Below are 223,511 nucleotides of genomic sequence, written 5' to 3' on the forward strand. Positions count from 1 at the left end.
ATGATGAGCTCCACATAATACTACAGTATATGTTGGTCCCCATGGATGAAGCTCCACTGTCTTATGGGCCCAAATAATGCTCCAAACATAATGGGCCCCATTTCTAATGCTCTAGTGTATAGCGGGCCCTGTAAATGCTGCTCCAGTGTCTGATGTCCACCTTTGGAATGTTCCAGTGTATGGTGGGCCCCATCTATCATTCTCCAGAGTATAGTGCTCCCCAAAAATTGCTGTCCCAACATTGAAAACAATCAAATAAGTCTCCTCGCTAGGGAATCCCTGTACTTGTCTGGACAGGTGCTGTAGCTTGCTTAACAGCTCGCCAGCCGTTCTCACGCCCAGTATGGATTGCACGTGATTGCACAAAGGTTAGAAAGGGTACCGTATCCCTGGATAACATGTATGGATAGCGTACACATTCAAAATATATGTTTATACAGCATGAGGCAGGCTCAGACGGTGTTAGGCCCAGTATGGATTGCACGTCATTGCACAAAGGTTAGAAGGGGTACCGTATCCCCGGATAACATGTATGGATAGCGTACACATTCAAAATATACAGTATGTCTATACAGCATGAGGCAGGCTCAGACGGTGTTAGGCCCAGTATGGATTGCACGTCATTGCACAAAGGTTAGAAGGGGTACCGTATCCCCGGATAACATGTATGGATTGCGTACACATTCAAAATATATGTCTATATAGCATGAGGCAGGCTCAGACGGTGTTAGGCCCAGTATGGATTGCACGTCATTGCACAAAGGTTAGAAGGGGTACCGTATCCCCGGATAACATGTATGGATAGCGTACACATTCAAAATATATGTCTATACAGCATGAGGCAGGCTCAGACGGTGTTAGGCCCAGTATGGATTGCACGTCATTGCACAAAGGTTAGAAAGGGTACCGTATCCCCGGATAACATGTATGGATAGCGTACACATTCAAAATATATGTCTATACAGCATGAGGCAGGCTCAGACGGTGTTAGGCCCAGTATGGATTGCACGTCATTGCACAAAGGTTAGAAAGGGTACCGTATCCCCGGATAACATGTATGGATAGCGTACACATTCAAAATATATGTCTATACAGCATGAGGCAGGCTCAGACGGTGTTAGGCCCAGTATGGATTGCACGTCATTGCACAAAGGTTAGAAGGGGTACCGTATCCCCGGATAACATGTATGGATAGCGTACACATTCAAAATATATGTCTATACAGCATGAGGCAGGCTCAGACGGTGTTAGGCCCAGTATGGATTGCACGTCATTGCACAAAGGTTAGAAGGGGTACCGTATCCCCGGATAACATGTATGGATAGCGTACACATTCAAAATATATGTCTATACAGCATGAGGCAGGCTCAGACGGTGTTAGGCCCAGTATGGATTGCACGTCATTGCACAAAGGTTAGAAAGGGTACCGTATCCCCGGATAACATGTATGGATAGCGTACACATTCAAAATATATGTCTATACAGCATGAGGCAGGCTCAGACGGTGTTAGGCCCAGTATGGATTGCACGTCATTGCACAAAGGTTAGAAGGGGTACCGTATCCCCGGATAACATGTATGGATAGCGTACACATTCAAAATATACAGTATGTCTATACAGCATGAGGCAGGCTCAGACGGTGTTAGGCCCAGTATGGATTGCACGTCATTGCACAAAGGTTAGAAGGGGTACCGTATCCCCGGATAACATGTATGGATAGCGTACACATTCAAAATATATGTCTATACAGCATGAGGCAGGCTCAGACGGTGTTAGGCCCAGTATGGATTGCACGTCATTGCACAAAGGTTAGAAAGGGTACCGTATCCCCGGATAACATGTATGGATAGCGTACACATACAAAATATATGTCTATACAGCATGAGGCAGGCTCAGACGGTGTTAGGCCCAGTATGGATTGCACGTCATTGCATAAAGGTTAGAAGGGGTACCGTATCCCCGGATAACATGTATGGATAGCGTACACATTCAAAATATACAGTATGTCTATACAGCATGAGGCAGGCTCAGACGGTGTTAGGCCCAGTATGGATTGCACGTCATTGCACAAAGGTTAGAAGGGGTACCGTATCCCCGGATAACATGTATGGATAGCGTACACATTCAAAATATACAGTATGTCTATACAGCATGAGGCAGGCTCAGACGTGTTAGGCCCAGTATGGATTGCACGTCATTGCACAAAGGTTAGAAGGGGTACCGTATCCCCGGATAACATGTATGGATAGCGTACACATTCAAAATATATGTCTATACAGCATGAGGCAGGCTCAGACGGTGTTAGGCCCAGTATGGATTGCACGTCATTGCACAAAGGTTAGAAGGGGTACTGTATCCCCGGATAACATGTATGGATAGCGTACACATTCAAAATATACAGTATGTCTATACAGCATGAGGCAGGCTCAGACGGTGTTAGGCCCAGTATGGATTGCACGTCATTGCACAAAGGTTAGAAGGGGTACCGTATCCCCGGATAACATGTATGGATAGCGTACACATTCAAAATATATGTCTATACAGCATGAGGCAGGCTCAGACGGTGTTAGGCCCAGTATGGATTGCACGTCATTGCACAAAGGTTAGAAGGGGTACCGTATCCCCGGATAACATGTATGGATAGCGTACACATTCAAAATATACAGTATGTCTATACAGCATGAGGCAGGCTCAGACGGTGTTAGGCCCAGTATGGATTGCACGTCATTGCACAAAGGTTAGAAGGGGTACCGTATCCCCGGATAACATGTATGGATAGCGTACACATTCAAAATATATGTCTATACAGCATGAGGCAGGCTCAGACGGTGTTAGGCCCAGTATGGATTGCACGTCATTGCACAAAGGTTAGAAGGGGTACCGTATCCCCGGATAACATGTATGGATAGCGTACACATTCAAAAAATACAGTATGTCTATACAGCATGAGGCAGGCTCAGACGGTGTTAGGCCCAGTATGGATTGCACGTCATTGCACAAAGGTTAGAAGGGGTACCGTATCCCCGGATAACATGTATGGATAGCGTACACATTCAAAATATATGTCTATACAGCATGAGGCAGGCTCAGACGGTGTTAGGCCCAGTATGGATTGCACGTCATTGCACAAAGGTTAGAAGGGGTACCGTATCCCCGGATAACATGTATGGATAGCGTACACATTCAAAATATACAGTATGTCTATACAGCATGAGGCAGGCTCAGACGGTGTTAGGCCCAGTATGGATTGCACGTCATTGCACAAAGGTTAGAAGGGGTACCGTATCCCCGGATAACATGTATGGATAGCGTACACATTCAAAATATACAGTATGTCTATACAGCATGAGGCAGGCTCAGACGGTGTTAGGCCCAGTATGGATTGCACGTCATTGCACAAAGGTTAGAAGGGGTACCGTATCCCCGGATAACATGTATGGATAGCGTACACATTCAAAATATATGTCTATACAGCATGAGGCAGGCTCAGACGGTGTTAGGCCCAGTATGGATTGCACGTCATTGCACAAAGGTTAGAAGGGGTACCGTATCCCCGGATAACATGTATGGATAGCGTACACATTCAAAATATACAGTATGTCTATACAGCATGAGGCAGGCTCAGACGGTGTTAGGCCCAGTATGGATTTGACGGCCCAGATTACACAGCGGAGGAGCAGGGAGAGGTAAAGATTGCAAATGCTGGGGCCCTGGCCAAGCAAGGGGGGCCCACTCGTGGGCGTCGGTACTGGCACTGGGCCCGTCATAGTACAGCGGTGTGTCTGACGGCGGGTGTGCACCACCGCCGTCAGAGACACTTGATTGCACTATGAGGGACCCTGTGCCAGTGCCCGCGCCCAAGAGTCGGCCTACCCACCTGTCCAGGGCAACGGCACTCGCACGGTGTCGTGCGGTAGGTGGTGACCCCGGCCATGGGGGGGGAGGCAGCACAGTTAGGGAGTTTTAGAAAGTGGCATATGTTGATGTTGGACATTCAGCTGATGCAAAAGGCGAAATAGGTGAAGTACCAGGAAGAGGTGGACCAAAGCAAGCCATTATTCTGTCACCCTATGTGTCATCAGGGGAAGGTGGGACAAAATCCTTGGAAACCCATGCGTGGTTCATTTTAATGAAGGTTAGATCATCCACATTTTGGGTTGACAGACGGGTCCTTTTTTCTGTCAGGATTGATCCAGCTGCACTGAAGACTCTTTCCGATAGCACACTTGCAGCTGGGCAAGCGAGCTCCTGTAAGGCATATTGTGCCAATTCAGGCCAGGTGTCCAGTTTAGCGGCCCAATAGTCAAAGCGGAATGACCTGTGTGGGAGAACATCGATATGGGAGGAAAAGTAGTTTGTAACCATAGTTGACAACTGCTGTCTCCTGTCACTTTCCATCGATGCAGTATTACCAGTTGTGTGAGCGGTATTTGAAAAATCAGTCCACAACATTGTCATGAAACCCCTGTCTCCAACGCCACTTCTGCTGTGTGCACCACGAACACCTCTGCCAAGCTGCCCCCGGCCCGTACGGCTCGTGTGAGAACCATCACCGCTGCTGTGTGCTGGGAATGCCTCAAGCAACCGATTTACCAGAGTTGCTTGTTTATTAGCCAATATTAGGTCAAGGTTCTCCTGTGGCATGATGTTTTGTAATTTGCCTTTATAGCGTGGATCCAGGATGCTGGCCAACCAGTAGTCGTCATCGTTCATCATTTTGGCAATGCGGGGGTCCCTTTTTAGGATCCGCAAGGCATAATCTGACATGTGGGCCAATGTTCCCGGTGTCAATGATGCACTGCGAGTGCTGGGTGGAGGAGCACTTTCTGGCAAATCCACATCCCTCCAGTCACGCACAAACCCTGTACCAGACCTTGGCACGCCAACATTTTCACTTGCCCCACGAGATGCATCCTCCTCCCCTAAGTAATCATCCCCATCATCCTCCTCCTCCTCCTCCTCTTCTTCCTCCACCTCGTCCAGGAGAGGTCCCTGAGCAGACAATAGCTGAATGTCATCAAGGATTCCCTCCTCCTCTTCCTCCTCATCAACATTGGCTGCAGACGCCTGCTCCTTAAGGTGCGTCAAAGTTTGCATGAGCAGACGCATAAGTGGGATGCTCATGCTTAGGATGGCGTCGTCTGCGCTTACCAGCCGTGTGCATTCCTCAAAACACTGAAGGACTTTACAAAGGTCTTTCAGCTTCGACCACTGCACGCCTGTCAACTCCATGTCTGCTCTCAAAGTGCCTGGCCGTGTATCCTCCCACAAATGCATTATGGCCTGCCTCTGCTCGCACAGCCGCTCCACCATGTGCAGGGTGGAGTTCCACATTGTTGCAATGTCGATAATGAGGCGGTGGTTGGGAAGGTGGAGCAATCGCTGCAGCTTCTGCATACGAACGGAGTGTACAGGCGACTGGCGGATGTGCGCGCACAGTCTTCGCACCTTCTGGAGCAGGGCTGTTAACTCCGGATAATTTTTGAGGAAGCACTGCACCACCAGGTTCAAGGTGTGAGCCAAGCAAGGTATGTGGCTGAGTTTTGAAAGGGCTATGGCTGCCACAAAATTACGGCCGTTATCACTAACTACCTTGCCTGCCTCAAGATGTACACTGCCCAGCCATGACTCAGTTTGTCGCTTCAAGTACTCGGCCAGCACCTCGGCGGTGTGTCTGTCGCCCAAACACATCATCTGCAACACAGCCTGCTGACGCTTTCCACTAGCTGCTCGATAGGGGGACACATCGTGTGCAACTGTGGCAGCTGCAGATGGAGTGCTCGTACGACTGCGCTCTGTGGACGAGCTTTCGCTTCTGGAGGAGGAGGAGGGTCGAACGCCTACAGCCAACTGTTTCCTATACCGTGGGCTAGGCAGCACTGTCCCACCACCGCTGTCCCCTGTGGACCCTGCATCCACCACATTAACCCAGTGCGCAGTGATGGACACGTAACGGCCCTGGCCATGCCGACTGGACCATGCATCAGTTGTGAGGTGCACCTTTCCGCTCACTGACTGCTTGAGTGCATGGACAATGCGGTCTTTCACATGATGGTGGAGGGCTGGGATGGCTTTGCGAGAGAAGAAGTGGCGACTGGGTAGGTCATAGCGTGGTACTGCATAGGCCATGAGTTTGCGGAAAGCTGTGCTTTCCACCAACCGAAAGGGCATCATCTCAAACGAGATTAGTTTGGCAATGTGGGCGTTCAAACCCAGTGTACGCGGATGAGAGACTGAGTACTTTCTTGACCTACTCATAGTGTCTGGGAGGGTGAGCTGGACTTGAGAGCTGCATATGGTGGAAGTAGCGGTGGACAGGGCGGACTGAGAGAGGGTTGATGATGGTGATGGAGTTGGTGTTCTTTCTGATGGCCTAGAATCAGTCTTTCGTTGATATAACAGTGGGATTGCCTGACTGCTGTGGCCTTGCAACGACACCTCAACATTTGCTGCTGTGCTAACCGGTGGGCTTACAGTGGGGGAAACAATGTAGCGTTGCTGACTACCTTTGTTGTGATCAGTTGCACATGTGGCACTTGAGGTTTGGTGTTGTGTCCACGCTTGCAAGTGCATGCTGGTTAAATGTCTAAGCATGCAACTGGTATTCAAATTTTTCAGATTTTTCCCTCGGCTAAAGGTCTTTGCGCACTTCTTACAGATAACCTTGGCCTGATCATGAGGATTTTGTTCAAAAAAGTGCCACACTGCACTCTTCCTACTTTGGCAGACATTTTGCGGCCTAGCACGCTGTGATCTTTTGACCCTCTGGACAAGCTGTCCAGCAACTCTTTTGATGTTTGGAACCTGTCTTTGGAGTGCTCCGGGCCTGCCAGATAACAGCTGTTGCGATGTCGATGTCTGCTGTGGATGCTCCTCATCTGAGCTATTGGAAGCAGCACCCTCTTCCCCCAATGGATGCCAATCTGGGTCAACAACTGGGTCATCCATCACCTCCTCTTCTATGTCATGTGCACCTTTCTCTGTGTCACCGTGTATGGTGGTATAGTGTGCGGGAAGGGGCACCTGAGTCTCATCAGGGTCAAAATCTGGCTCTGTACACTGCGAGGACAATGTAGTGCTCTGAGTGAATGTACCAGCAGAATCATCCATCAGCGGCTGTGCATCAGTGCACTCCATGTCAGATTCATCTTGGCCTGGGTAATTCACCATTTGACTTGATAATCCAGGCATGGTATGTGAAAACAGCTCCATGGAGTAATCAGTAGTATGGCCTGCGTCATCCTTCAATCTTGGTTGGGGTGAAGGACACAAGGAAAGGTGTGGTTCATGAACATGAGCCTCCAATGACGACTCAGTGCTTTTACTTTTTACAACTGAAGAAGAGGAGGCGATAGAGCTGGAGGCTGAGTCAGCAATGTAAGACAAAACTTTTTCCTGATGCTCTGCCTTTAAAAGCGGTTTGCCAACTCCTAGAAAACTAAGCGTTCGAGGCCTTATGTAGCCAGACGATGACGCAGGGTCAGCACCTCCTGCATTCGGTCCTATTTTGTTCTTGCCACTACCATCAGATCCACCACCAACACCATCATTACCAGCTGCCAACCCCCGCCCAATTCCACGGCCTCTTCCACCAGCCTTCCTCATTTTTGGTAGAAATGTAGACAAAATCCAACAAACTATATAGTAATGTAAAACAAGGTACAAGGTGTCTATAGGACAGGGGAGTTTTAGAATTTCTGCACACACTTGTGGACAGTGGACACTTGTGGATTGTGTGAGGCCCACTGATATCTGAGCGCTATGTGACACACTCGATGGCACAGCTGCCTGTGACCAAAGTGACGAGAGGATAATGGAGATTTTGAATCTCTGCGTACACTTGTGGACACTGGACACTTGTGGATTGTGTGCGGCCTACTGATATCTGAGCGCTATGTGACACGCTCGATGGCACAGCTGCCTGTGACCAAAGTGACGAGAGGATAATGGAGATTTTGAATCTCTGCGTACACTTGTGGACAGTGGACACTTGTGGATTGTGTGTGGCCCACTGATATCTGAGCGCTATGTGACACGCTCGATGGCACAGCTGCCTGTGACCAACGTGACGAGAGGATAATGGAGATTTTGAATCTCTGCGTACACTTGTGGACAGTGGACACTTGTGGATTGTGTGCGGCCCACTGATATCTGAGCGCTATGTGACACGCTCGATGGCACAGCTGCCTGTGACCAAAGTGACGAGAGGATAATGGAGATTTTGAATCTCTGCGTACACTTTTGGACAGTGGACACTTGTGGATTGTGTGCGGCCCACTGATATCTGAGCGCTATGTGACACGCTCGATGGCACAGCTGCCTGTGACCAAAGTGACGAGAGGATAATGGAGATTTTGAATCTCTGCGTACACTTTTGGACACTGGACACTTGTGGATTGTGTGCGGCCCACTGATATCTGAGCGCTATGTGACACGCTCGATGGCACAGCTGCCTGTGACCAAAGTGACGAGAGGATAATGGAGATTTTGAATCTCTGCGTACACTTGTGGACAGTGGACACTTGTGGATTGTGTGCGGCCCACTGATATCTGAGCGCTATGTGACACGCTCGATGGCACAGCTGCCTGTGACCAAAGTGACGAGAGGATAATGGAGATTTTGAATCTCTGCGTACACTTTTGGACACTGGACACTTGTGGATTGTGTGCGGCCCACTGATATCTGAGCGCTATGTGACACGCTCGATGGCACAGCTGCCTGTGACCAAAGTGACGAGAGGATAATGGAGATTTTGAATCTCTGCGTACACTTGTGGACAGTGGACACTTGTGGATTGTGTGCGGCCCACTGATATCTGAGCGCTATGAGACACGCTCGATGGCACAGCTGCCTGTGACCAAAGTGACGAGAGGATAATGGAGATTTTGAATCTCTGCGTACACTTGTGGACAGTGGACACTTGTGGATTGTGTGCGGTCCACTGATATCTGAGCGCTATGTGACACGCTCGATGGCACAGGTGGCTGTGACCAAAGTGACGAGAGGATAATGGAGATTTTGAATCTCTGCGTACACTTTTGGACAGTGGACACTTGTGGATTGTGTGCAGCCCACTGATATCTGAGCACTATGTGACACGCTCGATGGCACAGCTGCCTGTGACCAAAGTGACGAGAGGATAATGGAGATTTTGAATCTCTGCGTACACTTTTGGACACTGGACACTTGTGGATTGTGTGCGGCCCACTGATATCTGAGCGCTATGTGACACGCTCGATGGCACAGCTGCCTGTGACCAAAGTGACGAGAGGATAATGGAGATTTTGAATCTCTGCGTACACTTGTGGACAGTGGACACTTGTGGATTGTGTGCGGTCCACTGATATCTGAGCGCTATGTGACACGCTCGATGGCACAGGTGCCTGTGACCAAAGTGACGAGAGGATAATGGAGATTTTGAATCTCTGCGTACACTTTTGGACAGTGGACACTTGTGGATTGTGTGCAGCCCACTGATATCTGAGCGCTATGTGACACGCTCGATGGCACAGCTGCCTGTGACCAAAGTGACGAGAGGATAATGGAGATTTTGAATCTCTGCGTACACTTTTGGACACTGGACACTTGTGGATTGTGTGCGGCCCACTGATATCTGAGCGCTATGTGACACGCTCGATGGCACAGCTGCCTGTGACCAAAGTGACGAGAGGATAATGGAGATTTTGAATCTCTGCGTACACTTGTGGACAGTGGACACTTGTGGATTGTGTGCGGCCCACTGATATCTGAGCGCTATGTGACGCGCTCGATGGCACAGCTGCCTGTGACCAAAGTGACGAGAGGATAATGGAGATTTTGAATCTCTGCGTACACTTGTGGACAGTGGACACTTGTGGATTGTGTGCGGCCCACTGATATCTGAGCGCTATGAGACACGCTCGATGGCACAGCCGCTCGATGGCACAGCTGCCTGTGACCAAAGTGACGAGAGGATAATGGAGATTTTGAATCTCTGCGTACACTTGTGGATAGTGGACACTTGTGGATTGTGTGCGGCCCACTGATATCTGAGCGCTATGTGACACGCTCGATGGCACAGCTGCCTGTGACCAAAGTGACGAGAGGATAATGGAGATTTTGAATCTCTGCGTACACTTGTGGACAGTGGACACTTGTGGATTGTGTGCGGCCCACTGATATCTGAGCGCTATGTGACACGCTCGATGGCACAGCTGCCTGTGACCAAAGTGACGAGAGGATAATGGAGATTTTGAATCTCTGCGTACACTTGTGGACAGTGGACACTTGTGGATTGTGTGCGGCCCACTGATATCTGAGCGCTATGTGACACGCTGGATGGCACAGCTGCCTGTGACCAAAGTGACGAGAGGATAATGGAGATTTTGAATCTCTGCGTACACTTTTGGACAGTGGACACTTGTGGATTGTGTGCGGCCCACTGATATCTGAGCGCTATGTGACACGCTCGATGGCACAGCTGCCTGTAACCAAAGTGACGAGAGGATATTGGAGATTTTGAATCTCTGCGTACACTTTTGGACACTGGACACTTGTGGATTGTGTGCGGCCCACTGATATCTGAGCGCTATGTGACACGCTCGATGGCACAGCTGCCTGTGACCAAAGTGACGAGAGGATAATGGAGATTTTGAATCTCTGCGTACACTTGTGGACAGTGGACACTTGTGGATTGTGTGCGGCCCACTGATATCTGAGCGCTATGTGACACGCTCGATGGCACAGCTGCCTGTGACCAAAGTGACGAGAGGATAATGGAGATTTTGAATCTCTGCGTACACTTTTGGACAGTGGACACTTGTGGATTGTGTGCGGCCCACTGATATCTGAGCGCTATGTGACACGCTCGATGGCACAGCTGCCTGTGACCAAAGTGACGAGAGGATAATGGAGATTTTGAATCTCTGCATACACTTTTGGACACTGGACACTTGTGGATTGTGTGCGGCCCACTGATATCTGAGCGCTATGTGACACGCTCGATGGCACAGCTGCCTGTGACCAAAGTGATGAGAGGATAAGGGAGATTGGATTGCTTTTAAAAAACAGCAATGCCAGCGTGTCAGGAAGCCTTAGAAGGCAGCCCAACAACCAACACCACTGATACACCACAATATAGCCTCCCCTTGCACTGCACACACAGTGACTTGTGTGTTGTGCAGGCCAAATCGCTAGCAGCAGAAGCAGTTTTTTTGTCTTCTTCCCTGCCTAACGCTCTCCCTACAGAATCAGCAGCAACCTCTCCCTATACTAAGATCGGCAGAAGTAAGATGGCGGTCGGCGTGCACTCCCTTTTATACCCCCTGTGACGCCCACCAAAGCAAGCCAATCACTTGCATGCCCTTCTGAAAGATGGTGGTGACCCGTGCCTAGGTCATCACGTTGCCCACAGTGTCCGTGGATCCTGATTGGCTGAAAAAGAGCGCAAAACAAACTTTTGAAACGCGACTTTGGCGCGTAAGTCGCCGACCTCGTGGCCGACCTCATCCTACGGTCGGGTTTCGTTTCATGAAACCCGACTTTGCCAAAAGTCGGAGACTTTTGAATTTTTTCGACCCGTTTCGCTCAACTCTAGTAACTAGCAATAGGTCTTTGGGGAGCCCGGCGGTGCACTAAGATCATTTGCGGTCGTATGTATGTGGGTGGAGACTCTGCCACTCTGTCGGCGTGTGTGAACGTCTAGCTTTCCTTAGAGAGGTAGGTTTTTCCTTGGCTTCTCTTAGCGCCTGTCTTGGCCATGTGTGCTGTTAGCACGTGCTTTAATCCTTTTGTTTTGGGCATAGCACACACCTCTTTTGGTACCGCTTGGAGGTTAGCCGTGCTTGGTACTCTTATTTTTGCGCCACTCAGTGGAGCTGCATTAGTTAGTTTTACTTTTGTTGCCACTCTGTGTCTAGCTGAGCTGGAATTCCGCAGCCAGTGCCTACCCCTCTGAGAAGTTATCAGAGTAGGGTAATCTGTACTCAGTCCACACAAGATGACGTTTAACCCTGTGTTTTCTTGGTGATCGCTCCTGTAGACTGTGAGCCCTCGCGGGCATGTTCCCCTCTCCTTATGTACTTGTGTGTCCCTTGTCTTACACATGTTTATTATACTTGCCTATATTTACCCATTTCACATGTAAAGCACCATGGAATAATGGCGCTATATAAATGCATAATAATAATAATCGCTCGCCGCACTGCTATGCCATTGCTGACTAGCAGCAGGTTAACATCTCTGCACGGTGGACTTTGGGTTGCGATCTCACTAAATAAAGTAACTTATAAAGGGCAATCCGCAGTGGCTCTGTCTCTCTATCCTATCGGCACCTCCGTGACAAAATCACGGGGATCAGATGGTTGTCATGGCAAACATTGTCAAAGACCTCCTGGTGTGCCTGGTATGGTGGCCTGTTAGGCTTTGTGCACGTTGCGGATTTTGTTGCGTTTCCGCAACAAATTCTTGTTGCGCGCTTTTGAACGCGTGGAATTGCATCAAATCTGCAGTGTAGTGCACCACCAATGTTATTCTATGGGGAATTGAGATTTGTTGTGCACATGCTATGGAAAAATACGCGCAGATTTGCAGTTTTTTATTTTCCCCAGCATGTCAATTCGTTTGGCAGATCTGCAGTGATTCTGCACCCATTGACTTCCATTGAGTCAGGCAAATTCACAGCAAAACCGCAGGTTTAAAAAGATCTGTGATTTTGCTGCGGAGTTGCGTGTCTGTAGGGGTCGGCGGGGCTGTGTGTGTGTGGTCTGTATATAGGCAGGAATCGTCCGATGGGACTACTAGTCCCATCCAGCTATGCCTGCTACAGTGACAGCTAGCCAATGATGGAACAGTAGTAGTCCCATCACCTGGCTAGTGTGTTGAAGTGTAAAAAAAGAAAGACATACACACATATAGTACATACTTACCATATAGCTAATCCCCAATGCCCTCGATCATCTGTATAAAAAATAAAATAATAAAGCAGCGGTATTCACCCTGTTCCGACATAATCCATGTAATAACGATTATCCCACGACGATCTCCTGTGGAGAGCCTTTGTCTCCTGTCAGTGTGTCACTGGAGGCCCTGTAGAGAAGTCACATCTCCTGACGTCGGAACAGGGAGTATACTGTTGGTTTATTATTATTATTTTTTTACAGGTTATCGAGGGTGTCACAGGAATTAGGCGTACAATAAAGATGGGAAACTATGTCTTTTTTAACCCTTTACCAACTCTAGGATTAGTAATGGATAAGTATCTTATTGACACTTCTCCATTACTAAGCTGGGCTTGATGTCACCTTACAATACAAAGGTGACATCATCCCCACATATATTACCCCATATGCCACCGCTACACGGCAGTGGGAAGAGTGAGGCTAAGTCCAAGAACTGGTGCATCTTAGAGATGTGCCATTTCTGGGGCGGCTGTGAGCTGGTGTTTGTAGCCGGGGGGTCAAAATCCATGGCTCCTTCCTAGGTTATTAATACCAGCCCGCAGCTGTCTGCATAGCCTTTTCTGGATATTAATTATAGGGGGGACCCCAGGTTGTTTTTTTGGGGGGTCCCCCTATTTTAGTAGCCAGTAAAGACTAAATATACAGCTGCGGGCTGATCAGGCCCAGCGTGAGGGGCAGGCAGCCCAGGCAGCTGTCTAGGGCCCCCGCTCCCCCAGGGGCCCCCAGCTAGCGGCATATCATGCAGCCACTATGGGGGCCGTGAGGCAGGGGGGCCTGCCTGCCCCAGTGCCAACTCCCCCGTCACTGCATTGAACTATACTGACATCATAGATGCCGGTACAGTTCAAAGCAATGATGGAGGAGAGAGCGTCAGCTGATGCTCCCTCTCCCATCAATCCCCACTCTGCCTCTGACACTGCAGGTGTGCGATGATGTCATCGCGTACGCACTGTGCACCAGGCAGAGCAGCCGCTGAGACAGGAGCTGGGAGCAGTGTGGGCACGAGGAGAGGCGAGAACTTTGTTTTTTTATGTAACAATGAGTACTGGACTGTGGGGCCATTCTCAGGGGGGCTGTGCTATATACCATGTGGGGCTATGCTGTATACCATGTGGGGATGTGCTATATACCATGCGGAGCTGTGCTGTATTCCATGTAAGGCTGTGCTATATACCATGGTGCTGTGCTGTATACCATATGGAGCTGTGCTATATACCATGTGGGGTGTTGTGAGTTCATTTTTCCCTTCACCAGTGAGGTCTGATGAACTCCCTCTTCTGGCGAAGGAATGTAGTGAGGCTGATTACCAAACAGCTGAGCAGGTAGATGATGACTGGGTCACAGGAACTGATGGCTGGATATAAGACAGCCGACGCCCTGCTGCCTTGCCAGTGATTTTCCTGCTGGATTCTTGGCGACCAGTCTGATTTCTGCTTCTCAAAGCTAAGTTTTGCTCTGCCTTTTGTACACTTTAGTTCTGGTTTTGTTTGCCTTGTTTTTTGGAGTTCAGCCATCCCCGGCCGGGGGTGAGCTGAATTCCATTTTTGTCTCTGATCTGTTGATCTCTGGCTCTGTCTTCAGAATATACCTGAGTGCTGATAGAGTCTTTTTGAAGCCTAGTGACTTCAGGTCCTGTTTTTCCTATCAGTCTGTTGGTTTTGGATAGGGTTTTTGCGGATTGCAGACAGCAGCTTTTCTATCCTGTCCTATTTAGTTAGCTTGGGTCCCATCATTTGCTCAACCTATCTTTCTATCTGTGTTAGTGTTTTTCATCTTGCTTCACAGTCATTATATGTTGGGGGCTGCCTATTGGTTTGGGGTCTGCTCTGGGGCAGTTTAGATTTCCCCTTTCTGTCTTTAAGCTAATTTAGTTCTCCGGCTGTGATCGAGGGGTCTAGGGCACAGTAGGAACCCCCCACAGCTACTGCTAGTTGTTGTGGATAGGTTCAGGGGTCTGCAATCCGATAGCTTCCAACTTCTCTGGTTTTCTGGACTTAGCTATTATTTTTGCTTTTTCCTCCTTCGGTGACTCATCCTTAACAGTGGGGCTGTGCTATGTACTATGGTGCTGTGCTATATACCATGTGGTGCTGTGCTGTATACCATGTGGTGATGTGCTGTACATCATGTGGTGATGTGCTGTATACCTTGTTAGGCTGTGCTATATACCATGTGGGGCTGTGCTGTATACCATGTGGGCTATGCTATATACCATGGTGCTGTGCTGTATACCATGTAAGGCTGTGCTGTATACCATGTGGTGCTGTGCTGTATACCATGTGGTGCTGTGCTATATACCATGTGGGGCTGTGCTGTATACCATGTGGGGCTGTGCTGTATACCATGTGGTGCTGTGCTATACTGTATACCATGTGGTGCTGTGCTATATACCATGTGAGGCTGTGCTATATACCATGTGGTGCTGTGCTATATACCATGGTGCTGTGCTATATACCATGGTGCTGTGCTATATACCATGTGGTGCTGTGCTATATACCATGTGGTGCTGTGCTATATACCATGTGGGCTGTGCTATATACCATGTGAGGCTGTGTTATATACCATGTGGGCTGTGCTATATTCTTTGTGAGCTGTGTTATATACTATGCGGCTGTGTTACATACTATGTGGCTGTTACATACCATGGGGGTCCATTATATTCTATGGGGGAGACTGTGTTATATAATATGGGAGGCTACACTATATTCTATGGGGAGGTGAGCTGTATTATATTCTATTTGGGGCTACGTTATATTCTGTGGGGGGCTGTATTATATTTATTATATTCTATGAGGGGTGATTACATCATACTCTATGAGTGGGCTACATTATACTATATGAGGAGGCTACATTGTTCTATGGGTGGGCAGCATTATATTCTATGGGGAGCTAGATTATATTGTATGGGTGGCTTAATTATACTTTATGAGGGGGCTACATTATATTCTATTGGGGCTGCATTATACTATATGAGGAAGGCTACATTGTATTCTATGGAGCGGCTACATTACACTATATAAGGGGCTGCATTATATTCTGTGGGGGCTGCATTAAACTCTATGAGGGGACTGCCATATAGTCTATGGAGGGGCTTTATTATATTCTATGGGGTGGTTACATTATATTCTATAGGGTGGCTGCATTATACTATAAGGTATAAGGAGTGGCTGCACTATAATATATGAGGGGGGCTGCATTATATTCTATGGAGGGTTACATTATATTGTATGGGATGGCTGCATTATGCTCTATGGGGTGGCTGCATTATACAGTATCGAGGACTATGGGGAATACGTTATACTATGTAAAGAAGTATGGGGTGCATTATACTATGGGAAGTGAATTGTACTACATGGATGACTGGCGGTGTATTATACTATGTGGAGCACTTTTAGGAGTGTATTATACTATATGGAGGACTGACCATAAAACTAAAGAATAAAGCCGATCCACAGTCCATATAATTCATAATAATTTAAATTTTTATTGGTATCACAGATTAAAAATAATGTAAAATAAACATCAGATATTATAAAAACAGATATCGGTATGCTTATACAAGAGCACAAATATCCAGTTTACATGTAATAAAATGACGAAGGCAGCGTGCTGAAATGTGCATTGGGGAGGGCGCCCGTCCAGGAGACCTGGAGCATTTTACTCTGTAAGTTACCTTTTAATAACTTGTGGCGATGTATATTTATTATTTTCTCTAGATACATTTACTCCTGGTTGTATAGTGTATCATGTGGACACACTGACACCTGGTGGTGTATTTTGCAAATACATAGCTGCTTTACATGCACTTTAGATACATTAGTTGTTTACATACTCTGTGCACCGGTGGCAGCAGTCGCTCTAATGGCAGGCTGGGTGGGAAAACACACTGAAGGAAGGAGACAGGAGTCTCTGAAACATGTAGGATAGCTTTTTGGTCCTCATTGCAATCTCTAGGCTGCAGCCCAGTGCATCACGTGTCTCTGACTTCACACAGGTCCTGTGCTGACAAACATAGTGTGAAGTTCAGGCACCTAGTTCAGTGTGTTTTCCCACCCAGCCTGCCATTAGAGCGACTGCTGCCACCGGCCGGGGTAGCATCGCTAACAGGATTACTGCAGTTCTTAAGCAAGAAGCATTTAATCAGCAACCCACCGGAGGAGTGTTATTACTTACAGAAGGACTTTTGGGATCTCCAAATACAGAATCAGTGTTCACTTGTGAGACTGAGCCCGCCCTCCCCCTCTGTGGCTGTTAACCCCTACTGCTTTACAAGGTAATCTTGGTTTCTTGCTCTACAATTGGCATTAAGCATCCAAAGGGATATATATGACTTTTTTAGTGTTACTTATTGTTGTTCTCTGGCCAAACCTGGTTCTTTTATTGTGCTCTAGACTTTGTTTTTTTTTTCTCTTCAAATCCATTTGAGTAAGACAATAGATACCAGTGACACTAAGCGCAGTAGTAATTCATTTATCTATACAGAGTATCAATCATTGCTACATCTGGTTCTGTTGCTAACCTGTCTGCGCTGCGTAGCAGTCTCTGTGCATTTTCTTATGCTGTCTGTCTCCACAGAAATATCTGAATCCTGATAACCTTGGTTATACCTGCAATCCTCTGGGCGAAAGCCATCCCGTTCCGCCAACAGCCATCCGAGTCCGAGAACTGAGTCAAGGTTATCAGAGCCAGCTACACACCATCTACCTGGATCCAGGACCCGTCTCATTACGAATTCTGCTGTCATTTCTCTTATCCCTTTTGGTCTCGCTGGGACAGCTGCCACGTGTTCGGGGTCTAACTGGAGGTAGCACCTGTTTCCTCCTTCCATTCTGGTCCGGTCTGAGGGGCTTTCCTATGGGTACCCAGAGCTCACTAGTTACGCCCCCTTCAGAGCCCCCCGGACTGTGGTCCCGAGGTTCCACTTCAAAAATAAAAAACGAATGTGAACTTCGCCATCTCTGCCTCCACTTCCATTCATTACATCTACCAGATCATTAATAAATATATTGAAGTGTCAGGAACACCGCACTGAACTTGCTCACTGAGCCTGTGCGCGTGTCCTGAGTAAACTGTGCTCAAAGATACCTGTGGAGCGGGCAGCAGCCGAGTAGATGCGTACTTCAGAACAGCAGGACCTGAAGCACTCCAGAGAGCTAGGAGCTGCAAGATAACTCCTAGCAGGGTAACTGCGAGACAAAGTTACCAAGGGGCATAGACAGGGAGGATAGTCAGGATGTAGCCAATGAGTCATACACAGAGATAGCTGAAAGGTACAAAAGGGGCGAGCAGAGAGTAGTCAGATCACAGGCAATGAGTCATACACAGAGAGGGTAGCGCAGTACAGAATCAACAGGCAAACTCACAACGGGAAAAAGAACCGGGTCAGAACCATATAAACAAGCTATAACAACGAACAGGCACAGGCACACAGAGGTCAGCACACTCGGCCAAAGCAAAAGTATAACTGGCAGGGATTTGAGCTTCCCAGGGGTTTAAGAAGCTCTCCCAGAACCAAAAAGAGGCCACAATCATTAACCCCAGGTGTGCAGGTCAAAACCTGCACTGAGCTCCAGACATTAACCCCTGACATGCAGCTCAAAAATCTGCACTGGGATCATGACAGTACCCCCCTCTCAACGGGGGGCCTCTGGACCCCCAGGCTTCCCCGTGTACTTGGCATGGAAAGCCCAAACCAGGCGATCTGCATATACAGAGCGAGCAGGGACCCATGAGCACTCCTCTGATCGATATCCCTTCCAGTGGACCAGGTACTGCAAAGAGCGGCGCACCCGCCGAGAGTCCACAATATGTCCGACCTCATACTCCAATTGACCTTCCACCAGCACTGGAGCAACAACAGGCTCGGAGTCCTCTTTGACAGACCCTACTGATTTCAACAGAGATTTATGGAACACATTGGATATTTTTAAGGAGGCGGGGAGACGCAACCTATATGCCACTGGGTTGACTATCTCCATAATCTCGTACGGACCAATGAACTTTGGTCCCAACTTAGCTGATGGTACCTTTAAGTTGATGTTACGTGTGGAAAACATGTCTCCCGAGGCTCTCTTTTTGTCAGCAAAATATTTGTACCTCCCCTGGGCCCGAGAGATATTACGCTGGACTTCAGCCCAGAGGTTTTTTAACCGTTGAACGGACCTCTCTACCCCTGGACAACCGGAATCCACCTGTAAAAACTCCCCAAAATGCGGATTAAACCCATAGTTAATCAGGAATGGGGACATGTTGGTGGACTGACTCATCCGGTTGTTAAAAGCGAATTCCGCCAACGGTAACGCATCACACCAATCCTCCTGTCTGGCGGAGGTCAGACACCTGAGAATTTGTTCCATGGATTGATTGGTGCGTTCTATCTGACCATTACTCTCCGGGTGATATGCCGACGAGAAGGAGAGTGAGATGCCCAATTTCATACAGAGCCCCCTCCAAAATTTGGCCACAAACTGCACACCTCTGTCAGACACAACATTCAGGGGTACCCCATGCAATCGGACCACATGCTGCACATACAACCTTGACAATGTTTCTGCTGAGGGTAATGCTGCCAAGGGAATTAAATGGGCCTGTTTAGAAAACCTATCCACCAACACCCAGATCACGGTATTGCCTCTGGAAGGTGGAAGGCCGGTAATAAAATCCATGGAAAGAAGAGTCCATGGCCTATCAGGAACCGGTAAAGGTATGAGTTCCCCAGCCGGCCGGTTATGCGAGCTTTTGGAGCGGGCACACATGCCACAAGCAGAAACAAATTTCTTGACATCGGAACTTAGTGAAGGTCACCAAAAACCCCTGGCTACTGCCTCTCTAGTGGCTGTGATACCTGGATGAGCACTCAGCCTAGACTCATGAAACTCCTGCAAAAGTCAAGGCCGCAATGAATCTGGAACAAACAGCTTATCCCCTGGCCTGGTTGCTGGAGCTAGGGCCTGAGCCCTTAGAATTTCTTGTTCCAACTCAGTTGAGACCCCTGCCACTTCCACCCCTGAGGGAAGAATGGAGGACAGCGGCTCAGGGGGAGACACTGGGTCAAAACTTCTGGACAGGGCATCCGCTTTAACATTTTTGGACCCAGGTCGAAAAGTAATGGAGAACTGAAATCGTGAAAAAAAAAAAGTGACCAATGGACTTGTCTAGGAGTAAGCCTCTTAGCAAATTCTAGGTATGCCAAATTTTTGTGATCCATGACAACCGTGATAGGGTGAGCCGCCCCTTCCAAAAAGTGCCTCCATTCCTCAAACGCCAGCTTGACCGCAAGAAGTTCTCTATTGCCTACATCATAGTTTTTCTCGGCTGAAGAGAACTTCTTGGAGAAGAAGGCACAGGGTTTGAGATTGGTAAGGGTGGCCGGACCCTGGGACTGCACAGCCCCCACCCCCACTTCAGAAGCATCCACCTCCACAATGAACAGTCTGGATGGGTCTGGTTGTACCAACACCGGGGCAGACATGAAACATTTCTTAATAGCTGAGAAGGACTCCTTAGCGAGTACAGACCAATTTTTTACATCAGCACCCTTCTGGGTAAGATCCGTGAGTGGCTTAACCACTTGTGAGAAACCTTTAATGAATCTTTGATAATAGTTTGCAAATCCTAAGAAGCGCTGGAGCCCCTTGAGATCTCGAGGCTTAACCTAGTCAGCGATCGCCTGCACCTTCTTAGGATCCATACGAAACCCCTCACAGGACACAATCAACCCCAAAAGGACAGTTCCTGTACAAAAAACGAACATTTTTCCAATTTAGCGAACAATTGGTTCTCCCTGAGTCTCTGGAGAACTGTCTGTAGATGCTGCAAGTGAGATTGGCTGTCCGGGGAATACACCAAAATGTCATCCAAATAAATAATAACAAAACGGCCTATCAAGTCAGAAAACACAACATTGATGAAATTCTGGAAAATAGCGGGTGCATTAGTTAACCCAAACGGCATTACCAGGTTTTCAAAGAGTCCTTCTGATGTGAGGAACGCAGTTTTCCACTCGTCCCCTTCCCGAACCCTTATCAGATTGTAGGCCCCCCGGAGATCTAACATGGAGAACCATTGGGCCCCAGCTAACTGGTTACATAAGTCTGGGATGAGGGGAAGCGGGTAAGTGTTCCTAACCGTTATCTTGTTCAGTTCCCGAAAGTCAAGGCACAACCGCAAACCACCATCTTTCTTCTTCACAAAGAAGAATCCTGCTGCCACAGGTGACACAGAAGGCCTGATATACCCTTTGCGGAGACTCTCAGCTATGTACTCCTTCATGGCTTGGCGCTCAGGCCCAGACAAATTGAACAATCGAGCCTTAGGTAACTTGGCTCCGGGTACTAAATCAATGGCACAATCATAGGGTCTATGTGGTGGCAGTGTCTCAGCCTCACTTTCGAAAAAAAAGTCTTCGAAATCCTTCAGGTACTCTGGAATACCTTCCAGACCGACAGATGACACAGATACGGATTTAACAGCGTTAACAAGATGTCCCAGGTTACCACATTTATCTTTGCATCCCCATTGAGTGATCTCCCCTGTTATCCAATCAATGGTAGGATTATGGCATTGAAGCCAAGGCATCCCATGTACCAGTCCTGCAGGCAAGTTATCTAGCACATGACAACTTAGTTTTTCCACATGAGTGGAACCCACTTTTAGAGAAAAAAGTTCAGACCTGCAACAGATACCGTCCTGGGTAAGAGGGGACGAGTCCATTGCCACAAGTATAACAGGATCCTGAAGCCTGACTGTCCCTATCTTATTAAGAGTCATAATTTTGGTATCAATCAGGTTCACAGCAGAACCACAGTCAACAAAAGCAGTAGTCTGAACTGGACCATTACGAAGTTCCAGTTCCACCTGCAGCACCATTTTTGCACGTGAGGAAAATTGTACCTGAAGGTCTGGGTAGCCTCCTCGACTGCTACCCAGACCTAGTCATTTCCTGCCACCTTGGAGGATAACGGACAGGAGGGGCAGTCCTTCTTCCAGTGTCCAGATTCCCCACAATAGAAGTACAACTGCTTCTCCCGGCGGCGTCTTCTTTCCTTTTCCTCACAGGTGACAGCGCTCACCTCCATAGCCACAGGAACAGTCCGGGTCTCATCTCCACTGAAGAATAATGGTGTTTCCAGTTGCATAACGCCTCTAGCGCGCAGTCTGCGATCCATGCAAACCGCTTGGGTCATGGCATCCTCCAGGGAGTCAGGCGGAGGATGGAGTGCCAAGGCATCCTTCAGACGTTCACACAGGCCTCTACGGAACAGCCCCCGAAGGGCGGCATCACTCCAAGAAATCTCGGCTGCACAACGTCTGAATTCAGTACAGAGCCCCCTGACAGACACTCATCACCTTGTCCTCAGCCAAACGCACTCTATCAGGCTCATCATAAATAAGCCCTAAGGCTTCAAAAAACACATCCACAGACATTCTCTCAGGGGCAGAAGAGGAAAGCGAAAATGCCCAGGCTTGTGGGGACCCCCGAAGCAGGGACATAACCACCCCCACCCTCTGTTTCGCATCCCCAGAGGAGCGGGGTCTCAAAGAGAAAAAGAGCTTACAGCCCTCCTTAAATGCTCTGAATTCATCTTTGTTACCAGAAAACGTATCTGGCAATTTACTGGGGATTCGGGTGGGACTAAAATTACATCTCTATTCCCCACCTGCTGGAAGCCTGCGGAAAGTACACCCTGAACTGAGTCCTCAACCCGCCACTGGGACTGGGCCAGAGCTTGGTGTTCCAAACTAAGCTTCTGCAGTGACTGAGTCAAGCATTTCACCTGCTCAGATAAAGCACACATTGGATCCATGCTGCAGAAGTGAGGAGAGAAAAAAAATTCAAGGCCAGTTATAATGTTAGGAACACCGCACTGAACTTGCTCACTGAGCCAATGCGCGTGTCCTGAGTAAAGCGAACTGTGCTCAAAGACACCTGTGGAGCGGGCAGCAGCCGAGTAGATGCATACTTCAGAACAGCAGGACCTGAAGCACGTGACTGCTAGGGGTGTGGCCTAAACTCCAGAGAGCTAGGAGCTGCAAGATAACTCCTAGCAGGGTAACTGCGAGACAAAGTTACCAAGGGGCATAGACATGGAGGATAGTCAGGACGTAGCCAATGAGTCATACACAGAGATAGCTGAAAGGTACAAAAGGGGCGAGCAGAGAGTAGTCAGATCACAGGCAATGAGTCATACACAGAGAGGGTAGCGCAGTACAGAATCAACAGGCAAACTCAACGGAAAACAGAACCGGGTCAGAACCATATAAACAAGCTATAACAACGAACAGGCACAGGCACACAGAGGTCAACACACTCGGCCAAAGGCAAAAGTATAACTGGCAGGGATTGGAGCTTCCCAGGGGTTTAAGAAGCTCTCCCAGAACCAAAAAGAGGCCACAATTATTAACCCCAGGTGTGCAAGTCAAAACTTGCACTGAGCTCCAGACATTAATCCCTGACATGCAGCTCAAAAACCTGCACTGGGATAATGACATGAAGAAAACAGGTCACAACACCAACCCCTGCAGTACCCCAACTGGTCACAGCGACCCAGTTAGAGACTATACCATTTATAACCAGCCTCAGTTTTCTATCACTAATCCAGTTACTTACCCATTTAAACACATTTTCCCCCTGACCCAGCATTCTCATTTTGTGTACCAACCTCTTGTGTGGCACGGTATCAAACGCTTTGGAAAAATCATGACTTACCAAGTTCAATGACTCACCTTGGTCCAGTCTATTGTTTACCTCTTCATAAAAACTAGTTTGACAGGAGCGATTCCGGATAAACTCATGCTGATATGGAGTTAAACAGTTATTCCCATTGAGATAATCCAGAATAACATCCCTCAGAAACCCTTCAAATATTTAACCAACAATAGAGGTTAGACTTACTGGCCTATAATTTCCAGGTTCACTTTTAGAGTCCTTTTTGAATATTGGTGCCACATTTGCTATGTGTTAGTCCTGTGGAACAGACCCAATCGCTATAGAGTCCCTAAATATAAGAGATAATGGCTTATCTATTACATTACTTAGTTCTCTTAATACTCATAGGTGTCTGCCATCGGGACCCGGAGATTTATCTATTTTAATCCTATTTAGTCGGTTTCGCAACTTTTCTTGGGTTAGATTGGTAACTAGAGTTGAGCGACTTTTGGTTTTTTAGGGTCGCGTTTCGTTTCGTGAAACCCGACTTTTCCAAAAGTCGGGTCGAGCAAGATCGTCCGATTGTAGGGAAAAGTCGGGGTCGTCCCGAAACACGAAACCCAATGTAAGTCAATGGGGAATAAAAGTCGGCAGTGAGAGGAGGACAGGAAACACACCTACAGTGCCCATTTGAATGCCAAAAGCATCAATTCTTCTTACTTAAGCTTGTCAACCTTAATTAACTTCATAATACAAGTTACGCACTGAAAAATGGGGGTTATTTGGCTAAAGTTGTGGGGGGGGAGGGCTGGCTGCAGGTTTTCATGTGCCCTGGACGAAAGAGCGCCCCTTTAACACATACCACAACTCATCATGCTCCGATACGGCAGAGAAATAGCGGTATAGTACAATGAAAAATACTTCACTTTTTACATCTCATGACGAGGCCCATCTATTTCTCCATACAGAATCATTGGTCCCATATAATGTTTGAAACAGTATATGATGAGCTCCACATAATGCTACAGTATATGTTGGTCCCCATGGATGAAGCTCCACTGTCTTATGGGCCCAAATAATGCCCCAAACATAATGGGCCCCATTTCTAATGCTCTAGTGTATAATGGGCCCTGTAAATGCTTCTCCAGTGTCTGATGTCCACCTTTGGAATGTTCCAGTGTATGGTGGGCCCCATCTATCATTCTCCAGAGTATAGTGCTCCCCAAAAATTGCTGTCCCAACATTGAAAACAATCAAATAAGTCTCCTCGCTAGGGAATCCCTGTACTTGTCTGGATTCCTCGTCGTCCCCATCTTCCATCTCACTGCACAGTATTTCAACTTTGCAAGTGCTGTGATCCTGAGCAAGCAGGGGGGGGCCCACTCGTTGGCGACGGCACTGGCACAGGGCCCCTGATAGTACGGTGGTGTGTCTGATGGCGGGTGGGCCGAACCTGCACTTTCATCTGCAGCTTCCTCTTTGTCACCGTGTAAGATGGAACTGTATATGGGAAGGGTAACCTGAGTTTCATCAGGGTCAGATTCAGGTCGTGTAGCGTGCGAGGGGAATGTAGTGGTCTGGGTCAATGTACCAGCAGATTCATCGAGCAGTGGCTGGGCATCAGTGCACTTGTGTCGCCCCCAGGAGTACGGTCGCCACAGTGGCATTACCTTCTTCCTAGGGAGTGTGATGTTATGCTAGGGAGCAACGAAGGATCTCTCTAGCAGGTTAACTGATTGGACGGCGTTATTCCCACGAGTCATGACCCTCCAAACAGCGTTCATGAAGGCAAAGTGTTTGTTTTACGTGGGCAGTATGGTTGCAAAGCTGAACCTTAAAGGAATGTCCAGAAGGGCACCACCAGGAGTGGAGCCTACGGTTAAATTCGACTCCACCTGGGAAACCTCAACCATGCCAGCTACAGAACAGATGCACACATTGCAAGCTTAATTCCGTTAACGAACGAGACTCTGTCATGCCCCACGGTCCGAGTCCGGCTTACTAGAGGGACACGTGAGGCTCTGGCACATGAGATTGGCCAATAACTGGTGTGTCATGCCCTTACATGTCCGTGGCTGCATGTGCGCTACACTGAAAAGGCCAGCGTTTGTCGCTTACAGGTGCAGATAACCCGCTGAACAACGTTAGTGATGGGGATCACTGATTACAATTATTACCCGCGAACAATGATTTCCCAGTAAGTGCAGGTCAACCGCAGTTCCGGAATTAGGCCTAACCGTCATTCCTGAAAAAATGAAAAACTTACGTGTGCAAACCACAGGTGCTGTAGCTTGCTTAACAGCTCGCCAGCCATTCTCACGCCCAGTATGGATTACACGTGATTGCACAAAGGTGAGAAAGGGTACCGTATCCCCAGATAACATGTATGGATAGCGTACACATTCAAAATATATGTCTCAGGAGGCAGGCTCAGACGGTGTTAGGCCCAGTATGGATTGCACGTGATTGCACAAAGGTTAGAAAGGGTACCGTTTCCCCGGATAACATGTATGGATAGCGTACACATTCAAAATATATGTCTCAGGAGGCAGGCTCAGACGGTGTTAGGCCCAGTATGGATTGCACGTGATTGCACAAAGGTTAGAAAGGGTACCGTATCCCTGGATAACATGTATGGATAGCGTACACATTCAAAATATATGTCTCAGGAGGCAGGCTCAGACGGTGTTAGGCCCAGTATGGATTGCACGTGATTGCACAAAGGTTAGAAAGGGTACCGTTTCCCCGGATAACATGTATGGATAGCGTACACATTCAAAATATATGTCTCAGGAGGCAGGCTCAGACGGTGTTAGGCCCAGTATGGATTGCACGTGATTGCACAAAGTTTAGAAAGGGTACCGTATCCCCGGATAACATGTATGGATAGCGTACACATTCAAAATATATGTCTCAGGAGGCAGGCTCAGACGGTGTTAGGCCCAGTATGGATTGCACGTGATTGCACAAAGGTTAGAAAGGGTACCGTATCCCCGGATAACATGTATGGATAGCGTACACATTCAAAATATATGTCTCAGGAGGCAGGCTCAGACGGTGTTAGGCCCAGTATGGATTGCACGTGATTGCACAAAGGTTAGAAAGGGTACCGTTTCCCCGGATAACATGTATGGATAGCGTACACATTCAAAATATATGTCTCAGGAGGCAGGCTCAGACGGTGTCAGGCACAGTATGGATTTGACGGCCCAGACTACACAGCGGAGGAGCAGGGAGAGGTAAAGATTGCAAATGCTGGGGCCCTGCCCAAGCAAGGGGGGCCCACTCGTGGGCGTCGGTACTGGCACTGGGCCCCTCATAGTACGGCGGTGTGTCTGACGGCGGGTGTGCACCACCACCGTCAGAGACACTTGATTGCACTATGAAGGACCCTGTACCAGTGCCCGCGCCCAAGAGTCGGCCTACCCACCTGTCCAGGGCAATGGCACTCGCACGGTGTCGTGCGCTAGGTGGTGACCCCGGCCATGGGGGGGGGAGGCAGCACAATTAGGGAGTTTTAGAAAGTGGCATATGTTGATGTTGGACATTCAGCTGATGCAAAAGGTGAAATAGGTCAAGTCCCAGGAAGAGGTGGACCAAAGCAAGCCATTTTTCTGTCACCCTATGTGTCATCAAAGGAAGGTGGGACAAAATCCTTGGAAACCCATGCGTGGTTCATTTTAATGAAGGTTAGATCATCCACATTTTGGGTTGACAGATGGGTCCTTTTTTCTGTCAGGATTGATCCAGCTGCACTGAAGACTCTTTCCGATAGCACACTTGCAGCTGGGCAAGCGAGCTCCTGTAAGGCATATTGTGCCAATTCAGGCCAGGTGTCCAGTTTAGCGGCCCAATAGTCAAAGGGGAATGACCTGTGTGGGAGAACATCGATATGGGAGGAAAAGTAGTTTGTAACCATAGTTGACAACTGCTGTCTCCTGTCACTTTCCATCGATGCAGTATTACCAGTTGTGTGAGCGGTACTTGAAAAATCAGTCCACAACATTGTCATGAAACCCCTGTCTCCAACGCCACTTCTGCTGTGTGCACCACGAACACCTCTGCCAAGCTGCCCCCGGCCCGTATGGCTCGTGTGAGAACCATCACCGCTGCTGTGTGCTGGGAATGCCTCAAGCAACCGATTTACCAGAGTTGCTTGTTTATTAGCCAATATTAGGTCAAGGTTCTCCTGTGGCATGATGTTTTGTAATTTGCCTTTATAGCGTGGATCCAGGATGCTGGCCAACCAGTAGTCATCATCGTTCATCATTTTGGCAATGCGTGGGTCCCTTTTTAGGATCTGCAAGGCATAATCTGACATGTGGGCCAATGTTCCCGGTGTCAATGATGCACTGCGAGTGCTGGGTGGAGGAGCACTTTCTGGCAAATCCACATCCCTCCAGTCACGCACAAACCCTGTACCAGACCTTGCCACGCCAACATTTTCACTTGCCCCACGAGATACATCCTCCTCCCCTAAGTAATCATCCCCATCATCCTCCTCCTCCTCCTCTTCTTCCTCCGCCTCGTCCAGGAGAGGTCACTGAGCAGACAATGGCTGAATGTCATCAAGGATTCCCTCCTCCTCTTCCTCCTCATCAACATTGGCTGCAGACGCCTGCTCCTTAAGGTGCGTCAAAGTTTGCATGAGCAGACGCATAAGTGGGATGCTCATGCTTAGGATGGCGTCGTCTGCGCTTACCAGCCGTGTGCATTCCTCAAAACACTGAAGGACTTTACAGAGGTCTTTCAGCTTCGACCACTGCACACCTGTCAACTCCATGTCTGCTCTCAAAGTGCCTGGCCGTGTATCCTCCCACAAATGCATTATGGCCTGCCTCTGCTCGCACAGCCACTCCACCATGTGCAGGGTGGAGTTCCACCTTGTTGCAATGTCGATAATGAGGCGGTGGTTGGGAAGGTGGAGCAATCGCTGCAGCTTCTGCATACGAACAGAGTGTACAGGCGACCGGCGGATGTGCGCGCACAGTCTTCGCACCTTCTGGAGCAGGGCTGTTAACTCCGGATAATTTTTGAGGAAGCACTGCACCACCAGGTTCAAGGTGTGAGCCAAGCAAGGTATATGGCTGAGTTTTGAAAGGGCTATGGCTGCCACAAAATTACAGCCGTTATCACTAACTACCTTGCCTGCCTCAAGATGTACACTGCCCAGCCATGACTCAGTTTGTCGCTTCAAGTACTCGGCCAGCACCTCGGCGGTGTGTCTGTTGCCCAAACACATCATCTGCAACACAGCCTGCTGACGCTTTCCACTAGCTGCTCGATAGGGGGACACATCGTGTGCAACAGTGGCAGCTGCAGATGGAGTGCTCCTACGACTGCGCTCTGTGGACGAGCTTTCGCTTCTGGAGGAGGAGGAGGAGGGTCGAACGCCTACAGCCAACTGTTTCCTATACCGTGGGCTAGGCAGCACTGTCCCACCACCGCTGTCCCCTGTGGACCCTGCATCCACCACATTAACCCAGTATGCAGTGATGGACACGTAACGGCCCTGGCCATGCCGACTGGACCAGGCATCAGTTGTGAGGTGCACCTTTCCGCTCACTGACTGCTTGAGTGCATGGACAATGCGGTCTTTCACATGATGGTGGAGGGCTGGGATGGCTTTGCGAGAGAAGAAGTGGCGACTGGGTAGGTCATAGCGTGGTACTGCATAGGCCATGAGTTCGCGGAAAGCTGTGCTTTCCACCAACCGAAAGGGCATCATCTCAAACGAGATTAGTTTGGCAATGTGGGCGTTCAAACCCAGTGTACGCGGATGAGAGACTGAGTACTTTCTTGACCTACTCATAGTGTCTGGGAGGGTGAGCTGGACTTGAGAGCTGCATATGGTGGAAGTAGCGGTGGACAGGGCGGACTGAGAGAGGGTTGATGATGGTGATGGAGTTGGTGTTCTTTCTGATGGCCTAGAATCAGTCTTTTGTTGATATAACAGTGGGATTCCCTGACTGCTGTGGCCTTGCAACGACACCTCAACATTTGCTGCTGTGCTAACCGGTGGGCTTACAGTGGGGGAAACAATGTAGAGTTGCTGACTACCTTCGTTGTGATCAGTTGCACATGTGGCACTTGAGGTTTGGTGTTGTGTCCACGCTTGCAAGAGCATGCTGGTTAAATGTCTAAGCATGCAACTGGTATTCAAATTTTTCAGATTTTTCCCTTGGCTTAAGGTCTTTGCGCACTTCTTACAGATAACCTTGGCCTGATCATGAGGATTTTGTTCAAAAAAGTGCTACACTGCACTCTTCTTACTTTGGCAGACATTTTGCGGCCTAGCACGCTGTGATCTTTTGACCCTCTGGACAAGCTGTCCAGCAACTTTTTTGATGTTTGGAACCTGTCTTTGGAGTGCTCCGGGCCTGCCAGATAACAGCTGTTGCGATGTCGATGTCTGCTGTGGATGCTCCTCATCTGAGCTATTGGAAGCAGCACCCTCTTCCCCCAATGGATGCCAATCTGGGTCAACAACTGGGTCATCCATCACCTCCTCTTCTATGTCATGTGCACCTTCCTCTGTGTCACCGTGTATGGTGGTATAGTGTGCGGGAAGGGGCACCTGAGTCTCATCAGGGTCAGAATCTGGCTCTGTACACTGCGAGGACAATGTAGTGCTCTGAGTGAATGTACCAGCAGAATCATCCATCAGCGGCTGTGCATCAGTGCACTCCATGTCAGATTCATCTTGGCCTGGGTAATTCACCATTTCACTTGATAATCCAGGCATGGTATGTGAAAACAGCTCCATGGAGTAATCAGTAGTATGGCCTGCGTCATCCTTCAATCTTGGTTGGGGTGAAGGACACAAGGAAAGGTGTGGTTCATGAACATGAGCCTCCAATGACGACTCAGTGCTTTTACTTTTTACAACTGAAGAAGAGGAGGCGATAGAGCTGGAGGCTGAGTCAGCAATGTAAGACAAAACTTTTTCCTGATGCTCTGGCTTTAAAAGCAGTTTGCCAACTCCTAGAAAACTAAGCGTTCGAGGCCTTATGTAGCCAGACGATGACGCAGGCTCAACACCTCCTGCATTCGGTCCTATTTTGCTCTTGCCACTACCATCAGATCCACCACCAACACCATCATTACCAGCTGCCAACCCCCGCCCAATTCCACGGCCTCTTCCACCAGCCTTCCTCATTTTTGGTAGAAATGTAGACAAAATCCAACAAACTATATAGTAATGTAAAACAAGGTACAAGGTGTCTATAGGACAGGGGAGATTTTGAATTTCTGCACACACTTGTGGACACTGGACACTTTTGGATTGTGTGAGGCCCAATGAATATCTGAGCGCTATGTGACAGGCTCGATGGCACAGCTGTGACAAAAGTGACTAGAGGATAAGGGAGATTTTGAATCTCTGCACACACTTTTGGACACTGGACACTTTTGGATTGTGTGAGGCCCAATGAATATCTGAGCGCTATGTGACAGGCTCGATGGCACAGCTGTGACAAAAGTGACTAGAGGATAAGGGAGATTTTGAATCTCTGCACACACTTTTGGACACTGGACACTTTTGGATTGTGTGAGGCCCAATGAATATCTGAGCGCTATGTGACAAGCTCGATGGCACAGCTATGACAAAAGTGACTAGAGGATAAGGGAGATTTTGAATCTCTGCACACACTTTTGGACACTGGACACTTTTGGATTGTGTGAGGCCCAATGAATATCTGAGCGCTATGTGACAGGCTCGATGGCACAGCTGTGACAAAAGTGACTAGAGGATAAGGGAGATTTTGAATCTCTGCACACACTTTTGGACACTGGACACTTTTGGATTGTGTGAGGCCCAATGAATATCTGAGCGCTATGTGACAGGCTCGATGGCACAGCTGTGACAAAAGTGACTAGAGGATAAGGGAGATTTTGAATCTCTGCACACACTTTTGGACACTGGACACTTTTGGATTGTGTGAGGCCCAATGAATATCTGAGCGCTATGTGACAGGCTCGATGGCACAGCTGTGACAAAAGTGACTAGAGGATAAGGGAGATTTTGAATCTCTGCACACACTTTTGGACACTGGACACTTTTGGATTGTGTGAGGCCCAATGAATATCTGAGCGCTATGTGACAGGCTCGATGGCACAGCTGTGACAAAAGTGACTAGAGGATAAGGGAGATTTTGAATCTCTGCACACACTTTCGGACACTGGACACTTTTGGATTGTGTGAGGCCCAATGAATATCTGAGCGCTATGTGACAGGCTCGATGGCACAGCTGTGACAAAAGTGACTAGAGGATAAGGGAGATTTTGAATCTCTGCACATACTTTTGGACACTGGACACTTTTGGATTGTGTGAGGCCCAATGAATATCTGAGCGCTATGTGACAGGCTCGATGGCACAGCTGTGACAAAAGTGACTAGAGGATAAGGGAGATTTTGAATCTCTGCACACACTTTTGGACACTGGACACTTTTGGATTGTGTGAGGCCCAATGAATATCTGAGCGCTATGTGACAGGCTCGATGGCACAGCTGTGACAAAAGTGACTAGAGGATAAGGGAGATTTTGAATCTCTGCACACACTTTTGGACACTGGACACTTTTGGATTGTGTGAGGCCCAATGAATATCTGAGCGCTATGTGACAGGCTCGATGGCACAGCTGTGACAAAAGTGACTAGAGGATAAGGGAGATTTTGAATCTCTGCACACACTTTTGGACACTGGACACTTTTGGATTGTGTGAGGCCCAATGAATATCTGAGCGCTATGTGACAGGCTCGATGGCACAGCTGTGACAAAAGTGACTAGAGGATAAGGGAGATTTTGAATCTCTGCACACACTTTTGGACACTGGACACTTTTGGATTGTGTGAGGCCCAATGAATATCTGAGCGCTATGTGACAGGCTCGATGGCACAGCTGTGACAAAAGTGACTAGAGGATAAGGGAGATTTTGAATCTCTGCACACACTTTCGGACACTGGACACTTTTGGATTGTGTGAGGCCCAATGAATATCTGAGCGCTATGTGACAGGCTCGATGGCACAGCTGTGACAAAAGTGACTAGAGGATAAGGGAGATTTTGAATCTCTGCACATACTTTTGGACACTGGACACTTTTGGATTGTGTGAGGCCCAATGAATATCTGAGCGCTATGTGACAGGCTCGATGGCACAGCTGTGACAAAAGTGACTAGAGGATAAGGGAGATTTTGAATCTCTGCACACACTTTTGGACACTGGACACTTTTGGATTGTGTGAGGCCCAATGAATATCTGAGCGCTATGTGACAGGCTCGATGGCACAGCTGTGACAAAAGTGACTAGAGGATAAGGGAGATTTTGAATCTCTGCACACACTTTTGGACACTGGACACTTTTGGATTGTGTGAGGCCCAATGAATATCTGAGCGCTATGTGACAGGATCGATGGCACAGCTGTGACAAAAGTGACTAGAGGATAAGGGAGATTGGATTGCTTTTAAAAAAGCAGTTTGCAGAGCAGTGGGTAAACAGCAATGCCAGCCTGTCAGGAAGCCTTAAAAGGCAGCCCAACAACCAACACCACTGATACACCACAATATAGCCTCCCCTTGCACTGCACACACAGTGACTGGTGTGTTGTGCAGGCCAAATTGCTAGCAGCAGAAGCAGTTTTTTTTTCTTCTCAGCAGGACAAAAAAAAAAAAATTGGGATTGCTTTTAAAAAAGCAGTTTGCGGAGCAGTGGGTAAACAGCAATGCAGGAATGTCAGGAAGCCTTAGAAGGCAGCCCAACAACCAACACCACTGATACACCACTATATAGCCTCCCCTTGCACTGCACACACAGTGACTGGTGTGTTGTGCAGGCCAAATCGCTAGCAGCAGAAGCAGTTTTTATGTCTTCTTCCCTGCCTAACGCTCTCCCTACAGAATCAGCAGCAACCTCTCCCTATACTGAGATCGGCAGAAGTAAGATGGCGGTCGGCGTGCAGGCCTTTTATACCCCCTGTGACGCCCACCAAAGCAAGCCAATCACTTGCATGCCCTTCTGAAAGATGGTGGTGACCCCTGCCTATGTCATCACGTTGCCCACAGTGTCCCTGGATCCTGATTGGCTGAAAAAGAGCGCAAAACAAACTTTTGAAACGCGACTTTTTCGCGTAAGTCGCCGACCTCGTGGCCGACCTCATCCTAGGGTCGGGTTTCGTTTCATGAAACCCGACTTTGCCAAAAGTCGGCGACTTTTGAAATTTTTCGACCCGTTTCGCTCAACTCTATTGGTAACCCTTAATTTATGGTTTTCCTGGTCTCTCGGCATTTCACCTAGCATTTCATTTTCCACCGTGAATACCATGGAGAAGAATGTGTTTAATATATTAGCTTTTTCCTCGTCATCTACAACCATTCTTTCCTCACAATTTTTTAAGAGGCCTTCACTTTCACATGATTCTTTCACTATTGATATAGTTGAAGAACAGTTTGGGATTAGTTTTATCTCCTTTGCAATGTGCTTCTCTGTTTCCTTTTTTGCAGCTTTAATTAGATTTTTAGATAAAGAGTTTTTCTCCTTATAGTTTTTCAGAGCTTCAACTGTGCCATCCTGCTTTAGTAGTTTAAATGCTGTCTTTTTACTGTTAATTGCCTCTCTTATTTCTTTGTTTAGCCACATTGGGTTTTTCCTATTTCTTGTCCTTTTATTCCTACAAGGTATAAACCGCTTACAGTGCCTATTTAGGATGTTCTTAAACATTTCCCATTTATTAACTCATAATATTAGTGTGCGCTTGGAACACTCAAAGAAGAGGGAAATCTAAATTGGATGGTTAAAGGAAGGAAAAAAAAAAAAAAAAAAGTCAAACTCAAATTGCAGCCTGTGGACGGCTGTGCAGAGTAGCCGCAATAGTAAAAGCACAATCCCTGAGGAAGAAGACAGTTAGTCTTTGAAACATGTTGGAAAGTCCATTGGTCCCCGCCGCAACCACCAGCAAGTGAAACCGACGTGGTCATGTGCTGACTCACATCACGAAGGTCCTGTATACCTGGAGCAGCTCACAGACGCCGGGAGCATGAGAGGCCGCTCACGTCTGCTCCACAGCTGGAGGTACACTGACAGGAGGCTGCCACCGGCCGGGGCAGCCCCTGCAACTTGTCTATACACCTGTGTAAAACCCCCCCTCTTTTTCCAAGCGCTGGAGCAAAAAGCGCTATTTTAACCTGCACCGCTTACTGGAGTGAGGACTTCGCATCGCATTATCTTTACAGGTACTGCTCTCTGATTTGTGCTTTTACTATTGCGGCTACTCTGCACAGCCGTCCACAGGCTGCAATTTGAGTTTGACTTTTTTTTTTTTTTTCCTTTAACCACCCAATTTAGATTTCCCTCTTCTTTGAGTGTTCCAAGCGCACACTAATATTGTGAGTTATTTTACCTTATTTCTTTGACACCCTTGTGACAGGTGTCTTAGCGTTTGCTGCTGGAATTACACTCATACACAAGCGCCACTGAATCTCCACTTGTATTATTTCCCATTTATTATCTGTATTTTTATTTCTGAGGACATTGTCCCAGTCAACCAGATTAAGGGCAAGTGAAACTGTACAATATTGTGGTCGCTATTTCCTAGATGCTCGACGACCTGCAGATTTGTTATTCTGTCATGTCTATTAGATAGTATTAGGTCTAGAAATTCTTCTCCTCTGTTTGGATTCTGCACCAATTGTGAAAGATAATTATTCTTGGCTATTAGCAGAAACATGTTGCCTTTATGGGTTTTGCAGGTCTCTATTTCCCAGTTAATATACGGGTAGTTAAAGTCCCCCATAACAAGGACCTTATTATGGGTTGCAGCTTTGCCTTAGTAGTAGACTTTCCATGATTTCTGTTATATTTGGGGGTTTGTAAGAGACCCAAATGAGAATTTTGTTACTATTTTTCCCTCCATGTATTTTGGCCCATATGAACATCCTCATTCCCTTCCCTAATATCCTCCCTTAAAGTGGACTTTAGACAAGACTTTATATGAAGACAAACTAAAGACAAACCCCTCCTTCTCTCTGATTTTTCCAATCCTTTCTAAACAGACTGTAGCCCTGTAAGTTAACAGCCCAGTCATTGCTTTCATCTAACCATGTCTCAGTTATTTCCACTATGTCATAGTTACCTGTAGATATTTCTGCTTCTAGTTCTTCCATCTTGTTCGTCAGACTTCTGGCATTTGCAAGCATGCAGTTTAGAGGTTTATGTTTTGTTCCAATCTCCTCCCTGTGGATTGTTTTAGAAATTTTCTTACCTCCCTTCTGAGTATGTTGTTTTGGGTCTTCTTGGCCGCACCTCATATCCTTCACTTCAGACCGAAGTCTTTAGGCTATGTACCCACGCATGCAGAAAATTCCTGACTAAAAACCGGACTCCTTCCCAGGAAACGCACATTTTTTTCTGCGAGTTTTCCATGCTATTTTTACGCATTTTTTATGCGTTTTTTTCCAGAACATCCCCAATCTCATAGAATATAGATAGAAATGCGGATTTTTCCGCGAAATTAATGACCATGCTGCGTTTTTTACCATGATGCGTTTTTTTTGCAAAAAAAAAGGCATCAATATGCACAGTGTGGAATTAATTAAAACGAATGGGATGCTTCTTGTAAGCATTTTTTAAGCATTTTTTGCTGGTAAAAATGCTTAAAAAAGTGAATAAAAATGCTTACATGGGTGCACAGCCTTAGTCGTTGCATAATAAACAAGCATGTTAGTTGGCATATTATCTCACATCCTGCTAGAACACATGATCAGAATCCTCCAATCTGAAAAAAGATAAAACCAAATGTAGCACAACAAACATAAAAACTGATAAGCAATGTTGGAGATAGCACTTCACTTGTAATGATAAATAATTTCATGTCTTATGTTCACACCAAGTGGTGACCGTGTGTTTAAATTATAGATCCAGTATGATTCACGGTTAAGCAGAGTTTTCTGATGATCTCCTACTGTATGAGGTTTATTCATTTGTTCAATACCTGTAATATTGCAGGAAGAAGTATCCCCCTCATGTTCCATGGAAAAATGTTTGGAAGCTGCAGAGCATTGCAATATCAATTTGTTTGCTGCATCAGACAAATGTCTAGCTTTTTAGGACCTTTTGGTCTACTGCACTTTGTCAGGCAGGTCCTATTTAAGTGATTTCTTGATTGAGAACAAGTGTGGCAGTAATCAGGTTTGCATGTGGCTAGGGATTTTGAAATCAGCTCCTGAAGGTGTGACAAACCCCATTTCATTTATATTTTATGGAGGGGGAGCAATCACTTTTTCACACAGGGCCCTGCAGTTTTGGATTTCTTTTTCTCTTAATAATAAAGACCTTATATTAAAAACTGCATTTTGTGTTTATTTGTGTTATCTTTGTCTAATATTTAAATTTGTTTGTTGATCTGAAACATTTAAGTTTGACAAACATTTAAAAGAACAGGAAATCAGGAAGGGAGCAAACACTTTTTTCACACAACTGTAGATGCTTACAATGGCAACTAGCACCTTGTAAATGCTAATAGCAATAATCAATGCAAAGTGCTAGATATCATAATAAAAAATATCAAGCCTAAATGAAAGAAATTGTATTATGCTATTTATGATAAATAATAATTTACCCTAGAGGAAATAGAAATATCTAAATAAATAATGTTGTCACTAGTCCTACAAGAACATAGACATGGAATAGTACCTATAATAAATGCCAAAAAAAGACATGTGCAGTTGGTATAAGCCATTGGTAAAGAATTGTTAGAGCCACTTGTCCTGCAAAAACACAATCCTAAAAGGTGCCTGTAACAAATACCAAAAAGACATATATACAAATAATGGTATGCCCAGTATGGAGTCCCGACGCAACATGTTGCTACCAGATGTAGCTTCATCAGAGATGATCAGTAGCATGCCAGTCAAGTAAAATTTTTATAAGTGCACTTACAGATAATTAGGTAAACGCCATAACATGTGTGCAGCGTCAGCTGCACACCGTCGCCGGGAAAAAAATTGCTCATGTGCGAGACATATGAAATGGAAGATGTCATATGTGCCATGGATAGGCATGCACTCCAGTGTAGAACGGACAGAAAATTGAGGTGCGTTCCAACTGCCAGAAATGTCAGGTTTCACAGATAGAAAAAAACAAATAGAAAAGCTGTAAAAGTGAATCACCTATGAAAGCTGAGAAAAGAGCAAGTAAAAAAACATACTATTGTAAGGGTGTGACAGAGGCTGTAATGTGCCTCTCCCTCTCTAAACAGTGTTGATATTAAATGTGTGTTACTGCTGAATTAACACTGTTAGGGTACCGTCACACTTAGCGCTGCACCAGCGATCCCGACAACGATATGACCCGGTCAGGATCGCTGGTGCATCGCTAAGTGGTCGCTAGTGAGCTGCCAAACAGGCAGATCTCACCAGCAACATAGCAGCGGTCGGGGGTCGCTACTTACCTGTCAGATGCGGTGATGAAAACGTCCTCCCGCCCGCGTCCACGCGGCGCTCGTCGGCGCCAGCAGGAAGTCGCCGACGAGAAACGGCCCAGGACGTTCTCGCGCGATCAGCGATAACCAGCGGGGGAGCCGGTCAGAGGTAAGTATCACACATAGCGATATCGCTAGCAATATCGCTGCTGCGTCACAAAATCGGTGACGTTATAGCAATATTGCTAGCATTATCGCTTAGTGTGACAGACCCTTTATATGTGTTGCTTCATAGAATTTTATGAAAATTACTGTATTCACTTAATGTTATTATATAGTGATTAAATTTAATTTATGCATAGTGATTAGGGAAAGATGTAAAGGATAAGATAAGAGGGTATCTATAAATTACAATTTGATTTTGTTTAGTATAGTGGGGCACAACAGAGTCAGGAAACTAGAGCGCCAGTATAAAGGCCTCGTTACATATAACGATGTCCCAGCAATCCCACCAACGATCCGACATGATCACATAGACAGCCCCAGCGATCAGGACCAGCGACACTGGACGCTGGTTTCTAATGTAAACGTCGGGTATCTAGGAGCCCCGCTGCTCCTGGATACCCGCTGTTTACCTTGGAAATGAGCGTACACGCTGGTTTCCAAGGTAAACATCGGGTATCTAGGAGCCGAGCCACTCCTGGATACCCACTGTTTACCCTGGAAACCAGCGTGCACACTCGTTTCCAAGGTAAACAGCGGGTATCCAAGAGCCGCGGGGTTCCTAGATACCCGACGTTTACATTAGAAACCAGCGTCGCTGATCGCTAGTGTCTCGCTGCCACATGCAGCGATGCACGCTGGGTAGCGGGAGACCAGCGATCAAAAAACGGCCGAACGATGTTCGAGGACAATCAGCAACAACCAGCAGGGGGGCCGGTCGCTGATCCCCGTCACACACCGATCTCGCTGGAGAGATCGTTGATGTGTCACAAAATCAGTGATCTCGCTAGCGAGATCGCTGTGTGTGACGGGGCCTTAAGAATAGTTAAAATAGGAGTTAGGAGGGGCAGGAGTGAGTGAGCGAGTTTTTCTAGAGAAGACTTCCTGATTCTCAGTCAGTCAATGGGAGCAGTGTACGGTAGTGTACAGATTTCTTATTTTTTCTTATTTCTTAGTTTTTATTTTATTTTTTATTTTTATTTTTCCACCCACATCTTGACCCTTATCAGGTCTTTTTAAGCGCTATTTATTCCTAAATTGGTCCCAATGTATCTTATTATTGGTACTTCACATTTATATATATAATAAAGTTCTTTTGAATATATCTCCTTGGTGTGTCATTCTGTTTTAATAACATTGTTTTAAATTGTGGATTATTATACCATTGCAGCAGTTAGTTCCATTGATTGTGTACCCTCTGAGACCTTTGGCATTATGGCAATCTCCTCTGGGCTTCTAGGAAATGGCCACCATCGGTGCGCATGCGCACCGGGACATCCCTGGCTCTTTGCTTTCTTGGTGAACGTCAGAACACCACAGTGCGCATGTCTGTTGATGTCACGGGGCTTTTTACGCCAGAATGCACGCTGTGGTGTGACGGCAGTAGAGGAAGTGACAATGTATGAGGCCAGAGTCCGGGCCGCATGCGCCGCAATCATTGGCATCATTCTATTGTACATATATATAGTCATGGAGACAGGACGTAATATCTACGAATCAAGACAGAGGAACCTTTTTCATCTCCCAGTGAAGGGGAACCGGAGTAGGAACCAGTACAGGAAAGTGGGTGCAGGAATATGAGGACCACAGAGCCAGGATGATCATCTCAGAGGCGAGAGGAACCAGCATTGAGAGGGAAAGGTCAGGCTGAGTATGGGACCGCAGAGTCAGGAAGAGCATCTCAGAGGCTAGAGGAGCCAGCATTGAGAAGGAAAAGCTCAGGCTGAGTATGGGACGCAGAGCCAGGAAGAGCATCTCTGAGGCTAGAGGAGCCAGTGTAAAGGGAGGCCACGACTGTAGTCATGGCCAGAGACACTGCAGCATCTGTGTCCCGACCTTCCCTCACAAAAAACCGTATTCCACTTCTCAGCATACCTGCGTCTCCAGTTTCAGGTCTCCTTGGGTACTTCCTAGGCAGCGACGGCCCCTCTTCCAGGTGACCTCCAGTAATGGAGACACAGTCCAGGATAACTTGAACATTCTCTTTACTCAGAACTTCACACGTTACATCCACATCATGAAGTTCACTTGTTTCCTCATCTTTCCCTACTTCGCTGACGCTTCTGTGTTTCACGCATCCGGACCAGACCATCTTAGACTGCTTTCCAGATCCTTCCTGACCTAACCTCGCCATGATGACAATTCCTTCTGCCTGTTTCACCCCAGACTCGAAATCATCAGCCACCCGGTTTGGTTGCCTCTGGAAAAGCATCCCACCCGTCTGTACTGTTCCCTTCGAAGCTCCAACTTCCTTCAGTTCCTCACTCCAACCGACTCCCGCCCTAAAGGAGTCTGCCCAGGCTATGAGTCGCCACATCTTTCTTCTCCTGTACTGGCCCACTGCGATGATGCCCAGTGGCCGTGGTTAACGTGGGCTGCAGCTACCTAACGTTGTGTGGCTGCCGAGCCGTCGGGCCTATAGCCCATGTGGACACTTCGGGCACCCTGGTTCTGTCTGACTTAACTTCCTAAAACTCCTGTCTTACCACCTGGCAGCCGCTCCTATGTGCTTAACCATTTACTTACTTCCTACACTATACCTATGTAACAACCCTGCTGGCATCACTGCATGGCCTCCCATCCCCCGCACACCAACTTACTTTCTGCTTCAAGCCATGCTGTGAATTCTGTCTGTTGCCAGCTCTGTGCCTCTGCTCTCCATGTTTCCAGACTGTGTGTATAGGGGGGCGGCGCCTGAACTCTCTGGCTCTTATACAGTCAGGGTGCACCTGTGTAATATGTCCCTTACCAATCACCTAGAGCCCTTGACTATTTAGTTTCGCCACTCCCACTGAAACATGGCCTGTGCAATGTCTAAACTCAGTTAGCTCCTTGCTGCTGAGCTAGCCAGGCCCTGTCCTGTCTTGCCTTCTCTGAAAGCTCTTACTGCGTATTCCTGTGTCTTGGTGCCTTGCCTAGTACTTCTCTGTCCGCCTGCCAGGAGGCAGAATATCCTGGCCCTTGAGTCTTGTTCCCAGTGTCTTGTCTGTTCTCTGTCCGCCTGCCAGGAGGCAGAATATCCTGGTCCTTGTGTCTTTGTCCCTGTGTCTCTGTCTGAACTCAGTCTTACCTCTGTCTGTCAGTCTCCTTGTCCGTGGCTTCCTTCCCTGCTGTGTCTTTCCTTGTGTCCTCTCTGTCTGTGCATCTGCACCCTCGCAGCTCTGCCTGTTCGGCTCCTTAGCCGCTCTGCCTGTTCGGCTCCTTAGCCGCTCTGCCTGTTCAGCTCCTTCGCTGCTCTGCCTGTTCGGCTCCTTCGCTGCTCTGCCTGTTCGGCTCCTTAGCCGCTCTGCATGTTCGACACCCTAGCCGCTCTGCCTGTTCGGCTCCCTAGCCGCTCTGCCTGCTTGGCTCCCTAGCCGCTTTGCCTGTTCGGCTCCCTAGCCGCTCTGCCTGCACGGCCCCCTTGCAGCCCAGCATGCTCTGCGGCTCTGCCTACTCCACACTCCAGCCTATATCGGTACCTGCACCTCCTGTGTGAACAGGTCCAAATACTGTTCCAACATACACCACTCCTTCCTGCCTACACCTGCTGTGTGAACAGGTCCTTACCTGTCCCTTCTCATACCACGCCCGCCAGTCCTGTGTCTCAAGCTGTCACCTACCTGCTCTGTGTCTCCAAGCCATGCCCACTTGCCCTGTGTCTCCAAGCCGTGCCCGCTTGCCCGGTGTCTCCAAGCCGTGCCCGCTTGCCCAGTGTCTCCAAGCCGTGCCCGCTTGCCCAGTGTCTCCAAGCCGTGCCCGCTTGCCCAGTGTCTCCAAGCCGTGCCCGCTTGCCCAGTGTCTCCAAGGCATGCCTGCCTGCCAGTGTACCAAGCCATGCCCGCTTGCCCAGTGTCTCAGCCTGCCTGTTAGTCACACCTGTCCAAGTGACTTGTCCCCGAGTGGGATCAGCAGCCACAGCCAGACACCACCCTGGAGTGGCACCCGACAGCTACCTGCCGCACAAGCCTGACCTCACCATCAGAGGCTCCAGTGAAGACTGAGGTAGCTGTCGTAGTCACGCCCCTTTCAGGGTAGTCTGGTTTGTGGCACAGTGGGGCCACAACCCTCCAGTTCGCGCCATTCAGCCAAGGTGCGAGCGTGACAGTTTGCACAGGCCATGGTCCCCGCTGAGTCCCATGTCCTTCCGCTCGCAGAGCATGATGAACTCTCTTCCTGCCATTATGAGCCACCGGAAGAAATTGTTCCGCCTTGCATGGTTCCAATTGTTGTGACGTCTGAACCACTCATTGTCTCCAGGGCCATCTATGAGCAGCTCCTGGCCTATGAAGAGCACGACCCAGCAGACCCGCCTAGGTTCTATGGGGACCCCAAAGAGTGCCAAGGGTTCCTGAAAAAGTGCCTGCACTACATCCTGCAGAATGCAGCTTGTTTCTCCTCTGACCGGGTCAAGGTGGGATACATCATGTCCTACCTAGCTGGTGATGCCTTGATGTGGATCTGTCCCCTTTGGGAAGCAGGGGACGCTGTCGTCTTGAGCCTGGGGGCCTTCCTGGTGGCCTTCCGTAAAGTCTTTGATGTGCCTCGACCAGTTGCTCCTGAAAAGTCTTCCCCTCCAAGCTTCCAGAGACAGACTAGACAAGAGGAACCTGTGGGTGAAACATCTCAACCACCTATGACCGTCCAGCCATCACCTGTTCCACAGTCTGCCGATGCGGCCTCCCGTGCAAGATCCAAGAGGTCTAAAAAGAAGAAGCGGGCCAAGTTGCAGTCGGAATCTGGCCTCTGCCCGTGAAGCCTGTACTCCAGAACCCTGGGCCAGTAGGAGAGGCTGCCCCTGGCGAGAGTACTCCCTCTCCATTAAACTCTTTAACTGTTTCTCTGCCTTCAGGGAGCTTTGGTGTGTTTAAGTCGCCAGTCTTCCAGAGTCAGTGTGTGGTCTCTGTCATACAGCTCCCAAAGCCGGCGTGGGCGTTGTCTCGAGGTGGCCGAGCCCTATTGGAGAACAGTCTAGTCCTGCAAGGACAACTACAGCTCCAGGTCGGAGCTTTATACATGAAGAAGTTCATCTTCCACTTGCTGACTGGTATGCCCATGGGTCATTCCGATCCAGAGATTCTAGCACCCATTTATGTCTGGAAACCTAGCAGGGCACCGCGCTTGAAACAATCAAGTGACAAGAGGTGTCTGGTTCCCTTGCGTCAGAGTCGGTCAGCAAGGTCACCTTCTTCATCTGGTCTGCTAGTCATTGAGTCAAGGGGTGATGACGTCTCCGAAGAAGGGGAGGCGGTGTCAGTCTCCTCACACGTCTCCAGCGACTATACCAGTGGTCTGCTCCCAGGAGCATCCCTGTCTCTTGATTGTCCTCCCCTGGATTACGGGCTGAAGATGGGTCCTAAGTATTTGCCTTCAATCCCCGTGTGGCCAGCGAGTGAAGATACTGAGACAGAGATTTTCTCATGCTCTAACCTGGAAGAGGAGGACCAGTTTTTTCAGGGTAACAGGCTGAAGTGGCTCCCTGTATGTATGCCTCCAGCTTCCATTTGGCTAGTTGGTGAAGATACCTGGGCAGAGATGCTTCCTCCTGATCCTAAGGAGGAGGTCCAATTTTCTTGGGATATCGGGCTGAAGTTGGACTCAGTGAAGGTCTCTTCTGTTTCCAGCTGGCCGGCTGATGTAGGGGTCAAGTCTGAGGCTTCCAGGTCCCTGCTTTCTGCCACCCAGGAGAAAGAAATGCAAGTCCTTATACCCTCTGTGTTGGAAGCTGACTCCATCGGGCACCAAGAAGCTTGGCACTCCGGGATTCCTGATGGCACACATATTCCACCCTACCTGAAGGATGTCGTGTCAACCTGGACTGTGTGTGGTCCCATACTCCTTCCTCAGGTCTATCTGGCAGGCTTGAGGAAGAGGGGCCGTAAAGGGGGGGTACTGTAACAACCCTGCTGGCATCACTGCATGGCCTCCCATCCCCTGCACACCAACTTACAGTACTTTCTGCTTCAAGCCATGCTGTGAATTCTGTCTGTTGCCAGCTCTGTGCCTCTGCTCTCCATGTTTCCAGACTGTGTGTATAGGGGGGCAGCGCCTGAACTCTCTGGTTCTTATGCAGTCAGGGTGCACCTGTGTAATATGTCCCTTACCAATCACCTGGAGCCCTTGATTATTTAGTTTCACCACTCCCACTGAAACATGGCCTGTGCAATGTCTAAACTCAGTTAGCTCCTTGCTGCTGAGCTAGCCAGGCCCTGTCCTATGTCTTTCCTTCTCTGAAGGCTCTTACTGCGTATTCCTGTGTCTTGGTACCTTGCCTAGTACTTCTCTGTCCGCCTGCCAGGAGGCAGAATATCCTGGCCCTTGAGTCTTGTTCCCAGTGCCTTGTCTGTTCTCTGTCCGCCTGCCAGGAGGCAGAATATCCTGGTCCTTGTGTCTTTGTCCCTGTGTCTCTGTCTGAACTCAGTCTTACCTCTGTCTGTCAGTCTCCTTGTCCGTGGCTTCCTTCCCTGCTGTGTCTTTCCTTGTGTCCTCTCTGTCTGTGCATCTGCACCCTCGCAGCTCTGCCTGTTCGGCTCCTTAGCCGCTCTGCCTGTTCAGCTCCTTAGCCGCTCTGCCTGTTCGGCTCCTTCGCTGCTCTGCCTGTTCGGCTCCTTAGCCGCTCTGCCTGTCCGGCACCCTAGCCGCTCTGCCTGTTCGGCTCCCTAGCCGCTCTGCCTGCTTGGCTCCCTAGCCGCTCTGCCTGTTCGGCTCCTTAGCCGCTCTGCCTGTTTGGCTCCCTAGCTGCTCTGCCTGTCCGGCTCCCTAGCCGCTCTGCCTGTTCGGCTCCCTAGCCGCTCTGTCTGCTCGGCTCCCTAGCCGCTCTGCCTGCACGGCTCCCTAGCCGCTCTGCCTGCATGGCTCCCTAGCCGCTCTGCCTGCACGGCTCCCTAGCCGCTCTGCCTGCACGGCTCCCTAGCCGCTCTGCCTGCACGGCCCCCTTGCAGCCCAGCATGCTCTGTGGCTCTGTCTACTCCACACTCCAGCCTATATCGGTACCTGCACCTCCTGTGTGAACAGGTCCAAATCCTGTTCCAACATACACCACTCCTTCCTGCCTACACCTGCTGCGTGAACAGGTCCTTACCTGTCCCTTCTCATACCACACCCGCCTGTCCTGTGTCTCAAGCCGTCACCTACTTGCCCAGTGTCACCAAGCCGTGCCCACTTGCCCAGTGTCTCCAAGCCGCGCCCGCTTGCCTGGTGTCTCTAAGCCGTGCCCGCTTGCCCAGTGTCTCCAAGCCGTGCCCGCTTGCCCAGTGTCTTCAAGCCGTGCCCACTTGCCCAGTGTCTCCAAGCCGTGCCCACTTGAGCAGTGTCTCCAAGCCGTGCCCGCTTGCCCAGTGTCTCCAAGCCGTGCCTGCCTGCCAGTGTGCCAAGCCGTGCCTGCTTGCCCAGTGTCTCAGCCTGCCTGTTAGTCACACCTGTCCAAGTGACTTGTCCCCGAGTGGGATCAGCAGCCACAGCCAGACACCACCCTGGAGTGGCACCCGACAGCTACCTGCCGCACAAACCTGACCTCACCATCAGAGGCTCCAGTGAAGACCGAGGTAGCTGTCGTAGTCACGCCCCTTCCAGGGTAGTCTGGTTTGTGGCACAGTGGGGACACAACCCCCCGGTTCGCGCCATTCAGCCAAGGCGCGAGCGTGACAACCTATCTACTGAAACCATCTAATGTGTGCTAGGATGCCCCCATCTTGTGGCCATTTCCCCCATTACACTTACCCTATACTTATATTGTGCACAGCAATGAGCATATAAAATTAATGGTAATACATTTAAGATGTACAGTACCAATTGCGTGTCACAGTGATAAATACACTAGAAGTGTAGCAGTACCACAAAATAACATATTTACATACAACGAGCAACAACATTTCTCTGTCCCCTTACACCAGCATTGAAAAGGAAAGCTCAGGCTGAGTATGGGACCGCAGAACCAGGAAGAGCATCTCAGAGGCCAGAGGAGCCAGCATTGAGAGGGAAAGCTCAGGCTGAGTATGGGACCGCATAATAGGATGAGCATCTTAGAGGCTAGAGGAGCCAGCATTCAAAGGGAAAACTCAGGATGAGCATGGGACCATAGAGCCAGGACATGCATCTCAGAGGCTAGAGGAACCAGCATTAGAAGTAAAGCTCAGGCTGAGTATGGAACCGCAGAGCCAGGAGGAGCATCTCAGAGGCTAGAGGAGCCAGCATTGAGAAGGAAAGCTCAGGCTGAGTATGGGACCACAAAGCCAGGAAGAGCATCTCAGAGGCTAGAGTAGCCAGCATTGAGAGGGAAAGCTCAGGCTGCGTATGGAACCGCAGAATAGGACAAGCATCTTAGAGGCTAGAGGAGCCAGCATTGAGATGCAAAGCTCAGGCTGAGTATGGGACCACAGGACGAGCATCTCAAAGGCTAGAGGAGCCAGCATTGAGACAGAAAGCTCAGGCTGAGTATGGGACCACAGAATAGGACGAGCATCTTAGAGGCTAGAGGAGCCAGCAATTGAGAGGGAATCAGCAGAATCTGCAAACACAAATGTGAGTTTTGTGCAATACTCCCACACCACATATCAGACTGGACATTATATTTTCTTTGCGGGGTGCCAGGGTGTGGGATCACAACAGCCCCTTGCCATGTCTACTGGAGCCCCCGCCAGGGCTGTGGGGTACTCGGTACCTGGCCACTTTTTAAAGGGGCAGTGTCACAGTGGCGGTGACCCGGTCCGTGGCCCTGGATGTCCAATAAAAGAGGAAATATTTACAAGGGGAACATAAAGAGTTTTTGTAAAGTGTTCATGACGCCACCTGTGGTTTCTGGTCAGAGGCGACCAGCGCTGCAGTGCAGATCCTCTGCGACTGATGGAGTTATGCAGCAGAGTTGGAATAGCTCTCCACAGGCAGAGCTGTTGTCCCAGTGCAATAGTTGTAATTAAAGATGTGATGTTTATTGATGGTAGATGCAGCAGTGCTGAGTGAGTGTTGAGGAAGGAATTCAGAGGACACAGCTGGGTGCAGTTCCAAAGTTTTACTCACAGTTCTGTGTTATGATTGAGTCACCGTAGGAGGCAGACACAAAAATAGAAGCTACGTCCAGAAAACCAGAGAAGTTGGCAACTATCAGATTGCAGACCCCTGAACCTATCAACACAACTAGCAGTAGCCGTGGGGGGTTCCTACGGTGCCCTAGACCCCTCGATCACAGCCGGAGAACTGTATAGCCTAAAGACAGAAAAGGAAATCTAAACTGCCCCAGAGCAGACCCCAAAGCAAAAGGCAGCCCCCAACATATAATGACGGTGAAGCAAGATGAAAAAACAATACACAGGCAGAAAGATAGGCTGAGCAAACGATGGGGCCCAAAACTAACTAACTAACTAAATAGGAAAGGAAAGGACGGTTGCTGTCTGCAATCTGAAAAAACCCTCACAACAAAATAAGCCAACAAGATGATATGGAAAAAAGACCCTGAAGCAGCTATGCTTCAAAAGCTATATCAGCACTCAGGTACTTTCTGAAGAGAGAGCTAAAGGAATTCAGCTCACCCCAGCAGGGAATGGCAGAAATCCAGAAAAACAGAGCAAAACAAAGGCAAAGCAAAAATGCAACAGGCAGAGCAGAAAACTTAGCTTTAGATGAGCAGGAATTCAGACTGGTCTCCAAGGATCCCACAGAGAAATCACCCGCAGGGCAAAAAGGGCGTGGGCGGCCTTATATCCAGTCAGCCACTCCACTCAGCCAGTCATCATCATTAGTCTCAGATGTTTGATAATCAGGCTCACTACCTTTCTTCACCAGAAGAGGGAGTTCACCGGCCCTCAGTAGTGAACTCACAACAGTACCTCCCCCTTGAGGAGGGGTCACCGAACCCTCAACCACGCTACCAGGGCGATCAGGGTGAGCCCGATGAAAGGCACGCACCAATCTTTTGGCATGAATATCAGAGGCAGAGACCCAGGAATTATCCTCCTGACCATAACCCTTCCACTTAACCAAATACTGGAGTCTCCATCTAGCCAGACGGGAATCCAGTATTTTCTCTACCTCATATTCTATGTTGCCTTCGACCAATACAGGGTCTGGAGGTGCCACCCCCGGAACAACAGGTTCAACAAACCTTTTCAACAAAGACTTGTGGAACACATTATAGATTTTAAATGTGACAGGAAGAGCCAAACGAAAAGAGACCGGATTAATAATCTCCAAAATCTTGTAAGGTCCAATAAATCTAGGCTTAAACTTAGGAGAAGCCACCTTCATAGCAATATTTTTTGATGATAAGCACACCATATCACCCACCTTAAACTGGGGACCGATGGTCCTATGTTGGTTGGAAAACTGCTGGGCCTTTTCCTGGGAGAGAGAGAACTTATCCACCACTTGGTCCCAGATCTGGTGCATTCTCTCCACCACAGTGTCAACACCTGGGCAGGCAGAGGGCTCCACCTGCCCTGAAGAGAATCGAGGATGAAACCCAAAGTTACAAAAAAAAGGAGACATCAAAGTGGCAGAACTAGCCCTATTGTTTAACGCAAATTCGGCCAAGGGCAAAAATGAAACCCAATCATCCTGATCAGCGGAAATAAAACATCTCAAATATGACTCCAAGGTCTGGTTTGTTCTCTCTGTCTGCCCATTGGTCTGAGGGTGAAAAGCAGAGGAGAAGGACAACTGAATTCCCAGCTTGGAACAGAAAGTTCTCCAAAATCTAGATACAAACTGAACTCCTCTGTCAGATACAATGTTCTCAGGAATCCCGTGCAAGCGAACCACATGTTGCAAAAACAGGGGCATCAACTCAGAGGAAGACGGCAACTTAGGGAGTGGTACAAGATGAACCATCTTAGAGAACCTATCACAAATCACCCAAATAGCAGTCATCCTTTGAGAGACAGGCATATCAGAGATGAAATCCATTGAAATATGGGTCCATGGCCTCTTGGGGACAGGCAAAGGCATCAACAACCCACTAGAGCGAGAACACGATTTAGATCGGGAGCAAGTCCCACAGGACTGCACAAAATTCCTGACATCACGAGACAAGGAGGGCCACCAAAAAGACCGACTCACCAGATCTCTAGTACCAAAAATACCTGGATGACCAGCCAAAGCAGAGCAATGAACTTCAGACATCACTCTCTTCTTCCACTGGTCAGGAACATACAACTTTCCACTGGGACAACGCTCAGGTTTGTCCTCCTGGAACTCCTCCAGAGCACGTCTCAAATCAGGCGAGATGGCAGACAGAACTACCCCTTCGCCTAAGATGGTAGCAGGCTTGGTCATCACAGGAGAATCAGCAAAGAAGCTCCTAGAGAGGGCGTCTGCCTTGACATACTTAGTTCCAGGAAGAAAGGAAACCACAAAATCAAAACGTGTAAAAAACAAGGCCCACCTAGCCTGTCTAGGGTTCAAGCGCTTAGCCGACTCTAGGTAAATCAGATTCTTGTGATCAGTGAGGACCACGACTTGATGTTTAGCTCCCTCCAACCAATGTCTCCACTCCTCAAATGCCCATTTCATGGCCAACAGTTCACGATTCCCTACATCATAGTTACGTTCAGATGGAGAGAACTTTCGGGAAAAGAAGGCACAAGGATTCATCTTAGATGTTACAGGATCCTTTTGGCACAAAACAGCTCCTGCACCAATCTCAGAAGCATCCACCTCTACCAGGAACGGGAGTGAGACATCAGGTTGCTGCAAAACCGGGGCGGAGGTGAATCTTCGCTTCAGCTCCTGAAAGGAAGAAACAGCCTCCGGAGACCAATTTAACACATCAGCACCCTTCTTAGTCAAATCAGTCAATGGCTTGGCAATACTAGAAAATTTTGCTATAAATTTCCGATAAAAATTAGCAAAACCCAAAAACTTCTGGAGGGCCTTCAAAGAAGTGGGCTGAACCCAATCATAAATGGCCTGTACCTTGGCCAGGTCCATTTCAATAGTAGACGGAGACAAAATAAATCCCAAAAAAGAAATCCTCTGTACTCCAAAAAGACATTTAGATCCTTTGACATACAGGGAATTCTCCCTCAAGATCCGGAACACAGTCCGAACATGTTCCACATGAGAATCCCAATCCTTGGAGAAAATCAAAATATCATCCAGATAGATAATCAAAAATTTATCGACAAAATCTCGGAAAATATCGTTCATGAAGCACTGGAAGACAGAACGGGCATTAGTGAGCCCAAAAGGCATCACCAGGTACTCAAAATGTCCCTCCGGAGTATTAAACGCCGTCTTCCATTCATCCCCATGCTTAATGCGAACAAGATTATACGCCCCCCTGAGGTCAAGCTTGGTAAACCAGCAAGCACCTTTAACTCTAGAAAATAGATCCGAAATCAGGGGTAACGGATACTGATATTTAACAGTAATTTTGTTGAGGGCACGATAATCAATACGAGGTCTTAATGATCCATCCTTTTTGGCTACAAAAAAAAACCGGCACCTAAGGGTGACGAGGATGGTCTAATGTGACCCTTCTCCAATGCCTCCTTAATATAGGATCGCATAGCTTCGTGCTCGGGTACAGACAAATTGAAGAGCCGACCTTTGGGAAATTTACACCCCGGGCTCAGTTCAATTGCACAGTCATAACTCCTATGAGGAGGCAGAGACGCAGACTCACTCTCACTGAATACATCATAAAAGTCCGCCAAATAATCAGGAACATCATGCGACTGAGGAGAGTTGGAAAACACCGGAGCCTCACTAAAGGCACACCGACACCCCCAACTCACCACAGACACATATTTCCAATCCAAAACTGGATTATGAATTTGTAACCATGGAAACCCCAGAACAATGGTATCATGCAGATTATGCAACACCAAAAATCTGCAATTTTCTTGATGGTCTGGGGCGACCCGCATTACCACCTGGGTCCAGAACTGAGGTTTATTTTTTGCCAAAGGAGTAGCATCAATCCCTCTCAAAGGGATAGGCGTCTGCAGAGGTGTCATCGGAAATCCACAACGTTTAGCAAAATCCAAGTCCATTAGGTTTAGAGCTGCTCCCGAATCCACAAAAGCCTTGGCGGAAAATGTGGACAGGGAGCAGATCAGAGTAATAGCCAGAAGAAACTTAGGTTGAACACCACCAATAGAAAACGTGTGTGCAAAGCGTTTCTCTCGTTTAGGACAGGCAGAAACAATATGCGAGGCATCTCCACAGAAAAAACACAACTTATTACGCCTTCTGAACTCCTGACGCTGCTCTCTGGACAAAACTCTATCACATTGCATAGGTTAAGACATTTGTTCAACAGGTGGCAACACCTCTCGTGCAGTTTTGCGTTTGCACAAACGCCGATCAACCTGAATGGCTAATGACATAGAATCGTCAAGACCAGAGGGAACAGGAAATCCCACCATAGTATCTTTTACGGCTTCTGACAAACCCTTCCGAAAGAGAGCAGCCAAGGCACTATCATTCCAGGTAGTAAGGACCGCCCACTTTCGGAATTTTTGACAGTACAATTCTGCAGCATCTTGACCCTGGTTCAATGCCAGCAGGGTCTTTTCAGCCTGATCAATGGCATTAGGTTCGTCATACAATAACCCTAAGGCTTGAAAAAATGCATTCACATTAGTCAGAATAGGATCATCTGATTTCAAAGAAAGCGCCCAGTCCTGGGGATCGCCACGCAGCAAGGAGATGACAATTTTAACCTGCTGCGCGGAGCTCCCTGACGAGTTAGGCTTCAAGGCAAAAAATAATTTACAATTATTTTTGAAATTCAAAAATTTAGACCAATCCCCAAAAAATACATCAGGTGTAGGGATCTTTGGTTCAGCAGCATGTGAATGAGCAAGGTAGGCGGAAATTCCCCGCACTTCCGCAGCGAGCTGCTCCACACGATCAGACAATTGCTTTATCTCCATTGAGAGAAAAAAAAAAATTCCCCCTACGGCCTCAGAGATATAGAGGAAAAAATATCCACTTTTTTTTTTTTTAACAATTCTTTCCTGCTATTGAGTACCCTAGGATCTGCGGTATGGCGGGTGATTCTGTTTTGATTGAGTCACCGTAGGAGGCAGACACAAAATTAGAAGCTACGTCCAGAAAACCAGAGAAGTTGGCAACTATCAGATTGCAGACCCCTGAACCTATCAACACAACTAGCAGTAGCCGTGGGGGGTTCCTACGGTGCCCTAGACCCCTCGATCACAGCCGGAGAACTGTATAGCCTAAAGACAGAAAAGGAAATCTAAACTGCCCCAGAGCAGACCCCAAAGCAAAAGGCAGCCCCCAACATATAATGACGGTGAAGCAAGATGAAAAAACAATACACAGGCAGAAAGATAGGCTGAGCAAACGATGTGGCCCAAAACTAACTAAATAGGAAAGGAAAGGACGGTTGCTGTCTGCAATCTGAAAAAACCCTCACAACAAAATAAGCCAACAGGCTGATATGGAAAAAAGACCCTGAAGCAGCTACGCTTCAAAAGCTATATCAGCACTCAGGTACTTTCTGAAGAGAGAGCTAAAGGAATTCAGCTCACCCCAGCAGGGAATGGCAGTAATCCAGAAAAACAGAGCAAAACAAAGGCAAAGCAAAAATGCAACAGGCAGAGCAGAAAACTTAGCTTTAGATGAGCAGGAATTCAGACTGGTCTCCAAGGATCCCACAGAGAAATCACCCGCAGGGCAAAAAGGGCGTGGGCGGCCTTATATCCAGTCAGCCACTCCACTCAGCCAGTCATCATCATTAGTCTCAGATGTTTGATAATCAGGCTCACTACCTTTCTTCACCAGAAGAGGGAGTTCACCGGCCCTCAGTAGTGAACTCACAACAGTTCTGGTATACACAGATATCCGCTTGGTGCTGTGTCCTCCAGGTGAGGGGCTCATTCAACTCCCAGGCAGATGGAGAACACCTTTCCAGTACTCCCTTCAGTATATGTCTTTCCTGGCCATCTCAATGTGTTGCCTTCTCGCCTCTTCCTACGCAACACCTCACAGTCAGTGTCCCAGGCCAGCAGCCACGGATCCTGTCGTATAACATACTCTCTGCGTTTCCTGCTCCCGTTTGGCTACCTTTCTGACGAAGATAACTGTGGTTAGTGGCTGAGGTACCTAAAGGTGCCACAGCTGTCGGTTTGCTAGCTGAGTCCATTATCCACTCCACTAGGCTAAGGGGCTGATACCCTTCTGCGACCTGATCCCTCCACCTGATGTCCATCGGCGTGGAACGAGCCCCATGGGCAGTATAGCCACTGCTCCATGCCTCTAGGATCCTTTCCTTCTAGAGGGAGCTTCTATTTGTGTCTCTATTCTTTTGAGCAGCTCCTCCAGACCAGGAGCTGCTCCACATACATCCTTCCACCTTTTTCCCCTAAGGGAAGACTCTCCTAACTTCCTTTCTGTTCTCCCGCTCTAACCCTCAAGCTCCACCCACCTCCCAACACCCTTTATAACCAAAGCAGGGGTTATCCAAGGTGCCCTGCTACTCTAGGGTGCGTGTTGGGTGCAGGTGTTAGAGTGCGGTCAGGTGCCTCCACTTTACCTGGGAAGTGGGATACCACACCTCTGGCTGAGGTGCAGTACCTATGTGGTGACTGAACCCTCAGGGGCGCCACACTACCACCCTAGCCACCTCACAAAATTGACATAGTCGGTACGATTCAGATTCCTCTGGTTTGAAAAGTGGAGGGACCTCTGGCATGACAAAGATAGCGGCCGTTAGAGACACTAAAATGGCAGGTGATGGCATGGAGACAGGTGAAAGCTCCGCTCATCGTAGGTATCCCACAAGTAAAACAGCGCAAAAATCTGTCTGGCAGAGGCAATGGCCTGAGCCAAGGTCACATCCCCTTGTGAGAGGTGCCTGCCCTTTACAGCGGATCCCTGAGATATGGGAGAAGCTCAAGGCTGAACAGGCAGAACAACCAGAAGCGGGTCCACCCACAAATGGGCAGAGTCTGGAAGGAGTTCACGTGGCAGAGAGAGCGGCGCCACTGCAGAGCACACGGTCTACATAGATGCAGCGGAGCAGATGGCCACCCCTTTTGGATGCATCACAGGCGGTGAGTTCAGCATTCACTTCAGCCCCTGACCCCTCCCCACAGCCCATCAGCTACCCAGGAGGGCATCAGGTCCCAAAGCCTGAGGAAACCCTGAGGAAGGTGGACAACAGGGATTGTTGAGGAGAAAAAAACGTCTGGAGCTCCGAATTAGACAACAGCTGCAGTGCCCTGGGGGAGGAGCCATGGCTGGCCAGATATCACACGGCCTGATAAAATACTTCAACTCCCCTAAAGGGTACAGGTTCATTCAAGAGGCTGGGGACCGATGAGAAGGTTTATGTGAATGCCAGGTCGATTTGGAATGAGGGTCCCCTGCAGGAGTGGGACCGGGTGGCCTTCATAAAGAAGGAGGGGCCCAGGAGACCATACGCCGGTGTGATCACCATGACCTCCAGTATGGAAGAGCGGCGGGTGAGAGAGGCTCAACATATTGTGGTCACCTGTTATGGCTGCAACTCAAGTGACTACCCCAATACCTGAGGGCCTTACAACCCCAAGAGTGGCGATGCCTCCAAATGAAACGGTTGAAGCTGCCGGGCCACAAGAGCAGGTGACTCCCAGGTTGCCTGGCCAACTGTCACCATGGCTCCTCCCCCTGGCCAACTGTCTGCTAGAATGAAGAGTAGGAAAAGCAGTGTGGAGTCCTGCTTCAGCGGGTCTTTGAGTCATACTTTTATCTTTGTACACTACTTTGGTCCACTACTCAAGAATGCGGCAGATTGAAGGTGGCCTCTTTAAATTTGTTTGCTGCTGTTGTGCTAGTTGAACCTAAAAAATATATATATGCAAGAGACTGATCCATGTCTCTTAAAGGGGAAGGAACCACAGATGCGCCGGAAGGATACCAATGCAGGCCAATGTGAAATCTTGTGAAAAAGGAGTTACATTGTTTTCCCCAACAAGTTCTTTTGCGCATGGCTGCGCATTGCCCTGCTGGATTACGGGACTAAGACCCTAATGGGGTCGACTCTCCTTTTGAAAAAAAGAGACTGTGTGTGGCTACTCTCTAAATTGTGCTCTTTTATTGTGCACTTTCTTCCCAAGAGCTTAGAGCAGCACAGTTGTTTTAAAGGAGCCATACTGTCAGGAACACCGCACTGCACTTGCTCACTGAGCCAGTGCGCGAGTCCTGAGTAAAACAAACTATGCTCAAAGATACCTGTGGAGCGGGGCAGCAGCGGTGAAGATGCGTGCTTCAGAAAAACAGGACCTGAAGCACCTGACTGCTGGGGGCGTGGCCTAAGCTCCGGAGAGCTAGGAACTGTAGGAAAACTCCTAGAAGGGTAACTAAGGGACAAAGTTACCAAGGGGCATAGACAGGGACATAAACCAGATCAGGCCAGGGTTAAAGCACGAGATAGCATGACAGTACCAAAGGGTTAGACAGAATGGATAGTCAGGACGTAGCAATAGATCAGTAAACCAGAACGGGCAATAGACGGTACTATAGGGACAAACTGTAACGGAATAACAATAGCCAAGCCAGGAGGTCAGAACCGAAGAAGATGATAGAACCAAAACGTGAGACAGAGAACAGAGTGAGCAGACAAGCCAGGTCATACACAAGAGGCAATCAAGCAATGTGGTATACAAGCACACCAGTGGGTCAGACACACAGCCAGAACAACAGTATAGCTGACAGGGAATCCTAGTCTGGAGTGAGTATAAATACCCCTCCCAGATTCAAGGGGAGGCCAGCAAAAGTTAACCCTGAGAGAGCAGGACATTAACCATGTCCTATATCATGACACATACTCTGCAAAAAGGAGGGAGGGGAAAACATGAATAGGTTGACCCGAGTAGCGAGCTGGGTCAGGATTACATGGAATTTGAGTGCTCCTGGACTGTCGGAGCTGTGGTAAATTGACCACTGGGCCATTGTGCTTGTTTACATTGACTTCCTGTGTTTGAACACCCAGAACAGGAAAGGACTGTCCAACGTGCCTGGAATTTTTTAAGTGAGCATGATGAGTGTCTGGGTGCCAGGAGAAAGAGGACTGTCGTCAGTCTGACTGTAATGCCTAGGAGAGGCGTGTCTCTAAGAGTGGACTCAGAGTCGTGGTACCGAACCTCCCCTGGGTGAGCTTAACCAGGTGGGATCAACTCCAAAACAGGGATCATTTGGGGCAGGCCCAGGGGATTCAAGTACATGCACGGGACTGGAAGTTCCACCACCGACTGCGAGGCCGACAGCGCAGGAGACACATGCCATGATCCCCGTCCAGCAGGAGCACGGAGGTGAGTAGCAGGGGACCGGGCAGCTACGGACCTAACAGTACCCCCTACCTTACACTCCCCTTTTCCTGAGATTAGACAGAAATCTCCTTAGAATGCGAGGTGCATCGATGTTCTCTCGTTGCTCCCAGGATCTCTCCTCAGGACCAAAACCCATCCAATCAATGAGGAAGAATGTTCTCCCCCTGACCTTCTTCATGGCCAATATATCCCTTACTTCAAAGATATTGTCGGTGCTAACTGATTGAGGAGTAGAACCGGGTGCAGAATGGAAATGATTAATTACTACGGGTTTAAGGAGAGAGATATGGAAGGCGTTAGGAATATGGAGCGAGGCAAGCAAACTTAATTTGTAGGCCACGTTGTTGATGCATCCGAGGACCTCAAAAGGACCTATGTATTGAGGGCCCTGTTTGTTGGAAGGAATCTTCAGTCTGATTTATTTGGAAGAGAGCCAAACCTTATTACCAGAAAGGTAAGGTGGGGAATCCAAGCGCCACTTATCAGCATGTCTTTTCATCCGATCACCAACTTTTTTGAGTACCCCCTTGGTCTCATTCCAAATCTTAGAAAACTCCATGGGTAAAGAGTCAGCTGCAGCCACACCCGAGGTTGCGGATACTGGAAGGGGTATGCCAGGATGTTGCCCAAAGAGAACAAAAAACAGAGACTTGGTTGAAGACTCGTTGGGTGATTATTATAAGAAAATTCTGCCCAGGGAAAAAGGCAGACCTAATCGTCTTGATGAGCGTTAGAAGAATGACGTAGGTAAGACGTTTGCTCTACTTGACCGTTGGTCTGAGGATGGTAAGCAGAGGAGAAATCCAAAGACACGTCAATGAGTTTGCAAAGGACTCTTAAGAACCGGGAAGTGAACTGAACTCCTTCGTCAGACACGATGTGTCGAGGGAATCCATGTAGTCTGAAGATATGATGTATAAAAAATTTTGCCAACTAGGAGCTGAAGGCATCCCTGGTAGAGGAACAAAATGAGCCATTTTTGAGAAACGGTCCACGACCACTAGAATAACTGTACAACCAGAGGAATGAGGAAGGTCAGTGATAAAATCCATAGCTATATGTTGCCCGGGGACCGATGGAGCTGGCAGAGGAAGCAGAAGACCAGAAGGTAAACCTTAGTCTTGGCACAAGAGGGACAGGAGGCAGTGAAGTCTTCAATGTCCTGATGAAGAGAGGGCCACCAGTAGTGGCGAGAGATGAGAGCGAGAGTCTTCTTAATAACGGCATGACCAGCGATTTTAAAGGAATGCCCCTAGCGTAACAGCCTCCGACACGAAAGTCTTTCCCAGCGGAGCCACAGTGATGATCTTGGTATGATCAATAATGTGCAATGACTCTTCTACCGCATCGGACAACAGAAGAGACCTGGACAATGCATCAGCCTGGATGTTCTTGTTGCCTGGCTGGAAATGGAGCTTGAAGTCAAAGCGGGCAAAAACAGAGACCATCTGGCTTGCAGGGATTGAGGCTCTGAGCAGACTGGATATAGGCCGAATTTTTATGGTCAGTGAAAATTACAAAGGGATGAACAGCCCCCTTGAAAAGGTAGCGCCACTCCTCCAGAGCCAATTTTATGGACAACAGCTCATGGTCTCCGATAGAGTAATTGCATTCAGATGAAGAAAATGCTTTGGAGAAAAAGCCAAAAGTGACTAACTGACCAGAAGAAGACCTTTGAGAAAGTACCGCTCTGGCTCCCGTGGAGGAAGCATCCACCTCAAGGATGAACGGCCTGCTAGCCTCTGGACAATGGAGCACAGGTGCAGCTGCAAAGGACTGCTTCAGGGTCCAAAAGGCGTCTTCGGCCTCCGAGGTTCAGACATTAGGATTAGCCCCTTTTCGGATGAGAGAAGAGAAGGGCTTGGACACTGAGGAAAAATGAAACTGTTGGATGGACCTAACTCTAACAGGATGTGGCCATTTGAGAATAGTGGACAGTTTCTCAGGATCCAATCTTCAATCCTGAGTCGGAGATAATATACCCCAGGAAAGGCAGGGATGCCTGTTCAAAAATGCTCTTCTCGATCTTGGCATAAAGGCGATTCTCCCGCAGTTGCTGCAGTACTAGGCAAACACTTCTTTTATGGGAAGAAAGGTCTGAAGAAAAAAACGAGGATGTCCTCCAGGTACACCACGACACATGAATATAGCAGATCCCGGAAAATATCGTTAACAAACTCCTGAAACACAGCAAGAGCATTGCGGTGACCGAAGGGCATGACCAAATATTCATCATGTCCATCCCGTGTATTAAAGGCAGTCTTAGACTCATCTCCGGCTCAAATATTGATCAGATTGTGGGCATCACGAAGATCCAATTTAGAGATGATCCAGGCCCCTCTTAGAAGGTCAAAGAGCTCAGGAATGAGTGGTAGAGGATACTTGTTCCTGACTGTGATGTCATTCAGACCTCTGTAATCTATACAAGGCTGAAGAGAGCCATCCTTCTTCTTGACAAAGAAAAATCCGGCTCCCACTGGAGAGGAAGACTTCCGTATAAACCCCTTGGCAAGATTCTCCCAAATATAATCGGACATGGCCATGGTTTCAGTGGGATACAGCTGGTAGATTCTACTTCTCGGAAGGGTGGCACCAGGAATTAGCTCAATTGGGCAATCATATGGCCGATACGGAGGAAGACTCTCCGCTTCCTTTTTGTCAAAAACATCAGCGAATGACCAGTAAGCAGAAGGCAGCCCTGAGGGAACAGAAGAAAGCCATAGAGAACTTGCTGGATGAACAGACAGCAGGCACTGTTTGTGACATGAGTGCCCCAATGAAGAACCTCTCCCGAGTGCCAGTCGAGGATGAGATCATGCGACCTAAGCCAAGGAAGACCAAGAAGCAGCAAGTGAGACAGTTTGGGCAGCACATAGAAAGCAATCTTCTCTTGATGCAAGGCTCCTACTTGCAGCACCGCCTCTTCTGTAACCATAGCGACGGGCTCTTGCAGAGGTTTGCCATCCACTGATGCAATCATACATGAATTCTTCAGGGTTATAACAGGAATCTTATATTTATTCACCTCTTCGAGCCTGATTAAGTTCCCTGCCGCACCTAAATCCACTTTAACCACCTCAGAACCGCATCTCTGACCTAGGACAACTAGAACAGATATAGTAAGGGGTAGAGAGGAGTCACACACACCTAGGGAGGCCTCTCTTACCTGGCCTAGGTGGAAGAGGTTCCCGGCCTCTCTAGGCAAGAAAGGAGTAACTGAGAAGCCCCTCTGCAATAGAAACACAAGCCCTGCGCACATCTCTCCCTCTGACGCAGCTCCGCCATCTTGAGCCGATCCACCTGCATCGATTCTAGTGTGGAAACACGGGAATCCACGGTTGAACGCGGGCTGGGTGGCCTGTGAATGGAAGGAGACGGTCTGAAAGCTCTACTCTCTCTAGCCGACTCACGAGAGCGCTACTGGAGATGCAGATCTATGCACGTGGCTAAAGAAATAAGATCCTCCAGAGAAGTTGGGGTATCCCGACCTGTGAGCTCATCCTTAATTTTGCTTGAAAGTCCCCGCCAAAAAGCCCCAACCAGCACCTCATTATTCCACCCCAACTTAGAAGACAGCAATTGAAAGCGAATAGTGTACTGCCCAACAGTGAGAGCACCCTGGATAAGATTAAAGACAGACTCAGGGTCATGCTCTATTCTGAATCGGTGCTCCAGGGGATAAATCTTGTAACCTCTCTCTGGTGGGGGAAGGGTTTTATAGGGCTGCTATGGGCCTTCGCTTCTTGTCAGTTATACTCCTGCCCTCAGCTGAGTTAGTTGACCCCGTGTGCATGTGCCATGTGCCTGATTTTTTGTGTGATCTCCTGTGTTCTGACCCAGTCTGTCCCCCGTTGTGCATTTGCCTTCTGTTTTGGTATTCTATGCTCGTTCACCCGGTTTTCTGACTTCTGCTACATTGCTGACCACTCTCCTGTCTGTGCCCCTGGTATTTCTATTGTCCTCACGGTTCTGACCCTTTGCTATACTTGACTACTCTCTTGATTTACGCTTGTCGGCTCGCCTGTCTTCCCTGCTTTCTGACCGGTTCCCACCGCACTCTGTGACTCAGCTGGCCCCACCCTGGTACCTCCTCCGGTCACGTGCCACAGGTCCTGTAAGCCGGCGGTCACACCGTCCCATCAGCTTTCTCCGGCACTGCGAGCTCCGTCCAGCCTGACGCTAGTCAGGACCCGTGCGCTGACTGAGGTATCAGTCACGGCATCCTGACATTATAACTGACCATATTTTTTTTTCCCTTCCCTTGGCGGTTGGGGATACTATGAATTCCATGCACACCCTCTCTGAGCAGGTCCAGCACCTGACTCAGATACTGCAAAAGTTGAATCTGGAGCAGCAGGCTCTTGCCCAGTCTCAGCGACAGTTAACTGACATGGTGCAGGAGGCTCTGTCCACAAGGCTTCAGGGGGCAGCTGCCAGTGATGTGGCTTTAGTGTCTCCTGAACCTTTGGTTAAATTGCTGGACAATTTCTCTGGGGACAAAGAGAAATTAAAATTTTTTAAGGAAGGTTGTAAGCTTTTCTTTTCTTTGAGCCCTCACTCCTCTGGGGATGAAAGTCAGAGGGTGGGGGTCGTTATGTCTCTGTTAAGGGGAGCTCTGCATGCTTGGGCTTTTTCTCTCTCTTCCACGGCCCCTGAGAGAATGTCGTTGAATGCATTTTTTGAGGCCATTGGGCATATCTATGATGAACCTGTCCGTGTGCGTCCGGCTGGGGACATGGTGATGAGTGTTTGTCAGGGGAAGCACTTGGCCGAGTGGTTTTGCACTGACTTCAGATGCTGGGCCACTGAGGTTTCGTGGGATGATGCTGCCCTTCGGGGCTTGTTCCGTAGAGGCCTGTCTGAGCACCTGAAATATGCCTTGGCCCTTCATCCTCCACCTGACTCTCTAGAGGATTCCATGACTCAGGTTGTCTGCATGGACGGGAGGTTGTCGGCAAGAGGGGTAATGCAGTTGGAGATCCCATTGTTCCCCAGTGGAGGTGAAGCCGTCCTCACTGCTGAGGCCATGGAGGTTGGCGCTGTCACCCTTGAGAAAGAGAGGAGACGCAGTCTCAAGAAGCAGTTGTTCTTTTACTGATGGGAACCTGGATACTGGAAGAAGGACTGGCCCGCTTCGGCCAAAGTGTCTGGAAACGACTAGGCCTTGGTAGTTGTCGGGAAGACCACCCAGACCCTCAGGTACACTTTTCCTCATTTTCTAAAATTTTGCTGCAAGTGGAACTGTTGGTGGATGGATGCCCTTCTTTTTCTACAGCTTTTTTGGATTGCAATTCCTCCATCAACTGGTTGATTCTCAGTTAATATCACAATGCAAGATAGGGACAGTTAGGCTCAAGACTCTGATTAAAGTGAGGCCATTGACTTTTCGCCCCTCACCAAAGAAGGGATTCTCTATGTGTCAGAGGTCTTTTCACTCAAAGTGGATGCGGGGCATGTGGGAAAAATAAGCTGTTTTGTTCTTGATAAGCTACCTGCTGGGTTGGTGTTGGGGATGCCCTGGTTGTGACGCCACAACCCAGTTATCAACTGGGAGATGGGAGAAATTGTTCAATGGGTTCCTAACTGTCTCTATCAATGTTGTAAATTTGTGTTATTGTCTGAAACTGTGAAATCTGTCTCTGTGCCGTCTGTCAGTCTGGAGGGTATTCCAGAGTACCTGAAAGACTTTGAAGACGTGTTCTCTGAAAGAGAGGCTGAGGTCTTACCGCCACACAGACCCTTTGATTGTGCCAGAACTTCATTAATGTTGTGTTTGCGGACCTTATAGGCCATTTTGTTGTTGTCTATCTGGATGACATTTTGGTGTATTCCCCTGACAGTCACACTCATTTGCATTTATGAACTGTTCTCCAAAGACTCAGGGAACATCTATTGTTCGCCAAGTTGGAGAAATGTTAGTTTTTTTGTGCAGGAGCTGTCTTTTCTGGGCCTGATCTTGTCCTGTGAAGGGTTCCGTATGGACCTCAAGAAGGTGCAATCTATTGCCGACTGGGTCCAACCCCGGGATCTCAAGGGACTTCAGTGCTTCTTGGGGTCGCCAATTATTATCATAAATTTATTTATTAGGGGTTTTCACAGGTGGTTAAGCCACTTACTGATCTTACATGCAAGGGGGCGGATGTAAAAAATTGGTCTGTGGCCAAGGATGCCTTTTTGAGATTGAAAAAATGTTTCATGTCTGCTTTGATTCTGGTAAAGCTAGATCCGTCCAAGCCATTCATTGTGGAGGTGGATGTTTCTGAGGTGGGGGTGAGAGCAGTGTTGTTTCAAGGACCTGCCACCTTGACCAATCTTAAGCCACGTGCCTTCTTTTCAGGAAACTATGATGTGGGCAATAGGGAACATCTTGCGGTCAAATTGGCATTTGAAGAATGAAGTCATTTTTTGGAGGGGCGGCTCATCCAATCACTGTGATTACGGATCATAAAAATTTGGCCTATATTGAGTCTGCTAAAAGACTGACTCCCAGACAGGCCCAATGGTCGCTTTTTTTTCTCGGTTTTCCATTACTTTTTGTCCTGAGTCCAAAAATGTTAAAGCGGATGCTTTGTCCAGTAGTTTTGATCCTGTGCCGCCCCCTGAGCCACCGTCTTCCATTCTTCATCCCAGGGTGGTGGTGGCGGAGGACTCATCGGAGTTGAAGTGAGAGATTGTGGGGGCTCAGTCTCTTTCTCCTGCCTCTAAGCAGGCATTTTCCTACGCTCAAGAGTTCACTGCGGGTCAAGCCAGCAGGGAGGGCAGACTCAGTGACATCAGCGCTTTTCTCTGAAGCAAGCGCTGGCATCAGCGCATTCATTCTTCAGTGGTTTACAGCTGGGGCGGTCGCATTGGCACCGTTCCCAGTTCTAAACTGTATATGGCCCCAGATATGGATTACAGTGTGGGACTTTACCCCGGAAAGGTATGGTATGGTCTCTCTCTAAGCTATGAATAGCCCGGGGGTCTGTGCGGCCTGCCGGGGGTCTGTGCGGGCCTGCCGGGGGTCTGTACAGGCCTGCCGGGGGTCTGTACAGGCCTGCCGGGGGTCTGTGCGGGCCTGCCGAGGGTCTGTACGAGCCTGCCGGGGGTCTGTACGAGCCTGCCGGGGGTCTGTGCGGGCTGCCGGGGGTCTGTGTGGGCATGCCGGGGGTCGTGTGTGTGTGCAGGCATCGTCCGATGGGACTACAAGTCCGATCGGGCTATGCCTGCTACAATGACAGTGATTGAAACATTAGCCAATGATGGGATAGTAGTAGTCCCATCATCCGGCTAATGTGCTGAATGTAAAAAAAAAAAAAAAAAAAAATACATACTACATACATACTACATATATACTCAGTGGCGTAGCGTGGGGGGGGCGGGGGGGGGGCGGTCCGCCCCAGGCGGCACGTGTGTGGGGGCGGCGCGGCAGCAGAAGCAATTCCTCTCCTCTGTGGGAGAAGCGCGGAGCCTGGACTCACTGACTGTACATTTCGGCCTGCGGGGCTGTGCAGTGAGGGGGTAATGTAATGCAGCCTCTTCCCACCCTTCCTCCATCCTTCTCCTCCGCCTATCGGGAGTCTCTGTACCCCTGCTACCTAGCAGCTTCTCCCTCCTCTCCGCCTGGACCCTCAGTGAGCAGCGCTGCGCTGGGCAGAGGCAGTGCTGACTTCAGCCCCGCTGCACTGGAGGACTGTCATGGTGGGATGGTCGCGACTGCCAGGAATGTGATGCACACAAGGAGCCATGTTAGGAAGAGCCGAGCAGTGAGCTGGTGAGTGCGGGGCTGGGGTAAGGTGGTCTGCGGCTGCCCCCGGCGGCCCTGTGTGCAGGCAGCTGTCATCCTCATCACAGGCTGCGCTGGGTGTGTGTCTGCCTCCATTGTGTGCAGTTATGTGCCACCAACACCGCTGCCTGTGTCTCACCATGTGCAGCAGCGAAAGGATCTGTGCATGCAGCCACACTGTGTGTGTGTGTATGTACACTTATGTGTGTGTGTGTGTATGTACACCTGTGTGTGTGTGTGTGTATGTACACCTGTGTGTGTGTGTGTGTACACCTGTGTGTGTGTGTGTATGTACACCTGTGTGTGTGTATGTCTGTGTGTGTATGTATACACCTGTGTGTGTGTGTACACCTGTGTGTGTATCCACCTATGTGTGTGTACACCTGTGTGTGTGTGTCTGTGTGTGTGTGTGTGTGTGTGTACACCTGTGTGTGTGTATCCACCTATGTGTGTGTACACCTGTATTTGTGTATGCCTGTGTGTCTGTGTGTGTGTGTGTGTACGCCTGTGTGTGTGTCTGTGTATATACACCTATGTGTGTGTGTATGCCTGTGTTTGTGTATGCCTGTGTGTGTGTATACACCTGTGTGTGTGTGTGTGTACGCCCGTGTGTGTGTATCCACCTATGTGTGTGTATGTACACCTATGTGTGTGTGTACACCTGTTTGTGTGTATCCACCTATGTGTGTGTATGTACACCTATGTGTGTGTACACCTGTTTGTGTGTATCCACCTATGTGTGTGTATGTACACCTATGTGTGTGTGTGTACACCTGTGTGTGTGTATCCACCTATGTGTGTGTATGTATACACCTGTGTGTGTATACGCCTGTGTGTGTATCCACCTATGTGTGTGTACACCTGTGTTTGTGTATGCCTGTGTGTGTGTCTGTGTGTGTGTATACACCTGTGTGTGTGTCTGTGTGTGTGTATATACACCTATGTGTGTGTGTGTGTACGCCTGTGTGTGTGTCTGTGTGTGTGTGTGTGTGTATACACCTGTGTGTGTGTGTACGCCTGTGTGTGTGTGTCTGTGTATATACACCTATGTGTGTGTATGCCTGTGTGTGTGTGTCTGTGTGTGTGTGTATACACCTGTGTGTGTGTACGCCTGTGTGTGTGTGTCTGTGTATATACACATATGTGTGTGTGTGTATGCCTGTGTTTGTGTATGCCTGTGTGTGTGTGTCTGTGTGTGTGTGTATACACGTGTGTGTGTGTATATACCTGTGTGTGTGTGTGTATATACACCTATGTGTGTGTGTATGCCTGTGTGTGTGTGTCTGTGTGTGTGTATACACCTGTGTGTGTACACTCTGCGCATGTGACAGCACAGCAGCAGCTCTGCTTTCCTAGGTTTTCTGTCCCGTCCTGGCACCGTAGCAGCTGCAGAGGCTCCGCCCTATTGATGCTCCCGGGAGGAGGAAAGAATATGGCGGTGCTGCTGCCCCGGCTGGGAGCGAGAGGAAAAGGGTAGGACAGTACTGCACGGGGTGAGGTGGGATACTGGGGAGCATGGTATGGGGGCGATTTGTGGGAGAGGCTGCTGGGTGCACCGCGGCCATTACCGGAGAATGCACCACCAACATCTGTACGGGAGAAGCCACAGACAGCTGTCACATGCCACATAGACATCACACCACAGGTGTCCTAATACAATAATCATCCCCCATATAAGTGTTCTCGTACATCCCCCCATATATACGTGTCCTCGTACATCCCCCTATACGTGTCCTCGTACATCCCCCCCATATATACGTGTCCTCGTACATCCCCCATATCCATATATACGTGTCCTCGTACATCTCCCCCTATACGTGTCCTCGTACATCCCCCCATATACGTGTCCTCGTACATCTCCTCCCCATATATTTTCTGTTTTTTTCTGTCACATTATTAAAAATTATTATTAAAAAAAGCCATTAGGTCTTCATCCAGCATCATCAAGCTAATACATACATATATATATAGAGAGAGAACTGCAAGAAGATGAAAGTCTAGAAATGTAGAAATAATAACAGCAGAGTTAGTAGCAGACTAAAAATTAGATCTTTGAGTGTAGTGTGGGCTCTCCTGATGCTTCCGGATTATCATCGACCAAAGGGGCGGCAAATTTTTCGACCGCCCCGGGCGCCACAAACAGTTGCTACGCCACTGTATATACTACATTCATACAACATACATAAATACATACTACATGCATACTACAAATATACTACATTCATACAACATACATACATACTACATATATACTACATTCATACAACATACATGCATACTACAAACATACTACATATACAACATACATACATACTACATACATACTTCATATATACTACATTCATACAACATACATACTGCATAATACTTACATACTACATATATACTACATTTATACAACATACATACATACTACATACATACTACATATATACAACATACATACATACTACATACATACTTCATATATACTACATTGATAAAACATACATACAAACTACATACATACTACATTCATACAACATACATACATACTACATACTACATACATACTACATACAGTATATACTACATTCATGCAACATACATACATACTACATATATACTACATTCATACAACATACATACATACATACTACATACATACTACATATATACTACATTCATACAACATACATACTACATACTACATATACACTACATTCATACAACATACATACATACTACATACATACAACATACATACATAGTACATACTACATACATACTACAGACATACAACATACATAAAACATGCTACAGACATACTACATACACAGACCACCAGCAGGCCCGCACAGACCCCCCGGCAGCCCGCACAGGCCCCCGGCAGGCCCGCACAGACCGCGCATCATGATGACATCATTTCAGCAGCCAATCACAGCTATGCCATTAGTTAACATGGCTAACACAACTTGCTGATAGCATTATGGGAACTTCCGATTCTGGTATTCGATATTGTAAAAATATCGGTACTTGGTATCGGAATTCCGATACCGCGGATATCGGCCGATACCCGATATTTGCGGTATCGGAATGCTCAACACTAGTGGTGATATCAACTTCCTGTTTGTGGCACTTTAGTATATGGGAGGGGGAAAACCTTTCAAGATAGGTGGTGACCATGGTGGCCATTTTGAAGTCGGCCATTTTGGATCCAACTTTATAAATGGCCCACACAGGTCTATCCATATAAATGGCCCACCCTGTATATGTGTGTTTTGAAGAATATTTTATTTTAAAACAATGTGTAAATGACAGAGAAGTTCTCTATGTAAAAGCTCATGTTAAAATCGCATTGCAGTCTGATAGCAATCGCACTGCATTCGGATGTAAATCGGATGCTAGGTGTGAAAATTCCGATTGTAATCGCATAAAAAACACATGACACCTGCATGACAATTGCATTACACTAGTCCAACTCTCCTGCATCAAAATCGGACCGATTTTTTATTCGCTAGTGTGTCTTTGCCCTTATTCTGTATTTAGTTAGAAAAAAAATGGAACAGCACATGCAATCAAGTGGGTGCACAGGTCTCCCGGCAACTTACCCATATACCTGCCAAATATACATCAATAAAAAATGGGAAGCAGCACTCCAGGTTTAGCAAAAAATATAAGAGTGGACTTTATTAGGCCCACATGGCGTGGTTCAACATTTCGGCTTCAAAAGCCTTTTTCCATCAGTTCGGTTCTCCTGTCCGGTATACAGGGTGTAATTATCAGTATCTGTATTATTCTGTATTTATACACTGCACAGTACCAATTCTTCTGCCCTGTATACTGTGTGTAATTCTCAGTATCTGTATTATTCTATATATACCCTGCACAGTACCATTTCTTCTGCCCTGTATACTGTGTTTAATTTTCAGTATTGTATTATTATGTATATATACACTGCACAGTACCATTTCTCCTGTCTTGTATACTATGTGTAATTCTCAGTATCTGTATTATTCTGTATATATAAACTGCACAGTACCACTTCTCCTGTCCTGTATACTGTGTGTAATTCTCAGTATCTGTATTATTCTGTATATATACACTGCACAGTACCACTTCTCCTGTCCTGTATACTATGTGTAATTCTCTGCATTATTCGGTATATACAGTGGGGAAAAAAAGTACTTAGTCAGCCACCAATTGTGCAAGTTCTCCCACTTAAAAAGATGAGAGAGGCCCTATTTGACATCATAAGTAGACCACAACTATGAGAGTCAAAATGAGACAATACATGCAGAAAATAACTTTGTCTGATTTGGCAAGTTTTATTTTGCAAATTATGGTGGAAAACAAGTATTTGGTCACCTAAAAACATGCAAGATTTCTGGATCTCACAGACTTGTAACTTCTTCTTTAAGAGGCTCCTCTGTCCTCCACTCATTACCTGTCGTAATGGCACCTGTTTGAACTTGTTATCAGTATAAAAGACACCTGTCCACAACCTCAAACAGTCACACTCCAAACTCCACTATGGTGAAGAACAAAGAGCTGTCGGACACCAGAAACAAAATTGCAGCCCTGCAACAGGCTGGGAAGACTGAATTTGCAATAGGCAATCAGCTTGGTGTGATGAAATCAACTGTGGGAGCAATAATAAGGAAATGGAAGACATACAAGACCACTGATAATCTCCCTCGATCTGGGGCTCCACGCAAGATCTCACCCTGTGGGGTCAAAATGAACACAAGAACAGTGAGCAAAAATTCCAGAACCACACTGGCAGACCTAGTGAATGAACTGATAGAGCTGGGACCACCGTAACAAAGGCTACCATCAGTAATACACTATGCTGCCAGGGACTCATATCTTGCAGTGCCAGATGTGTCCCACTACTTAAGCCAGTACATGTCCGGGCCCATCTAGAGAGTTGAGTTGCATCCAAAGAACACCATACCTGCTGTGAAGCATGGGGTGGCAACATCATGCTTTGGGGCTCTTTTTCTGCAAAGGGATCAGGACGTCTGATCCATGTACATGAAAGAATGAATGGGGCCATGTGTCGTGAGATTTTGAGTGCAAACCTGCTTCCATCAGCAAGGGCATTGAAGATAAAATGTGGATGAGTCTTTCAGCATGATCCCAAGCACACCACCATGGCATTGAAGGAGTAGCTTCGTAAGAAGCATATGAAAGTCCCCTGGAGTGGCCTAACCAGTCTCCAGATCTCAACCCCATAGAAAACCTTTGGAGGTATATGAAAGTCCATGTGGTCCAGCGACTGGCCCAAACCATCACTGCTCTAGAGGAGATCTGCATGGAGGAATGCGCCAACACACCACCAACAGTGTGTGCCAACCTTGTGAAGGCTTACAGAAAACGTTTGACCTCTGTCATTGCCAAAGGATATATAACAAAATATTGAGATTAACTTTTGTTAATGACCAAATACTTATTTTCCACCATAATTTGCAAAATATTCTGGATTTGTTTTCTCATTTTGACTCTCATAGTTGTGGTCTACCTATGATGTCAATTACTGGCCTCTCTCATCTTTTTAAGTGGGAGAACTTGCACAATTGGTGGCTGATTAAATACTTTTTTTCCCCACTGTATACACTGCACAGTACCATCCTGTCCTGTATACTGTGTCTAAGTCTCAGTATCTGTATTATTCTGCATATATGCACAGCACAGTACCACTTCTCCTGTCCTGTATATATACACAGCACAGTACTACTTCTCCTGTCCGGTATACTGAATGTAATTCTCAGTATCTGTATTATTCTGCATATACACACTGCACAGTACCACTTCTCCTGTCCTATATACTGGGTGTAATTTTCAGTAGCTGTATAATTCTCTATATACATCCGTATTGATTTATTATTTTCTATATTCCTATGGGCAAATAAAACAAAATCTTGAAAACCTGTTTAAAATGGTTATCACAAGTTTGAAGGTTGTCCCCTATCCTCTGGATAGTGGATAACTTTCCAACTGCTGGGGATCTGACCTCTGGGACCCCAAAATCCCGAGAACCAGAGCTTTGTAGAACACCATATAAATGGATCTGTAGTCGATCATACCACTGTTGTACCATTTACCTATGGCTCTTCAAGTAATTCCTCTAAGAGAATGTTGAGGAACATGACTAAGCAAAGCAAAATTCATTGACCAGGGAAGGGAGTGTTATAGTTTGTGTGCTGGTGGATTAGTGTGGCAGGGCTACTTTTTTGTCCCAGTCAGGTCCTTCCACTTTGTATCTTCACTCTGTATTCCCATGTGATCTTGGAATAAAAAAGTATAAAATAGAGTACCAGTAGTGAGTGGCACTTATTTTTCTTCTCATCATTTTTGAAGATTGTACTGCTGCACAGTTGAGCACTACCACTTCTGGCGTTCTGTTTTAACCAGCATTGCATACTCCAGTAGAATATACTTGCAGCAGGGCCGGTCTGCTGATTTTTGAAAGTAATGTTTTTTACATTACGTTCTTTGGATGGAAGAAATTCTCGGCTTTTACCAAATGTTACTAAATTCCTAAAGTGGTAATAAAGACCATAAAAATAACATTTTGTATTTATTGATTTATTTTGTAATAGCATTGTGCTTCTCAAGTTCTATACCTGGTAATGCAGCTCACTTCCATTCTGTAAATTGTTATATATTCCATAAGCTAATGATACAAATGAGTAATACTTGGAATGTTATCTTTCTTCCCTATAATCAAGTTGCTTCCCGCACTCATGAAAACTTCACTAATCTCCTAATCTCTTAGGTTCTTACAACTTATGTTATTATTGTTTTTCTTGAGAACATGTTCGGGGTATAAAACATATCTCAAAGCTGGGAGGAATATGTCCTAGCCCACATCCCACTGGAGCAACTGAGATTTTTTCGGGGGGCACTGGTGACTTGATTGTGAAGTTCTGCAGAAGTGTGGTGATAAAAATGAAAAGCTCCATTAATGACAAGCTCTTGCCTGGGCAAATTCTTTTACCTGGAAAGAAAAATCGGTGAATTTAAAAAACATCTAGAATAGGTGACATATTCAGCTTTATATTACATACACATTCATTTTAAAGGGTTTATCCAGGGCTTTTTATTTTTTTACTATGGGCCTATGAACTAACAGGAAGGTTGTTGCTAACTACCTGCTTGTTGTGACTGGCGCAGATCTCTATCAGCACAGAGTAGTCACAGACTGCTCCTGCTGCAGATTCAGCAGCTGCCACTGACGTCTTGTCGATAGAGCAGTGGATTCTATTTTGCTCTGCTCTGTTGACGGGGCATGACTGCCAAAACTGGCCAGAAGAGGAAAAGCTGCTCTGTTGACTTGGAGCAGCAGAATGTTACATGGCTGGTAACACCCAGCTGTCATTTAATTTATATATTTCTAAGTGAATATCTCCAGAATTTGATGCCCTGTTTGGCCCAAAATCCATGTTTTCACTAAAATAGACGTGCCAGAAACTAGTATCATGTCACCCTCACCTACAGAAAATGGCATCAAGGACTCGTTCTTTATTAGTTTCCCATTTTCATCCAAAAAGTGTTTTGGGTCAAAATTCTCCGGGTTCTTGAACTGTGTCTTGTCATTGTGCACACCTGTAAGAACTGGAGTGAAAACTGTTCCCTGTGATTTGGAAAATAATTAGAAAAGTGATGAGTAACATATTTTAATGCTTTTTTTTTTCATTTTTAATATTTTTTTTAGTTCAAATTGGTACTTACCTTCTTGAATTTATAATTGCGAATCTCAGTATCCATGGTCAATTCATGGGGAAGAGCCAACGGAACCACATCGCCAAATCTCTGGACTTCATGTATTAAAGCATCTGTGTACGGCATTTTGAATCTGTCCTCAAATTTTGGTGAACATTGGCCAATTACGTTGTCTATCTCATTGTAGACTTTCTCTGAGGAAAGCAAAAAACTTTTATAATTTTTATATATTGTTTAAAGGGGAGCTATTATCAAAAATTACCTAATGTTTAAATCAGGTTCTTGTGTTAAATGTATTTGTAATATAATTTTGGGAATGTTTTTAGTTTCATATTACTATCATTATTTCTTTTTCTAAAAGTTGAAATTTTACAATTTCACGGCACTTGGGGTTTTTTACACTCGAACCCCCTGTCCTTTCAGGAAGAGTTTATGAGAAGATTGCAGATCATCACAGGCAGTATTATAATGACAAGTAACACCGCTATAAGCAGCTGATGTCATATTATTACCATGATTAATGACAGTTTTATGCCTGAAACGCGTCGTTTTACTGCCTTGATGCAATATTTTTTAATATACCTGCAATTATATAAACTGTACTAATAAATTACTAAAGTTTCATATTAAAACAGCTGGATGCCTTTGTTTGCTTTGTCTGCCTTCAAGCTAAGCAAAGGCTTTCACTTTTTGTGCCAAAGATCTTCACAGCCAATCTACAGGAGCTGGGGAACTTTGTATTTTGTGCTCATCTGATGTCATGTCTGACCCTGCTTCTCCTCACTTCACAATAACTTTTGCCCATGCTCATTAGACGCTTCAAAACAAAAAGATAGGGCTTGGATATGCATATTGTGGCTATGTACATGTGTTGTTTCTTGAAACAGCAAGAAGTTAAAGTTTAAAAAAAGCGCAGTGGCCGGTGTAAAAATTGCAAAGATTTATGGAGTAAAGGATATTGATCAAATTTTTTTTTAAATACTGATTTAAACAATAGGTCAATTTCTAATTATAGCTTTCCTTTAAGTTCTCACTAGACTTTTAAAGATATGTCTGAAACTAGTTATGTACCTGCTATGCTGGGGTATTTCATAAGAAGCAATAATGTAAATCTCACAGTGGCGCTTACTGTTTCTGTCCCAGCAAAGAACATGAGTAAAGTGTTCATCACCAAAGTATCGGTATTGAAGATATCTGCTTTATTATTCCCTTCCTGTGTGCAGTTAAGAGAAAATAGTTTATAAAATGCTAGAAAGTACTTATTAATATATATATAGAACAACTGATGGACATTTTTGTTTGGGAGGGAGCTACCTTCTCCATTTTGATCAAGAAACAGTCAATAAAATCCCTTGGGTTATTACTGTCCAAAGTTTTCATGTTGATCTCCATTTTCTTCCTGATATAGTCTGCCATGAAAGAAAAGTTTTCCATAATTTTATGATGAGGTCCAGGTATGTACTTCAGGACATTTGGGTAAATGTTGTATAGCTGAAATAAAAGAAAAATTAACAAATTAGATTAAATAAAAAACAGACACGTCTACCTCCATATAAGGCTCCCATAGGAATTTCTGTACGCTCAATAGTTAACATATTCGGCCCCCCTTCTATAGTTAGGAGAAAACTTATAAATTTAACCAGGAGACTGTAATTGCTAAAAGAAAGAGAACATCATTCCAATAATATTGAAAGAAGCACTCCTCCTCCTCCCATCAAAGTTTTTATCCTCTTAGTATATTGCAGTCATCATATGACCCAGCTGCTCCTTTCTCTCCTACTTCCAGGGACTTTTGCAGTGACTCTTGACTTGTGCAGAGAAAATTGACCTCCTGTTCCTACATAGAGCTTAGAAGGATTCAGCTACTCAGTTATTAATCATGTGATGTCATAGACATAATGGAAAAGAGAAGAATTTGCTGGATAGAAAGGCAAAATGTGCTATTGTAAGAACACAGTGCAATATATTAACAGGATAAAAACTTTGATAGGGGGAGGAGTGCTTCTTTAAAAGCACAGTAACAACAATCTCAAACTCTGCTTAGGGTTAATGCATTTTTCTTCCTGGCATCGGAGGTTAGCTTACAGATGTTTTTCCATTTTGGCATGTTAGGATAGGTGATAACTTGTTGATCATTGGGGGTATGAGAGTTGTTTTCCTGATAATCCTGAGAACACAAACAGGTAGCGGGCACCTGTTCAAAAGTGTTCATTTCATTGTTTATGGAATGGCTGCTGCAGCAATCGGATATCTCCCATAGATAATAAAGGAAGCAGTGGTGAGCATGCAGAAACCCATTCTCAAGTTAGAGACAGCTTCTTTAATACTGAAAAAAAGCTATTTTTTCTCATACCACGGTGAGCTAAAGCAAAATAGTCATCAGAATGTTTTGTCTAGAATGGTGATATGAATAATGGAGTTAAAAGTAATAACACAGGAGGACTAGGCTTGTGACAAGGGTAAAGCCAGCATCCATGGTCATCTAAAAGATATGAGCTCTGTAGAGGGGTAAATTCCAGCATTGCTGGTAGCCTAATGTATAAAAGGATTTAGGGTTGCAATGCAGTTAATAACATGTTTTGCCAAAAATAAGGCTTGCCCTGAAAATAAGCCCTTGCATGATTTACAGGATTTTTAGAGCATGGTTGAAATATAAGCCCTACTCCAAAAATAAGCCCTAGTTACAGTCAAGGCCAACATTAGGAAGGAAAGGGCAAACTGGGGATCCCACTCTCTTGATGTCACCAAAGGTCCTTTCACTTTTGGAGTCTAGAGGAATTGAAGTAAAGACAGTCTGGTATGTAGGGTCGGCGTTAGAGGGCAGAAAGAAGCAAACTGGGCAATTTCTCAGTGGCCCCACTCTCTTAGGGGACCCCAGCAATTCTATTCTGAGGTTAAGACTGCTTAAGGACCTTTACTGATATCACGGTTATGTGACCATAATGTCCACCAAAGGTCCTTTAACTGTCGGAGTCTAAATGAACGTTAGAGGAGACAGGCTGGTATGTGTAGTCTGTGTGTATATTCATTTGTATTGGCTGTGTGTGTGAGTGTGTGTATGTGTGTATGCAATGTGTCTCTGTGACGATCATATTTAAGTAAATGTCGACTTTTTTATTCAAGTATAAATGTGGATTGTTGTTCATGGAAAAGAAAATAAGACATCCCCTGAAAATAAACCCTAACCCATTTTTTGGAGCAAAAAATAAAAGACAGTGTCTTATTTTCAGGGAGCACGACACCAGCATTTTAGTAAAGTGGTTAATGTTAGAATCCCTGGTGGTCTAGAGTAGTGATAGTACATGCTGCTTCTTCTTCCGGTCCGACCCCAATCCTGGACAACTGAGCAAGACAGGAGATATAGAAGATTGTTGTGATAACCAGTTGTTGAATATTTTCCTTCAAGTGGTCTGAAGTGTTCTAATAAAGCATAAAACACATTTTTCAGGCCACCAAATGGGTGTCAGACTTATTCATCAGATTTTCCCAATTACGGCTGCTAATATTTCCTGTTAGTTTATTTATATCAATAGCACTACAGCTATCATCACTAAACCTGTAAATCGGTTTAGCACCTGCTATTAGTTATTTAGGTATCCTACACAAGCAATAGAGGCTGGGTGATAACCACTAATAGAAGCCATTATAGTGACAAATTCAGCCACAGAATATTATATAAGATTTCATCCAAAATAGCTACCACGTTTCCCCAAAAATAAAACTTACTCCTAAAATAAATCCTAGCATGATTTTACAGGATTTTTGGCGTTTTCTTGAAATACAAACCCTACGCCAAAAATAAGCCCTAGTTACAGTCATGGCCAGCATTAGGGGGAGTAACACTGGTCAATAGCCCAAGGCCCCCACTCTCTTAGGGGCCCCCATTGTTTCTATTCTGAGGTTAGGAGTGCTTACGGACCTTTGGTGACTTCACAGTCATGTGATCATGATTAGAGATGAGCGAATTTGTTCGGATTCTGTTCCGAATATGATTGGCATCAAATATTGCTTTTGCAATATTTGTCGAACACAGCCAAAAGTCATTAGAGTGAATGGGAGTAGAAATTACCAAATATGTTCAGAACCGATCATCAAACATACATTCAGCATGAATAGAGTTCGAATATGGCACGAATCTGTCAAAATCAGATTCGGAGACAAACCGAACAAATTTGCTCTTCTCTAATCATGGTGTCATTAAAGGTCTATTAAGTTCAGTGCTTGTAAATACATATGGATAGATCAGAAAGGTAGTCCGATCTATCCATGATCACTATGGCGCCTCCTTTATCAGCCGGTTTTATGACCAATGATTTATCAACATCTGGCCAAAACTTAGGTTTAGCTTACTACATAGTAATGAGAGGATGAGCTTCTTGGACACGTTGGTCTGTAAGAATAAGAGAGAATTATCAATAGACTTATATGTCCAACCTACTGACAGAAACAGTATCTTACACTTCAATAGTTTTCATTCTCCAGCCATTAAGAGATCTATCCCTAGATCCCAATACTGCAGGGTCAACAGAATTGTCACTGATGTTGAGACAAGAGAATGGAGGTTAGAAGAAATGACCAAAAAAAATCACTGAAAGGGGTTATCCCAGTGGACTTCTACTAGAATCTAGATCCACTAGAAATACCAGGGCCTCTAACCAAGGTAAACGGATGCCATTTGTAAATACATTCCACCCCTATTCCAGGAAGATTCAGGCCACCAATAATAAGCACTGGAACATTCTGACAAATAGCTACCCGAGATACCGGAGTTTCAACAATCTATTCTTCCATGTTACCGGAGACCAAAAAATTTGAGGGACAGATTAGTAAAGGCAGATGCAGGTTCTAATACCATGGTATCGAGACAAACTTTTCTCCGGACACAGAAACGGGGAACTTTTCCTTGTCTAGCGTGTTTGCAATGTAACCATATACAGAAGGGGCACCAAATTTTTCATCCACTAACTGGACGGGCTATTCTGGTCAAAGGATTCTATACATGTGAATCCACCTATGTTGTATATTTGATCAAATGTCCATGTGGCCTTGCCTATGTAGGCGAAACGACCCAAATGATAAAGGACAGAATATCCCAACATAAATCCAATATAAGATGTAAGAGGACCCATCTCCCCCTACCATTCCATTTTCTCAACAAAGGACACAGCATTTCTCAACTAAAGTTCCAGGTTCTGGAACAAATTGAACCCAACAGGAGGGGTCAAGATAGAACCCGGATTCTTAAGAGAAGAGAGGCTTACTGGATTTTCACCCTCGATACTTTGGAACCTAAAGGACTCAATAGAGACTATGATATACAAGGATTTCTATGAGATAAACTATCCCCTATTTATTATGCACATATTCCATAGGGCATGATATTATCATACTATTGTAGGATTAGCATACAAGCCTATTTTTTGTCTATTGTTTTTTTACTTATAATGCTCTTTTCTCTCTTTCTTTATAATAGAATCGTTAGATCTTCTCTTCGTCATCCCACTGGGTACTTCTGTCTACTTGGTAATATAGTGAAAAATGAGGATGAATGAACTCATGGAGATCAACATCCAACACTGCGCAGACACCATCACATGTTTCTCAGCGCAGTGATTTTAGAGCAATAGGAAATATGTAAAAACATGCAAAACACAAGCCACGGAGACACCATCACATGTTTCTCAATGCAAGCAATGACTAGGCAGGTCTTTCCTCGGGAAGGAACAACCATGGGAAGGGCAGTCTCCAATGAAGGAAACCACCTATGCCAAAACATGGTATCCATCCACAGACAGCTGTTTCGGGGTATTGCCCCTCATCAGTGTGGAGTAGGAAACTGGCCAGTAGGAGCAATGCCTAGTAGAAGACTGTGAAAAATGAGGATGAATGAACTCATGGAGATCAACATCCAACACTGCGGAGACACCATCACATGTTTCTCAACACAGTGATTCCAGAGCAAAGCCCCCATCCCTTATGGGAAATATGTAAAAATATGCAAAACACAAGCCGCGGAGACACCATCACATGCTTCTCAACGCAAGCAATGACTAGCCAGGTCTTTCCCCGGGAAGGAACAACCATGGGAAGGGCAGTCTCCAATGAAGGAAACCACCTATGCCAAAACATGGTATCCATCCACAGACAGCTGTTTCGGGGTATTGCCCCTCATCAGTGTGGAGTAGGAAACTGGCCAGTAGGACCAACTCCTAGTAGAAGACTGTGAAAAATGAGGATGAATGAACTCATGGAGATCAACATCCAACACTGCGGAGACACCAAAACATGTTTCTCACCGCAGTGATTCTAGAGCAATGCCCCCATCCCTAATGGGAAAAATGTAAAAACATGCAAAACACAAGCCGCGGAGACACCATCACAAGTTTCTCAATGCAAGCAATGACTAGCCAGGTCTTTCCCCGGGAAGGAACAACCACGGGAAGGGCAGTCTCCAATGTAGGAAACCACCTATGCCAAAACATGGTATCCATCCACATGATATACAAGGTTTTCTATGAGATAAACTATCCCCTATTTATTATGCACATATTCCATAGGGCATGATATTATCATACTATTGTAGGATTAGCATGTAAGCCTATTTTTTGTCTATTGTTTTTTTACTTATAATTCTCTTTTCTCTCTTTCTTTATAATAGAATCGTTAGATCTTCTCTTCATCATCCCACTGGGCACTTCTGTCTACTTGGTAATATATGCACCTCACAGTATATAGTTTAATGTACTGTACAGAGAGTGTGATCTCTCGGGTTTATAACATACCTTTTTCAGTTTACATAATCTTTAGGCCCACATAATATGCATATTTATAATGGTTTTCTATTTCAACAGCAGCCATATCTAAGTGATTATCCCCATTTGTTTTAGGTAGACACTATTCAATTGTTCACACGATACAGGCGCAGCTACCCCGGTCACATGACCACTATGATGTGCACGGGCATCCACAACCCTTAGTGACATGTGCAATATCTGGAACACTATCGCTCCCACAATACAAACGCAATCAGTGGCAACATGTGACCGTGGTGACGCGGCTCAATGGGCGGTCCCACCGGGTCTCACACCCGGAAGTGCATACTGGCACTGGGCGTCCTCTGCTTACAGCGAGACATATCGTACGCCGGACGAGGCCGCTCCACAGGTACGTCAGGGACATATATCCACTACTGCTGACATATAGCCATCCTGTTTTGTATCCTGGACATAATCAACATGGTGGTCCCCTTCTTTTTCCTTTCTTTAGCGCCATTCAACAGCGATAAATCGCCATACTATAGCGCTACTTACTTGCAACATTCAGGTAATCAGTAATATCTCTTTTGATTCAAAAATAGGGAACCATATTGCTGCATATTTTTTCCTGATCCACAGGGATTTTCTTTGCTGCATATTATTGTGGACTATACATATACATATAATATAGCACTGTATAAGCGAGTTGGTCTAACTTCACTTTTCCTTTTTTCCTCCAAGGAGGAACAGCCTATTTAGACCACGTATAGCACAAGCAGTATCGCTTCCGATATTGAAATGGGCACAAATTGCACCGAGCACTGTAGAGCACTTATATCCTTTACTACCAGTGAGGAGTTTCACTTGTGATTTCACCCATGTCCTAACATGTACAATGAGTAGTATTCTTCTCCTTAACACCGAGTACTATATAAAATCACACTTATTGACTATAAGATGCGTATCTTTTTGGACCTGTGTCTGTTCTCCGAGATTGAAAGTATATACAGTTGACATGTGATGTTATAATTCAACGTCTTTCTTTCTTTATTAATATGCATCTTATTTAATTTTGTTTCTGTTTCTGTTATGAACTGCAGATCTCTATACAATCTCTGATGAAGGTCCTATGTTGCGACCGAAAACGTTTAGAGTAATGCTATCTGGATGCCAATAAAAATAGATCAACTTTTTTCACGATTTTGAGTGCCAAGTTGTTTATCATTTACCTGTGGTATTCTGGTCAGAGGTGACCAGCGCTGCGGTGTTGTTCCCCTGAGACTGCTGGTGTGTCGCAGCTGAGGTGAAAATAGTCTCCACAGGTAGAGCAATAGTCCCAGGGCAAAGATGTTAAATTAATAGTCAAAATGGCTGTAAACGTTGGGGTGCAGAGAAATGAGAGAAGGACACAGAGAGGTGCAGTTTCTTTACCTTTTACTGGCAATTGGTTGCAGTCCAGAGTACCACATACAGGTAATGGAATGAGTCCGGCTCGCCTGGAGGCATTCAGGGGATCCACCTTGCCAGGTGGGGATTTAGGACCTTCCTTCTGCGCTTTGTGTGTGGGTCCCCGCTGTTTATAACTATGCTGCGACCCTTAATTGCGTGATGATTTCACTAACCTGTACGGCTGCCAGCATGAGCCTATTCCACGGGTACCATCCTTTTCACCGTCAGCCCCAGGCTCCTTATCTGCTGCCGTGTCCTCAGGTGTGCAATGTCGCACAGGAATCTACAATTCCCTGTACTTTCAGATTCGGCGATCAGGACTTACAGCTCCTGACCACCCAGGACTCTGACGTCCCTTTTCTCTCTATTAACGCTTCACTCAGGGGTCTGCTATATGCAGTATTTTAGCTTTCCCAGAGCCTCTTATCTCTGCTCGTGTCCTTTTCCTTCTTGTCAGATCAGCTGCCTCTCTTGAACTGACATGATCTTCCAGAAAGATCTCTTTTACCTCACGTCCTCACGTTTAACTGTCATTTCTCCTCACAGCTGCTCTCGTTTCCATGACAACTCCCTCAGCTGACTTCTAGCTGACTCAACAACCCCATCTGCTGGCCAGAATTTATAAGGCAGCTCCCTTTTAGGACCTGCAGCAGGAATTGTGATTTTTAATCTATGCTGCCTGGCATGGGGGTCCCTTTTCTGCCTCCAAGCATGACTTCACCTCTTAGAGGGAGGCAATGTCACTGTGACAACCGGACTCTGAGGTGTCACATAAACAGCTTTCAACCTGGACGGTGTAAGAAGATGAACCCCAGTAATGCGGATAACAGTGTTTCTGAGCCGGAACTATTGGGGCTGTCAGTGGTGTTGCAGGAGGACAGAGTTCGTGATGGGACAGACCTTTGACCTCTGGTACAAAGGGCGGGATGAAGATAAAAGGGGCTATGCGCGCCAACAGAGGACTTTGGGCGGGAAGACAGACTGATCTGCAGGAGAAAGTTAGCTCCCTACCTGCCGAGGCACACTTGGAGACCGAATCGTGCTTTACTGAACCCTACCCTACTTTCCGACACTGTGTATTCCCAGGGGACGGCCCCCTGTCACCTCTCCAGGCCATAAACCCCGACTGCTTCAGCCACTGCTTGCCTGCCGGCAGCTTTAACAAAGTGGCCCCTGTCAAAGACGCTGAAGTAATAACCGTGGCTGCGGCTCCGTCACAGAAGTCCTCCGCTTCGTCAGTCACATCTCCTATTTCAAGTGACCGGACACCAAGTGAACCACACCAACCCCCGGATACCAGGACACTAACAAAGGACAGTACCTCCGGAACCTCCAGCACTGCTTTCTAGACTGGACGCGTCGCCTGCGGCATCAATGTGGGACCTTCTGACCTCTCCTTCTCCGGACGCCAGAGACTGATCAGTGACTTGCCGTTTGTTAACCTTTTCACACCGTGTTTGCAGCTGCCATCATACCGATACCGCGTTATTGCTGCACACTGTTTTAATTGCATACGTTGTGCCACTGTATCTCTCTATCTCCTGTGTGGAGAAATTGCTGTTACTTCTCTCTCTCTATATATATATATATAAAAATAAAATACCCGTTAACACTTGCTCTGCCTCCTGCTTGTCACTGCATCCTGTGTACCTGCTATACTCTCACAACTGTGTCTAGATGCAACTGTCCATGCTGAGAACCACTGGTGACTCTGCCGCTGTGAGTGCGGCCTCAGTGACCGGTGGTGATGTCATCGTAGTAACATCCGGTCATTGAGGCACCGTTCCCAGCCGGGCTGAACTGTGGTGACCTTGGTGAGATCCCCGATAGCAGCGTGAGTTTTTCTCTCATAATTAAAAAAACAGCATGGGGACCCCTGTATTCTTGATAATTAGCCTTGCTGAAGCTGACAGCTGAGGGTTGCAGCCTCCAGTTGTGAGTTTTCCCTGGTTGGTTAGCAAAAATACACGGGAACCCGCGCCGTTTTATTTTAATTACTTATTTACAGTGCAGAATGGGCTAATGAATATTCCCAGACGCTGCTCTTGCTCTCACTGTAAATTACAGCTGTAGATGTCAGATGATGGTATCAGTAGTCCCATCAGCTGACACTAGAGTTGAGCGAAACGGGTCATCATATTCAAAAGTCGGCGACTTTCGCTGAAGTCGGGTTTCATGAAACGAAACCCGACCATAGCGTGAGGTCGGCCACGAGGTCGGCGACCAGAGTGCCAAAGTCGCGTTTCAACAGATGCTTCCAGCGCCCTTTTTCAGCCAATGATGGAGGACGCACACTGTGGGCAACGCGATAACATAGGCATCGGTCACCACCATCTTTGAGAAGGGCATGCAAGTGAATGGCTGGCTTTGTGTGGCGTCACAGGGGCTTTAAAAGGGCGTGAACGCCGAACGCTATCTTAATTCTGCCGATATTAGCATTAGGGAGAGGTTGCTGCTGTTGATTCAGAATAAGGGAGAGCGTTAGGCAGGGAAGAAGAACCAAAAAACTGCTTCTGCTGTTAGATATTTCCACTCACAACACAACATTTTGTGTGCAGTGACAGGGAAGGCTCTATTTTTGTGCATCAGCTCTGTTGGTTATTAGGCTGCCTTATAAGGCTTCCTGATAGCTGCATTGCTGCTGTGCAAACTGCTTTTTTAAAAGCAAAAATACTTTTCTTCCTCTTTTCTACACAGTTACCAAGCGTTCATTTTTCCACCCTTTTGTGTGTGCAGCAGTCCTGCCTATTAGGCTGCCTGCGTCCATACTTGGACTGAGAGCATCATTGTCAGCGTCCTCAAATCTCTAGTGAGATCCAAATTCTCACCAATCTTATAGACACCCTCCACCTTGCCATACACCATCCAATTTCAGCCTGTTACATTGAGGTGTAATCTCTCCTGGGCCTGAGACAATAGTTCTGCGTCCTCAAATCTATAGTGAGATTCAAATTCTGACCAATCCTATAGAAACCCTCCATCTTGTCATACACCATCCAATTTCAGCCTGTTACATTGAGGTGTAATCTCTATTGGGCCTGAGACAATAGTTCAGCGTCCTCAAATCTATAGTGAGATTCAAATTCTCACCAATCCTATAGACACCCTCCACCTTGTCATACACCATCCAATTTCAGCCTGTTACATTGAGGTGTAATCTCTCCTGGGCCTGAGAAAATAGTTCTGCGTCATCAAATCTATAGTGAGATTCAAATTCTCACCAATAGTAGATACACGTTCTACCTTTTTTTACAGTACCATATAGCTGGTGGTATTTTGGGTACATTTTCACAAAAATGAGGAAGTATGTTGGAAGATGCCATGGAAGTGGGTGGGGGTTGCCAGCTGGTCCCGATGGTGGTGGTGGTGGTGTTGCATCTGTTGGTAGTGGCAAAAGCACAATAGCACCTAAGGCAGGAGGTGTTGAGCCTGCATCATCGTCTGGCTCCACAAGGCCTCGAAGGCTCTCTTTTCTGGGAGTAGGTAAACTTTTAAAGCCGGAGCTTCAGGAACAAGTTTTGGCTTACATTGCTGACACAGCCTCCAGCTTTCTCGCCTCCTCTTCTGAAGTTTTAAAAAATAGAAGCACTGAGTCGTCAGTGGAGGCTCCTGGTCAGGAACAACACCTTTCCTTGTGTCCTTCACCCCTACCAAAAGTGAAGGATGTGGCAGGCCACACTACCGATTACTCCATGGAGCTCTTTTCACATACCATGACTGGGTTAGCAAGTCAAATCGTGAATTCCTCAGTCCAAGATGAATCTGACATGGAGTGCACTGATGCACAGCCACTGCTAGATTTTTCTGCTGGTACATTCACTCAGAGCACTACATTGTCCTTGCAGTGTACTGAGGCAGAATCAGACTCTGATGAAACTCAGGTGCCCCTTCCCGCATACTATACCACCTTACACGGTGACACAGAGGAAGGTGCACATGAAATTGAAGAGGAGGTGATGGATGACCCAGTTGTTGATCCAGATTGGCATCCATTGGGGTAAGAGGGTGCTGCTGCCAATAGCTCAGAAGAGGAGGAGGAGGAGCCGCAGCAGGCAACGACATCGCAGCCGCTGTGATCTGGCATGACCGTAGCATTCCAAAAACCTGTTACAAAAACCAAAAGAGTTGCAGGACAGCTCGGCCAGACGGTCAAATTAGCACAGTGTGCAAGGTCTCAAAATGTATTCCATAGTAGGAAGAGTGCAGTTTGGCACTTTTTTGAACAAAATCCTAATGATCAGGCAAAAGTCATCTGTAAGAAGTGCGCAAAGACCTTTAGCCGAGTTAAAAATCTGAGAAATTTGAATACCAGTTGCATGCTTAGACATTTAACCACCATGCACTTGCAAGCGTGGACGGACTACCAAACCTCACGTACCACATGAGCACCTACTCCGAATGAAGGTAGTCAGCAACGCTACATCGCTTCCCCCACTGTAAGCCCACCGGTTAGCACACCACCAGCAGCAAATGTCGAGATGTCGTCGCAAGGGCAAAGCAGTCATGGAATCACAATGTTATTGCTACGAAAGACTGAATCTAGGCCATCAGCAACACCACCAACACCATCACCATCACCAACCCTCTCTCAGTCCGCCATGTCCACCGCTAGTTCCACCATATGCAGCTCTCAAGTCCAGCTCACCATACCAGAGACTCTAAGTAGGACAAGAAAGTACTCATCCTCTCATCTGCGTACATTGGCTTTGAACGCCCACATTGCCAAACTAATGTCGTTAGAGATGATGCCCTACCGGTTGGTTGAAAGCAAAGCTTTCCGTGAGCTCATGGCCTACGCAGTACCACACTATGACCTACCCAGTCGGCACTTCTTTTCGTGAAAAGCTATCCCAGCCCTCCACGTGCATGTGAAAGACCGCATTGTCCATGCACTCAAGCAATCAGTGAGTGTAAAGGTGCACCTCACAACAGATGCATGGTCCAGCAGGCATGGCCAGGGCCATTACGTGTCCATCACTGCGCACTGGATTAATGTGGTGGATGCAGGGTCCACAGGGGACAGCGGCGGTGGGACAGTGCTGCCTAGCCCACGGTATAGGAAACAGTTGGCTGTAGGCGTTTGACCCTCCTCCTCCTCCAGAAGCGAAAGCTCGTCCACAGAGCGCAGTCGCACGAGCACTCCATCCGCAGCTGCCAGTGTTGCACACGAGTTGTCCCACTATCGAATAGCTAGTGGTAAGCGTCAGCAGGCTGTGTTGAAAATGATGTGTTTGGGCAACAACAGACACACCGTGAAGATACTGGCCGACTACTTGCAGCGACAAACTGAGTCATGGCTGGGCAGTCTACATCTTGCATATTTTTACATATTTCCCATAAGGGATGGGGGCTTTGCTCTAGAATCACTGTGTTGAGAAACATGTCATGGTGTCTCCGCAGTGTTGGATGTTGATCTCCATGAGTTCATTCATCCTCATTTTTCACAGTCTTCTTCTAGGCATTGCTCCTACTGGCCAGTTTCCTACTCCACACTGATGAGGGGCAATACCCCGAAACAGCTGTCTGTGGATGGATACCATGTTTTGGCATAGGTGGTTTCCTTCATTGGAGACTGCCCTTCCCGTGGTGGTTCCTTCCCGGGGAAAGACTTGGCTAGTCATTGCTTGCATTGAGAAACATGTGATGGTGTCTCCGTGGCTTGTGTTTTGCATATTTTTACATATTTCCCATAAGGGATGGGGGCTTTGCTCTAGAATCACTGTGTTGAGAAACATGTGATGGTGTCTCCGCAGTGTTGGATGTTGATCTCCATGAGTTCATTCATCCTCATTTTTCACAGTCTTCTACTAGGCATTGCTCCTACTGGCCAGTTTCCTACTCCACACTGATGAGGGGCAATACCCCGAAACAGCTGTCTGTGGATGGATACCATGTTTTGGCATAGGTGGTTTCCTTCATTGGAGACTGCCTTTCCCGTGGTTGTTCCTTCCCGGGGAAAGACCTGGCTAGTCATTGCTTGCGTTGAGAAACATGTGATGGTGTCTCCGCGGCTTGTGTTTTGCATATTTTTACATCTTGAGGCTGTCAAGGTAGTTAGTGATTATGGCCGGAATTTTGTGGCAGCCATAGCCCTTTCAAAACTCAGACACATACCTTGCCTGGCTCACACCTTGAACCTGATGGTGCAGTGCTTCCTCAATAATTATCCGGAGTTAACACCCCTGCTCCATAAGGTGCGAAGACTGTGCTCGCACATCCACTGGTCGCCCGTACACTCCAGTCGTATGCAGAAGCTGCAGCAATTGCTCCACCTTCCCAAGCACCGCCTAATTATCAACGTTGCAACAAGGTGGTACTCCACCATGCACATGGTTCAGAGGCTGTGCGAACAGAGGCAAGCTGTAATTCATTTGTGGGAGGATACAAGGGCAGGCAGTTTGCAGGCAGACATGGAGTTGTCTGGTGTGCAGTGGTCGAAGCTGAAAGACCTCTGTAAATTCCTTCAGTGTTTTGAGGAATGCACACGGCTGGTAAGCGCAGACGACACCATCATAAGCATGAGCATCCCACTTATGCGTCTGCTCATGCAAACTTTGACGCACATTAAGGAGCAGGCGTCTGCAGCTGAGGAGGAAGAGGAGGAGGGAAGCCTTGATGACAGTCAGCCATTGTCTGCTCAGGGAACTATCCTGGACGAGGTGTAGGAAGAAGAGGAAGAGGAGGAGGAGGATGATGGGGATGATTATTTTGGGAAGCAGGATGCTTCTCAGGGGCAAGAAAAAATGTTGGCGTGGCAAGGTCAGGTACAGGGTTTGTGCATGACAGGAGGGATGCGGATTTGCCAGAAAGTGCTCCTCCACCCAGCACTCGCAGTGCATCATTGACACCTGGAACATTGGCCCACATGTCTGATTATGCCTTGCAGATCCTAAAAAGGGACCCCCCGCATTGCCAAAATGATGAACGATGACGACTACTGGTTGGTCAGCATCCTGGATCCACGCTGTAAAGGCAAATTCCAAAACATCATGCTACAGGAGAACCTAGAGCTAATATTGGCTAACAAACAAGCAACTCTGGTAAACTGTTTGAGGCATACCCAGCACATAGCGGCGGTGATGTTTTTCCAATGAACCGTAGGGGGCAACATGGAAGAGGTGTTCGTGGTGCACACAGCCGAAGTGGCGTTGGACACAGGGGTTTCATGACCATGTTGTGGACTGATTTTTCAAGTACCGCTCGCACGACTGGTAATACTGCATCGATAGAAAGTGACAGGAGACAGCAGTTGTCAACTATGGTAACAAACTACTTCTCCCATATCGATGTTCTCCCTCACCGGTCATTCCCCTTTGACTATTGGGCCAGTAAACTTGACACTTGACCTGAATTGGCACAATATGCCTAACAGGAGCTCACTTGCCCTTCTGCTAGTGTGTTATCTGAACGAGTCTTCAGTGCTACTGGATCAATCCTGACAGAAAAAAGGACCCATCTGTCGACCCAAAATGTTGATGATCTAACCTTCATTAAAATTAACCATGCATGGGTTTCAACGGATTTTGTCCCACCCTCCCCTGCTGACACGTAGGTGTGCCAGAAAAATGGCTTGCTTTTGTCCTCATCTTCCGCGGACTTCTCCAATTACTCCATTTGCAGCTGCTGAATGTCCAACATCAACATATGCCATTTTTTCCACCTCCCTAACTGGGCTGCCTCCCCCCACAGGGCCGGGGTCACCACCTGGCGCACGTTGCCCTGGACAGGTGGGTGGGCACACTCTTTGGCAATGGCACTGGCACATGGTCCCTCATAGTAGAATCAAGTGTCTCTGATGGTGGGGGTGCACACCCGCCGTCAGACACACCAGCGTACTATGAGGGGCCCTGTGCCAGTATCGCTGCCCACGAGTGGGCCCCCCCTGCTTGCTCAGGGCACCAGCACTTGCAATACTTACCTCTCCCTGCTCCACCACTGTGTAGTCTGGCCTGTTAAATACTTCACTGGGACCGCCAATACAAATTTGGTGAAATGATAGATGATGGTTAAGACGTAGCTATGCCCTGTCCTGCTGTGCTCTATCTTCAGATGATCAATGGCTTCCATTTGTTATGGACGTCGACTCACAATGAGATGCAGTGGTGGTTTATCATCAGCTTTCATGGTTTTCCGACTCACAGACGTGTGACATTCCTGCCCACATTTTTAAATGTGTCCTCTCATGCCAATCCTATAGAATCGACTACAGCCTGTGGCTTGTGTCTTTTGCACTCCAAAGTTACCTGACAGATCATGATAGGCAGTGAGAACAATGTCTACATCTGTCCCTGTGATCACAATTTGATGGAGATGAGTAACAGTGATGGGTTCCACGGTACTGCGATACAGCAAACCTTTCTTCACAAGAACTGTTTTCGCTGTCTCCACTGACAAAGTAATTGAGGGTCAGCATCGCCTCTGAGAATTCTTCCGGGAGTTTTTACCGTGATTAGTAATTCTAAAATTTCTGCAATCAGTCGACTTTCCGTCTGTACTTGTATCCATCTCGTTTCCTCTTGTGGAGAGTCTGGACTGTCTTACTGAGACTGAAATATATATAAAGATTGAAAAATACCCCAACAGTGTATACTGGTGTACGCTTTGAATACATAACCCTTTTTCTTCTTTTTAGATTCTTGTCTAATCCATACTGAGGCTGTGAGTGTCTTTGTCGGACTCTGGAAATATACACGCAGATTTTTAATGTTTAAACTATGCTATATATACCTGCTATCCAGTGATACTGTACACTTTCTCAACTTTCTACAATCACGTTGAATCCATACTGGGCCTGAGACCGTCTGAGTCTGCCTCCTGATATATAGACATAGGTTTTTAATGTTTAAACTATGCTATATATACCTGTTATCCGGTGATATTGTACCCTTTCTCAACTTTTTACAATCACGTCAAATCCATACTGGGCCTGAGACCCTCTGAGTCTGCCTCCTGATATATAGACATAGTTTTTTCATGTGTAAACTATGCTACATATATACCTGTTATCCGGTGATACTGTAACCTTTCTCAACTTTCTACAATCTTGTCGAATCCATACTGGGCTTGAGAACGTCTAAGTCTGCCTTCTGATTAGAGATGAGCTGTATTCGAGTCGACCTGTTCGCCAAGTTCAAATTCCAGCTGTTTTGGGCGGTGTTCGAGCCGTTCGTCGAACACTTTGCTTAAAATTCGGCTGTTCGAGGTTCCGTTCGAGAACGGTTCGTTCACCAAACCGTAACTTCATTTTCACATTAATAATGGTTTTCAATGTTAATAGACTGTTTCATGGCATAGTAGCGGGGTGTGGTAGCAAGCGGTGTAGCACACCTGTCAAGGAGCTACACCGTGTGTTTCTAATTATTTTTTACCGCATCTTGTCCAGAAAATCCTTTTGGGCCTTGTAGCACTGTCTGCTACTCAGCAGAGGAGCCCACCAGTGAACCAAGCTATGCCGCCTGTTTATGTAAGAACTGCGTGCTACTCAGCATAGGAGCCCAGCTGTTAAACAAGCTACACCACCTGTGGTTTGGACACTTAATTTTTTCACATTCTTTCTGGAATGCCGGTTAGGCTTAATTCCAGAATTCCAGTTGACCTGCACTTACTGGGAAATCCTCGTTCGTGGGGAAGAATTGTAATCCCAGATCCCCATCACTAACGGGGTTCAGCGGGTTATCTGCACCTGTAAGCGACACAAGCTGGACCTTTCAGTGTAGTGCGCATGCAGCCCCGGAGTTGTAAGGGCATGACAAACCTGTTATTGATCGATCTCGTGTGCCAGAGCCTCACGTGCCCCTCTAGTAAGCTTGACGCGTACCGCGGGGGCATGCCGGAGTCTCGTTCATTAACGGAATTAAGATGACAAATCGCTAGCACAACTTAAAACGGACATCCACCACCACCCACAGAATCAACAAAGCTTGCAATCTGTCAATCTTTTCTGTAGCTGGCATGGTTGAGGTTTCCCGGGTGGAGTAGAATTAAGCTGCAGGCTCCACTCCTGGTGGTGCCCTTCTGGACATTCCTTTAAGGTTCAGCATTGTAACCATACTGCCCCTGGAAACCAAACACTTTGCCTTCATGGACGCTGTTCGGAGGTTCGTGGGAATAACGCCGCCCGATCAGCAGTTGGCCTAATTTATGATGGGAAGTCCGACGGTATACGATCGTCTTCGATTTCAGATTTTTACTGTTTGTTGGTATTTTAAATTTTCATTCCAGCCTTTCTTTACTTCATAAGGGCATGACATGCCTATATCTGTGTCTCCTCCTCCTCCTTTTACTCCTCCACCTCTTTTCTATATGTAGTTGCCGTTTTCCGTATGCTATTTTTGTATTGTGAGCATTTTGTCTGCTTTGGGACATGTTTTAAGGTGTTTTGTAATTGTTTTCTATGTGTTTTATGTGTTTGTGTTTGCCTGCCATTGTTTTCAATGGTGTTCGACGTTGTTCGTCGAACGTTCGACAAACATTCAACGAACTTGCCTCGTGTTCGACGAACCAAACGAACTGGAACACTAGCGGGGCTCAACACTACTCCTGAATATATAGACGTACATTTTTAATGTTTAAACTATGCTATATATACCTGGTATCTGGTGATACTGTACCCTTTCTGCCAGGAAGTCCTCCTCCACCCACCACTCTAAGTGTATCATTGACACCTGGAACATTGTCCCACATGTGTGATTATTTCTTGCGGATCTTCTTGTTATATTGTGGTGTGATCCATCCTGAGTGTGTGATAGTCTGTGGGTTACTCCTGCAATTTAGATGTACATTTAAAAATTACCCCAACACTAGTGTATACAGCTCTACACTTATATTCTGGTCTAATCCAAACTGACCAAGTGAGAGTTATTTTCTGACTGTGGAAATAAATACTGAGATTGACAACAATGACCCCTACACTGTGTACAGCTGTACTCTTCAGATCCATCACCATTTTACGGCTTTTTATATTATGTTGTAATCCATACTGAGCCTGAGAGCGTCTGTGTCTGCCTCCTGAAATATCTACGGAGAGTTAGAATGTTTAAACTATACTATATATACCTGCTATCTGATGATACTGTACACTTTTTCTACTTTTTATATTATTGTCTAATCCATACTGAGCCTGTGAGCGTCTCTGTGTGACTGATGGTATATATAGGGAGATTGACAATCATCCTTTGACTGTATAAAGCTGTACACTTCCGATACAGTACCATATATCTGATGTTATTTTGGGTTCATGTTCTGCAACATTTTGAAGTTTGGTGGAATAGGCCGCGGACGTGGGCGTGGGGGGGCCAGCTGGTGCTCATGGTGGTGGTGCATCTGCTGGTAGTGGCAAAAGCACAATAGCAGCTAAGGCAGGAGGTGTTGAGTCTGCATCACGGTCTGGCTCCAGAATGCCTGGAAGGCTACCTTTTCTGGGAGTAGGTTAACCGCTTTTAAAGCCGGAGCATCAGGAACTGGTTTTGGCTTACATTGCCGAAACAGACTCCAGCAAATATGCCCTCCTCTTCTGAAGTTTCAAAAAATGCAAGCACTGAGTCGTCAAGTGCTGGCTCCTGGTCAGGAAGAACCCCTTTCCTTGTGTCCTTCACCCCCACCAAAAGTGAATGATGCAGCAGGCCACACTTCACATTAGTCCATGTAGCTCTTTCTATCATACCATGCCTGGGTTATCAAGTCAAATTGTGAATTCCCCAGTCCAAGATGAATCTGACATGGAGTGTGGGTGGCCAGCCAGGGCAGTGGGGTTAATCGGTACCAGGCCGGTGTCTCAGAGGGATGTGTCACGTTGGTGGTGATGACCCGTTACGTGGCCCTGGGCGTCCATGCAAAGGGGTGAATAACGTTTATAGGTGAATGATACATGACGCCACCTGTGGTTTCTGATCAGATTGACCCACACTGCAGTGTCGCTTCTCTAGGACAGATGTTGTGGTGCAGCTAAGATGTAGAAGCCCTGCACAGGTAGGGCCGTAGTCGCAGGGCAGATGAAAGAGTTGGTAGATGGTGTGCAGTGCAGGATGTAGCAGAGCCGTGCGCCAGGCGCAGGAGAAAGATGACAGACACAGTAGTGCAGTTCCTTTACCTGTACTTGGTAAGTGCTGTCCAGGACCCAGAGTACAGATGGAGAAGGAGTTGGTCAGCCTGGAAGCAAATTTGGAATTCTCTCTCTGCAGATAGGTAGTGTGGCCTCCGTTTTAGCTCTTATCTGAGGTACTCGCAGTACTGAGTACACTGAAGTTCCCCCTGTTGACTCTCTTTTGGAACTTTCTCGTATGGCAGGCATCCATAGCCTTTTACTTCTGGTTCACACACGTCACTGCTGTGGCCGTCGAGCCTTAGTTGGGAACAGAGCATTTACAGCTGCTACTTCCTAGAGGTTTCTGCTGCAGGACCGTCAGTGTCCCTACAAACTCGGAGACCGGAATCCCGACCTTGCGCTCCAGCTAGGAGTGAGCTTTAACTCTGCTCATCCTTCAGCTCCCCTTCTCACATCCACACACTTCCCCTTCCCTTCACAGACTGCCCTAACTTACTTCCTCCTGACCACAGAGAGAAGCTCCTCAGCAGGTTCAGAGGTCTCCCTGCTGGCCTGGAGTGGGAACTGTGTTGTGTGTTGGTTTAACTGCTAGAGAGATCCTTCGTTGCTCCCAAACATGACATCACACTCCCTAGGAGGAAGGTAATGCCACTGTGGCGACCGTACTCCTGGAGGCACCACAAGTGCACTGATGCCCAGCCACTGCTAAATGATTCTGCTGGTACATTGACTCAGACCACTACATTCCCCTTGCACTCTACACAGCCAGAATCTGACCCTGATGAAACTCAGGTTCCCCTTCCCGCATACTATACCACCTTACACGGTGACAAAGAGGAAGGTGCAGATGAAAGTGCAGGTTCCTTGAGCAGGTGGGGGGGGCATACTCATGTGCGACGGCACTGGCACAGGGCCCCTCATAGTACGCAAAAGTGTCTCTGCCGGTGGGAGGGGGAGGGCCCACCCGGGAGGGCCCACCCGCCGTCAGACACACCGCCATACTATGAGGGGCCCTATGCCAATGCCGTCGCCAACGAGTGGGCCTCCCCTGCTTGCTCAGGATCACAGCACTTGTAAAGTTGAAATACTTACCTCTCCCTGCTCCACCGCCGTGACGTCTTCCGCATATCCTGACAGTGACATTCTGGTCAGAGAGCGCGATGACATCACGTCTGTACGCCCTCTGCCTAAACAGTCCAAGTGCAGTGAGATGGAAGATGGGGACAATGAGGAGTCCAGACTAGTACAGGGATTCCTTCCCTGCTCCATCTACATCTGTTTCAATCACTAGGATCCCACTACAAGTGACGTTGATGATAAAGGGATTAGTCTGACCAAGACCTGTGGTACCACTCAGCCAGGCTAATGAGAGTGTGTGCTGTCCAGCAGCCATTCAGGTATAATCATCTGTCCACTGTGGCAGTACAACACTTTATATAAACTCAAAGATTTCAACCTTAGTTGCCAGATATTGTGCCTGGAAGCTCCCTGGACAGATACATCTGACTTGTACTGATTTCATCTCATTCTGATTTCCCTCCTGATTCTGACCTCGGCTTGTCTGACTTCTCTCTGGACTGACTTTATGGCATCTGACTCCTGTTTTCCCCCTTGAGTTGAATTTTTTTCCACACTTTTCTCCCTCCTGAATCTAACCAATCTCTATTTAACTATACTAGCCTTGGGCTCCCTCCTCTGGCCAACAACCACTTCGTGAAAGTAACCTAGGGAACCCCAAAGTAATTCCAGATGCCTGTTTAGGAGATTAAGCTTGAAAGCCGGGGTTTCCTCTGGGTTCTGACAGTTGGATTGACTAGCGCTCAGTCTGTCCAATGTAGCCATACTGAGCTTGAGGCTTTTGACAAACTTTACAAATGGCACACAGAGCACCTATAACTCCTTAGTGCAAAATCATAAACTACACACACATGCAGAGCACATGATTCTTTAATTGGAAATGTAATGTATATGAAATTGTGTTCTTAAATCTAAGGTTATACTTACTATTCCCCAGCGTGTGCTCATAATTCTGAAGTTGTCTTGAACACATTTTACCAGCTTTTGGAAATTCTCATCTTGATATTCAAACCGATTACCAAATACCACAGAGCAAATCACATTGGACACAGCACGTAATGTGTGGTAATTGGGATCTATAGGGGATCCTGAAATAACACATACAAATAGGTAAATCAAAAGTTAAAGTTCAGGGTTCGCAGAATTGATGTTATGTTTTTAAACAGGGTTAGTTATGTGGCATAACTAGGTTTACTGTCTTAGTCAGTGATGATCACACAGGACTCATCATCTGGCTCTCATTAATGGTGCCTCACCATGTTATTCTGGGTGATGGTGAAATGAGCTACTGCTAGCCAGCAAGAGCAGTGTGTCGGTCACACTTGGCGTTAGCTGTCGCACTGCTGCGCACACTTGAGGGCGAGGTATAATCTTCACCCGCCGTTCTGGCAAGGGGCAACTTTAGCAGAACCCTTTCCAGGTGGTGAGCGGCAACTCGGCTTGTGACCAGACACAAAAACAGCAGACAGGGCAAACGCACCATAGCCAAAAAATACGCATTGCAACTGCATAAACTAAGGTGAGCAATGATAAACCGAGCACAGGCACCAAAGCATGAGCCTCCTCAGAAACGCAGTAACACTGACCTTTTGCACCAACCAGAACTGAAAATAATCAGCAGCAGAAGGAGGAAATGGCAGGTTAAAATCTGCCTCTCATCAATCATCTGACCACCTCCAACGCACAATCCCCACCTCCAGACCACAGAGTACCCGCATAATTGCTGTGAGCAGCGGTGTCCCACCTCCCAGTGATGCTAGGAGTGCATCTCCAGAATGCGATAACTGGACTGAGTGAACACCCCCTCTAGCTCCGCCCCCCATGGTGGCACCCAGCACCTCATACTCAGTAAATGGCAACGGAGAGCCGGAGTCCGCCCAGAAAAGTGAGGGGCCCGCTCAGTTACAGAGCTACCATTCCTGACACATAAGGCATTTCAGGCTTGTGATCAGCAAAACTCTTAGTCCCCAATTCATCCAGACTGGCATTTTGTTTGCCAGTCTTGATGAACTATGTCCTGGAGTAAGATGTGACAAATTCATTAAGAGATGTGCACCTTCTAATAAATCTTTCAAATGCCGCTTTCCACCACTCCAACTGGAATGCATTTTTGTCGAAATTTACACCACATTTGTGGAGTAAGTTATGAATACAGTTAATGCTAATCGATTCACACAAAGCTGTCCATTGCACTAATTGGTCTACAGGCCATGACAGTGATCTGTGGCCCCTGGACAGGAATCTTGAAACCAGACTCTTACATTGATTAGCCAGCCTAGTGCAAAATCATGGTTGCAACATTATGCATATGTAAAGAGATAGACATACAGTGAGGAAAAAAAGTATTTAGTCAGTCAGCAATAGTGCAAGTTCCACCACTTAAAAAGATGAGAGGCGTCTGTAATTTACATCATAGGTAGACCTCAACTATGGGAGACAAACTGAGAAAAAAAAAATCCAGAAAATCACATTGTCTGTTTATTTTTTTCATTTTATTTGCATATTATGGTGGAAAATAAGTATTTGGTCAGAAACAAGCAATCAAGATTTCTGGCTCTCACAGACCTGTAACTTCTTCTTTAAGAGTCTCCTCTTTCCTCCACTCATTACCTGTAGTAATGGCACCTGTTTAAACTTGTTATCAGTATAAAAAGACACCTGTGCACACCCTCAAACAGTCTGACTCCAAACTCCACTATGGTGAAGACCAAAGAGCTGTCAAAGGACACCAGAAACAAAATTGTAGCCCTGCACCAGGCTGGGAAGACTGAATCTGCAATAGCCAACCAGCTTGGAGTGAAGAAATCAACTGTGGGAGCAATAATTAGAAAATGGAAGACATACAAGACCACTGATAATCTCCCTCGATCTGGTGCTCCACGCAAAATCCCACCCCGTGGGGTCAGAATGATCACAAGAACGGTGAGCAAAAATCCCAGAACCACGCGGGGGGACCTAGTGAATGAACTGCAGAGAGCTGGGACCAATGTAACAAGGCCTACCATAAGTAACACACTACGCCACCATGGACTCAGATCCTGCAGTGCCAGACGTGTCCCACTGCTTAAGCCTGTACATGTCCGGGCCCGTCTGAAGTTTGCTAGAGAGCATTTGGATGATCCAGAGGAGTTTTGGGAGAATGTCCTATGGTCTGATGAAACCAAACTGGAACTGTTTGGTAGAAACACAACTTGTCGTGTTTGGAGGAAAAAGAATACTGAGTTGAATCCATCAAACACCATACCTACTGTAAAGCATGGTGGTGGAAACATCATGCTTTGGGGCTGTTTCTCTGCAAAGGGGCCAGGACTAGAGTTGAGCGATACCGTCCGATACTTCAAAATATCGGATCGGAATGGATCGGCCGATCTTTAAAAAAAGTATCGGTATCGCCGATGCCGATACCGGAAGTCCCATTCAAGTCTATGAGACTTCCGGTATCGGAATTGGAAAAACCCTTTCCTGCCCTTGTACAGCCTCTCGGGGGTCTGTACGGGCCTTCCGGGGGTCTCTGCCGGCCTGCCGGTGGGCTGTGCGGACTGCCCGGGGTCTGTGCACCCTGTGGGGGTCTGTGCCGGCCTGCCGGGGGGCTGTGCCGGCCTGCCGGGGGGCTGTGCTGATGTCCGGGGGTCTGTGCACCCTGTGGGGGTCTGTACCGGCCTGCCGGGGGGCTGTGCCGGCCTGCCGGGGGGCTGTGCTGATGTCCGGGGGTCTGTGCACCCTGTGGGGGTCTGTACCGGCCTGCCGGGGGGCTGTGCCGGCCTGCCGGTGGTCTGTGCACCCTGTGGGGGTCTGTACCGGCCTGCCGGGGGGCTGTGCCGGCCTGCCGGGGGGCTGTGCTGATGTCCGGGGGTCTGTGCAGGCATCGTCCGATGGGACTACAAGTCCCATCGGGCGATGCCTGCTACCATGACAGTGATTGACACATTAGCCAATGATGGGACAGTAGTAGTCCCATCATCCGGCTAATGTGTTAAATGTAAAAACAAAAAAAAATACTACATACATACTACATGCATGCTACATACATACTACATGCTACATACATAGTACATATATACTACATATATACTACATGCATGCTACATACATGCTACATACATACTACATATATACTACATGCATGCTACATACATACTACATGCTACATACATACTACATATATACTACATGCATGCTACATACATACTACATGCTACATACATACTACATACATGCTACATACATACTACATGCTACATACATACCACATATATACTACATGCATGCTACATACATGCTACATACATACTACATACATACTACATACATGCTACATACATACCACATATATACTACATACATACTACATACATGCTACATGCATGCTACATACAATACATTCATACAATACATACATAGACATACAGTACATATAACATAGAGTAACATACTTACCAATACTTGTCACATTGTTCCCCGAAGCCATTGTCGTCTACGGAATAAATATTAACATAACAAACCACAAAAATACTCACCCATGATCCGAAGCAGTCCACGAGTGTGTCCCACGACGATCTTGGGTAGAGAACTGCAGCATCAGCTGATGCTGCCGCTCTCTACGGGCTGCAGGAATCCAATGACGGAAGGTAGGTATCCTTCCGCACTGTATTCCTCCGCCACTTAAAAAAAAAAAAGTCCCTAGTCTCACTTTATGGTAAAAGCTGTGTGGGAATTTTACACCGCGCATCATGATGACGTCATTTCGGCTGTCAATCAACTTTGAACTTCCGATTCCGATTCCGGAATCCGATATGACAAAAGTATCGGAAGTCAGTATCGGAATTCCGATACCGCTAATATCGGCCGATACCCGATACTTGCGGTATCGGAATGCTCAACACTAGCCAGGACGACTGATCCGGGTACATGAAAGAATGAATGGGGCCATGTATCGTGAGATTTTGAGTGCAAACCTCCTTCCATCAGCAAGGGCATTGAAGATGAAACGTGGCTGGGTCTTTCAACATGACAATGATCCAAAGCACACCGCCAGGGCAACGAAGGAGTGGCTTCGTAAGAAGCATTTCAAGGTCCTGGAGTGGCCTAGCCAGTCTCCAGATCTCAACCCTATAGAAAATCTTTGGAGGGAGTTGAAAGTCCGTGTTGCCAAGCGAAAAGCCAAAAACATCACTGCTCTAGAGGAGATCTGCATGGAGAAATGGGCCAACATACCAACAACAGTGTGTGGCAACCTTGTGAAGACTTACAGAAAACGTTTGACCTCTGTCATTGCCAACAAAGGATATATCACAAAGTATTGAGATGAAATTTTGTTTCTGACCAAATACTTATTTTCCACCATAATATGCAAATAAAATGAAAAAAAAAAAACAGACAATGTGATTTTCTGGATTTTTTTTTCTCAGTTTGTCTTCCATAGTTGAGGTCTACCTATGATGTAAATTACAGACGCCTCTCATCTTTTTAAGTGGTGGAACTTGCACTATTGCTGACTGACTAAATACTTTTTTTCCCCACTGTATTGCCCTGCTCTCTCTTGAAGACACCACAGCTTTGTATAATGTGATGTGTAATCTGAGTAATGTCCTGTATCTTGTGTACATCTTATGTCATGTGAAGTGTAAGTTGTTTGCCTATACAATGTGCTAATATAAGGTATTATACTGCATAGTCATGTGATGCATGAAAGACATCAGTTAGGACTTACAGTCATGGCCAAAAGTATTGACACCCCTGCAATTCTGTCAGATAATACTCAGTTTCTTCCTGAAAATGATTGCAAACACAAATTCTTTGGTATTATTATCTTCATTTAATTTGTCTTAAATGAAAAAACACAAAAAGAATTGTCCTAAAGCCAAATTGGATATAATTCCACACCAAACATAACAAAGAGGGTGGACAAAAGTATTGACACTGTTCGAAAAATCATGTGATGCTTCTCTAATTTGTGTAATTAACAGCACCTATAACTTACCTGTGGCACCTAACAGGTGTTGGCAATAACTAAATCACACTTGCAGCCAGTTGACATGGATTAAAGTTGACTCAACCTCTGTCCTGTGTCCTTGGGTGTACCACATTGAGCATGGAGAAAAGAAAGAAGACCAAAGAACTGTCTGAGGACTTGAGAAACCAAATTGTGAGGAAGCATGAGCAATATCAAGGCTACAAGTCCATCTCCAAAGACCTGAATGTTCCTGTGTCTACCGTGCGCAGTGTCATCAAGAAGTTTAAAGCCCATGGCACTGTGGCTAACCTCTCTAGATGTGGCCGGAAAAGAAAAATTGACAAGAGATTTCAATGCAAGATTGTGCGGATGTTGGATAAAGAACCTCGACTAACATCCAAACAAGTTCAAGCTGCCCTGCAGTCCAAGGGTACAACGGTGTCAACCCGTACTATCCGTCGGCATCTGAATGAAAAGGGACTGTATGGTAGGAGACCCAGGAAGACTCCACTTCTTACCCCGAGACATAAAAAAGCCAGGCTGGAGTTTGCCAAAACTTACCTGAAAAAGCCTAAAACATTTTGGAAGAATGTTCTCTGGTCAGATGAGACAAAAGTAGAGCTTTTAGGGCAAAAGCATCAACATAGAGTTTACAGGAGAAAAAAGAGGCATTCAAAGAAAAGTACACGGTCCCTACAGTCAAACATGGCGGAGGTTCCCTGATGTTTTGGGGTTGCTTTGCTGCCTCTGGCACTGGACTGCTTGACCTTGTGCTTGGCATTATGAAGTCAGAAGACTACCAACAAATTTTTCAGCATAATATAGGGCCCAGTGTGAGAAAGCTGGGTCTATCTCAGAGGTCATGGGTCTTCCAGCAGGACAATAACCCAAAACACACTTCAAAAAGCACTAGAAAATGGTTTGAGAGAAAGCACTGGAGACTTCTAAGGTGGCCAGCAATGAGTCCAGACCTGAATCCCATAGAACACCTGTGGAGAGATCTAAAAATGGCAGTTTGGAGAAGGCACCCTTCAAATATCAGGGACCTGGAGTAGTTTGCCAAAGAAGAATGGTCTAAAATTCCAGCAGAGCATTGTAAGAAACTCATTGATGGTTACCGGAAGCAGTTGGTCGCAGTTATTTTGGCTAAAGCTTGTGCAACCAAGTATTAGGCTGAGGGTGCCAATACTTTTGTCCGGCCCATTTTTGAAGTTTTGTGTGAAATGATCAATGTTTTGCTTTTTGCTTCATTCTCTTTTGTGTTTTTTCATTTAAGACAAATTAAATGAAGATAATAATACCAAAGAATTTGTGTTTGCAATCATTTTCAGGAAGAAACTGATTATCATCTGACAGAATTGCAGGGGTGTCAATACTTTTGGCCATGACTGTAGGACATAAGATAGTGTTTGAACAGAATGTAGGTGAAGGGGTTTCCCCAGCAACAGATACGGGGAAGGCTTAGTGCTAGGACAAGTGACCTGCTTCTTGAAGTTAGCCAGAGAAAAGTTAGAGTCTGAAGTGACAAGTCTGCAGAGCTGCTGTTTGGGTGAACTACAGCAAAGGAGATGACAGGAAGATAAGGTAGCGTGATTACTAAGCACAGCTGACATGTGCCCACAATAGCCGTGGGTGGAATCGCGATCCAACCACAGCTATTAACCAGTTAAATGCCGCTGTCAAATGCTGGCCTGGGCTGTGGGAGGAAACCAATATCTTTGGGAAGGAGGAGGGGTGGTGGAACTCGCATATTAGCCTCTGGGCCAGATATATTGATGATATTTTGATATTTTAGTCTGGCCCTGAGGCTGATTTTTGTTTTGTTGAGAGTATCAATGTCAACTCCATTGGTCTTAGGTTTATGACTGAGCATCACAATAGGAGTGTTCATTTTCTTGATTTGACTATCATAAAGGAACTGAATGGCAGCATCAGCATATGTACTTACTGAAAGCCCACAGCAACGAATAGCTTAGTGAGATGGACAAGTCATCTTCCTGTCCCTCTCAAGAAAGGTATACTTAAGGGGTAGTTTCTCCGAATCAGTAGGAACTGCTCAGATATGGGGACCTTTAGAAGACAGGCTGGAGATCTCTATCAGAGATTTAGGATGAGAGGTTTTAATGAGGCTTTATCTGTTGATAGGCAATCTTTTCTTTTACCAAGGGATGCGCAAGATGATGGTGGTGGGAACCTGGTGAGACTCATTGGTACTTATGATGGACAGGCCGAGGGGGTCTACTAGGTTTTCAAAAAATATTGGGATATCCTTTTGGCAGACCCCAATTTTAAAAATTTTGTGTCACCCAAACAAAGCATTACATACAGAAGGGGTAGATCTATTGGAGATCACCTTGTATACAGCCTCTATCAAAGCCCAGTCAGGGCAGGCACGTGGCTGGATAGTAAGCCTCTAGGTTCCTTTAATTGTGGAAACTGCTCCAGATGTGTAATGATGTCCCAATGTAAAACCTTTATTAGTTCAACCAATGGTAGGACCTTCTGTATTAGGGATTTTGGTAATTGTAGGTCAATGGGGTTGTTGTATAAGGCAACATGCACCTGCCCCATGGGTGGGCAACCACCTGGGGAACATCAGAAATAAACGGAATACACCGGTTGCCCGACACATTAATAATGTGCATGCTGAATAATTGAGTGACATCACCTTCAATATGATTAAATTGGTCAAACCAAGAATAAGGGGGGGGGGAATATTGATAAAATAATTCAGAGGCGAGAATCCGAGTGAATTTTTAGGTTACAGTCCCCCAATGAGATAAATTAATATCTTTCGTATACTTGCTTCATTTAATTAAATTTTGAGACCAAAATCCCTGGTTATTTTGTGGTGTTAGGTCTCATTGCTACCTTTGTCCCTAATAAGTTGTATGGCTGATTCTATCTTGACTACATATTGCAACATGGTTTTTACATGTACCACATTGAGGGGCGATATCTGTTTATCTTTATTATTTTTTTATTTAATTTTTCAATGTATCAAAATATACTCCATTACTGGCTCTTTTGTGATTTTGGTCCCAGGGATATTACCTTGTTCCATTTAGATGGAATTATGTGTCCACCATTCTTATTTGCTAAATGCGATGTCCAAGCTTAAAATGCCTAATTAAATGCAGTAGGAGGCGGGTCATGCACGACAAATGTTTACGTATTCAACACAACGGACGCTTGTAACCTGGGACTTCACCGGAAGTAGTGCCACCATCAATGTATGCGATCCACATACTGGAACGCATGATACTTCTGGTGCCCATCAATGTATGCGTTACACATACTGGAACGCATAATACTTCTGGTACCCGGAAGTTATATCAGCTCCACTTCCAGAAGTTGCCGGTGGAACGCATGCTGAAATAGGTAAGAACCTTGTGTATCAATACAGATGGAATATTATCAAATAACCGGGATGTGAAAACCGCCTGTGATTTGATGGGCGGAGCTAATTGAAGGGCTATTAATGAATGGTGGTTATTTAAGTCCAACCATATCACCGCCGGTCTCCATTATCATGGCATCTGGACATCTACAGTATCTTGTAGACCTCCTGATGATCCGTTACAGCAGACAAACTTTGACAGCGGCATTTAAATGGCGCTTCTGGCAATCGTGCCAGAAATACGCACACCGGTGGCCCGCATCATGTTATTGCGGGTCACCGTTGTGTCGGCATGATAACCGGAGGTCTCCTGGAGACCTCTATAGTTGTCAGTGCCGGATTGCTGTGAGCTCATAGCAAGTCAACATTCTACTACATTGAGGCGATCTGATCATTGCCTCTATGTAGCAGAGCCGATCAAGTTGTGGCAGCTTCTAATCTCCTATGGAGACAATTGAAGCATGCCAAAAGTTAAAAAAAAAAAAATAAAATATATGAAAAAAAGTTAAAAATATAAAAGTTAAAAATCACTCTCCTTTGACCCCATTCAAAATAAAACAATAAAAATAAAATCAAACATACAAATATTCAGTATCGCTACGTTCAGAATCGCCCAATCAATAAAAAAAAGGCTTAACCTGATCGCTGAAAGGCGTAGTGAGAAAAAAAGTCAAAACGCCACAATTACGTTTGGAATTTTTTTTCACCACTTAGATAAAAAAGAACCTACAATCAAAAGCAACATAAGCCAGCTCACCACACTTCCACCGCAGACCTCGGAACTCCGTCTGGACTGACGTGAGACAAGTAGGAGAGAGCAATTAGTTCCAGCTGCGTGTAAAAATCTTTCTTTATTTCTTCAATAAAATGCATAAATCTTCATAATGTGTGCCACAACATGGACAACGGCAACGCGTTTCGATCTGTAAGATCTTTGTCAAAGCCATAAAGACACATTGATCTTGTCTGCTTTATATAATACATGTAGTCCAATGGCATTCATAGAATACAATCATGTGACAATCTAGAAAACTACAAATCACAATTTTAAATGTATAAATTAAAACATATTTTGAAAAGACAATATTTTGCTCTTTAACAGTAATGGAGCATTAGGTCATTTCGTTTGTTCAGACTTTGCGGAGATCGAGTATTAAGGTGATAAATCCAAAAAGCCTCTCTTGTTAAGAGACGTCGCTTGGAGTCTCCACCACGGAAAGGAATTTTAACCTGTTCTATTCCCTGCACTCTGAAACCAGAGATATTGCGGGCATGGTGTGTGATGAAGTGCTGGGATACAGCTGACAGATTGCGATTTAGATTATTCATGTTATAAATGTCAGATAAATGTTCCCTAATGCGCACCTTCATTTTTCTAGAGGTGCAACCTATATATGACAATTTACATATTGTGCAATCTATTTTATATATTATATTAGTAGAATTACAGTTTATATATTGTTTTATATTGTAATACACTGTCTCCCCAGCATTAGAAAAATTCTTAGTAACGTTTGCATATCTACATGTCTTGCAATTAGTTGTTCCACACCTAAAAAAACCCTTATATGTCAACCATGTTTTATCTGATTTTTTATTATTATTTTCAGAGAATAAATTGGGTGATAATTTGTCGCCCAGTGTAGGAGCTCTCCTCGATACTATATTTATACCCGGCGCCAAAATTTCTGCTAGTTTGGTGTCCTCATATAGAATAGGTAAATATTTGTTAATGATTTTTTTAATATGTGAAAATTGTCGGCTAAACTGAAAACAAATGTAAGGTTTTTTGCCTATAATAGACTCGTTAATGTTTCTGTTAGTAAAATAATTTCCACCAAAACGCATCATAAACCCGATAGTGGGAATACCATCCTTCATGCGACTAGTGGACATGATAAGCATACCCTCAAAGCAATACCGGTGGGGGAATATACAAGGGTTAAACGTAATTGCAGTGAAGAAAGTAATTTAAATGGTGAATTGGTACATATGAGTAAAAAACTTAAAAATCGCATGTATCCAGATTGGTCCTTAAATCGAGCACGAAAAATAATAGAAAGCAAAAATCGAATTGACATGATTTCTACTAACAGAAACATTAACGAGTCTATTATAGGCAAAAAACCTTACATTTGTTTTCAGTTTAGCCGACAATTTTCACATACTAAAAAAATCATTAACAAATATTTACCTATTCTATATGAGGACACCAAACTAGCAGAAATTTTGGCGCCGGGTATAAATATAGTATCGAGGAGAGCTCCTACACTGGGCGACAAATTATCGCCCAATTTATTCTCTGAAAATAATAATAAAAAATCAGATAAAACATGGTTGACATATAAGGGTTTTTTTAGGTGTGGAACAACTAATTGCAAGACATGTAGATATGCAAACGTTACTAAGAATTTTTCTAATGCTGGGGAGACAGTGTATTACAATATAAAACAATATATAAACTGTAATTTTACTAATATAATATATAAAATAGATTGCACAATATGTAAATTGTCATATATAGGTTGCACCTCTAGAAAAATGAAGGTGCGCATTAGGGAACATTTATCTGACATTTATAACATGAATAATCTAAATCGCAATCTGTCAGCTGTATCCCAGCACTTCATCACACACCATGCCCGCAATATCTCTGGTTTCAGAGTGCAGGGAATAGAACAGGTTAAAATTCCTTTCCGTGGTGGAGACTCCAAGCGACGTCTCTTAACAAGAGAGGCTTTTTGGATTTATCACCTTAATACTCGATCTCCGCAAGGTCTGAACAAACGAAATGACCTAATGCTCCATTACTGTTAAAGAGCAAAATATTGTCTTTTCAAAATATGTTTTAATTTATACATTTAAAATTGTGATTTGTAGTTTTATAGATTGTCACATGATTGTATTCTATGAATGCCATTGGACTACATGTATTATATAAAGCAGACAAGATCAATGTGTCTTTATGGCTTTGACAAAGATCTTACAGATCGAAACGCGTTGCCGTTGTCCATGTTGTGGCACACATTATGAAGATTTATGCATTTTATTGAAGAAATAAAGAAAGATTTTTACACGCAGCTAAAAAAGAACCTAGACATGTTTGATGTATATGAACTCATAATGACCTGGAGAATCTGACCTGGCAGGTCAGTTTTAGCATTTAGTAAACTTAGCAAAAAAGCCAAACAAAAAACAAGTGTGGGATTGCACTTTTTTTTGCAAATTCACGGCACTTGGAATTTTTTTCCCGCTTTCTTTTACACTACATGGTACAACCAATGGTGTCGTTCAAAAGTACAACTCATCCCGCAAAAAATAAGCCCTCACATGGCTATATTGATGAAAACATAAAAAAGTTATGGCTCTGGGAAGGAGGGGAGCAAAAAACAAAAATACAAAACCGCAAAAAGCTCCAGGGGTTAAAGGGTTAAAGGGGTCCTTGGAAAGGACAACGTGTCACGAGAAACCCTGAGCTTGACAAACGCCGAAAGTACAGACCTAAAGAGGACTGAGACTGTGGGACTGGTGGGAGTCCTGAAAGGTGGATACAGGGCGTTCATAGCGATAGGATGCGGAGCCGCTGAGCGGGTGTAGAGAAACTCACTGAACTGTACTGTGGAGACAAGTTAGGCTGTGATGAAGTAGAGCAAGCAGCGTGCTATACCGGCCCTGAAGCAGACTGCAGTAGAAGGATGATGTCAGTGAAAAGGCTTCTTCCTGTGAATGAAAAGTGCTTAAGACTGTGTACTCGCTATCCCTTTTATATATAACCCTCATCAAGTTCAGTAAAGTTCCCATGTTTGAACAGAAGTCTCCTTTGCTAATCTGTGGAACTCGTGGTCCTGGCCAGCCAATACCATTGGCTATTGGCAGTCTGCACGGGCACAAGGCCCTCACAACAATAACACCAGTCAGGACCCACAATTTTCTGTAAAATGCCAAAGCGAGTGGGGACAGAATCTTGGCCACGACTATCTTGCTTGGGCATCGTACACATATCTGATGTCATGCTATACTGGTTAATCAAAAGATGCTTTGTGAGGGCGTGGCCTAAGGTTCAGGTGATGTGAGTCGCAGGGAGTGTAAAACCTCATACTCTACATATATCAACAAAAAGATTCTTTTTATATGCATTTTATCCTAGACCTACTAGGAATACTACAAAGCAAATTTTGAGACCAAACTTTCTCAAATTGGTCGTTTCTTCATAAAGAAATTAACTTTTAGCAGGTGAACAGTAATGCAATAACGGGCCTCCCTGCTAAGCTTTGCACATTCTGAAAATTCAGCATGCCAATCTGGGTCATCCTCGTTGAGATGCTTGATTTTGTAAGGGTGCCATATGTGTGTAGCTAATATTCGCTGAAGGGATGTTCGACTGATGTTAGATCGGCGCGCTGAATTTGCAGAATGGGCAAAACAAAAATTGGAACAGGGCGCTCAGTTTACACAGAACATTATGTTCAGTGATGAGGCAAACTTTTTTGGGTGGTCCATTTATATGGATACACCTAAATAAAATGGGAATGGTGTCAGTTTTCTTGCGTAGGATGTCTTCCATTGAAATCTGCTGCAATGACCCGGGTACTGCGTTCACCAGACATCAACACAATTTCTATCAGCTCCTCATGTGTTAACCTCTGCGACATGTCAATGGCTGTAAACAAAGAAACTTGTAAATAACTCATGAAAGAATAAAGGTATGTTAAAACCAAGCTCACCATTGTTTTACTTGTGAAATTCTCAATAAGTCTGATGTCACATGACCCTCTTCCCTTTAGAAAAAAAAATGTTGGATCTAAAATGGCCGACTTCAAAATGGCAGACATTGTCACCACACATCTTGAAAAGTTTTCCCCCTCCCATATACTAATGTGCCACAAACAGGAAGTTGATATCCCCAACCATTCCCATTTTGATTAGGTGTATCCATATACATGGCCCACCCTGCATAATAAAGCTTCCTCCTCGGGTTCATTTCCATCCGAGATGCTGGAAGCCATAATAATTCTGATTCCTAAGCCCAAAGGGAGATCTGGAGAAAGTGACTAATTACAGGCCCATCTCCTTAATAAATTTGGATCTAAATTTTTTCAAATAATAGCTAATAGACTAAATCCTATTCTCCCTAACCCTATTAATAAAGATCAAATAGGCTTTGTAAAGGGGCGCCAATCCACTGACAGGACAAGGAGAATTATCAATACTATTAAATTGATCCACACTTATAAGACTCACGCAGCAATAATTATTCTCCATGCTGAAAAAGCATTTGATCGACTTAAATGGGACTACCTTAAATCTTCTCTTGTCAAATTCGGCTTGACTGATAAAATTATATCAACAATTATGGCTCTATACTCTGACCCCAAAGCTAGAATACACTCCAATAATCATATCTCCATTCCATTCTCAATTTCAAGCGGAACCAGGCAAGGGTGTCCACTCTCTCCTGTTTTATTCATATTGGCCATGGAACCCCTCACCTAATCAATAAGGCAAAATCATAATATAAAAGGAATAGAAAATCTATCCAGCCAATTCAAAATCAGTTAATTTGCGGATAATCTGATCCTGTCCCAAACCCTTTAGATTCCATTAAAGAGTTACATAAAACCCTCAATCATTTTTTGGATCTTTCCTATTTTAAAATCATTGTAGAAAAATCAAAAATTCTTCCTTTTTACTTAAAAGATATCCAAATCAACGATATTAAAAATATATCATCTTTAAGTTGGACGGATAAAGAGATCTCATTCCTTGGCATTTATATTACCAAAAACATTACGTCACTCATCCAAACCAATATAAGATACCTATCCGATATCTTTTGTAAAAGTATCTCCTTCTTTGGACATAGAGAACTATCATGGTGGGACAAGATACTAATAGTTAAGACATTTATTCTTCTAGATCCAGTCCCCTTACAATCTCCACTTCTCTCCTAGCTAGTATTCAATCACTTATTAATTATTTCATTTGGGGAAATAAAAAGGCCTAAAACACTCTACAAAACTAGAACCTTTGGAGGTTTGGGCCTCCCGAACATATCCGCTTATTACTTAACAAACCTCATCAGGCAAAGCATATACTGGTTGTCAAACGAGGAACCTCCGGCCTGGTTTGACCTGGAACATACGCTAAATAATCATAAACACCCAAAAGAACTAATATTCACACTCTTGCTCAACAAAAACTCTACCACCCATAATCACCCCATTTTCTCTGCCATTGTATACGCATGGAAAAAACTAAAATCAAGTATGGAAGGAACAGGATTAATTAATACATTTTTAAATCTTCCACTATCTCTCATTTTCTCCCTCCAAAATCTTACACTTCCCTCTTCTTGGCTGGAAAACGGAGTTAAAATACTTAGAGATATTCATGACGGATGTAATTTCTTCTGTTTTATTAGGAACTAAAAACCAAGTTCAACCTCCCTTCGTCAGCATTCCAACTTTACTTGATATTAAAAGATCATATCCAGACATTTCTGCTCTATAAACCATTATATTCAGAAGCGACTACTAATCTTTTAAATAATATTAACCATAACAATTTTTGTAGCAGCAAAAACATATACAAATGGTTTAATGCAGACATTACTATGGTCAAGACCTCTTTTATGACAAAATGGGAATCAGATCTAAAACTTTCCTTCCAACTTGAAAAATGGGAGAATGCTATATCCTTCACGTATGCTTCTACCGTCTTTATGTCGCTACAAGAAACATTTTTTTAAAATCCTGTCCAGGTGGTACTATACACCAGCTAGACTATCGCATATAAATTTAAATAATTCTTGAGTATGCTGGAGGAACTGCAGACAAACACGGGAACCTCCTGCACATGTTCTGGAACTGTCCCAAAATTTACTTCCAACCTGGTTAATAAAATTTATGGAAGTAATTTCATTATTTCCCCGAAAACAGCGCTTTTATCATTAGAAATGGAAAACATTAACCCAGCCACAAGACCTATCTTAATTCATATCTTTTTAGTTTTAAAAAACTCCAAAGCATTCCATTGAAAAGACCCAACTCCACCCGCATTCTCTGACATTGTAGAGAAAATCGATCTCCACAGATCATACAAATTTAAATTTGCAATAACTAACAACTATTTTAATAAATATGCCCAAAAATGGGCCAGGTGGCTGGAAATCTACTCCGTCCCTTAATCCAAGAGTGTGCACTCAGCAGCTGCAAATTAATTATCTTTGTGATACATCATTTATATCACTAATGTCATGTGTAATATTCTTATTGTTTTCTATGCTTCCTATACTCTAATATATGTTGTTATAATACCCATACATTGAAAGGACCTGCTAGGACTTTTAGTCCTACTATGCATGTGTTTTCCCATGGTTTTTCTCCATGATGTTTATCCCTCCCTTCCCTTCCCCCTCCCGTTACCTTCTCCTCCCCAATACCTTATATACTTGTTTGTTACAAGAAAATATTAATAAAAAATATTGGAAAACATAAGAAGCATTGTGGATGCAAACAGTTAAGGGGTTGTTCTCATAGTTCCTGTCCTATGGCCACAGATTACTGCCGTGTCCAATAGATCGAGTCATTTGAAACAATTCACACCAACTAACTATGATGTATTTGTTGGGTGCATTTGGTCGTGCCCCATCATGCCCAAGACCTGACCACTTTTTGAAAAGTTAGCTGAGGTGGCCAGGACTGGTGTAAGTGTAACGCAAAAAAAGTGGCATTTCGGGCAGTTTCATGCCACAATAACTTCTTGAGGAATCACAACCTTAATTTTCACTATACAGTCGTATTACTTAGTTATTGTTTATCTTTCCTTTTACTTAATTTATGTATGAAGCAGTTATTCTGTTATTTTCACACTTTACGTTGGTATTACCTAAGTACTTTTCGGTGGTATTTTTTTGTGGAGCACTTCTTGTATGGTGGTGGTGGCACTGTAAAACATTGATGTTTAAGCAACTGTATGAGGGGGTAGTTCAGCACTTAATAGTTATGTTATTGGGCACTATGTTATACAGTCTGCATACATAGACACTGTTTAATGTAGGTATTTGTAAACTGCATGGCAGTAAATCAAAAGGGGGTGGTGTCAAAAGCTGGCACAATTAAAAAAAACAGGCTTACCCATGATTCTATTCTGCAATCATATATTAAAAATACAAAAATGTAAGGTGAAATCAATTATATAAAGTATGTTGATAATATTAAACCTTACCATTAGCCTTTCTCAGCACACCAGTCAGATACATAGCCTCCTCTCGTATCCTCTCCTCAAAGCTTTGTTTTCCAACTCCAAAATTACCCAGCGTTAGCAGGGAAAAACGTCTGAACTCCTTCCACTTTTCACCACTACTGAAGGCAAGATCTGTTCAGTATAATAAAATAGTTAATTCCAAATGAAAGTCATTATGGGCTCTTACAGCTCAGTACTCGAGAATTGCATTGCAGTAGCAAAATAAACTGCAGCATCGTCAAATTTTCAATTATTTTACGTTATGTGTGATTTACGCAAACTCTGGGCTTGGTAAGATACAGTAGGCAAATTTGATGCTTATTAACTTTGTCTCATACATAAAAATATGTGATCTTAGTTATCTACTTGGAACCTTCGAGAGAGTTTGCCTTGGTAACAGCCCATTTATTGGCCTGATTGTTTCTTGCTTTGGCATGTAAAGGAGTGATTATTACATGTGTCATGCCTTTCCATGAACCAAAGAAGGAAAGACAACAAGAATGTTGCAGAAATATGTTGCCATGCGCGCTTTTATATTTTACAGGTCCCGGATTGTCGAGGATGGCAATCATTAAAGATGGGGGTTGTGTAAAGGAATGAGAAGTTGTCTGAAACCTTCCCTGAAGACTTACGTGCTGTTATAAATCATATTATTCTTAAAGACTTTTTTATACTGAATTAAATATAGTTTAGCTCCCCCATTAGAGCTAAAGTAGATTAGAAAGCTAGCAAAGGAACAGTAAACAGTCAGCCAGCCTTGCAGATGGGATTAGTGTCTGGGAGTAAAGCAAGGTTACTTTCTGGCTACAGCGAGTCAGGGTGAGTGAATAGTTCTAAGATGAGGAAGATATAGGCCCCATTACTAAGATGTGTGTTAAAGGAAGATTACTGGGGTAGCAAGTTCTGAAGTAACTAACTAGAAGATCAAGTGGCAGAAATCAAGCCAGAAAAGCCTTAGCACTCACAAGTGAGTCTTACAGGAAAGAGGCAACTGTAGTGAGTACTGCCTAAGCTAGAAATAGTTCTGTGGCTTAACCCCTTAGCGACCAAGCCATTTTGTAGGTTAATGACCAGGCCTTAAATTTGAAATCAGACCACTGTCACTTTATGTATAAAAAAAACTGGAGTCTGAACTGAGAAAGTAAATTAATGTGTATGCACAATGTAAGTGCATATTAACACATGACCATTAACCAGAGAAAACAAAAATCAAAAAGCACAAATATCCTGAAATAAAAAGTAAAAAATAAACTGCTAATAATGCATAAAGGTAATATTAATAATAAGGGTATTTAGTAAACACAATTTTGATCAAAATAATATACAAGCCATCCTGCCACGTCACAGCAACCCTTGTGGGACAGTCCTACTCTAGTACTACTCTAGTATTTAAAACCTTTTCACTTGCCAAGCGACGTGAATGTGAACAAGGATCGAGGGACTGAACCACTAGTAAAAGCATAGGCCAGACTGGATGGCTTTCCCAGCTCAGAAAGAGGGCGGTCACACCCTTATATGCACTGAATGCACAATGAAATGAATAAAATACTGGAGTCTGAACTGAGAAAGTAAATTAATGTGTATGCACAATATAAGTGCATATTAACACATGACCATTAACCAGAGAAAACAAAAATCAAAAAGCACAAATATCCTGAAATAAAAAGTTAAAAATAAACTGCTAATAATGCATAAAGGTAATAATAATAATAAGGGTATTTAGTAAACACAATTTTGATCAAAATAATATACAAGCCATCCTGCCACGTCACGGCAACCCTTGTGGGACAGTCCTACTCTAGTATTTAAAACCTTTTCACTTGCCAAGTGACGTGAATGTGAACAAGGATCGAGGGACTGAACCACTAGTAAAAGCATAGGCCAGACTGGATGGCTTTCCCAGCTCAGAAAGAGGGCGGTCACACCCTTATATGCACTGAATGCACAATGAAATGAATAAAATACTGGAGTCTGAACTGAGAAAGTAAATTAATGTGTATACACAATGTAGGTGCATATTAACACATGACCATTAACCAGAGAAAACAAAAAGCAAAAAGCACAAATATCCTGAAATAAAAAGTAAAAAATAAACTGAAAATAATGCATAAAGGTAATAATAATAAGGGTATTTAGTAAACACAATTTTGATCAAAATAATGTACAAGCCATCCCACCACATCAGGGTGTGACCGCCCTCTTTCTGAGCTGGGAAAGCCATCCAGTCTGGCCTATGCTTTTACTAGTGGTTCAGTCGATCCTGTTCACATTCACGTCGCTTGGCAAGTGAAAAGGTTTTAAATACTAGAATAGGACTGTCCCACAAGGGTTGCCGTGACGTGGCGGGATGGCTTGTACATTATTTTGATCATGTTTTTTCATGACATATTGTACTTCATGTTAGTGGTAAAAATTCATCGATATGACTTGCATTTATTAATAAAAAAAACGGAAATATGGCGAAAATTTTTAAAATTTTGCAATTTTCAAACTTTTAATTTTTATGCCCTTAAATCAGAGAGATATGTCACAAAAAATAGTTAATAAATAACATTACCCACATGTCTGCGTTACATCAGCACAATTTTGGAACCAACATATTTTTTGTTAGGAAATTATAAGGGTTAAAAGTTGACCAGCGATTTCTCATTTTTGCAACAAAATTTACAAAACCATTTTTTTAGGGACCACCTCACATTTGAAGTCACTTTGAGGGGTCAATATGACAGAAAATACCCAAAAGTGACACCATTCTAAAAACTACACCCCTCGAGGTGTTCAAAACCACATTCAAGAAGTTTATTAACCCTTTAGGTACTTCACAAGAATTGAAGCAATGTGGAAGGAAAAAATGAACATTTAACTTTTTTTCCCCAAAATTTAATTTTGAACACAATTTTTTTATTTTGTCAAGGGTTTCAGGAGAAAATGAACCACAATATTTGTTGTGCAATTTCTCCTGAGTACACTGATACCCCATATGTGGAGGAAGGCCAATCTTTAGGCGCACAGCAGTGCTCAGAAGGGAAGGAGCATCATTTGAGATTTTGAATGTCAAATTGGCTGGAATCGAGAGCGGACGCCATGTCGCATTTGGAGAGCCCCTGATGTACCTAAACAGTGGAAACCCCACATAAGTGACCCCATTTTGGAAACTAGACCCCCCCAAGGAACTTATCTAAATGTGTGGTGAGCACTTTGAACCCCCAAGGGCTTCATAGAAGGTTATAATGTAGGGCCGTAAATGGTCTCAGCAGCTTTCCATAGCTGAATGACCCGGAGGTTGTCATGACACCTCCGGGTCATCATGGCACAGCTTGGGCCCCGCCATTACATTGCAGTGATGCCGATATGAGGCAGAGGGAGCCCCCTACCCTCTGTCTCCCCCCTGAACACTGTAATTGATCGCAGTATTCAGGGGGTTAAAAGCCAGGGGCGGTGGGGGCGCTGCTCCTGACTGTGAGTGCAGGAAGCTCAGCAACTGCAGCGCAGAGCTCCTGCACTGAGAACGGGCAGGAGATGCTGAAATTTCAGCGTCTCATGCCCGATCGCTGCTGTGTTTGGTCGGTCAGATTGACTGACCAATCACAGCGCTTGGGGTGCAGGGACCGACTGCAAGTTTCCCTGCACCCCTTGCCGTGCCTGTGTAGTAGGGCCCAGATTGGGGGGTGGTCCACTGCTTACCGTGCACAGCCAACACAGAGACGAGACAGAGGCAGGTTTCAGTTGCAACAGGTCCGGGTTTTATTGGCCGTCCTCCTGATGACCGTAGCCATACACTGCTGTTCCTTTACAGCTCTCCATACTCAGGCCCGGGTACCTTCACCTTCCTTCAGTCGTAGTGACGTTCCTCGTGGATCTTTCACCGGGGCTGTCCTAGACCTATCTACCACCAGCGCTTCACCTGCCCGAGGTCGTCATCCAATCGGTACCCCCGGGGCCTCGTCTGTCCTGCGGTTCTTTGTGTCAGGGCCACCCCCTGACTGTCTGTTTCCGTCAGTCCCCTGGTCGAGCTCTCCACCGTTGTCAGTCTTCTGCTCTGAGTTCCTCCCGGGACTAGACTCTCCTGGAACCCTGTCCTGTCCTATTTATCCCCTCCCTCGGGAATTTCCCTCCTGGGTGGGTTCCTATCTCCCCACCCCCCATGACTAAGCGGTTTCTATAGCCATAAGCTGCTGTCAAGTCCTAAACTATGCTCCCCCTGCCATCTTGTGGTCAAATCCAGGTATTGCACTCCCTTTTCTATCTTCCCCAGTTGTTACCCTTCTGTCATTGCCAATCTCCATCTACAGTGCACAAACCACCCCTTCTCCCTCCAGTCAAGTCTGTCCGTCAAGTCACCTTCCCCACACTCCCCCTTCCTTAGTCTATTGTCATCCCCAACAACCGTACTCCCTACTTACGTCGTCCTGAAGCTTGTCCACCGTCTGTTGTCAGACCGGTTGTTGGGCCAAACCCGCCACATGCAGAGGGCCGAATCAAACCGGGAGCACTATGCTCCGAGCAGCCTACTGCTACTCGCCGGCGCGCATGCCACGTGACAACTCCTTTCAGGTTGGTGAGGTCCACCCAGACTACTCTACGGCGTGTACCTCCCACTACTCTCCCCTTCTGTTACCTTCAACTGTCCAGAACGCCATGACCGAGGCCCTTCGCCTACCAGGTCATCGTTAGCGCCCGCCTATCCTTTTGGGTATGCGTGGTGTCGGGGGGCCTGGATGACGGACTGCTGTCTGGTTCACTCTCTTCTGTCTTATTATTCCTTCAATTTTAAAAGAGTCATGGTCGGAGTCTTTGTCACTTCTACCTCATACTCGGGACCTGTCACACATTTTTATACATACTACACATTAATTCAACTTTTAGTCTACCATTTCCCTCTACTTTAATAACACTATGAGTTACCCAACAGGGGTAACCCCTTTTTCATTTTTTTTTTCTTTTTTTTTCCAACACAACATTTCAAAACAAAGCATAAGTACTCCCCCTTCCTTTTACATTGGCACTTCCACTTCCTCCCCCGCATCCCCGCTAGTTTAAATAAACTGGAGAAGTGGGCAGCAACTAACAGAATGGTTTTTAACAGGGAGAAATGCAAAGTACTACATCTGGGCAATAAAAATGGAAAAAGCATATATAGAATGGGAGGAATAGGGCTAAGTGACAGCACATGTGAAAAAGACTTGGGTATACTAATAGATCACAGACTGAATATGAGTCAACAGTGTGATGCAGCAGCAAAAAAGGCAAATGCAATTCTAGGATGTATTAACAGAAGCATACAGTCTAGATCACGTGAAGTCATTATTTCCCTCTACTCCTCTTTGGTCAGACCTCATCTGGAATATTGTGTCCAGTTTTGGGCACCACATTTTAAAAAAGACATCAACAAACTGGAGCAAGTTCAGAAAAGAGCGACCAGAATGGTGACCGGTCTGCAAACCCTGTCTTATGAGGAAAGGTTGCAGGATTTGGGAATGTTTAGTTTGCAAAAGAGAAGACTGAGAGGAGACTTAATAGCTGTCTACAAATATCTAAAGGGCTGTCACATTGTAGAAGGATCAACTTTGTTCTCATTTGCACAAGGAAAGACTAGAAGCAATGGGATGAAACTGAATGGGAGGAGACACAGATTAGATATTAGAAAAAACTTTTTGACAGTTAGAGTGATCAATGAGTGGAACAGGCTGCCACGAGAAGTGGTGAGTTCTCCTTCAATGGAAGTCTTCAAACAGAGGCTGGACAGACATCTGACTGGGATGATTTAGCGAATCCTGCTTTGAGCAGGGGGTTGGACCAGATGGCCCAGGAGGTCCCTTCCAACTCTACGATTCTATGATTCTATGATTCTATGATTCTATATCAGGAGTAAGTGATCAACATCAATAAAACATGTCCCTTATCTTGGACGTCGAACTGTCCTCTGGCCTGCACGACGGTGCATCGAAATCCCGGTAGTCCGGGCCTTCTCCTGATAGCCGGTAGCAAGGGGCTCCACAGCCGAGGAGCTCCTGGGGTGCTGGGAGTGTCTCTGGGGGTCCTTTTTAAGGGGGCTCGTGGCCTTTGGGTTCGACGATCACGGCAACCGCATAATAGCCGCGGGGACAGTACTCCTTATAGTAGGACACCAAGTCCCCCTCCTGCAAAGCCCGGCCATGACGGATGGAAGTCACATTAAGATATACCTTTTGGCCGATTGCGAGGTCTCGAATGAACCCATATCGATCTCCAGGTTGGTATACACGAGCCACCCGGTGGATCGTGAAGCCGCCATGCCAGCCTCTTCTTTTTCGTTGAGCAGGTTCCAGACCTCCCGCTCTCTGGCCTTCTTCTTCTGTATGACCTCCGCAACCCAAACGGAGGGTCCGGTGTAGACCGTGGAGTCCGGTGGGCGGGACGCGGCCAGGGCCGAGAGCGGGGCAGAGGCGGCCACAGATTCCAGCAGCCCAGCAGCCACTGGAGCCGGGCAATGGGCAGGAGCAGCCACGGGTCCCGGGTGCTAGGCCACCGAGCCTGACAAGCAGGCTGCAGCCAGCTCCGGGAGTGGAGTAGACGCGGCTGCGGGGCAGGCCGCAACCGGAGTCACAGATGGGGCCGGAGTGGTGGCAGGCTTTGGTGGACAGGCCGCCGCTTCAAGGTGGAACGTGGCAGGGACAGCCACAGGTGGGTTCCGCACCGGCGACACAGGATGTTGTGCCGCCGAGCGGGGTGGCTCGGGGATGTGGGCAGGGGCATCGCTCGGCCCGGCGGAGGCTGCAAAGCCCTCCACAGCCAGGTTCACTTGGAAGCAGGAGGCCGTGCGGGAAGGCCCAGTGGCGGGGGTCGGTCGCGGAGCCGCTGGCTGGGCCGGGGACCTCTCACCTTCCCCGGCACCGCGGCCTTCGGCAGGCCACACCGCAGCTCCTCCCACAACCTCCAATCTTCACCCCGCCGTCTGGCAGGGCTGGCCTCCAGGCTCATTGGTCCAGCCGGGAGGCTCCCAGGCGATGTCGTCGGCGGCTGCTCCAGCAGGGCCTGCAGTCGCTCCTCTTCTCCAACCGATGTCTGGGGTGCTGTCAGTGACTCCCAGGGGCAGGTCTCCCGATGAGATTCGACCTCTTGATGCCACCGCCATTCCAGGCGTCCGAGACCGCGGCAGCTGCAACGTCGCATCCCATCCGGTGTACAGCAGTGAAATAGCGCCAAACAGCCGCAGCCGGTCTTCCCACCTGGGCCACTCCCACTCTTGGGTGGGGCGGTGGTCGGCTTCTCCACCCATCTTTCTGCGTCCAGCATGAGGGGGCAGATTTGATGTAACCCCAGATTGTCCAGTACTGCTGCAAACGCCTGTGCCTCTTCCTGGCGTTGGAGTACCACAGCCGTGTTGTCCGACTGTTGCACCGCCCTGGATCTTCTGACGACAGCCAATGATCCGGAACAAAGTCTCAAATTTGTAATCCACAGGTGAGCAATTCAATTCCTTTTAGGTTCTTCTGGGGCAGGCCTGCCGCTGAAGTTGAAGTATTAGCGGCAGCGATCCTGCCGACTACGCCAAATGTAGTAGGGGCCCAGATTGGGGGGTGGTCCACTGCTTACTGTGCACAGCCAACACAGAGACGAGACGGAGGCAGGTTTCAGTTGCAACAGGTCCGGGTTTTATTGGCCGTCCTCCTGATGACCGTAGCCAAACACTGCTGTTCCTTTGCAGCCCTCCGTACTCAGGCCTGGGTACCTTCACCTTCCTTCAGTTGTAGTGACGTTCCTCGCGGATCTTTCGCTGGGGCTGTCCTAGACCTATCTACCACCAGCGCTTCACCTGCCCGAGGTCGTCATCCAATCGGTACCCGCGGGGCCTTGTCTGTCCTGCGGTTCTTTGTGTCAGGGCCACCCCCCTGACTGTCTCTTCCCGTCAGTCCCCTGGTCGAACTCTCCACTGTTGTCAGTCTTCTGCTCCTGAGCTCCTCCCGGGACTAGACTCTCCTGGAACCCTGTCCTGTCCTATTTATCCCCTCCCTTGGGATTTTCCCTCCTTGGTGGGTTCCTATCTCCCGCCCCCCATGACTAAGCGGTTTCTATAGCTGTAAGCTGCTGTCAAGTCCTAAACTACGCTCCCCCTGCCATCTTGTGGTCAAATCCAGGTATTGCACTCACTTTTCTATCTTCCCCAGTTGTTACCTTTCTGTCATTGCCAATCTCCGTCTACAGTGCACAAACCACCCCTTCTCCCTCCAGTCAAGTCTGTCCGTCAAGTCACCTTCCCCACACCTGACAGCTGTCATAGACTGAACTGTCACTGCGTGTTTACATACAGTGGCAGTTCAAAGCCATGACGTGCACAGTCCGTCCAGGTGCAGTAAGCTACCACCGCCCATGACAGACTTTGCACGTCAATGGACATTAAGAGGTTAAGGGGCCCGAGGTAGCCAGAAGAGGAACTGTGTAAGCTGGTCCTGGATGCAAAGTAATAAAACTTGGCCAACCAGGCAGGGACACAGGTACTACTACAGAATTGGACTAAAGCACAATAAAGAAGTTAATATGGAGATGGGAAGCCCAAGTTGTTTATTCTGTGTATTTGAAAAGTCCATGTTGCTACTTGCAGCTGATATGCCTGTGCCTCTGTGCAAAACAGATGAAGATTTTGATACTAAGATTTGTACCTGCTACCAACTGTGTATATGTTATCTCAGTAAAGACTGTTTTATTTATATAAAATAGACTGAGATTTTCCTTGTCTATTGCGTAAGCTGGAGGTTTCTGTGTAATTTTTTAGTATGTGGCTTGAGTGAAGAATGCCGGAGTCAAACTACATAACACATGCACCAAAAGTAACCTGTTTCACTGATGTCTGGGGTTGCAGTGTATCGCCCAGAGCGGGGTACTCAGGTTGCCGGGCAGCGTTGGATTCTGGGGGTCACGAGGATGGCAGCCATGCCCTGTGCCTGTGCTCCGGGGACAGTGAAATAGGAATCAAAAATAAAAAAGATAAAAAGGAAAACAAAAATTAAAAAGAAGAGTTTGTGACGCCAGTTGGAGTGTTCGGCTGTAAGATGGCCAGCACTGCAGATGATCCCTGAGGGGTAGGTGATGATGGCAGTGCAGGTGTTTAACCCCCTCCAACTAGGGCTGGCCCCCAGGGATATTGATGGAAGTAGATGGTGCAGAGTAATAAGGCAGAAGACAGGGAAAGTCACTTTACCATTTACTGAAGTCCAGATGCAGTTTCAGAGGATGGAATACAACTCTCACCAGGTTTACAGTTTGCTGTGCACAATGGGAATTATACATCTCAGCTGTGATTCAGTATAAACTCCCTGCTGTTCTAATCCCTACTGGGACAAAGGTTTCCTGGAGTCAAACTTCCAGTACAGCCATGTACGCACGGTGTTTTCTCCCCCAGCAACTCGCAGCGTGAATCCTAGGTGAAGCAAATGTTTGTTCTTGCACAATCCCTCACTGATTCTCTGTTGCTATGGAGCTCCTGGGAAAAACACTTCACTGTTGGTTATGGAACCACACAGCTTCTCAGCTTACCACCTGAAGAATAGATGGCCTAGGAGCTAATTCCCTGATCCTTCTCAGCACTGTCCCTGGAGGGAGCACATGACTCTCATCCATGAACATTCTCCATTTTCTTTCACACAGTCTCCTCACCAACTAACTATGCCCCCCCTCCCAGTTAGGGTATCTCTGCAAACCTCTAAGCTTCAGACAGAGTAAGGGAGCAGGGTAAATAGTGTGTGCAGTTGTCTCCAGCAGAGGAAGCATAACTCCCATCATTTAAAATACACATATAAAATAGTACATATTTGTGGCGACACAGACACAGGGTGCCACAGCAGCGTCACATCTTGACCCATGCAAATGTTACAGGCAGACGCACTAAATATTTATTTGTTTTAGAATTGGGTAAAACCAAATTTCCCCTGTTGTAATGTTACCATGGAATTGAGTAAGGCATTGTGGTAACAGCTTGTCAGTGATATTGTTCAAAGCCACCCCTCCAAATGTAGATTAGTGGTCTAGATCCATCAATATTCCAATTTTATTCTCCTGGAACCACAATAAGTAAAAAAGGAGCCAAACAGCCAACAAGTGTGAAGAAAAAGCCAATGAATAATACACTGAGATCAAAGAAGAGTAAACTTCCTCTGACTACTCACCATCTCCTTTGGTATAATCGTAGAATGAAGCATAATAGGCTCGACCACTGAACTCTTCTGCTTTGTCAATGAAAGTTTCTTTGAGGGCTTTATAACTACAAAGAATGATAACTGGTTGGGTCCCCTCATATACTGTAAATATGTCACCATATTTCTTCGACAACTAGGAGAAAACAGAGACATTCAACATGACAGGTTACAATTAGTGATGAGTGAGTATACTCATTGCTCGGGTTTTCCTGAGCATCTCGGGTGTCCTCCAAGTATTTTGGCATGCTCAGAGATTTAGTTTTTGTCAAAGCAGCTGTATGATTTACGGCTGCTAGACAGCCTGATTACATGTGGGGATTCCCTAACAAACAGGCATTCCTCACATGTATTCAGCCTGTCCAGCAGCCACTAATCATGCAGCTGTGTCGACACAAACTAAATCTCCGAGCATGCGGAGGACACCCGAGCATGCTCGGGAAAATCTGAGCAACGAGAATACTCGGTCATCACTAGTTACAATCTGAAAAAATATACTTTTATAATGTTCCATAGGTGGCCAAAAACAATTCTATTGAGTAGACCAATGGTTCTTAAGGAGCAGTACTTAAACAGTGGGAAAGCATCATATCCTCAAGGAATACATGTTGCAGCTTGAAAAGAAAAACAATTCATTGAGCTTACATAGCTTCATGGGGAAGAGAGAAATTGCAATGGGTAAAAATCTAAATAAATATGGATGGAGTACCAGTCAAGCATATAATGCCAACCACCATCACAGCAACAGTGCACCAGCATGGTGGGCGGCCCGGGGGCCTCATAGAATCCATTCTGCAACACTGAGTCCCCACGACTTCAGGCCGCACTGACTCAACACAACAGCATTAATGAACGTCATAGAGCACCAAACACTAGGTGAATAGATGTAAAAACCTCATCTTCCACATGTTCTCAGACTGTGGACTGAGAGCAAAAAAAGGCAGAACCTCTCTTGCAGTTTCCTGCTAATTTAAAAACACCTGGGTCAAATGGAAGGAGTGTGGGTCCAAGTAAAACAAAAACAAGAGGGGACAACAATGCAAATGACAGAACTGTCGAAAAAAGATGTCCATTCTCTTTTTTCTGGTTATTGCATGATCTAACCTTTTTTTCGGTTGTGCAATCCTCCCATTTGGCACAGGTGATTTTAAATAGCTGAATAGCTGTAGACTGCAAAGAGGGTCCAGCCTCATTTGAGAGCATGAGGAAGGCGATGCTGTTCATTTGGTGTTGTGTTGCGGCCATTGTTGCTGTGGTTTTGTGCCTGTTGGGCAGTGTGGTCTGGAGTCATTCTTGCAGTACGGACGCTGCAAGGCACCAAACCACCTGCCCTGCTGGTGCATTGTCTCTGCAGTGGTGGTTAGCGCACAACGCCACTCCTTTAAGGTAATAAAAGTTAAGACCCACTGAGAGCTTTGCGGTGATGTGGCAGTGGGCTTCATACAGTCTGATCAGAATGTTAAACTAAGAACTTTATGTCCAGTTATATATATTTTTGCCTAGCGGCATTAGATCGATGTATTATTTTTGGAGGTGTGCTCTTTTTTCAGCATATTGTGTAATAAATATGATGTTTCAGATAGTGATGATCGAATGGTGAAAAGAGGCACAAATAATTTTTAACATCCATGTATTCGTACCGAATAATAAATCCAATGCAAGTAAATGGGAAAGCCAAATTTTTTCGTATGGACCCAACAAACAGGTCTGGAGGCATGGGAAAAGCTGAAATTGATGAGAAAGAGCTAAAACTAAATGAGGACAGCATAGAGAAGATGCCTGTATGCTTTTCTGACTCACATATGGTATTTGGGAATAATGTTGTCAGACTGTTGCGAGGGTTTTACTGATTTTTAAAAAAGACCTATCAAACTAAACCAAAATATTTTTTAAAGAGAAAAATGCTAAGAAATATTTTTTCCTTCATAATTATATGTATATAACACAAAATTAAAATAAAAAAATAAAATAAAATTATACCTCTCCTTTAGCATATGTTCACACGGAGCGTTTTGGCTTTCGTTTTTCCTTTAACATTTGTGAGGGCTCACACACCTACATTTGGGAGGTCCCTCCCTCATGCCAAATAGCTAGCAAGATAGTGGAATACATATTCCCCATCCCTTTACAATGCCATTTCAAACATGTCCATCTGAATTTTGGGCTTTGCCAGCCACCACCACCATGTCCACCGCCATGTAATTATGCGGTCCTTACTTACAATTTGCAGAGTGCAGCGGGTGCCGTGAAACCTGAGTTTGTAAAGGACTTCAGGTGACCCTGTATCATACATTTGGGATAGCTCTCACTCCTACACTCGGGAGGTCCCTCCCTCATGCCATTTCAATCATGCCCATTTGAATTTTGGGCTTTGCCAGCCACCACCACCATGTCCACCGCCATGTCATTATGAGGCCCTCGCTTTTAATTTTCAGAGGGCCACTAGGTGTTGTGAAACCTGCATTTTGTAAGGTCCATAGTTCATTTTTGCCACCGCATCCTAATGGAACCACTGTCACAGCGGGTGAAGCTGCTGTAATGTGAATATAATACAGGAGTTGGGGGAGCTGTATGATCAATGTCAGTAAATTGGATTTTACCAGACACCAAAAGCATTAGACTGTATCTTTTGCATTGTTTGGAGCAACAACGGAGTAATTACAGGATATGTCCCAGAGAGTGTCGATGTGGCGCTATTCACTTCTCACGGCCATGTCGCGAGTCGGAGTGGTCAAGGAGTCCAAGGTCAGAAGCCAGAAGGGTACATCATAAGCAGAAGGAAGAGACAAAAGCATAGGCAGGTAACTTTCCGAGGTCAGAGTACCGGGAGGTTAACGGATCAGAACTGAAGGGGTTAAACAGGAGGATGGTCAGAACGAAGTCCAAAGTCAGGCAACAGATCAAGCAAACAGAACACAAGGCACAGGAGAGCACAGAGCACAATCCTCAAAAGATGAATGTATGTCTGGCAGTGGTCTGGGAGAAGATGCTCAGTTAAGTAGGCATTGCAATTACCCGGGATAGTGAACACCTGAGACAGCCGACGCCTCCTGGTCGACCTGTCAATCAACACACTGACAGCTCAGCACGCCCCTGTACCAGATTGGATGGCCATGCTGTCCATCAAAGTACTGACAGCTTCAGTACACTCCTGTACTGGATTGGACGGCCGAGCTGTAAGTAACTGCATCCCAGGCACCCTGAGGGGTGGAACCGAGACAGTCGAGGTCTGTGGAGTGTATTGTAATACCATGGCCGCCGGGGGGTAGCTTGTGTGGCCGCTCCAGTACTCACTGTGCTGGAGGCTGTTTCATCACCCGTATACTGTTCACTTTGGGGACCCAATTGACTACAGACAGAAGCTGGAAACAACTTTAACAACTCAGCTTTATTCTCTTCAGGGCACAGCATGTCCAATACAGCCACAGGACTCTTTACTTGGTAACAGCAATACATCTTCATCTACAGCAGTATGTCACTTCTTTCTTCACTTCACACATATGCACCACACAGGCAAGCTGACACGTCACACGGAGAACGATGAACACGGAACACTTCCCTTCCTCCAGAGCCCGACTTCATCCTACGGAGGTACCCGACTTTTCCGTTACAGCTCACCCCCTTAAGGCACTGTTGCTCCTGTTCATGTCCTAGATTCACAGCTCACTAGACTCTCCACAAAGCCTCCATACTCCAGCTGCTACTCCCACAGGGACTCTTCCACAGACCTCCCTGGCTTGCAATTCTCCAGACACAGGCTGGACTCAATAGACTGGCTTGGGTTGTCACTTCAGCTCCTCCTTGCTAGCTGACTTGACCAACGACACTCTTTCTTCTGTCTTGCTAGCCTTACAGTCCCCAGTCCCTGACTGCAAGGCCTCCAGCACCACTACGTGCTGGCTACTGTTGTAGGCACTCCGTTGTTCTTCACTGTTGTCCTGTCCTGTTCGCTACCCCCAGCTCAACTTACTCTTGGAGGGAAACCTATCTCCTTTTCTCCTTATCTAGCCACTCCTCTAAGTTAACCCCTAAGCAGGCTTCTCACTAGTTGAGCTCAGTGCCCCCATCTAGTGGCCCTTTGCTAATACTACACCAAACTATCTAACTAATGTTGTGTGGATGCAAACACACTCACACACACAACATGCATACTGCACAAAGAATATACAACAATATCAACATTTGCAGGGCAAAGCCCTTGCCCTCCTTACAGTATTATTCAGGTGACAGGCATGCTACAAAGCTCAGGTAAAGGCCTTAGCGTGGCAATGATCATGATCCACTATGCTTAAGGCTTCAGACTGAATAGGTCTTTGGAGCGTATTAACCCAGTCTCTTAGATGTACTTAAAATGTGCATAAGCTGGCCAATACCCTACCACCATTTTTTTGTAAGGACCCAAATTTAGAAAATGTAAGGGAAGAGACAGTTTAATAAAGAGACACATATCTCATTTAGGAGCCTGTAAAAGTCAGCAATGGTCTTTTTCCAGCAGCGAACAATGTACACTGCTCAAAACATAAAGGGAACACTTAAACAACAGAATATAACTCCAAGTAAATCAAACTTCTGTGAAATCAAACTGTCCACTTAGGAAGCAACACTGATTGAGAATCAATTTCACATGCTGTTGTGCAAATGGAATAGACAACAGATGGAAATTATTGGCAATTATCAAGACACTCTCAATAAGGGAGTGGTTTTGCAGGTGGGGACCACAGACCACATCTCAGTACCAATGCTTTCTGGCTGATGTTTTGGTCACTTTTGAATGTTGGTTGTACTTTCACACTTGAGGTAGTCTGAGACGGACTCTACAACCCACACAAGTGGCTCAGGTAATGCAGCTATTCCAGAATGGCACATCAATGCGAGCTGTGGCAGGAAGGTTTGCTGTGTCTGTCAGCGTATTGTCCAGAGGCTGTAGGTGCTACCAGGAGACAGGCCAGTACACCAGGAGATGTGGAGGGGCCGTAGGAGGGCAACAACCCAGCAGCAGGACCACTACCTCTGCCTTTGTGCAAGGAGGAACTGGAGGAGCACTGCCAGAGCCCTGCAAAATGACCTCCAGCAGGCCACAAATGTGCATGTGTCTGCACAAACGGTTAGAAACCGACTCCATGAGGATGATCTGAGGGCCCTTTATAAGTGGATGTGTGGGTAAGATTTTGGAACTAGCAGCATATATATGTAGAGCATATTTCATTGCTCATTATTGTGTGTAAGGCTGAAACATGAAGAATTGTGCTGAGCATATTAATGCATTTATGTTCCAAATTGTCCAAGTGCAAATTCACAGCACAACATCAGGCTACCAGATACAAGCTTAAAGACACCACGAGAAGGGCAACACAATAAGAAAAATTATAATAATAGAATATATAGAGATTTAAAGTAGAAATTTGACCACTGCACAATGTACAAAGGTTTCCAAAAATTACCCCAAGGGGGTCTATATTATACACGCTGAAAGATGCCATGATGGGGACATCACAATGCACTTAGCAGTTATTACAAGAGGTAGAGGTAGAGATAGAGAGTACAAGTTTCACCATTGCACAATGTGCAAAGGTTTCAACAAGTACAAAACAATAACCACGTGGGGTATACATAGACGAACACTAACTACTTGTTTCAGAAGCAGGAGGAGGAGGAGTTGATTTCCTGAACAAAATGGTTTTGGTTGGTAAGGGATGAATGTTAACTAGAGTTGAGCGACTTTTGGTTTTTTAGGGTCGAGTTTCATTTCGTGAAACCCGACTTTTCCAAAAGTCGGGTCGAGCAAGATCGGCCGATTATAGGGAAAAGTCGGGGTCGTCCCGAAACACGAAACCCAATGTAAGTCAATGGGGAATAAAAGTCAGCAGTGAGAGGAGGACAGGAAACACACCTACAGTGCCCATTTGAATGCCAAAAGCATCAATTCTTCTTACTTAAGCTTGTCAACCTTAATTAACTTCATAATACAAGTTACGCACTGAAAAATGGGGGTTATTTGGCTAAAGTTGTGGGGGGGTAGGGCTGGCTCCAGGTTTTCATGTGCCCTGGGCGAAAGAGCGCCCCTTTAACACATACCACAACTGATCATGCTCTGATACGGCAGAGAAATAGCGGTATAGTACAATGAAAAATACTTCACTTTTTACATCTCATGACGAGGCCCATCTATTTCTCCATACAGAATCATTGGTCCCATATAATGTTTGAAACAGTATATGATGAGCTCCACATAATGCTACAGTATATGTTGGTCCCCATGGATGAAGCTCCACTGTCTTATGGGCCCAAATAATGCTCCAAACATAATGGGCCCCATTTCTAATGCTCTAGTGTATAATGGGCCCTGTAAATGCTGCTCCAGTGTCTGATGTCCACCTTTGGAATGTTCCAGTGTATGGTGGGCCCCATCTATCATTCTCCAGAGTATAGTGCTCCCCAAAAATTGCTGTCCCAACATTGAAAACAATCAAATAAGTCTCCTCGCTAGGGAATCCCTGTACTAGTCTGGACTCCTCGTCGTTCCCATCTTCCATCTCACTGCACAGTATTTCAACCTTGCAAGTGCTGTGATCCTGAGCAAGCAGGGGGGGCCCACTCGTTGGCGATGGCACTGGCACAGGGCCCCTGATAGTACGGTGGTGTGTCTGATGGCGGGTGGGCCGAACCTGCACTTTCATCTGCAGCTTCCTCTTTGTCACCGTATAAGATGGAACTGTATATGGGAAGGGTAACCTGAGTTTCATCAGGGTCAGATTCAGGCCGTGTAGCGTGCGAGGGGAATGTAGTGGTCTGGGTCAATGTACCAGCAGATTCATCGAGCAGTGGCTGGGCATCAGTGCACTTGTGTCGCCCCCAGGAGTACGGTCGCCACAGTGGCATTACCTTCCTCCTAGGGAGTGTGATGTCATGCTTGGGAGCAACGAAGGATCTCTCTAGCAGGTTAACTGATTGGGCGGCGTTATTCCCACGAGTCATGACCCTCCAAACAGCGTTCATGAAGGCAAAGTGTTTGTTTTACGTGGGCAGTATGGTTGCAAAGCTGAACCTTAAAGGAATGTCCAGAAGGGCACCACCAGGAGTGGAGCCTACGGTTAAATTCGACTCCACCTGGGAAACCTCAACCATGCCAGCTACAGAACAGATGCACACATTGCAAGCTTAATTCCGTTAACGAACGAGACTCCGTCATGCCCCGCGGTCCGAGTCCGGCTTACTAGAGGGACACGTGAGGCTCTGGCACATGAGATTGGCCAATAACTGGTGTGTCATGCCCTTACATGTCCGTGGCTGCATGTGCGCTACACTGAAAAGGCCAGCGTTTGTCGCTTACAGGTGCAGATAACCCGCTGAACAACGTTAGTGATGGGGATCACTGATTACAATTATTACCCGCGAACGATGATTTCCCAGTAAGTGCAGGTCAACCGCAGTTCCGGAATTAGGCCTAACCGTCATTCCTGAAAAAATGAAAAACTTACGTGTGCAAACCACAGGTGCTGTAGCTTGCTTAACAGCTCGCCAGCCGTTCTCACGCCCAGTATGGATTACACGTGATTGCACAAAGGTGAGAAAGGGTACCGTATCCCCGGATAACATGTATGGATAGCGTACACATTCAAAATATATGTCTATACATCAGGAGGCAGGCTCAGACGGTGTTAGGCCCAGTATGGATTGCACGTGATTGCACAAAGGTGAGAAAGGGTACCGCATCCCAGGATAACATGTATGGATAGCGTACACATTCAAAATATATGTCTATACATCAGGAGGCAGGCTCAGACGGTGTTAGGCCCAGAATGGCTTGCACGTGATTGCACAAAGGTGAGAAAGGGTACCGTATCCCCGGATAACATGTATGGATAGCGTACACATTCAAAATATATGTCTATAAATCAGGAGGCAGGCTCAGACGGTGTTAGGCCCAGTATGGATTGCACGTGATTGCACAAAGGTGAGAAAGGGTACCGTATCCCCAGATAACATGTATGGATAGCGTACACATTCAAAATATATGTCTATACATCAGGAGGCAGGCTCAGACGGTGTTAGGCCCAGTATGGATTGCACGTGATTGCACAAAGGTGAGAAAGGGTACCGTATCCCCGGATAACATGTATGGATAGCGTACACATTCAAAATATATGTCTATACATCAGGAGGCAGGCTCAGACGGTGTCAGGCACAGTATGGATTTGACAGCCCAGACTACACAGCGGAGGAGCAGGGAGAGGTAAAGATTGCAAATGCTGGGGCCCTGCCCAAGCAAGGGGGGCCCACTCGTGGGCGTCGGTACTGGCACTGGGCCCCTCATAGTACGGTGGTGTGTCTGACGGCGGGTGTGCACCACCACCGTCAGAGACACTTGATTGCACTATGAGGGACCTTGTGCCAGTGCCCGCGCCCAAGAGTCGGCCTACCCACCTGTCCAGGGCAACGGCACTCGCACGGTGTCGTGCTCTAAGTGGTGACCCCGGCCATGGGGGGGGAGGCAGCACAGTTAGGGAGTTTTAGAAAGTGGCATATGTTGATGTTGGACATTCAGCTGATGCAAAAGGCGAAATAGGTCAAGTCCCAGGAAGAGGTGGACCAAAGCAAGCCATTTTTCTCTCACCCTATGTGTCATCAGGGGAAGGTGGGACAAAATCCTTGGAAACCCATGCATGGTTCATTTTAATGAAGGTTAGATCATCCACATTTTGGGTTGACAGACGGGTCCTTTTTTCTGTCAGGATTGATCCAGCTGCACTGAAGACTCTTTCCGATAGCACACTTGCAGCTGGGCAAGCGAGCTCCTGTAAGGCATATTGTGCCAATTCAGGCCAGGTGTCCAGTTTAGCAGACCAATAGTCAAACAGGAATGACCTGTGTGGGAGAACATCGATATGGGAGGAAAAGTAGTTTGTAACCATAGTTGACAACTGCTGTCTCCTGTCACTTTCCATCGATGCAGTATTACCAGTTGTGTGAGCGGTACTTGAAAAATCAGTCCACAACATTGTCATGAAACCCCTGTCTCCAACGCCACTTCTGCTGTGTGCACCATGAACACCTCTGCCAAGCTGCCCCCGGCCCGTACGGCTCGTGTGAGAACCATCACCGCTGCTGTGTGCTGGGAATGCCTCAAGCAACCGATTTACCAGAGTTGCTTGTTTATTAGCCAATATTAGGTAAAGGTTCTCCTGTGGCAGGATGTTTTGTAATTTGCCTTTATAGCGTGGATCCCGGATGCTGGCCAACCAGTAGTCATCATCGTTCATCATTTTGGCAATGCGGGGGTCCCTTTTTAGGATCTGCAAGGCATAATCTGACATGTGGGCCAATGTTCCCGGTGTCAATGATGCACTGCGAGTGCTGGTTGGAGGAGCACTTTCTGGCAAATCCACATCCCTCCAGTCACGCACAAACCCTGTACCAGACCTTGCCATGCCAACATTTTCACTTACCCCACGAGATGCATCCTCCTCCCCTAAGTAATCATCCCCATCATCATCCTCCTCCTCCTCTTCTTCCTCCACCTCGTCCAGGAGAGGTCCCTGAGCAGACAATGGCTGAATGTCATCAAGGATTCCCTCCTCCTCTTCCTCCTCATCAACATTGGCTGCAGACGCCTGCTCCTTAAGGTGCGTCAAAGTTTGCATGAGCAGACGCATAAGTGGGATGCTCATGCTTAGGATGGCGTCGTCTGCGCTTACCAGCCGTGTGCATTCCTCAAAACACTGAAGGACTTTACAGAGGTCTTTCAGCTTCGACCACTGCACACCTGTCAACTCCATGTCTGCTCTCAAAGTGCCTGGCCGTGTATCCTCCCACAAATGCATTATGGCCTGCCTCTGCTCGCACAGCCGCTTCACCATGTGCAGGGTGGAGTTCCACCTTGTTGCAATGTCGATAATGAGGCGGTGGTTGGGAAGGTGGAGCAATCGCTGCAGCTTCTGCATACGAACGGAGTGTACAGGCGACCAGCGGATGTGCGCGCACAGTCTTCGCACCTTCTGGAGCAGGGCTGTTAACTCCGGATAATTTTTGAGGAAGCACTGCACCACCAGGTTCAAGGTGTGAGCCAAGCAAGGTATGTGGCTGAGTTTTGAAAGGGCTATGGCTGCCACAAAATTACGGCCGTTATCACTAACTACCTTGCCTGCCTCAAGATGTACACTGCCCAGCCATGACTCAGTTTGTCGCTTCAAGTACTCGGCCAGCACCTCGGCGGTGTGTCTGTCGCCCAAACACATCATCTGCAACACAGCCTGCTGACGCTTTCCACTAGCTGCTCGATAGGGGGATACCTCGTGTGCAACAGTGGCAGCTGCAGATGGAGTGCTCGTACGACTGCGCTCTGTGGATGAGCTTTCGCTTCTGGAGGAGGAGGAGGAGGGTCGAACGCCTACAGCCAACTGTTTCCTATACCGTAGGCTAGGCAGCACTGTCCCACCACCGCTGTCCCCTGTGGATCCTGCATCCACCACATTAACCCAGTGCGCAGTGATGGACACGTAACGGCCCTGGCCATGCCGACTGGACCATGCATCAGTTGTGAGGTGCACCTTTCCACTCACTGACTGCTTGAGTGCATGGACAATGCGGTCTTTTACATGATGGTGGAGGGCTGGGATGGCTTTGCGAGAGAAGAAGTGGCGACTGGGTAGGTCATAGCGTGGTACTGCATAGGCCATGAGTTCGCGGAAAGCTGCGCTTTCCACCAATCGATAGGGTATCATCTCAAACGAGATTAGTTTGGCAATGTGGGCGTTCGAACCCAGTGTACGCGGATGAGAGACTGAGTACTTTCTTGACCAACTCATAGTGTCTGGGAGGGTGAGCTGGACTTGAGAGCTGCATATGGTGGAAGTAGCGGTGGACAGGGTGGACTGAGAGAGGGTTGATGATGGTGATGGAGTTGGTGTTCTTTCTGATGGCCTAGATTCAGTATTTTGTTGATATAACAGTGGGATTCCCTGACTGCTGTGGCCTTGCAACGACACCTCAACATTTGCTGCTGTGCTAACCGGTGGGCTTACAGTGGGGGAAACAATGTAGCATTGCTGACTACCTTCTTTGTGATCAGTTGCACATGTGGCACTTGAGGTTTGGTGTTGTGTCCACACTTGCAAGTGCATGCTGGTTAAATGTCTAAGCATGCAACTGGTATTCAAATTTTTCAGATTTTTCCCTCGGCTAAAGGTCTTTGCGCACTTCTTAGAGATAACCTTGGCCTGATCATGAGGATTTTGTTCAAAAAAGTGCCACACTGCACTCTTCCTACTTTGGCAGAGCTGTCCAGCAACTCTTTTGATTTTTGGAACCTGTCTTTGGAGTGCTCCGGGCCTGCCAGATAACAGCTGTTGCGATGTCGATGTCTGCTGTGGATGCTCCTCATCTGAGCTATTGGAAGCAGCACCCTCTTCCCCCAATGGATGCCAATCTGGGTCAACAACTGGGTCATCCAGCACCTCCTCTTCAATGTCATGTGCACCTTCCTCTGTGTCACCGTGTATGGTGGTATAGTGTGCGGGAAGGGGCACCTGAGTCTCATCAGGGTCAGAATCTGGCTCTGTACACTGCGAGGACAATGTAGTGCTCTGAGTGAATGTACCAGCAGAATCATCTATCAGTGGCTGTGCATCACTGCACTCCATGTCAGATTCATCTTGGCCTGGGTAATTCACCACTTCACTTGATAATCCAGGCATGGTATGTGAAAACAGCTCCATGGAGTAATCAGTAGTATGGCCTGCATCATCCTTCAATCTTGGTTGGGTGAAGGACACAAGGAAAGGTGTGGTTCATGAACATGAGCCTCCAATGACGACTCAGTGCTTTTATTTTTTACAACTTCAGAAGAGGAGGCGATAGAGCTGGAGGCTGAGTCAGCAATGTAAGACAAAACTTTTTCCTGAAGCTCTGGCTTTAAAAGCGGTTTGCCAACTCCTAGAAAACTAAGCCTTCGAGGCCTTGTGGAGCCAGACGATGACGCAGGCTCAACACCTCCTGCATTCGGTCCTATTTTGCTTTTGCCACTACCATCAGATCCACCACCAACACCATCATTACCAGCTGCCAACCCCCGCCCAATTCCACGGCCTCTTAAATAATAATAATAATAATAATAAATTTTATTTTTATAGCGCCGACATATTCCGCAGCACTTTACATTTCAGAGGGGATTTGTACAGACAATTGACATTACAGCATAACAATAATCACATACAGTAGATTATAACAAATACCAAGAGGAGTGAGGGCCCTGCTCGCAAGCTTACAGTCTATGAGGAAAGAGGTAGACACGAAAGGTGGGTGGTAACAGTTGCCCTGATTGTATGGACCAGCCATAATGTTAAGTGTGTAACAGTACAGACACAGAGGGCTAATGGATGCATAAAGCATGTGGGAACATGATGCTGGGAACCTGGTTATGGTAAAACTTTTGGCTCTGCCACACAGGGATAGGTTAGGTTAATGTGTTGAGGCGATAGGCGAGTCTGAATAAATGCGTTTTCAGGACACGCTTAAAATTGTGGGGATTGGGGACTAATCGTATTGACCTGGGAAGTGCATTCCAAAGAATTGGCGCGGCACGTGTAAAGTCTTGGAGACGGGAGTGGGAGGTTCTGACTATTGAGGATACTAACCTCAGGTCATCAGCAGAACGGAGGGCGCGGGTAGGGTGGTATACTGAAACAAGGGAGGAGATGTAGGGTGGTGCTCAGCCATGGAGGGCTTTGTGGGTGAGGGTAATAAGTTTATACTGAATTCTGGAGTGGATGGGTAGCCAGTGTAATGACTGGCACAAGGTAGAGGCATCGGTGTAACGATTGGTGAGGAATATGATCCTGGCTGCAGCATTCAAGACAGATTGGAGAGGGGAGAGTTTGGTAAGAGGGAGACCGATTAGAAGAGAGTTACAATAGTCGAGACGAGAATGAATAAGAGAAACAGTAAGAGTTTTTGCAGAGTCAAAAGTAAGAAAAGGTCGAATTCTAGAAATGTTTTTGAGGTGCAGATGACAAGAGCGAGCCAGTGATCGAATGTGGGGGGCAAAGGAAAGCTCGGAATCAAGTATGACCCCAAGACAGCGGGCATGTTGCTGGGGAGTAATAGTGGAACCACACACGGAAATGGCAATGTCGGGTGTAGGTACATTAGTAGCGGGAGGAAACACAAGGCGTTCAGTCTTTGACAGGTTCAGTTTCAGATATAGTGAGGACATGATATTAGACACAGCGTTTAGACAATCGCCAGTGTTTTCTAGAAAGGCTGTTGTGATGTCAGGAGAAGAAGCGTATAATTGGGTGTCATCAGCATAGAGATGGTACTGGAAACCAAATCTACTGATTGTTTGACCAATAGGGGCAGTGTACAAGGAGAAGAGGAGGGGGCCTAGAACCGATCCTTGAGGAACCCCAACAGTAAGGGGAAGGTGAGAGGAGGAGGAACCGGCAAAAGAAACAGTAAAGGAGCGGTCGGAGAGATAGGAGGAGAACCAGGAGAGAACGGTGTCCTTGAGGCCAATGGAATGGAGCATAGTGAGGAGGAGCTGATGATCCACAGTGTCGAATGCTGCAGAGAGATCCAAGAGAATTAGCATGGAGTAATGACCATTTGATTTAGCTGTTAGCAGATCATTAGAGACTTTAGTGAGGGCAGTTTCAGTGGAGTGTAAAGAGCGGAAACCGGATTGGAGAGGGTCGAGAACAGAGTTTTCTGAGAGATAGCGGATAAGACGGGAGTGGACCAGGCGTTCCAGGAGTTTAGAGATGAAGGGAAGATTAGAGACAGGTCTATAGTTAGCGGCACAGTTTTGGTCGAGGGATGGTTTTTTAAGTAGTGGATGTATGATGGCATGCTTAAATGAGGAGGGAAAAATACCAGAAGAGAGAGAGAGGTTAAATATTTTAGTTAGGTGAGGGGTGACAGCAGGGGAAAGGGACTGGAGGAGATGTGACGGAAATGGGTCACTGGTGCAAGTAGTTGGGCGAGAAGATGCAAGGAGCCTGCTTACTTCTTCTTCTGTGACTGGTTCAAAATCAGAGAGTGAGTTAGATGCAGTGGGGGAGGGAGGACAGTGCATGGTATGAGGGGATTTGGAGATAATTTCCTGTCGGATCTGGTCAATTTTTTCTTTGAAGTAATTGGCCAGATCGTCAGCTCGGAGCTCCGTGGTTGGGGCCTGTACTCTTGGATTGAGTAGAGAATGAAAAGTGTCAAAGAGACGTTTCGGGTTATTGGACAGTGAGATGATGAGGGTGTTGAAATAGGTTTGTTTGGAGAGGTGAAGGGCAGTGTTGTATGTTCTAAGCATAAACTTAAAATGGATGAAATCTTCGTGTAGATTGGATTTTCTCCACAGACGTTCGGCGCACCTGGAGCACCGCTGCAGGAAACGTGTTTGCACCGTGTGCCAGGGTTGTCGCCGTCTGCGTTGTGGTGTTCTATTTATAGGGGGTGCAAATTCATCCAGGGCACTTTGAAGTGTTTCATTGTAATGCTTCAAAATGTCACTAGAGGATAATGGAGATTTTGAATTTCTGCACACAACCTTGTGGACACTGGACACTTTTGGATTGTGTGAGGCCCACGGAATATCAGAGCGCTATGTCACAGGCTCGATGGCACAGGTGTGAAAAAAGTGACTACAGGATCACAGAGATTTTGAATTTCTGCACACACTAGTGGACACTGGACACTTTTGGATTGTGTGAGGCCCACTGAATATCAGAGCGCCATGTCACAGGCTCGATGGCACAGGTGTGAAAAAAGTGACTACAGGATAAGGGAGATTTTGAATTTCTGCACACACTAGTGGACACTGGACACTTTTGGATTGTGTGAGGCCCACTGAATATCGGAGCGCTATGTCACAGGCTCGATGGCACAGGTGTGAAAAAAGTGACTACAGGATCACAGAGATTTGGAATTTCTTCACACACTAGTGGACACTGGACACTTTTGGATTGTGTGAGGTCCACTGAATATCAAAGCGCTATGTCACAGGCTCGATGGCACAGGTGTGAAAAAAGTGACTACAGGATCACAGAGATTTTGAATTTCTGCACACACTAGTGGACACTGGACACTTTTGGATTGTGTGAGGCCCACTGAATATCAGAGCACTATGTCACAGGCTCGATGGCACAGGTGTGAAAAAAGTGACTACAGGATAAGGGAGATTTTGAATTTCTGCACACACTAGTGGACACTGGACACTTTTGGATTGTGTGAGACCCACTGAATATCAGAGCGCTATGTCACAGGCAGAAATTGGCTAGTGTATCACAAACTACAAGGTGTATGTAGAATTGGGCAGAATAGGAATCTCCCTAGAGTGTAGGTCTGTAAGAACGGAACAAGTCCTCCACTTATCCTTCCACAGTGACACAGATAGCTTCACTGTGGCCGTGATAACAAGAGTTACACGGTACTGAGAGGAGCGTGCACGTACACGGCTGTCCGGTGTACGTAAAATTGTCAAGCTCCGTGTTTTTTAAGTATACGGACTGACACACGCTGTCTCTCTATAGTTTTGAATGTGATCAAACAGCAAATATATTTAACTGTTTGAAAGCTAGACAAAACTAGTAGGTGCAGGTCTGTAAGAACGGAACATGTCCTCGACTTATTCTCACAGAGTGACACACAGATAGCTTCACTGTGGCTGTGATAACAGCCGTTACACGGTACTGTGTGAGGAGCGTACACCGCTGTATGGTGTGAAAAAATGCACGCTCAGTAACTCAGCAGGACAAAAAAAAAAATTGGGATTGCTTTTAAAAAAGCAGTTTGCAGAGCAGTGGGTAAACAGCAATGCAGCTGTCAGGAAGCCTTAGAAGGCAGCCTAACAACCAACACCGCTGATCCACCACAATATAGCCTCCCCTTGCACTGCACACACAGTGACTGGTGTGTTGTACAGGCAAAATCGCTAGCAGCAGAAGCAGTTTTTTTTTCTTCTTCCCTGCCTAACGCTCTCCCTAAAGAATCAGCAGCAGCAATCTCTCCCTATGCTAAGATCGGCAGAAGTAAGATGGCGGTCGGCGTGCACGCCCTTTTATAACCCCTGTGACGCCCACCAAAGCAAGCCAATCACTTGCATGCCCTTCTGAAAGATGGTGGTGACCCCTGCCTATGTCATCACGTTGCCCACAGTGTCCGTGGATCCTGATTGGCTGAAAAAGAGCGCAAAACAAACTTTTGAAACGCGACTTTGGCGCGTAAGTCGCCGACCTCGTGGCCGACCTCATCCTAGGGTCGGGTTTCGTTTCATGAAACCCGACTTTGCCAAAAGTCGGCGACTTTTGAAATTTTTCGACCCGTTTCGCTCAACTCTAATGTTAACACAAATTCCAAAAAAAAAAATGTGGCCTGCATTTACATAACGTTGCTGTAATCCGTAGGGCTTACAAAGTTAGAGGAAATCCAACCTTTGTTCAATTTTAGAAGAGTCAGCCTGCATTTTCCGTTGACAGGCTCGTGCACCTATCTGTTATGATTCCACCTGCCGAACTAAAAACCCACTCAGACAACACACTCGTGGCAGGCCATGGCAGCATTTCCAAGGCATATAAGGAAAGGATAAGTGTGCAGCTTGAACAACCAATAGTTAAAGGGCACAGAAGAATCAGGGAGGACGCTAGTATGGTCACTTAAGTAGTCCTTCATCATCTTGGTCAACTTCTCCCTCCTCGTCATTGTTACACCCACAGATAGCTCTTGGTGATGGGACAGTCTCATGAAAATGGTCCAGTTGATGAAATCCCCCCCCCCCCCCCCGAGTTGCACCTGGTGTTTGTGGCCCTCACCTGTAATCCTTGTGGGCGAAAAGAGCCGGTACCTCTGCCACCAGTGTTGTCCGAGGGTAATCTTTTGTGCAAGTCTTCCACATCGGCCCTCTGTCATGTGTGGTACTAGCAGGCACGTGAGATGCAGTGACGAGACGCGTTTGCGTTTTTGGTAATAACTTTTATAGGTTTGTAGGTGCCTATCCGCAGGCTAAGCAACTGAGCAAATAGCAAAACTTGTCCTCGCAGGGACTCAATACATGCAAACATGGCAATATAAGAACACGACTACGTCCGGCAACAGCCGGTCACTATAGGGCCGCGGTATGGCCGACTATGGGTCCTTAACTATAAAGTGTCACTTAACCGTCCCGATGTCCCTCGGCATCCTGGACGATGGTTCTTCGGCGTAGCAGCCGCTGGGCCCAGCCACTGAAGATTTGTCGTAGTCTTTGAGCGTTCCGACGCTCTGGTGTAGCAGGGGCACACCAGGCCCCAAGGGAATTCTTGGACGAATGGGCCGCAGACACCGGATCGGGGCACTCAGCGGCGATGTGGGGTGGCGGTTGGCAAGCCACCTGCGCAGCCAGCGGCTGCAACGTGGGTTCCACGGCGAGCAACGGCCCGGCCCTTGCCGCAGACTGGAGTGGGACAGTAGTGGCTGCCGACGGCACTGAACTAGCCGCGGCAACCGGTGGAATCGGGGAGGCTGCGGGTGGCGGGAGACAGGCCGCAGCCGCGGGATGGGGTGAGGCGGCAACAGGCCGCGGCCGCGGGGCGGAGTGAGGCAGCAGCGCCTGCTGGTCAACGCGGTGCAGAGGTCCTCGGACGGTCGTCTCGGCGCTATCCCACTGATGTCCCGGGCGAGTGTCTCACCTGCCTTTGTCCTCCTTTCTAGCTCCGGTAAGCTGCTCTGGCTCTCAGTCGCTCCCACGGTCCCCTGCTTCTTCTGTCCCGTTCTGCTGACTCACTGTGACTCTCATTCCTCGCCCCTTTTATATCGGCTCCTCCCCAGCCCATCTGTCAATCTCACCGGTCCGTCCCTGAATTCTGTCCCCCGGAAACAGTTTCCCCCGGAACCCAGGTGACGGTCCCCTTGGTTCTGACCCGGACCCTCGGCGGGGACCCTCTCTCCTACACTCCCCCACCCTGTATGCTCACCAGTCCCCGAGCGAGGACTTTAGTAGACTCGAGTTAGTCTTTTGGGACCACAGTTCTTGTCGCCATATGAACTGATCCTGTTCGTAGTGTTCAGGGGGTTCGCCAGCTGTAGACCGCTCGGAGCATCTAAGTTCGGGTGTGGTGGAGATTTCTGGGGTGGTGGATGGTGGTCGGTTGGTAAATTCTGGTGGAGTGGCTGGGTCCACTGCGATGTCACTACTTGGATGGCCAGCGGATGTGGCTGGGGAGTCCTCCTCATCATCTAGGTCCCAGATCGTTGACGGGGGTCGGGGACCTGAGGGTCGGCTCTGATCGCAGGGGATCAGCGGATGCACATGGGCGTAGCATGTTACGGAGCACAACACGAGTGACAGGCGCGCCCTTTTTCTTCAGATTGTATTTCATACACAGGCCCATCGGGGCTTATTCGGCACAACACTCGATACAGGTTTTCCTCCCAGCGGAGTTCAAACTTATTTTGGAGGCGTTGATCTAGTATGAGTACCCGATCCCCAGTTTGAAAGTCAATAGGTGGTGGTAGCGCTCCCCCCTAGTGTTCTAGGTTGTGGAGCTTTGTATGGACGATTCGGTGGAGGGTTTGTAGTCGGTGCCGGTGGCTTCAGACCCAGGAGGATACTCCGATCCAAGGCTGAGGTTCCTCCGGGTTCAACTCCACTTCCGTGATTCCTTTGCCTTCCCGTCCAAACAGCAGTGAATAGGGGGTATAACCGATCACCCAGTGCACTCGGTTGTTGTAAACCCACACCAGCTCAAGGACATACTCAGGCCAGCGGGCTTTTCGGTCGCTCTCCAGGGTACGCAGCATTTGAATTAGTGTCCGATTAAATCGTTCGCAGGCCCCGTTCCCCTGCGGGTGGTATGGTGTAGTCCGAGACTTATCGATACCATAGAGATAGAATCATAGAATCGTAGAGTTGGAAGGGACCTCCTGGGCCATCTGGTCCAACCCCCTGCTCAAAGCAGGATTCGCTAAATCATCCCAGTCAGATGTCTGTCCAGCCTCTGTTTGAAGACTTCCATTGAAGGAGAACTCACCACTTCTCATGGCAGCCTGTTCTACTCATTGATCACTCTAACTGTCAAAAAGTTTTTTCTAATATCTAATCTGTGTCTCCTCCCATTCAGTTTCATCCCATTTGTTCTAGTCTTTCCTTATGCAAATGAGAATAAAGTTGATCCTTCTACAATGTGACAGACCTTTAGATATTTGTAGACAGCTATTAAGTCTCCTCTCAGTCTTCTCTTTTGCAAACTAAACATTCCCAAATCCTGCAACCTTTCCTCATAAGACAGGGTTTGCAGACCGGTCACCATTCTTGTCGCTCTTTTCTGAACTTGCTCCAGTTTGTTGATGTCTTTTTTAAAATGTGGTGCCCAAAACTGGACACAATATTCCAGATGAGGTCTGACCAAAGAGGAGTAAAGGGAAATAATGACTTCACGTGATCTAGACTGTATGCTTCTGTTAATACATCCTAGAATTGCATTTGCCTTTTTTGCTGCTGCATCACACTGTTGACTCATATTTAGTCTGTGATCTATTAGTATACCCAAGTCTTTTTCACATGTGCTGTCACTTAGCCCTATTCCTCCCATTCTGTATATGCTTTTTTCATTTTTATTGCCCAGATGTAGTACTTTGCATTTCTCCCTGTTAAAAACCATTCTGTTAGTTGCTGCCCACTTCTCCAGTTTATTTATATCTTTTTGAATCCTCTCTCTCTCTTCTCTAGTATTAGCTATCCCTCCTAGCTTTGTGTCATCAGCAAATTTAATCAGTTTACCCTCAATTCCTTCATCTAAATCGTTGATAAAGATGTTGAACAATACAGGGCCCAGGACAGAGCTCTGTGGTACCCCACTTGAGACATTCTTAAAACTGGATGTGCAGCCATTTACGACCACTCTTTGGGTCCGATCACTAAGCCAGTTATGAATCCACCTAACAGTTGCCTTGTCCATTCCATACTTAGTCATTTTTTCTATTAGGATTGTATGAGAGACTTTGTCAAATGCTTTGCTGAAGTCAAGATATACTATATCTACAGCATTTCCTTGATCCACCCAATCAGTGATTCCATCATAGAAGGAAATTAAGTTAGTCTGACATGACTTATTAGTTACATACTGACTCTGTTTAATCACTTCATTCTTATCCAGGTACTGACATACATGTTGTTTAATAATTTGTTCAAAGATCTTTCCTGGTATAGAAGTCAGACTCACCGGCCTATAGTTGCCTGGGTCCACCTTCTTCCCCTTTTTGAAGATAGGAACAACATTTGCTCTTCTCCAGTCTTCTGGCACTTCTCCTGTTCTCCAAGAATTTTCAAAGATTATGGAGAGGGATTCAAAAATTTCTACTGCTATCTCCTTCAGTACTCTGGGGTGTAATTCATCTGGACCTGGAGACTTGAATTCATTTAGGTTAACTAAGTGTTTCCTCACTATCTTTCTGTTTATAGATATCCTGGATTCTTCTATTCCCTTAATAGGACAGTGAAGAACAGTTGATGTTACATTTCCTTTCTGAGAGAAAACAGATGCAAAATAGGAATTTAAAAGTTCAGCCTTCTCAACATCCTGTCTTACCATTTCATCATTTTCATCCTGTAAAAATCCTATAGCATCTTTGACTTTTCTTTTACTTTTGACATATCCCCAAAATCCTTTATTATTGCTTTTGACATCTCTTGCAAGCCTCAATTCATTTTCAGCTTTAGTAATCTGATTTGTGCCCTGCAGGTTCTGCAGACAGCATTATATTCTTCGTTAGATATGCCTCCCTCTTTCCATTTTATAAACATTTTTTTCTTCCTTTTTAGCATGTGCTTAATTTCTGTGTTCATCCATCCTGGTTTCCTTAAATGCTTCCTATTCTCCCCTCTTTTCGGAATTGTAAACAATTGTGCTTTTAGAATTTCATTTTTCAAGATTTCCCATCCTTCCTGGACATTTTTATCTTTAAGGATATCCAGCCATTGGATCCCTCCAATTCTCTTTCTGAATCCCTTAAAATCTGCCTTTCTGAAATCTAACCTTGACGTCTGAGTCTTCACAGGTCTTCCGCCTCTAGTTATCCAAAATTCTAAAATAGCATGGTCGCTACCTCCTAGGGTCCCAGCCACTTTTACCTCCTCAACCATTTCCTCCCTGTTTATAAAGATTAGATCCAATGTAGCAGTTCCCCTTGTTTTCTCCCTTACTTTTTGGAAGATAAAGTTGTCAGCAAGAGAGGATAAGAATTTCCTTGACCTGTTAGTTTTGCCTGAGAGAGATTCCCAACATATGTCTGGATAGTTGAAATCTCCCATGACAACTATGTCATATTTTTTGGAGAACTTGGCCATTTGATGCATAAAGAGTTCATCCATATCTTCAGCTTGCACAGGCGGCCTGTAGTAAATGCCTACAATGGTGTCCTTTCCATTGTTCTGTCCTTGTATTCTTACCCAAACAGTTTCCACAGAACTCCCAGTCTCTGAAGCTTCAATCTCTGTGCAGATATACGCGTTTCTAACATACAATGCGACACCTCCTCCTCGTTTATCAAGTCTGTTTCTTGCAAATAAGTTGTATCCTTCTAGTCTTGTATTCCAATCATGTGTATTGTCCCACCAAGTTTCAGTGATTCCAATGACATCATATTTATTTTCCTGTGTTAGTAGTTCCAATTCTCCTTGTTTGTTGCCCATGCTTTGTGCATTAGTATAGAAACATTTTAGTTTGTGATTGGTTTCTCTTTCTCCAATATTTTTATTAATTAGATTCTTTTGTCTTTGTTCTTCCTTTCCACTTCTAATACCAGAGTTCTCAATAGTATTTGTCAGGTGTATGGCTTTTTCTGGTCTTTTGCTTCCCTTCCCATGTTGTTCTAGTTTAAAGCTCTCCTTACAAGTGTAGCAAGGCGACTTCCAAATACATGCTTTCCAGTCTTCGTAAGGTGCACCCCATCTCTAGCAAGTAGTCCATCGTATAAGTAATTCACTCCATGATCCAGAAATCCAAATCTTTGCTGACGGCACCATCGACGTAGCCAGTTGTTCACCTGCAGAATCTTATTCCACCTCCTTGTTCCATGGCCATCCACTGGGAGGATGGAAGAGAAGACCACCTGCGCTCCCAGTTCTTTCACTTTCTTGCCTAAGTCTTCAAAGTCTCTGCAGATGGTTTCCAGGTCATTTCTTGCGGTGTCATTTGCCCCCACATGTAGTAGCAGGAATGGTAGTCATCTGTAGGTCTGAAGAGTCCTGATTCCTGTCAGACACATCTTTAATTTTTGCACCTGGAAGACAGCACATTTCTCTTGAAGTTATATCCGGTCCGCAGATAGCGGCCTCTGTTCCTCTCAACAGGGAATCCCCCATGACCACCACTCTCCGTTTCTTCTTCACAACATATTTGTTTCTCCATCCAGGAGGACTCTGAAGGCGTACAAGGATGCTGATTGTTGGCAAAGTCTTAACCTGATGTATGTCTTCATCGTTTTCCTGCGTGAGAGCCTGGTACTGGTTCCTGAGCAGTATGGGTGCTGACTGCCTCCTGATCCTCCTGCTTCTCTGGGTCACATGTCTCCATTCCTCTGTTTCTTCAGGTGCACTTCGAATTTCTTCTCTTTCTGTAACATGAAGAGATAATTCTGCTCTATCCAAGAACTCTTCACCTTCCTTAATGATCTTCAACATAGCTAACCTCTTTTCGAGATTTTGCAACTTTTCCTCCAACAGGGACTTTTCCACTGGTAAGTCTGTGAACATGTAGCAAGAAATGCAGCTCACCAAATGGCTCCTGGCCTCTTCCATATTGAGATTTCTTAAAAATGATGAAAGATGAGCCAAAATTTTCCGAGTTCCTCTTTTTAGCTGCAACGGCCAAAACCCAGTGATCGTTGAGCTCGCGGAGACTCTTCACTTATCCTGGAAGGCACTGGGAATATGCAAATGATCTCCTCAAGACTCTTCCCCTGGTTTTCCGATTTCCTCTTTTCAGCTGCAACGGCCAAAACCCAGTGATCGTTGAGCTCGCGGAGACTCTTCACTTATCCCGGAAGGCACTGGGAATATGCAAATGATCTCCTCAAGACTCTTCCCCTGGTTTTCCGATTTCCTCTTTTCAGCTGCAACGGCCAAAACCCAGTGATCGTTGAGCTCACGGAGACTCTTCACTTATTCCGGAAGGAACTCGGAATATGCAAATGATCTACTCAAGACTCTTCCCCTGGTTTTCCGATTTCCTCTTTTCAGCTGCAACGGCCAAAACCCAGTGATCGTTGAGCTCGCGGAGACTCTTCACTTATCCCGGAAGGCACTGGGAATATACAAATGATCTCCTCAAGACTCTTCCCCTGGTTTTCCGATTTCCTCTTTTCAGCTGCAACAGCCAAAACCCAGTGATCGTTGAGCTCGCGGAGACTCATCACTTATCCCGGAAGGCACTGGGAATATGCAAATGATCTCCTCAAGACTCTTCCCCTGGTTTTTGATGTAGTTCTTGATGTAGTTCTTGATGTAGTTCTTCCATGACTCTTCCTAGGAAGCATGCTCCCTGGTCCGAATGTATTGCGGGCAGCCATACACTTCGATGAAGTTTTTACAAATCGCATAGGCGGCTGACTCTGCAGTTTGGTCTCGGGTAGGGGTGACCATGGCGAATTTGGTGAAATGATCCACCATAACGAGGCAAAGTTCGTACCCCTGGTATGAGGGACCTATGGTCAGATAGTCCACCGTGAGGAGCTCAAGGGGAGCTGATGTTACAATTATCTGCACCGGGGCTCGTTGTGCAGGTGGTTTGGCCAGCTCGCATGGGCAGCAGGTTCGACAAACTTCTTCCACGGCGGCGTGCAAGCGCGGGTGGTAGACTATCTGATGCAACCATTGCAAAGTCTTTTGAGCACCGAAGTGAGCCCCTTTTTCGTGGGCTTCAAGTGCTAGTTTACCTAGGTGGGCTCCGGGCACGACCACCTGCCACGTTGTAGCAGACGTCGTCCGGGACACGGCCTTTCGATATAATAGCCCCTTTTTGATAACCAGTTTTTCCCATTGGCGCAACATTAGCAACATATCCTGGGTCAAAGTTTGTCTCTGTGTACCAGTGGGCAATTTGCCGGTGGCCACCCATCGGCGCAGGAGTCCAATTTCTCCATCTTCCTGCTGATGTTGGATCCACCCGTCGCGTGGCTGTTCCAGCATCCCCTGGGGGGGTCCTGGATGGGGCGCTCCCTGCACGGCAGCTGTAAGCGCGGTGGTGGTGAGGGCGAATGGTGTTTCCTCTCCTTCCAATTCGTCGTCTCGATTTTTCCCTGGGGTGGTGTGTCGGATTCTGGAGAGGGCGTCAGCGTGCACGTTTTCAGCCCCTCTCTTGTAGATAATCTTATAGTTGAACTTAGCCATCCAAGCCACCCACCGCTGCTCCAGAGCCCCCAGTTTGGCATTCTCCAAATATGCTAGTGGGTTGTTGTCTGTCAGCACCACTACCTCGGAGCCTGCCAGATACTCTGCAAACCGCTCCGTCATTGCCCACACTACCGAAAGGAGCTCAAGCTTAAAGGAGCTGTAATTGTCAGGCTTGCGTTCAGAATCATGCAGCGACCGGCTGCCATAGGCGATCACTTTTTCTAGGCCGTCTTGAACCTGTGACAACACAGCCCCTAGTCCCTGGAGGCTCCTGTTGGTATGCAGTATGAACGGTTGTGAGAAATCCACATACGCCAACACCGGGGCTTCCGAGAGTGCAGCCTTCAGATCTTGAAACGTGTCCTCTTGCGGTTGCTGCCACTGGATCTTCCGCCCATTCGCCCCTGCAGGAGCCCCCTTTAGCAGGTCCTGCAGGGCTCGGGCTCGGCGTGCAAAATTCTTCACGAACTGACGGTAGTAGCCAGCCAACCCCAGGAAGGCTCGCACGTCCTTCACTGTCTCGGGGATAGGCCACCCCTGGATGACGGCAACCTTTTCCAGGGATGGTCTAACGCCCTCTGCCACGACGACATGCCCCAGATACTCGATCTGGGTGCGAGACAGGTTGATTTCTGGGGCTTTACCTATAACCCGTACTTCTGCAGCCGGCCGAGCACCTGCCCTAACCTCCGCAGGTGGTCCTCGAACGTGGCGGAATAGATGATTATATCATCCAGGTATATCAGCGTGGCTTCGAAGTTGAGATCTCCTAGGCACCGCTCCATCAGCCGTTGGAAGGTTCCTGGGGTGTTGGCCAGCCCGAACGGCATACGATTGAACTCGGACAGCCACATGGGAAGAATGAATGCCGTCTTGGCTCTGTCTTCCTCCGACATTGGCACCTGCCAGTACCCACTGGCCAGGTCCAGGGTTGAGAAGTATGTTGCATTTCCCAAGGCGGACAGAGACTCTTCTATGTGGGGCAGTGGATAAGAATCCTTGATGGTGCAGGCGTTCAACTTTCGATAGTCCACACAAAAATGCAGGGTGCCGTCTTTTTTGCATATCAACACAATGGGGGCCGCCCAGGGGCTCTGGCTTTCTCGTATGACCCCCTTCCAGAGCATTTGGGCTAATAGGGTTTTCACCTCCTGGTATAGCTGTGGAGGGATTTGCCGATATCGTTCCCGGATGGGGGCCACTCCTGCCATAGGGATTCCATGCGTGATGGCCATGATGCAGCCAAAGTCATCCTCGTGGCTGGCGAAGACACTGTTATACTGTCCGAGAAGTGTCTCCTGTTGTGAGTTCATATTCCCCTTCACCATTGTGGTCTGATGAACTCCCTCTTCTGGTGAAGGAAGGTAGTGAGGCTGATTACAAAGCACCTGAGCAGAATGATGATGACTGGATGACTGGAATTGCTAACTGGATATAAGGCAGCCGACACCCTTCTGCCTTGTGGGTGATTTCTCTGAGGGATTCTAGGAGACCAGTCTGATTCCTGCTCCTCAAAAGCTAAGTTTTCTGCTCTGTTTTTTGCATTTGTGTTTTGGTTTTGTTTTGCCTTGTTTTTCTAACTTTGGGTTTCATCCTCGATTTTCTTCAGGGCAGGTGGAGCCTTCTGCCTGCCCAGGTATTGACACTGTGGTAGCGAGAATGCACCAGATCTGGGACCAAGTGGTGGATAAGTTATCTCTCTCCCATTAAAAGGCCCAGCGGTTTTCCAACCGACATAGGACCATTGGTCCCCAGTTTAAGGTTGGTGATATGGTTTGGTTATCATCAAAAAATATCGCTATGAAGGTGGCTTCTCCTAAGTTAAAGCCTAGATTTATTGGACCTTACAAGATTTTGGAGATTATTAATCCGGTCACTTTTCGTTTGGCTCTTCCTGTCACATTTAAAATTCATAATGTGTTTCATAAGTCCTTGTTGAAGAGGTTTGTTGAACCAGTTGTTCCTGGGGTGGCACCTCCGGACCCTGTATTAGTTGAAGGTAACATGGAATATGAGGTAGATAAGATACTGGATTCCCGTCTGGCTAGACGGAGACTCCAGTATTTGGTTAAGTGGAAGGGTTATGGTCAGGAGTAGAGTTGAGCGACTTTTGTTTTTTTAGGGTCGCGTTTCGTTTCGTGAAACCCGACTTTTCCAAAAGTCGGGTCGAGCAAGATCGTCCGATTATAGGGAAAAGTCGGGGTCGTCCCGAAACACGAAACCCAATGTAAGTCAATGGGGAATAAAAGTCGGTAGTGAGAGGAGGACAGGAAACACACCTACAGTGCCCATTTGAATGCCAAAAGCATCAATTCTTCTTTCTTAAGCTTGTCAACCTTAATTAACTTCATATTACAAGTTACGCACTGAAAAATGGGGGTTATTTGGCTACAAACTGTGGGGGGGAGGGCTGGCTCCAGGTTTTCATGTGCCCTGGGCGAAAGAGCGCCCCTTTAACACATACCACAACTCATCATGCTCCGATACGGCAGAGAAATAGCGGTATAGTACAATGAAAAATACCTCACTTTTTACATCTCATGACGAGGCCCATCTATTTCTCCATACAGAATCATTGGTCCCATATAATGTTTGAAACAGTATATGATGAGCTCCACATAATGCTACAGTATATGTTGGTCCCCATGGATGAAGCTCCACTGTCTTATGGGCCCAAATAATGCTCCAAACATAATGGGCCCCATTTCTAATGCTCTAGTGTATAATGGGCCCTGTAAATGCTGCTCCAGTGTCTGATGTCCACCTTTGGAATGTTCCAGTGTATGGTGGGCCCCATCTATCATTCTCCAGAGTATAGTGCTCCCCAAAAATTGCTGTCCCAACATTGAAAACAATCAAATAAGTCTCCTCGCTAGGGAATCCCTGTACTTGTCTGGACAGGTGCTGTAGCTTGCTTAACAGCTCGCCAGCCGTTCTCACGCCCAGTATGGATTGCACGTGATTGCACAAAGGTTAGAAAGGGTACCGTATCCCTGGATAACATGTATGGATAGCGTACACATTCAAAATATATGTCTATACAGCATGAGGCAGGCTCAGACGGTGTTAGGCCCAGTATGGATTGCACGTGATTGCACAAAGGTTAGAAAGGGTACCGTATCCCTGGATAACATGTATGGATAGCGTACACATTCAAAATATATGTCTATACAGCATGAGGCAGGCTCAGACGGTGTTAGGCCCAGTGTGGATTGCACGTCATTGCACAAAGGTTAGAAAGGGTACCGTATCCCCGGATAACATGTATGGATAGCGTACACATTCAAAATATATGTCTATACAGCATGAGGCAGGCTCAGACGGTGTTAGGCCCAGTATGGATTGCACGTCATTGCACAAAGGTTAGAAAGGGTACCGTATCCCCGGATAACATGTATGGATAGCGTACACATTCAAAATATATGTCTATACAGCATGAGGCAGGCTCAGACGGTGTTAGGCCCAGTATGGATTGCACGTCATTGCACAAAGGTTAGAAAGGGTACCGTATCCCCGGATAACATGTATGGATAGCGTACACATTCAAAATATATGTCTATACAGCATGAGGCAGGCTCAGACGGTGTTAGGCCCAGTATGGATTGCACGTCATTGCACAAAGGTTAGAAAGGGTACCGTATCCCCGGATAACATGTATGGATAGCGTACACATTCAAAATATATGTCTATACAGCATGAGGCAGGCTCAGACGGTGTTAGGCCCAGTATGGATTGCACGTCATTGCACAAAGGTTAGAAAGGGTACCGTATCCCCGGATAACATGTATGGATAGCGTACACATTCAAAATATATGTCTATACAGCATGAGGCAGGCTCAGACGGTGTTAGGCCCAGTATGGATTGCACGTCATTGCACAAAGGTTAGAAAGGGTACCGTATCCCCGGATAACATGTATGGATAGCGTACACATTCAAAATATATGTCTATACAGCATGAGGCAGGCTCAGACGGTGTTAGGCCCAGTATGGATTGCACGTCATTGCACAAAGGTTAGAAAGGGTACCGTATCCCCGGATAACATGTATGGATAGCGTACACATTCAAAATATATGTCTATACAGCATGAGGCAGGCTCAGACGGTGTTAGGCCCAGTATGGATTGCACGTCATTGCACAAAGGTTAGAAAGGGTACCGTATCCCCGGATAACATGTATGGATAGCGTACACATTCAAAATATATGTCTATACAGCATGAGGCAGGCTCAGACGGTGTTAGGCCCAGTATGGATTGCACGTCATTGCACAAAGGTTAGAAAGGGTACCGTATCCCAGGATAACATGTATGGATAGCGTACACATTCAAAATATATGTCTATACAGCATGAGGCAGGCTCAGACGGTGTTAGGCCCAGTATGGATTGCACGTCATTGCACAAAGGTTAGAAAGGGTACCGTATCCCCGGATAACATGTATGGATAGCGTACACATTCAAAATATATGTCTATACAGCATGAGGCAGGCTCAGACGGTATTAGGCCCAGTATGGATTGCACGTGATTGCACAAAGGTTAGAAAGGGTACCGTATCCCTGGATAACATGTATGGATAGCGTACACATTCAAAATATATGTCTATACAGCATGAGGCAGGCTCAGACGGTGTTAGGCCCAGTATGGATTGCACGTCATTGCACAAAGGTTAGAAAGGGTACCGTATCCCCGGATAACATGTATGGATAGCGTACACATTCAAAATATATGTCTCAGGAGGCAGGCTCAGACGGTGTCAGGCACAGTATGGATTTGACGGCCAAGATTACACAGAGGAGGAGCAGGGAGAGGTAAAGATTGCAAATGCTGGGGCCCTGCCCAAGCAAGGGGGGCCCACTCGTGGGCGTCGGTACTGGCACTGGGCCCCTCATAGTACAGCGGTGTGTCTGACGGCGGGTGTGCACCACCGCCGTCAGAGACACTTGATTGCACTATGAGGGACCCTGTGCCAGTGCCCGCGCCCAAGAGTCGGCCTACCCACCTGTCCAGGGCAACGGCACTCGCACGGTGTCGTGCTCTAGGTGGTGACCCCGGCCATGGGGGGGGAGGCAGCACAGTTAGGGAGTTTTAGAAAGTGGCATATGTTGATGTTGGACATTCAGCTGATGCAAAAGGCGAAATAGGTGAAGTACCAGGAAGAGGTGGACCAAAGCAAGCCATTTTTCTGTCACCCTATGTGTCATCAGGGGAAGGTGGGACAAAATCCTTGGAAACCCATGTGTGGTTCATTTTAATGAAGGTTAGATCATCCACATTTTGGGTTGACAGACGTGTTCTTTTTTCTGTAAGGATTGATCCAGCTGCACTGAAGACTCTTTCCGATAGCACACTTGCAGCTGGGCAAGCGAGCTCCTGTAAGGCATATTGGGCCAATTCAGGCCAGGTGTCCAGTTTAGCGGCCCAATAGTCAAAGGGGAATGACCTGTGTGGGAGAACATCGATATGGGAGGAAAAGTAGTTTGTAACCATAGTTGACAACTGCTGTCTCCTGTCACTTTCCATCGATGCAGTATTACCAGTTGTGTGAGCGGTATTTGAAAAATCAGTCCACAACATTGTCATGAAACCCCTGTCTCCAACGCCACTTCTGCTGTGTGCACCACGAACACCTCTGCCAAGCTGCCCCCGGCCCGTACGGCTCGTGTGAGAACCATCACCGCTGCTGTGTGCTGGGAATGCCTCAAGCAACCGTTTTACCAGAGTTGCTTGTTTATTAGCCAATATTAGGTCAAGGTTCTCCTGTGGCATGATGTTTTGTAATTTGCCTTTATAGCGTGGATCCAGGATGCTGGCCAACCAGTAGTCGTCATCGTTCATCATTTTGGCAATGCGGGGGTCCCTTTTTAGGATCCGCAAGGCATAATCTGACATGTGGGCCAATGTTCCCGGTGTCATTGATGCACTGCGAGTGCTGGGTGGAGGAGCACTTTCTGGCAAATCCACATCCCTCCAGTCACGCACAAACCCTGTACCAGACCTTGCCACGCCAACATTTTCACTTGCCCCACGAGATGCATCCTCCTCCCCTAAGTAATCATCCCCATCATCCTCCTCCTCCTCCTCCTCTTCTTCCTCCACTTCGTCCAGGAGAGGTCCCTGAGCAGACAATGGCTGAATGTCATCAAGGATTCCCTCCTCCTCTTCCTCCTCATCAACATTGGCTGCAGACGCCTGCTCCTTAAGGTGCGTCAAAGTTTGCATGAGCAGACGCATAAGTGGGATGCTCATGCTTAGGATGGCGTCGTCTGCGCTTACCAGCCGTGTGCATTCCTCAAAACACTGAAGGACTTTACAAAGGTCTTTCAGCTTCGACCACTGCACGCCTGTCAACTCCATGTCTGCTCTCAAAGTGCCTGGCCGTGTATCCTCCCACAAATGCATTATGGCCTGCCTCTGCTCGCACAGCCGCTCCACCATGTGCAGGGTGGAGTTCCACCTTGTTGCAATGTCGATAATGAGGCGGTGGTTGGGAAGGTGGAGCAATCGCTGCAGCTTCTGCATACGAACGAAGTGTACAGGCGACCGGCGGATGTGCGCGCACAGTCTTCGCACCTTCTGGAGCAGGGCTGTTAACTCCGGATAATTTTTGAGGAAGCACTGCACCACCAGGTTTAATGTGTGAGCCAAGCAAGGTATGTGGCTGAGTTTTGAAAGGGCTATGGCTGCCACAAAATTATGGCCATTATCACTAACTACCTTGCCTGCCTCAAGATGTACACTGCCCAACCATGACTCAGTTTGTCGCTTCAAGTACTCGGCCAGCACCTCAGCGGTGTGTCTGTCGCCCAAACACATCATCTGCAACACAGCCTGCTGACGCTTTCCACTAGCTGCTCGATAGGGGGACACATCGTGTGCAACAGTGGCAGCTGCAGATGGAGTGCTCGTACGACTGCGCTCTGTGGACGAGCTTTCGCTTCTGGAGGAGGAGGAGGAGGAGGAGGGTCGAACGCCTACAGCCAACTGTTTCCTATACCGTGGGCTAGGCAGCACTGTCCCACCACCGCTGTCCCCTGTGGACCCTGCATCCACCACATTAACCCAGTGCGCAGTGATGGACACGTAACGGCCCTGGCCATGCCGACTGGACCATGCATCAGTTGTGAGGTGCACCTTTCCGCTCACTGACTGCTTGAGTGCATGGACAATGCGGTCTTTCACATGATGGTGGAGGGCTGGGATGGCTTTGCGAGAGAAGAAGTGGCGACTGGGTAGGTCATAGCGTGGTACTGCATAGGCCATGAGTTCGCGGAAAGCTGTGCTTTCCACCAACCGAAAGGGCATCATCTCAAACGAGATTAGTTTGGCAATGTGGGCGTTCAAACCCAGTGTACGCGGATGAGAGACTGAGTACTTTCTTGACCTACTCATAGTGTCTGGGAGGGTGAGCTGGACTTGAGAGCTGCATATGGTGGAAGTAGCGGTGGACAGGGCGGACTGAGAGAGGGTTGATGATGGTGATGGAGTTGGTGTTCTTTCTGATGGCCTAGAATCAGTCTTTCGTTGATATAACAGTGGGATTCCCTGACTGCTGTGGCCTTGCAACGACACCTCAACATTTGCTGCTGTGCTAACCGGTGGGCTTACAGTGGGGGAAACAATGTAGCGTTGCTGACTACCTTCGTTGTGATCAGTTGCACATGTGGCACTTGAGGTTTTGTTGTTGTGTCCACGCTTGCAAGTGCATGCTGGTTAAATGTCTAAGCATGCAACTGGTATTCAAATTTTTCAGATTTTTCCCTCGGCTAAAGGTCTATGCGCACTTCTTACAGATAACCTTGGCCTGATCATGAGGATTTTGTTCAAAAAAGTGCCACACTGCACTCTTCCTACTTTGGCAGACATTTTGCGGCCTAGCACGCTGTGATCTTTTGACCCTCTGGACAAGCTGTCCAGCAACTCTTTTGATGTTTGGAACCTGTCTTTGGAGTGCTCCGGGCCTGCCAGATAACAGCTGTTGCGATGTCGATGTCTGCTGTGGATGCTCCTCATCTGAGCTATTGGAAGCAGCACCCTCTTCCCCCAATGGATGCCAATCTGGGTCAACTACTGGGTCATCCATCACCTCCTCTTCTATGTCATGTGCACCTTTCTCTGTGTCACCGTGTATGGTGGTATAGTGTGCGGGAAGGGGCACCTGAGTCTCATCAGGGTCAAAATCTGGCTCTGTACACTGCGAGGACAATGTAGTGCTCTGAGTGAATGTACCAGCAGAATCATCCATCAGCGGCTGTGCATCAGTGCACTCCATGTCAGATTCATCTTGGCCTGGGTAATTCACCATTTGACTTGATAATCCAGGCATGGTATGTGAAAACAGCTCCATGGAGTAATCAGTAGTATGGCCTGCGTCATCCTTCAATCTTGGTTGGGGTGAAGGACACAAGGAAAGGTGTGGTTCATGAACATGAGCCTCCAATGACGACTCAGTGCTTTTACTTTTTACAACTGAAGAAGAGGAGGCGATAGAGCTGGAGGCTGAGTCAGCAATGTAAGACAAAACTTTTTCCTGATGCTCTGCCTTTAAAAGCGGTTTGCCAACTCCTAGAAAACTAAGCGTTCGAGGCCTTATGTAGCCAGACGATGACGCAGGGTCAGCACCTCCTGCATTCGGTCCTATTTTGCTCTTGCCACTACCATCAGATCCACCACCAACACCATCATTACCAGCTGCCAACCCCCGCCCAATTCCACGGCCTCTTCCACCAGCCTTCCTCATTTTTGGTAGAAATGTAGACAAAATCCAACAAACTATATAGTAATGTAAAACAAGGTAAAAGGTGTCTATAGGACAGGGGAGATTTAGAATTTCTGCACACACTTGTGGACAGTGGACACTTTTGGATTGTGTGAGGCCCACTGATATCTGAGCGCTATGTGACACGCTCGATGGCACAGCTGCCTGTGACCAAAGTGACGAGAGGATAATGGAGATTTTGAATCTCTGCGTACACTTTTGGACACTGGACACTTGTAGATTGTGTGAGGCCCACTGATATCTGAGCGCTATGTGACACGCTCGATGGCACAGCTGCCTGTGACCAAAGTGACGAGAGGATAATGGAGATTTTGAATCTCTGCGTACACTTTTGGACACTGGACACTTGTGGATTGTGTGAGGCCCACTGATATCTGAGCGCTATGTGACACGCTCGATGGCACAGCTGCCTGTGACCAAAGTGACGAGAGGATAATGGAGATTTTGAATCTCTGCGTACACTTTTGGACACTGGACACTTGTAGATTGTGTGAGGCCCACTGATATCTGAGCGCTATGTGACACGCTCGATGGCACAGCTGCCTGTGACCAAAGTGACGAGAGGATAATGGAGATTTTGAATCTCTGCGTACACTTTTGGACACTGGACACTTGTGGATTGTGTGAGGCCCACTGATATCTGAGCGCTATGTGACACGCTCGATGGCACAGCTGCCTGTGACCAAAGTGACGAGAGGATAATGGAGATTTTGAATCTCTGCGTACACTTTTGGACACTGGACACTTGTAGATTGTGTGAGGCCCACTGATATCTGAGCGCTATGTGACACGCTCGATGGCACAGCTGCCTGTGACCAAAGTGACGAGAGGATAATGGAGATTTTGATTCTCTGCGTACACTTTTGGACACTGGACACTTGTAGATTGTGTGAGGCCCACTGATATCTGAGCGCTATGTGACACGCTCGATGGCACAGCTGCCTGTGACCAAAGTGACGAGAGGATAATGGAGATTTTGAATCTCTGCGTACACTTTTGGACACTGGACACTTGTAGATTGTGTGAGGCCCACTGATATCTGAGCGCTATGTGACACGCTCGATGGCACAGCTGCCTGTGACCAAAGTGACGAGAGGATAATGGAGATTTTGAATCTCTGCGTACACTTTTGGACACTGGACACTTGTAGATTGTGTGAGGCCCACTGATATCTGAGCGCTATGTGACACGCTCGATGGCACAGCTGCCTGTGACCAAAGTGACGAGAGGATAATGGAGATTTTGAATCTCTGCGTACACTTTTGGACACTGGACACTTGTAGATTGTGTGAGGCCCACTGATATCTGAGCGCTATGTGATACGCTCGATGGCACAGCTGCCTGTGACCAAAGTGACGAGAGGATAATGGAGATTTTGAATCTCTGCGTACACTTTTGGACACTGGACACTTGTAGATTGTGTGAGGCCCACTGATATCTGAGCGCTATGTGACACGCTCGATGGCACAGCTGCCTGTGACCAAAGTGATGAGAGGATAATGGAGATTTTGAATCTCTGCGTACACTTTTGGACACTGGACACTTGTAGATTGTGTGAGGCCCACTGATATCTGAGCACTATGTGACACGCTCGATGGCACAGCTGCCTGTGACCAAAGTGACGAGAGGATAATGGAGATTTTGAATCTCTGCGTACACTTTTGGACACTGGACACTTGTAGATTGTGTGAGGCCCACTGATATCTGAGCGCTATGTGACACGCTCGATGGCACAGCTGCCTGTGACCAAAGTGACGAGAGGATAATGGAGATTTTGAATCTCTGCGTACACTTTTGGACACTGGACACTTGTAGATTGTGTGAGGCCCACTGATATCTGAGCGCTATGTGACACGCTCGATGGCACAGCTGCCTGTGACCAAAGTGACGAGAGGATAATGGAGATTTTGAATCTCTGCGTACACTTTTGGACACTGGACACTTGTGGATTGTGTGAGGCCCACTGATATCTGAGCGCTATGTGACACGCTCGATGGCACAGCTGTGACAAAAGTGACTAGAGGATAAGGGAGATTGGATTGCTTTTAAAAAAGCAGTTTGCGGAGCAGTGGGTAAACAGCAATGCCAGCGTGTCAGGAAGCCTTAGAAGGCAGCCCAACAACCAACACCACTGATACACCACAATATAGCCTCCCCTTGCACTGCACACACAGTGACTTGTGTGTTGTGCAGGCCAAATCGCTAGCAGCAGAAGCAGTTCTTTTGTCTTCTTCCCTGCCTAACGCTCTCCCTACAGAATCAGCAGCAACCTCTCCCTATACTAAGATCGGCAGAAGTAAGATGGCGGTCGGCGTGCACGCCCTTTTATACCCCCTGTGACGCCCACCAAAGCAAGCCAATCACTTGCATGCCCTTCTGAAAGATGGTGGTGACCCGTGCCTAGGTCATCACGTTGCCCACAGTGTCCGTGGATCCTGATTGGCTGAAAAAGAGCGCAAAACAAACTTTTGAAACGCGACTTTGGCGCGTAAGTCGCCGACCTCGTGGCCGACCTCATCCTAGGGTCGGGTTTCGTTTCATGAAACCCGACTTTGCCAAAAGTCGGCGACTTTTGAATTTTTTCGACCCGTTTCGCTCAACTCTAGTCAGGAGGATAATTCCTGGGTCTCTGCCTCTACCTGGAACGGGAGTGAGACATCAGGTTGCCGCAAAACCGGGGCAGAAGTGAATCTTTGCATTAAGCTCCTGAAAGGAAGAAACAGCCTCCGGAGACCAATTCAACACATCAGCACCCTTCTTAGTCAGCTCTGTCAATGGCTTGGCAATACTAGAAAATTTTGCTATAAATTTCCGATAAAAATTAGCAAAACCCAATAACTTCTGGAAGGCCTTCAAAGAAGTGGGCTGAACCCAATCATAAATGGCCTGTACCTTGGCCGGGTCCATTTCAATAGTTGACGGAGCCAAAATGAATCCCAAAAATGAAATCCTCTGTACCCGAAAAAGGCATTTCGATCCTTTGACATACAGGGAATTCTCCCTCAAGATCCAGAACACAGTCCGAACATGTTCCACATGAGAATCCCAATCCTTGGAGAAGATCAAAATATCATCCAGATAGATAATCAAAAATTTATCCACAAAGTCTCGGAAAATGTCGTTCATGAAGCACTGGAAGACAGAAGGGGCATTAGTGAGCCCAAAGCAATAGGCAGCCCCCAACATATAATGACGGTGAAGCAAGATGAAAAAACACTCACACAGATAGAAAGATAGTGTCATGGTCACGTGTGTCAGGACGCAGATGATACCGCAAGGCGGACCCATAACACACGTGACCCTGGATACAGCGCCTCCAGTGGCGAATTTAAATAATAATACGTGCAGATGGATACACCGCCTCCACCTGGCGAATTTAGGTATTACACGTTAATATAAATTCTGGAAACCCCGCCTCCAGTAAGGCAAATTAAATAATAAGGGGGACCTGGGAAACATTAACAATGGTGGCCCTGCGATAGGGAAAAGGGAAGTGGAGACCTCCTGAGCTCCCCTGAGCCAGTGTCCCTGCACTCCTAACGTTCCCTATGCCGGTTCCGCACTGGGCGTCGCACGCGTACCTCAAAGCCCTTGCTCGCCCTGACCCTAAACCCTCACTAGGGAATTGGTCGGTGCGGAAACTCATCCCACCACTGCACTAACAACACACATGAGGAAAGAAGACAATACAGGGGAAACACCACTTAGCTTTATGCTCTGTGCTTATGCTCCTGCAACAGAGCCCTCCACCTGCGTGCGTCTTCTCCTCCACCCGGATGCATCACCATAGTGCAGCCTTGGAGCAGAGTCCACCACCAGTTGCTGCTGCTTAGTAACAGAGTCCCAAAGATGAGTTCAGCTTCTGCCACGAAGGCAAGCATGCTTGAGTCCAGCTCAGCAGCCAAGTCCCACATGGTGAGTGCCACTCTCCATAGTCGCCACTCCACCAGTCCATGCAGACACTTCCTGCCGACACCATCACTGCGACCCCACCACGCCATGCCAGCCCTTCGTCCAGACACCATAGCTGACACAGATCCCCCCTGGCTAAGCTGCGCAGGACTCCTCCTCAGCTCCATCCTTCCACCAGGCTCTCACCAACTCAGAATCAATGAATGAATATCACCAGCCGTGATTACACACCCTGAGACTCATTTATAGAGCCCCACACCTGATTCATAATTATGTGTGCATTAAACCTAAAGTGCGATACCACTAACCACCACCGGGGACAGTCAAGTCACTTTGGCAACTTGCCAAAAGGAAAAAAGTTCACTCTGTGCTTTTAAAACTGTCAGATCAAATTCAGATCATGACAGTACCCCCTCCTTAATGAGGGGCCTCTGGACCCTCAAGACCACTCCTCATTAGGGAAACACCTACAGCGGGGACGCCCAGATCCTGAGTTCACCCCACCACTACCTGACACTTCAGGTTTATGACAAACACAACGCTGGTATTGGCAATACAGTTCATTTTGGAGGCACCACTCATCTTCACAGCGCCGACCTGGGGAACGAGTTTATGTATGTGTATGTTTGTTATGAGCTGATCAGGCTCCACAACACACTTCCACAAGATGTTTTTTGGTGGCACCCATACACGCTCGTTCACACACAGGTCCGGACCTAAACATTCATAGCACACATTTGTTTGTCACAATTGGTGAACTCATTCTGAACTAGACAGCAGAGGCGTCCCCCTGCATCACCACACTCACACCCCCGCTATTCACCAAGGGGTCACCACCCTCCAACCCTCTTCACCATGAGGTCTGCACCTCCCAGGGTTGGTTAATGGCGAGGGTTGAGATTTGTCCCTACTCCCCCCCAGCACACCTGCTGCTCACACCAGGAGGAGAAGGGACCGGATATGGAAGAACATACACTCGCTGGTCACCTCCACACGACCAGGAGGGGGTGGCATAAAAGATTTGGCGTGAGCCCCGCGGACTCTACACCAGTCTGCTCATCACTGGAACGTACCCCTTCACCTTGGGGAATACCAAGCAGCTCCGTGGGGCACCATTCCTCCCACCTGCCTGGGTACACCCGCGTGCATGAGCAAGTCCCACTCCCCAGCAGCGACTCTAGGGGCTTTTAGCCAGATCACAGCCGCCATTTTTTTTTTTTTCTCAGCAGAGGCCCCAGACCCAGATAACTGCTGCTGCAGCGGCTTAAACACACCATGCCGCTCCCAGTCACCTCAGTGAATCCCAGCAGCAACTGCTCACAGGTCACCACATGGCCAAAGGCCCCAGACCCTGACAATTACTCACAGGTCTCCACATGGCCAAAAGCTCACCAGAAAAAAAAACTGTAGGGCTGGTGATAATGTCATGGTCACGTGTGTCAGGACGCAGATGATACCGCAAGGCGGACCCATAACACACGTGACCCTGGATACAGCGCCTCCAGTGGCGAATTAAAATAATAATACGTGCAGATGGATACACCGCCTCCACCTAGCGAATTTAGGTATTACACGTTAATATAAATTCTGGAAACCCCGCCTCCAGTAAGGCAAATTAAATAATATAGGGGACCTGGGAAACATTAACAATGGTGGCCCTGCGATAGGGAAAAGGGAAGTGGAGACCTCCTGAGCTCCCCTGAGCCAGTGTCCCTGCACTCCTAATGTTCCCTATGCCGGTTCCGCACCGGGCGCCGCACGCGTACCTCAAAGCCCTTGCTCGCCCTGACCCTAAACCCTCACTAGGGAATTGGTCGGTGCGGAAACTAATCCCACCACTGCACTAACAACACACATGAGGAAAGAAGACAATACAGGGGAAACACCACTTAGCTTTATGCTCTGTGCTTATGCTCCTGCAACAGAGCCCTCCACCTGCGTGCGTCTTCTCCTCCACCCGGATCCATCACCATAGTGCAGCCTTGGAGCAGAGTCCACCACCAGTTGCTGCTGCTTAGTAACAGAGTCCCAAAGATGAGTTCAGCTTCTGCCACGAAGGCAAGCATGCTTGAGTCCAGCTCAGCAGCCAAGTCCCACATGGTGAGTGCCACTCTCCATAGTCGCCACTCCACCAGTCCATGCAGACACTTCCTGCCGACACCATCACTGCGACCCCACCACGCCATGCCAGCCCTTCGTCCAGACACCATAGCTGACACACGTCCCCCCTGGCTAAGCTGCGCAGGACTCCTCCTCAGCTCCATCCTTCCACCAGGCTCTCACCAACTCAGAATCAATGAATGAATATCACCAGCCGTGATTACACACCCTGAGACTCATTTATAGAGCCCCACACCTGATTCATAATTATGTGTGCATTAAACCTAAAGTGCGATACCACTAACCACCACCGGGGACAGTCAAGTCACTTTGGCAACTTGCCAAAAGGAAAAAAAGTTCACTCTGTGCTTTTAAAACTGTCAGATCAAATTCAGATCATGACAGATAGGCTGAGCAAATGATGGGGCCCAAGCTAACTAAGTAGGACAGAATAGAAAAGCTGCTGTCTGCAATCCGCCAAAACCCTCTCAAAAACAAGAGCCAACAGACTGATAGGGAAAAAAGCCCTGAATACGCTAGGCTTCAAAACGACTATATCAGTACTCAGGTATTTTCTGAAGACAGAGCAAAAAGGAATTCAGCTCACCCAGCAGGGGAAAGCAGAAATCCAGAAAAACAAGGCAAAACAAAACCAAAACACAAATGCAAATGCAAAAAACAGAGCAGAAAACTTAGCTTTTGAGGAGCAGGAATCAGACTGGTCTCCTAGAATCCCTCAGGGAAATCACCAGCAAGGTAGAAGGGCGTCGGCTGCCTTATATCCAGTCAGCAATTCCAGTCACCCAGTCATCATCATTCTGCTCAGGTGCTTTGTAATCAGCCTCACTACCTTCCTTCACCAGAAGAGGGAGTTCATCAGACCTCAATGGTGAAGGGGAAAATTAACTCTCAACATTCTCCACCTGGCGAAGTTGGGCTGGCATTAGGCTGGAGAGTTCTCTCCAGGATGGTTCAACCTTTCTCCTGGATCGAGGATTCAGTAGTTTGTTGGGTCCGTATAGTTACTGCCCAAGGGTCCTCGGGCTGCACCTTCAGCTGGACCGCGGGGTCTGGCAGCACCTCCTCCAAAGGACTTACTAGTTTGGCCATTTCGGCTCGGGGTTTCAAGACGATATCCTGGTCTTCCAGGTTGGCGCAGTGCACCAGGACGGTCCCTTCCTGCACCGTGGACAGGGAGCAGGCTACAAGGATGCCAAGATGCAGGCGCTCCGAGTAGCATGGCTCCACCTGTATTTTCACACCCTCCAATGGCATTGGGGCACGGATCGGCAGGACCACCACCATCTGCCCCGGGGGAAGCATGATCGGGGGAGCCGCCGGCGCAAGGACTTTGCCCAGCGCCTTGCCCTCCTGGCAATCCTGGAGCACCCGCGCCTCCCACACCAACTGCTGGAAGACCCGCCCTTGGGCCGTGCGGAAACCCCACTGGCTCAGGGTCTCCTGCGTGGGGTCGTTGAGGAGTATATTGCCAAATTCCCGTAGTATGTTCATGCCCAAGATAACTGTATGGCGACTGTTAGTTTCTCCTTGGGTCAGGACCACTCCCCGGGGGCCAAGGGGTTTTCCGCACAGCGTCATTTGGAGCCATACCACTCCGGCGACGGGAACCGGCATTTGTTTTGCGGCTACCAGCTTTATCATGGACCCACACTGGGGCCTTGCTGCCTCCGGGAAATGCTGCCGGAAGTAGGTGGCAGGCATGGTTGTTACTTGCGACCCCGTGTCCACTAGGAACCATACAGCACAGCCCTCGACTTCTGCCCATACTACTGGGCACTTGGTGACCAGATCTTCGGGACTTCCACCACCCCTTGCTGTGGCTTCTGGCTTCGAGCGGCATCCCCCCTGCCCGGAGCTCTCTAGTTTAATGCCCGTCAGGGTGGGTATCTCCCACACCGCAGACACTCTCGTGCGAAGTGGCCCAGTTCTCTGCACTGGCATTGAAGCCAGGCAGCCCAGGCATGGGCTCAGTTCTCTTCCTTACTTCGGCCAGCTCACCTTGGATACTCTTCAGCTCCTGTCTCACTTCCTCAATCCACTGGAGCTCTCTGACAGCGTTCACGGAGGCCTCCATGCCCCGGGCCTTCCCCACGGGGACCGTCATCCCCTGCTCCTGCTCTCATACCCGGGCCTGACACCCTACCTCAGAGAAAGCTATACGTGGGCTCACTCGGATCTGCTCCCGCAAAGCCTGTTTTATTAATGGGTCCCGGAGTCCAGTCACTAGCAGGTCACGTAGGGTAATGTCAATAGGTCCTACCCCTACTCCGTCCTTCCGCTCGATGGCTGTGTATAACTCCTGGAGGACGTTCATATACTGGGTGATGGTCTCCCCCTCCCCCTGCATTCGACTGAACAACCGGGTTCTCAACTCTCCCACGTTTGTTGGATCCCCATGGGTTTCTTCCAGAATCCGCAAGACCCTAGCGAAGGTGTTGCAGTGTCCCGGGGTCTCAACATTACTGAATTCCAGGCTTCCCCATCTAATGCCATGAGAGCTACCTCAGCTTCCAAATCAGGGGTCATCTGATGCATGCGGAAGAGCCCCCGTATGCACTCTGTCCAGCTCCACAACAGGGTATTGGAGCCGGAAAACCATGGCAGGTTGCTTAGCATAGCCCCCAAAGAGATGCTGGACCGGGGGCCCCCATTGTCGGCGGGGGCCCGCAGCCCCACTCTGGTCGGGAGTACCGCTGTCTGCGCTCGGAGACTGCATCCTGCTGACTACACCAAATGTGGTAGTAGCAGGCACGCGGGATGCAGTGACGAGACGCGAGATGGGTTTGCGTTTTTGGCAATAACTTTTATAGGTTTGTAGGTGCCTATCTGCAGAGGTAGGCTAAGCAACCGAGCAAATAGCAAAACTTGTCCTCGCAGGGACTCAATACACGCAAACACGGCAATATAAGAACACGACTACGTTCGGCAACAGCCGGTCACTATAGGGCCGCGGTATGGCCAGCTACGGGTCCTTAACTATAAAGTGTCACTTAACCGTCCTGATGTCCCTCGGCATCCTGGATGATGGTTCTTCGGCGTAGCAGCCGCTGGGCCCAGCTGCTGAAGATCTGTCATAGTCTTTGAGCATTCCGACGCTCCGGTGTAGCAGGGGCACACCAGGCCCCAGGGGAGTTCTTGGACAGATGGGCTGCAGACCCTGGATCGGGGCTCACAGCAGCGATGTGGGGTGGCAGTTGGCAAGCCACCTGCGCAGCCAGCGGCTGCAACGGGGTTCCACGGTGAGCAACGGCCTGGCCTTTGCCGCGGAATGGAGTGGGGCAGTAGTGGCCGCCGACAGCGCTGAACTAGCCGCGGCCACGGGTGGAAGCGGGGCGGTTGTGGGCGGTGGGAGACAGGCCATAGCCGTGGGTAGGGTTGAGGCGGCACAGCGGTTCTCGGACGGTCGTCTCGGCACCGTCCCACTGATGTCCCGGGCGAGTGTCTCTCCTGCCTCTGTCCTCCTTTCTGGCTCCGGTAAGCTGCTTTGGCTCTCAGTCGCTCCCACGGTCTCCTGCTCCTTCTGTCCCATTCTGCTGACTCACTGTGACTCTCATTCCCTGCCCCTTTTATATCTGCTCCTCCCCAAGCCCATCTGTCAGTCTCACCGGTCCGTCCTTGAATTCTGTCCCCCGGAAATAGTTTCCCCCGGAACCCAGGTGACGGTCCACTTGGTTCCGACTTGGACGCTTGGCGGGGACCCTCTCTCCTACACTTGCATGCACTGAAAATGGCACATCTGCCTATGACATTAGAGAAGCAAATTTCTCCTTGTACCATTGGTCAAGAAAGGTGCACAGCCAGTATTTTATGGTTGACAAAATGTCTTTATGTCTTTCACGTGAGGGTTTTGGGAAAGGCATCTGGACATGAACTCTGCCATGTGTGACAGACTATAAAGAGTCAAATGTTCAGTGTTCTCACCAGGAAGAACACTAACCACCCTCCCCTCCTCATGACACTTGGAATTGGAATTCTCCTCTATAGTGCAGAGCAAAAAATCCTGTTCCTTTCTATCCTCCTCCTCCTGTTCCTCGTTATCACCCAATGTGACCTGAAAATACTGTGTGAGGCTGGGCTGTGTGGTATCAGCCACTGTACAATCTTGTTCCATAGCCATCAGGAACAAGGAATCCTGAAATTAGAATATTGTCCAACTGAAGAAAAGACAGCAGATATTTTCGCAAAGGCATTGAATGCTGAAAAACATCAGAGATTAATGAAGAAAATAGGTTTGACTGAATAAGTCCTTACTGTTGAGAAAGGGTGTTGGCATAGGCAACAGCTGTGGACTTCTTCATTTGTGTAAAGGAGGACTTTATGCTGATCTGACAATAGATGGTGATGTTGTGTAAAGTTTCCTTGCTTAATGTGTTGTAAGAGAAAAAGTCTCTTTTGTTAGTTACAGTTTTGATTTCCTACTTCCTGATGATGCAGCTTTGTATGACTGTGCGTTTTTTATTTACCTCATGCTCTGAGAAGTAAAAGTTTGCTATCCCATGTAATCTGCTCTGTGAAGTTTTCTACTGCAACTGTGGGTATTCAAGGAGCTATACAACAAGCTGTGCAACATGGGGTTGCATCAGGATGTGGTTGAACAAGTATCTGCTTGTAGTGTCTGCGCACGTTCTAAGGTATCACATACCCGTCTGTCTGGTACTCTTCTTCCGCTGCCTATTCCCAGCAGACCATGGACATACTTATCCATGGATTTTATTACTGACTTACTGGTATCTGCGGGCAAGACTGTGGTTATGTTCAGTAAGATGGTCCATTTTGTCTCATTACCAGCACTTACGAATGCCAAGACTCTTGCTCAGGTGTTTGTAAGTGAGATTGTGAAACTTCACTCGGTTCCCTCAGATCAGGGACCCAATTTGTTTCCAAATTCTGGAGGGTATTCTGTTCTCGACTGGGGATGCAGCAGTCATTTTCCTCTGCCTTCCATCCCCATTCAAATGGACAGACCGAGCACGTTAACCAGAATTTGGAGACCTACCTCAGGTGTTTTGTCGCCTGAAAATCAGGAGGATTGGGCATCCTACTTACCACTGGCAGAATTTGCCATCAATAATCACCGTCAGGAATCTACGAGCAGATCACCGTCCTTTGGTGCACATGGTTACCATCCACAGTTTGGTACTTTTAGTGGGGGAGGGGCTTCGGAAGTTCCTGAAGAGGAAAGTTTTGCTTCGACGAACTCCTTAGTGTGGCGGGGGGTTCTGAGTCATTTGAAGATTATGGGAGACCAGTACATACATATGTCTGACAGAAAACATGTGCCAGGCCCGGACCTGAATGTGAATGTCATTGTGTGGTGTAGTGCAGCACTGTCCACGCTATGCAGTGATTAGGCAGTGACGCAAGCAATTTCAAAACATAACGTGCTTAATGTTCAAAAACTCACAAAGTGCACAGCATGCTATATCCTCCGGCTCGCAGCCGGGAAAACAAAAGACAGTCTGGGACTGGTTGCCGTAAGAGAGCACACTGCCATGTTCGCAGGGGTGCCAGACCCGTTGGCTCCGCTTGGCCCTGTGTTGCCTCACACAGGGAGTGATCTGCAGACCAACTGCTCTGTTTGCTTGCAAGACCAAAACTGACACACCTAAACTCTTCCTGCAGAGTTTTTTTTGTTCACTCCAATCTGTGGCCATAGGCCACTTATAAGATCTGGGCTGGAGGAGATGGGCCGGACCCCACTACCTTCCTGCAGTCCGTTTCAAAAATTAAAAGTCCATACCGGGTTTTCCTGAACAAGCTCCTTGGTCAAAATAACTTGACCAGGTTCAAACTTACTCTTATTCTGCCTTGTGACTCACAGGCACGCTGCTGTGACCACAAGGCACTCCAGCGAATCTAATATGCATCTGAGTGCATCCTGGGGGACACATAGCTACCCTCACATATGACTCCGGTCACTGCCTCACAGTGGTTGTCGACCAGGAATATCAGGTTGAGGGTTCCTTCCTGGAAGTTGGGACCTAGATTCATTAGTCCCTATAAAATAACTGCCTTCATTAATCTAGCAGCGTTTCGTCTTGAGCTACCTCAGGCTCTTATGATCTACAATGTCTTCCACAGGTCATTACTCAAGAAATATGTGGAACCTCTTGATCCCTCACACTTTTTGCCACCCCCAATAATGGTTGATGGAAATCTGGTGTTTCAGATTTCAAGTATTGAAGATTCTCATCTCCAATGTCATTCCCTACAAGACTTGGTGCACTGTAAGGGTTGTGGACCAGAGGAAAGGATGTGGTCTCGGCATCAGAGGGGAATGCTCCCAGGCTGGTTCGTTCATTTCACACCTCTTATCCTGAAAAGCCTGGTACTGAGTGTCCGGAGGCCACTTGTAGTAGGGGAGGTACTGTCATGAGTGTGTCAGAGGCTACAAACTGTCGCACTACATCTAGCTTCAGAAGGTCTGAGCAGTTGGCAGTGCAGACTAGTGGATACCTGTCCTGGCCCTAATTGTGTCACCTGGATCTCAGTGTTTATAACTCCCAACTTCCTGTTGAGAGTTGCAGGTGATATTTTCTGTTTGCACATTCCTGTTGAAGCTTGGAGCTGTTGCAGTCTGCTCTCATCCTCTTTGGCATTTTGGAGGACATTGGTATTTCTTTCTGAGTCTCCTTAAGCCAAGTGTCCCTCTTGTTTAATTTATCCTTGCTATCTTTAGTAACTAGCGCTCATCCGGTCCTTCCCGGTGCAGGGCTTATCGCCAGGGTCTGACAGGGATTAGGTATCCAGCTAGGCAATAGGGGCAGAACCTATATAGGGACGATAGAGCAAACAGTGTGACATTAGATCTGTCTAGGGGTCTCTACTCCCTAGTGTTTGGTTCCCTTTCCCTTGTCCCTTTGTGTTACACTTAGCCTTTCTTACACTGTGCGTGACAATAACACACCCTTGGCCTGTTATCTAGCCGAGTGGGGGGTCTCTATGGAACAGTTGACCGAGTTCTCCCTCTGGTCAAACCACTACCTCTTCTTGCCTGTTTTCTTTTGGCAGATCCATCCCTCATTACACTGCTGTGCTCGCTAGGCGTGGCACCATGCCAGGATGGATCAGTGGCCTCATCATCGACCACATCATCTTCCATTATCTCAATCTGATCCTCCTTCTGAGTTGCAATTTGAGGCTGACCTGATGGCAACTGTGCCTCATGAGTATCCTCCACCTCATCAGATATCAATTGACCTCCTCCAACTTGGCTTTCACCTGGCTGTGGGTGCTTAAATGTTTGGATATCGCTGCACAACATCTCCTCACGACCCTCTTTAATGGTGCACATTGAGAGGCCTGACAAATTACAAGGGAACATAAACAGTTCCTCAGAGTTGCCAGCATTGGGGTCATATGTCTCCTGAGACTCTTGAGGGTGGGAGGATGAAGGACCAGGTTGAGGATTCAGAGGCCCAGCCACTTGGCTACTGAAACTGGACCGTGTGGAAGACTTCGTGGTGCTGCTTGTCAACACACTGGAACCTTTGTCTGCCATCAAACCCACAATATCCTCACACTTGTCTGGGTTCGTTAAGGGTGTAGAGCACTGACCAAATTTTGACAGGAACCTAGAATGAGATACAGTTACCTTTGGATATGTCACACGGCCTTGGCAGGCAACACCACATCCACATAAAAGCAGAAGAGGAAAGAACCAGTGCACAGACGTCCAAATGTAGGTAGAAAAATCACAAATCTTTTATTGGAGACACAGGTTAAAAATGGCGCAGTGGCACAACAAGAGTGACACAAGAAAAAGCAGAGCAGAAGGTGCACAGTGTCCATATAACAATAATATCTAAATTTATACAATGTGCCATCTGGTAGTGAAGATGGTTAAATCCAAAGAATAAATATATTAGAATAGTCGTAGCAAGCATATAGAGACATAATGAATAGCCGGCCAGTTAGTAGAGAATTAGGGGTATAATCCCCAACTGATCAGCTACCCAGGACAGGGTCAGGTTGCTAAGACCAGAGTTGCTGCACACATACCAGAAGGAGAGACACTGGAAACCTCGCGCTGCAAGAGCCCCGACGTACGTTTCGGAAAAAATCTTCCATTCACGTCCCTTAAAGTCACCCTTTATCATCTTGAATGCATTATGCTTATGAATCAAAAAAAAAATTCTGGCTTTATTTTTCACAAGTACTCTTACAAAGGTCTTATGTACAAATTCACTGTACCTAGCAATGTGTGGCTATGTTTTTGGAGATAGCAGCTTGATGATATACGGCACCAGCAGACTGATGTAAATTACAGGTAAATAGTCACGTTTGCATATCTCTGCAGGCTTTGCGCCAGCTAGATAAAGGTACCCTATTTTTAAACCAATATAAAATTAGAATTTTTTTTTTTTAGATTGCTTTGCTGACACAGTCCAACAGTGGAGTAATGAAGATTATTGCCGCTGTTAAATTGTCACATAAAAGATTATCTCTACCTGGATTGCGCCAGTCGCACAACTGCTTGATAAAGATATGCTATTTTTAAACAAATGTATTTTTGGGGGATTTTTTCTACATCGCCTTTATGAGACATGCTAACAGCAGATTCAGGGAAATTAATGGTAAATAGTGACGTTTCCATAGCTTAAGATGTTTTGCCCCATTCGCACAACTGCTAGACAAATATTAGATATTCCAGCAATAGAGGAGGAATATTATTTAGCAATTAGATTTTAAAATTGATGTTACTATATGCTGGCACTGAGGAGTATTATTTTGTACTATATATGTATATATATATATATATATATATATATACAGTCATGGCCAAAAGTATTGACACCCCTGCAATTCTGTCAGATAATACTCAGTTTCTTCCTGAAAATGATTGCAAACACAAATTCTTTGGTATTATTAGCTTCATTTAATTTGTCTTAAATGAAAAAACACAAAAAGAATTGTCCTAAAGCCAAATTGGATATAATTCCACACCAAACATAAAAAAGAGGGTGGACAAAAGTATTGGCACTGTGCGAAAAATCATGTGATGCTTCTCTAATTTGTGTAATTAACAGCACCTGTAACTTACCTGTGGCACCTAACAGGTGTTGGCAATAACTAAATCACACTTGCAGCCAGTTGACATGGATTAAAGTTGACTCAACCTCTGTCCTGTGTCCTTGTGTGTACCACATTGAGCATGGAGAAAAGAAAGAAGACCAAAGAACTGTCTGAGGACTTGAAAAACCAAATTGTGAGGAAGCATGAGCAATCTCAAGGCTACAAGTCCATCTCCAAAGACCTGAATGTTCCTGTGTCTACCGTGCGCAGTGTCATCAAGAAGTTTAAAGCCCATGGCACTGTGGCTAACCTCCCTAGATGTGGCCGGAAAAGAAAAATTGACAAGAGATTTCAACGCAAGATTGTGCGGATGTTGGATAAAGAACCTCCACTAACATCCAAACAAGTTCAAGCTGCCCTGCAGTCCGAGGGTACAACGGTGTCAACCCGTACTATCCGTCGGCATCTGAATGAAAAGGGACTGTATGGTAGGAGACCCAGGAAGACTCCACTTCTTACCCCGAGACATAAAAAAGCCAGGCTGGAGTTTGCCAAAACTTACCTGAAAAAGCCTAAAACATTTTGGAAGAATGTTCTTTGGTCAGATGAGACAAAAGTAGAGCTTTTAGGGCAAAAGCATCAACATAGAGTTTACAGGAGAAAAAAGAGGCATTCAAAGAAAAGTACACGGTCCCTACAGTCAAACATGGCGGAGGTTCCCTGATGTTTTGGGGTTGCTTTGCTGCCTCTGGCACTGGACTGCTTGACCGTGTGCATGGCATTATGAAGTCAGAAGACTACCAACAAATTTTGCAGCATAATTTAGGGCCCAGTGTGAGAAAGCTGGGTCTACCTCAGAGGTCATGGGTCTTCCAGCAGGACAATAACCCAAAACACACTTCAAAAAGCACTAGAAGATGGTTTGAGAGAAAGCACTGGAGACTTCTAAGGTGGCCAGCAATGAGTCCAGACCTGAATCCCATAGAACACCTGTGGAGAGATCTAAAAATGGCAGTTTGGAGAAGACACCCTTCAAATATCAGGGACCTGGAGTAGTTTGCCAAAGAAGAATGGTCTAAAATTCCAGCAGAGCATTGTAAGAAACTCATTGATGGTTACCGGAAGCGGTTGGTCGCAGTTATTTTGGCTAAAGGTTGTGCAACCAAGTATTAGGCTGAGGGTGCCAATACTTTTGTCCGGCCCATTTTTGGAGTTTTGTGTGAAATGATCAATGTTTTGCTTTTTGCTTAATTCTGTTTTGTGTTTTTTCATTTAAGACAAATTAAATGAAGATAATAATACCAAAGAATTTGTGTTTGCAATCATTTTCAGGAAGAAACTGAATATTATCTGACAGAATTGCAGGGGTGTCAATACTTTTGGCCATGACTGTATATATAAAGCGCCTGTGGCGGGCGCGAAAGGTACGTCGGGGGTCGTTGCATGGGCCTTCACCTCCTCTGCTCCCCGGTAAGCAGCCTGCCTTTACTTGTTTCCACACTTCGGTCATTTGGACCGCTGGGCGGGTCGTCTCCCGGGTTCTCTCTGGCACAATTGCGCAGTTTTGATATGCTGATACATATGTTATTAACTATTTAAGAATCCTTTCACATGTCATTGATTCATTTATGTTCAGTGTCTATTGGACTTGCACATTGACCCCCCTGGATGGTTTTTTTTTTTTTTTTTTTTGGCGCTCTAGACATGTACAACTATGTACAATACACATTCAATTGAGTATGCCATATTTGACTATCTTTTACCATTAGACATATGTCTGTTATGTGCAATGCCCATGGGCTGACTGAACGTTGTGCCATGTAGATTTCGAGCACTGGTATCATTTTATTTACCCTGTCCTTGTCTGTCCTGATTGTTGTATCATTGGGGCTTATCCCCCCTATTTTAGTCAACTTGTATACTTGTCAGCACTTGATGTGAGTACTAATAAAATTTATACTTTTGCATATATTTTGGATCCGTTACTCCGTTTTCTCCTTTTTAAGAAATATATATATATATGATGCTACAAAGAAACATTATGTAGCTCCCGAAAAATGGTTTTGTATATGCTGTTACTACCTAATATTAGTTCTCTCAAATAGCTGATTTGTATATTTTAGTAGTGGATGAAACCCTCCCTATTTCACCCTAATCCCAAAGTCTGTTCATAATACTAACTACTATACAACACAGTCGAAAATAGCATAAATCAGCAGCATGAACTTGCAATGATGAGAACACATAGGTGCCTGTCTTTCACCCTCCATCCTATTAAATCACTTCCTAATAAAATCCCCACTTATTATTATTATTATTATTATTATTATTATTTATTTATTGTTATAGCGCCATTTATTCCATGGCGCTTTACATGTGAGGGGGGTATACATAAAAACAAGTACAATAATCTTAAACAATACAAGTCATAACTGGTACAGGAGGAGAGAGGACCCTGCCCGCGAGGGCTCACAATCTTCAAGGGATGGGTGATAATACAGTAGGCGAGGGTAGAGCTGGTCGTGCAGCGGTTTGGTCGATCGGTGGTTACTGCAGGTTATAGGCTTGTCGGAAGAGGTGGGTCTTCAGGCTCTTTTTGAAGGTTTCGATGGTAGGTGAGAGTCTGATATGTTGTGGTAGAGAGTTCCAGAGTAGGGGTGATGCGCGAGAGAAATCTTGTATGCGATTGTGGGAAGAGGAGATAAGAGGGGAGTAGAGAAGGAGATCTTGTGAGGATCGGAGGTTGCGTGCAGGAAAGTACCGGGAGACGAGGTCACAGATGTATGGAGGAGACAAGTTGTGGATGGCTTTGTATGTCATGGTTAGGGTTTTGTAATGGAGTCTCTGGGCAATTGGGAGCCAGTGAAGGGATTGACAGAGGGGAGAAGCTGGGGAATAGCGGGGGGACAGGTGGATTAGCCGGGCAGCAGAGTTTAGAATAGATTGGAGGGGTGCGAGAGTGTTTGAGGGGAGGCCGCAGAGCATGAGGTTGCAGTAGTCAAGGCGAGAGATGATGAGGGCATGGACTAGGGTTTTTGCAGATTCTTGGGTGAGGAATGAACGGATGCGTGAAATATTTTTGAGTTGAAGTCGGCAGGAAGTGGAAAGGGTTTGGATATGTGGTTTGAAGGAGAGATCAGCATCAAGGATTACTCCCAGGCAGCGAGCTTGTGGGACTGGGGAGAGTGGGCAGTCATTTACTGTAATTGATAGGTTCGTAGGGGGGGTCACGTGAGATGGGGGAAAGATGATGAATTCTGTTTTGTCCATGTTGAGTTTCAGATATCTAGTGGAGAAGAAGGATGAAATAGTGGACAGACATTGAGGGATTCTTGAGGGACACTTAACACTTAGGCCGGGTTCACACTTGCATTTGGGTAGAATGCGTAGGGTGCGTACGTCCTCTCTTAAGCTCTGCCTACTGACGCACTTCTTTCCTTAAGCTCCACCTACTTACGCATGCGTCCTGCATACCTATCTGTTATGAATGGACACCGAGGAGGATAACAGGCCCAAGCTAAGCCACAGAGAACCAGAGAGGTTGGTAACTAAGTGAATGCAGACCCCTGATCCTGTCCACACAACTAGCAGTAGCCGTATAGCATGCCTACGATGATCCTAGACGTCTCGGCACAGCCGAAGAGCTAACTAAGCCTAAAGCAAGAAAGGGGAAATGTAAACTGCCCCGGAGCACACCCCAAAGGAATAAATAGCCCCCAAACATATATTGTCGATGAGACAAGTTGAAAACACAAACGGCAGCAAAAAAAATAGACTGAGCAAACAATGGGGCCCAAACTGACTAGACAGGACAGGAAAGGAAAGACACTGTCAGCAATCACGCAAAAAACCCTGCAAAAAGTCCAACACATCTGATGCACAAAAACAATGAAGTCGCACGACTTCGCCCCCACTATATCAGCACTCTGGTATGTTCTGAAAGCAAAGCAAAAAGAGACCAATATAACAGGGGACAAAACAAACTTGCACATGCAGTAACATATGGGCGGTGATTCAGCACAGCCTCAGCCGGAGCTGGCTGACCCACATAAAGCAGAGATAAACAAAACCATATCAAATGCAAACAGAATAACAAATGAACCACTTAGCTGAACACTGCAGGGAAAAAGCAGGAGACATAAGACCTAGAAGGCACAGGAAGAAAATCACCAGCAGGGATAGAGGGAGTCAGCTGTCTTAAATCCCAATCAGAAACCCCAGATCTCAAATCGTCTTCCTCATTATCAGGTGGCAAGCCTCTGTCAATCAGATCAGCTCCACTACCTCCAGTAACCAACAGAGGGAGTCCAGAAATAGAACTCGCAACCCCTCTGTCAATCTGACCAGCTCCACTACCTTCAGTAATCACCAGAGGGAAGCCAGAGAGAGAATTCACAACACCTATCTTTAACATTGGGTACGCAGGGACATGCATTGTATGCGGATGTGTCTGCATGCATCGTTTTGACGTGCCCGCCGACCGCACAGAAATGCAACATGATGCATTTGGCGGGCACGTCAAAATGATGCATGTGGACGCATAAGAATAATACAATGCATGTCCATGCGTACCCAATGTTAAAGATAGGTACGCAGAACGCATGTGGAATTAGGCGAAGATTAAGGGAAGAAATGCGTAAGTAGGCGGAGTTTAAGGGAGGAAGTACACAGCCCTACACACTTTACCCAAATGCAAGTGTGAAACCATCCTGAATCTCTTCATAACCTTCATCTCTTAAAAGAGCTTTTTGGAATGAATAACGCTCACAGCCTTTAACCCCTTTACCTCCAAGGGTGGTTTGCACATTAATGACCTGACCAGGCCAATTTTTACAATTCTGACCACTATCCCTTTATGAGGTAATAACACTGGAAAGCTTTAACAGATCTTGGCAATTCTGAGACTGATTTTTCGTGACATATTGTACTTCACGCTAGTGGTAAAATTTATTTGATATAACTAGTGTTTATTTGTGTAAAAGACATAAATTTGGCGAAATTTTGGAAAATGTAGCAATTTTCAAATCTTGAATTTTTATGCCCTTAAAACAGTGAAATATGTCACACAAAATAGTTAATAAATAATAAATAACATTTCCCACATGTCTACTTTGCATCAGCACAATTTTGGAAACAAAATTGTTTTTGTTAGGAAGTTATAAGGGTTAAAAGTTGACCACGGATTTCTTATTTTTGCAACAAAATTTACAAACCCATTTTTTAGTGACCACATCACATTTGAAGTCACTTTGAAGGGTCTATATGGCAGAAAAATAACAAAAGTGTCAGCATCCTAAAAACTGCACCCCTCATATTGATCAAAACCACATTCAAGAAGTTTATTAACCCTTCAGGTGTTTCACAGGAGCAGAAGCAATGTGGAAGAAAAAATGAACACTTAACTTTTTAGTCACAAAAATTATCATTTTTAGCAACAATATTTTTTATTTTCACAAGGGTAAAAGGAGAAAATGGACAATTTCTCCTGAGTATGCCGATACCCTATATGTGGGAGAAAACCACTGTTTGGGAGCACGGCAGGGCTCAGAAGGGAAGAAGCGCCGTCTGACTTTTTAAAAAAAAAATTGTCTGGATTTGAGATTGGACGCCATGTCGCGTTTAGAGAGCCCCTGATGTGCCTAAACAGTGGTAATGCCCCACAAGTGACCGTATTTTCGAAACTAGACCCCCCAAGGAACTTATCTGGATGTGTGGTGAGCACTTTGAACCCCCTATTGTTTCACTAAAGTTTATAACACCCGGACGTGAAAATAAAAAATCAAATTTTTTCCACAAACATGATCTTTAGTCCCCAATTTTTTATTTTCCCAAGGGTAACAGGAGAAATTGGACCCTAAAAGTTGTTGCCGAAATTGTCCTGAATACACTGATACCCCATACGTCAGGGATCAGAAGGGAAGTAGTGACGTTTTGCAATGCAGACTTTGATGGAATGGTCTGCGGACGTCATGTTCTGTTTGCAGAGCCCTGATGTGCCTAAACAGTAAAAAAAAAACACAAATGACATCATTTTGGAAACTAGTAAGTAAATTAGTAGTGCATGGAGGTGTGGTACAGTTTGAAGCAATCTTTTATACACAGGCCAGGTTTGTCGGGGCAGGTGTCACATTGATAAATGGAGTCCTTTCGTATTCCTTTTTGTAACAAACACAGCACCTTTTTTGCGACCTTCCTTCCTTTATTTCCAGTTTGCGGGACCTCCCACAGGAAATGCTGTCTTGGTACCTTCAGTTCCGGAAGTACTGGGGCTTTCCTGATTTCCAAAAACTAAGGCCTTAATCACTACCTCCTGGAACTGAAGGTATGACGTAGTGGTCTGGCCAGCATATCGTGACAGCAGGAAAGCATTGAGCATTGCCATTTGTACAATGTGCCTGGCCAGCTTTTTGTACCACACCTTGGCCTTTCTCAAAGCACTGAACAACTAGAGGAGTTGATCAGAGAGATCAATGTCCCACATGTTTTTGTTGTATCCCAGTAGACAGTCCGGTTTGCTGACTTGTGCAGAGGTACCTCATACAGTGCTGAGGGCGCTTCCATCACTGTGTATGGTTGTCAAGAAAAAGACATCCCTTTTGTCCTTGTACTTGACCACCAGCAGGTGGTCGCTACATTGGGCTCTGCTGTCACCCCTTCTGAGCATTTTTGGGAGACCTCTCTGATTTTTGCGGAGAATACTGCAGGCTGTGATATCTTGCACAGAGAGGGATTTGAAAAGTGGGATGCTGGAATAAAAGTTATCGGTGTAGAGATGATAACCTTTATCCAGAAGTGGGTGCACCAAATCCCACACAATTTTACCTCTCACTCCCAGGACAGGAGGCATTCAGGGGGTTCAATCTCGGTGTCCTTCCCTCTAAACCTGGGGGTGTACCCTGAGGTTCTCTAACACAGTTTGTAGAGTTTAATTCTGTACCTGATGACATGATCGCAGTCTACCGGGGGCATAGGAAAGAATCGTCGCAGTGAGGGGGCTCCCTGTGTGCTTCCCTAAGACCCTCGGAGCAACGCAATGTGCTCGTGTTGCTCCGAGGGCCTTTTCCCTTCCGAGCTCTGCCATGCACCCAAACAGTGGCTTATCCCCACATATGGGGTATCAGCGTACTAAGGAAAAAATTGCACAATAACTTTTGCATTCCAATTTCTCCTGTTACCCTTAGTAAAATAAAAAAAATTGGATCTGAAATAATTTTTTGGTGAAAAAAAGTTAAATGTTAATTTTTTTTTAAAACATTCAAAAAAATTCCTGTGAAGCACCTGAAGCTTCTTGAATGCTCCTTGAGGGGTGCAGTTTTTAGAATGGTGTCACTTTTGGGTATTTTCTGTCATATAGACCCTTCAAAGTGACTTCAAATGTGATGTGGTCCCTAAAAAAAATAGTGATGTAAAAATAAGAAATCGCTGGTCAACTTTTAACCCTTATACCTTCCTAACAAAAAAAACTTTGATTCCAAAATTATGCTGATGTAAAGTAAACATGTGGGAAATGTTACTTATTATGTTTTTTTGTGTGCCATATGTCTTTGATTTAAGGGCATAAAAATTCAAAGTTGGAAAATTGCTAAATTTTCAAAATTTTCTCCAAATTTCAATTTTTTTCATAAATAAACGCAAGTTATATGAATAAAATTTTACCACTGTCATGAAGTACAATATGTCATGAAAAACAATGTCAGAATCACCAGGATCCATGGAAGCATTCCAATGTTATTACCTCATAAAGGGACAGTGGTCAGAATTGTAAAAATTGGCCCGGTCATAAATGTGCAAACCACCCTTGGGGGTAAAGGGGTTAAAATGAATTAAGGGCTCCTTCACGCAGATGTCCCTTCGGGGCATGTACACTTCAGCAAACTTTTTGTTGAAGTGTTTGATGACCGGCCGAACTTTGAACAGACGGTCAAAGTTGAGGTCATTTCGTGGGGGACACTGTGCATTATCGGTATAATGCAGAAATTTATGGATTGCCTCAAAACACGTTCAGGCTATGACCCTTCAGAACACTTGAGTGTTGTATAAAACATCAATACTCCAATATTACCGAAATTATGGCTTCTTCGGGATCCCAATGTGAAGGACCAGGCCCTAAAACTGCATCATTTCAACTGCATCTACAGGAGACCAGTTAGAAAATGATGAATCAGGGTTTTGTGCCAAAAATTGATGAGCATATAAATTAGTTTTCTCACCGTGAGGTTAACAAAATCCTCAGAGAAAAAGACTTTGAAAAAGTCTAGTTCTCTGAGGCTGGTGGTGTCAAACTTGATTCCTGATTCTGCCACAAAGTCAAGAATCAGTGTCTTGTAATTTTTGGGGGGCGAAGTCCATACGGGATCCGTATGGGGTGTGCTGGTTCATCTTCTGGAATGGTAAGAGCTGCTTCATCTTCTGTCGTGGAACTTTTTCGCAAGGTGACAGCTACTAATAGTCTTCTGGACTATAGAAGCTTCCATCCAGAACATTTGAAAAGGGGGATACCCTATGGACAATTCGCAAAACTGCGCCGCAATTGTTCTGAAATTGAAGATTTCAGGGCTCAATCGAGAGATTTGTCTAAACGATTGCGTGAACGACATTATCCGCGGTCAGTAATTAGTCAGGCATATCGGAGGGCCACGTCTGTCACTCGTGATGATCTTTTAAAACCTGCTCCACGTATTAGAGATAATCAGATCAGGTTTATTACCACGTTCCACAATCAGTGGCACAGGATGAGGAAGTTGTTTGATACCCACTGGCAAATTTTAAAAACTGATACACGAATTTCAAATCTGTTACCAGAGAAACCTCTGGTGACTGCACGCAGGGCTCCAAACCTTCGTGACTCACTTATGACGAGTCATTTTGTGAGACCAACAGTCAGGACCCAAACAGGTTATCGTGTACGAGGATCTTTTCCATGTGGGGAATGCAACGTTTGTGGTTTCATGATTCGCACCCATTGTTTTATCAACCCTGGTGATTCTTGTGAACATCAGTTAAAAGATTATGTCATTTGTAAAACACACAATGTTGTGTATGCATTGGTCTGCCCAAGTCCCTTAGTGTACATTGGACAGACATCACAGGAGTTACGCAAACGTGTGCAGCAGCACACATCTAACATCAATTTGGCCAGATCAGATCAGATCTGGCCAAAGGCAAAATCTTGACCACCGTTGCTTCCCATTTTTTGGATTTTCACAATGGCTCAACCAGGGGTCTTGTGGTGGTTGGGCTACAGAGGGTCAAACCCAATATTCGAAGATCTGATCGACAGGGGGAGCTATTACGGTTGGAATCCAGATGGATTTTTCAACTTAATTCTGTTAAGCCTGGTGGCATAAATGAAGACTTATCCTTTACTGGTTTTCTCATGACATAATCTAAATCTATATTTAGAGCTTGCAAAAAATGAAGATATCATCATGGATATCTTACATTATATGCATATATATGTTTTACCTTGTGGTGTTGGTTACTGACTTTGTCATTTCTTGTCAATGATTTTATAATTGGGTGGTGCAATAGGATAAGTTTTGGGATGTGTTTGGCGTACAGCTCTTTATTTTATTGAGCATTGTTCGTATTTTTGGTTTGGTGGGTTTTGTAAAATTCACCTGGTGGTCAAATATACATTTAAATATTTTTTTGAGATATATAATTTTTGTTTTTGGATGACTAAGGGCCGCCATTTGATTATTATCCATCATATATAATAATATATTTTTTTAAATGATTACCCTTATTAATTATACATATGATGTGCGCCTTTTGATGTGTTTGGGGTTTCCCCATTCACATGCTGCGGTTTGTGGGGACTTTTTTCATTCAGTGGTGGCCAGAATATTACGGCTGTGCCATATATAGAATGACCGCGGTGATTAGAAGCACAGTGAATTTTTTTTTTTTTTTTGGGGGGGGGGGCTGACACTGCTTGTGCAGTTAGTATAATATATTGAATGTTCATGAGATCTTGCCCTAATCGCGGTGCTACTGTTAAACATTGGAGAGGGTGGATACATTAATCAGAATTTGCATGAATACTACTACGTCATTTTCTGCCGCTTTATACATTGGATTTCGGGCTTGTGGATAGCTGGCGCGTCATAAACTTTGGATATGTCATCTTCTGCTGTCTGGAACGCAGGAGCTTTCATCTGTGACACGCAGGCGCGCCTCATACTGCTGTTCGGGACTTCCCACACATCATCTGCGCATGCACCATCATGCAAACACACTCACATTATCTCCTTCACTCAGTGGATGCCGAACACAGGTGTCGGAACCCACTGTGGTGATTTGCAATTGCACTATTTAAGGGTCAATGCGATCACCGCGACTTAAGTCACAGTTTCGCATTAAACATATGATGTAATGATCCATTCATAGTCAGACAGGCCCAGGTCACATGGACGGATCATTACGTCAGATGTCAGAAAGGGGTTAAATAGTCCCTATGATGCTGGAAGGCCAGCCAATCACAGTAATGCCACATCAAAGATGGCACCGACATTACTGTGATTGGTAAGCCAGCCCAGCATGTTCATTAGCTGCAAATAAAGCGCCAAACCTGCTGGGTTACTCGAATATACCAAGGCCAATACCTAAATACTCAGTGAGTAATGAATAGCCCGAATACCATAATAATTGTGCGAGTAACGAATATTGCCGAATGCATTCGCTCTTCACTAGTTCCAGAGACTAAAAGAGATGATGAGAGAATAAGAATAAAACGCTAGTGGTGTATAGCGGCAACAGCTATATTGGTCAAGACAAAAAAACATGTATTTAATGCAAATTTCTAGTTTCAATGGGGTAAGTTTTTAAGTTGCTCCCTGACCAAGTCTTGTGACCAGCTACTTAGTGCATTAACTATTAAAGGGCATAGCACAACTAAATGAACTGCACTTTACACCTCTTCCCCAGCAGCGGGGCTGGCGTTAGGGGTAGGCAGACCAGGCAGCTGCCTAGGGCCCCCGCTCCCCCCAGGCCCCTAGCTAGCGGCACATCACACAGCTGCAATGGGGCCCGTGAGGCAGGGGGGCCTGCCTGCTGCCAGTGCCATCTCCCCCCACCGCCGCATTGAACTATACTGGTGTCATAGACGCCGGTACAGTTCAAAGAAATGATGGAGGAGAGAGCGTCAGCTGATGCTCCCTCTCCCATCATTCCCCGCTCTGCCTCTGACACTGTGGGTGCGCGATTACATCATCACGTACTCTCTATGTGTCGGCAGTGCAGCCACTGAGACAGGAGCAGGGAGCAGCGTGGGCATGAGGAGAGGTGATGAGTGTGGTTTTTGTAATGTAAAAGTGAGTACTGGACTGTGGGGCTATTCTCGGGGGGGTGTTTTATGCTATGTGGTGCTGTGCCATATACCATGTGGTGCTGTGCCATATACCATGGTACTGTGCTATATACCATGTGATTCTTTGCTATATACCATGTGGTGCTGTGCTATATACCATGTGAGACTGTGCTATATACCATGCAGCTGTGTTATATACTATGTGGCTGTGTTATATACAATGGGGGGTACATTATACATTATATTCTATGTGGGAGGCTGGGTTATATACAGTAATATGGGGGGGCTACATTATATTCTATGGGGAGGTGGGCTGCATTATATTTTATTCGGGGCTACATTATATTCTATGGGGGGGCTGTATTATATTGTATTCTATGGGGGGTGATTGCATCATACTCTATGAGGGGACTACATTATACTATATGAGGAGATTACATTGAATTCTAATGGGGCTGCATTATATTCTATGGGGGGCTAGATTATATTGTATGGGGGCTTCATTATACTTTATGAGGGGGCTACATTATATTCTATTGGGGCTGCATTATACTATATGAGGAAGGCTACATTGTATTCTATGAAGGGGCTGCATTATACTATATAAGGGGTTGCATTATATTCTATGGGGGGCTGCATTATACTTTAAGAGGGGGGCTGCATTATATTCTATGGAGGGTTACATTATATTGTATGGCGGGACTGCATTATACTCTGTGGGGTGGCTGGATTATGCTCTATGGTGTGGCTGCATTATACTATGTGTGGGCTGCATTATACTGTATCGAAGACTATGGGGAATACATTATACTATATGAAGAACTATGGGGTGCATTATACTATGGAATATGAAAATTATGAATATGCACGAGGTATCAATTAGAAAAATAATAAACAATAAAAAATAAATAATGATAAAAAAACCCTGGCAGTGGAGGTTGGCGCCCTAGGGGGGATGAAATTTGGCAGCCCCGCTCAATGTAGACTTATATTTATTCACATCACTAAAGGGAACCTGACAGGTGATTCACGCTGCTCAAACCATGGGCAGCATGTATCACCCACTGGCTGAATGATCACAGCCTTGTATGTTTACTTCAAAACACTGCACCAATTCAGTGGAAAACATTCTTTTAAAAGCCTTCTAGGACCGAGCCGGTAACTAGTTGTACAAGTGCGTCCCCGAAAGCTTACACTGACTGACAACTCTCTGCTTATACGCGCAAGCAGGCAGAGGCTTGTCAGTAACTGTCAGCGGGTTGGAAGAAGCCACCAGCTATTAAAAGTATGTTTCATTCTGAACCACTGTAGAGTTTGAAAGTAAAATATACATGGCTGTGACAATACAGCCAAGTCCTGATACATGTTGTCCACTTTTTGGGCAGCATATAGCACCAGACAGGTTCCCTTTAACTCATGCAGTGTATGCTACAATTGTCAACAAATTTGCAATCTCACATCAGTCATAACCCCCACACATTTTAGTGCTAACATAACCATAGTGATGTGAAGTTATCTAGCCTTATTGAACTTGGCTCGCGGTACACAGCAGTGGTGAACACAGCATATAATATAACACAGCACAGTATCGCATGCATATGACTTAAATTTGATCATAAGAAAAGTGCTGCCTTCATTCTTATTTATCCAGCACTTTCTTTCTGGCTTTGCTCACCTTCAGGAGGGACTTCACAACATCATCAAGGTTCATTAGGTGAAGAGTGCCGATGATGGGAAGAGGAGTTGGTCCAGGAGGCAACTTTGACTTCTCTAACAGTAGCTTTGTATAGTTAATCAACACAATGGTTATGAGAATCACCAAAAGGACAGTAACCAGTGAGTAGAAATCCATCCTGTGGACAGAGATTCATATATAGCATTTTTAATGCGCTTACCAACCGAAGTTGGCACGAAATCATCCAAAACGTCAGCCATATAAAAATACTTGAGTCACTTTCATTGACCAATAGCTGTATAGTTTCAGAATCTTAATTTAGGGACAAGACAAGATCCAGAAAAGTCAAAACTAAATGAGTCCGGTGTTTTTGCAATTCTCTTTAATCACACAATTGTTAGCTACAAAAGGAACCTGACAGCACATTCACATTGCGGATCAGTGGTCAGCATGTATCAAACACCGGCTGTATGATTTCAGCCAGGTATGTTTGACTCTGAAACTCTGCTCTGTTTAAGTGAAAAACATACTTTAACCCAAAAACATACTTTAACCCCTTTCTGACCTTAGACGTACTATTCCATCCATGTGACCTGGGCCCCTATGACCATGGATGGAATAGTACATCATATGCGATCAGCCAAGCTCACAGGGGATGCGCGGCTGATCGCGGTCAGGTGTCAGCTGATTATGATGGCAGCGTTCCGGAGCAGGCAGAGAGGCCCGTTATACCGCGGGATCTCGATCGCTGCCATGGAGACCCGATGTCGTCATGACGACATCCAGGTCTCCTGGCCTGAGAGACTTCCTGTCATGCGCAGTGATGACCAGTAAGTCTCTCAGGTTAGTGTATTGAAGCAGCAGCGCTGACAGCTTCTATACCATGCAGATCTGCATGCTAAAGAAGCTTTCAGCCTGCACAAAATGAGTGTCCCATAGTGGGACAAAGTGTAAAAGTAAGAATTAAATACAATTTTTTTTTTAAATAATTGTAAAAATATTTTTTAAAAATAACAAAAAATAATAATAAAAAAACAATATTTATTCCAGCAATAAATAAATATTTGAACTAAAAAAAATCTAAACAATAAAAGTACACATATTAGGTATCCCCACGTCCGTAAAGACCCGACCTATAAAACTGTCCCACTAGTTAACCCCTTTAGTGAAAACAATTTAAAAAAAACAAGCCAAAAAAACAATGCTTTATCATCACACCGCCGAACAAAAAGTGGAATAACACGAGATGAAAAAAGGCGGCTATAAATAAACATGGTACCACTGAAAGCGTCATCTTTTCCTGAAAAAACAAGCTGCCATCTAGCTCCATCACTGGAAAACTAAAAAAGTTATAGCTCTCAGAATAAAGCAATGCAAAAATAATTATTTTTTTATATAAAATATTTTTTATTGTATAAAAGCGGCAAAACATAAAAAAAATATAAATGAGGTATCACTGTAATCATACTAACCCAAAGAATAAAACTGCTTTATCAATTTTATCTCACGCGAAACGGTATAAACGCCCCCCCCCCAAAGAAATTAATGAATTGCTGGTTTTTGTTCATTCTGCATCACAAAAATCAGAATAAAAAGCGATCAAAAAATGTCATGTGCCCGAAAATGGCACCAATAAAAATGTCAACTCGTCCCGCAAAAGACAAGACTTCGCATGACTCTGTGAGCCAAAATATGGAAAGTTATAGCTGTCAAAATGTGGTGATGCAAAAACTATTTTTTGCAATAAAAAGCGTCTTTTAGTGTGTGACAGCTGCCCAAACATAAAAACACGCTATAAAAACACGCTATAAAAAGTAAATCAAACCCCCTTAGTTAAGGAAAAATAATAATAAAAAAAAGTGTTTATTTCCATTTTCCCATTAGGGTTAGGGTTGTGGTTAGGGCTGGGGCTAGGGTTAGGGCTAAAGTTAGGGTTATAGTTAAAGTTAGGGTTGGGATTAGGGTTAGGATTGGGATTAGGGTTAGGGGTGTGTTGGGGTTAGGGTTGGAGTTAGAATTGGGGGGGTTTCGCTGTTTAGGCACATCAGGGGCTCTCCAAACACGACATGGTGTCTGATCTCAATTCCAGCCAATTCTGCGCTGAAAAAGTCTAACAGTGCTCCTTCCCTTCCGAGCTCTGCTATGCGCCCAAACAGTGGTTTACCCACCATACGAGGCATCAGCCTACTGTGGACAAATTGCACAACATCTTTGGGGTTTAATTTCTACTGTTACCCTTGGAAAAATAAAAAATTGGGGGTGAAAAGATCATTTTTGTGAAAAAAATATGATTTTTTATTTTTACGGCTCTACATTATAAACTTCTGTGAAGCACTTGGTGGTTCAAAGTGCTTACCACACATCTAGATAACTTCCCTAGGGGTCTACTTTCCAAAATGGTGTCACTTGTGAATCGCTAGGATGCGTTGAAGCGTTCCTGAGTTATTACCTCAAAAAGGGATAGTGGTCAGAATTTGAAAATTGGCCCGTCGTTAACCCTTTCATGACCCAGCCTATTTTGACCTTAATGACCTGGCCATTTTTTGCAATTCAGACCAGTGTCCCTTTATGAGGTAATAACTTAGGAACACTTCAACGCATCCTAGTGATTCTGAGATAATTTTTTCGTGACATATTGGGCTTCATGTTAGTGGTAAATTTAGGTTGATAATTTTTACACTTATTTTGTGAAAAAAATTTTTTAATTTTTGTTCTGTTAAACCAGAGAGTTATGTGGCACAAAATAGTTAATAAATAACATTTTCCACATGTCTACTTTACATCAGCACAATTTTGGAAGCAAATTTTTTTTTGTTAGGAAGTTATAAGGGTTAAAAGTTGACCAGTGATTTCTCATTTCTACAACAAAATTTACAAAACCATTTTTTTAGGGACCACCTCACATTGGAAGCCACTTTGAGGGGCCTATATGGCAGACAACACCCAAAAGTGACACCATTCTAAGGCTACTTTAACATTAGCGTCTTTGTGCGCAAGTAGAAACGCATGCAAAAACGCATCATGCGTTTTTGCATGCGTTTGCGTTTTTTATGCGCATTCGTTCTTTATGTGTCAAAATCAGTGTCTACACATGTTTACTTGTAAAACGCATGCATACGCAAGCGCATGCGTATGCATCTCCATGCACACGCCTGCGTTCCCTTAGACTGTAATGCGTTGTTATGACGCATTCCGTGCGCAAGTGAACGCAGGCTTTTTTACACCTTTGGACGGACCCAAAAATGCAACAGGTTGCATCTGGCATGTCTAGACGCACACCTTGAAAAAAACGGATGCGCACGAAAAAACAGACGAACGCATGCAAACGCAAGATCATGCATACACCATGTTAAAAATAGGTACGCATGACGCATGCGCATGGATGCGCACAATGTGCTGCGCAAACAAAACGCTAATGTGAAGCTAGCCTAAAAACTGCACCCCTCAAGCTACTCAAAACTACATTCAAGATGATTATTAACCCTTCAGGTACTTCACAGGACCTAAAGCAACGTGGAAGGAAAAAATGGACATTTTAATTTTTCCAACAAAAATTTTCTTTTAGCCTCAGTTTTCTCATTTTCACACAGGTAACAGGATAAAATGGATCCTAAAATTTGATGGGCAATTTCTCCTGAGTACACCGATACCTCAAATGTGGTTATAAACCACTGTTTGGGGGCATGGCAGGGCTAAGAAGGCAAGGAGCGCCATTTGACTTTTTGAATGGAAAATATGCTGGAATATTAAGCGGTTGCCATGTCGCATTTAGAGAGTCCCTGTGTGCCTAAACATTGGAGCTCCCCCACAAGTGACCCCATTTTGGAAATTAGACCCCCAAAGGAACTTATCTAGATGTGTGGTGAGCACTTTGAACCCCCAAATGCTTCACAGAAGTTTATAACGCAGAGCAGTGAAAATATTTTTTTTCCTCAAAAATGATTTTTTAGCCCACTATTCTTTATTTTCACAAGGCTAACAAGAGAAATTGGATCACAAAAGTTGTTGTGCAATTTGTCCTGAGTACACCAATACCCCATATGTGGGGGGAACCACTGTTTGGGCGCATGGGAGAGCTCAGAAGGGAAGGAGTGCCATTTTGGAATGCAGACTTTGATGGAATGTTCTGTGGACATCATGTTGCATTTGCAGAGCCCCTGATGTGCCTAAACAGTATAAACCCCCAACAAGTGACCCCATTTTAGAAACTAGACCCTCCCAAGAAGCTTATCTAGATGTGTAATGAGCACTTTGAAACCCAAGTGCTTCACAGAAGTTTTTAACACACGGCAGGGCTCAGAAGTGAAGGAGCGCCATTTTGGAATGCAGACTTTGATGGAATGTTCTGTGGACATCATGTTGCATTTGCAGAGCCCCTGATGTGCCTAAACAGTATAAACCCCCAACAAGTGACCCCATTTTAGAAACTAGACCCTCCCAAGAAGCTTATCTAGATGTGTAATGAGCACTTTGAAACCCAAGTGCTTCACAGAAGTTTTTAACACACGGCAGGGCTCAGAAGTGAAGGAGCGCCATTTGACTTTTTGAATGGAAAATTAGCTCCAAGCATTAGCGGACACTTTGGAGCTCCCCCACAAATGACCCCATTTTGGAAACTAGACCCCCTAAGGAACTTATCTAGATGAATAGTGAGCACTTTGAACCCCCAGGAGTTTCACAGAAGTTTATGACGCAGAGCCGGGAAAATAAAAATAATTTTTTTCCTCAAAAAATGAATTTTAGCCCGCTATTTTTTATTTTCACAATGGTAACAGGAGAAATTGGACCCCTAAAGTTGTTGTCCAGTTTGTCCTGAGTACACTGGCACCCCATATGTGGGGAAGAACCACTGTTCGGGCACACATCGGGGCTCGGAAGGGAAGTAGTGACGTTTTGAAATGTCGACTTTGATGGAATGGTCTGCAGGCATCATGTACGTTTGCAGGGCCCCTGGTGTGCCTAAACAGTAGAAACTCCCCACAAGTGACCCCATTTTGGAAACTAGAGCCACCCAAGGAAGTTACCTAGATGTGTGGTGAGCACTTTGAACCCTCAAGTGCTTTACAGAAGTTTATAACGCAGAGCCGTGAAAATAAAAAATGTTTTTTCCACAAAAATCATTTTTTTAGCCTCCAATTTAGTATTTTTCCAAGGGTAAGAGGAGAAATTAGACCCCCAAAGTTGTTGTGCAATTTATCCTTAGTACGCTGATACCCCATATGTGGGGGTAAACCACTGTTTGGGCACACGTCGGGGCTCGGAATGGAGGGAGCACTGTTTGACTTTTTGAACGCAAAATTGGCTGGAATAAATGGTGGCGCCATGTCACATTTGGAGACCCCGTGATGTGCCTAAACAGTGAAAACCCCTCAATTATTACTCCAATCCTAACCCCAACACACCCCTAACCCTAATCCCAACCTTAATCATAACCCTAACCACAACCCTAACCCATTTTCCAAGATCGTGGTGCCCATGATCTGGGACAACAGGACACCAGGATGGCCAGAGGGACATAGGAGGTACCGGGGGAGTGAGGGGGGGATCGGAAGGTGGGAGGGAGCGGAGGGAAGGGGAAAGGGAGCAGATGCTGACGGCAGTGGCTGATCGCCACCGTCAGTCGGTGTCGGGGGTCGATCGGCCCCGTCAGTCGTGGGGGGATCAGATCTTGGTCTCCAGCCATGGCAGATGCTATTGCAGCATCGGCCATGTCTGGATTGTAATATTTCACAAAATTTCATTGGTAAAATATTAAAATCGCTCTGATTGGCTGTTTCACTTTTAACAGCCAATCAGAGCGATCGTAGACATGGGGGGCTAAGCCACCCCCCCTGGGGTGAAGTACAAAGGGTCTTGTGTGTGCGCAGGTCTGGTGACCTTTCAGTGACCCCGGTCACCCAACCCGCAGAGGGGCTATGAATTCATGACGCCACATAGGCATCATGGGTCGGATTGTCACCAACTTTCATGATGCCTACGTAGCGTCAAAGGTCAGGAAGGGGTTAACATGCAAACCATGTTTGGGAGTTAAGGGGTTAAACGCAGCTTGATAACTGGGTGACTAGTTGGATAGATAGGTCCCCAGCGACTTCTCCCTGCCCTTTTCCCTGGAGTGACAGGATTCTTCATGCATGCATATATAGGGAGAGATCAGTCACACAAGAGCAGCAAGCAGGGAAAAGCTGCAGGGACCTACCTATCTGACTAATCTTCATGTGCAGCTCAGTTCCCAGCGGCTTTTAAAGAATATTCTTCTCTGAAACACTACAACATTTCGGAGTCAAACATATCTGGCTGAAATCGCGCAGCTCACGAATCGGACAGCATGTATGCGCCATCAGGTTCCCTTTAAGTAGTTCTTGAAGTCTGTGTTGAGATCCAGAAATGTTCCAACACAAAAAGAAATAAGACAGAAATGTCATATCTGACTCTTCTCTTGGTATTTTTGTCTTTTGAGTGAGAGACAGAGATAGGGAGACACAGAGATAGAGACACACACAGAGACAGAAAGAGAGAGGAGAGAGACAAAGACAGAGAGATGGAGAGAGAGACAGGCAGAGAAAATGAGAGACAGAGAGAGACAATGAGGGGGAGAAGAGAGAGACAGAGAGAGAGAAAGAGATTACCTGAGGGCACCAATATTTGATTGACATCTATGTCTAATAACTTTTTGGTTCTCCATCTCATGAACAGACATTATGTTTCTATAGAAGCCAGATAACCTAAGCATTGTATTTGGGAGGCAACCAGAGTACTCAGAAAAATGTCCAAATATTGGTGGATCCATGTTCTGGTAAGAGAGTCAGTTTGCTAGGATTATGTGCTGTGCCACCATACCGGGAAATCATCAATCTTCTCTACACCAGAGAAAGGATAAATGCAGCAAATGTTTTTCTCAATATGTAGTTGCAGTTTCTGGCGTGTTCACGTGACCTCTGCCTCTTTTCTGAAACAGTGGTGGAGCTTTAATGGTGGATGTGACACAGCACAATTGGACACATTGTCTGTAGTTAATGCCTTAAGATTTACAAAATGTGTCTTGAAAAATGAACAATTGACTTAATCAAGATTTTATGTTTTAAAAAAATTAGTTGTTCTTGATTCTCTTCTTTTTTAAAAAAAATTTCCTTGGCCTTATCGATTTACAAAAAATCCTACAGTCTTGCTGTCTTCATCCTCTCCACTGAACCAGACAATAGGATATCTATTCCCTAAAAGATCACATTTGAGCAGCTAACTCATAATCGCCACAGGCAAGATTATTAATAAATATTGTGCACGTCATAAAGGACAGTTTATCGTCAGGCATTCTGGCACACAATTGATAGATCTCTGCCCCAATTTAATTTTTACACTAGTATCTAAGGGGTCAAAAAAAAGAAAAATGGAATTCATTATACTCCAGAAGAGAAAACATTTCAGAATGTTTCATGTGACACTATTAGAAGAAAATAAAATGATCGCTTTCTTCCATAAACCATTTGGTAAGCAAATATTTCTTCTCGGATTTGGCAAAGTTATAGTTTGCAGCTTGTGCGTCTCTGTTTTTGGATTTGTCCTGAAATTGGCAATTCTTCAACTAAATGTCAAGGAAAAAAATAGAGTGTTTAGGATCCTCATTTACTAGGTGGCCACTGCGAATAAAATACCGAGGGGCAAACTAAAACCACCTAGTATTTGGCATTGTATGTTGGTTTTATTCAGCTTGTATGTGAATTTAATCATTTTGAGGCATCTGTAGAGCAGTTATTATCTGTATTCTTTTTTAATGATTTTGCATATTTTTGATAACATGGTAATGCTATGTAGGCTGTACATGGCAATGATATATTAGCATGATCTGGTGGTATTTATCTGATTAAAATTACGAGTAAACTGTCTAAAAATTGTAAACAGAGAAGTTCTACTTTGCCTTTTGACCCTGAACCCATTTTTCCCGACAGTCATGTAATAGTAGAGTATGCAACCTATAATAACTCTATAATATAACTGCCATAATATAAAAACCTTTAAAAAAATAGCATAAAATGGTGACATGATCTAAAGCGAATTGAAAGTCACTTACTTTAAACTGCAGCAGGTGAATCTCTGCTTCTTTCTTTTCGGAATAACCTCTGATTACACAATAGTTAGCTATAACTAATGTTCAGTCCTTGTAGTCACGTGTATGTGGGGAGAGACAGAAATGCTCTGTCAAGGGGCCAAATATTGGCAACAAAAAAATAAGGCGGACATTTCAGAACTGACTCTTTCTGGTCTGTTGTCATTTATATATTGTACATTTAATATTGAAAACAGAAACAGCACTCACCATTGCTTCTTAAAAAAGGTTAATGTCCTTTATTCCATGTGGCGGGACAATCCTTTAACATGCAGGGGGATCGGGGAAGTGAAAGAGGGCAACAGCCGTTTCGTGCCTATCGCAGCGCTCCTGCGGGTCCAAACATACTGAGACGAACAACCACCTCCCTTTTACCAGGTGCACGTGGTAGACGGCATAATTAGAGATGAGCGAATTTGTTCGGATTTTGGCCCCGAATCTGATTTTGACATATTAGGGCTATATTCGAACACTATTCATGCCGAATGTTTGTCTTATGTTCGGTTCCGAATATATTCGGAAATTTCTTCTCCCATTGACTCTAATGACGTTCGTCTGTGTTCGATGAATATTGCAAAAACATGAGAGGCACTTATTATGATTTCCACCTCTCACTGGACAATTAACTTGTTCAATACCTGCAAACTGCAAAGTGCTTGGATCAGCATTATACTCTGTTCCACTACATGCTCAATTAACCTGCGGGAACCTTTCATAGTAAAAATGAGTGTAAGTGTTCACTGATACAGATAAATGAAGGATGAATTGTTTTGCCTATAGAAAAGTAACCGCAAGGGCAAAAAATAGCAAACAATAAATTTTGATCAGCAAGTTAAGAAATGCCTAACTTCATGCAATACAGGGCTCATTTTCAGAGGATTAAGAGTAAAATGATGACCTCAAAAAGAGCAATTTCTGCATCTGAAATTACCTTTGGGATAGGATCTATCCAGCCACTTATTAATATCAGGAGAAATTCTGTGTTTTATTAATGTGTCCCCAATATTTTGACATTTGAATGATACAATTGGTCGAGCTTTTGCTAGAATATTAAGATCCTTGTCATTTCCCAATAAATGCCAATTTCTGTTTATCGCTTGTCTCAGAATATTATCAATCGGGCTGTGTTTAAAATTGAACACAAATCTCTCATGAGTACCCTTGTTTTTACCTGTTTTACTACCCAATAAGTCACTTTATATGTGGTTTTTAGCTCTATTAAGTGCATTGTGTAAAATATTTTTTGGATCCCCTCTTTCTCTGAAATTACTAGTCAATTCCTCTGATTGTCTCAAAAAAAAAGTATCTGTATTGTTAATTATCCTTAATCTTGTCGGGGAAAGCGAAAGAAGCATACATAATGGAAGCTTTGCGGCAATTGACTTATTTGTCTACCTAAGGCTAGTTTCACACTTGCTTTTTTTTGCAGCGCGTTTTTCCCGCAAAAAAACGCATTGAAAAAACGCATACAAAAGCATACAACTGCTGCGTTTTTTTCAAGCATTTTTATGAGCATGCATGAAAAAAACGCAGCGTTTTTATGCGTTTGTATGCGTTTTTAGTGCGTTTTTACCGCGTTTGCGTTTTTTTCCAACATTAGGTGGCCCCTCACACTAACCCAAACCATGACTTTACTAACCCTAACCCTGACCCTAACCCTTAACCCTAACCCTGACCCTAACCCTAACCCTGACCCTAACCCTTAACCAAACCATACTTAACCCTAACCCAAACCCTAACTAACCCTAACCCTGACCTTAACCCTGACCCTAACCCTAACCCTGACCCTAACCCTTAACCAAACCATACTTAACCCTAACCCTGACCCTAACCCTGACCCTAACCCTGACCCTAACCCTAACCCTAACCCTAACCCTAACCCTGACCCTAACCCTTAACCAAACCATACTTAACCCTAACCCTGACCCTAACCCTAACCCTGACCCTAACCCTTAACCAAACCATACTTAACCCTAACCCTAACCCTAACCCTGACCCTAACCCTAACCCTAAACCCCCTTAACTAACCCTAACTTTACCCAAACCCCTAAATTCCATTGTCTAAACTAATGGTAAAAAAAAAAACGCATGTGCAAAAAAACGCATACATGAGCATGCCAGTGCGCACGTATGCGCATCCATAGGCTATAATGGCCAATTTTAGCGCAAAACGTGCGCATACGTGCGCATGCGCTTTTTTGCAGGGCCAAAAAATGCAACATGCTGCGTCTGGAAAATACAAACGCACACCCCAAAAAAACGCAGCGCATGAAAATCGCATACGTGCGCTTACCAGCGCGCAGGTATGAGCACCCATGTTAAATATAGGGGAAAAAACGCATGCACACGTATGCGTTTTTTTCCAGCGCAAAAAAACGCAAATGTGAAACCAGCCTAAGTTTTAGAGGGGGATCCCACTAACAAATTTAAAAAATCAATTAAGGACACTATTAAGGAAATATGTGGACAAAAGCATACTCCCTAAAAAACTTGCTGAAAAATTGATACCTGAATTTCCTAAAAAAAATATGTTGGTATTACATCTCAAAAATACATAAATCATCTATTAACCCTCCTGGTAGTCCAATTATTTCAGGAAAAGGTGGAGGGAAGAAAAGACTTCTTTTTCTTCCCTCCCCCTTTTGTATGTTACTTTGACAATTGGTCTTTCTACAGTCCACAGTAGATACATATGGGGTTATACATATTGTCTGTACCTTTTACAAATTTCCCATATGACACTTATACTGTTGTGAGCTACCTTTTGCTTCTATCAATTATTTCAGGAGTAGGTTCTTTCACTGAACCTCTGTCAGAATATTTGGACTGGCTTTTGAAACCCATTTTGAATAATATTCCATCTTACATAAAGGACACTGGTGCTTTTTAGATGGTGATTAATGAAATTGAATGGCAGAATAATTTTTATTTAGCCTCTATTGATGTAGTCAATCTGTATATCCGAATCCCGCAGCATTTGGGGATTGAGATGATTGAACATATCTTGAAAAAAATGGACAAGAGTGATAACTACATTAATTTTGTTACTGAAGCTTTGAATTTTGCATTATCACACAATGCCTTTCAGCTGACACTTCCCCTGACGAAGCTGCTGCCAGCAGCGATACGCATGGGGCTCCCCACATCACCTTTGGTCCCAACACCACTGTCCCATTTGCCTTGCTATCCCCAACACCCTGACATGTGCTCTCCTGGTTGGTGACTTGCTGGCTATTTTAGCCTGAAGCCTTACCTTGGTGCTTTCTTCTATGCAGGTTATTTTCATTTTAGGGGGTACGCCCTTTTCATAGGGGCACCATCTTTACAGGTATCTCATGCAATTACTCTGATCTCATACAGGGCTCTGTCTCTCTTTTTTTGCCTTCTGGGGGTGCCCAGATTGGCACTATTTCTGCAAGTATTCAGGATTCATATATATACCACTTTGCATTGGGGATTCTTGTTTCACCCATATTATGTTATATTGTGGTGTGCTATATTGCTGCTTTATGGGACCTTTGTGATGTGTTTTGTCTTTTTAATTGATTTTATTGTGGTTTGTTTTGTCTACTAATAAAAATTGTTTATACACTTTCTTACATATCATGGTCTATACATATTTTTACTCATGCGTGTGCGCTTTTTTGTGCATGGATCTTTTTCTCTAATTGTACAATGCCTTTCAGTTTATGGATAAATGGTATTTACAATACGTGGGTACCACAATGGGTACCCGTTCAGCTTGTGTTTTCGCTAATTTTTTTTAGCATTTTGTGAAAACAAGTGTATTACAACGTGAGCAAACCCATGCATCAAATACAATAAAGCTTATCTGCGCTATGTGGGTGAATCATAGAATCGTAGAGTTGGAAGGGACCTCCTGGGTCATCTGGTCCAACCCCCTGCTCAAAGCAGGATTCGCTAAATCATCCCAGTCAGATGTCTGTCCAGCCTCTGTTTGAAGACTTCCATTGAAGGAGAACTCACCACTTCTCGTGGCAGCCTGTTCCACTCATTGATCACTCTAACTGTCAAAAACTTTTTTCTAATATCTAATCTGTGTCTCCTCCCATTCAGTTTCATCCCATTGCTTCTAGTCTTTCCTTGTGCAAATGAGAATAAAGATGATCCTTCTACAATGTGACAGCCCTTTAGATATTTGTAGACAGCTATTAAGTCTCCTCTCAGTCTTCTCTTTTGCAAACTAAACATTCCCAAATCCTGCAACCTTTCCTCATAAGACAGGGTTTGCAGACCGGTCACCATTCTGGTCGCTCTTTTCTGAACTTGCTCCAGTTTGTTGATGTCTTTTTTAAAATGTGGTGCCCAAAACTGGACACAATATTCCAGATGAGGTCTGACCAAAGAGGAGTAGAGGGAAATAATGACTTCACGTGATCTAGACTGTATGCTTCTGTTAATACATCCTAGAATTGCATTTGCCTTTTTTGCTGCTGCATCACACTGTTGACTCATATTCAGTCTGTTATCTATTAGTATACCCAAGTCTTTTTCACATGTGCTGTCACTTAGCCCTATTCCTCCCATTCTATATATGCTTTTTTCATTTTTATTGCCCAGATGTAGTACTTTGCATTTCTCCCTGTTAAAAACCATTCTGTTAGTTGCTGCCCACTGCTCCAGTTTATTTAAATCTTTTTGAATCCTCTCTCTCTCTTCTCTAGTATTAGCTATCCCTCCTAGCTTTGTGTCATCAGCAAATTTAATCAGTTTACCCTCAATTCCTTCATCTAAATCGTTGATAAAGATGTTGAACAATACAGGGCCCAGGACAGAGCCCTGTGGTACCCCACTTGAGACATTCTTCCAACTGGATGTGCAGCCATTTACGACCACTCTTTGGTCCGATCACTAAGCCAGTTATGAATCCACCTAACAGTTGCCTTGTCCATTCCATACTTAGTTATTTTTTCAATAAGGATTGTATGAGAGACTTTGTCAAATGCTTTGCTGAAGTCAAGATATACTATATCTACAGCATTTCCTTGATCCACCCAATCAGTGATACCATCATAGAAGGAAATTAAGTTAGTCTGACATGACTTATTAGTTACAAACCCATGCTGACTCTGTTTAATCACTTCATTCTTATCCAGGTACTGACATACATGTTGTTTAATAATTTGTTCAAAGATCTTTCCTGGTATAGAAGTCAGACTCACCGGCCTATAGTTGCCTGGGTCCACCTTCTTCCCCTTTTTGAAGATAGGAACAACATTTGCTCTTCTCCAGTCTTCTGGCACTTCTCCTGTTCTCCAAGAATTTTCAAAGATTATGGAGAGGGGTTCGAAAATTTCTTCTGCTATCTCCTTCAGTACTCTGGGGTGTAATTCATCTGGACCTGATGTAATTCATCTGGACCTGACCTGGATCTGGGGTGATGTATTTTTGCTATAGTCCGGTACTGCAGAGCAGTTTTTTTTACTTGTTGATTATTTAAATCATTCAAATACTGAGAATATGAAATTTACCACTGAGTTTGGTGACAAAAATCTGAATTTTCCTAACCCTGCTGTTATGTTCGGTCAAAAACGACCAATTTTGAACTTTAATATTTTTTTAAATATTCAGGATGCTGTTCTGAAACTTGTGGTTGATTGACTTTTCCTCATTTGAGGGGTTCTTACTATGGGTACTTTTTTTTGTATGCTTACTTTTTGCTCCACAATTTTTTATACACTTGTACTGTTCAGTCAAAAATGACCGATAGCCTTTTATAGTGATCTCCAGCCTTTTTATGAGTAAAATAAAGGAGCTATAATCTCATTTTGGACTATATATTACATCTACTACTATTTATCAATTTATTTAGGTCCTTTTGGTCCATGCAGATTTAAACATACATACATTTTCTCATTACAATACTGCTGATTACCTTCCAGTATAGTTATGTGCCAAATATTTTTACCCTGCTGTTCATGTAAAATAGTTCAGTTCAGTTCTCAACATTTCATATTGTAAATGAACATATTCTCTTTTTTTACTTGTGTTCCCTGATCTAATTTCTGTGAAATGCTGACCTGAAAGAGTACTAATAAATTCTGTCTGAAAAGTGTGTTTGCTTTACTCTGAGCTCTTATCCTAAAGGGTGGGGAGTGTTTTATTTTATCCAATCAGTAGACAATTGCCATAGTAGTCTATCCAGTTTCATTTTCAGTCCAGCTGGAGAGAGCAGCCTAAAACGGAAACGATGCGACTTCTGTCCAACATCAAGCAATCACAAATCAAATGTGATATGTTACAGATGTGAAAAATATTTAGGCAAAAGATATGTCAATTATACCTGTGACAATTGCAAAGAGTAAATTTTGCACCGTGTGACTTATTTATCATTTTACATTAAAAAAAAAATGAACTGTTAATTTTTTTTGTTGGAAAATAATATAATTACATTTAGTTTATTGTTATTAGTTATAGTTTACAGTTGGATAAATAATTATTTTTTTATGTGCAAATATGCAATATGCATAGATATTCCAATAAAGCTATGTTAAATGTTTTGACACAAAAAAATAAAAAGTAAGTTTTTCTTTCCATTTTTTATTTGTTTATAAACAACCAGGTTCACATACAATATAATACTGCAAAAATTATTCAATTAAAACGCTTAAATTAGCTAAAAATCAAGACTTTATTAGGTCCAGTCAAAAATTAAAGCTGGGGGAAGAAGTTTATAGCCTGGAAATGGGGTAATAAACATAAAGCTTCTTAGGCTATCAGTGCTCAGCTGTGTACTTTACTGGTTATTAACATAGGGAACCCCCCAAAAAATTAAGTGGGGCAAGCCCATAATTACTAACCAGCAAAGACTAGGTACATAGTTACAAGTTGGTAATAATAGGCTAGGAAGGGGCAATGGATATTGGCCCCCTCCCAGACTAAAAACATCAGTTCTCAGCCACCCCAGAAAAGGCAAATCCATAAGATGCTCTAATTCTAGCACTTAGCTTCTGCTCTCCTCACTTGCCCTGGTGCAATGGCAAGTGGAGTAATAGGGTTGGGGTTGATGTCAGCTTTGTTGGCAGCTGACGTCAAGCCCAGGGGATAGTAAGGGAGAGGTGTCATTACTGACCTCATAGTCAAATTGTTAAAAAAAAACCACTAAGAGTAAAGTCCTTTATTTGAAATAATGACACTCCTTTACTGAATATAAATTTACCAAAACCTCTTATGTTCACTTTTATGCTCAATCCATTGAAGCCCATGTCATCTGTAAAAGAGTTAAAAAATAAACAACCATATTCCTCACCTCTCCAGTGAGAAGATAATAATCCATTTGTCCATAGATGCCTCTAGCTCTGCTACATCTAGATGGCAGGCTGAATTATTACATGTGGTAACGTGATAAGGTTGAGTGGAGTTCAGATTCAATGAACTCCTTTCATCTCACTGAGGTCACCACGAGCGTGAAAGATCTCACACTTGCAGTGCCAGCAGAAAGGACATTGGAGTGTTCAGAGCCAGTGAACTCCTTTCACCTCAATTACCTCAGCACGACATAGGAAAGTTCTCATGGCACAAGCATCGATGTCATTGACATGAACGGGTTCATTGGATATGAATTCGCTCGACTATATCACGTCTCTCTCTATTCTATTCTGGCATGTCACGCTGTGATTTTCCTGTGTGCGGCAGATGAAATGTTGGATTTTAAAGATGTGTGTGCAAAAATAGGACAGTGGAAACTGAAAAGAAAAGAGCGCAATAGGGTCTTACCCGAGAAAATAAAGATGTAAACCAAATAATTATACTCACCCTATGCAGGAGAGTAATAGACATAAAGGAACAAGGTCAGCTTGCTGCACATCCAAAAGACCACGCCGTGGCCATAAAATCTTCAGATTCAAAAGTGGAACTTTTATGGATTAAGCATGCGCTACCAGACCATCACTCCTCATCAGTTGTGTGTTTCATATATTTATTGCCCAACGCGTTTCGAGGTAAAAACCTCTTCCTCAGGGGATGACATGTCCATTCCTTGGGTTCTTTATCCCAAACAAGTCTCTTCTGCTTGCTGCCTGTCCTTAGCACTGGTTTCCTAGCAGGTGTTTTACCATGAAGGCCTGCTGCACAAAGTCTCCTCTTAACAGTTGTTGTAGAGATGTGTCTGCTGCTAGAACTCTGTGTGGCATTGACCTGGTCTCTAATCTGAGCTGCTGTTAACCTGCGATTTCTGAGGCTGGTGACTCGGATGAACTTATCCTCCGCAGCAGAGGTGACTCTTGGTCTTCCTTTCCTGGGGCGGTCCTCATGTGAGCCAGTTTCTCTGTAGCGCTTGATGGTTTTTGCCACTGCAATTGGGGACACTTTCAAAGTTTTCCCAATGTTTCGGACCGACTGACCTTCATTTCTTAAAGTAATGATGGCCATTTGTTGTTCTTTACTTAGCTGCTTTTTTCTTGCCATAATACAATTTCTAACAGTCTATTCAGTAGGACTATCAGCTGTGTATCCACCAGACTTCTGCACAACATAACTGATGGTCCCAACCCCATTTATAAAGCAAGAAATTCCACTTCTTAAACCTGACAGGACACACCTGTGAAGTGAAAACCATTTCCGGTGACTACCTCTTGAAGCTCATCAAGAGAATGCGAAGAGTGTGCAAAGCAGTAATCAATGCAAAAGGTGGCTACTTTGAAGAACCTAGATTATAAGACATATTCTCAGTTGTTTCACACTTTTTTGTTAATTATATAATTCCACATGTGTTAATTCATAGTTTTGATGCCTTCAGAGTGAATCTACAATTTTCATAGTCATGAAAATAAAGAAAACTCTTTGAATCAGAAGGTGTGTCCAAACTTTTGGTCTGTACTGTACAGTATATATATATTTAGTATATAACTCTAAGAGTCAGTGTGCTGTCCGGTAAAAAAAATCTGGCAGCTCACGGACGTATCACACAAATGCAGCCTATGGAATTTTACAGATAACATTATCACTCCAAGTTACACAGTGCAGATGCAGATTAATATTTACATCCAGGTTCTTACCAATGACGTCTTTTATCTGATTAGTCATTTCTGCTGTTTGTTCTCCATCTGGTCAGACCTTCATGTCGACATCTTCCAGCCATGAATCATCTTGTCACGATGATCATCGCAGCCCTAAAAATAACAAGGTAACATACAGTATATTGAATACATACATGTGTTTCCCCCGCACTGCGGCCCTGACTACAGATATGTAATCCACCATTAATATACTATTAGAAACACACCACTCAAAATATAAAGTAACAAGCAACACAGTGCCCCTCATCCCTATCATCCTTTATTCTCCTCCACATCCATCATTGTTCTCACCCATCCCCATCATTGTCCTCTTCTCCACATGCATCATTGTCCTGTCCTCTCCCTCACCCCATCATTGTCCTCTCCCCCATCTATCATTGCCCTTTCCTCTCCCCCACATCCATCATTGTTCTGTCCTCTCCCCCACCCCATTATTGTCCTGTCCTTTCCTCCCAATCATTGTCCTCCCCCCTCATCCATCATTGTCCTGTCCTCTCCCCAACATCCATCATTGTCCTGTTCTCTCGCCTACCACCATCATTGTCCTCTCCCCCACATCCATCATTAGGAGCTTCAAAATAGATTCTAGCTGCTTTTTATAGGTAATGAAGGGTTCAGGAGATACAATGAGGCAGTAAAAAGTTGCTCACAGGTTCAGAAAGACGATTATATCTGTGATATATCTTACATTAATTAATATTATTGAATTATTAATATTTATAGTTACTTGTATTATTGAGTTATGCAAAGTTTCTTGTAACAACAGTGGTCCTTTAAATCTATAGTGAACAGCTTCCAAGTTCTTTTTCAACCCTGCTGATTATGCAATCTATTAAGAATCTTGGTAAAATGTATTAAAGGAACAGATTGTTCCTAATCCTAGCTAAAGGCTGATCAGCATTAACATTAGAGGAATCAAAACATGAAAGATGGAACTCATTATACGCCATAGGAGAGATAAGAGCTTTCAATTTTTGCTGTCTGTTACCCTAGTTCTATGCACTATTTGGGGGTAAAAAATAAAAAATACAGGCCACATATTGAACAGTGTGGTATCTTCGTCAGACGCCTCATCTATCTGTGGGCTACAAATTGTGGCATTTCACGCCTCCATTCCACTGTATTTTCTCTCTGTTACCCTAGTTCTATACACTATTTTGGGGTAAAAGAATCAAAAAATACAGGCCACATATTGAACAGTGTGGTATCTCTGTCAGACGCCTGATCTATCTGTGGGCTACAAATTGTGGCATTTCAGGCCTCTATTCCACTATATTTGCTGTGTCTTACCCTATTTATTGACACCAGTTTGATAACAAAAAATAAATTTTTACCTACATTTCAGATATTTTGAAGTGTGGTTTTCCCGCACATGGATCACATACAAGTTTGCTCCCAATTCAGCCATTTGTAGTGAACGTGGAAAATATTGTAGTCCATTTAAAATGGGCAAGGAGCGTGGCAAGGGACGGGGAAGTGGATGTGATGGAGATGGTCAGGGCTGCCACTAGAAATTTCGGGGCCCCATACTGGTAAAATTTTCGAGGCCCCCTTGAGACTCCGCCCAGGCTCCACCCCTTGAACTGTCCAAAGTCCCACCGCTCTCTCTTGAAAAAACTCCACTTCTCACCAATCACACATTAACAGTTCCCATCACCAGATTACACATATAGCCGGCAGCTTTTGCTTTGGCCAAAAGATTTTTTAAGCCACCACCATAACACGGTAGACTCTTTTGGCCGTGCCCTAATCTACTGTAACCTATTAAATATTTGTTAAAATATTTGATACAATTTAGGTATATTTTTATTTTTCAATTTTTAAAATGACCAATAATATCACATACAAGGGAAAAATACCACCGCACCATTTCCAGACCACATAGTGACCACACAGAAGGAACAAATACCGCCAGACCATGACCAGACCACATATTACCACCACAGTGACCGAATAATATCACATACAAGGAACAAATACCACCGCACCATGACAAGACCACATATTACTACCACAGTGACTAAATAATACAATACTGATCAGTAATAAAAAAAACACGATACTATCACCATAAGTGGCATTATACACAGGAGCTCTGTACTTAGTATGCAGTGTCTGTGTACAGGTAATACAGTGATCAATGACATTATACACAGGAGCTCTATACAGTGTATACTGTCAGTGTATAGGTAACACACTAACTCACCAGTGACGTCTCTAGGTGAAGTCCTTCATCTTTGTTTTTCATCTTTCATCCAGCACAGATCACCATCACGTCTTCCAGCCAGGGCTCGTCTCTGCAGGAAATAACACAGTTACCTAGAGCTTCGCTTGCAGAACACATTACTTATTTTTCCCAACTTCTACATTACATCACATGACGAAAAAAAGGCGACATAGTGTCGCTCTACACAGTACCAGTACCGCCCCCCATTTAAAACAGTATACTCAAAAAATAAAATAAATGCATCACTACAGTAATAATATCCCTTAAATAGACCCTGTGGTAATAATATCCCCCATCCTGGCCCCCGTGTGTCTCATTCCTGGCTTCAGCCATACATTCTGCCATTCCACCCTCATGAGTATCCATTCTGCCCCATATGATCTCCCCATCCTGCCCCATCTGTCTCCATCGTATGGATCCTGCCCCATGATCCTGCACGATCTGTCTCCAACCCTGCCCCATCTGTCTCCAATCCTGCCCCAGTGTCTCCAGTCATGCCCCCATGTCTTTGATCCTACCCCATGTGTCTCCAATCATGCCCCGTATCTCATTCTGCCCCTTCCTGTGTCTGACTGTCACATTCTGCCCCCATCGTGTCCAGCATTCTGCCCCATTGTGTCCAGCATTCTGCCCCCATTGTCACCAGCATTCTGCCCCATCATGTCCAGCATTCTGCCCCCATCATGTCCAGCATTCTGCCCCATCGTGTCCAGCATTCGGCCAAATCGTGTCCAGCATTCTGCCCCCATAGTGTCCAGCATTCTGCCCCCATAGTGTCCAGCATTCTGACCCCATCGTCACCAGCATTCTGCCCCCATAGTGTCCAGCATTCTGCCCCTATAGTGTCCAGCATTCTGCCCCATCATCACCAGCATTCTGCCCCCATCGTCACCAGCATTCTGCCCCCATTGTCACCAGCATTCTGCCCCATCATCACCAGCATTCTGCCCCCATAGTGTCCAGCATTCTGCCATCTGCCCGGGCCCCCTGGATCGCCGCTCTCAATAAGCTCTGACAAAGAACACATGTAGTGTTCGAAACGCGTTGCTGCGTTACCGCTCATTGACTGCGGAATGCCGATCTTAATTTGAATTTTCAATAAATAGCCTTTTTGTATCAGCTGGACTTTTTCCTCCTTTTCATCTACAATCTATTCCAAATAATCTTGCATTCTTCCCATTCTGAGCACTTTCGTGCATCCTAACAAGAGTTTCTGACCCCATATGGAGTATCCCTGTACTCAGGAGAAATTGCACAAAAATTATTTGGTCCATTTTCTCCTGTTATCCTTTTAAAAAATGAAAAATTTGGGTCCAAATAACATTTTTGAAGAAAAACGTAATTTTTAATTTTCACAGTCCAGTGTTTTAAAATTCCATGAAGCACCCGTGGGTTCAAGCAACTCACTACACCCCTAGCTAAATTTCTTAAGTTGTGTAGTTTCCAAAATGAGGCCACATGTGGAGCTTTTCCACTGTTTAAGCACATCAGAGTTTCTATTCCAGTCAATTTTTCACTCAAAAAGTGAAATGGTGCTCCTTCTATAACAGGCCCTGCCATGCATCCAAACAGTAGTTTTCCACCACATTTGGAGTATCAGCCAACTCAAGAGAAATTGCACAACAAATTGTACGTAGAGGAGGAATTCCAACATCAGCATCTTCATTAAAAAATTAAATGTATTAGGTACATATAAAAACACCAATGTGCAGCAGATGTACAAGTAATGTCACAACTGTCCAGTAGTAGTGGGGGGGAATATTCACGGTAAAATGCATTTCAGACCAAAGTCCTTAGTCATTGCATACGAAACAAGCATGTCATTCAGCATTTTATGTCATATCCTGCTAGAACATATGATCAGAAACAAAAATACAAAAAACATATAAAAACTGATAAGCAATGTGGGAGATAGCACTTCACTCGTAATGATAAATAAGGTCATGTCTTTTATTCACACGAAATGTTGACCTTGTGTTTAACCCCTTTACCCCCAAGGGTTTGCATAATTTTTACAATTATGACCACTGTCTCTTTATGAATTAATAACTCTGGAACACTTCCACGGATCCCGATGATTCTGACATTGTTTTCTCGTGACATATTGTACCTCATGAAAATGGTAAAAATTCTTTGATATGACTTGCTCTTATTTGTGAAAAAAAAAACAGAAATTTGGCGAAAATTTTTAAAATTTAGCAATTTTCCACCTTTGAATTTTCATGCCCTTAAAACAGAGAAATATGTCACACAACATAGTTAATAAATAAAATATCCCACATGTCTACTTTACATCAGCACAATTCTGGATCCAAAATTTTTTTTGTTAAGAAGTTATAAGGGTTAAAAGTAAAACAACGATTTCACATTTTTACATCATCATTTTATTTTAAGGACCACATCACATTTGAAGTCACTTTGAGGGGTCTATATGATAGAAATACCCAAAAGTGAAACCATTCTAAAAACTGCACCCCTCAAGGTGCTCAAAACCACATTCAAGAAGTTTATTAACCCTTAAAATGCTTCACAGGAATTTTTGGAATGTTTAAAAAAAATGAACATTTAACTTTTTTCTCAAAAATTTACTTCAGATCCAATTTGTTTTATTTTACCAAGGGTAACAGGAGAAAGTGGACCCCAAAAGTTGTTGTACAATTTGTCCTGAGTACGCTGATAACCCATATATGCAGGTAAACAACTGTTTGGGTGCATGGCAGAGATCGGAAGCGAGGGAGTGCTGTTTGACTTTTCAATGCAAAATTGGCTGGAATTGAGATCGGACGCCATGTCGCGTTTGGAGAGCCCCTGATGTGTCAAAACAGTGGAAACCCCCCACAAGTGACACCATTTTGGAAAGTAGACCCCCTAAGGAACTTATCTAGATGTGTGGTGAGCACTTTGAACCCCCAAGTGCTTCATAGAAGTTTATAATGTAGAGCCGTAAAAATAAAAAATCATATTTTTCTCACAAAAATGATCTTTTGCCCCCAATTTTTTATTTTCTCAAGGGTAACAGGAGAAATTGGACCCCAAAAGTTGTTGTGCAATTTGTCCTGAGTATGTTGATACCCCATATTTTGGGGTAAACCACTGTTTGGGCGCATGGCAGAGCTTGGAAGGGAAGGAGCGCCGTTTGACTTTTTCAAAGCAGAATTAGCTGGAATTGAGATCAGATAAATGTCACCACAAACCTAACCCTAGCACACCTGTAACCCTAAACCCAACCCTAACTCTAATCCCAACCCTAATCCTAACTTTATTTCCAACCCTAACCCTAACGTTAACCCCAACCCTTACCCTAACTTTAGCCCCAACCCTAAGCCTAACCCCAAACCTAACCATAATCCTAACCCTAAACCTAATGGGAAGATGGAAATAAATACTTTTTTTTCTTTTATCATTTTTCCCTAAGGAGGTGATAAAGGGGGTTTGATTTACTATTTTTTTAGGGGGTTTTTATAGCGGGCTTTTATGTTTGGCAGCTGTCACACACTAAAAGACGCTTTTTATTGCAAAAAATAGTAGGTTTTTATAGCGGGGATTTTTAGCGAGTTTTTATATTTGGCAGCTGTCACACACTAAAAGAAGCTTTTTACTGCAAAAAATAGTTTTTGCATCACCACATTTTGAGAGTTATAATTTTTCCAGATTTTGGCCCACAGAGCCATGTGAGAATGAACAAAAAACAGCAATTCCATGAATTTCTTTTGGGGGGGCCATTTATACCATTCTGTGTGTGGTAAAATTGATAAGGCAGTTTTATTCTTCGGGTCAGAAGGATGACAGCGATACCTCATTTATATCATTTTTTTATGTTTTGGCGCTTTTATACAATAAAAGCTATTTTATATAAAAAATTATTATTTTTGCATCGTTGTATTGTATGTATGAGAGCTATAACTTTTTTATTTTTTTGCTGATGACACTGTATGGGGGCTTGTTTTTTGCGGGACAAGATGACGTTTTCAGCAGTACCACATTTATTTATATCCATCTTTTTGATCGCATGTTATTCCCCTTTATGTTTGCCTGTATGATGATAAAGCATTGGTTTTTTGCCTTTTTTTTTATGGTGTTCACTAAAGGGGTTAACTAGTGGGGCAGTTTTATAGGTTGGATCATTACGGACATGGCGATACTAAATATGTGTACTTTTATTGTTTTGATTTTTTTTATTCAAATATTGATATAATAATAGAATAAATATTTATTTTTTTATTTTTTTTTTTAAACTTAGTGCCGGGTGTCAGCTGTGAGAATCAGCTGACACCTGGCCGCGATCAGCAGCGCTCCCCCGTCTAATGTCAGAGAGGGGTTAAATTATAGATCCACCATGATTCATGATTAAACAGTTTTCTCTGATGATCTCCTCCTCTATGAGGTTTATTTACTTGTTCAATACCTGTAATATTGCAGGAAGATATATCCCCCTCATATTCCAGGGAAAAATGTTTGGAAGCTGGAGAGCATTTCGATATCAATTTGTGTGCCGCATCAGACAAATGTCTAGCTTTTGATGACCTTTTGGTCTGCTTCACTTCATCATGCAGGTCCTATTTAAGTGATTTCTTGATTGAGAACATTGAGAACAGGTGCGGCAGTAATCAGGCATGAGTGTTGCTGGGCAATTTGAACTCGGGGGAGGATCACTTTTTCACACAGGGCCCTGTAGTTTGGGATTTCTTTTTCCCTTAACAATAAAGACCTACATTTAAAAAATGCATTTTGTGTTTACTTGTGTTATCTTTGTCTATTAATTAAATTTGTTTTGTGATCTGAAACATTTAAGTGTGACAAACATGCAAAAGAACAGGAAATCAGGAAGGGGGCAACACTTTTTCACACAACCGTAGATGCTTATTATGTCGACTAGCACCATGTAAATGCTAATAGCAATAATCAATGCAGAGTGCTAGATATAATAATAAAAATATCAAGCCTAAATGAAAAGAAATTGTATTATGGTATTTATTATAAGAGAGAAAATAGAAATTCCTAAATAAATAGTGTCGTCACTAGTCCTGCAAGAACATAGACATGGAAGGGTACCTAAAATATATGCCAAAAAAAGACATATGTGCAGTTGGTATAAGGCATTGGTAAAGAATTGTTAGAGCCACTTGTCCTGCAAAAACACAATCCTAAAAGATGCCTGTAATAAATACCAAAAGGACATATATACAAATAATGGTATGCCCGGTATGGAGTCTTGACGCAACATGTCACTACCAGATGTAACCTCATCAGAGGTCATCAGTAGCATGCCAGTCAAGTCAAATATTTATGATAAGTGCACTTACAGATAATTCGGTAAACGCCGACACATGTGCTCAGCTGTATATCGTCACCCGGAAAATAATTGCTCATGTGCGAGACATATAAACCGGAAGATATCATGTGTGCTATGGATAGGGCATGCTTTCCAGTGTGGAACGGACAGAAAATGGAGGTGCGTTCCACCTGCCGGAAATGTCAGATTATGCAGATAGAAAAAACAAATAGAAAAGTTGTAAATGTGAATCACCTAAGAAAGCTGTAAAGAGAAAAAAAACAAGTAACAAAATATACTATAACTGCGTAATAAAGTGCAAGGTGCGAGTGCAAGTACCAAGTGCAAAAGAAAAAGTGCAATAGTGCAACGTGGAGGAAAAAACAATCAATATTTAGGAAATAATGAAAAAAATATAAAAAATAAAATATAAAATTATTTTTATAATATGATTCAAATAAATGTATGTACAGTATATGTAAAAAAGAGTTAGTGTGAATATAAAAAAGGGACTAGGTGTAAAATAATAATGATGGATGCAAAGGGTCAGATGAAAAAAGTGCATGGTCAAATTTGTCATTTATAATTTTTAGGCTCAACATATGACAAATATGTGAAAAATTGTGAAAAAATAACTGTTCTGTCTCCGACATTTAATTCATAATCCCTGATTATTCTGCTTGTTAATGTTTACAGTGTTTTCTGGCTCCATCTAGTGACCAGAGTCATAACCTCAGTGTTATTGTGTGTTTTACTTTCACTTTGCTATTTCCCTCCGTTTGCAGTGCATTCTAGTAAGGTTGCAATGCACCTTGGTAGCCTTTTGCAAAGGATTATGGTTAGTTCAGCCCCATTTCCCCTCCAGTCCACCATTTTCCTTCTGCCTGTGTTCAGGAAGCATCTCATCTATCTTCTCCCCTTGTGACAGCATTGCTGGTATGTATTTATGTCTCCTGTATCCAATTCCTGTCTCATATTAGCCTGCTTAGTTATTTCGCCTGGTTAGCTATTAGTGCAGATGGTGTATTATGTATATGTGAATCCCTGATGAACCCAGTACTGATTGTATGCATATACGTTTTTGTTTATAGTTTCACCGTGCCAATATACCATCACATTCAATAAAGCATAGATTCAACCTACAGTCTCCTTATTGGACCCCGGTATAGCGGTTTAGCTGCCTGTATAGCTACGTGAAGTCTGCTTCATTTAGTGAGGACAGGACATTAACTATATAAATATATATATATATATATTTATATTTGTATAATTAATGTAAAAGTGACCAGAGGTGGGTGGTCACAAAGCACACGGACACAAAGGTCTGAGTATTAGTAAGCACACACATAGGTTTACAAAAACTTATATAATAACTACACCAAAAATAAAAATACTTCAAATGAAAATTTAAATGTGTAAGGAGCATAACAAATTGTAATGACTGAAGTGCCATATCTTGTGGAACCTGGGCAATCTTCAAGCCAAGCAGAGGGTCAGACCAAAAAACAGCAGATCCACGTAAAAGCCAACAGGAGCTACTAAAATTAATTTATAGACACATCTAGATCAGACCTGGGCAAAATGCGGCCCGCGGACCGAGACAACCGTGGGCCTGGAAAACAGAGGTCTGCGGGCCGCACCCTGCCCGCTCATTGGCTCTCTCCACAGTCTCTCTAGGCACAGTCAGCATTGGTGGAGGAGGGGCCTCCTGCCACTTCCTCCACCAATCAGTGTGTGAAACAGCTAACGCGATGATGTAATTTCATCGTGTCAGCTGGGTACCGCCAGAGAGTCAGGGCACTGGAATATATAGGGAAGCTGTGTGGGGCTCATGCAGTATGTAAAGTGAGGCTGTATGGGGCTGATGCAGTATATATAAGGAGGCTGTGTGGGGCTCATGCAGTATATAGGGAGGCTGTGTGGGACTTATGCAATATATAGGGAGGCTGTGGGGGCCTCATGCTGTATATGGGAAAGCTGTGTGGAGCCACATGCAGTATATGGGGAGATTGTGGGGCTCATGCAGTATATATAGGAAGGCTGTGTGGGGCTCATGCAGTATATGGGGAGGCTGTGTGGGGCTCATGCAGTATATGTGGAGGCTGTGTGAGGCTCATGGTGTATATGGGGAGGCTATGTGGTGCTCATGTGGTACATGGGGAGGCTGTGTGGGGCTCATGCTGTACATGGGGAGGCTGTGTGGGGCTCATGCTGTAAATGGGGAGGCTGTGTGGGGCTCATGCTGTTTATGGAGGCTGTGTGGGGCTCATGCTGCATATGTGGGATGCTGTTTAGAGCTCATGCTGCATATGGAGTAGGCTGTGTGGGGCTCATGCTGTATATGGGGAGGCTGTGTGGGGCCCATGCTGTATATGGGGAGGCTGTGTGAGGCCCATGCTGTATTTGAGGAGGCTGTGTGAGCCTCATGCTGTATATTGGGAGGTTGTGTGAGGCTCATATTGTATATGGGGAGGCTGTGTGAGGCTCATGCTGTATGTAAGGGGCTGTGGGGGTTCATACGATAAACAGAAGGGGCTGTACTTGGGTTCAAAGATATATAGGAGGGTGTCAGCATACTTAATTCTGCTCAATATTATGTGATACAATTAATACTAATAAATTAATATTGAGTAGAATTAATTTTAAGCTATCGGTTCGGCCCTCCACAACAGTCATGGTATCTCAGGGTATCTCATGTGGCCCCTTGGGAAAATTAATTGTCCACCCATGATCTAGATGTTAATCTGAACAACTCACCCTAATAGTCACAGCTTATTGTATGATATAATGACTATCAAGGGCCACATATTGGATCAAAGACTGCACAGGTCCTTGAACCTTGGCAATCTTAAAGACAAATAGACAACAAGTGACAACCTAAATTAAGCCATGAGAAAACCAGAGACGAGAATATCCTCATTAATGCCCACAGGGGCTATTTAATTCAATGTAAAAATCCATATGGATTCTAACCTGAGCAATTGTCCCTGATGGTCGCAATGTCGAATATTCACAGAAATAATTTGTAGTCCACAAACATGCAAACCACGAGTTTTACCAGAATGGGCCTGTAAAAAATGGGTGGTCACCGAGTAAAGAGTTTTTCCCTTTGACCAGGTCCTGTCTGGCAATATTGATGTTGGACACATGTTGCTATATGAATCTCCATAGTTCTTGGGAGGTTTGTCCCACATAAACCTTAGGGCAAGAAGAACAAGTTAAAGCATATATCACATTGAGTGTTTGCAATTAATGTAATTTATATTCTTGTTCTTGTTCAGTCACTCTCACTTTGTTTGTTTTCTTACCTACAATAGTTGTGTTTTTTTACTTGCTCTTTTCTCTTTGCAGCCATCTTGGGTGATGCACAATTATCACACTTTTAATTGTTTTTTCTATCAGCGTAATCTGACATTCATGCAAACATTTTATGTCTGGAATGCACCTCCATTTTCTGTCTGTTCCACACTGGAACGCATGCCCTATTGATTTTGCTATAAGCATTTACATGGTGCTATTCGGCATTATAAGCATCTATATACCTTTGTGCATAAATTGTTCATTCTGATCAATTGTAATTCCACTATATTGGTGCTTTGTATAATTTATTATATATTTGTGCCATATATCCATTATAATTTCACCATCTTGGAAGTCACTGCATTTTGTACTTTGATTTGATATTCAGTTTTCATTTGTGCCATACACCGGTCATTTATTATATTTTTTGTCCTGCCCCAACATGATTTATTACCTGGGACATTGTTTCTATTGAACATCTATTGAATACCTGTTTGGCAAAGTGTCTATATATTCACATGTATACATAATTTTTTGGATTATCAAGTCCTTTCCCAGCTTGTTATCATTTTGTTTGTGTTTTTAATTGTATTTAATGAAGTCTGTTAGCACTTAACGTTCATTAATAAAGCCGTATCTTTTTGCTATCCTTCATGTCATCCACTATCTATTCCAGACAATTTTACATTCTAAAAGTCAAATGGTTCTCCTTCCAAGCTCTGCCGTGTTCCCAGTGAGTAGTTTTCCCCCACATATTGGGCATTGTTCTACTCAAGAGAAATTGCTAAACAAATATTATAATTCATTTTCTCCTGTTACCCATGTGAAAATGAAAAATATGGGGCTAAAGCAGTATTTATGTTGGAAAAATTAACATTTTCTTTTTTTCCTTCCACATTGCTTTCATTCCTGTGATGGAAGGTTAATAGAATCATAGAATCGTAGTGTTGGAAGGGACCTCCTGGGTCATCTGGTCCAACCTCCTGCTCAAAGCAGGATTCGCTAAACCATCGCAGACAGATGTCTGTCCAGCCTCTGTTTGAAGACTTCCATTGAAGGAGAACTCACCACTTCTCGTGGCAGCCTGTTCCACTCATTGATCACTCTAACTGTCAAAAAGTTTTTTCTAATATCTAATCTGTGTCTCCTCCCATTCAGTTTCATCCCATTGCTTCTAGTCTTTCCTTGTGCAAATGAGAATAAAGATGATCCTTCTACAATGTGACAGCCCTTGAGATATTTGTAGACAGCTAATAAGTCTCCTCTCAGTCTTCTCTTTTGCAAGCTAAACATTGCCAAATCATGCAGCCTTTCCTCATAAGACAGGGTTTGCAGACCGGTCACCATTCTGGTCGCTCTTTTCTGAACTTGTTCCAGTTTGTTGATGTCTTTTTTAAAATGTGGCGCCAAAACTGGACACAATATTCCAGATGAGGTCTGACCAAAGAGGAGTAGAGGGCAAAAATGACTTCACGTGATCTAGACTGTATGCTTCTGTTAATACATCCTAGAATTGCATTTGCCTTTTTTGCTGCATCACACTGTTGACTCATATTCAGTCTGTGATCTATTAGTATACCCGTCTTTTTCACATGTGCTGTTGCCTAGCCCTATTCCTCCCATTCTGTATATGCTTTTTTCATTTTTATTTCCCAGATGTAGTACTTTGCATTTTTCCCTGTTAAAAACCATTCTGAAAGTTGCTGCCCACTGCTCCAGTATTTTTATATCTTTTTGAATCCTCTCTTTCTCTCTCTCTAGTATTAGCTATCCCTCCTAGCTTTGTGTCATCAGCAAATTTAATCAGTTTACCCTAATTTCCTTCATCTAAATCGTTGATAAAGATGTTGCACTGAGCCCACATCTTTCCTGGCACATGTCAGCTGATTTCATTTGCTGATGTGCCCCAAACAGCATACACGTGGCTGTTAACCTGTCAGAGATTCAAAGCAACGTTAATTGTGATTGCACCGGAATTGCGTCACTAATCCCGCCCATCTGCGTCCATGTCACATAAATGTGGTTTGCCGATGGGTTGGCATGATAACTCGGGGTCTGCAGCAGACCGCTGTGGTTGTCATTGCCGGATTGCCAGCGGTCGGTGCTCATAGCAAGTGAGCATTTTTGCTACATAGAGCAGGGCTGAAGCCCTGCTCTGTGTTGCACAAGCAATCGGATGATCACAGCTTCTAGACTCCCGTGGAGACTATTGAAGCAAGTGTAAAGTAAGTGCTCCTGGCACTTTAACCCCCAGCACACTGCAATCAAACATGATTGCAGCGTTCTGGGAGAAGGCAGAAGGGCTGTCAGCTGTGACAGCCCCTCTGCCTTTGGATCGGAGACCCTGCGGTATGACGCGGGGTCCCAATCGCTGCAATGGAGACCCGATGTCATCATAATGACATCCAGGTCTCTACTGCTGAGAGGATTCCTGTCTCTCAGGTCAGTGTGCAACTTTGTGCAGCGCTGACAGCCTCTTTAGCATGCAGATCTGCATGTTATAGAAGCGATCAGCCTGCACAAAATGAGTGTCCCATAGTGGGACACAGTATAAGAGTAAAAATGAAATAAAAAAATAATAAAAAAATCAATATTTATTCAATCAATCAATAAATAAATATTTAAATAAAAAAATCTACACAATAAAAGTACACATATTTAGTATCGCCGCATACATAACGACTCGCCCTATAAAATTATCCCACTAGTTATCCCCTTTAGTGAACACCATTAAAAAAAGGCAAAAAAACAATGCTTTATCATCATACCGCTGAACAAAAAGTGGAATAACACACGATCAAAAAGACGGATATAAATAAACGTGGTACCACTGAAAACGTCATCTTGTCCCACAAAAAACAAGCTCCCATGCAGCATCATTAGCAAAAAAATGAAAAATTTATAGCTCTCAAAATAAAGCGATGCAAAAATAATTATTTTTTATATAAAATAGTTTTTATTGTATAAAAGCGCCAAAACATAAAAAAGATATAAATGAGGTATTGCTGTAATCGTACAAACCTGAAGAATAAAACTGCCTTATCAATTTTACCACACGCAGGATAGTTTAAAGGCCCCAACCAAAATAAATTCATGAATTGCTGGTTTTTGCTCATTCTGCCTCCCAAAAATCAGAATAAAAAGCGATCACAAAATGTAATGTGCCCGAAAATTGTACCAATAAAAATGTCAACTCGTCCCCCAAAAAACAAGACCTCACATGACTCTGTGGGCCAAAATGTGGAGATGCAAAAGCTAATTGTTGCAATAAAAAGCATCTTTTAGTGTGTGACAGCTGCCAAACATAAAAACTCACTATAAAAACCCACTATAAATAGTAAATCATTTTTTTAAATAAAAAAATGTATTTATTTTAATTTTCCCATTAGGGTTAGAGTTAGGGCTAGCGTTAGGACTAAGGTTAGGGCTAAAGTTAGAGTTAAGGTTGGGGCTAAAGTTAGGGTTAGGGTTGGCGCTAAAGTTAGGATTAGGGTTAGGGTTGGGATTAGGGTTAGGTTGGGATTAGGGTTAGGGTTGGGATTGGGGTTAGGGGTGTGTTGGGGTTAGGGTTGGAGTTAGAATTGGGGGTTTCCACTGTTTAGGCAATCAGGGGCTCTCCAAATGTGACATGGCATCTGATCTCAATTCCAGCCAATTTTGCATTGAAAAGTCAAATGGCACTCCTTCCCTTCTGAGCTCTGCCATGTGCCTAAACAGTTGTTACTCCCACATATGGGGTATCAGCATCCTCATGACAAATTGCACTACAACCTTTAGGTGTCAAGATCCATGCAGGATCATGTCAGATAAGAGCACTGGTAACCTTTTTTTTTCCTCTCTCTAAGCTTTGTGCCTAGAGATGGTTTTGCCCCGGTTGCCAGTATGGTCATTGCACTGGTGTTTTTAGAGATAGTTTTCCCCCGGTGGTGGTTAGTGTAATTGCACGGGAATCACTAACAGGTGTGTTTACTCAATAAAGGTGTGTCAGTTGTTCTGACTCACGTTAGTGATATTGTTGGGCTTTTCCAACCATGCTGGGTGAAGGAAGGAGCTGAGGAGAGTCCAGGACAGCTCAGTCAGAGTCCTGGAGTGGCAGCTATGGTGTCAGTGAGGAGTTTGTGTAAAGCATGGTGGAGTGGCAGCTATGGTGTCAGTGAAGAATTCTTGCAAAGCTTGGTGGAGTGGCAGTTATGGTGTAGAGCTGCACTCAGTTGCTGGACTCTTGCTGGAAGCTGCACTCAGGTGCTGGACTCCGTTGCTGGACAGCTGCACTCTGGTGCTGGACTCCGTTGTTGGACAGCTGCACCCAGGTGTTGGACACGGTGGGAGGAAGATGCACTCAGCTGTTAGACTCTGTTGCCTGGAGCAAGTGCATCAGAGCAAAGCTAAGTGTTTGTCACTTTTCCTCAAGTTGGTGTTAGTACAGCGGTGGGGCCAGTGCCTGCACCACCGAGCTCCCTAGTAAGGAATAGGTGTAGGGTGTGCTAGGGTGACAGGTATCCTGATCGGCGACAGGTGAGGAGCCTGTATAGGGAACATTAGGAGTGTTAGGGACACTGACTCAGGGGAGTGCAGGAGGTCTCCACATCCCCCGTTCCCTATCGCAGGGCCCACCATTGTAAATGTTTCCCTATCCCCTGTGTTTTGTTGTATTAGTTACAGGCCTGCGGGCCGCGTCACACTGGACAATTACAAGTGCCGTGTCCTGTTGTATTAGTTACCGGCCTGCTGGCCGTGTCACACAGGATGGGGCACATGACATTAGGGTCTAATTTCTCCTGTTACCCTTGGGTAAAGAAAAAATTGGGGACGAAAAGATAATTTTTGTGAAAAAAATATTTTTTTATTTTTACGACTCTACATTATAAACTTTTGTGAAGCTCTTTGGGGTTCAAAGTGCTCACCACACATCTAGACAAGTTCCTTAGGGGGTCTACTTTTCAAAATGGTGTCACTTGTGGGGGGTTTCCACTGTTTAGGCACATCAGGGGCTCTCCAAACACGACATGCTGTACAGTCACAATTCCAGCCAATTTTGCATTGAAAAGTCAAACAGCGCTTCTTCCCATCCGAGCTCTGCCATACGACCAAACAATGGTTTACCTGCATATACGGGGTATCAGCATACTGTAGTGCGAATATAAAAATGGCTATTTTGACTCTGTTTTGAAATATACAGAATGTATTCTGTATATTACATAGCTGCATTTCTGGTGAAACATTAATAGTTACAGACAGACGATGCTCACAGTGACACAATCTTGAGAACAGTTGTTTCACAAACAGTTCTATGTTTATCTATGTTTGTTGTTTGTCATTGTAAAACATTAAGGTTTACTTAACCTCTGTCTATGGTGGTTTTAGCTAAACCCTTGTGCCTTTTATGTTCTAAGGGTTTATGGCCCATTGTCTGATGATGCCATGTTATCTCAGTTTCATCCGACCTTGAAAGCTGGCCACTGGAAGGGCAGGATGAAGCTAGAATTACACATAAGTGTAAATTACTATATATGATCAGAGAAACATGACTAAGACAGAAGCAAAAACTTGCATACCTGTACACATGTACAGTATTGATACCTGCATAAGTGGGGATGTCCGTGCAGTGTTGTGAGTTTCCCAGGGGTTTTCTGTATTGATGTTGCTTCTCTGATATTCCAGACGGATGATGTTTAAAAGCCTCTTGGTGATGATGTGAGTATACTGTATATAGTTAATCTTTAATATACTTAATCATTATATGTATTCAATCTTTATATGTACTTAACCTTTGTATGTTAAAATATACAAAAGTGTACGCAATCATACTATTCAATCATACTATTCCTTTAATGTTGTACTTTCAAATAAAATTGCGATATATCGCAAGTAGTAGCCTTTTTTAAAGCCGTATCCGAACCTTAGTGTTAAAAAAAACTTGACAATACACATGCTCAGGACAATTTGTACAACAACTTTTGGGGTCCAATTTCTCCTGTTACCCTTGGTAAAATAAAACAAATTGGATGTGAAGTAAATTTTTTGTGAGAAAAAGTTAAATGTTCATTTATTTTAAACATTCCAAAAATTCCTGTGAAGCACCTGAAGGATTAATAAACTTCTTGAATGTGGTTTTGAGCACCTTGAGGGGTGCAGTTTTTAGAATGGTGTCACTTTTGGGTATTGTTATCATATAGGCCCCTCAAAGTGACTTCAAATGTGATGTAATATAACTTCCTAACAAAAGAAATTTTGGTTCCAAAATTGTACTGATGTAAAGTAGACATGCGGGAAATGTTATTTATTAACTCATTTGTGTGACATATTTCTCTGTTTTAAGGGCATGAAAATTCAAAGTTGGAAAATTGCGAAATTTTCAAAATTTTGGCCAAATTTCCATTTTTTTCACAAACAAACGCTAGTCATATCAAAAAATGTTTACCACTATCATGAAGTACAATATGTCACGAGAAAATATTGTCAGAATCACTGGGATCCATGGAAGCATTTCAGAGTTATTACCTCATAAAGGGACAGTGGTCAGAATTGTAGAAATTGGCCTGGTCATTAACACGCAAACCACCTTTGGGGGTAAAGGGGTTCAAATGCAATAACGGGCGATTAAAACATCGTATCTACGCTAAAATGGCATCAATAAAAACATCAGCTCATCACGCAAAAAATAAGCCCTCACCCAGCCCCAGATCCTGAAAAATAGAGACGTTACAGGTCTTGGAAAATGACACCATTTTTTATTTTTTTTTAACAAAAACTTGATTTTTTTTCACCACTTAAATAAAAAACAACCTATACATGTTTGGTATCTACGAACTCGTAATGACCTGGAGAATCATAATGGCTTATTTTTCAATTTCACTTAACTAGGAATTTTTCCCTGTTTTTCCAGTAAATCCAATGGTGTCACTCAAAAGTACATCTCGTCCCGCAAAAAATAAGCCCTCACATCTCACATGGCCATATTGACAAAAAAATACAAAGGTTATGGCTCTAGGAAGCAGGGGAGCAAAAAACAGAAACACAAAAATGAAAAATGGCCTGAGGTTGACAAGTTTAAAGGGAACCTGTCACCCCCCCAGGGCGATTTTGACTAAAAGAGCTACCTTCAGCAGCACTAAGGCTGCATTCTGTGAAGGTGGCTCTTCCGTTTCTGACCCCTAGTAACACTGAAATATCGACTTTTATAAATAGCTCCTCATACCTGCAATGCGTCCCATAGGTAAGGTGTGTCCCCCTGTATCAGCCGCCTACCATCCTTCCATCATGCCTCTGTCCTGTGTCTGAGCGCAGCCCACCATCCGTCAATCATGCTCCTGTGCATCACTGCCTCCTCCTGTTTTGAATGCCGGCGCCTCCGCTGTGACAAGAGTTCTCGGGCATGCACAGTGCGCGCTGCCCGAGAACCGCCATCAGGCTATTGCGCCTGTGTGTTGCGGAGGCCCCAGATCCCACACCGCAGTGTGTTATGATGTATTCAGACAGAATGCAGCCTTAGTGCTGCTGAAGGTGGCTCTTTAACTTAAAAATGCCCTGGGGGGGTGACAGGTTCCCTTTAAGGGGTTAAGTACCAAAAGTGTTGTTTTTCTTGCTATACCAGAAGAGAATGTTTTGTACTTATTTTTAGTTTTTGGGACTCAATAAAGCCTTGTTTCTTGCACAACAGCATTCTATATCTACTATTTTGCATTATGCATTCAAGTTAACTAATTTTTCTTAATTTTATTTTGAAGATAAAAAGACAAAAACTCCCCCAAAATCATGTATTTTCATTCATTCATGTATTTATTAATGTATTTATTTTCTGAATATTCTTTGATCATACAATAGTTAGCTTTAAGTAATCTTCAGCTACTGGACTCACATGTATTTGCTCCAAGCTATAAATGTTCAGACAAAATGCCAATTTCTCAAAAAAACAAACAAACAAACAAATAATAAGTCAGACATTACACAACAGACTCTTTCAGGTCTGTTGTCATGTGTTTTTGAGGTTATTGAAGTTATCCAAGGACTCCATATGTTTGAATGATATTTTGCCTGACGCTTTAGTTTTCACTAACAGATCAAGCTAAAGAACAGACATGTTGAGGCTAGCTAACCTAAGAATTGCTTTTGCAAGGTGGAAGTGGGTCGCCCTCCCAGGGCTGTGGGATACTCGGTACCGGGCCGGTGTCAGGGGGATGTGTCACAGCAGCGGTGACCCGGTCCATGGCCCTGCGCGCCCAAATATCAAGGGTGGTTTGAGGTTAATGGAATAGTTTGTGACGCCACCTGTGGTGTTCGACAAGGGAGGTGTTAAGCCGACGCTGCATGCAGATCCGCTGGGACTGATGGTGTGGTGCAGCAAAGATGGTGTAGCTCCCCACAGGTGGAGCTGTAGTCCCAGGGCAGTGTAGGTGCTATGGATGAGGAGAGGCACAGGGTGGTATGGATGCTGGTATCCAGATGTAGCGGTGCTGAAGATGTTAGCGCACAAATGAATGGAGGACGCCAGAGCTGCAGTTTCAAAGCTTTACTCACAGTTCGTGGTACACACTGGTGCCTGCCTCGGTGCCGTGTCCTCCGGGGTAAAGACTCAACCAACCTCCCAGGCAAGTCAGGGCTCTCCTCTCCAACACTCCGCCAACATGTACCTTCCTGAACGACTCCGCCAATGCGCCTTGTGGTGTGAAGGACTCCAGTACTTAGTAACCCTGGAATGCCTCTTAAGAGATGTTCTTAGAACTCTACTTGCACAGCAGACAGCTGTAGCCTGCTTTGGGGATGCCTCACTCCCAGCTCTCTATCTGTGTTGCTGTTGTGCCTCAAGTCTTGGATGGGAGTAATGCATTTACAGCCAACTACTCCACTGGTGTCTGCTGCAGAACCATAAGTGTCCATACAACCTCGGGGACCGGGCCCCGGCCTTGCGCTGTGAACCTATAGGCAGGGTTCCTCTTCCAACCCATGTCTCCTCTCTGTTCTCTCTACTCCTTCATTCCGTACTTGTCTTTCCTTCCTATGGATGCTTAGGTTACAGTTCCACGTCTTTCCACCTTCCTTACTTTCCCGTGCCAGCTGGCTCAGGTCACTGAGGCAGCTGCAGCACTCCTTCCTCCATCCCTTCTTCCAGGGATCCTCACTCCTCTCTGAGTGACTTCCTTCTCCGCCGACATTCTGTCAGACTGAACCCCTAATTCTAAACCTTCCCAATCTTTTATATGGATCTAAACTCCACCCACCTCCCATCACATCCAGTGTTCCAAGCAGGGAACCACCATAGGTGCTCTGCTACTCTCTAAGCACTGAGCCGCAATGTGGTTGTGAAGAACTGCCCTGTTGTGTGGGGTGCGAGTGTTGGAGTGTGGAAAGGAGCTCCCAACTTACCCAGAGGGTGGGGCCCCACACCTTAGGAAAAGGTGCAGTACCTCTGTGGCGACTGAGCCTCAGGGGCGCCACAGAAGACAACAAAATAACTCAGAAAAGGCATGCAATTGGCAACTTAACATGTCCACTCACGACTTTTCTTCCTTCGTAAATCTTTCCCATCACTTGTGAGTAATATTATTGAGAAGTGGAAGGAACCGCAGAAGTGGAGACCACATAATGTTACAGAGTGGGGGGGGAGAGCGCTAAGGGCAGAAAAGCCTACCAATGCTCCGCTGACTTTAGAACTACAGAGTTCAGATCACCTCTGATATTAACATCAGCACAAACACTGCACCTCCAGCACTATGGATGTAGGAAGATTCCTTTAGCTCTCCAAAATCTGTCATCTGAATCTCTGACTTCCCAGATAAAACTCCCATAAAACGTGACCAATCTGCTCCGCAGCCTGGGGCTATTATAATGATCATTTGGTTATGAAAAAGGGACCCCAAGCTTCGTTAACGCATCGGCACTCTAAGACATCAATGCAAAAAGGGGAATTTAAGAAGTCATGAAGCAGGAAAAAACTGTTCAGATCACCATGTGAAAAGAAGACCCCCAAGATTTACTATGAACCTCCAGTCAATAGAATAAGCTATAAAAAAAACTGGCATAGTGGTTGTCAAACCAATTACACCAAACATTAAAAGCTGTAGGATACAACAGCTGCAGACTTATACTGGAAGGACTATCTTGAGTGGATCGCAGATGTCTCAATTACCTGTGAAAGAACAATATTCGGGTCCTTTTCTTTCCAACAGATCATCATAATGCTCTATTCCACCTGCTTTAGCGGTAGAAATGGGTCCCTTTAGTTGTTGGGCCCCTGTGTAGCTGCACAGGCTATGGTATGTTCTCCCCTGCTATATTGTATAATCTTTTTGGATTGTTCGTGTCAATTCTTTATGTAATCCTTCATGTTGTGGTGATGAACATAATGGTTGCTGTTTGTCCCAAATAAAGCCATTCATTCTCCCAAAATGTCCATTTTTCCATTTTCAACATATTTCCCAAATGTCCATTTTCTGATGATTCTGCTGAAAGCTGAAATTTGCAACAGGTTATAAGCTCAGACAGACAAAGCGCTCAGAAAAGCTTGGTGAGCAGATTTATTGAATGAATCTTACAGAGGTTGTTTTTACCTGTATACAAACACGTAGTAATTATTATTATCGCGCCATTTATTACATGTGATAAGGGCTATACATAATGAAAACAAGTATAGTAATTTTGAACAAGACAAGTCACCGACTGTTACAGGAAGACAGAGGACCCTGCCCGCGAGGGCTCACAATCCACAAGGGATGGGTGAGGATACAGTAGGTGAGGGGAGAGGTAGTGGTGCAGCGGTATGGTGGAATGAGGGTTACTGCAGGTTGTTGCCTTTTTGGTAGGTCTTCAGGCTAAATTTTAAGGTTTCCAGGGTAGGCTCTACAGTTATCATATCACATGGTATAGTGCAACCAATCAAAAGAGATCATCATAACCTGTATAAAAGCCGAGGCAGTGAATGCAAAAGCCATTTTTGTGTGATTTTGGATAGTGAGAGGAGCTCACAGGTCAGCATTAGAGAAGGCAAAAGAAAGCCCTAAAACATTAGACAAATACTGCAGACTGCAATGTGTTGTCCTGTAAACTCTTAGGCACTAATATAGATATGAGATAATAGAAAATTTATTTGCAATCCAAAAGTGAGTGTATGAGTTTACAATGTTTGTTATTAACTCTAACCTTCATCAGGTGCACAGATGGCTTTTGCAGAGAGAAGTGGATGAAAACATGACAAAGCACTATGGGAAAAGTGCAGGATACCCACAGTGGTTGGAGCATTAATTACAATCACACATTTTTTAATGGAAATGGCTTCTGTATAGAAGAAGCCTGGAACTCTAGTGCCACCTATTAGAAGTAGCGATCCTAAAATTCAATATTGACCCTTTTAAGGGCCTTGCCACATAACTTATGATCAGAAGCCATACTGGACACAATTTTTGGGTATTTGACCCTCATCATTGCAAACCAGGAGAATGGATTTAATTGGGTGAGAGACCTTTGACAGGGGTTAAGGGTTATAGTGTCTCCTTGTGGAGAATGCCAAGTTAGCGTAAGGAGACTTATAGGCCATGCAATGCTCCAGTAGGAATTTAAATATGCAAATAGGAGGCACTAGAATTCCAGTCTTCTTCATCTCTGAAAAAGCTATTTGCATAGTCAGCACTGCAGGCAATATCGGATATGGATGGATGGACCCGGGGATGGGGAGTAAAATGTGGCTTGTTTTTTAATAACCAAATGACAGACTTAGGGAGAAGGAAAAGGAGAGTTAGTTTACCCCAGATTTATGCTGAGACTACCAATGATTTCCAACACGGAAGTATCAGAGCGGTACATAAGTACTGGTACATGTAAATGGAGAACTTGGATTTTCTGAAAAGAACAATCCCTTTAAGTTTTTTTATTTAAAGAATTTTCAATTTTATTATTATACTTTTGTATTTTAAGAATGTGTTTAAACCTCAATACCAAGTGGAAACAATTAGTAAGTTAATCAGTGAAATATATGGGATAGGGGAAAATGGAAGGTCAGCTCACCTGTCTCAGTAGAAATCCAGAGGAGTCGCTCTTATTAGAAGCGTTGTCCAAGGCAAAAAGGTAAGAAAAATGGTAGATATAGAGTCCCTGGTGGTCCAACCGATGTGTTTTGATTAGAGTTGAGCGACTTTTGGTTTTTTAGGGTCGCGTTTCGTTTCGTGAAACCCGACTTTTCCAAAAGTCGGGTCGAGCAAGATCGTCCGATTATAGGGAAAAGTCGGGGTCGTCCCGAAACACGAAACCCAATGTAAGTCAATGGGGAATAAAAGTCGGCAGTGAGAGGAGGACAGGAAACACACCTACAGTGCCCATTTGAATGCCAAAAGCATCAATTCTTCTTACTTAAGCTTGTCAACCTTAATTAACTTCATAATACAAGTTACGCACTGAAAAATGGGGGTTATTTGGCTAAAGTTGTGGGGGGGAGGGCTGGCTGCAGGTTTTCATGTGCCCTGGGCGAAAGAGCGCCCCTTTAACACATACCACAACTCATCATGCTCCGATACGGCAGAGAAATAGCGGTATAGTACAATGAAAAATACCTCACTTTTTACATTTCATGACGAGGCCCATCTATTTCTCCATACAAAATCATTGGTCCCATATAATGTTTGAAACAGTATATGATGAGCTCCACATAATACTACAGTATATGTTGGTCCCCATGGATGAAGCTCCACTGTCTTATGGGCCCAAATAATGCTCCAAACATAATGGGCCCCATTTCTAATGCTCTAGTGTATAATGGGCCCTGTAAATGCTGCTCCAGTGTCTGATGTCCACCTTTGGAATGTTCCAGTGTATGGTGGGCCCCATCTATCATTCTCCAGAGTATAGTGCTCCCCAAAAATTGCTGTCCCAACATTGAAAACAATCAAATAAGTCTCCTCACTAGGGAATCTGGACAGGTGCTGTAGCTTGCTTAACAGCTCGCCAGCCGTTCTCACGCCCAGTATGGATTGCACGTGATTGCACAAAGGTTAGAAAGGGTACTGTATCCCTGGATAACATGTATGGATAGCGTACACATTCAAAATATATGTCTATACAGCATGAGGCAGGCTCAGACGGTGTTAGGCCCAGTATGGATTGCACGTCATTGCACAAAGGTTAGAAGGGGTACCGTATCCCCAGATAACATGTATGGATAGCGTACACATTCAAAATATATGTCTATACAGCATGAGGCAGGCTCAGACGGTGTTAGGCCCAGTATGGATTGCACGTCATTGCACAAAGGTTAGAAAGGGTACCGTATCCCCGGATAACATGTATGGATAGCGTACACATTCAAAATATATGTCTATACAGCATGAGGCAGGCTCAGACGGTGTTAGGCCCAGTATGGATTGCACGTCATTGCACAAAGGTTAGAAGGGG

At 45.4% G+C, this 223,511-nt stretch overlaps 1 protein-coding gene and 1 long non-coding RNA gene across 2 annotated transcripts; one reads left to right on the forward strand and one right to left on the reverse strand.

The window, feature by feature from the left end:
• Nucleotides 1-15,324: 15,324 nt before the first annotated feature.
• Nucleotides 15,325-17,894, forward strand: LOC141051703 (uncharacterized). The gene is made up of 2 exons (XR_012220679.1): nucleotides 15,325-17,212; nucleotides 17,515-17,894. It is a non-coding gene; the product is annotated as an uncharacterized lncRNA (long non-coding RNA).
• A 52,892-nt stretch (nucleotides 17,895-70,786) lies between these two features.
• LOC141052053 (cytochrome P450 2F2-like) lies at nucleotides 70,787-190,359 on the reverse strand. Its single transcript, XM_073549241.1, has 10 exons — nucleotides 190,262-190,359; nucleotides 182,197-182,374; nucleotides 121,008-121,170; nucleotides 110,848-110,997; nucleotides 94,196-94,356; nucleotides 73,259-73,435; nucleotides 73,016-73,157; nucleotides 71,954-72,138; nucleotides 71,714-71,855; nucleotides 70,787-71,219 (listed from the first exon to the last, which is right to left on the reverse strand). Exons 2-10 carry the CDS (start codon nucleotides 182,371-182,373, stop codon nucleotides 71,017-71,019), a joined length of 1,500 nt encoding a protein of 499 aa, XP_073405342.1. The 5' UTR covers nucleotide 182,374; nucleotides 190,262-190,359; the 3' UTR covers nucleotides 70,787-71,016.
• Between the last annotated feature and the right edge of the window lie 33,152 nt (nucleotides 190,360-223,511).

This window comes from Dendrobates tinctorius, unplaced genomic scaffold, assembly GCF_039654945.1.
Source record: "Dendrobates tinctorius isolate UK_male_01 unplaced genomic scaffold, ASM3965494v1 ptg000158l, whole genome shotgun sequence".
Classification (NCBI taxonomy): domain Eukaryota; kingdom Metazoa; phylum Chordata; class Amphibia; order Anura; family Dendrobatidae; genus Dendrobates; species Dendrobates tinctorius.

Excerpts from the sequence above, each read along its gene's own strand:
- LOC141052053 (XM_073549241.1), bottom strand. The coding sequence starts at position 182,373 with ATGGATTTCTACTCACTGGTTACTGTCCTTTTGGTGATTCTCATAACC. Across the intron at positions 94,357-110,847 it reads TGTGCTGAGAAAGGCTAATG|GATCCCCTATAGATCCCAAT; the intron begins GTAAGGTTTAAT and ends GTGTTATTTCAG. Across the intron at positions 71,856-71,953 it reads GCAATTATAAATTCAAGAAG|GGAACAGTTTTCACTCCAGT; the intron begins GTAAGTACCAAT and ends TCCAAATCACAG.